The following is a 261,840-nucleotide window of genomic DNA, read 5'->3' on the forward strand; positions in this document are numbered from 1 at the left end:
ATAAATGCCCAGCCTTAGCTTGGCTTGCTGCTTGCCATCTTTCCTCAAATTATTCCATCTACCTTTTGCCTCTGGACTTTTCCCGTTCTCTTACTTCTGTAAATCTTACTCTTACTCCATGGATTGCTGGGTAGCTGGGTGACTGGCCCCTGGAGTCCTCCTCCTTCCTCTCTCGTTCCTTCTTTCTCTCCTCCCAGACTTCTCCTTCTATTTATTCTTTCTGACTGCCAGCCCCGCCTGTCCTTTCTCCTGCCTCACTATTAGCTGTTCAGCTCTTTATTAGACCATCAGGTGTTTTAGACAGGCACAGTAACACAGCTTCACAGAGTTAAACAAATGCAGCATAAACAAGTAACATGCCTTAAAATAATATTCTACCACAAGTCATCTCTTTCCTTCCTACTCCAGGCATTCGGCTGCCCTACCTGTTTGTTCTGCCTCTGCATGTCTTTGCACTTACCCTCTTCTCAGAGTGTCCTTTCCTTCTGCAGTGCCCTGAGCCACCTCCTGTGACTCTCTTAGTGATGCTCCAATGTCGTACCTTCCTGTCCTGCCTGTCTACAAAATGAACTCTGTTGTTTGTCTGCAATAGTGTCCTCACTCTAAAGCTAAGCTCCTTGAGAGGAAGTAACTGTCTGGATCCCCAGGTCACTGGCTGCCGAACAGCTGATACACTCATTCATATCCTTGGGAGGCTAGTTTAAGGTTTAGAGGCAAGATGGTAGGGAATAGGAATGCAGGACAGCTGTTTCCTTTTTGTGGTACAAATCCCCGGTTTACAAAAGAGGATGGCGAAGGTACATGAAAGTCTTGTTTGCTCACATTGAATTTCTTTTTTTTTTTTTTGAGACAGGGTCTCACTATGTTACCCTGATTGGCTAGGAATTTTCTGTATAAACCTGGGTAGCCTCAAGTTCACAGAGACCCACCTGCCTCTGCTTCCCAAGTGCTTGGCATTAAAGGCATGCATACAGCCAGCCCTCAAAAATGAGTATTTTGTTTTTGTTTTTGCACCTTTCCTGGATCTCGCTCTGTAGACCAGGCTGGCCTTGAACTCACAAAGATCCAACTGCCTCTGCCTCCTGAGTGCTGGGATTAAAGGCGTGCGCCACCACTGCCCGGCTCAAAAATGAGTTTTAAAGGCAGGTTCTGCTCTCTGTTCCCCTCAGCCTTCCGCCATGGGCTTTCTGAAGGCCCTCACAGATGTAGAATATATAAACCAACTATAACTACAAACCTCTTTATAAATTGATCTCAGTCTCAGGTATTCTAGTACAGCAATACAAAACATACTAACATACCTAAGTTTTAATTTTTTTTTTTCTTTTTTCTGGAGCTGAGGACCAAACCCAGGGCCTTGCGCTTGCTAGGCAAGCGCTCTACCACTGAGATAAATCCCCAACCCCAAAATGTTTATTTTAATGTAAAAAAGATACTGTAATAAAAAGAAAAATATACCAGGTCCAATGCCAGTCTTTTGAGTAAGGTTTAAATGTATAGCTCAGGTTTTATTGAAAAAATAAAATTGACATGCTGATAATTTTTTCTCCATTCCTAATGATTAATGTATAGTAGTAAGCTCTGCTAGGAGCTGAGCTGTGTACCACAGCAGAGAATTGTAAGACAACCAATAATATAAAGGGAATCTAAACTGAACATATTGAAATGTTTCTTACAAACAGTAAGAACCATCCCTGTACACTACTCAGTTTCTCTGTTGTGCCAAAATCTCAAACGGCAAGTTAAACCAATTATAGTGTTCTAGTAGTTGCAAATGACTGCCTATTAAAATTTTTCAAATTTTCAGGGGATGGTGGTGCACGCCTTTAGTCCCAGCACTCAGGAGGCAGAGGCGGTGGCTCTCTCTGAGTTGGAGGCCAGCTTGGTCTACAGAGTGAGCTCCAGGAGAGGCTCCAAAGCTACACAGAGGAACCCTGTCTTGGAAAAAAAAAATTCCAAATGTTATGTTTATGGTTGTTTCACCTCCATGTATCTCTGTACACCATGTGTTAGCAGTGCCCAAGGAGGCCAGAAAAGGGATCCAGCAGCCGGGAGAACTGGAATTGCAGATGTTTGTGAGCCTGTGTGGGTTCTGGGAGTTTAACCCAGGTCCTTTGGAAGAACATTAGTACTCTTAACCACAGAGCCATATCTCCAGTTTCTGCCTTTTTTCTTTCCATTTTTAAAACATCGTTTGATTCACATGGGTTTAAGGTTTCTTTCAATATTTTTAATCTCGTTATTAAGTCTTTAAGTCTTTTCTAGAAACTGTCATCTCTGGAAAACATTAACTTTTTCAGACTAATTGCTGTACTGTGTGTATCACAGATATTCAAACTTTACCAAAACTGTAACTTATTAAATTTTATATATGTGTACTGTATTTACATCATTTCCTCCCTCCAAGCCCCTCCCATACTCTACCCTCTGCTCACACTCAAATTCATGGCTTTTTATTGTTTCATATATATATTTCATATATATATATATATATATATATAAGTAAGTATATATAACCTGCTGAATCCATTTAGTGTTGTTCAATATGTGTTTTCCTGGCTGGCCACTTGGTAATGGATAACCAATTAGGTATCAGTCATCCCTGGAGAAGACTGATGCTTCTCTCTCAGAAGTCATAAATTGCCTGTAGTTCTCCATCTAGAGGTGGGATTTCTCCCATCCACCTTGTGGTGTCAACTGGTGATATCCTTGTTCAAGCAGCCATTGTTGAGAGTTTATGTGTGCAACTTCCCTACCATGCCTAGACAACATCATCTCACAGCAGATGTCCCAACCCTCTGGCTGTTCCCTCTCCATCCCCTCTGCAGTGTTCCCTGAGCTTGAGGTGTAGAGTTTGTGTTACGGCTATTAGGGCTGGGCAACCCATGGTCAGTGGTCCTCTGCATTTTGACCAGTCGTGGCTTTCTGTAACGGAAATTCCTGCAAGAAGCAGCTTGTTTAATGAGGGATGAGGTCTCTACTTAACTGTGGATGTAAGAATGAGTATGTAGAATGCAGTTAAGTATTATACCCGTGTGGTAGTTTGAATATAATTGACCCCTATAAGCTCATAGGGAGTGGCACTATTAGGAGGTGTGGCTTTTTTGGAGTAAGTTTGGCCTTGTTGGAGGAAGTGCGTCACTATGGAGGTGGGCTTTGAGGTCTCTTTTGCTCAAGATACTGCCCAGTGTTCTAGGCCACTTCCTGTTGCTTGTAAGTTGTAGGACCCTCAGCTCCTTCTCCAGCACCATGTCTGCCTGTATGCCGCCATGTCTCACCATGATGATTATGGACTGAACCTCTGAACTGTAAGTAAGCCACCCAATTAAATGTTTTCCTTTTTAAGAGTTGCTGTGGTCATGGTGTCTCTTCACAGCCATAGAAACTCTCACTAAGACAATTGGTTTAGGGAAATGGCAGTAGTAGATCCTCCTCTGGGTTCTAGGGCCTCAACAGCCATGGGTAGTTGGCTGGATTTACAGTACCAGGCATGACTTACCTCCTGTTGAGTAGGCCTTAAATCTAATTAAGACAGTTTGGTTACCTCCAAGATGTAAGTGCTGACCCACAGGCTCCTTTGCCCTGCCTCCACCACCCCACTCCACATCAACTTTCCACATCCACTGAGGTATTGATACTAATATGAGATCTTGGGGATAAACACAAAAGGCTATCATTGAATAGTAATGTTTGTGTGTCAAGTTGACAAACGACCAATTGCTCTGGATAGTCAGCTTGACACAAGCTAGTCATTTGGGAAGAGAGAACCTAAGTTAAGAAAATGCCACCACAAGATTGGCCTGTGGGCAAGCCTATGAAGCATTTTCTTGATTAATGATTGATGTTAGTGGGGCCATCCTACTGTGGTACCACCCCTGGGCAAAGTGGTCCCGAGTTGTATAAGAAAGCAGGCTGACCAAGCCATAAGGAACAACAAGCTGGTAAGCATGTCCTGCATGGCCTCTGCTTCACTGAATTCTGATTCCTTCTTTTAATGATGGAGTTATAAACTGAAACACACACACACACACACACACACACACACACACACACACACACACAAAATCTTAAGTGCTACTATTGTACCTTTGGAAATATCTTACTGATCTGATCATGGTTGTGGTTCAAAGGTGTCACATCTGGATAGGACTACTGGTTACCCTTTTTCCTTGGCAATTCTGCAGGGCAACTTCTTCTGGTACTATGAAAGCTAGTCCAGGGAGAAGCTTCCAGCTCAGTTCCTCCATGTCCTGTATCTAAAGCTTGTGGTATCATCAGGAATAGGGACTTACATTCAAATTCTGGGAGAGAATCAAGGCCAGTGGCAATAGCCTATATTGTTTTGATGATCACTTGAATTCCCTTGACCAACTCAAAGGGATATTTGATATATATCAAAGGAATATAATTTCTCATATCTGGTACTGGAGTTTTTGTTAGACTATGACTCTTGAGGGGTGCATTATCATCCTTAGTGATATGTCATTTAAAATAAGACTTAACAAAATTCCTTTCAGACACTTAACTCTTAAATTGCATAATTATTGTAAGTGTGGTGGTTTGAATGAGAATGGCCCCCATTGGCTAATGTTTGAATACTTGGTCCCCAGTTGGTGGGACTGTTTGGGAAGGATTAGGAGGTGGCCTTGCTGGAGGTAATGTGTCACTAGGGACAGGTGAGCTTGAGGTTTCAAGCAGCTCAGTGCTACTGTGTGCTTCTCACTCTCTCTACCTCCTACTTGAAGATCAAGATGTGAGTTCTCGGTCAGTCTTGCCACCTACCATGCCTTTGCTCCATTATCACTGACTCTGTTTTTGCTACTTTTCTGTTGCTATGATAAAATACCATGACCAAGGCAACTGTTTGGGAAGGATGAGGCGGTATGGCCTTGTTGGAGAGGACAGGCTTTGAGGTTTCAAAAGGATTATGCTATTCCCTGTTATCTCCCTCCACCTCCTGTTTGTGGATCAAGATGTGAGCTCTCAGCTACTGCTCCAGCACCACCACCTGCCTTCTGCTGCTATGATCCCTGCATGATAGTCTAACCCTTTTAAATTGTAAGCCCAATTAAATGCTTTTTCTTGTAAGTCACTTTGGTCATGGTGTTTTGTCATGGTAATAGAAAAGTAACTAATGTAATAAGAAAGATGTGTCATTCAGTGTCCATTAATTTCAAGTGATCTCTAATCTTTGACAACACTAACCTGAGATATGTGTACTTCATTAAAAGGTGGACTTTGTTGTTTTGAATAGGAATGGCTCCCACAGACCCATGTGTTTGAATGCTTGGTCATAGGGAGTGGCACTATTAGAAGGGTGGCCTTGTCAGAGTAGGTAGGTATGTCCTTGTTTCAGGAAGTGTGTCACTGTGCAGGCAGGCTTTGAGGGCTCATAATCTCAAGCTACACCCAGTGTGGCACAGTCTCCTGCTACTGCCTGCAAATCAAGATGTAGAACCCTCAGCTCCTTCTCCAGCACCATGTCTGCCTGTGTGCCACCATGCTTCTCACCATGACAATAATGGACTAAACTTCTGAAACTGTAAGCCAGCCCCAATTAAATGTTTTCCTTTATAAGAGTTGCCATGGTGCAAATTTAAAATACATATGCATACTCAGATTGATACTATTCATGTCTGACAACTAAAATAAGGTGTGTAGTCTACAGTTTAAACACCAAGGCTGGTGGGGCCACTCAGTGGGTAAAGATACAGAAACAAAACAGGCCCTGCTTCAATAAGGTGGAAGGAGATAACTACCTCCTGACAGCCAACCTCTGATCTCCACACATACACTATGGCACACGCGCACGCGCGCGTGCACACACATGCACATGCATGCATGCACACACATTTTTAATATATGATTTAATATAAGGTAGGGATCTATCTTAATCATCAACATATTGAAAACTGTTCACTAGCTCCAGATTATTAAAAGTACTTTAATTTTGTAAGCACACATCAGCAGTCTAAACGGTTTTGGAATCTGCTCAGAAGACCTGGTTTCTCTATATTCACGATGACCTAGAGACAGCCTCCGGACAGTGCTGTGGCCGTGGCAGTGGTGCCTGGCTGGTGCTCCAGACCTTTCTTCCCATCTCAGTCCCGGGGCCACACCAGGAGGGGACAGTAGGGGAGTACATGGAAACAAATCAGCCCTTCAGCCCACCTCACAGCCCCTTCCTCAGGCAGCATTCATGCTTGCTTCATGCCTAAGCCCCCCATCTGGCACCTCACCACCCATATACCACTCAGGCTTTGGTAGAAGATGCCAAGATAATCACTTCCCTGAAACTTTCCTAAGAAACTCAGGCCAATCTGGCTTCGATTCTAAGTCTGGAGTCCCCTCAGCCTTGCAGAACAGGGAGAACTCATTCTGTGATCTCACGAGGGTGCAGCAGGGAGAACAGTCAGTCCACATGTTCTCAGAGGACGCAAGGCAGTGATTTGGTTCCTACCTTTCACACACAAACCCCCAACTAGGCCCTCACCTCACCCCAGCCTAACCCTCCCCATGGCTCCAGGGGACAAACCAAAGGAATTAACCACTTCCGGTGTCATCTGCAAAAGTAAATGTGACTGTCTCATTCACATGCAGTAAGCCTTTAGAATGTGTTTCCTGGGGAGCTGACAGAAATATACAGCTGAGGCCACTTATGCAACCAGAGAACCTTTCAAATGTTCTCTGACATCAGCTATCCAACCCAAACTTTGGGCTTTACCCCTCCTCGTCCTCTACATAATTACAGGTACTAGGACTAGAGCCCTTATCTGCGGGAATTAAAAAGTTCCTTTAAGAATGTTCCCTCAGCTGTCACTCAAAAAGGACCCATCTGAAGTTTAGAGATTTTAAAAATGAATTTCAAGTCAAAGGAAATCATTTTAGTTTGTTTCATATGCTCTCTTCTTACTAACTTTATATCCAAGAGAGTTGTCTTTAAAAGCCTGATGCTGAAAAGGCGTGGTGTTGAAAGCCTTAATCCCAGCACTCAGGAGGCAGAGGCAGGCAGATCAAGGAGTTCAAGACTTAGCCTGGTCTAGATAGTGAATTACAGGCCATGACAGGCTACACAGTGAGACTCTGTCTTAAAATTGTGTGTGTGTGTGTGTGTGTGTGTGTGTGTGTGTGTGTGTGTGTATTACATATATATTAAAAAAATTTACTTCTATCTCTACACTGCAAAAAAGGGAAAAGAGACGAAAATAAATAGTAATGTCTGTTTTCCTGTTTGCATTTATTCATATAAACCTCCAGTAATAAGCCGGCATATTGCAGCAGACCTCCACTTAATATATATGGTTATAGTTATTTTGTCAATTTTCTTACAATTGTATTAATAGATCTGCCTATCTAAAATGAATTTGGTCATGCCATAAAATCATGTAGTCCTAAATCAAGGACCCTGTCCTCTCCTTCCATGTCCTTAGATAGACATTTCTCTTCCTGGAAATAGTTTATTTTTACTTTATGTGCATTGGTGTTTTGCATGTGTGCCTGTGTGTGGGAGTCAGATCTCCTAGAACTAGAGTTATAGACAGGTGTGAGCTGCCATGTGGGTGCTGGGAATTGAACCTAGATCTTCTAGAAGAGCATCCAGTGCTCTTAACCTCTGAGCCATTTCTCCAGCCCCATTTTCTGGAAATTTCTAAGGAAGCACATCTGTTTAGATATTAAATTCTGGGTTTTCTGGAGGCTTCACAGTAGGAGCTCCTGAAAACAGCTGATCACAATGTAACATTCTAGTTTACACTCTAAGGTGAGTACTTCCTAGCCCCAAACACGAGAAATTTCAACAAAATCCCCAGAAAAATCAGGAATTTTCCCCCAAGAAAGTTGGTGCCAGAAACACCAAAGTTAACTGGTAGACGTGTTGGTTTATAACCTGTTTTTGTGGAAATGTACATTTTGGTAATTTTTATATGAAATCAATACTATCAAGGAACTAAAAACCTCAGAAATACATACTGTATAAATTTAGCAGACAGTAACATTCTCAACTCAGACATGATAAACCTTTAAATCCTAATATTTGAAATGGGCCCTGAAAATTACATTGTTCCAAAATGCAATAATGTAGAGTTTTATTTCACTCAGAAATTTTCTCATTTGCTAGCTGTAATTAAGTTTAAAATTAATGTTTCGTAGGAGTGATGTCAAGCATACAGCTTTTGAAGAGTGACAGGTTTAAACAGTGTAATTTTGCCCTGAAGGAATTTACTTTATCAAGGTATTGCAACAGAACACAAACATGCCATATATTACTCTTTAATTAAAGTTTTGCTTTACAATATGTTCTTGTCAGTGGGATATTTCCAGATGTTTAGTGTGATAGAAAAGCATCTTCAAACGACCGTACCATTGGAAGAAAAAGTTTCAGAAAAAGTCCTATCCTTCATATGGTCTGAGATGGAATATATACCACCCAAACCTCCAATCCCGTCCTGGGGCATGCTTTCCATGTGAGTCTCCTGTGCTTAGTTGGGCTGGCACACGTCTGTCATGGAGGTGAAGTTCACCATAGATAGTCCAATCAGAATGATGGCAGAACATTATCATTTGGGAGCTAATCCTAGATCTCACATTCTAGGTCTACACAGTGACCCAGAACTGGGGGTGGGGAAGGCTCAGCTAAAGGTGCCAGCTTGTCCACTTTTCACAAAGCAAACTTAGCCTGGGCCAAAGACAGCACTCTCCCCTTCAAACCAGACCTGGTCAGAACCAGCAGGATGTGCCCAAAGGGGATGGAAGAGGAGGACCAAGTGCCTAGAACTGATCCCAGGGTGAGTGCAGGATGAAGGTGCTAAATTAAAGAATCCCCTGAACACTACAGCAATTTCTGCTGGCCCCAGAAGTTTGGGCTGTGGTTTGGGAAAAGGAACTTTTCGTTAGCTGTTTCCTTCTTTCAACCTAAAGAAAATCAAACCTCTTCAAGACTTCTTTAATGATAATAGAAACCTGAACTTGTTTGTAGGGAGAAAAATACAGGGAACCTCAAATAAAGTATGTCACTGACAATGGCAAACCTGAATTCCCTGTGTGTAGCCCTCTGGGTTCACCCCCAAGCTCCCAAGACCCCATTCTCCATCTCAGCTCTCAGTGTGATTATAGATAATACTGCATTTTTGTAACGACCAAGCCATCCTGCGTGACCACCAGGCACTTACTCAGTCCTAGTCATCTTACATACTCATAGCCCTTCTCTTTGAAATGGTGTCCACTGTTGTTGTTTAAAATATAAAGCCACATATATTAAATTCATTTTTAACAAAAAAGTGCTTAAAACCATCCTATGCAATTGCTCTTTCTTCATTTTCAACCAATAAAATCAAACTCATTTATGCTTTTAATAATACTGAAAAAATAGTGAATCTGATTCTTTGATTTTAAATAATGTGCCTTTATCCCCAACTTCACATTAACTGACTCAGTATCAATAACAAATTGAGCTCTTATTTGGAAAATATAGAAGGTACAAATATATAGAACTTTTAGGATAAAAAACATTCTGAATATAAAAATGCTTTCTATGTTTCAAAATAACACTTTTAGATTTTCTTTAGTTTTGGATTTGGTGAATAAGCCACTTAGTTCCCTGTGGTTTTTGTTCTTAAACAAAAGCTAATAATGGTTTTAAATACAGTTACTCAAGAACCACTCAGTCTGTGGATCGCTCCACAGAAAAGTTCAGCTTCTAGCTAAAAAAAAAAAAAAAACAAAACAAAACAAAAAACCCTATTTAGTCATAAAATTACATTATCAAAAACTAGCTTAAGATAGAAATCTGTGAGCCTTAATGATTGCCAGAACTGCCCAGTGCAGCTTCGGTAAGACAGAGAACCGTCTGGAACAGTCTCCAGAGTGTGTGCAAGTGCTGCAAACCGGGCCGGTGAGGCCAGGGCACCCGGCCTGTCTTCCTCGGCCTGTCCCAGGTCCCACATGCCTCCTCTTGAGCTCTTCATGCCATCCCTCCTGTTCAGGACCTCCACAGGGACTGCTGGGTTGGACAAAGGAGGAGCCACAGGCACTTCTCCTTCCTGCCTTCCTTTCTTCTCTTTCTTTAAGCTGTAAACACTTCACATGATTGGGTCCCCAGAGAAAAGTGTGGGAGCTTAAATGAGCCTGGAGCTTTTGAGGAACTGGATGAGAACTCCGTACACAAACGTGTACTGGCCAAGCGTCTGCACCAGCATCATCCTCTGTTGTCTCAGCATGTCCAGCACTCTGGGGACGTCCAGCACCTGGTGGAGAGAAACAGTGATGAAGACGGCAGCCGAGCGGAAACACCACTGCCAAGGCTGTGGTCCTCACAGAGATTCGCCCAAGAGACGGACAGGCAGCCTCTGTCTACCCGAGCGCCTTCGGTGATAATCTAAGATCTGATTTGGTTTAGCTACAAACAAAATGTCCGTGTGGCTTATTTCTTCAACAGTCCCTGGCTGCAGCATACTGACTTGTAAATCAGTTACCAGATTCCCAGGTTCAACAAAACCACAGCATGCTAGGCGCTGCCAGGATCTGATTCAACATTTCCCACACAGGCCACTGGCCAGCACTAATCACTAGATGTGTTAAGTGTTAATGGTGTTACAGGAAACACTAGATAAAACACAATTAAACAGCCTTCCATATTATGTGACATCTTAGTCTTTACTACGACAGTTGGAGCCGAGAACCTCTAAGACAGAGCCTTTTACAAACAACACTTAACATCTTGTAGCCACCAGAGTCCTAGGAAATGTGTTCAGAAAGATACTGGGCCACTGCACCCCTCTCGTTCCGGCATTAACTCTCCCCACCATGAACGTAGAGCTTGATGTAACTCCTGACCTCGTTGTGCTCCAGACAGGCGATCATGATCTCTGACAAAATGACGACCCCGGTTCTCCCAACACCGGCACTGCAGTGCACCAGCAGTGGAGGGTTGGGGCTCTTGGGTTCACTGGTACTGTTTGTATGACGTCGGACAGACTGGATCTCCTCCAGGTATGCTGTGAAAAATGAGGGAAACACAGAAGGACTCAGAGACACCGGCACACAAAGCCGATAACCATCTCTTCGTTCTCCCCACTGAGAAGACTGGCACCAAGGGGCCAGGGCCAACCGTGGTGACTGCAGGCAGGTCGGTGCCTCAGCCCAGACTAGATGGAGGAGACGTGAGTCAGCTGTGGCATTCTACTCATGACTAGCCATCTCTTAGGAATGCCTTCTTGGGCTGGCAAAATGGCAGTGTGGGTAAGGGCACTCACCAAGACTGATGACCTGAGTTCAATCCCCAGCAGCAACATGGTGGAACGAGAGAACAAACTCTGACCTCCACACATGTGATGTGACACATGGACACATGACACACACACACACACACACACACACACACACACACACACCTTCCGTTAAGCCTCCTCATTTTAAAACAAGTCTAAAACTTCTACGAAACAACAGAGAGGGACTATTTTAGAGACCTAAGACCAAGGAAGCTGCCTATAAACAGAGACACTTACATAAGAATCCCTTGAGGTCTTCGGGACAGCCGTGCTCAGGCCAGTCTGTGTACTGGAGATGCCAAACTGTCCTCTCCTGCCCTGTGAGAAGGTGCTTCATCTTCAAGCCTGTGGTGGCATAGCAGCCCGAGTCCGTGCGGAAGCGAGTTGTGATCTTAAACCTTCCATAGGTGACGGTCGTGTGCCTTGAACCAAGCCTTGGCCAATACCTAAAGCTCTTCTCCCTGCCACCCTCCTGGTAAAGACAAGCATAATTCAGCAGCAGCACAAGAGCCAGCCTGGGGCATTCCTCACTCAAGCCTGCACGCGGGCCACAATCCCACCCTGCTTTTCTCTGAAGGTCAACGCTCTGGGTGGTTAATAGTAACAGTTCTCTGGAGACTCAGAACTGAGAGGAATGAGCACTCACCTCTTCGGCCGTCACCATTGCTATAATTGCGATTCCCTGTTCCCACACCATCTGCCAAAAGTCCTGGCAGGTATTTTGTAATGGTCCCTGTGTGGCAATATAATCCCATTCAGTTCCACTGACAGAGACCTAAAACAGAGAAGGTTACAAGTTTAGTGTGTGCATGGAATATACGTGTGTAGCTGTTGGGGTGTTCGTGGTAACACTGAAAACTGACTGGGCCAGGCAGCAGAGGAAGGACATCTCTGACACCTTTATAAACATATGTACCATGAGTTCATATGACAGCCACATGACTTGGAGCAATATGCTCACCTCTCAGTTTCAGTTTTTATCTACAAAATAAGTGATCAGCCCATAGGGTTGTGAGGACAGAGCCGATGTATATGTCTGCACGTAACAAGTACTAAGTAAATAGCAGCTCCTGTTATGATGCCAGCACCAACGTGACAGTATCCCCAATCACAAACATAATGCGCCATGATGAGATATTAAATATGCTTGGAAAAGTATTCGCAAGTAAATCAAAATTTAAGCTAATGCCTGATTTCTTCAAGAAAAGAACGGTCTTCTATTTAGAATTGGCTCCACCCTGAACCGAGTCAAGATCACCTTCCATAAGGCCAAGTTTCCATTACGATTTAATGCCCTCCAGTGTTAATGCAACAAGGAGTCACTGGTGCTACAGCCAAGAAACCCGGACAAACTATGTTCTCCCAGTAACTGCTGACAACCATTTCTTTCTGAGTGCCCATTAAATGGTAAAGCCTGTGCCAAGCCCTGTTCCACACACCCTCCCTCTAAGGCTGCCAGGCCTCAGCACCAGCTCTGAGCCTCTCGTGGTTCCCTTTCAGCAGCAGCATGTGGGTGGGCACAGGTTATCGTAGCACTTGGTTAAATAAATGGAGGTCCCAGAATTGGTGAGAGATCTCAGAGTTGACCCAATCTGCCCAATTCTGAAATTCATATTCATTCCACAGCCCCTCAAGTTGCAGCTGAAGATTCTGAAACACCACTACAAAACAATCACAATGCCATTCCATTTTACCCATCCAGTCATAAGAGATAGGATGAGTTATTCAAATGATGTTTGGTTTCTAAATACACGATAACCATATAAAAAACAAGGTAGTACATACATCAATCCCTCAAAACCATTAAGCATGCCTTTAATCCCAGCACCTGAGAGGCAGAGGCTGCTCTCTACGATTTTTTTTTTTTTTTTTTTTTTTTTTTTCGTTTTTCGAGACAGGGTTTCTCTGTGTAGCTTTGCGCCTTTCCTGGGACTCGCTTGGTAGCCCAGGCTGGCCTCGAACTCACAGAGATCCACCTGGCTCTGCCTCCCGAGTGCTGGGATTAAAGGCGTGCGCCACCACCGCCCGGCCGCTCTCTACGATTTTGAGGCCACTCTTATCTATATATAAACAGGCCACCCAAGGAGACACAGTGAGACCCTGTGTCAAAAAACCAAAACCAAAAATAAATTTAAAAAAATAAAAACCATTAAGCAGCATACATCTTTACAAATCCTTCGAGGTCAGAATGCTATCAAATATGACTTGCAAGCTGAAGAAAACTGGGAAAGAAAACCACATAGCTGACTACCAACACAACTCCGTCCCTGGAAGGAGTGTTCCCCTTCCTGCAATAGAGAGTCCCAGCTAGCTGGCATGAGCTGAGTGCTCCATGCCGCTGCCTCCCACTGTAGCAAATGTAACATCACCCAGTTCAACAGTGTCAGACTGTTCTGGGGAGTGCTTCTTTAAAGAACAGAGTGATACCAGACAATCACAAGAAAGACAGGACAGATGGCACGCTCCTAAGCAAAAGCTGTGTGAGCATCCTCCAAAGTCCCAGGCACAGGACCGGGATGCAGCGCATTGCTCCAGTGTCTGCTGAGCACAAAGACCCGGGTTTGCCTGCCATCACTGGGGACAGGGAGGACATGAGAAGCAGACTAGGCACATTCGTTACATACAATGCTCACAATGTGATTTGGATTCAACACTCGTGTGAGAATTGACAAGCCCCACAAGAGTCTTCAGATTCAGGACCAAGTTCCACTGCAGACAAATGAAATGCCCCAAGTCCTGGCAACAATATGGGGGCAGAATGGCTACCACATGGAGAGTGGATGTGACTTTGGCTGTGTCTGGATTCTCCAGCTTATAACATAATTGTCACAATTACTCCAAACGGGATGTTTTCATGATCTAGACCCCAGTGTAAATCTTAGCCTTCCTACAAGTCAGTCCTGGACTGCAGTGCTGGGGACTGCCCGGATGCACTGCCCAGGTGCACTGCAGTGCTGGGGACTGCCCGAGTGCACTGCCCAGGTGCACTGCAGTGCTGGGGACTGCCCGGATGCACTGCAGTGCTGGGGACTGCCCGGATGCTCTCTCACCTTAATATGCGAGGCGTTGATGTAGCCCGTGTTGTTCTCCTTGGTTGGTACCAACTCTACTCTCGTATCATCATAGGGAAGCACATCTTGGAATCGATTTCTTTCTGCATTTTCAGGAAGCCGGGCTGTTGAGCACTCCCCATCAACTAGCCGTTTTTTAAGAATCCTTTCATATTCGGTGAAGACCATTCCTTGCTCTAAGCGCTGTTCCAGAATCTTACACTATAAAATAGGACATGTGTGATGAGTAACAGTCACACATCACCACTGAGTGTACTTCTGAATTCTTGTTTTCTGCTTCAAGGTCTAGAATTTTCAAATATGAAAGATTCTACATGAAACCAAACCAAAATTCTACAAGTCACAAGAGTTGGAACAAACGACATAATGTTCTTGGAAGATGTAGAATGGAAACTTCAGTTTGAAGTTGAAAGGTAGCTCAAGGCGGTGTGTTAAGCCTGAAGTCTAAACCTACGGTCAGCTTTGTGATCTCAAAGAAACTGAACTCTCCCAGAATAGGAAAATCAGTCCCAAATCTGTGAGCAAATGCTCTGACATGTATATAAGATACCGAGAGCAGCAGTAACTCCTGAGAGCCACCTTCAGATGCAGCTATAAAGACATGAACACCTGTCTTATTTTAAAACAATAAAATCTCAGTTCAGTATTTAATTTTAATTTAAAAACAAAATGAACTTCCAATATAATGAAATGTCTGCTTTCTTTTCTATGTATCCGTTTACACACGTTCTTACTCTGATGAAATAAAACTATCAAGAACTTTCAGAAACAAAAAACGCAATCAACATTGGAGCCTGAAGCGACTTAAGACATTGACTTACACATTCACTCCAGCTGTGACCCAGATAGTGAGATTTCCTAACATTCATTTATGACTATTAAATTAGGCCAGAAAATTCACCGAAGTTTCACGGGGGCACTTTGGAGCCGCCTTCAAGATCACTGCGAGGACCCTGCACACACACTCACCCTTTCATCGTTCGTTGCTCTGGTGGACACTTCCCTCCCTTCGTCAGGCAGAGGCAGCCGGGACAGGGACAGTCCATTGAGGGCAGCCAGCTTAAGGGGACCGATTTTTTTTGCATCTGCTCGAGTCTTTTTCATTCCCTGTAAGAAAATATTTACACACACATAGAGAATGCACCCAGACACAACCCTTTCAAAAGCAATGTCAATGGGCTAAAGAGGAAACAAGGCAGAGCTCTCGCTGCTAGCACCCAAGGAGAGACTCCTTCCCCACGTCTGCTTAACAGGCTTTAGGAAGAAGACATTCCTTTCAAGGCCAGAACTCTGATAAGGCCTCCAGATAGAAGGCTTTGACTCCAATTGGTTCCAGGACTCTGTTGCAATGAAAGGTGAGGCGGTAGGCAGGCAGCATTCTTACAGAACTACCCAACTGCAAAATGTGACACCACATAAAACAGAAAAACAAGTATCAGTGGGTTGTAACAGCCTTTTTCTTCTCTTATTTTGAGACAGGGTCTCACTTTGTAGCCATGGCTGGCCTGGAACTCTCTATACATACCAGGCTGGTCTCAAACTCACAGATACCTATCCACTGGTCTCTGACTCTTGAGTGCTGGGATAAAATGCACGCACCACCATGCCTGGCAGCCTTTACTATTTTTTAAAACAAACGAACAAAAATTTAAATCATTCTGAAAAAAAAAAATAGAAAAAGGACATGTAAATTGCTTTCACAGGTTCTACCCTACAGTCTTGAAGAACAGTGTGACCTGGGCTGTCCCAAAACGGCCACATTTCTAAATCAAGAAATAAACACAGCTGAAATCTCTATCAGCAAGCCAGAGTGGAAAGGAAGCATCAGTGGAACACTGTCCTATGAAGATGGGTGTTTCCCAAAGTTCTCAAGCCTGGTGACTTTCCTCTCTCTGGCAGGTAAACCTGAGAACAAGTCTCCTCAGACATTCTGTAGAGTTACAAAGAGTCCCAGTATTCAAAGAAATGGTTTCCTCAGTTCTTGTAAGGAAACCAGCTTATGCCAGCTCTATCAGCCTAGAAATGCCAGGACACCAGGATTGAAATCATGGAGCAGAAACAAGGAGAAAGGACATTTTGGTGGAGAAGAAAATGCTATACTACAAATGGAGAGTATGTGTGGCCCTGAACATATAGGCAGAGGCTAGAACATGGTATTAGGTATCTCCTCCACCGTTCTATCCCCATAAGACAAGGTCTTTCTCACTGAACCCAGTCTGACTGCCCAGAAATCTACTGGGATTTACCTATCTCCACCACACAGTGCTGGCATCACGGGCACCCACAGCCGGGATTAGTTTTCACATGGGTGCTAGGGATTTGAACTCTGGTCCCCTTGATTGTACAGCAGTCTTCCCCAATGAGCCATCTCTCCAGTCAGTAGAATATTTTTTAACTTCGTAGTTCATATTGCTTATACGCTTCCCACAGAATGCAATTCAGACTTAGAATGGGCAGCATCCTGGGTGTAATTAACTAACATCCTTCAGGCAAGTCACCTTTGCCCCCTAAGCCTTACCTAAACAGGAAAACAGAAAGGGAGAGTGCAGGGAGGGCGCAAGGTAGCCTGACACAAAGACGAAAACGTCCCGATTCTAGTCTGTGCAGAACAGTGGTGTGCAGCAGGGTTGAACAACCAGCTCCCAAAGGGGAAGGCTCTACCTTCTCTGGTCATTTCCACAGCACAGATCTGTCAGGGCCACGTCCCAACTGCCTAAGGATGTCATGTGGCTCACAGGATTCCTAAAACCTCACAGATCCTGCTAGCCAGTGTTGGCTGACTCCCTGTACTCTGGAATCCAAACGCCCCACACTGACAAGCCAGATGAGGACGGATCAAGATCAGCTGCGATCACCCCTTACCAGGCCCATGGTTTTCAGTGCCAAATCTGCGGGGCTTCTTAGGTGAGAACCACACGGCACAGGCCTAAAGGATGCATCAAAGAGCAAATCTTTATGCAGATGTGTGAGCACCCAAACCAGTCTGCCTTAGAGATAGCAATCTAGTCCCTGGAGGTGGAGGCCATGGGTGGGGAATTCTAAAGGTTTCTTCTTGTCTGCTACTTACTCACTGCTTTGTTTTAAACTTTAGCCCACTTCAGTGACAGTGACAGGATCCTGTAATGTCACCATGAAGGGGTCAGAGGCTTTAGTCTCTTTAATTCTTGGAAGTTGGGAAATTAAACCTGTAATGCAACATCCCAGTCACAAGTAAATATTGACGGGGCACATTTGATGTTTTGAAGGTTTATTTTAGTCCCCCAACAACTCTGAGGTCATCTCATTTACAAATGAGAAAACTGGGTCATGGAGAGACTAAAGAGTTCGTTCAGGATCACTAGCTGCCACTTTTATAAAGGAATCAATGTCGAAACAATGAGAAACAAACCCTTCGTTAAAGCATTTACTTCAGAAGGCGGCCCTCCATGCCTAACTGCAGTGAGACCTAACACTGACAGACAATGGACAGAGAAGAGATGACTGCCCCATGTTATGGAGATGGAAGCTGAGGTATGATGCAGGAAGGGTCTTGCTCACTGAGGAACACTGCAGGGCCTATACTCAGACCCACGCTGTTCACTGCTAGGGTCTATATGCTTCCTCTGGACCACAGCCTCTATGCATCTCCTCGGGTGGGTGAAAGCCCTGCGCAAAAAAGAAGGGCCAAAAGATGGTCCGATTACACAACTTCACTAAAAACTCTTAGAAGAGAATGAGAAGGAAAATTTGTATTTTCAGAGAAGCAACTAGATCAAAGCCCTCAATGTAAGCTGAACCTGCCAGACCCCATGAAAATAGACTAAACTTCCCTCACCTTGATTTATTAGTAGATTTGTTGAACAATTACAGAGGATAATTGCAAGCTGTGTTACCTCGAAGAGGTCAGGGGATTTGGAGGGGTTTGGTCTCCTCAACTCTTGGGAAGTTAGAGAATTAAAGGGGACTGTCCTCAGTGGGCAGTTCTTACTGCATTGTCATGGAAGGCCCCACCCTGCTGGCGTGGGGACTCAGGTAGTGACTATGGAAATGCCCACACTGTCGCTGCCTTCATACTGCTCAGCCTGTCCCCTCTACCATGGTCCACTTGAGCACTGGCCTTTGTACACTCAGGAAAAAATAAAGCTAAACTTCAAATCCCACCCTGTAGCTAAGTAAAGCACCCTGAAATCTGTGCCCTTTCTCGGGGTGTTTTCCTGTGTGTACTGATCTTCCCTAAGCATTGTGAACCTCCCAGCCTGCCCGGAGGCCGGCATCACCTGAGGCCCTCGTCCACTAAGCTGGAAGTACACCTGCAATAGCTCCTCAATCTTTGGGCCATCCTAGCAGAAATGGGGAGAAGAACCTTGGTTGACAGGACACAGGGGGCCAAATGAATGCACTCATCCCTTTGACTTGGTACCAGTGCAGGCCATGGGACAAGGAGGTGAGGGTCACACAGAGCTGCATCCCTGAGCAATGCAACATGGTGACTGTGAGTAGACACACTTCCAAACAGGACCATGAACGCTTAGTCAAAGACCGAGAATTCAAAACTGATTCAGGACAGAGCGGTCAGGCTTTAGCAGGCAAGTACTACTTGGTAAAACAGTGCACGGAGCATACCTGGACACGGAATGCAGTGGAAGAAAATGGGCTGGTAGAGAGAAAAGTAAGCTGAAAGTTCCAGGTCAGTCACTCACTAGCTGTATGACCTTGGAAAAGCTACTTAACATTTCTGAGTCAGCTTCTTCATTGGTGAAACAGACTAATAACGATGGCTCATTATAAACTGGGCACAGCAAAGATGAAACCTCTCACGTGGTAAACGTTCTGAAAAAGACGACTACGGAAAACAACCCTGGCCTCTCACATTTAGTTTTAAATGCGCAGGAAGTGCTTTCCCAGGCTTACTAGATTGAGTAGCAAAGAGCCACCATGTCTACAAGGGCCTTCCTTGGAATGCCCGGTTCACGCTCTCAGTCTCGTCAAGAGGCCGACTTTCCTGGGTCCAGAGTCACTCTCCATCCCACAGAAGTCATGGCCAAGATAGTCACCTTGACAACTACATAAGGACGTAGGGACACAGCCTCAGATGCCTCTCCCAAGACATCACTGGAACAAAAAGAACAAATACTGTTCTGGGGTGCCTTGTCACCCCACAGGATTTTAATGGGTGCAATCATGGCTGGAGTAATGAATTCTCCTCCTCTTCCTCAACACATCATTAAGATGGTTTGTGGACTCCTCCCATCCCCTTCCATAGGCCTTTTTTCTGCACCCAACTTAGCTCTAGCAAGACCATCACCACCCTCATCAGTCCACATCCTTTCCACATAAACTCACACATGCCCCCAAATAAGGTAAAAGTCAGAGCTGAGGCAGGGATTGACAGGAGAAAAAGTAAAAACCTGAGAACCATTGGTTCCCGAGGGAAGGAGACAGGGTAATTAAAGGTTGAAACCAGAGATGAAGGGGCCTGTCCTCCACGTGTGAGGCACCTCTGCTCCTGGGCCAGCTTACCCCTAGTGGTGGAAGTCCTTCCACGATGCTCTTCTTCCCAGACAGGAGATCTGACACTGGCCTTTTCTTGAGAGAGTCCCTCCTAGCTCGGTACCTCCCTGAAGTCGTGAGGTCAGACTCGGACATGGAGGGGGTCAGCAGCCCATCTCTTCGGGGCCGATGGGTCTCCACAACCAGGTGGACGGGGCTGATGTCTTTCACCCTCTTCTCAGGCTCCGTAAAATGGGACTTGGGCTCAAGAATATGCAGAGGGCCGGCGACTGCAGCCACCGAAGCACAGGGGTAGTTCGGCTGCTGCTCCTGAGAGTAAGTGGCGGTCAGGCGGGGCTCGGACACAGCTGTCACAGTGTGCGCTCTGCCGCGGTCCTCGTCCAGGTCCTCTTCCTCCTCGCTGCTGTGTATCAGCATGGTGGCATCAGAGAGGGACTTCTTGTGGCTGTATCTGCCACTGTCCTGCTCTTCACTCTCCTCTTGCTTTGTTCTGTCGGAGAAGACACTGGACTGGGAGCCTGCCGAGAGAGTCCGTGGAGCCACGTCTGCCGCCGAGGCTGACATGGTCCTCTCCTTGAGCCTCAGGCCTTCAAGGCCATGTGTGAGCCCCGCTATCTCAATACTGTTCCTCTTCTGTAGGTGGGCATGCCGAGCTGCGGTGAGGGGCTCGCTGACCTCCTGCAGAGAGTGGGCCACCGGCAAGCTGTCCTCCTGGAAGGTCTGCACCGAGTGGTGGACACGCCTGGTGATGAGATCCGGATTGCTGCTGCTGATGTACAGGTGGCGGGACAGGTCCGGGGTGCTGTTGGCAGGCCTCGGGTATGGGTACGGTGGGGGTGGCCGGTATACCTGGGTTCTCATAATGTTTGGAGCTGGGTAGTCCTGGGCCTGGAGCTGCACGTTTGTCAGCTCAGGCACACTGACAGCACCCACCACAGGTCGCCTCTCAGCGGGGTAGGGGTACGGAGACTGACTGTGGAAACTGTAGTTCAAGTTAAACGGGTAGTGGGCCGACTGGGGAGAGGTAAGGTGTGCATGCTCCCGAATCTCAGGCTGGCTGTAGACCAAGGCGTCAGGCCTGCTGTATGCGTAGGAACTGCCAATGTTGAGGTTCCTCAGCGAGCGGCTGTGCCTGTCCGCATGCACCATACCTCTGTTGAGCTGCTTCATGACGGTCTCATAGTCAGGGGTTGGGCGGTAAGATGGGGGGATCAGCGCACTGTGCCGATGGGATGGGATGTAGTCGGGTCTCATGACGTCACTGCCAGTAATACTTGGGTTGGAGGACATGGGGGAGGGCTGCAAGTAGGGCTGAGGGGTATTTAAGGAGTTCGTACTGTGTGCACTGTAGACGCTGCCGTTGCGGATGCGACCATTGAGGTCAATTTGGGTTCTGTCCAGACTTGTCTGGGAGTGACAATAGAATCCATTCTTGTTGGGCACAAAGATGTTATCTGAGGAAGGAAAAGGTTTGAAAAGATTTTGAAAATGTATTAAGTTGGACTCATTACTCCAGCCAAATACTGAGATAGGCTCTGAAACAGCTTGTAAATTTTCTTGCTGAAACGACACATCTTCAGCCACACTAAGTTGCCCTGGAAGCTTCAGCTCCCTAGCCTATAGGATGGGGTAGGTCTGCCGCTTAAAGCGAGGTACTTAGGATCTGGCCAAATCTAAGTCCAACACTGAGAGTATGATAGTATCGGAAAGTACTCTTCCTTCTGAAGGTTAAGAACACATGCTTCACTACAGACAAGAAACAGGTAGCTCTGTGGAACTCAAAGAGACAGTGTTGCAGTGAGCCATGGTGGGTAGGGATACAGCCCTGAGATGCTGAGCAAGGGCAGGTACCAACTATCTGTGAACATTTTCTTAACTGCAATTTAGGTTGTTTGCATAGATTCTCCTTTAATGAAAAGAAAAAAAGGAAGAAATCTACGATAAAAGGGCACCAGTACAGCAGGTACAGAGCTCTCCAGTCCAACAGGGAGGGCCACTGGTAGTTGCAACTCCACCAAGGCCCAGAAGCCAAAAATAGCTGTCGTTGCCCCACCAAGCCTCCAGTTGAGCAAGACATGGATGCAGGGCTGCAGGCTCAGCCTACTCATTCTACAGCACGGGTGTGCCTGCCTGGGCTAGAAGAGGCCATCTTTCCTCACTGCCTTCTGAGCACCATTCCCAATGCTTAAGAATAACTTCAACAGTCAAGGCCTGCAGAAAGTATTGTTTGGGTAATTCAACAGCTCCATGACCGTGTGATGTCTGATTACCCAGCCGGCACATTTTATTCTGGCGTGCACATGGCTCTGAGAAGGTCATTCTCATAGCCTCTCTACTCCTGCACTCTCCTGCCTCATCCTGTGCTTCTCCATCTGCAGAACACTTGGTCATTACTACATCTCAAGATTCCTTTTTTGTCACAGATCCCTCACCCAGGTTGTCTAGACAGTGTGACATCTACCTACCTAGTGTCCCTGCCTCCAGGCTCTCCAAGAGCACACAGGACTATACCTCCTCATCCCTTGGTGCCAAGCACATACATGTGATTAGTAACAGTAAGGAGAAAGTGAGCAGAAAGTTGAGAGTCAGTTTCTGAGGACTCCCTCCTCCCATTCCCCCAGTGTCTTGACCTACAACATTACAGACCGAAAAGGCTCCTCCAGCCTGAGATCCCGATACAGGCGGACATGGAACAGAGCCCACCTCCCAGGACACAATGGACAGGGACTCTGATCAAGAAGTAAGGCCACTGAGGATTTTAAACGTTGTTAGCCCAGCAGAACCAGGCCCTCCTGGCTGAGCAGTGGCATGTGGACTGGAGGGTGGTTGGGATAAGGGTGTGTGGGTGGCGGAGCAGAGGGGCAAAGCCAGAGTCTGCTCAAATCGAACAAGCTAGATAGAGAGCAGCAAACTAACCATAGGGAGCGAGATGAGAAGGGCCGGCCAGGGGGATGTGGAGGAGAATGGACACAGGCAAGGGATGATCATGCACCTAGGGAGATTAGCTGGAAGCTTTCTGTCAGGTGAGGGGGGCGGGGTGTAAGGACCAAAGCTATAGCTCACGGGATGCAACTGGTAGTGAAAGGTACAAGAAGATAAGGACCTAGGGTGGAGCGGGAGCAAGGGGACAGAGAGAGGGGGCGATGGAAAAGGCAGTGTACGATGTCACAGGTTATGGGTTTTCTACTGACTGGGTAAAATTACATGCATCTTGGAATCCACATAACCAGGAGAGTGACTTCATCACAATAAAGGACTGTAAAAACAAACAGACTTACAGGGTAAAGCAGTGAGTTCAGATTTAATATTCCATTTCCAGCAAGTCCTGATAGTTGACAGCAGTTCCTGAGAGAGCCTGCTACTGACTAGAGAGCCTCCATGCCGGTTCCCACCTGTCTGACAGTGGGAAAGGGGGTATGGGTGGGATGATGGCAGGGTGGGAAGGGAGAGCCTGGGTCACCCTTAGGGGAACTCTATGTGAAGGAGCTGCTGCGGAAGGTCCCTCAGGAAAGAAAAACGCCAGACGGGTCTTTGTGACAGCACCTAATACTAACAGGAAACCGCTGAGAGGGAGTAAGAGGGAACCGATGGGTCGGAGCATGGAGACATCACTCTCAGACAGAGTGTAGTGAAAACAGGAAGATAAAATCATCCAAACCATTGTTTGCAGAAGAGAGCAGAGGACAGAGTGGCAGGACCGTCACAGACTGCGGTGGGAGAACGAGCAGCACAGGGACAGAAGGCAGAAGCCTTGTCCCCACGGTTGGAGAGGCCGTGGTGTGAGTACAGAGGGGCACATGCAAAGACAGGGGGCCAGGAATGGGACAGTCCCAGAGGACACTGAACTCCACGCCTAGCTGTTCTGCCTTCCCCACCGTGGGGACATCAACTCTGCACAGGCGGCCACAACTAGAAGTGAGGTCAATACCACACCTTCTTTCTGTCCCTTCAGACCTCACGCCCTCTCCTGTGCCACAGCACTCCCCAGCCAGCAGACCCAGTCATAGGGCTGTCTGGAACTGATGATGATCTCTAGCCATCCCGCCAGATCCAGAAAGCTCTTCTCGGTGCCCTCGACATGAACAGAATGCTAATGCACATTCTCTTAGCAAAATGACTGTGATCAAATCATGAGCAAATGCCTTATTTTCACAATTAGATTCCGAGGCTCTCTCTCCAGAACTGCTCATCTGCATCCACCTCTCTGGCCTTCGGCAGTTAGAGTTTACAGACAAACACTACACAGATGGGTGATTGAGCCTGGAGGCGCTGCTGTGTACACACAGCTGGAGCGGCTGAAACGAGAATCTAAAGCATTCAGTGAGATGTTTCAGGCAGGGATAAAACAAAACATGTCTGGTTATCTTTTGTGACAAACAAACAGACAGACAGACAAAGCATTTTTGGTTGCCTGATGTGGTGGCACATGCCTGTAATCCATCACTTGGGAGACAAAGGCTGGAAAATCACAAACTTAAGGGAAGCCTGGCCTAAATAAGACTAATAGGGGAGGGTTCCAGGACTCAGGAACCAGCTTGGGGAGCTGCCCACTGACTACATTTGGGGCCAGATGGCCCCAACACACATTCAAGAAGAACCAGAATGCAATGGCTTCTTCTGGGATCCCAGGATGGCTATAATCAGGACAATTTGGGGTACAACTGCAAAAAGAAACCATCCAGACTTCAAGATCTCTAGGTCTTCACCGAGTGATTCATAGTTGTAAGTGTGCACGCCTTTGCAGACTCAGGGTACTTTACCTTGGGAAGAAGCAAATGGCTCTGGATAATGTCCATTATAATGCAGCTGGGGTGGGGGAGGCATCGCATAGGGCTGGGGTTTCGGCTAAGAAATGGAAAGTTGGACACAGAGTTAAAACACATTGCCCACGTAAGAAAGGTAAGGTCATTCTTTGCCGGACTCTTTCTCCTCACTAAAAAGGCCTTCTACAGGAGTCACATGTATTATAAATGGAAAATACCCACGGAAATGGAGGAGGTCTTAGCATATCTGTCATTTTCAACGCTGCCCACGTGGCAGAGCCAAGCCCTAAGCACTGACACCAAGGATACTAAACAGCACAAAACAGTCTGCATCCAAAAAGTTATCCACAAGAAGGGATGGAGACAAGCCTCCTTGTCTAAACTCATGAAAGGCTTTGATGTACTACTAACGCTGTAAGACAAAGTCATCGAGTAAATTAAATACTTCCTTAGGGTTTCTGGTTAACCAGTTAAAATTCATAATATTTGGTTCTACCTAATACTTGAACAAGTGTAATAAATATTAAGTGGAACTTATGGAAATCACCATTTTTTGGGATAAAAATTATCAAACCTCAACACACATTTGTGGTTCAAACTCAACATAGTGCCCAAAGCATATTTTAATTAAAGAAAGTGGCATCACTAAGAGAGGTGATCATGTTCCTTCTCTTACCAGAGACATCCTGGAAGAGGAGCCCCTCCTGACGGAGTTCAGCGAGGCAGTCTGAGTTTGCCTGTGGGAGAAGACAATGGTGAGCCCAGCACATGCTTCCTCGTCTACAACAAGAAACCTGAGTTAGGAAGGGAGCCAGTGTGGCGGCTCGCACCGTAACTCCAGCGTGCAAGCGGCTGAGGCGTGCTGGGGTTTGAGCACTGCTGTGAGTTTGAGGCCAGCCTGGATGATATCTGAATGACAGGCTAGCTAGGATACAGACAGAGAGAGACACTGTCACAAACCAACAATAACAAAAAGAGATACAGACGGGTAAAATGAGAACTCGTTTAAGGCAAAGGGCAAAAGGTCAAACGCCATTAATTACAGAAAAGAGAGTTGCCACTTCCTAATGTAGGACTTCACAGCGTCCCCAGAACAAAACAAGCACACACTTCTCTGTTTAAACACACACACACACACACACAGACACACACACACACACACACACACACACACACACGCACACGCACACGCACACGAACACACTCTTAGTTCTCTTTCTTCACATCTGTTTTACTTAAGTGTGAGTGGGTATGGCATGAACATGTGCATTAGATTCTTGCTAATATTGATAATGCCCATCATTTTGTCAAGGACTCTTTAATTTACCAAGAGCTTATGTGATGCACAACTGATTATTAACACATTCTGTGACACTGGGTAGTGCTCTAATGATGCACAACTGATTATTAACACATTCTGTGATACTGGGTAGTGCTCTAAGGACCATTACTGAAACTCTGTCATCACAAAGTAAACAAAATAAATGTACCAACTCAGCAAATGAGCCCTAAAGAAGCCTCTTTCTTCTAAACTAGTATTATTCTTAGCACTCTGCAAACGGCATCTGGACTACACTCTGAATATTGGCTTATTTTTACAGGACCTTTAAAATAAAGAAAACTATTGGACACTAGGATCGTCACATCAGGTGATTACTATGCACTTACTAGGCAATTCCCTTAAACAATTTTCTTTCCTATGCCCAGGAAGCACACAGGTTGCTGGAGAATAATGCACACCTCCTTTCTTTTCTTGACAGTAAACTTTAGGGCTTTATTGTACAGCTATGTCTACTTTCCAAAAGACATGTCTATCTTTCCAATATCATGACAAGTATTCAAGCCTACAGGGTACATGTTGGATGTTTTTCTAGAGTGCCCCTTAAGTACATATAAGACACTGATTTTTGATACTTTGAAACTTACTTTGCCTCTAAGTACTCACCATGGTCCGGCCTAGGTTTAAAGAACTAAGTTCAGTCTATCGATGGCTTACCATCTAGAGGAACTGAGCTTCTAAAAGCATCAAAGCCAGCACACACCTTTAGTCCCAGCACTTGGGAGGCAGAGGCAGGTGGATTTTTGAACTGGAGGCCAGCCTTGTCGACAGAGCCATTTCCCGGACAGCCAGGGCTACAGAGAAACCCTGTCTCGAAACAGCCCCCATGCCCCCCAAAAAAGCAGCACAGATTCCAAAGTGGGGGGAAGGAGCTGCTGATAAAACACACTCATCAACAAACGCCTAACAACATCTCCACAGCTGGCCAGCCTGGGCAAGAACACATTTTCAGCGTGTGAAGTACAGACTCCAAGGACACAGGTCTCAGGAGCAGAGGCAGCCATTCTTACCCACTGGCATCTGGCTGGCAGCATCCAGTGGGAAGGCAAAAGCAGAAGCCAGTTCTGGTGAACATGGAATAAAGGAGTACCACATCCACCCGCCAAACGGTCTGACCTAGCCAGCCTTGCCTCTGGGCCACTCTAACAATCTGCCTGTTTTCCCCTGATGGTCCTTCCTTCTAAGTGCTGGGCAGTGAGAGGCCAGCCATCATCAGCTTCCCACACAGAAGACAACGACTGTCGGCTCTGCTTCCCAGTCGCCTGGGATGGTTTCTGTGCTGTTAAGTAACGCTGAGAACTGAGGCGGCTACAGCTCCCGAGATCAATAGCTAGAATGTGTACACTGGAGGAGATAACGAAAAGGCTGTCGGCTCCAGTGAAATACAGGACATTGCCTGGCGAAACTGTGCAGACTGCACGTGGTTATCTCGTGGAATCTGAACGACACTACCAGGGAGGTCCAGTCATCAGTTTTACAAATGAGGAAAGTGATACTTAGATTAAGCAGATCACGCCTGGTCACGTGGCAAACAAGTGACAGAGCCAGCATTTGAACAGGCAGGTCTGTCGGATGCCTGAGTGGAGTCTCTGACAACCATCTTCTGACTATGTCCCTGTCCCCAGCTAACTCGTAAGATAAGCTCCATGCAGGAAGAGAACAAACCATTGGATGGCCAGTACCCAGCACATGCCTGCACACGAGCAGCCCTCAACTGCGTGCTGAACACATGAATGCCACAGAGAGTGGGGACAGAAGGCAATGTTCAGGGAACATTTCTCAGGCAAGATGTCTCGGTGGGTAAAAGCACATGTGTGCAAACCTAACAACCTGAGTTCAAGTCCTGGATCCCACAGGGTGTCAGGAGAGAACCAACTTCCAAATGCACTCCCACACATACTAAATTAATCTACTGATTTAAGACTGTTGGAGTTGTCTCATTTGCTCTGTGAGCGTCTTTTCAGTCAGCCATTAGTTTATTCACAGCTAGCAAAGGGCAGGCTCTGATCATGTGTTAGATGGTAGAAATACGTCAGGCTGTTTGTCTCAATGACTTTCCTCCTGTGCTTTCCTTAATAAGGTGATGAAAAACAAAACCTCCCCAGTTTTAGGGTAGGTCAGAGGTGTGTATCCAGGCCACTATAAGGCTGATCTGGCACTGATCTGGCTCTGGATCCCTGCCCCAACTTGCCACTGTGGGCGAGCAGAGATAATCCCAGGCAACAGGCAGAATTGATGGTTAGGGGCTGGCCTCACTGGAGGTCACAGTGATTGTCATCTACCCAAGCACCTGCACAGCAAAAGAAGATGCCTCACTCCAACTTCAGGAGAGCTCCCTGTCCCCAAGCCTTACTAGGGAGGGCAGGAGACCCATCCCACTGTGAGCGCCTGGGACAGACCCTCTTATCTCCTACAGCTTCTTTCCACTCCTTTTCCAGGGTCTGATGGACTCCAGTGAGTCTTCTTCAGGCTTCTGTGGGCCCAGTAAACCAGAAGAGAAGGAGGGTGCTGCATTTTCTTCCAGTCCCTTGAGCAACAGTCTTCTGGGGTGGACACTGGCTGCTCTGTTCCCCTACAGCCTGGAACTACAGGGCTACCTCATCTCTCTGCACTCCGCCGCCAGCATGCTGCTGACTCTAGGCTCTTGGGCCCCCTATCTCACTTGGCTTTGCAGCCTGGAGGATACAGCCCACACAGAAGGGATAGAAAAGTCCTTAAACCAGAAAGTTTTGTGCCACCCTGTTCATTTTTTCCTCATATAACTTAGGGAGGTTGATTAAAGCCAGCCCAACTCTGGGGCTTGAGATATTAGAGAAGGCCTTTTGGCTTGACTGACATTATTATCTCATTTAGTTCCTAATACAGTCCTGAAGGGAAGGTCAGGAGAAGGTCTCATTATTCATGTTTATACCAAGGGAGACTCTGAGCTAACATTAAAAGATGATCCTGTTACCTCCAGTGCCTTGTCTGGGTGGGAAGCGAACTACTGGATCCTGTCCCTGTAACATCACCTGGGCCAAGATTAGATGAATCACAGCCATCCCAACAGCACTGTACTATATACAGAAAAGGGCATTAAGGAAGGATGTGGACACTGTAGGGGAAAGCGAATCCTTTCTATGGAAGCAGACTCCATCTCCAAAGCAAGGGCCAGCCAGACCACTTAGCTGCACCTCTGTTAACTGCCCATCATACTCTCACTTACCCAGCCGGACCACGAGAACAAGGCCTCCCTACACCTAGGAGTCATTGTAATATTAGATGCCACTAGATCTGTGTTGAGAGCCTTCAAGAAATAGCTATAAAAAATGGTGTTATTTTCAGCTTTCTTACCCATCAAAACATGAAAAGTTAATGGTATAAGCTTCATTCGCTTACCCAGGAAACAAACATGTACAATGTAATATATTTGTTTTGTGCATAATCACTCTTAAATAATTATACTAATAGTTCCTGGATATGCAGAAATTAAAAGTAAAATTTGGAAAAGTCCTTCATACGTAGTAGTTCTAAAGAGAATCAAATATTCTTCATACAGGAATAATGTACACAGTTAATATTATCTATGCTGCCTTATTCACATTTGGCTATATCCCAAAAATTAGATTTCTAAGACTATACCACACATATTCATTGCTTTTCTCTCTAAATTTTAAAATCATTAAAATGATGAACTGCCAAAATATGCTCTTTTAAAAGGCATTAGCCACAATCCAATACAGGGTTTACTAGAGGGCATTGCATCTAATGGTTTATTCAAGATGCTATAGCTACTATTTTTAAGAAGTGAACTGAGGTAATGATGGCTTATTACAAATGGTCTTAAATTTATGAAAAGCTTCAAAATGAAAATGCTATGTTCTAACAGGTTCTGTTGATTATGTGGGTATAATTATTATATGCAGAAATAATGTCACAAACACTCATCCTCAGGCAGCCAGGCCAGCCAAGGGCTTTTCCCAAATCCAGGACTCCTGGATCCTCTGACTCTAACACTTTCATACACAAATTCCAGAGCAAGAGGACAGCAAAAAGGAGGCCATACCACAAAGAATCAAATTGTTTACATGAAAATAGGTGGAAATGACACCATTGTGCCAATCAAAATAAACCAGACACACAAAGGCAAGTATCACATGTTTTCTCTCATACATAAGATTAAAGGCGGGGCAGAGTGGGGTGGGGGCTGGGCAGGGCTGGGTAGGGCTGGGTGGGCGAGGTGAGAATGTAAAAGGAGAAGCTGCATGTGGTGGCTCAGGCCAACAATCCCAGCATTTGAGAAGCTGAAGCAGGAGGATTGCTGAAAGTCTGAGGACCACCTGGGCTACATAGTGAGTACAAAGCCAGCCAGAACCACAAAGCAAAACTCTGTTTCCCACAGATAAACCAAAGGGATAAGAAAGCATCAAGGATGTGGAATGGAAAAGGAGAGTGGAGCTGGATGAGAGTAGAGAGGGTTAACTTCCAACAAGGGCCTTACATGCTGAAAGGGACATGCATGAAATGTCAGGAAGAACTCCTTACTTTGTACAATTCATATATATTAAAAGATAAACCTTCCCTCAAAATGCTGACCAAGACATTGATTAAAAACTGTAAAGAATACTATTCCCAAGCCTGACACGGTGGCTTTTTCTCGGCACTCAGGAGGCAGAGATAAGCCGATGGATCTTGGTGAGTTTGAGGCCAGCCTTGTCTAATAGCAAGTTCCAGGTCCACCAAGACTCCACAGTAAGATCCCATCGAAACAAAACAACAACAAAAAGAATCCTACTCTCAGACTGGGGATTATGGCTCAGTGTATAGTGCTCGCGTAGCATGGAGCAGGCCCTGGGTTCAATGCCCAGTGCCACAAAGCAAAAAAAAAAAAAAAAAAAAAAAAAAAAAAAGGAAGAAAAAAAAAATTCCCTTCTTTGTTTTTTAAACCTTCAAGGATTGTAATGGTTCTAATACTACAGAAGCTGGGCAGAGTGGACTATGCTCATGGTCTAGGAGGCTAAGGCAGGAAAAGCCCAAGTTCAAAGCCAGCCTGGGCTACATAGCAAAACCCTGTCAAAAAAGAAAAAACTAGTTGAGAGAAACCTTATAGGCATATTATAGCTATTAGAAGATGTCCCAATGCGAAAACGGAATGTAATTTCAATAAAAGCAAAAGGACTGTTGTCAGAAAAAAATATCATTTGATAAAGTTTGCCATTCTGGATAACACAAAGAAGGCTGAGATTAAAACTTAGAAATCAGGGCCAGCAAGACGGCTCAGCAGGTGGAAGGAGCTTGCGGTCAAGCTCAAGGAGCTAAGTTCAAGCCCTAGGACCCACACAATGGCGAGGAGTGATACCCCAAGTTGTTCTCTGACTTCTACATGTTGCCCCCTGACACACGTACAAAATAAACAAATAAATGCCATTCATTTCCAAATGCTTTTCTACTATTCCCACAGCAGGAGATACTCACAGGTCACACTGGTTTAGTCTGTAAAATCTGTGCCGGGCAACACACAGTCTCCACACGTACTTCGCTGTTTCCATGTCTTCCTGGCAAATGCAACATGCACAGAGAGGGAGAGAAGCACACAAAGAAAACACTTCTAATGCAGAATTGCACATCACGTCTACACCATTTCCCACCCACCGTGACTCTTTTATTTCCCAACCCCGCATCTAACTTATGGATGCTATAAGAATTTAATTATAAAAACAAAATAAGCTGTTTGAACAGTTTCTAAATGACTTGGAATCATAAAACACACTTGGTTTGAAAACATTATCTTTTGGGGCTGGAGACATGACTCAGTAGTTAAGAGCACTGGCTGCTCTTCCCGCAGACACAGGTTCAATTCCCAGTACCCACATGGCCGCCCACAACTGTCTAATTCTAGTTTCAGGGGATCAGACACCCTCATATACACATACATGCAGGCAAAACCCCAATGAACATTAAATAAATTTAAAAATCTGAAAAAAATAAAATGTCACGTTTTTATCTAATATCAACTTTTATTCCTGAGAAATAACACTAAGACTTTTCAAACTAAACATCTGCTTCGGTGTCTTAAGATGGCCTTTGTTAAGACAGAGAAAGCACGTAATAGTTAAGCAGCACTAACAGCCGCTCCCCAGCAATGGCGGCCAGGCTCGCTTTCTCCTCTACTCCGTCTCTACACTTAATTCAAAAGTCACTTGGATCAAAGAATATGAATACAAAGACTCACTTACTCCACGATATTTAATAAGTAACCACTTTTTGCCAAGTGCCACTTTGTAAAATGTGAAACATAAAATTTTATATCCTATAGAATTATGAAGTTCTGAGCTAGGCCACATTCCCCTCCCCAGTACACAACAGGGAACTTAGAAATGCTAACTTGCTAACTTCTGGGAGAAGCATCCCACGAAGAGTCTTTGTGCTTACTCACAGTCTGAAACTGGATGGTCTCCTCTTTATTTGCCAGCTCTAATGCAAAGAAGGACTTGTTGTGGGACATGTTAGCAATGTCATGCCACCTACAGAACAAGAGAACCGTGAGTGCGCAGAAGAACACTGGCACATGAGTTAACACCAGTCCATCAGTTTTGAAATGAAAAGGTTTTACCAGCTAGCACGCATTTTCTAGCGGAAATGACAACAGCTGGTTGCTAAAAATAAAAGCATGTGCAGTAACTGAAGGGCGAGGAGTTGGGAGACACAAACCTCATGTGGCGGTTTGAGTGAGAAATTCCCCTATAGGCTCATGCATTTGAGCACTTGCTCCCCACTTGGTGGTGCTGCTGGGGGAGGTCATGAAACTTTCAGAAGATGCAGCCTGCCTGGAGGTCAGTGGGGGTGGGCTTTCAGAGTTTATAGCCTTGTTCCACTTGTGTGTGAGCTGAGCGATCTCAGCTTCCTGCCCTGGCCACCTTCCACCAAGCCTCCCGCCACGCCTCCCCTGCCATGTGGACTCTAACCCTCTGGAGCTGTAAGCCAAAATAAACATCCTTAAGTTGCCATTGGTCACAGCATTTTATCTCAGCAACAAAAAAGTAAGTGATGCACCTAATCTGCTTGATTGACTTAACAGTCAAAGACCCTTATGTCAGCTTGCTGCTCAGGCCTCAACTACTTATTGAACAAACATTTTAAAGGGCATCTACTATCACAATGATAATAATGTACCAGACCCTAGGGATACTAAAATCAGGATGCTGATAGTCCCTGAAGGGACCTGGGAGAGGGGAGAGCAGCAGACAACACAAAATCAAACATCCTGGTCACCAGGGAAGGTAAACAGGACGAAGCAAGGGGGCGGGTGAGTGACAGACGTGCACTCAAGTCTCGGGGAAGAGAACGCTAGGTGCTCGGGATCCAAGACATTAATTATTCTGGGTGTATTCAGTAGGACGTGAAACCTATCCTGCATCTCCTAACTCTATCATCTTCAGCTTTCTAGACTACATTTGGTTTTTATTACTGCATAAAGTTAGCAGCAGAAACTAACTGGAAGATGTTCAACAACACTGAGCCAACCAGTCCTCCCCAACCACCAGGGATCATGGTGAATTCTGGATGCAAGTTTAGCAATGTTTGAAATAGAGCAGTGGTTGAGTAGCCTTAACCTGGAAATCCAAAGCTCCTGAACATGAAGCAGGAACTCTTTCCTCTCTCCCGCCAGTGCGGGGACGCAAACCCAGGGCCTCGAAAACGTGAGCAATTGTTTTTCCACTGAGTTCTATCTGCCCCGCCTCCCCGACAACACATACACATTTAATTGGGGATTTGGGGACTCCAGATGTTCAGCTTGTATTATATTTACTTAGTTAAAATTTGTTACATCAAAATTCATTTACTGACTCAGTGCTCAGTTGTTAAACCTAAAGATTATTTATACCATATTAAACGAGGAGAATTTGAAAATTCCTGTGCAGTGAAGGAAGCAAGTGACTGACTGCCTTCAGTTCCTGTATGACCTCTGGGGGCCGTGAGTCCTGCTGTCTGAGTGGAGCCCTCATCCATTGTCCTCTCCTATGCCCCCAGCTCAGCATGTCGGGAAGATTACTATAACCAGGTTGGGACAAGAGCCCACCCGCTTAGGAAGCAGACCCACACAGCAGTGCAGTGTGGGACTAGGGCTCTGCTCCCCAAGCCATGTCTGCTCTCTGCGGTCACTGTCACTCTGGATGACTCAGGGCCCAAAAAAGAGAAGAAGGAGATGTCATTTTAGTGAAAACGTTCTAAAGGGGAAGACCAGTTCTCAAGAATAAAGTAGAAAATGGAAGACAAGGAGCTATTTGAAAAGAAAGAAAGAAAGGAAGGAAGGGAGGGAGGGAGGAAGGAAGGAAGGAAGGAAGGAAGGAAGAAAGAAGAGAGAGAGAAAGAAAAAAAAGAAAGAGAGAAAGAAAAATCAATGTACAGTGGCTAGCAGCCCCAGCTTACAAAGAGAATCTGAGTTCTAGTGTAGGTACGCCTGTCAATGGGCTGACCTTGGACAAATCACTTGGCTTTTCTAAGCCTCCATTATCTCATGTGAAAACTGGGGGTAATATCTGCTCCCCTGAATGATTATGAAGCTGAAGACTACATGAACAGTCAGCACAGTATCTGGTCTCCGATAACTGCACTCAGTGAACGGTAGACACAAAGGATCACAGACAGAAGTGCTCGATGCGCCTCACAGCTGGAGGAAACAGTACAAACCTCTGCTTTCTTTCAATCCATCAAAAACAGAGTAAACGTGCAAATATTCTTACAAAATCCTAACGCGTATTTTCTAAGATTACAGATTTTTAAGGAATTACATGTAAAGGTGAACAACATCACCTAATTTATTACATTTAAGGTATAAACGGAAGAGCTCACGCTGGTCCTGACCAGGAAGCTTCCTCCCCACTGGCTAGCTTCCACAGTACCTGAAGGCGCTCTGCAGGGTGCTGAGGAGGGAAGTCATCAACGGTCTTACTCAACTATGAATGCTGCAGTGATAATGACTGCCATGGCAAGATACGCATGCCCACAGGTGCAGAGGTGTCACAAACATTACAACCAACTGTTCTCTGCTGAATTTAAGGAGAGATCCACGGGGCAAAGAGGAGAGAACCGTATACCTTGTACTGTAAACCTGACAAGAACCCACGGATGGGGAGCTCATTGGCCCCAGGGAGGAACCTATCATTTTCCTAAATGGTCCCAGCGTCAATCTGCCCTCAAACTGGTATCTCTACACCCATTGATTAGTGCCACTCTCAGACCTCTTGCGAGAAGTTTCTTTTTGCTGTGGATGGTGACTGGTAGGTAGGTAGTTAACACAGAAACTCAAGCTGGTCAAAGTGCAGAGAAGTGTTTGTGGAGTGTTCAACCACAAATGGAACATCAACATCACACTCCCTCCCACCAAGGCTCAGGGACCATCATGGAAGAAGAGGAAGACAGATTAGAAATCAAAGCGCCGGAAGGAATGGGGTGAAACAGTGTCTTCTGGACACGATAGGACTGCTGACATTTGTGAATTCACAGCAGCTGGGGTTGCCTGCAGAAGGTCAAACCCATCCCCACCCTCAGCTGAGGACCTGGTGTCAGTTGATGGCTTCTTGGGGAGGGAAAGTCAGTTTTCTTTAAGAGTATGGCTTCTTGCGGGTGGACTATGCTCCAGTGTATGACCTCATACCCATGAGCATATGGACTCCACCGGTTTCAGATATATTATGTATACGGACACCAAGTTGGGGAGTATACGTGAGGGGAGTTAGGGGAGAAATGTGGGGGAGGTGAATATGATCCAAAAACATTGTATGGAGATAGGAAAATCTCAAAGAATTAGTAAAATATTACATGTCCAAAAAGATAAAATTGGAACACAGAATACTACAAAGTAATTTTAAGCTATCTATAAATTCACTTCTCAGAAACTGCATGCCACTACCAGCACGTCCTTACCCACTGTGTCTTCCTGCTACCTACACTCCAAGGTTTGTACAAATAAACAGCACTGCTTTTTATCACTGGAGGGAAATCAGCCTCGCAAAAACTGAAGTTTGCCGAGACGCTGGCAAGTTAGTAATTTTGTTACATCCTACCATCAAAAGAAAGCCTAGATTTTCCATAGTGAATAAATAGTCCCAGAAACCAGAACTCAAATGAAAAACAATCCCCATCAAAACAAAGAATGGCTTCTCTGTGACAACAGGGTCACACATCTTTAAGCATTTACCAACAGGCCATCACCATGAGCACTTTTTTCTGCACATTTGGTTTTGAAGACGGTAGCATATTAATGAACCACTGTACTTGGGTAACATTTAACGCTAGAAAAAGAATTATCTCCATTTCCATGAAAACTTAGGGGAGATGTGTCAGCAATAACTACTGTTAGGCGTTTAAAACAAAACAGAAAACTACCTGAAAACCACAGGCGGCCTTCCGTTCTTATGTTTCACGAAGATGCCGTCAAGACAAGCACCGATGGATATGTCGCTTCCTTGGCTATCCTAACAGGAGAGAACAGAACAAGGGGAAACCCTCGGCAAACAGCTGCATGAGGACAAACGTATCCACGGCACTGAACTTGCTTCCCAGACAGACAACCTGCAGGGCAGCCACTCAGAGACACAGCAGTCAGAATGGTGCACACGCACCTCACTGGTAAGCATGGAGACAGGAGGAGTCTGCTCTCTTTCTAAAACATGCTTTTACTATTACATTCACTTATTTACTTTGTATGTGGGTGTGCACATGCCACAGTGCACATGTAGACATCAGAGGACAGAGACTGTGGGAGTTGGTCCTCTCTTTCTACCATGGGAATCCCAGGATCAACCTCGGGTCATCAGGCTTGGTGGCAAGTGCCTTAACCCTCCGAGCCAAGTTTAGACTCTTAAGAACCCCACAAATTACACACAAATTACACACACAGGATTGTGTCTTACTACAAACTTCTGGTCAAAAAGACCTCAGCCATGCTATTTTCTCAAATAGCTAAGTGTCATACCCATCCATTCCCCCATCTCCCCCCACCCACCCTGGTTGTTTTGTTTTTTTAGTAGGACCTCACTCCGTTTTCTATTCTATTTTCAAATGATTCCCTTATCTCAGCCAGCAGAGTGGCTGAAAGTACAGGTACACAGAGACATGCCCAGCTTACTGAGCTTAACTTTAGGTGGTCATACTTACCTTGGCAGGGTAGCTCTCCTCTCCATAGCCATCCATTCTCTCTACTTCCTGCATGTACAGCATTTCAGCTTCAGGAGCTGTTAACCCTCTGCAACCCAAAAGATGTTAGTGAGATCGCTCCCAAATCTAAACTTTTTAAATAATGCTTTTTTTTAAAAGCTGTACATCAATTTCCAGCTGTAAGCATCTGTAATTGGTTATACTGATCCTCTAATACTTATCAAAACCTGGCTCGCTATGAAGCACTGTGCTGAGTGCAGAGCGCAAGTACATACAACCTAATGCTTTGGGCAAACAGGAGAACAAGCAAGAGACGAAGCGGCTCCCAAGACACCTTCACAGCAAATCCAGGAGTTTGTACCTAAACCAGCAAGCGGTTGCTTCATTACCCTAACATCAGGAAATACTGAGAATGTTGCTCTAAAAACCAGTGATGGGGCTGGAGAGATGGATCTGGGGCTAAGAGCACTGGCTGCTCTTCCAGAAAACCCGGGTTAGGTTCCCAGCATCTACATGACAGTTCACAATCACCTGTAATTCCAGTTCCGGGAAATCTGATGCCCACTTCTGACCTCCACAGGCAAGCACGTGATACACACACATACATGCAGGCAAAACACTCATACATATAAAATAAAATGAATAAATCTAAAATAATGTTTCTAAAGACTAAATGATAAATGTAAGAAATAAGGGCAGGAAGAGTCTAGATGTAAATCCCTTTTAGTTCAGATGACTGGAGCACTAGAAAGATATGAGGAAGGAAGGGCACTCAAATTCATGGCCTCACCTCTCCAGCCTCGTCTGCTGCCCCACCCCACCCCCACCACATCCCATGTGCCCAAGGTACCTCACACTGCAGCCATCCCTGACTCTCTACATTTCTTTGAATATACTGTATTCCTCACACTTCTGAACCTTTGTGCATGTAGATGCCTCTTATCATATACCTATCATCCACACATGGGCCTGGCAATCACTAGTGTCCCCAGGGCTCAGTGTCTGTATCATTCTTCCTGTCAGATTTTGGGTGTCCCCAATGCCCACCCCTGTCCCATACAGTTCTAACACATTCTGTCTACATTCTCCTCCATGGCACCCATTATTCTGTTACTAACTACTCACACAGTAGAGCTACCTAGCCTAAGACTGCTGGGAATACATTCTTGGAAGGGAGAGAATTATTCTATTTATCTTTAAGCCAAACCATCCAATATTCTGCCTCACAAGGATAGAAAGTACTTAGAGGTTCCTACATCCTATTATTTCAATAAAAGTACAAATGAATGAAGTAAAGTGACAAAAGGCAGGAGAACTCGTGCCTGAGGGATCAAGTGCACTAGAGAAAAAAATGCTTCACGTGGACATAGAGGTAGAAGGGTAGGATTAGCAACTCACGGAGATTGAGGAAATACCCATGAACACTTGGGAAGGAATGCAGGAAGAGATGAGAGGATTGCAGCTTCCGGAGGTCACTCTTTCGCATCAGCAGGGTCAGAGAGAGACCACCGGCAAAGACCGTAGGTTCTAACCAGACACACCTACTGTCAATCACTTCTACCATCCATCAAGAATGACTCAGGTCTCTGCTGTATGGTAGAAGTGATTGAAAGAAGATTGAGACCTGAGTCATTCTGAGTTTGGTTTCCTTCATCTCTGGGATGGAGGTAATATTCTCCTTAAAGAATCCTGGAGCTATCGGAACACAACTATATAAAGTATCTGGAACACTGTGTACTGGCTTAGAGTAAGAGCTAGCATCTCAGGAGATCTTTACAGTCAACAGAGAACCGCCATCAAAGAAAGTCAACGAGGACCAGCATAGACAAGTACAGGCAACTGACATGAACTCTCATCATTGCTCCCCAGAGGACAGAAACACTGCTTCAGAAAGCATACTGATACTGGGGAGCAATGGTCATCGTGATGCATGCCTCTAATCCGAGCACTTGGGAGGCAGAGGCAGCAAGATAGCAAGTTTGAGGTCAACGGTTCTCAAAAATCTCAAGGGCAGAGGATATAACTCAGTGGTGAAGTGTCTGCCTATCATGTACAAGGCCCTGAGTTCAAATTCTAGCACCATTTTTAAAAAAGAAAGAAAAATCCCAGCACCCAGGAGGCAGAGACAGGCGGATCTTTGTGAGTTCGAGGCCAGCCTGGTCTACAGAGCGAGATTCAGGAAAAGCGCAAAGCTACACAGAGAAACCCTGTCTCAAAAAAACCAAAAAAAAAAAAAGAAAGAAAGACAGAAGAGACAGAAAAAGAAAGAGAGGGAGAGAAGAAGGGAGGGAGGGAGGGAGGGAGGGAGGGAGGGAGGGAGGGAGGAAGGAAGGAAGGAAGGAAGGAAGGAAGGAAGGAAGGAAGGAAGGAAGGGAGAAAGGAAGGAAGGAAGGAAAACAGACGAAAGAGCACCTGGAGGGCTGAATGAATTGTAAAAGACAAACTTCCATGATCATGCACTAGTTTATACAGTTTTAGTTACCATTACACTTTTAATCTAAGGGGCGATGAACTGGGACCTTAAGGACCGACTGCTTTCAAGACTCTCCGTTTCCTCATTGGTAAAATGGCTAACAACTGAAATGATGCGGATGAAGGTACTTAGAACAGCATTTGGCACACAGTGAATGTCACTATAACAGCAAACGAACTACAGGAAAGTGTAATGTGCAAAGCGTGCTCCAAATTCAAGCAGCCATCAATTGGGCGTCTTTTTCCTAGTGTTACCTGTACTTCTGATGGAGCAAGGCCACCTTTTGGGTTGCTTCTTCCAGCACTTTTTCATCCTGTAGCCAGCCCTGAAGGAAACACACAGCAGTAAGCACATGCATGTGTTAAGAGTGAACCGCTCTTTCACTTCAGGCAAGATTCTGAACAGTACTGAAGTCGGGGATCTCTGCTTCTCTATAGAGTCATGATGCATCTAATGAATTAAGTGGCTTGCTCAGGAGCCCAAAGATTTGCCCTGCCTTCCCAGCTCCTTCCAGGGAAAGGTTCAGCTGAGTTTTAAGGTTGGTAACACCCATCAGCCAGTTCTGAGCTCAGTGCTAACCCACTCACTCAGGAGAACATTCCACCCTCCTCGGCTGTTTCAATGAGATATTTGCATCATTTCTTCAACAGTAACTTCAGAAAGTAGAAGGCAGGGTTTTCAACACTAATGACAAGCCAAGTTCATTCCAACATTAACTTTGTTATTCTCCAAAACTGAAAACAAAACCCTCTCCTTAGACACATAATCAAAGGAAAGAATGTCTTTAGGCACAGCACAGTAACCAACACCTTTTTTGTTTTTTGAGACAGGGTTTCACTATGTAGCTCTGGCCCCTGGCTGTCCTGGAACTCACTCTGTAGACCAGGCTGGTCTCAAACTCACAGAGCTCCGCCTACCTCTGCCTCCCGAGTGCTGGAATTAAAATCATGCACCACCACTGCCCGGCCTAACTAACACCCTTCTGTTCTGTGAATTTACAAAGACCGAGAAGACTACAACTGGGGGAAGACTGGCTCACAGGACGCTGAAAGAGGACTAGTCCTGTTTAGAACATCTACCATGTGGACATCCAGGGATTGCTACATGTATAGGAATAAACCATGTAAAAAGAAGGTCCAGTGCCAAAAGAAGTCTTACCACAGGGAGCAAGGCAAATTTCTGAAGAAAGTCTTGGGATTCATATTGATCAAAGTCACCAAAATCAGCTATACAAAAGGATAAACATGCGCATGTTGATTACATTGAATTTTCACAACACATTTGCACAACAAAAATCGTAAGTAAAGTGGATGACATGCTTATGATTCAGAAGCCAAATCTGTCCGACAGATAACAGAGCAAGTTCTTAGAGTAGCTCTTAGGTGGATTCATGTGTCTTGGCTTGGGAAAATGTCTATGAAGTGAGCACAGCCACCCTGTGTGTGACATGTGCTACTGTGTAGGTGTCAGGAGGAGACCGAGTGGGGAAAGGGAATGGGCCCTGCGAATGCTCACGTTCAGGCCACATATAAAGAATGGCACACCACGGTGTCAGACATTTGTTTATCTCAAGATGACAGGTGTCCATGCCTGCTAGTATCTGCAAGAATTTTATCATTTTGTCTTTCTTTTGTGTTTTGTTTGTTTAATTTGAAGACATGGTCCCACTGTGTAGCCTTGATTGGCTCGGAACTATCTATGTGGAACAGGCTGGCCTTGAACTCACATGGATCTGCTTCCTTGCTAGGATTAAAGGTATATGCCATCCAGCCCAGCTTATTTTTTCTTTTGATTAAATTCTAGTTCCATGGTTAAATGCTATTTACCACTTGAAATAATGCACCAGCAGAAATTTCCCCAGAGCATAGATATACACATAGATATATAAATACATTAGACATGTACAATGTTGAATGAATTAAAAACAATTATTAAATACAAAACTACTACTATTATGAGTGATGATGCTCTATAATCTAGAATAGTTATTTGAGAAATTAAAAAAAATGGGATAAACTTGAAATTTAAAAAAATGTAGTTTCATAAACCTCACTGACAGAAAGATCTTTCCTCCCAAAATCTTAGGATCAAATCAAGTCTTGGAGTGAAATTAACACTTAGCATGTTAAATTCTTTGACTTTTCTATACATACATTTGATATGTTACATAATTAATCTTTCAGAAATGTCTACAAGTCTCACATTTCATTGAAGTAATCCAAATTGTCTTTCTACAAGAAAGTCCCAACATAATATTCCACTAATATATAAATACCATAACAATTCATATAAAAAATCAGTTACACTCAGAATCCTTTACTGTTTTTTGTTTTAACACACATCTTAATCTGATAGAATTATCACTTCCCACGCACCGCTTACCTTGAACAGCTAAGCCAGCTAGCTGAATGGCTTGTTCTAGTGTACAGGGAAGGTTTCCTTCCAAAATATCTTTCTTCAGCTGCAGGTAATACTGATACCTATTTGAAAGGATGAGTTTATGAAATCAGTATCACTATAATCTGACCAAGACACAGTGCACTTTTACCACAGTTTAGTAGAGGAACATACATTGTCAAACAAAACTGTAACCCTAGATGCTTCCAAAAATGAAAAGAATACCACAATAACGTAAGCACATCATCTAATCTGTTTAATGAGATGAATTTATCCCTTGCTTTAACTATCTCAAAGCTAAAACCAGGGACCAGGGATGTATCACTGGGGTAAACATTTGCTTAGAATGTGAGCCTGGCTTGATCTCCAGCAAGCCCCATACCCGTCGGAAAAAAGCCCAAGTTAAAGTCATCTATAGGACAACTCACCACCTGTCACACACCCTGTAGAACAGTCCTGGATTTTTGTTACACTTCTTTATGATATCTATATAGTTCTTTATAATTCTTTAAAGCTATCAGTTCTTTATAGTAAGGAAAGCGCACACTCAAAGACCAATCTTTACTCTTAAATTTCATTTGTAAGTTGGTGATATAAGACTTTAGTTAAATAAAAACTTCACTAGCCCTGGAAAGTAAACTTAAGATATTTCATTAAGTTTTTAAATGTGTAATCCTAAAAAGAGTAACTTCTAAAAGTCCTTCTTAACATTCCATAACATAGGGAGGGTTACTTTGTCTGCCCCTTTAATGCCAAGCACACCTAGGTTTAAATCCCAGCTCTCCAGTTTAGGACTCTGCATGACTTTGGGTAAGTCACAGTTTGTAGCTTCACATGCTATTACCAATAAAATGAAGATGTAACCATCCCTTCACCGGGCCAACCATATCCAAGTGGCATGTAGAAGGCTGTTAACAACACCAGACATGTGCTGGCACTCAGGCAGCAGCTGTGATTATCAGAATGCTTTCAATTAGTCAGCAATGTTTCATCATATCATTTCTCCATTCGGATAAAGCTCCAGAGTAAAACGTAATGCTTCCTTTTATTCCTGTGCTATGGCCTGCCACTGCTCTACAACATCATTCTGGACACTGGAGACAGTGTTAGATTTGGCCCAGTGTCTCTGCCAGTGCAGTTTATGATGCCACCTCAACCTGAGTCTCTCTAGGTTTGGTGCCTTTGAGCAGTCCAAGTGTAGAGCATATCCGAATTCTCCAGAATCCATACATATTCTTGTGTAACCCTTTTAGCTGGCTTTAAGTCTGCTCTTTGTTACCAAATGGCCTGACCAACACACCATCCATTCAAATAAAAAGAATCTAGATTCAGCCTTCCCCTTCTATCATCTAGCAGATATCACAGGTTTCCAGCAATCAGTGAAACAGAATGCTTGTAACTCGGGGTGTCAGAAGGGGAAACCTGCAACTTTCTACAAGGCTTCCAAAACCAAAAGAGATTGTATTCAGGGAGGTATATCTAGCAGGAATGCTCCACATACTCCATTATCATCATTCTAGACTCTTTCCCTGGAATGCAACATCCATGGGCCAAATTAACTTGGGCTTCCAATACAACCTTTTCTTACCTTAGCTTTGAATGGGTTTTATTATGAGAGCCAATTCTTTCACATATGCTGTAAATTGTTCATTGCTAGCTCAATAACCTTTGCATAAAGTCCCATGTGAAAGTTTCCTTGTAAATGACATACCAGGACAGTGCCACAGTATGCTCCAGAGTGGTGAGGCAAGATAAGCCTCTCTCCATTAAAATGTATACAGGCGTAACACTATTGTTATAAGTAACAAAAAATGGACTCCTGTAGTATTCAATGAGGTTACATGCTATCAATTTGGGAATTTGTAAGAATTCAATCTATCCAGTCATTATTCTCAAAATTTCCTACCTTTTGCAAAAAAAAGTTCCTTTAAGTTCCCATCATGTGGGTGACAGTTTTCTGCTACCTTGTGGCTGCATTTTTCTGACAAATCCTCATGTTTTGAAGACATGAATCAGATTTTTGTTCTCTGCCTTTTTTCCTAAAGGACTTTTGAATGTTTTTTTTTTTGGGGGGGGGGTGGAGTGTTTCTTTGGTGTAGGGGGAATAAACCCTGAGTGCTAGGCAAGTGCTTTAACACTCAACTACATCTCCAGCCCTGAGTGGGTTTTTATAAGATCTTTTTGAGGTATGACTGCACGTAATAAATTGCTCCAAAGTACAGTTTTAACATATAAAAGATACACAAGGGGGCTGGAGAGATGGCTCAGAGGTTAAGAGCACTGCTTGTTCTTCCAAAGGTCCTGAGTTCAATTCCCAGCAACCACATGGTGGCTCACAACCATCTGGTATGAGATCTGGTGCCCTCTTCTGGCTTGCAGGGATATGTGCAGACAGAACACTGTAGACATAATAGTCTTTAAAAAAAAAAAAAAAAAGATACACAAGGGCTGGAGGGATGGCTCAGTGGTTAAGAGAACCGACTGCTCTTCCAGAGGTCCTAAGTTCAATTCCCAGCAACCACATGGTGGCTCACAACCACTGTAATGAGATCTGGTGCCCTCTTCTGGCCTGCAGGGACACATGCAGGCAGAATACTGTATACATAATAAATAAATAAATCTTCAAAAAAAAAAAGATACATGAAGTCACTACTACAGGATAAAGAGCCTCAGTACCACCAATTGCCCACAAGAGTTCCTTTGCACAACACACAATCCTCCTGCACCTTCCCCCTCCCTAGAAATCACTGTTCTGCCTCCTGACTCTCCAGCTCTGAGAGCTAAAACCTGACCAGACATCTTAGACTCCGAGGGAACCTAGGGACTGGGACTAGATGTTGAAAGAGCCAGCATCCTTGGGGACTTTGTACTGCAGAGCTGTCACACAAGTCTGCATGACTGACCTGGGAACTCATTTTGGAACTGGAAGGCTGGTCATGGACACTCATGACCATACTTGATTCTTACTGATAGGACTTCTCTAAGTCTTCTACACCTAATCAAGAAGCAGCCCTGCTGGCTGAACCCAATAACACCATCCTTTTTCATCCCACTCTACGGCTCATGCTTTTGGGCTCTGTTCTAACAACAGCTTCCTAACTGGTCTCCTGCCACTTCCAATTGAATTCAGAAGTTTTTCATCTCTGATTGATCATCCAATGTGAATGGTCTTTGTAAGACACAAATTTGGTCATTCCACCCCACTAACTGAAAAAGTCTTCCTCGTTGTACGATGTCTTTATGATTAGTACACACCAGGCTTTAAAACCTTTTCTCTCATCTCTAGGTATTATCTGAAACTTTCTATTCTCCCTGCTTTCCACAAGCCAGCCCCCCCATTAGAAAATTCCTTCTATAGCCTACCAAGAAGTCAACTGTTTCCTCCCTCAGTCAAGTTCTCCACGCTCCACCCCTAGGAATGAAATGTTTGTTGTCACAGGATGCTGTGACTACTTATGGACATGAGCTGCCAGTTCCACCAGGCTGTGAGTGAGCAACTCCTCCAGGGTCAGATTCAAATGACTACCTAACAGCTCTTAGACCACAGAGTATCTTCAGTAAATGTTTAAATGAGCTAAGTGGCCAGTTCATATTTTTCCTCCTGGCTTCCACTTCTCTCTTCAATATTTGTATTTCAGACCTGTTCACAGTTCATTTGTGCCTATGCCTACTAGCTGATCTCAGTTTTCTAATGTCTTCTGATAACTACCTGGCACACTCAAACAGCATTCCACTAGCATGAGGCAGCAGCAATTCTTACTATCTGCAGGGCAGTCTAGCTTTTATGGAAGGTAAAGCCAAAGAAAACATGGACTTCAGATGTAGAAAGGAGACAAGACGTGTACATAAATAGGCGTAATAGGAGGCTGCGATACCAACCACCTTAACAGATCTACAAGCAAATCCTAAGATTGCATGGGGTAGACAGAGTGCACCCCAGCCTCGGGCACCCCAGAGCTTCATAGAGTCAGATGAATATGAGAAAGATACAGGAGACAAAGATAAAGGTACATGATGTTTAGTACACAACATCGCCCAGCCTGGCTCTAAAGTAATGTTATGAAGTAGGGTTCACAAGATAAAAAGGAGTGCTAAGTTTTAGATATCTTAGGCAAGCTCAAGCATTCAAAGCTAGTATTTCTTTCTCCCTCCCCCCCCCCTTTTTTTTAATGTTTCAAGACAAGGTTTCTCTGTGTAGTCCTGGCTGTCCTGGAACTCCCTCTGTAGACTAGGCTGGCCTCCAACTCAGAGATCCACCTGCATCTGCCTCCCAAGTGCTGGGATTAAAGGTATGCTGGTACCACCACTGCCTGGAGGAGAAACCATGGGCCCTAAGTGTGCCTGGCAGGTCCCTCCATGGGTACAGAGCTTCACCCAGAGCTGAAAAATCAAAACTTCTTTCACTACTTTGTCTTCAGGAAAATTTTTAAAAAGAATTCATAATAGCTAAGTTCTAGACCCAACTAAGTGGTGAATATAGGCACAAGGGAATATTCTCAAAGTATAAGGAAGAATGAAGTTATGAATTTGAAGAACAATGGATGCAACTGGAGTTAATCATATTAGGAGATTAAGTCAGTCTCTGAAAGACAAATCCTGCATGCTTTCTACACGTTTCTCAACAAGGTCATTTATGTAAGAGAACATGAAAGCAGAAATGAAACTGTTGGGGAACAAAGGGAACTGAGAGGATGGGAAGGGACACAGACGGGGACAGCAGAGGGGTACAGAAGGAGCATGCTGAGTGCAGTATCCACGGGCATGAAAAGGACCTTGTGTAACCCAGGAGGGTGAAATAAAGCCAGACCCTCAGTTCCTCGCTTCCACCCTTGAAGTGTATTTACCTGCTAAGAGCCTCTGACCATAAACGTCTCCCCTCTCTGTGCCCCTCCGCTCCCTACGTTAGCTCCAACACAGCTACAGAACACAGCCCTGGAGTCAGACCCGCCAGTTCCTTGGGTAGAGGACAGAGTTTATGACTACACATTTTAAATCTCTCCTCTCCCGTTTCCTTATTACAAGGAACCAGAACAGAACAACGAAACCACTAAAGAGGCTATCGCAAGAGTTCACCGCCAGGGTGAGCCGACCGCCTTTCCTGTGCCTTTGGGCCTAGTGAACCATAATTCAGTCTGACATACCACATTCCAGAACCTCCTAGTAATGTGGTGACTAAAACTGTGGGCTGGAGGGCAAAGTCAGTCACGGGCTTTTATCTGGAGGGCCTTTGACCTCAGCTCACTCTTCGGACCTCAATGCTCTACTTTCTAAATCCAGGCAGCAGAGGACCTCTCACCTGGTAATCTCCTGCTGCAGCTGGGAGACGGAGGGCACATAGAACACCACTCCAAAGTAGACAGTGGGCTCCAGCGCGTGCTTGTCCAGCTGCTTCTTCAGGGGCTTCTCCAAATCCACCCAGCGACGCTGATTCTGCTTGTTGTAGTACCAGAGGCTGAAGTAAGTGATCTGGAAGGAAGGAAGGTCACTGAAGCAGGCAGTCATGCACAAAAAGATTCCAACGATTTCCACCGCCAAAGACCGGGACCAAGTGGTAGTGGCCTCCTACTGCCTCTCAGGAAAGGGGCAATAGCCAAGGCTTAAGGAGAGAAAAAAACAGGAATGCCAAGCTCCACCTAGAGAATAGTACTTGGGAAACAGAGGCAGAAAAAAAAAAAGACAACTGTATGTCATTTCTTAAACTAACAACAAAAATGCTGAAGAAAAAAAACCCTAATTTTTCCATTATCAAAACACTAAAGTTACCATTATTAAAATATATTAACGTGTGTGTGCAAGTTCATGTGTGTGCACCAGTGTAGAGTTCAGAGGATGAGTTTTAGGAGTTGGTTCTTTTTCTCTACAATGGGTTCTTGGGAATAAAACTCAGGTCCTCAGGCTTGCATGGCAAGAAATTTTACCCTCTGGGCCGTCTCAGCTGCCCTATAACTAATAGTACCTAAAAAGCCTTAAGTAGTCCCTGCCCAGTATAATTCTAAACCATGGTGCTAACCCAACTTCTCACTATTCTGGGATTTGGCTTCTATAAATAAAACTACTTCATGTAAATGTCAAACATTTTAGTAACAGATGCACCCACAGCCTTACATTGCCCCTCAAAGTGCATTTGATAAAAATTCAAAGCAACCGGGATGTTTTAAATGAATAGTTTAATGTGAAGAATGAACTTTGAATTAAAGAACAGAATGTGGATGGAGATTTTCCCTCTCTCTCTCTCTCTCTCTCCCTCCCTCCCTCCCTCCCTCCTCCTCCCATTGTGTGTGTTCCTATCATTCTCTCTCACACAAACACAGACCCTACATGAAGAAAAAGAAAAATCACACCTCATGTAATAAAGTGACCTAACTGGGTTACTAATTCAGAGTCTGAAGTTTTGGACCGGAGCCAGGCATGGAGGTACATGCCTGTGACCCCAGCACCTGGAAGGCTAAGACAACAGACTGCTACGGGTTCAAGGCCGGGGCTACCTACACACCAAGACTCTAACACCCCCCCACACACATACACACACCCCAACACACACACAGAGTAAACTGGCATTCAGACTCCACATGTTGGATAGTAAAACTATTTAGGGTACGTCAATAGCAGCCCTGGCCGGTCAACCTGAACAGGTATGAAAGCCCTTAACAGATGAAATGGAAGCCTCTAATCACTGCTAATATTTATCTCAAAATCAACTCACAGGCCAAGGCCACTGGAAAATCCCTGCTCTGCCATTCTAGACTCGAGAGCAGCACTGTCACATGGAAGCTTGTGCAGTGATGGACGTGTGCCACAGTGGCACTGTCCAAAAGAGCAACCCGCAGCTACAGGTGGCAACTGAGTACTTGAAATGTGGCTAGTGCCACTGAGGAACTGACTTCTCAGGATGACTCCATTGTAATGCTCTCAAATGAAAAGCTGCTATCATTATACTGGGTAGTTTAACTTCATAGCATCAACAAAACTTTAAAATAACTCAGGCTATTTTATTTGGCCTGCAATGCTTATTAAATAAAAATGAACTTTAAGCCAGGCATGGTGTCGAATGCCTAGAGTCCCAGGATTTAGGAGGCTGAGGCAAGAGGACTCCAGTGAGTTCAAGACCAGTCTTGGCTGCACTGTGAGTTCAAGGCCATCCTGGTGGGATACACAGTGAAACACGCCTCAAAAATTAAAATAAATAAATAAATGCATTAATTAATTACTAAGCTGGGCATAGTAATAGTAGCTCAGACCTGGAAGGTGGAGGCAGAAGGATTGTGCCTAGGCTATAAAGTAAGGCCCAGTCTCAAAAATAAAGTGTGTGTGTGTGTGTGTGTGTGTGGTTTTCAAGATAGGGTTTCTTTGTGTGGCCCTGGCTGTCCTGGAACTCGCTTTGTAGACTAGGCTGGCCTTGAACTCACAGAGATCTGCCTGCCTCTGCCTCCTGAGTGCTGGGATTAAAGTGTGCATTTTAATGGGCCAGAAAGATGGCTCAGCATTTAAGAGCACTGACTACTCTTGCAGAGGACCCAGGTCACTCACAACCATCTAAATCCCAGTTCCTGGGGATCCCATGCCCTCTTCTGACCTTTGAGGGCAGCAGGCAGATACATGGTACACATACATGTATATGGGCAAAATACTCATACATATAAAATAAATCTAAACATTTATTTTTCATTTCCATGGATAGTCAACATTTATCTTATCATTTTTACAAAGAAAAAAGATGTCTTAATATTAGTCTATCACTTTCTACAAGTAAAATGTTCTATCCACGGCACTACTGCCCCTTTATTTCTACAAACTAGAATACTGTAGGAATTCACTAAGTTCGGTTTTATGACTAGTCCCTTATTCCTGTCACCCAAGACACTGCATACGAATAGAACAGTTTGATCGTCATATATCCAGCTGTACCCCAAGAACCATGGAGATCCTGCGTTAACTCCAAAGGCGGTGTGCCACCCTTACCAGAATTACTTGGGGTTTCTGGAGCCCTAAAAAAGCTATTAAGTTCCTAGGTAATTCTTATGCCGTTAAAAATTTTAAAGCATTACAGCATACTACACTGTCCTCCGATATCAGGTAGGCAGCTGTACACACAACCTATAGTTAGCTACACAGGTGAAGCCTAGAAGCCTAGCACGTGTGAAGTTGAGGTAGGAGAATCACAAATTTGTGTCTGGGCTACAAAGTGAATTCCAGACCAGGCTGAGCTACATAGGGAGAGGTCCCCCAACACACACACCTATGCTTGAAAAGCTGCATGGGTATCTTTTTTTTTTTTTTAACTCCATGAAGTAAATATGCCAAAAGTCCAGACCTATTGTTTTCTGTCACCCATGTATCACATTTATGAGAAAGCAACTACTGCTCCTACCTATTGCAATTTACAGAACAGAAAAACCTGGCTTAATAGAAAGGGCTCGATACTTCAAGTCCAAAGTTCTAGGTTTGGCTTCCGGTGGGCAGATGCTCGCTGTGAACTGGAAGAAATCAGTCCAACTTGTTTTCTTGAGCATGAAATAACTCAGAACTCCAGAATGGGGGATGGATGGGAAACCACATAAATGCATGTTGCTACAAGAAGAACATTATATTTGTCTTTAATTTTTTTAATTTTTCATATAATATATTTTGGTCATACTCCTCCCCTATTTTTGAGGGATGATTTAGTTTTGCCCACTCTGCCAAATGCCAACAAAATTTAATTATTGTTTCCTTCCTCCAAAAATGTTTTCTACTTATAATTTCAAGATTTTGGATGAGCCAGGAAGTGGTGGCGTACACCTTTAATCCTAGCACTTGAGAGGCAGAGGCAGGTGGATCTCCAGGTTTGAGGCCAGCCTGGTCTACTTAGCGAGTTCCAGGATAGCCAGGGCTACACAGAGAAACCCTGTCTCAGGGGAAAATAATAATAACAATTTAGAGTGGGTATAATACTTTTTTTAAAGTGTACTTGTTGATTCCGTCTTCCATCCTAAGGCCCACATTTTACAATGAACATACACCATACTTGGTCTATTATGCACATTACTTTTAGGCACTTATTTCACATTTACATTCAGTTTCGTTTGAGAGAAAGGTTCTCACTATGCAACTCAAGATGACCTCAAGTTTACCATATGGCCCAGGTCGGCCTCAAACTCACAATTCTCCCACCTCTACTTTGTAAGTCAAACATATTTTTTTTCTATAACCATATTGAGGCCAAAGTAGACATGCTGTAGGACTGAAAACTGATCGGGTTATGAAAGTGCATCCTCTCTTGGGGCTGGAAAGATGATCATTGGTTAAGAGCACTGGCTGCTCCTCCAGATAACCCAGGTTTCATACCCAGCACCCACATGCAAGCTCACAGCCATCCGTAACTCCAGTCCAGGGGGATCTGACACCCTCTTCTGGTCTCTACAGGTACTGCATGAACATGGTACACAGACATAAATGTAGACAAAAACATATACATGAAATAATAAAATTAATTTATTTTTTAAAATTAAGTATATCATGTCTTAGCCAGGCATGGTAGCACACATCTTTAATCCCAGCATGTGGGAGGCAAAGGCAGGCAGATTTCTTGAATTCAAGGCATTCAACATAATAAGTTCCCAAATAGAGCTGTACAGTGAGACCCTGACTCAAAACCAACCCCTAACCTCCCAAAAGCATATCATCTCTTACAACTAAAATTAAAGGATCTTAAACTTACTCTATGTATATTACTTTTTTCCTTTAAATACAGATGGACTTGGCTACTTCAAACACAAAAATTTAAATAGCCAGACATAGTGGCCATACACCTACAATTCCAACACTCAGGTAGTAGTAAGACGTGAGTTCAAGACTAGTTTGAACTACACAGTGAGTTTCAGGTTAACTTGGGCTCCAGTGAGAACCTGCCTCAAACAAACAAAAACAACAATAAAAAGAGAGGTAGAGAAATTGATAAATATTTCCAGAGATCAGCAATGATATTTAAAAAAAGATAAGCCCTATTTATTGAACAAAGTTATCCAGAGTGTTTCATTTCCCAGAGATGACTCTTCTGAATGACTTGTTTTCTACCAAACTTTACAATACTCAAATTAACTGTAGTTTCTTCACCTGTAACTACAAGCAGATATTTTTCCACTCTTGTTCTTTTGGTACCTACCCTTATTTATGGGTCTTCAGAAAGCTCTGTCTGCACTTCCTCTGTGGAACAGATCCACCTCTGAATTCACACTCCAGGACCTACCTCAACCAGCTCTGGGACTTCCTCAGCAAACCCCAGTCTCTTCCCAGGAGCACTCTGCCCTCCTCACAAGGGCATGGAGAACCACAAGAACTATGTGCCTTGCATCCGCCCTCAATCACTGGCTTTCCCTTCAGGTCTTGCACATACCTTGTACCTACCTTCCAGAACTTTCTTGATAAGAGCCTACACTTTATAAGAAACTCTTCCTGGTGACTCTTTCTGTCTGCTCTTGTGGAAAACCACTTGTGGAAAAGGCATCTAACAGGTGCCTCTCAAACACTGAAGTTTCTGGAATCCTTACATAAATTTATTTACAGTGATTGTTAACTAGATTTCTATGGAGCTTTTCAGTGTCAGATATTTACATTATCTTTTTCTTTCCTAGTTTGTTAAAACACACACACACACACACACACACACACACACACACACACACTAACCTTCAGAAATATTTGATGACTTCTTCATAGCTATTTAGAAATTCTCACTACTGCTCTCCTAAATCTGTAGATAGCTGCCCACTGTGTAACTAGAGCAAAACCAAAGTTAAACAGAGCTTGGTTTCTTTTCTGCCAATATGGCTGCCTCACTCAGTGAACAGAGGCCAGCTGCTAGGCAGGTCCAAATCCTAACAGAACACAACCCTCTTCCTAATTCCCAGGTCATCTCTTGTCTAATTATTTTGAGACTCTTTTTGACTGTGCTATTTTTAAAATAGACCAGAGAGATACACAAATTAGCTGGAGGGTTTTTAAAGCCACTAATGCATTAAGTTTAATAAAAGTGAATCCCATGCAAAATTGGAAATATAATTTTATCCTGGTGCCTTTCTTCCCCTGCTGAAGTTAGAAGTCTTTCATCAGGACAGAGATGAGAGGAGACAGCCCAAGATAAAGTCTATCCCGAGGAGAGATCATCTAACAAAGGTGTTTAGAAAGCTCGAAGCTAATTCGAGCGCTGAGCCGACCTCCACACTGAGTCTGCCATAAATAATAAAGGATGGAACCTCTCCCTTCTAGCAGATGGCGGTGGCCACATTGCCTCAGCACAGCCAACCCCTCCCCTTTCTGTTTAGTTCTTCTCCATTTTCTTCTCACTTTAATCACACTGCATACTCTTTATTTTATAGGCAATATGGTAATATACAATATCAGAACAGTAGCACATATAAATGAAGACTCAGGAATATAACAAATAAAATTATACTCGATTTCATCAAGCTGAAGTCCAAGTAACTCTTTGAATGTCCAAGTTCCTTCAACTGTAGCTTTAACATTTCAGCATATCATGAAATGATAAGTAAGATTTGGAGATTTATTAAAAGGAAGTCTAAGGAGTGAACAGGACCACTGTCTACTTGAACAAACTACTCTCATTTTTCCCATTTACAATCCTAATCAGATACTATGAAGCATATGACCACTATAAACAAGATAATTTTAAAACTATATACTTGGGACTGAGGATTTAACTCCTAGGTAAAGACCTTGCCTAGCAAGTTCCATCCCCTGCACTAAAAAAGAAAAAAAAAACCTCTTGGGCTAGTGATGTAGCTAAGTAGTAAAACACTGCCGTAGCATGTAACAAGCTATGTGGTCTGATTCCTGGCACCACTCTATGAACTATAAAAATAAAACAAGGCTATCTGTATTTCTTAGACGTCCTCAATTCATTTACTCCTTCAGCTCACATTAACTGATCACCTCCAAGGTGTCCAGTGATAGCCTGGGTGCAAGCATACAGCACTGAACCAGAGAACACAGTCCCTGCTCTCCCAAGTCTGTGTCCTGAGGCTGAAGACAAAGCAGCAACATAGATGCGGCACTGGTTGGAATGCACTCTAGAAGGAACCTATTCCTCATACTGGGTTGCATTACCAATATGAGGGGAGGAGCTTAGTCCTATCATCACTTAATAGGCCATACTTTGTTGACGCCCATGGGAGGCCTGCCCCTTTCTGAACAGAAACAGAGGAATGGATTGGGGGCGGGGCAGAGGAGAGGTGGGGGAAAGGAATGGTAGGAGAAGAGGGAGGGAAAACTGTAGTAAGGATGTAAAATAAATGAATAAATTTAATTAATAAAAAATGCACACTAGGAGGGCATTTGATTTTAGGACTAAATGCCAACATGTTTCTAAAGAGTAAACAAGGATTAAATGGAATTTTTAACATATAGAAACATTTTATTCCCCAAAGATAAGAGCGATAACCAAGGTAAGAACAAAGTTGCACTACAAAGGCAAGTTTATTCCTGTGCTACTGTACAGAAAGTCATCTTGGTTAGAACTCACAAAACTGAGGGCAAACCAGAGCCTCTCATTCTCTGACCATTTAACCAGTTTGCTCTACCATAGGACCATTCGTATATCTCATCCCAAAAAATGGGCTATGGGTTTTTTGGTTTTGTTTTTAAGTTTTATAAATTTGAGACCCTTTGGGCCTGTGTATCAGTTTAACTCAAATACCTATTTATTTTATGTGCATAGATATTTGCCTGTGCATATATCTGTATACTACGTACATGCCTGGTGCCAAAAAAGCCAGACGAAGGTACTAGATGTCCTGGAAGGATCCTCTGGAACTCTAGCTACAGGTGGTTGCACCAAACTCTAGTCCTCTGCAGTTCAGAGCGTTCTTAACCACAGGCCATCTCTGCTACCCACCGATAATATTCCTCACTAATACACATGCTTCATGCTAGGCATGCTGGCCTGCACCTACCACAGCAGAACTTGGGAGGTACAGACAGGAGGATCAAGATTTCAAGGCTATCTTCCGCTACACCGTAAGTTCAAGGACAGCCTAGGCTACATGAGACCCTGTCTCAACAAGCAAACGGAGCTGGCGAGGCTTAGCAAGTAAGGGCACTTCCTGCAAAGCCGAACAACTAACAACCTAAGTCAGTCCACACAGCGGAAGGGGAGAACCAACTCCCGCGAGCTGTCTGGCCTTGACATGCAAGCTACTGCATGCACGAACCCACACGAAACAAAGAAACGTAAGCAAAAGCGATCCCTTTTTTCTGCTGTTATTATACTATCCTAACATAAATTCGCTTCAAGAGGCGTGCTAGCAGTAAAAGCACAGACAAGTCAAATATATAACTATTTAGATAATCTCTATGGATACAAAGTAGGGGGAAAGGAGAATTAAAGTGATTTTCTAAATAATGTGCATCAAACCTGGCAAGAAGAGAGATGTTTGGTGGGTATTTTAATTCTCAGTGTAGCTCCAAATTGTCCTAATGATAATTCTCCAGTCATCTTTTCTGCCCCATTTCCCCTTAGTATATTATTACAGTCAATACATTTACAAGATGAAAAATAAACTGGAAAAGACTTAAAGAAAACTAGCTCAACACTAATTTAAAAAACAAAACAAAACAAAAGTTGTCACCCAACAAATGTCTCATGAGCACTGTTTTGGTTCCTCATGAATCAGACAGCAGAGAAAACAGAAAGTTGATTACAGGCTCCAGTGAGCACAGGTAAAGCATCAGACACAGCTTGCAGGCAGCCAGTGCCGCTAAAAAGCTACCTTTTAGGGATGCAAACCCAAGCCCATCTTGTTGCCTCCGACTGTAGCTAAATGTAGGGGTACAAAGTTTGAGTTGTTAAAAATGCACTTAAAATTGAGATCAATCTAAATAGTATGTAAATGAGCCAAGGCAAGCTGCTCTTAGAGTCATAAAAAAAAATGTACCAAACATTGCAATGCATATCTATAATACCAGCACTCAGAAGGCTGAGGCAGGGGATAGCAAGTTCAAGACCAACCTGGGCTACAAAGAAAGGAGGGAGGAACAGAAAAGAGAGCACAAATAAAGCCAGGAGGCTTTTGCCACCCAGTGTGGTGTTACCGTATATTGTCTTAGCTGCCTATTATTCAAAATAACTACTCTGTCTACATCTAAACTTCAATACTGCAATGCACACCTTCCAGGGAACCCCATCTGGGTAATGCAGAGACAGTGGCACAAACCCTTGACGAATTATTTATAACTTACATTCTAATTGCTCTTTAGGACACGTGACAGTTTCTTCTAGTGAAATTAGCATTTTCAGCATAAATTTCAATAGCCTCTGGGTAGTTTACTAGTTCATTAAAAGATAAATGAGGGCCGGGCGGTGGTGGCGCACGCCTTTAATCCCAGCACTCGGGAGGCAGAGCCAGGCGGATCTCTGTGAGTTCGAGGCCAGCCTGGACTACCAAGTGAGTTCCAGGAAAGGCTCAAAGCTACACAGAGAAACCCTGTCTCGAAAAAAACAAAACAAAACAAAAAAAAAGATAAATGAGGGTTAGGTATGGCATCCATCCCAGCCTTCCTGAGCCTGAGGCAGAAGGATGTGGAGTTCTAGGCTAGCCTGGGTTACACAGTGAGCTCTTGTTTCAAAACACTGGGCCTTGGAGATGGCTCAGCAGGTAAATAAAGACACTTACTGCCAAGCCCGATGACCTCCTGAGTTCAATGCCCAGGAAACACATGGCAGAAGGAGAGAATCAACACACACACACACACACACACACACACACACACACACACACACACACACAAATAAAGAAAGAAAGAAATAAAGCTTAAACAAACAAAAGAGCCCAGAGTCCGTAATTCCAGCTGTAGTAGGCAAGACCCTCTACATTGGAGGCTAGCCTAGGTGAGTTCTAGGCCATCCTGAGTTACAGAGTAAGACTTTATCTAAAAATTTAAAATAAATAAATAAGCAAGCCAGGAAGAAGCTCAGAGATACAGTACTGGCCTTGTACGCTCAAGGACGTGTCTAATGCCCAACACCAAAGTGACAACAGAAACCGGAGAGAGGCTAACTATGACAGGCAATCGAATTACCACGTCAGTGTGCAAGCTGCCTGAAGATCGACTAGGAAAACAGCTGCAGACGCAGCACACTCTAGGAAAGCAATGAGTCCTTGTTACCAGAAAAGACAATGTTAGGATGGAGAGACAGCTCTGGAGTTGAGAGCACTGGCGGCACTCCCAGAGGACCCAGGTTCAATTCCCAGCACCCACATGGCAGCTCACAGCTGTCTGTAACCCTAGTTCCAGGGGATCTGACACCCTCACACAGACATACACGCAGGCAAAACACCAATGCACATAAAATAAATAACTCTTGAGAAAGAAGAGGAAATGTCCTATTGAGGTAGGCTGCATATCTGACAAGAATGAAATAGAGGGCTCAATAAATAAACGGCCCAGGAACGCAATCAATGTCTAAAGGAAGTGTGAGTCACCAGTTCAGACACTGAAGACTTGTCACATGCTCACGGTCCAGATGGGCACAACGGTGATCTCTGGTGGAGAAGACAACACTGATCTACAACCCATGGCACAGTGAAGGAATTCTCACTCATAACCTCCCTCTCTGTCCTCTGGGAGCTTCTACCTTAACAGTGAGTTGCCCCATCGAGGAAATGAAGCTGGCAAAGTATCACTGAGTTGGAGGCTGGCGTGGATGTATTCCAGGCAAGCCTGGCTACAGAATGAGACCTTATCTCAAAACTCCAACAAAAAAGCATCTGGAGAGATGGGCGCAGGGGTTAAGAGTACTGGATGCTCTTCCAGAGGACCTGGATTCTATTCCCAGCACCCACAGGGTGGCTCACAACTGTCTATAACTCCTGTTCTAAAGAATCCAGTGCCCTCATCTGACCCCCCACAGGCACCGCACACATAGATAAGCATGCAGGCAAAACACCTGGACACAAAAAATTGAACTAAATAAATCTAAAAATAAAAACAAAACAAAAAACTCTACTCCAATAAATAAGTAAATAAGTAGTGGCTAATAATAATAATAATAATAATAATAATAATAATAAAACGGCCTTCCTGAGCCCTATGGAGGAAAGCCACAGAAGAAAGTGCATTTTTAGTGGGAAAGGAGACTATACTGAGAGGCGCTTTGTGTCTGGGTCACATAGTGATGACGTAAGGAAAGAGACTGGAGTATGGAAACACAGGTAGGAGAAAGGAGTCCTGTTGGTCTACAGACAGTCACAGTCAGAACAGCCTACAACCATCAACAACTGTCAGAAAATAACCAAACGAGGATCTGCAGGTTCACAACACACAGAAATGAGGACATGAAAATGCTAAGTGTCTTGACTTGATCTTTACAAATGAGGTACACGTGTGGAAATACTCTCACTATACTCCAGAAACAGGTACCAATATTTTGTGTCAAGTTTTAAAACTGAAGGTCGGGAGGCTCAGAGAGGAGGCTTGAGGGGTGAAGGACAGTCTGGGATATACAGTGAGATACACTTCAGGGACAGTGACAGAATTGAGTGAGAGCCCCCCACCAGCCTTCGGCACTCAACTCACAGGACTCCCTGGTGAGCAAACACACGTTCAAGTCGCTTTGGTTGTCTCTCACCTGAAAATCCCAACACTGGAGCACACATCTTTTCTATGATTAGCCCTTTGGTTGTTTTTGGTCTTGGAGACAGGGCCTCAAGTATCCCAGGCTGCAGCGCCTTCAGCTTGCTAGGTAGTCCAAGACAAACTTGAACTTCTGATCTACTTGCTTCCACCTCTCCAGGGCTGGGATCACACGTGTGCCACCATATTCCGTTTTATGCCTTGCAAGGGACTGAACCTGGGGCCTTGTGTACGTCAGACAAATTGAGCTACACCTATTAGCCCTGAAGTTTATTAAACATTTAACTAAAGTTACATAATATTCTATCATTTAAGTAAATAGGTCTCCTAATCCAATAATAACTTATATGATTCTATATTATGTACTTCAGAATGCATACATATACCCATACTTATTCATATGACTCCTTATTTATTTATGCTATTTACGTTATCAAGCCCCAAAGTACCTTCATTATGAAGCGAAAAGTAACAGAAGGGATTGGCAAGTTAGCCAGGAAGGAAGTTTGCCCACCAACACCGATGGCCTGAATCTGAGCCCTAGAACCTAAGTGGTGGAGAGAACCAACTCCTGTAAGTTGTCCCCTGATCTCCACACATGCACCAGGACACGTGCGTACACACACACACATACACACACACATAGTTTAAAAATCGTTTACCAAAAATTTAAAAATCAAAGAAAAATTCTTTGTCATTTGTGATTGACCTTTTAAGTTTGGAAAACTGTTCAGGTAAGAGGTCAATCTAAAATTCCATCCCTCCAGAAGGTCCCCTAGCCTCAGTGAAACACTTACCTTTTTTTATATCACAATCTTACCTACTGTACAAATACGAACCCGAATTCAACTTGTGACCACTCATCCCAAAACGTCTGCATGTGTTGCACTTTTTCTTAGGTTTTGGTTATTTTTAGAGTCCAAATGAAATCAGGCAGGAGAGAGAGAAATGCACATGAAATTCGCAGATTCCAGTGGAGACAAGGCCAGAGGCTATCTGGAATACCTGACAGGCTGATTTAAAATGGAACACCCCAAGCCAAGAACACTTCCTAGATCAGTGGGGAAATTCACCCTGCCTGACACAGAAGAACTAGAGTGGTCCCACATTTCCAGAAGAACCCCCAAAGTGAGAGTGAAGTAAACCCTGTGTCATGCAGCTCTTTTGGGGATCACCCATACTCCTGTAAATGACCTTTCACCTACACTTTATAAGCAAGTCCAATAAATTCATTGGCATCACCAATAAAAAAATAATAGGAGCAAGAGAGATGGTTCACTGGTATAGAGCACTTGTGTCTCTTGCAGTGAACTCTGGTTAGATTTCCAGCACTTGCATGGTGGCTCACAACCATCAGCAACTCCAGTGTCAAGGGATCCAACACCCTCTCCTGACCTCCATGGGCTCCAGACACACATGTGGTGCACATACATACATGCAGGCAAAATATGCATATGCATAAAATAACATAAACCTAAAACAATCTCTATAAATAAATAAATAAATAAATGAATGAATGAATGAATGAATGAATAAATAAATAAATAAATAAATGGCAAGTTTGGCACAGTGGCCCGTCCATGAGATCCAGCTACTTCAGAGGCTGAGGCAGGAAGATCCCAAGTTTGAGACAAGCCTGAGCTCCATACCAAAACCCTGCAAAAACAAAAACAAAACAGAGAGAGCAAACGTGCAGGAAAGAAACGGGGTAGAGAAGAGGAGGAGGGGACACAGAGGGAAGGAAAGAGAAAAGAAAAGGAGAAGCAAAGAAAAAAAGAAAAGGAGCTGGGCGTGGTGGTGCACACCTTTAATCCCAGCGCTCAGGAGGCAGAGGCAGGCGGATCTCTGAGTTTGAGGCCAGCCTGGTCTACAGAGCTAGATCCAGGACAGCCAGGGCTACACGGAGAAACACTGTGTCGAAACCAACACCTACCCCTCCCACCCCACAAAAAAAAAAAAAAAAAAAAAAGAAAGGAAAGAAAGGGAAGGGAGAAAAAGAAAAAATAGTGTTTTTGTATCCATGTACAAAGCTTTGGAAATGTTCCACTCTCTCCAGGAAGTGAAATCACAGAACAGAGCAAGGCTGAACAAATGAACTGCAATCATACTTATCATTCTAGGTTTAAAACTTTAAAACAACAATCTTTTTTTTGGTTTTTCGAGACAGGGTTTCTCTGTGTAGCTTTGCGCCTTTCCTGGAACTCACTTGGTAGTCCAGGCTGGCCTCGAACTCACAGAGATCCGCCTGGCTCTGCCTCCCGAGTGCTGGGATTAAAGGCGTGCGCCACCACCGCCCAGCCATAAAACAACAATCTTTTAACGGTTTAAAGTAAATGGATATTTATTCAGGAACTATGTGCAATACAATGGTGGCAGGCACCCTTCTAGACACCAGAAATACATGAGGAACAGTAGCCCTGGTCCAATGGAGTTTACATGCTAACACTGAAAATGCTGATGTCTTTGACACACCAAATGCTATTTAAAACTCATTTCTTAAAGATCTATAATAAACCACAACCATGTAAGCAAATGCCCAAAGCCAGGAAATAAAGTGTGAAAGGTAAAATTTTGTTTGCATTATCCATCTTCAAAAAAATGCTTTGAAGATAATTCTAGAGGCTGCTTAGCATTTAACTCAACTTCAAAATTGTTAGTTATGCACACATGGACTAATTAAAGAATATTCTCCCTAAAGCATCTAAACACAGGATCATGTGCTAAAGTGAACACACACACACACACACACACACACACACACACACACACACACTCCCCCTTCAAAAACAGTTGAGGAAAAAAATTGTTCTGTAAGATTTAGGTTATAAAGCTGAAATCCCTCTTTGGGATTTCACAACTTCCCTGTATCCTAATTGGGGATTCAAAAACTTTGAAAAGCAAATGTAAATAAAATTAAGTCACATAAGGACCCCAAAATCAAGACAAGATATACAAGAAATAAGTTTGCAATAAAGCTAATTAAAATCCAATCCACTGTAGCATGAAAAAGATGAGATAATATTGTTAAATAAGAATTTTTCTAGCCAATCAACTGTCTCACCCATTCAGAGGGCCTGATCCAGTTGGTGACCCCTCAGCCATTGGTTCATAGTTCATGTGTTTCCATTTGTTTGGCTTGATCTGTTTGGGAGGCATCCAGGCAGTGGGACCGGGTCCTGTGCTCATTGCATGAGTCAGCTGTTTGAAACCTGGGGCCTATGCAGGATCGCTTGGCTCAGCCTGGGAGGAGGGGACTGGACCTACCTGGACTGAGTCTACCAGGTTGATCTCAGTCCACGGGGGAGGCTTTGCCCTGGAGGAGGTGGGAATGGGGAGTGGGCTGGGGGGAAGGTGAGGGGGGCGAGAGAGGGGAGAACAAGGGAATCCGTGGCTGATATGTAGAACTGAATTGTATTGCAAAATAAAAATTTAAAAAAAAATGCAAAAAAAAATTATAAACATTTTCAAAAAAAAAAAGAATTTTTCTAAAAGGCATACATACGCTAAAGAAAGTAATATAAACTAGATCCAAAACTTCATAGCCTAGGATTTGGGCTGAGCCTAACGGAAGAAAAGAGCGACTCCAGCGTTCTAAGGCTCTGCTGTCAGGCGATGGGCAAGGACACTGCACAGAGGACTTTACCAGCTCGTATGGAAACAGTGGTTCAATTGTGATGGCAGGCTACCATTTCAATATTTCAGAAATGTGCAAGCAGTAGACTACCAGTGCCTGCTGCGAGAACATTCTATACACATGCCCTCTCCCTGTTATTAACAAGAGAAAACTCATCCCAAGAGAAGTCAGCCAGTCACTGCGACATGGGTCACATAAGCACAGCTCAGGTACCACAAACAAAAACAAAAGGTGGGCATGGTGGCTCACACCTGGAATCCCAGGCCAACCTGGGCTATACAGTGAGACCTGTCTCAAGATAACAAAGATGATGCTCAATGTCACACTTTAATATCAAATTATTTTTCTGGTTTTTTGTTTGTTTGTTTTTTGTTGTTGTTTTGTTTTGTTTTGGGGGGTTGTTTGTTTGTTTGTTTTTGTTTGTTTGGGTTTTTGTGTGTGTGTGTGTGTGTGTGTTTTTCAGACAGAATTTCTCTGTGTAGCCCTGGCTGTCCTAGAACTCACTTTGTACACCAGACTGGCCTTGAACTCACAGAAAGCCACCTGCCTCCTGAGTGCTGAGATTAAAAGTATGTGCCACCACTGCTTGGCTTTAACATTAAATTTTTAAACCACCACCAATTCTCAATTTGAAAAACTGGTAGACGTAATTTCACATTCAGGGAGTGACAAGAACTGGTATCCAATGTGACTGCAGACCTGTCTCTGAAAGGCTGCTGCTAAACGGCCTCTGAAGAGGCCAACTGAGCAGAGCCCACTGCCACACAGGTCTGAGGGAAGGGACTTTCCTCACTCAAAAGAAGCCACCTGGTTCTGGAGGCAGGGGGATTCCCCCTCTGAAAAGCATCATTTTCAAGGCAATAGCTCTTTCAGAGGCTCTGCCTCCCATGTGGCCTCCTCTGGGGCTGGAGGTGGATCATGGCCTGGCTCTTAGAGCACAAAAACATGGGGCCCTTGTCAGTTCCATGTCTCATAGGTTACTGAACTGCCCTGGTTTTACATATCATCCTGCGTGAACTGGGGAATCCTTCCTTATTTTGGGGTATGATTATTGGGGTTTGTTATATTATTGTCTCTTTAGTTGATTTCTTGAAACAGGGTCCCTGTGTAGCTCGGGCTGGCCTCAGACTTACATTTGAGATCTTTCCACCCCAGTGTCCTGAGTAAAATACTAATATATGCTAAAGTCTCTGGCTCTAGCATCAGATGGCATTATTGTGAAGTCCTTATCACTGCCTTATGGAAGCAAAACAGTATTTCAGTAAGCAAAAGGAGTTAATTTATTTTCCTGCAGCTTATACTTGACAGCAGCAAAACTCTTCACCCGAATGTAAAACGATAAGTCTCGGCTTGCTTGGTGGGAGGCTAGTGAGAGATACCAGCACACTGACAGTTCCTGTTTAACTCTCACACATGCTGAATGTACACAATCGAGGAGCAGGTGTTACCCACTCAGATTATTTCTGAACAGGCATTTGGAAGGGGCAGGCCTGGTGACCAAGACATCTGTTTACACATTACAGAGCAGGCCTTCTGGAGCTTTCCAAGAGAAAGTTTGCTAAACTTGCTAACCGTGACTGTTGGTAAAAGCTGAAGCAGTAGATGATCTTTCCAAGGACAAGACATTCCCTTAAGAATTAGGCCTGTTCTCTCGGTGTGCTCTGGGCTTCTGTTAAAAACTGGCCTCAGAGGCCAGTTCTGGTGGCACATTCCTCTAACCCCAGCACTCCGGAGGCGAGTCAGGAGGATAAGCAATTCACAATGAGTTTCAGGCCAGCCTGAGCTACATGAGACCTTCTCTCAATAATAATAATAATAATAATAATAATAATAATAATAATAATAATAGTAACAACAACAAATTTTTTAAAAAAGGAGAAAGAAATCTTGGGTTGAGGGCATGCCCATACCAGAATAATGCTGTTTAACTCCTGAGCTGGAGCCTCTAACAAAAGATGGTCAACTCCCTAGGCTGCTGCTGCTCTTTTAAAGATTTGCTTACTTTTATTTTATGTGTGCAAAACTTTTGCCTGTATAGCGCGTGTTTACACACTATGTCCATGCCTGGTGCCCACAGAGGACAGAAGAGGGTGTTATATCCCCCTGGAATTGGAGTTACAGGTGGTTGTGAACCACTGTGTGGGTGCTGGGAATCAAAACTCAGGTCCTCTATAAGAGCAGTCAGTGCTCTGAACTGCTAGCCGTGATGTCTCCAGGCCTGGGCTTCTTGACAGAAGGAAAGCAATGGTGGGTGGTGAGCCCAATTCTTCCTGAATGTATTGAGCATGCTTTATGCTCTGGTTACAAAAATAAATACATCATAATCCTGATGAAGAAGCTGACTCTCTGAGGGTGTAGGCAGACCTGGTGTATTTGGATGAACTTTATAGGGGGGGGGGAGCCAAATTGGAAATTGGAGGGCGGGGAGCAGAGATGAATGAAATATAAAGATGACCAAATAAATGCAAATAAGCAGGACAGTCACTGAGGCCCACTCTCCCAGACTGTTTTCCCTTTTTCCTCCTTGGGCGGATCTACCAATTCCCTTCCAAAGCTTTCTCCTGTCTTCTGTCAACACAGAGCATGTGCTACCTCCTCCCATGCCCCCGGGACAGCCTTGCCTCTCGGCTGGCTTCCATCCACCCAGCTGGACTGAGATTCCCAAGCCTCTCTCCTTCAGCCTGGAGCTCTTGCCTGGCCCTCCACAAAGCATATCCACCTCTCTGTTCAACATCTCCAGTCCACAACGAGTGATTCCAGCTGGCACCTCCAACCTAGTATTTAGGTCTCAAACTGAACTCAGCTCTTTCATATTTCCTCTCTCAATTACAGTCCCCACAATCTACGGATAACCTGAGGACCAACTACGACTCTGGCTAACTCTTCCCTGGCAGTTGTTTGGATGGTCACCTCCAGCTTTCCACCATCATCTCTCCATCCTCGGACAAAGGCAGGTAGGTGGTTGCTCTCTGCATCTGAACCACTGTTTACTCATTCTCAAGAGGACTGAGGCAAAAACACACCTTGCTTTAAAAAGCCTGTCATCTTCCCCATTCCTATCAAGGGGAGTTGAAATCTTTCAACCACAACAAAATGCCTTTGTTACTTTTATAGGAACAGTGATTTGCAGCCTGACAGGACCCCTTGCCCTAGCATTCAGGTCACAGCTCAGATTTTACTTTCCCTAAGGAATTTTCCCTCTGCTGCACCTCCCCCGCCCCCACTCCTAAAAGAACAAGCATTCACGCCTGCTTTCTCACTGGTCTCAACACTGGGGCAAGCTACTGGTACCTCTGTACACGGCTGCTACTTACAGGTTTTCAAAACTAAATGATCAACTGATTTTTCCTAGAACAAAGTTTACCTATTCCTGACTATTTTTTTTTTATTAACTACAATATCTATGTGGGATTTCCAGATACAGCATGGGTCATTTAAGACCCGGTTTCTTCTTTTGCTTACCCATGGTCCAAGCAGCCAAACACTGGGAGAGTCTCAAGTTTAGAGTTCTTTTACAGTTCTTACAGCAGAACTTAAATTTAGGACCTTGTGGGGATATGTGAGGACTCCACAACTTCCTACTCAGTAGATTAGGCGTTTCCCAGAGCACAAGTGCCTATGATTACTGTAATAGACAACTAGTACTTAAGTTTTACATGTGTTTTAAACCACAGCCACTGTGGGAACGGGCGCCACTGGCAGACTCATGATTCTGATGGAGGAACTGAGGCTCAGAGATATCAAATAACTTGCCTAAGGCTACAGAACTAGTTCATGAGGGAACCAAAATTCAAACTTCAGGCAGCATGACAATAGAATCTCCAATTGGGCTACAGAAAATTAAAAATGAATGTTGCACAAATGAATAAATACATGCATGCATGCATGCATGCATGAAGACAGTCAACTGATCAGACTGACCAGTGAGGATTTAATAATAAGTGGGAACTTGGATAACCCCAAATACATTCATATTGGATTCTATGGGAGGCACAGGATTCAAACCCATTAAAAAGGTAGACAGTGTAAATTCTCTTAGGAGCACCCCACGGAGTAAGATTTTTGCTCTGATCTCTTCCTCACTGGGAGGGGAGCTTGCAGGCTCACCATCCTGCAGTCACAGCCAGGACTTGCCTCCGGTGTCAGGTAGGCTAGGATGGATACACAGCCACCATGAGGGAAGGAGTGAAGACAGGCCAGAGAAACCTGCAGCGTCGTTAGCAGCTTACCTCCCTCAGCTCCAGTCTTTGGGCTACAGCTTCCAGGCTCTCCTGGCCAGTACTCTCCACAGACAAAGTGAACTCCACAAAACTCATTATTGAGCAGCTGGATCCGTGCAACCAGGCAGCTCTTGCTGGACACAGTGTAGCGCCGGGTGCGTTTCAATTTCAGTCCAAATGGCAGTGGCATCTTCTCCCTTCAATAGTGGAAGGACCAGGAAGGACCAATCCAGTAGCGATGGAGCCAAGCAAAAGTGACCCCCTCGCGTCAAAACAAACTAATCTCCAGTTGCTCATCCAACAGCCGCTGCCGCCGTTAAAAGGCAACTGAGTCTCCAAAGGCCAAGCGATGGGAGCATCCACGCCAGCGCTGAGGAAAGAGGAAAGCAGTTACTATGGACTTTGGTTTTAAATTAAAAAAAAAAATGTCATTGAGTATAAAGAATAAGCTTTGCCCCTCTGCTGGAATAAGAGAGCTCTAACAGGGAGGTGGCAGGAAAGTTTATCACGAGGAATGAGGGTGGGGCCCAGGGTCAGACCCCACCCCTCATTCTACCTCCCTCACTTCTAGAGATAGCAGACTTGGCTGTTAGGATTAAATGAGATAATGCCCAGCAAGTCTATAACTACAAAGCATTAGTGGTCATCTTGCTGTTTTGGAGGAAAGGTTGTTTTTTCATAGGTAACTCTTTCGAGTTTCCCAATACTCAAGTGTCTTCAGTTCCTGACTGTGTTCGTTAAGTGCACAAGAGAACCGGTCCTTCAGGCAAAATTAACTCTGAACTCCAAATGGAGAGAATAATCCCATCCATCTAGCATATGGCAACTGTGAGGTTCAAAGGAGACGAAGTGCTTAACGAGAGTTTCTAAAGCCCCTTCTGGTTCATTATTCACATCACCACAAAGATTTGAGTATAAGCAGGTTATAAGCACCCTAAAGATGCTCGTTCTCGAATCATAGCCGTTCTGAAAAGCGTGCTCCGGACTCCTCTCCCGGGTAGGGACACCTAAGGAGGCTGTGGACGCTCACCTAAAGAGAAGGGCGAGGCCTTAAACGCCATCCTGGTTAAAGGGGGCAAGCCAGGCTGGGCAAACCCATGAAGCCAAACGCAGCGGAGGGCCTCAGCTCCCGATCCTCCGAGTCCCCTCCCCGAGAGGAAAGCAAGCGGTGTTGCCTGGCCAACGGGGATGTCGGAAGCCTCGCAAGCCCCGGAACCCTCCGCCCGCGGCCCCCGTTTCCGGGCGGACGTGCTCCGAAAGGACCGGCCCCCTGAGATCGGAGGAGGGAGGATTTAAAGGGGCCGGCGTTAGTTCTACAGGCAGGGAGAGATTGGTCGCGCAGTTTGAGGCTGTCTCCACGTAACAGCAGCCCAAAACACGCTACTTTTTTAGCCACACTTGTTGATGGTAACTTCGGCGGTTGAGATAAACCGGGGGCGAGCGACAGCTCGGGATTTTTATGTCAACTAGAGTTATTTTCTCCTGAACAATTTGACAAAAATCTCAGCTATTTCCATCCCTCGGACCGCTGTCAGTCTCACCTCCGCCCCTTCCTCCGGGGATGAATCCTTTAGCCAGGCCGGGTCCTAGCTGATCACCCAATTGGGGTGCGAGACCGCGCGGTGGGACAATCTGTCTGTCCCTAAGCCTCACCAGGCAAACAGAACCCAGGCCTCAACAGAAGCAGCTTTCTCGGTTTCACGCTAATATGGACCTAGCTGGGTATGCCTCCGGCTTTCTCCATCACTCCCAGTATTCTTTTCTGTCCTGCTCACCAGTCTGAGACTCAACCCCAGAGGTTATGAGCACCCCGGCCTGCGCAAGGCCTTGAACTAGAAAATGAGGTTTAGACTTTGCCAAACTTAAGGTCTTGGAATTCCATTCCACAAATGTGTACTGCGTCTCTGAGCACAAGGCAGCGTGATTGAGCATCTTGAGGAAATCTAAGACGAATCCTAAGCCTTCTCTGCCCTTAAGGAGATTACAAGCATCTATAATTATATTCAGAGCTGTATCACTAATGGGGACATGGTCAAGGTTTCTAAAACTTTTGTTTCTGTTTCGCTTTTTGGAGCTCTATAGTGAAGTGATCTCCCAGCTACCATTCCAGAAAGACAAAACAAATATAAAAAGGGGGGGGGGGGCAGAGGAATGCCAGAGGGGAAAGTGGAAACCTACTGCATTACGTTAATATTTGTTGAATGCCTTCCTTGGGTAAAAGCACTATTCCATAGAAGGAATGGGGGGGGGGTCTATAATAAGAACTTTTTCAAAGTTCTTTGTTGTTTCCAGAGTGTAGACAGATGAAGCAGAAATGAAAAAAAAATCAAGAAATTGAAAACACTGAACCCCACACACACACACCTTAAACAAGCTTTTAACCAGAAGATACACCAACAGTGTTTCTATAAATTTTAAAAAAAATGGGTATCATGCAAAGTATTACCTCAAGAGGTAAAGTTGTAGATGTCAGTCTTACAAATTGTGGTAACTGGAAACATTAAGTAATGTGTATAAAAAGACAAAGTTTCATATGTCCAAAGGGAAGACATCTGATTTAGGTGCTGTCAAAGGTGTTAATTTCTTCACTATAAAGATGGAACTATGCCTTAAACAGGGTATACTACCCTATATAACTTAATTATTAACCTAAGTTCTGATTAGGTACACTCAAATTTCCAGCTGTCCCTGAGATTGGGAATGTTTTACGGCATCAGGGATGAGGAAAAGCCAATGTTTTTTCTTCTTTCTTTTAGCAGCTGTTATGATTTGACTGTTATATTTCTGTGTATTTCCTCCTCTAAGAATGTCTGCTTTCTTGACTATTCGTATCAAACCCACTGTGGCAAAAGACCTGCTTTGTAACTTTAAAATTTATAGTTGATGAATATATCTTAGTGATGTCATAAATTATGTTTGACTATTACAGCCAAGAAGTAGAAATTGAAGGTACTCTGGGGAGAGCTGATTTAGTTGCCAACTATTAAATAAAATAGGCTATAAATATCCTTTAAAGGAAAAACCAGTAATTTCTTTACAAAACTATTCCACTAGAGACTAAGAAAAGATGCATATTAAATTCTGCTTCATGAGTTTGCGAAAGGCGGTCTGCTCTGTTAGTGAGTTCATTTTCATTTTTCTGGTCCATATCCCCTTCCAAAGGTTTGTCAAATTCACTTTAACCCTGGATCTTACGGGACACCCCACCCTAAATCGCTCGCCACATGTTCATGGAACTTTGCCACTATTCCTTTAGCATTCAATAATCACTGAAAAGGAAGGATCTGACATCTTTAGAACGTCTTTATCTTAGTGCTTTAAATTAACCCTATGTTTCTCACAAAACAACATTTGTGCATTGATAATCTAGTTAAATGGCCTACAAACAAAACAACTATTTTCAGAGTGAAATTGTTGTTGTGTGCCAAACTAAAAAAGAAATCTGTCAGTAACTATTAGACATACTGCAGTTGTCAGAAAGTGTTTTCTAGCATTATCTATTATCAAAAGGCTTTCTCGGCAGAGGCTCAGGATAAGACTAGCATGCTCAGAGCAGACAATCTAATCAGGGTTTGCAGAAATCCCAAGTGGAAACGTGCAGATCCAAGAATTCTCCGGGAGTAGAGACGCTTTACTCCCAAATCGAAACAAGGAGTTGCCAAACAGTCCTTCCTTTATTCCCCTTGTCGCCAAAGTTATCTGGCAACTTTCATATTCCACATATTCCGCGAGGCACAAATATGCCCAAGATTTCAAACCCTGATCCAGAATTAAACCGCAGCCATCCGCGGAGGAGTCCGGAATAGAAGTTCCAGACTCTTTTTAGAAATGACTCCAGGAGATGAGAGCGAGCCCGGGAAGGGAAGACTTCGCTCTTTGTTACGCCCCTGCCCGAGTCCCCCCGCGCCTCACCTGCTCCGGCTCCCGCCGGGTCGGGGCCGCGCGCCCGCTCTGTGTCCCGCCTCCCCGGGCTCCGCGCGGCCGCCGCCACCGCCGCCGCCGCCGCCGCCGCCGCCGCCGCTCGCCCGCCCGCCCGCCCGCGTCCCGGGCCCGCGCACCGACCGCACACCTTGGCCCCCGCAGCCGCCGGAGCGCGGCGGGACTCGCTGGGGAAGCTCAGGGGCTGGGGCCGGAGCTGCGGGGCCCGCGTCCCTCCCCCTGGGCCGGGCGCGCGGATCCGGGGAGGCGGCGGCGGCGGCGCGTGACCTCAGAGAGCTGGAATGCGGGCGGCGGGGCGCGGGGGAGGCCGGACAGCTGCGCCCGGCCGCCGGGGAGGGGGCGCGCCGCTGCTGTTTTTAACCGTGTGACCAGTTATTTTAAGTTTCCAAATAAAGCAGAGCTTTAAAAAAAAAATAAAAAAAAGGAGGGGAGGGGGACGTTATTTTGAGTCCAGGTAGAAAGGGATCCGGTGCTTTATTTGAGTGGTGGTCTGTAAAGTAACTGGGGTTACGGGTGTACTATTGTACTTGGCTGAAGATGGTTCAAAACGTTCTACACCCCCTCCTTAAGTGCCTGCTCCTCCAGTTAAGTACACACCGCTCCTCCTCAGGAACTCTGAACCGAGACTTGCAGAGAAGGGGAAGAAGGCTCACACAGATGGGGCTGGAGGTACGGCTTCCCCAGAATCCGTTTGAGAGGGAGCAGAGCGCGTGCTGGAGAGAAGAGTTCTAGAAATAAGAGGGACCAGGGAAGCCATTCTAGACCTAACGTGTTGACGGCTGAGCTTTACCTTGGGGACCACTGGGAAGGACTGACAAACCCCAGAGGTAGCCGTGGAAGGAGCCGGGAAAGAGAACTGGGGAGCTGACCGCACCCCCACCCCAAACAATTGAGACCTCCTCGGGAACATGGTCCCCCAGAGGGAAATGCACGCATACTCAGTGCAGAATGAAGCTGGGGGTCAGAGTGTTTGGATTCAAATCCCAGCTCCAACCCTTACTGGCAGATTCCTTAGCCTCTGCGGACTTGCTTCCTCTCCTAAAAGCTGGGAATGATCACTATCCAGTAAACTTGAGTAAAATATATGTGAAAGGTTTCGCTCAATTCTAGGCCCAGCTACTAGTGCTTATTACTAGACTGTGGTTTTGCCACCCCTCATCGTGGGCACGTGGCATCAGCTCCTCGGTGTCCTTTCCCTTGGAGCTACTCCGTGGTTACCACCTTTCCAGTGAGGGCCCAAGTGAAGTGCAGGTACCAGACCTCTAGGAGTGATCCAGAATGGCTCTCTGGCCACCCTATTGCTCTCTTCTCTCCGGCATGCCCTCTGCTCCCCATCAAGAGGATCTGGGCGGCACCTCCAGACCCGTTCCCATTTGGGCCAGCGCTCCACGCCTCTCCAACTCAATCCAGGACTCTACTCCCAAGACAAAGTTCTAGCCACCCGGTAGCCGCTGCCGCAACTTGGCAGGATCATTAAAAATTGTTTCACGGAGGCTTCTTTTATATCTCCTAGAATTACGAGGGCAGTACTGGGCAGACAGTAGGCACTAAATAAAAACGTGTTAATTGAATCGGGAAGAAAATGAAAGAATTTTAAAAATAGAAAATGATCATAAAACCCAAGTGGTGCTTTAGACAGCCGAGCTGAACTTCTTCACGGTCTACAAATGTCACCTCCCAACCACGCACTTAAGCTCCATTTTCCCTCAGTCATGTTAATTTGGCAGAAACATCCCCATGGCAAGGCATGAGGACAACCCCTTCCAAGTATGAGGCATAAAATTACCACTAGCTTACATTTCCTACGAAAGGGAGTGAGGTCATTTATATGGTCAACTGTAACATACACAAAATAATTAAGTGAAAGCCTTACCACCGTGCCTGATAGACATCCAGCTTTGCTGGAGATGGTTATTTGATTCATATGTATTTTTACAGAAATACATGCTATTATGCACACATGTGCACATGCTTACATCTTATTACCAGAAAGTGGTACATCATACACACTCCTACAATTGAAGATAATTCTTTTCTTTTCTTTTTTTGGGGGGTGGTGGTGGTATTTCAAGACAGGGTTTCTGTATAACCTTGGCGCTCCTGAAACTATAGATCAGGCAAAAATTAATATTACTATTATTATTATTATCATTATTATTTTGGTTTTCGAGACAGGGTTTCTCTGTGTAGCTTGGCTGTCCTGGAACCCACTCTGTAGACCAGGCTGGCCTTGAACTCAGAGATCAGCCTACCTCTGCCTCCCAAATGCTGGGATTAAAGGCGTGTGCCACCACTTTCCCCAGCAGTAATTCGTATTAAAATACACAAATACAAGTTAGAAAGAGTGCTGGAAAGATGATGGCCCAGCAGGTATAGGTAAGTACTGTTTTTTCAAGGGACTTGTGTTCATTTCCTAGCTCCCATGTTAGTTGACGCACAACCTGTAACTCCAGCTCCAAAGGGGACCCAACACTTCTAGTGTCTGCCTGTACCTGCACTTGTGCACACATACCTAACCCTTCCACATACATATGTAGGGGTGGTTGTCTATGCTTCACCCTTGAAGCACCACCCCTAGTAGGCAACAGATAACTGCTCGGGGTGTGGCCAAGATGGAAACTCCTTAAGACCTCGTGATCCTGGATGCTGGATGCTGGACCGCAGACCAAGTTACAGTTCTCCAGAGAACCACGTTGGACTGCACCTCACTTCACCTCTCCTGGATCCCTTAACCAACCCCTTTGCTTGCTGTAAGGTTACCCAAAATAAACCTCTTTTGACTATCAGATAAACTACATGGAATTGCCTCATTAATTTCCTCTATATACATATATACATATAATTAAAAATAAATCTTTAACAAAACTTTATAAAGAAAGCCCGACTATAAAGTGATGAAAGACAAAATTATGAGCAGGAAGGAAACTGTGGTTTGGGAGATCCACTGACTAGTATTTTTTTAAATGTATTTTCACACATATGCATGTTTGTTGGTGTGTATGTGCGTGCACATGACTGCAAATGTCTTTGGAGGCTGGAAAAAGACACTGAATGCCCTAGACTTGGAGTTGCAGGCCCAGTGTGGGTGCTGAGAACCCAACATGGGTCTCTACAAGAACAGTGCATGCTCTTTACCACCTCTAGCTCCTCAAATCGTATGTTCTTAGGCGTTAAGTTAATTTGCTTTGGTATCTTGGTGACTATCCATCATACACTACTATATAGATTACCATTCACTGTACAAATCCAGACTGAAAGAACTGCTTCATCCTACAAAGACAAGGATGCCTAGGAGGGTGAAGATTAGAACCAACAGATGTGAGATGGAGAGAAGGCTCGGTGGTTGAGAGAACTTGATGCTCTTGTAGAGGACCCCAGTTCAATTCCCAGCATTCACACGGTGGCGCACAACCATCTGTAACCCTGGTTCCAGGGACCCCAACAGGTGAAATCACCTTTGCACCTGGAGTCTTTACCTTTATCTCTGACTCCCTCGCTCAACACTGCACTGGGTGCAGCACCTCCACACCTTCAGGAATGGTGGTTTGTGAGGACTGGTTCTTTTGGACCTCAAGAATGATGCTGGCTGCATTTGCATTTAAATGGGCAGGACATAGCAAGGGGGTCAGCCTCAGAGCCAGAGTGACTGGTGTGACAGCAATTTCCAATACTCAGGGCTTCTTTCTAAACAATTTTGATTTATTATTGGGGGGTGGGGCATGTGTGGAGGTTGGAGGACAACTCTGTGGGGTTGGTTCTCTCTGTCCACCATTACTCACGATCCAGAGAGTGAACTCAGGTGTTCATGGGAGGCAAGTGATTTTGCCTGCAGGCCCCTAGCATCTATAGATTCTGATTCAAAGGCAGACATGCCCCTTGATAGTCAGTACTGAAGAAAAACATCTATTCTATGTGTATTAGAAGCCACGTGCTTTGCATGGAGAAAGTCAAATAAGATGCGTGCCCTGCCTGCTCAAGGACTCATCCTTCACAATAGGTGAAGTTAAGTAAGAAAATTTACACAAAAGTATATCCCAAATGGATTGATAATGCCTGGTTAATCATTGTGAGAATCCTCTGTTTGAGTCTGGAAAGACAAATAAAAGGTCACTAAACACTCAAGGAAAAGAAAAGCATTCCAAGCTAGGGAAAACCCACCACCTCTGCCCCCCTCCTTCCACACAGACTGACTGGTAAAGCAGGCTCAGGCTCCTGTGCTCTGCCTGCTCACTCGCTCTCTCTCTCTCTCTCTCTCTCTCTCTCTCTCTCTCTCTCTCTCTCTCTCTCTCACACACACACACACACACACACACACACACACACACAGCATAAAATCCAACTGAAATGTAGCCCTGAGGGGAGGCTGGAGACACAGGGGGCACCATTATTAGAGAACTTAGGACTTTGTAGAGCAGGAGTTGGCACTCAGGCCCTGCCAACTTCATAACCAATGTTCTTTTTCAGTTCTCCCCTCTATTTGGAAGGTAGCCAAGAATCCTCTTAGCTGGCATTGTACTTCATTGTGATCCGGCTCTCATACTATCCCTTAGGAGCAAAATATGCCATTTGTCATGGCTAGTTTATTCTTTTGCAAGACTAAGACTTCCAGTCCCTTCAAGGATGTGGGTTGTGAAGCTGCATCTTCCAGGGAAGCACCCTGAACAGCCTCCAATCCCTAAGTGCCATTGGCTTAAGTGGGAGCACTCTCACTGTGACTCAGACTTCTTATCAGCAGATCTGAGAGTTCTCAAATACCCTGCAATTCCCTTCCATAACTGTAAGCTGGTTGTCCTAAAAAGAGAACCCTGTCTTCAACACCTTTAAATAAAGTCCTTGTTGTAAATTCAAAACAAAACACAACAAAACAGGACCTTGCTATGTAGCCTCAAACTCATGATGCTCCTGCCTCAGCCTCCCAAGTACTGGGACTGCAGACATGTGCCACCATGCCTGGCTTTGAATACATTTGTGTGTGTGTGTGTGTGTGTGTGTGTGTGTGTGTGTGTGTGTGTGTGTATGCCAGAAGTGAGTGTTGATGTCAGCTACATCTTATTTCCAAGACAGGGCCTCTCACTGGACCAAGAGCTTGCTGATTTGCCTAGACTAGCTGGCCAGCAAGCCCTATGGATTCCCCTGTCTCCAGCTCCCCAATTCTGGGATTACAGGCACATACCATCATGCCCGGCATTTCCACATGGGTGCTGGGGGTTATTCAGGTCTTTCCGTACGGCAAACATTTTACTGACTGGGCCAGCTCTCCGGGCCTCTTTACACAAGATTTTTCCAATAGTAACTAAATTGTTGAATGTCAATTTGTTTAAGGTACAATAATGGTAAGACACGTTCTTGCTCTTAGTTAATGGAATGGTGGATAAAAGAAAAAAAAAAAAAACTTACCCGGCTTTTGAACTGTGTGATGAGCACAGAGATGTGGTTCTACTCACCTGTGTACTCCGGCTCCCAGCACAGTGTCTGGCTCAGTACAGGCATTTAATTTTTAATCAACAAACAGAATGCTGCTATGAGATAGGCACAGTTCGAAAGGCTTTGCAAATATTAACTTACCTCCACCCTCTAAGAACTCTCGGCAGGAGAAAACAGTATTATATCTATGCTACGGATGAGGGAACTGAGGCACGAAAAAAAGAAGCAACCTGCCTAAGGGCTCAGAGAGAGTGGCGGGGCTGCACTCGAACCCAGACAGCGTGACTCCAGGGTCCCTGTTCCCCGTCACTCCGTTCCTCCATCTCTCGTCAATGTTTCATGACTCTACGGTCACTGGATTTACCCAGGAAAAATGCTTTAGTAAATTAAGTCTTTGATTTCTTTTAATCCTTAAATATTTGATACATGTTTACTATGTGCCTACCATCTTGAAGGAACTTCTGTACAATATAAAAGACACACAGTGCTCGGTTTATCACTTTTGCTAGGGAGGATGAACACATACATGGATTGATCGTCAACGCTAGAAGACGTACGCCATCACATTAGATTCCATATAGATGCCAGAGGCATTCAGAAGACCACATGCGCCTGACACATGTCAAGGGGCCTGTGGCACAGACTCTGTGTTGCTCTGGGGGTCCTACACTTCTATAATTCCTGTGGTTGTGGACTGCTTTAACTAATGCATAGGGTGAAGACAAGAGGATCTGGAGACATAAAGAAGGTCCTAACTCACTTGATTTAGGCGTCAGGCCTCAGATGAGCCCAAATGAATGAGATGAAAGTCCTTAACAGAGGAACCAAGGTGTGCTGGGAGGGGACTGTATCTTTGCTAAATTAAGAGCAGCCATCTTGGTGAGTGTATGAGAGAAGCCACGAGGCTCAAAAAAACCCACTATAAGAGTTTATTAAGGAAAGGGAATAGAAAGGGTGTGCATAGGCCTATGGAATGACCCTGCAGGAAGAGAGAGGAGGAACAGGTGGAACCCGATTTTATAGGTCTATGTCCCCCACCCCCCGCCTCACATGTGCATATGGGCTTACAGAGCTACACCACGCATGCGCATAGATTACATGATCACGCAGTACACAGATTACGTAAGACATAAGGCCCTAGGATGACTAAGCATCTTGTCTGGCTACCGGACAGCGTATGCACGGTCATGTAGCTGGGGGAGAAGCTTGGAATTCTAATAGTGAGACCCTTGGCATGGAAATGTGGGCCATCTTCTAAGACCAGAACATGGCTTCTAGACCACAGCTGGCAAAAAGATGGCCATGCCTTGCTCATAAAGATCCCAGGAAATCATTTCCTGCTAATATTAGAGCCTGAAGTGGGATTCTTCCTTAGTCATGTTCCAGATGGAAACACAGCATGTCTGTCACTTCTGCAGAGGCCTGCCAAGACTCTGAGACCCAAGTTAGCTTAGGCTGCTAACTGATGAAAACCGCAAGATGAGAAACATAGGTGTTCTTTTTTTTATTTTTTAGAAACAATTTATTTATCTTTATTTTATGTGCATTGGTGTATGCATGTATGTCTCTGTGAGGGTGTCAGATCTTAGAGTTACAGACAGTTGTTAGCTGCCATGTGGGTGCTGGGAATTGAACTCGGGTCCTCTGGTAGAGCAGTTAACCCTTAACCACTGAGCCATCACTCCAGCCCCAGGTGTTCTTTTTTAAAGATTTATTTATTTACTATGTATACAGTGTTTCTGTCTGCATGCATGTCTGCATGCCAGAAGAGAGCACCAGATCTCATTATAGATGGGTGTGAGCCACCATGTGGTTGCTGGGAATTGAACTCGGGGACCTTGGGAAGAACAGCCAGGGCTCTTAACCTCTAAGCCATCTCTCCAGCCAGAAACATGTACGTTCTAAACTGCTACGCCTGTGGTCACCCGTTGTGCACCAAGAGCTAACTAAATGGAAACCAATTCTTAAGGAATTGGGCATAGTTGGTGCATGCCTGTAATCCCAGCACTGTGGAGGCGGAGGCAGGAGGAACAGGAATCTGAGTCCAAACATATTGAAGCCATACTACAAAGCTAACCCCAAAATAAAAAACAAGGGGGGGGAAAAAAAACCCTCATACTCCAAACCACTTAGAGACCTGAGGAATGTGGCAGGAACAGAAACCTCTCTAGATGTCTATTCTGATAAAAAAAAAAAAAAAAAAAAAAATTCTTCCATGTTTTGTGATCAGGGACAGGGAGACTAAAGAAGTCCACTGTCAAAAGACATTTGACTTGGAGATGGTAAAGATGGCTTTGCACTGAAAAGGCTGAATTTAGAAGAAAATAAAATGGGCATAGTTACCTAGAATTTGGGAGTGGGTTTTCGGGTGAGAGCATAAGGTAAATGGAAGAGTCTGTCATTATTAGCGTAGAAATGATAACACGAGATAAGTGAGAGACTGACCTACTTGACTGCAGGCAAGTTGCATGCTAAAGAACTTTTCAATCTGCTGGAGTCACTCTGGGTGATGAGCTCTTTCAGTGTGTAGTGTGAGCACCTTTTCTGACGCTCATTTTCTTATAAACCAGCAAAGATGCTACGAATTGGACAGCTTGACACCTATTAGCAGCTATTGAACTGTCCCTTGCTGCCCTGGACGCCCTGAACAACCAGCCGGACTCCTCTTACACCCGCAGCAACAGTCCTAAGCATTCCACAGACACCCTGAAACAACCATGTAAAGATTGCAGGTGGCCGTCCCAACTCCTGACTGCTTGGCTCCAGCGAAGGCTGTTTGAAATATTTTGTACCTGATACTTTGCGATCCTGAGCCTTGAAGAACTTCAAACGAACCTGCAATTATTTCTTCCTAGGCCAGAGAGCAAGCACTTTTCCTGTGGGCTAGCAGAGGGATGGCTGTGATTGGGGCTAAGAGGCAAAGCTGTGATTAGCCCAACCTAAGGCTGGGCTTGGCCCAAACAAACAGCTGTGATGAAGCCAAACGTCCCATTTTGAGCTACAGAAGCAGGCTGCTCTGGCCTGGGAGACAACTCTGCTGTGCTGTGCTCCTCCTAGGGACACAACTGGAGACCTAACAAGAGACTTCTCTCAAGTGCTCTTTTCTCACCCACTTTCAGTTGTGTGGACCGAAACAGAGGCAGCAGACAGAAGAGTGATGGAGCAGTTCAAGAATGGCAGAAGGCAGCAGACGCAGGAGGTGAAGAGGTCGCAGTGATGAAGTACCAGAGAACCTTGCAGGCCCTGGTCACAAGAAGAATTTGAGAGACTTGCCAGGTCTCCAGGGCCAAGAGTGTCAAGCAACTTGCTGTAACACTGGCTGCCACCAAGGCCCGAGGAATCCCAATACTTAGGACCTGTAGGAAGCTGCAACCCTAGCTATGACTGCGAGCTGCAACTCTAGACCCAAGGAGCTCTAATACATGTACGGCTAAGAGTCCCAGTATCCCAAGCCTGCACACCAACTCTAACACGAGAGGGCGCCACTTGCCGCTCACTTGTAACACTAGAGGGCGCCACTTACCTCTCTTCTTGCTACCTGTAGCTGGCTGACTCAGAGAGGAAGGGCAGGAGGAGGATTAATCTTGGGTAAAGAACACTGATGAGACAGGAGAAAAAAAAGGCAGAAACAAAGACAGGAGAGCAAGGATGTTTAGAATTAAAGTAGCCAGCGGTGGTGGTCCAGCACTCGGGAGGCAGAATGCAGGAGGAACTCTGAATTCAAGGCCAGCCTGGTCAAGTGAGCGCGTTCCAGGACTGCTGGGGCTACGCAGAGAAACTCCGTCTCGAAAAACCAAAAACCAAACCAAACCAAAACCCTCTAAAATTAAAGTAAGGGCATGATGGATGGGTTCTGCTGATGCTCTTGATTTGCCCCTCCACCTCACCAAGTGTATCAAAATAATCTCTTTTTCCTGGAAGAAAACGAAAACCTCAAGAGTTAAATGACCTGCATCAACCCCATATTGATACTTGAAGTTACATTTGAACTCAGACCCAGACCCATGATGTTTGAGCTATACACGACTTCATCCTTATAACCTGTAGGAGACTCAAATTCCTTAAGTGAGAAACCATGAAAGGGATGAAAGGAGGTTTTCATCCAGGTCCCCCGGTTTACGAAGGGTTAGGTATCACACCAGGTTACCTGCACGCCATTGCCCTCTGTGCGGCCGCCAGCAGAGGGCGCCAGAGCACAGGTTCCCGGACCCGCTAAGGACCTTCGGGCGCATGCGTGTGCGCAGACGCATGCGCGCTGGCTCCCACTTGCACGGGGGCGCCAGCAGGGGCGGGGACACGCAGCGCGCACGGTCGGAGGCGGAGCGGCGGCCGCGGCGGCGGCGGCGGCGGTGGCGGCGGTGGCGGCGGTGGCGGCTTCGGCGGCGGCGCGGGGGGAGCAGGCTGCAGGGTGGCAGCCCGCGGCGGGCTCCAGGTAACCGAAGCGCCGCGCAGTGCTGACCCGGCCGCCCGCCGCTGAGCCATGGAAATCGGCACCGAGATCAGCCGCAAGATCCGGGTGAGGCCCGCGTTGGCGGGCGGGCGGGCGGGCGGGCGCCGGGCGCCGGGCCTGGCGGGCAGGCGGTTGCCAGGAGTAACGGGGCGGGTGGGCCCGGCCTGCCGCGGCTCCTCGGCGCGGGCCGCCTCTTGACAGGGCGCAGGCGCGGCGCGGCGGCTCGGGGGACCCCCGCGGGCCTTGTGGGAGCCGCCCGGGGCGGTGGCTGGGGAAAGCGCCGGGGGAGAGCGGGGCGCGGGGGGGGGGGGGTCGGGCGTCCCTTCCTCCACCTTCCGGGGCGGGGAGCCGGGGGGGGGGGGGTCGCTCTGTGACCGGCGCGGTTTTCACAGGCACCTTTGCTGTGTTTGTTTTTCTCTCTCTCTCCCCTCCTCAGAGTGCCATTAAGGGGAAATTGCAAGAATTAGGAGCTTACGTGGGTAAGTTGCTTCTTGTCATTCCCCTCAATGTACTTGTAGGGCTTGCAGCTGACTGGATGTGTCTCAGTGAGTCTGCCCAAAGCTCTTTGGGTGGTCTGCCTTGAAGTCGGATATTCCCTGGTTTCCTCTACCCTCGTTTCACTGAACCGTCTATAGCAGCACCCAGAGCCCCCCGGCACACCCCCCCCCCCCGCCCCCATACCCCATGCCCTGTCTAAAGCGTTAATTTTGAAATAGTCTAGCTTTTTCTTCCGCCGAGGCTGTCGTTTTTCAACCCATAATGTTTGTCTGAATCTTGTTCTGTTTCGTCATGACCTTTAATTTCAGATCTCTCATTTTGAATATGAACGTGTGATGCTTTCTGGCATTTGCCACAGAGCTGGTTCAGTGAGTTTTATGTTTCAGGGTTTTTTTTTTTTTTGGTTTTTTTTTTTTTAGTAATAAATGTTCTTCCTACTCGAACCTGACAGCTCTTTTCTTAAAACGAGTGTTTACTTTGGGCTAGGCAGTGTTTAGCTATTACGTATATACAATAAAAAACACCACTAAATGTAAGTGATAATGTCCCCAGTTGTACAAATAGAAACAAAGGCTTTGGATACTTGAACAGGGTTGTGGGAAGAGGCCTGGTCTGACTTCACAGCTGGTTACTTCAAGTGTCAATCGTGGTAGCTTAGGTGTCTGAGACCCTTACTGACCTGTGGAGTCAAAATTGTTTTTATCCTAGTTAGGCTTGGCTTTGGGCGATGTTTACATTTGGATTATATGAAAGCAGTGTTCAGAAAACTTAAGGTTTTTTTTGGGGGGAGGGGTTCGAGACAGGGTTTCTCTATAGTTTTGGTGCCTGTCCTGGATCTCACTCTGTAGACCAAGTTGGCCTCGAACTCACAGAGATCCGCCTGCCTCTGCCTCCCGAGTGCTGGGATTAAAGGCGTGCCCCACTACCGCCCAGCCAGAAAACTAAGTTTAAGAGATAGTCACACCAGATTTTCCTAGAACTCTTAGTCAAATTACTTCTTGTAGTTAAAAAAAAAAAAAAAAAGCCAGTTCCATTTAGAATCTTATCAGTGAAATAGTTAATATAATGTTTTGAAAACTGGCTTCGCAGTTGGGAGGTGGTGACACAGAACTTTAATCCCAGCACTCAGGAGGGAGGCAGAGGCAGGCAGATCTGAGTTCGATGCTAGCCTGATCTACAGAGTGAGTTCCAGGACAGCCGTCTTTTTAGTATTTTGATTGTGAGGACATAGAAGTGCTTGGAAAGCAGTAGTACACTGAGCTGATGGGACTGTTTTGGGAAAAGGTATTAGTGATTTTGAACTAAGGTTGTTACTTGTGCTGGCATGTCAGCTTGACACAAGCTAAAGTCATTCGGAAAGAGGAGCACTCGGCTGAGAAAATGCCACTACCAGATTGGCTTGTGGACAAGGCTGAGGGGCATTTTCTTGATTTGTGTGGGAGGGCCCAGTTTACTGTGGGTAGTGCCACCTCCCCCCCCCTCTGGTGATCCTGGGTGCTTTAAAGAAAAGCAGGCAGAAAGCCAGGCATTGGTGGCACATGCCTTTAATACTAGCTCTCACCTTTAATCCCAGTACTTGGGAGGCAGAGGGAGATGGATCTCTGTGAGTTAGAGGCCAGCCTGGGCTACAGAGTGAATTCTAGGACAGCCAGGGTTACAAAGAGAAACCCTGTCTCAGAAAACTTAAAAGAAAAAGCCGGCAGAGCAAGCCAGGAAGCAGCACTCCTGCATAGCCTCTGCATCAGCTCCTGTCTCCAGGTTTATAGCTGCAAGTTTTCTGTGTCCCCGCAGCCACTTATGAAAAAATCACTCAGGGGCTTATATTAATTACCAACTGTATGGCCTATGGCAGGCTTCTTGCTAGCTAGCTCTTTCATCTTAAACTAACCCATTTCTTAATTTGTGTATCCCACATGTTCCGTGGCTTTACCTGCGTCCCATTACATGTTGCTCCTTAGACGGCAGTTCAGCATCTGCCCCCACTCTCCTTTCTCCTCTCTCTCTCTTGGATTTCCCCACCTGGCTCCATCCTGCCCTGCCATAGGCCAATGCAGCTTTATTTATCAACCAATCAGCAACACATATTCACAGCGTACAGAAAGATATCCCACAGCACAGGTTCCTGCCTTGAGTTCCTGCCCTGACGTCCCTGGATGATAGGCCATAAGCTGTAAGATGAAATAAACACTCTCCTCACCAAGTACTTTTGGTCACAGTGTTTTATCACAGAAGTGGAAGCTTTTTTACCTTCTAAGAAGTGATAAACTGGTTTTGTGCACTTAGGTATTCAGTAGGCATGAAAAAAGCCAGTAGTTTTTATTGCCAATGACAAGCTGAACCTTAAATGAAAATTAAACTTTGACCTCTGTGAACTGGAAGATTTTGTGGTGAAATTATGGAGGTACTGACAGTGTGGCTTCATATAATGAAATGTATCAGCATGTCCTTGGTTCACCAGCTCAGTGAACTAGTATCTCCAAGCGACCACTACACGTTACTGAATTATGCGAAAGTTAAAAGATGTATAGGTGGATTTTCTTGTAACAGTACAAAGAGGTAATTGGTGGTGTATTAGATTCTATATTGCTAATAAATTGTCACTTGAGTTTTAGTGTGGTGTCACAGAAGGGTATCCATGAGATCTAGAAAGGCTATTAAAATACTTGAAGTACATCTTTGTAGGACTAGATTTTCTTGACATTCTCCAACATTAAACAGCTTGACCACAGATTAGATGCAAGAAACAGAGATTAGAATTCATTTATCTTTTATACCAGATACAAAAGAGATTTATGGAAGTAGAAGGCAAGGCCATCCTTGAGCTATTATGTTTTTTCTTTCTCAAAAAACTATTAAGTTAATATAATTGAGCTACTAGCATATAATTGATACATTAATAATTATATCCTTTAAAAATTCTCCATCTTAAATTCATATGGTTAATATTAGTAGATACAATTCACATCAGCCAGAGAAGGGCCCTGAGACTGAACAGGCTAAGAATGAGTAGTTTATGAATTATAATTGATTGTTGGATTTCAGGTTTGTTTCCGGATTGTTGTAAGACTCCCTGTGGGTATGAAAGATGAAGGTGGACCTGGATCTTCTTAGGTTCCTTGTTTTTCTCATTGAACATGTAATGGGGCCAGCTGTGAGAGATGTGCTGCACATGTGGAACTGTTAGTAAATGGTGGTGTGAGGTACAAGCTCCTGTTCACTGAGATCAATTCATTGCTGTCACTTATCAGAAATTCCAAACCACTTGTTTCAGTTTTTTAAAACATGACCTTACAGTTGCATTTGTTTCTCATGTTTTTTTGTTTTTTTTTTTTTAAAAAGATCTATTTATTTATTATGTATACAGTATTCTGCCTACATGTAGGCTTGCAGGCCAGAAGAGGGCACCAGATCTCATTACGGATGGTTGTGAGCCACCATGTGGTTGCTGGGAATTGAACTCAAGACCTCTGGAAGAACAGCCAGTGCTCTTAACCTCTGAGCCATCTCTCCAGCCCCGCATTTGTTTCTCAAATACTGCTGGAATTGGCGCGGCAGTATTGCTCTGGGAGAGCGCTGCACTAGGCCTACCAATAGCAGACTGAGGGTTAGGGGCTCGGGGTTGGGGGTCCTTGTGCTTCTGTTATGTTAACTGTATAAAAACGACTTAAGGGAAGGATGGATGGTCCCGCCTTCCCTCCTTCCTCCTTCCTTGAACCTAGGACCCCATAAATTCTCTAACACTATTATAACTTCAGAATTGGAAATTCCTTAAAGCAATTTCATGATGGGTTCTAGCAGAGAGCCTGGTGTTTATATCTATCAGTTAACAGAAGTTATCTTCCAATTCTTTGAAATAAAGCAAGGTCTTTTTTATGTTTGCAGTTAGTTACCATATTATTTGTAGATGTATATACCTCACTGTCCAGAACAGGGTGGCTTTTCTTTTCTTTGAGGTAGGATCTCAGACTGTATAGCTCAGACTGGCTTGCCATTCATGATATAGCTTGTGCCAGCCTCAAACTGATCCTCCTGATTCAGTTTCCTAGGTGCTGGGGTGACATTCATATCCCACTACTGGTCCCAGCTTCTCATATTTCTTTATACCTAAAAAGAGTCTCAGAGCTCTGGAGGGTTATAAAGACAGTTGTTCAGTAATTATTTGAGTATTTATTTTTCAAAGTATTGGGTGGGGTACAAAGAAGAGCCACCATTCTTTAAAGCAAGCAGAAAAGGTTTCCTCTATGCTTACATGGAACAGGTCAGTGGTGCAGCAGTGACAGTCCAGGTTTTTTTTTTTTTTCTTTTTTAAAATTTTATTATTCATTTTACATACCAATCACAGATTCCCCCTTTCTTCCCTCCTCTCAACCCCCCATCCCCTCCTCTGAAAAGGTAAGGCCTCCTGTGAGGAGTCAGCAGATCCTGGTACATTCAGCTGAGGCAGGTCCAAGCCCCTCTCCCTGCATCAAGGTTGTTCAAAGTGTCCCACCGTAGGTAATGGGCTCCAAAAAGCCAGCTCATGCACCAGGAATGGATCCTGATCCTACTGCCAGGGGCCTCTTAAGCACATCAAGCTACACAAAGGTCTCGATTATGCAGAGTGCCTAGTCCAGTCCCATGCAGGCTCCACAGTTGTTGATCTAAAGTTCATGAGTCCCCACTAGTTTGGTTTGGTTGTCTCTGTAGGTTTCCCCATCATGATCTTGATGCCCCTTGCTCATAGATCCCTCTTCCCTCTCCGACTGGACGAACTGTTCAGTTTTCATTCACACCCTAGAGGTGAGAGCTTCTGTGTACTTTCCCAGCTTTTACTGCTGTCTTCTGTCCCCAGTAGGCTAATTTAAGATGTATTTTAGAGGGCTGTCTGGACTGTGGAAGAATATTTTATGGTCACATGCTAATTTTGCATTAGAGTCTTAATTTCCATTGTATTGTCTACTCAGAAAACATACGAATTCTAAAGACTTTGCTGAGAAATAATTGATAGTTTAAGTTGCACGTACTTCAAGTGTTTGTATTTGTTTATTAGTATATTTGCCATGTCTTGATAAGTATATATCTTAAAGCCATCACTCATCAATGTGATAAATCTACTGGACTGGGTATAGCTCACTGGAGACTACCTAACACTGCACAAGATCCCATGATTGAATCCTAGCACCACTTTTAGGGAAAAAAAAAGAACAATAGACTCATTAAGTCCTCCTCCCTTCCCAAATTTCCAGTAGCTCCTTTGGCTTTATAACTGGTTCTAACACCTTTCCTTGTTCCCATTTTATACTGAGACAACCACTGATCTCATGAAATTTTAAAAAGTACAAATTGATACAGTGGCAAAGTAATATCATTGGCACTAGGAAAGAAAAATAGCTGTTTGCCCAAGTATCTTAGCAGTCTTACCTGTTTACACTGTCTCAGTTAGTAGTGTTGGATCATAGATATGTCACATACATAAAGATTAGCTTATTTATTACAACAGGGCTTTTTTTTTGATACTTTCGCAACACAAAGATTGGCCACTTTTTATTTATGTTTCCTCCCTTATTGCATGCTCCCATAAAATACTACCTTCTCTTTTATCCTGCTTCTATACTGGAGTTTGGATGTTTTTCTTTTCTTTTTTTAAAAAAATGGTTTATTTACTTATTACTTTATATGCATTGGTGTTTTGCCTGCATGTATGTCTGGGTGAGGGTGTTGGATGCCCTGAAAGTGGAGTTACAGACAGTTGTGAGCTGCCATGTGGGTGCTGGGAATTGAACCTGGGTCCTCTGGAAGAGCAGCTAGCGCTCCTAACAGTTGAGCCATCTCTTCAACACCGACTTGTTTTCCTTTGAAACAAGTGTCTGGCAGATGGACCTTTCTGTTTATGTGGAAATTATGAGTATTTTAGTTACTAAGGAAATTGTAATAAAGACATGTTTGAAGCTGTGTGCAGAGGTGTATGTCAGTCATCTCAGTATTTGAGAAGGCAGAGGGAAAAGGATCATGAGTTTTAAGACCCTCTCATGGGCCATATATCTGGGGTGGGACAGCCAGAACACCTACTTTTTTCAAAAAGAAATTAGATTTCCTCACAATGACTTTGCTTGCTTGTTGTTCTTGGGCTTTTTCCTGCAGTCATTAGGTAGGGTTGCCACTGGTGGATGAAAGAAGTTGAGTTGCCTTTGAACTTTTTTCCTTCCTTTGGTATTAACAGTTGAACTCCCGGCATTGTATATGCTGTGGAGTTCTGTGTAGTTTAGTGTATGTGCTGTTGATAGAAGTTTAGTACATGGAGTAATGGAAGCCTACCTTTATGAGTGGAAGCGTAGTCTCTAGGGAAACAAGTACAGAAAACTAAACAGAATACAATTGGGTACGTATCTGTACCTTCCAGAAGTGTCTGAAGTTGATGAACATTGAAAGGATTTCTTACAAAAACCAGTACATTCTCCCAATTGATTCTGTGACCCAGGATACCTAGTTTTATGACTAGAAATGCCACTTTTTCCCAATTCCTGGCCTTCTAATAATGGAAATAATTGTGGGATAAAGGGGAAAATTGGAAGCTGAGCTTTCTTGTCCATCCTATGTTAGAGTGAGGTTTTTAAGGACATTGATTTTGAGCAAAATCAAATATTGAGGAAACATTTAAAAGTTTGGTATACTTTTCCTTTTAAATAGATGAAGAACTTCCTGATTACATTATGGTGATGGTGGCCAACAAGAAAAGTCAGGACCAAATGACAGAGGACCTGTCCCTGTTTCTAGGGAACAACACAATTCGATTCACCGTATGGTATGTTTCTGAATTATCTGTGCCTCAGAGCAAAGTCAGAATTGGTATTGTGTCCAGAAGGAGGTTTTCCGCGGTCTTGGGAGGTTCACTGTGGAGAGGCGCTCTGTGAGCTGTGCAGCACAAGCCTCTGGAGATTTTTCCCTCTGAGTGGGAATAGGAAGTCACCTACTGTCTGTACTTGTGAGGACAGCTTAGCTGCTACATTAGAGAGCTTGCAGATGTGCCTGCACCATAGGAGCCCTTGATGTATTTATTAGCCATTGCTGCCTTCTACACTTCATCATTCCCCTCCTCTCACCACCCCCTCCTCTCACTCCCCCCTCACCACCACCCCACCCCCAGCACAACCACTTAGAAACAGGGAACTCCATGGTTTGAGCTAGGCTTGTTTTTTACTTTTATGGGGAAAACTTTTTTGTTTTCATTTTAAGCTTTTTTCTTTTCCTGACACATGCATGTCTCTATTTGACAAACATCTCAGTCACCTTTCAAATAAGCAACTTTATTTTTTCATATAAAATCCTCATGATTTGAACTACCCTTTATCAAATCACATGTGCCCTTAGTTGAAAATGAGCATGAGGTTCCGTTTAAGAAGGCCAAATTCAGTTGTCAGGCTTAAGGCAGAGTGAGGATTGGAAAGGATAATGAGTGCTTGTCTGCTGACAGGTGGGAAATACTTGTTAAAGGGCCACTGAAAGCTGAGGATGGAGCACAGCTGGGGGAGCACTTAGGCTGCTTCAGTTGAGTAGGAGGCATAAAGGGAGATGGGCCTGTTCGCGTCTTGATTCTTGAGGAAGAATGGCTTCACAGTAGTTTGGACAGCTGTAGGCCTTATGGCTCTCAGGATGACACTTCTTTGAAAATCTGTGCAGAATTTTCTGCTGTATAGTGCACAATTTTGGAGCACGTTATTAAGATCACCCTGATCCTTACAGTTAACACACTGCTTCATTGTGGCTGTGTACTCTGCTTAATATAGTTTGTTCTCAAATGGTCATGGTGTTTTTGACTGAGGAAATTATACTGTGATTGTAATACTTTTTAATTATTTATTTATTTATTATGTAGTCAGTGTTCTGTCTGCATGTATGCCTGCAGGCCAGAAGAGGGCACCAGACCTCATTGGGGATGGTTGTGAGCTACCCTGTGGTTGCTGGGAATTGAACTCAGGACCTCTGGAAGAGCAAGCAGTGCTCTTAACCACTGACCCATCTCTCCAGAAGCCATGAGTAGTTCAAGAATTTGTTTTGCTTCATAAGCATTGTTGTGACCTGACCTTTGGTTAAACCTTTAGATCACTTGGAGTTTTCAGTCCAGCTTATCTAAGCTGGAAGACTAACAACGTTGTAGGTTCTTTCTCAGATGACTTAATGGACTGCTTAAGACAGATTTTGTAAACCAATATAGCATTAACTCAATGTGAATTTAAAATCAAAATCAGTTTCCCATCTTGCTGCAAATACAGTTTCATACCATGTACTCATCCGAGGAATTGTGTCTTCTCTTTGGTACTTTCATCAGTTCACTAATGTTAAACAGACTACCCTGATTTTTAATTGGTTGTTTGCTTGTGTGTGTATGCATGTTTGCATATGTAGATACACATGGACGTGCGTATGCATGGGGGTGTGTGTATGTGTGTTTCTATTTGTAGGCCTGAATTTGATGTTGGGTGTCTCACTGGATCACTCTATTTACTGAGGCAGGGTCTCTTCACTGAACCCAGAGCTCATCAGTTACTTTTAGTCCACCTAGACAGTTTGTCCCAGAGACCCCTGTCTCTGCCTTACAAGTGCTGGCGGTTTCCAACACCCAGCTTTTACGTGGGCTCTGGGGATCACCTTCAGGACTCCCAGCCCTACTCTGGTGCTTTTTTGTATTTCATTTTTGCCTTCAGTTTTATAGCTTTACACTAAGGCCTTTTTATTCCTTATCCTATTATTATTTTTTTTAATCCTGAAATAATTGTGTCCATGAGGAAACTAGCACGTGAATGGAGTCTAAATGAAACAGGAAGCTTCTGGTGTTTGTGAGAGGATTTTGGAAGGATTGCTGTGCAAACATGCCTTCTATAAAAATGGTTAAGATAGGCTATGTCAACGCAAGGTTTTAAATAATAGTTACAGTAAAATGGGATAGCATATTTATTAACTTTTTTTTTTACCTCTCAGAATTACATTGTCCAAGAAGCCATGTAAATAGTTTAAATATTAACCACTGGATTAGAGTATTTATAGCTCAGTGGTAGAACATGTGCTTAGTAGAGCATGGTCCTTGGTTTAACCCTGTGGAGAGGGCGAGGGAGGAGGGCAGAAAGAAACACACACGTACACACACACACACACACACACGCACACACACGTACGCACACGCACACACACACGCACACACACACGTACACACACGCGCGCACACACACACGTACACACACGTACACACACGCACACACACACACACACGCACGCACACATGCACACACACACACGCACACACAGGTAAAACAGTTGTTTGGGATAACTGGTTGTTTTACTATTAGCTGTATTGGTCTTTAGTCCTTAGAAAGTAAGGTAACTTTTTTTTTTAAATCAAGACTTGTCAAATGATGTCTTTGTCTTTTTTCTTGGGTGCTGGGGGTTGAACCCAGGGCCTTGAGTGTGCTCTTAACATTCTGTTCTGGATCTTTTGACACCATGTAATCCTAGCTACCTGGGAGACTGAGGTAGGAGGGTCAAGCAACTTCGACCTGGTCTCAGAAAGTAAGAAGAGAGCTGTGGGTGTCGATCAGTAATATTAGAGTACTTGAATAGTGTGCGTGAGGCTAATGGTTGCATTTCCAGGACTTCAACTGCTCTGCTGCTAAGCTGTCTCCCACCCCTATTGTAAGGCCTTTAAAGAAAAAACTAATGTGTGATTGCAAAGTTCAGTTCAGTATTATTAAATGCCTTTAAACGAACTAATCTGGATATAATGTCATCAGATTTAGAGTGGCAATTGAAATAAAATTTTTATTAAGGGAGGTTTTGTTTTGCTTTTTTTTTTTAGGCTCCATGGTGTATTAGATAAACTTCGCTCTGTTACAACTGGTAAGATTTGTAAAATTGAGAGCTTTTTGAAACTCTTGCTTGTTAAACGTGTGATCCTTTCCTTTCTAAAGTCACTTATGCTGCTCTTGGAAGAACATCAGGCACTTTAAGAGGAATGGTTTATTTGAACTGTACAAACATTAAACATACTGTGATTTGACAGTGATGGGCAAGACAGTGCCGTGTGTCTGAGGAAGTCATTGTAAATGTACACAAACTTTAACCTTAGAGATACCTCACTGCTTTATAATGGAAAGTGATCTAAAGTTACCTAATAAATCAGATAAACTACAGTGATGTGTAGGAATGCTACTTAGTGACTAAAATTAATGTGGAGTAAAGTGAGAATACACAAATATTATCCTAGTATTTAAAACACGTGGATACTCTTGGAAAATAATAATAATAAAATAATATTTATTATTAGTAGTAATAAATATTATATTGTTGAGACAGTTCTCCTTTAAGAATCCCGAGCCCACATTTTTAGGTGCTTTTTATCCCCTAGTGCTTAAAATCTCTTGATAAACACCAGCTACTTTTCAAACTACCACCTTCGAGGAACGAAAGATGTAGCTCAACTGGTAGAGTGCCTGCCTAGCACGCAAGAAGCTCTGAGTTCAGTCCCGAGCACTGAAAAAATAAGGCATGGTGGTACATGCCTAGAATCCCTAACGCTGCAGAAGTGGAGGCAGGAGAATGGGAAGTTCAAAGTCATTTCTGGTGGTATATATAGTCAGCCTGGACTTCATAAGACCTGTTTTTGTTTGAAAAGAAAACTAGCTAAGCAGTGGTGACACAGGCCTTTAATCCCAGCACTCAGGAGGCAGAGGCAGGTGGATCTCTGAGTTCAAGGCCAGCCTGGTCTACAGAGCAAGTTCCAGGACAGCCAGAGTTATTACACAGAGAAACCCTATCTCAAAAAAACAAAACAAAACAAAAACAAACAAACAAAAACTGAAAAAGGAACACTTTGAGTTACTAATTTAAAAAAATCTTTTCTCTATTAAATGTATTGCTTTTGAATTGGTGATGAGAGGGAGGAGAGCTAAGAAAAAGATGACCAGGGTCATGCATTTTCTTTCCAGAGCCCTCTAGTCTAAAGTCTGCAGACACCAGCATCTTTGATAGTACTGTGCCTTCAAACAAGAGCAGCTTTAGTCGGGGAGATGAGCGAAGGCACGAAGCTGCAGTCCCTCCCCTTGCCGTTTCTAGCTCTAGGCCTGAGAAAAGAGATTCCAGAGTTTCTGCAAGTTCACAGGAGCAGAAATCCACTAATGTCAGGTAAAGTCCAGTCTCTGCTATGGCCAGAGATGCGTGGGGATGTGACACTTCAGTTAGTTCCTAGTTTCAGCAATTTTTGGAAATAGTGAGGTGATCATGGATTAGTTAATTTTCTTGTCATTCGTTGCTATTAGAAAATACCTGATGGGACATCTTGTATTTGGCTTAGAGTTCAGAAGGCTCTCAGTTCATCACAGCCATGGAAGCATGATAGATAGAGTTTGTGGAAACAGAAGCATATGAAAGAAATTCCTAGCACTATAGTTAACGAGAGAGCAAAGAAAACTAGACCAGAACAGCAAAAGTCTGTTCCTAGACACCAATGACCTGTGTTGGCCAATTGGGCCCCACCTCCTAAAAGGATTTTAGCCTCTAAAGTAGCATAATGAACTAGGGATCTAGTGTTTAACACGTGAGTGTGTATGGGACATTCCAGGTTCATTATTTCATTTTTATTTTATTTTTATTTGCATAGGTGTTTTGCCTGCATGTATGTCTGTGAATCCTGTACATACCTGATGCCTCTAGAGGCCAAAAGAAGGCATTGGATCCCTTTGCACAGGAGTTACAGATGGTTGTAAGCCAGTGTGGGTGCTGGGAATGGAACCCAGGTCCTCTGGAAGACCAGCTAGTGCTCTGGCCATTTCCCCAGCCCCCTTTAGGTTCAGACCATAACAGACTGTGAGCAAGTTTTTGAATAAATTAATGGTGACCAGAATATGATTTTTTATTTTAAATGTAGTAAATAAAAGTTTAAAGTATGAGGACTAGGTGTGGTGGTATAAGCATTAAAAATTTTTTTTATTAGATATGTATGGTGTTTTGCCTGTATGTGTATCTGTGCACCGTGCGCTTATAACACCCATGGAGTCCTTTAGAGAGCTTTAGAACCTCTGCAACTGGAGTTACACATAGCTGTTAGTTGCAGTGTGGGTGCTGAGAATCAAACCTGGCTCTGTAAGAGTGAGTGGCCAGTTCTCAGAATCACTGAACCATACCTCCAGCCCTGGTGCAGACCTTTAATCCCAGCACCTGGCAGGTAGAGGCAGGTGGAGGGGTCTCAAGTCAGCCAGAGCTAAATAGTAAGAACCTGGCTCAAAAGAAGAAAAAAATTACAGAATGAATATGATTTGGAAATAGTTTTTAATATTAAAAAGTATCCATACTTTCTCATAAAATTTTTTTTTGAGTAAACATTCTTTGAAGCTTTGAGGATAATGCTTTAGTTTTGTTGTAATGCTTTGTTTATTTTGTTTTAATAGACATTCTTATGATGATGGAGCTTCAACCCGGCTAATGTCAACAGTGAAACCTCTGAGGGAGCCAGCACCCTCTGAAGATGTGATTGATATCAAGCCAGAACCAGATGATCTCATTGATGAAGACCTCAATTTTGTGCAGGAGAATCCCTTATCTCAGAAAAAACCTACAGTGACACTTACATATGGTTCTTCTCGCCCTTCTATTGAAATTTACCGACCACCTGCAAGTAGAAATGCAGACACTGGTACCCATTTAAACAGGCTGCAACTTCAGCAGCAGCAAAGCAGTGCTCACACTGCCAAGCAGCCGGAGGTTCAGAGCAGCCAGGTCTACGAAGCAGGACGTCTGTGCGAACCGGAAGTGCTTAGCAGCATAGAAGACACTTACAGCCCCTTCTTCAGAAACAGCTTGGATAAGATGAGTATTGAGGTTGGTGTAGATTTTATATAGTTTCTGGCTTACTGGACTAGAGACTGACAGTTGCTGATTCCAGATGTAACCTAAGTAAACACTTTCATGTTTATTTTAAATAGTGTCCTCTCGGACTGGCTCTGTAGGGATTGTATGTCATGTACATGTGCCTTGTGATTTTAGCAGTTTGAGTTAGTTTTGCCCTTATTCTATTTGGTGTCAATTTTAAATTTAAGCAACCAAATAACTTGTTTTAAATAGTTTCTCTAACAGTGCTATGTACAACTGTTACAAAATAAATTTAAAGTTCTTTTGAGTTAACTATTTGAGAAGGTATTTTCATCTGTTTTATAAGAAACCCAGCGCTTTCGGGTCTTACGATCAACTTAAATGATCATCTTAAGATCATCTTAAAATGAAAACAAGTATTTTTTGTGATAGAACTTTGTTTTCAATGAAGGTAAGCTTAAATGTATCTCATTGTAGGATGAAAACTTTCGGAAGAGAAAGTTGCCTGTGGTAAGTTCAGTTGTAAAAGTAAAAAGGTTCAGTCACGATGGAGAAGAGGAGGAGGAAGATGAGGACTACGGCTCCCGGGTAGGAAGTTTGTCCAGCAGCGTGTCGGTGCCAGCAAAGCCTGAGAGGAGGTACGTGACCACAGCCATAAATTAATCCTGAACTACTTGATGTGGCTGGAGATTTTGATGGATTGTTCCTTTGGCAGTGCTGGGAAGAAACCTAGGGCCTGTGCAGACTAATGCTAGATAAGTGCCCTGGCCCTACGCTGTCCTGCAGCACCATTGGGGTTGAGAGATACACCTATTCATGGAAAACCACGACTTGCTGAAAATTGGAGAGAATTGCAAAGACTGGAAATTAATGAGGGGGGAAATGTTAATACAGAGTCTTTTTAAAAAAAAAAAAAAAAAAAAAAAGCGGTAGGATTCCAGTCTAATTGACTTGTTCTAAAAACTGTAACTGCTATGTTTAAAACAGAAGGCTATATAGTAACAGAATAATAGATGGTTAGCATGTAAAGAACTGAAATTTAAAACATTGTACAAATACCTTTTCTTAAAACTCTTTTAGACCTTCTCTTCCACCTTCTAAACAAGCTAACAAGAATCTAATTTTGAAGGCTATCTCTGAAGCTCAAGAGTCTGTAACAAAAACAACTAACTATTCTGCAGGTAATTTCAATGTAGTATGTTTTTCCCCCGGTAAGAGATCGCCTCATTGAACTGAGCATGCTTGTCTTGATGTGTGAAGTAAAGAGTCCTGCTAGCTACAAAGACTGAACTTTGTATGAACTTCTTCTAGAAGAATGGGTTTAAAGATTTCAGCACCTTTTTCAGATGAAAAACTCTCCTCGGAGTTCCTTGAGCAGAGTAAACTGCTCTATTCTCATATGCATAAACTAATGCCCATGAATTATAAAGGGTATTATGAAAAAATGTGTGACATTCATATTAGTTTTTTTAGTTCAATATTATGTATGTACTTATGTAGAAAAGAACAAAATTGGGTAATAACAAGTTGCTGAAGCTAGAGAAATTTTGTATTTAGTTTTTGGCCATGCAGCAGATTGAACTCATATGCTTGGAAAGTCCTGTTCCACTGAACCACATCCCCAGACCATAGCAAGAAATTTGTTTAAAACTATTGTATGTATAGACCAGTCCCTTTTCCCTTGATGGAACCTGGTACTAGACTGTAAGGCAGAGAATTGTTACATTGTTACCCTAATTATAATTGAAGCTCTAAAATCATTTGATGTCAGATATTGAGGTGCAAAGTTTTTAATAACAAAACTTCTTACAAGAAAACTTACTCTAAAATGCAAGTGGTGGTGAGCTGTCCTGTGCTGCTGCTACATTCTGGACTGTTCACCTGCTGAAGCTAGCGGAAAATTTTGTGGGACTAAGCTGATAGCAATTGCCAACTCTGAAATTCAAGTTTTTATATGAATTTGATAGACCCGTTCACAGCATTCTTCGACTTGCCCTTTGTCACATGACCCTTTCTTGAAGCAAAGTAAACAGTTCTTGGTACTGACCTACCTTCTGCTTCTCCTCATCCCTACTAAACCTTGATCATACAACATTAAGTAGATTTGGGATGATCAGGTGAAGGCCAACACCTGCTCTAACAGTTTGCCTTTACAAAAATTCACTCTTCTAATACAGCAATGATAATTGCTCAGAGTAAGAATTTAAAGCATTTCCATGACCTTGAAATTCCTTGCTTGTACCCTTTTTTTTTTTCATGTTTATATGTGTTTTACTTGCAGAGTCCAGAAAAGAACATTGGATCCCCTAGAATTAGTTACTGATGGTTGTAAGCTACCATGTGGGTGCTGGGAATCAAACCCTAGTCCTCTGAAAGAGCAACTGTTACAGAATTAATATGCCTTCCCACTGAGAAATCATTCCAAATGCTCAGAGATTAATAAAGGAAATCTTTATTGGTTCTGACTAATGCACAAAAGGGTACCAGCTATAAATAGAACATTTTACCAGCTTTATAGCTATTCCTTAGGCTTATGCATTCCATGTGTGCTGTCATCCTTAAATCTCATCAGGTCCCTCCTCCAAGTCACACTTTGAACAATTTAGACAGGAGACTATGAGTCTGGTCATTTGGACAAATGGAACATTTACACAAGCAAAAAAAACATTGTCACAGTTACTTCAGTCACCAGTGTTGTGTGTGTCCCATTCCCACGTAGTAGTTATTGAAGGTCGTCCTGCCCCATGACAGAATTAAGCTTTTCCTGAAAAGAGAACCAGGACTTGATGGCAGACTGGAACTTGATGAGGACTGTCACTCATTACTTAGTGCTTTCCTGTTAGAGCTGCCTTTAGAGACCTGTTCTCTGAGATGGGGATGGGCCTAAGGACAGGTTGTAAAGTAAGACTTGTTTCTTTTGTTTTGGAAATAGACTTGCAGCATATTAGTGAACAAATCTTTTTTGGGGGAGTTGTTTTTGTTTGTTTTGTTTGAAACAGATTCTTACTATGTAGCTCTGACTGTCCTGGAACTCACTATGTAGACCAATCTGGCCTGGAACTCAACAGTGATCTGCCAGTACCTATTTGGTTGCTCAGAACCATCCAAAATTCCAGTTCCCGGGGATCCAACACTCTCTTCTGACCTCCACAGGCACCATACCTGTGCTCATGGGTACACATACAAATTTGTGGGCAAAACATGTATTTCTAAAGAAAATTTAAAAAGTAGCTGGAGATTCCCACATTTCAAGATCTAACATTAAACTTGATTGTACATGCCTGTAATCCTAGCACTTGGGAAATAGAGGCAAGAGATTAAGGTTATTTTCAACTTAATAGTGAATTTGAGACCAGCCTGGTCTACAGTGAGACCTTGTCACAAAAGAATTTTTAAAAAATAGCATTGAAACATTCTTTATTTGCCTGTTTATGTTATGGTTTGAAGTCACTGTAAGAGCATATCACTGCATCTGGTTCAAAATGACTACATACATTTTAAATTGTATCATGACATACAGTTTTTGTTGGTTTGTTTTGGGTTTTTGAAACCAGCTTTCACTATGTAGTCCAGTTTGGTCCAGAACTCATTGCGGTCCCACTGCCTCAATCAACCTCCTGAGTGCTGACATTCAAGCTTTAGATGCTGCTTGTGTACAAGTAAAGCAAGGAAGTCAAATGTCTTTCCTGGGAATATTGTAAGAAAAATGTAGTTTCTTTTTTTTGTTTTTTGTTTTTGAACACTGTAACTATTCTGAACCCAAAGATTGCATTTGTATTTAATACTTGTTGTTTTCTTTGTTTTGAACGCTGTCGCTATTCTGAACCCACCCAAGGGTGGCATTTGTATTTAATCTGTGTTGTTAACTGTGGAGTTCTGAAGGAGTAACTGTGCTTGTATTGTTCTGCTTCTTTTGCTTTTTATGTGAAGTTCCACAGAAACAGACACTTCCAGTTGCTCCCAGGACTCGAACTTCTCAGGAAGAATTGCTAGCAGAAATGGTCCAGGGGCAAAGCAGGGCCCCTAGAATAAGTCCCCCTGTTAAAGAAGAGGAAGCAAAAGGAGATGGTACAGAAAAACTTCAAGGTGAGAGTTAACCATTTATCACTTGCACTTTATCCATGGGATACTAAGTATTTTCAAATAAGTTTTTGTGGAATGTTAGTTATACTATGGAGAAAGTGATGAAGTGGGTACACAAAGAATGAGATCTTGTAGCACACTCAATAGTTTTCAGAAATTTTAAAATTTTTATGATGAAAAACTTAATGTTCTCAAAAGTGGAGAGATTGTTAGTGAACTGCCTTCACTGGATCCCCAGCCTTAGTCATTAAAGACTTTGCTCAGGGTTAGAGTAGTTCTATGTTCAGTCTTTTTTGTTTAGTTTTATTTATTTAATGAATGTGTAGGTGTGGGGACATGCATGTAAAGGTCAGATTACATCCTGTTGGGTGGTTTTTCTCTTCCCACCCTGTGGGTTCTGGCGCTCCAACTCTAGTTACCCGGTTTGGCACCAGATGCCTTTACCTGCTAAACCACCTCACTAGTGTTTCTTTACATCGCCTGTTCCTCCAACTTAAACTCTGAAGTTTTCTTGAAATTGTCCCTCCTGGCATCCTGTCGTGGTCTTTTCCTGTTGTCCTGGTGGCCCTGGTTTACCCTGGTGCCTGACACATTGGAAGCACAGCTTCCAGCAGGTTGCTGACCTCCTCTCTTTGTGTTTATTTGCGCCCTGCCCCCTTTTTCTCACCTCTTCTTTCCACCCCAGCTTCTGCAGGCCAAAGTGCAACTCTGTCATGTACAGTGTCTCCTCACTCTGTCCCATCCTTCTTGCCCAGTACTGATGCCATCATTGGATCTTAGGCAGCTGTGTTAATGATCTTTTGGATGTGCTTGCTTCTCTGCTTCTTCCGTACCTAAGTTTTCCATTTATACCAGGAGAGACTGAAGTTCCTTGTTTCTTTTATCACTTTTTCTATTCTATAGGTTTCTCCTCAACCCCTCAAAAGTAAATCTGTTGTGTCGTGGTATTTTTAATTTACTTTTCTCTGATCATAGAGTCCCACTCTCATCCTAACCTCCTCGCCTTAGATATCTGATATGTTAAGAACAGTTTTGTATTCCTTCTGAACTATTCTAAGAATTGTTCCAGGTTCTGTGAAATCTTTTTTCCATGCATTACTTATCATTCAATTCTTTTTGTTTCTTCCCTTAGCCCCCATTCAATTCTGGAAAAGTTGAAATGATTTTTAAAGTGTCTAGGTACTGTGCTTGCTAGAGAAAGCTATTGCTCGAGGCATGTCAAAAGGATTCTGGGCCGGGCGGTGGTGGCGCACGCCTTTAATCCCAGCACTCGGGAGGCAGAGCCAGGCGGATCTCTGTGAGTTCGAGGCCAGCCTGGGCTACCAAGTGAGTTCCAGGAAAGGCGCAAAGCTACACAGAGAAACCCTGTCTCGAAAAACCAAAAAAAAAAAAAAAAAAAGGATTCTGGAACTAGCATCTTAGGAGTTCCTGTTGGCCAAAGATAAAACCATTTCATCTTCATAAGGGTGACAGTTGCCTTAAAATGGGCTCTTTCAAATCCAATCCTAAGCACAAGTCTGCTCCCAAGCACACACACACACACACACACACACACACACAAAAAACAAACAAACAAAGAGAAACTAATTGGTTGGCTGAAGGATACGTTTACATTGTTTTAAAAACATGAATAAAATAATTGAGCATTTATATTGTTTTTCCTATAATTTTCACTGGTAACCAAATAATAGTCATTGGTACTGTTTTTGTAAATAAATTTCATTGAAACCAGTTGTACCAATTTATGAATGGAAATTCAGGAAATGATTGTTTGGCCTCTTGTACTACTATATGAGTTGAGTAGTTGCAATAGATTGGATTTTTTTGTAGACTAAAATTAAAAGTGTTTGCCAACTCCTGATATAAGAAATGAGGGAAGTTGGGGCTGGAGAGATGGCTTGGTTCGGAACACTGATTGTTCTTCCAGAGGACCCAGATTCAATTCCCAGCACCCATATGGTAGCTTCCAACTACTGTAACTCCAGTCCCAGGTCTGCCCTCTTCTCACCTCTGCAGGTACTGCTTGGACATGGTGCACATACATGCAGGCAAGACACCCATACACATAAAATAAAAACTCTTAAAAAAAATGTCAGAAGAGCAAAGAAGTGAGGAAAGCTTCTATGCTACAGTCATTTCAGTGAGTAAGTGAGAGCAATGGGTAGAATTGGAGGAATAGTTAGTGCTGTTGTGTCTGAAGTTTCATGCTTTCTGAGAAGAAACTTAATTCTTGCCAAAGGATTTGAACCAAGTCATCAAACCTCTAGTCCCATAATCAACTTAGAAGGTACAGAGGCCAGAAGAATTTATCAGTTGAGCTTCATGTTGTGTTGGCAACAGGAAAAACATAGTCAGGAAATAGTATATAGTTCATATGACCTGAGAATTTATTTGAAAACAACAGAGACAAAATTAAAGCAATAAGGTTTAAAGATGCACATTATTGTGTGAAACCAGAGAACCTGATTAATTGAAGTGCATAAACCAGCTGGTGGTGAGGTGATTTTTGGGCTTATGTTCATTTTTGAGTGTTTTGTGTGGGTGTGGGTGTGTGTGGTGTGCGTATTCATGCACAGGAGGACTGCCAATACAAATGCAGTCCATCAGAAGTTCTCTAAGAAGAGGGTCTGTTGCTGAACTGAACCTCACTGTTTGAGCTACACTGGCTGACCAGGGAACTTCTTCACCTTTTCCCGGCTCTTGGACTACAGGCAGGCATACCCTTTCCAAGCTTTTCTGTGGGTCCTGGAGGTCGGAACTGAGTTTCTCATGCTCACATAGAAGGTGCTCTTACCAACCAAACCATCTCTTCAGCCCCAAATGTCTGTCTTTACCTCGTGTTTCCAGTTCAAAGTTCCAGTTGAAATGGTGTCAGATAGTACTAGTGAGGGCTTTTGTAAGCAGGGAGGCACATCACACAAACCCACTGTTTACAGTTTCAGCTGACAGGTTTGGGGGATCTAAATATGTCCATGGGTTTACATGAGTTATTGACAGTATAGCCTCATCTCCTTGGCCTCTTTCTACTCACCTGCTCATCTCCCTGAATGTGTGCGTTTTCTCTTTTTGTCTTGGGTCAGTCTGTCACCATAGTTTATTACACTTTTTTTTTTTCAGATTTATACATTCTTTTTTGATGTCTCTGTTTTATATATCATTGATTTCTGTTCCAAAAATATCCTCCCATATTTTTTCTAAGTTATTTTAGCCCTTATTTTCCAATGTAAACTCTTTAAACTGTATTTTTCTCGAGTGCCACTTTTACTATGTATTTTTTCATTATCAGAGTGCTCTTAATTTCTGTTTAAGTTCTCATCTTTCACGGATGAGTTTTTTGCAAGTGCTTTCAAAATACAATATTGGAAGACATTTGGTCCTCCAATACGGTATAGATATTACATATTCTTTGAAAATTGTTAACAGTATTCTTGTTTGGTATACAGTTGTCTTTTATATAGCTTCAAAGAAAGTAAGTGCTAATATTTCTCTGCACATTTTTTGCTTTGATTCCATGACCTTGTATACCAAAAGATGCCTGCCCCCGCCTTCTGTTTTTGTTTGTTTGTTTTGTTTTTGTTTTTCAAGACGAGGTTTCTCTGTGTAGCCCTGGCTGTCCGAACTCACTCTGTAGACCAGGCTGGCCTTGAACTCGGAAAGCTGCCTGCCTCTGGCTCCTGATGTTGGAAGTAAAGGTGTGTCCACCGTGCCGACTTCATCTTAAAGTCAGTGTTGTCGGATGGCGATAGAGCCTTAGTTTAGAATTGGCCCTGCACTTGTGTCCGTGCTTTCATCTTCAGACTTCCTTCTTTTTCCTCCCCTCCGAAAGTAAACCATTTTTTTTTTTTTTTTTGGTTTTTTCAAGACAGGGTTTCTCTGTGTAGCTTTGCGCCTTTCTTGGTACTCGATTTGGAGACCAGGCTGGCCTCGAACTCACAGAGATTCACCTGCCTCTGCCTCCCGAGTGCTGGGATTAAAGGCGTGTGCCACCACCGCCCGGCAGTAAACCATTTTTTAAAGATAGTGGTGTGTGGTGGTGTGTGGGTGTGGGTGTGTAAGAACAGCTTGTGGGAGTTGGTTCTTTCTTTCTACTATGTACCCACATAGTGAATTAAATTGGGGGATTAAACTCATGTTTTCAGGCTTAGTGGCAAGAGCCTTCACCTGCTGAACTATCTCCACAGCCTTCAGTTTCCTTTTTCTGTGCTTCCTGTGCAAATGCCTCTTAAATATCATAAAGTATGATTTAAAAAGATAATTTATTTTATGTGTATAGGTGCTTTGGCCTACATGCATGTCATGCACCACATGAGTGCTTGTGTCCTTAATGGCCAGAAAAGGAGATTGGGTGCTGGGAGTTGAACATGGGTTTGCTGCAAGAGCAATCACTGCTCTAAACTTGTGAGCTAATAATAATACTTTAGCCTTGATTTTTGAAAAAATATGTTCCAAGTTTGCCATTTGGGGGCGGAATTATTTAGAGCATTTTATTAGGATTGCCAATCTATTTGGGGTAGTTTCTATCACTGATTTTTGATTCACATTTCTATCTATCTATCTATCTATCTATCTATCTATCTATCTATCTATCTATCTATCTATATTTACTTATTGGGGGATCTCATAAGCTCAGGCTAGACTTGAGCTCATTTTATAGCTGAGGATGATACTAAACTTTTGATCCTCTGGCTTCTGCCTCCTTTAGATTAGTGGTTCTCAACCTGTGCATCAAAACCCCTTTGATATCTTGCATATCAGATATTTATATCACAATTCATAATAGTAACAAAATTACAGTTATGAAGTAGCAGTGAAATAATTTTGTGGTTGGAGGTCACCAAAACATGAAGTGTATTAAAGGGTTGCAACATTAGGAAGGTTGAGAATCACTGCTTTAGAACAAGTCAATTACAGGTAAATTTCTGAAGAGAGGGATCTCTTGGAACTGGAGTGACAGATGGTTGTGAGTTGCCATGTGGGTACTAGGAGTTGAACCCAGATACTCTTGAAGAGCAGGCAGTACTCTTGACCTCTGAGTTGTCTTTCCAGCCTCTGTTTATTTGTTTGCTTGCTTGCTTGCCTGCTTTGAGACAGGGTTTCATGTATCTCAGGCTGGCCTCTACCTCACTATGTAGCAGAGGATGACCCTGAACCAGGAATCCTCCTGGTTACACCTCCTGAGTGCTTGGATTGCAGATATATGCCACCATGCCCAGTTTTGTGCTATGGTTGAGTATGGAACCCAGGGCCTTGAGGATGCTGGGAAAGTGATTCACCAGCTGAACTCCATTCTGAGCCTCTTGTGCAGTACTTTGGCTACATATCCAAATCTATTTTAACAAGTTACTGACAGCACATAAATATGTGTAGGTCCATTGTCTTCTGGTCTCCATTGTTGTTAATTATCTGTCGTTCCTTCGTAGGTGATCTGTCCTTCCTCCCTGGCTGCTTCCAAGGTCTTCTCTTTGTCTTTGTTCTGCAGTGTTACTACACTGTGTTTAGGCATGGATTTCCCTTTACTTTGCCTGTTTGGTATATTTCATATTCATATTTTTAAGTAAAGTATTTTATAATACAAAATATGTGTTAACCAGAGAAATTTTAGAAAAACAAATGAATACCTGCTAATACATAAAAAATAGTCAAATAATGTAGAAACTTTTAAAACAAAGCAACATTCTTACTATGAAATTCTGTACATTACTTCCTCTCCCCAGAAGTTGTCACCTTTAAATATTTCTGTTTATGACTTTCTTTGAGACAGGTCTCGTAACATAGGCTGGCCGTGAACTTTTTCAGTGTGTAGCTGAGAATGACTCTGAGATTGTCGTTATCTCACCTCCAGAGTGGTGGGATTATAGGCATGTGTCATTACGTCCTACTGTGTCTGAAATGGGGTTATTCTACCATGTTTTCATTTACCAATTAGAGGTGATATTGATTTCTTGCTGTAACATTTTCCTTTTGAGAAATTCATATACTAAGAACACTGTTGTATTGGCTATGTTTGCAATTTTAAGCATTGTGTCTAAATGCCTATTTTTGTCTGATGTTTTATAGTTCAGTATATTTGATTTCCATACATTTGACATATTTTGTTTTTTTTTAATTGACATTTTAGCTGAACATGGTGCCCTACACCTGTACTTCGAACTCTTTTTTTTTTTTAAAGAAATCTTTTTTTTTTGAGACAGGGTTTCTCTGTGTAGTTTTGGTTCCTGTCCTGGATCTAGCTCTGTAGACCAAGCTGGCCTTAAACTCACAGAGATCCGCCTGCCTTTGCCCCCCGAGTGCTGGGATTAAAGACGTGTGCAACGACCGCCCAGCCAACTCCTAACTCTTTAGAGACTTGGGCAGAAGGATCATAACAAGTTCTAGGCCAGACTGGGCTACATAATAAGACACTTTCTCAAAAAGTACGAGATGGACACTTAAGCCCTCCTTTAATTCTTTTATCTTCTTGACCACCATCTGAGTTGTATTTATTTTTACAGGGGTTGATGATATTTACATTTTGTTCTGTTTTCCTGGGTAAGACTACTTGATTTGTAAATTCCTTCTAAATGTAAAAAACCTGTAAGTAGCACTTTACATCATTAAGGCTACATAAATAGTATGTGGTGACTTGGGAGCTGGAGGCAGAAGGATCTGAAATTCAAGATCATCCTCAGGTTTGATGCCAGCCCTAGTGTATCTGAGATCCTGTCTCAAAAACAACAAAATTATTCATGGAAGTACCCATTAAATAGGCAAATAGGCAAATTGGCAGATTTTTAGGGATGCCCTAAGAGTCAGCGAGCAAGCCAACCAGCTAGCTTGCTTTTCTTTCTTGGAGGTTTATGTGTGTATCTGATCCTAAATGCATGGATGAGCACGTCATGCACTTAGGGTTCATCCAGAGTCTAGAAGTTGGCATTGGGTCTTCTCAAACTGGAGTCATAGGCCATTATGAGCGGCCTGATGTTGGTGCTGGGAACTGATATCTGGTTTTTTGCAAGAGCAGAAAGTGCTGCATGTGGTGGCATGCACCTTTAATTCCAGCACTTGGGAGGCAGAGGCAGGCGGATCTCTGAGTTCAGGTCCAGACAGGTCTACATAGTTCCAGGACAGCTAGGGCCATGTAGAGAGACTGTCTCAAAATAAACAGATAAATAAATACGAGCAGTTAAGAGTTAATGCTCTTAACTGCAGAACCATTTCTCAAGCCCTTTCCTAGAGGGTTGGGGTTTGTTTTTTAGATATGTGTATATATATGAATGTCTTGGCTGCATGTTTGTATGTATACCACATGCATGCTTTTACTTGTGGAGGTCAGAAGAGTGTCAGGTCTCCAGGGACTGGAGTTTCATGATCTCTAGCCCATGAGCAGCAAGTGCTCTTAACTGCTGAGCCATCTCTCTTGTCCTCGACTCCTACTTCCAGGGTTCTTAAAAACATTTTCCCCTTGTTCTTACATACCTTTTGTTTACCTGTTTTCTTCTTTTGGGTTGTCTGCTTATTGCACAGTCTCCCTCTTCCCTAGGCTGCTCTGGCTAGAGTGATTCTGCCTCATCTGGCAAATGAGCTGGGGTTACAGGCTATGCCCCTGTTCTTAGCTAATTCTTGGAAGTTTATTCTCCCTCAAAGTTTTAATTTGCTTGTTTATTTGTTTCCTGTGCTGTTAGTGTCTAAAATTTGACTGTGACAGGCCTCAATGCTAAATAGTCACGTTAGTCACTTTGGGGATGGGTATTCTGTATGTCTTTTTATTTGAAAATCTGTGCTCTTCCAGGAGGGGGTGAAATAGTTTTGAAAATTTTACTCTTATCATTTTTATTCTCTGTCAAGTGGCTTTCCTTTCCTTGAATTTTGTTTTTGAGACAGATTTTCACTGTCTAGCTCAGAATGGAATTGAAGTGGCTGGGTAGCGTTGGCTGAACTTGAATTTGGCAGCCTTCGTTCTTGGATCAGCCTTCTGAATGCTGAGATTACAGGTGTGCATCACCACGTCCAGTTGCTGTTTTTACTTGTCTTGTTCTACTCTCCAGAATACTTACTTACAGGTGTCCTTGATTTATGATTGCGTTACTGTCAATCAAGCCACTGAAGGTATAAAATGGCATTAAGTTGAGAATTCATTTAAAATATCTCATCTGCCTTCCTAGCTTAGCAGCATCTTGTACTGTGGAGTATCAGTTGTTGACTCTTGTGCATGCCTTTAATCCCAGCACTGGGGAGGCAGAGGCAGGTGAGATCTCTGTGAGTTCAAGGCCAGCCAGAGGTAGGATTGTGTGCCTCACTCCCCTCTCCATGCTAGGGTTTGGTCTGGCTTGGGCTTGGTTCTCAACTACTGTAGGAATGTAATTGGTTACTCGAATGATGTTTGCACTGATAGGCACATCTTGCCAGGCATTGGTTATTGTTGTAGTTCCCAGAGCTTACAGTTGGATATAATTGTTTACTTTTCTCCTTTGGTAGCTTACATGCTATGAAAGCTAGCCAGTAGGGATGAAACTTCCAATTGTGAACCAACTTGATTTTATCATGTCCTTTGACTCAAGAATGTGATGTCTTCAGCTGTAGGGTCTTACTATCAAGTTCTGGACAATAGCCTGTAATGTTTGGGGGTCTTTGGGACCCCATTGGCCAGTTAATTCCAAAAGAAGTAACTCTTTTTTTTTTTTTTTTGGTTTTTCGAGACAGGGTTTCTCTATGTAGCTTTGCGCCTTTCCTGGGACTCACTTGGTAGCCCAGGCTGGCCTCGAACTCACAGAGATCCACCTGCCTCTGCCTCCCGAGTGCTGGGATTAAAGGCGTGCGCCACCACCGCCCGGCGAAGTAACTCATTCTTAGCACCAAGTTTTATTTGTTAGTCTCTGGTGTTGAATAGGGTCATTGTTGCTTTCTTACGGAGCGACTCCATTTTAACTCTTGAGTTAGGAAACATTTATGGTGATAGAGTTCCATGTGTCTTTTGAAAGGTTCTTAGTGTTATCTCTCCCATACTTACTCTACCTTACCATCTGCTCCTTTATCACACATTAATCTTTCCTGTTCCATTATTTCCTTTTAACCCTTTATAGTAGTGCATTCTATGTCTTCTCCCTTTAAAGTTCCTCTCCATGGCTCCTTAGTAATTTCCTGACCTATATGGGTATTCAAAATGAAACACATATATCTGAAGATTCAAAGCTAATGTCCACAGATGGAAGGAAACTTGGTATTTGAATTTCTAGGTCTGGGATACCTCACTCAAAAGGATTGTTTCCAGCTTTAAAAGATTTTTCATGTAAATCATTTGGAAAACTTAAATCCCAGTAAGATAGCAACTGTCCTCAAGTCAATAAATAATTTCAACTCATTTTCCATTGAAACTCCCTGCTTTCTTTTTTGTAAAAATTAACCACCTGACCCTAAAATTCATAATGGAAATAGGATCTAGAGGAATCAAAACTATTGAAAAAGAATAATGTTGCGGGGGGTGCTCTGTTTCTGGATTTGAAAACAATACAAAATTCGAAATGATCATGACTGATGTAAAGTTAAGCATATACTGAGGGGCAATACCAAAGTCCAGGTAGCTATACATTCCTGATCAGTTGACTGATTTTTTTGTTTTGTTTTTTTAAGCAAGGGCAATAAAATAATTCAATAAAGAATAGTCTTTAACAAGTATTACTGGGCCATCTGGGTATCTGAAAAATAGTGACGTTGGGGTCTTTCCAAATATACAAAAATAACTCAGAATGAATCAAAAGACCTGCATTATGAAGATCATTATAAGACTCTTAAGCAAAAAAGTAAGTATAAATACACAACCTTGGATTAAGGAGTAGTTCCTTAGAATACCAAAGCACAAGCAGCAAAAGAAGAAATAAATTGGACCACACAATAAAAACTTGTTTCAAAGGAAAAAAGTTAAAAGTACCCCAAAATGAGAGAAAATACTTGAATATTATATCAAATCCAAGGCAAAAGATTATTTTTCTGTTTTAAAATTTACACCATTTTGATTGATTTTCTTTTTTAAGTGGTTCCGAGGAGTGAGTCTAGGTCTTCTATACTAGGCAGATGCTCCATACTAAGCTGCATCACTCTCTCCATCATGTTCTGATAGTGTGCAGGTGAAGTTTGTTATTGGGTACATTGGAAGATTTATCTGTGATCATGAGTCTAGTTGCCTTCCCGTCCTCTCCTTACAAAGAGGATGCTAATTCAGTGCTCTCATCTACTGCTGAGAGGAAATGGAATTTAAGATAAAGCAACTCAAAATAATCCGAAGCTCCAAAATTACAGTTAATGGACAACAGGGTGAACCTACTTGCTTAGTTTATGAAGTAGCTCTTCAGGATTCCTAACACATGAAGTAAATAATAGAAAGTTCTTTGGGCATCATGTGTCTCTGCTCAGCCAATCAGAATTCAGGACTATTTGTATGTAATAATAGAGTTTATTTGCAGAGGAACTGATAAGTAGGTAGGACTTAAAGGACACAGCAGTGGTTCCAGTGCTCTTAATTGTCGAAGAGAAAAGTGGTCTGGTGTGCTTAACTTTTCACAGTATGAATTCTTACTCTAGAATTGTATCAGCTTATTTTTTCATTTATAGGTTTTAAAATAGTTATTAGCACTTCTAAAGGGAACATTATTGGTGATTGCTTTTACTTTTGATGAAATTTAATGGGATGTGAAAATGCCAGGAATTTTATGAAAATGTCTTCAAGATTTTTATCACCAACTTTACCAGTTTTCCTCTCACCGGAGCCGGCTGCCCTAGGCTCTCTGACAAGTGATTCCTATTCACTAAATGAGCTGGGCAGTATTTCCCACCTTTTGAGGAAAATAGCAACCGACATCGATGAGATTAAAGGGATGAAAGCAGCTATTTTGACAGTAGAAGCAAATCTTTTTGATTTGAATGTTAGAGTGTCCCAGAATGAAGCCAAAATTTCATCTTTAGCGGTTAAAATGAGTGAATGTTCAGCATCAACATCTGAATGCAACAGACAGTTGGAAGATTTTCAAGAGAGAGTAGAGTTTGAATCACAGTCAAAGGCTACTGATGTAAAAATAATGGGCTTCCTAACAAATATTGAGAAAGGTAAATTTTATGTTTTAGCTGCTGATCCTCTGATATTTCCACAATAGCTCTGGTATAGAGGCAGCACGGCATAGAGAATGAAGTTGGAATTTTCGTTGGTTGGAACTCTGTATAATTTAACTTGGAAGTCTACGATGTATTATATCAAACTTCAGCCAGGTTCTCTAATAGGTTTTGTTGCTGTCTTGAGGTGCTGGGCTACTGAACGTAGTGCCTTGCACATGCTAGGCTAGGCAAGAACTCAACCAGGAATCCCCTTAAAACTGTTTCTGGGAGCCAGCTGTGTTGGCAAGCCTTTAATACCAGCACTAGGAGGTAGACATACGGAGATGTCTTCAGTCCAAGGCTAGCCTGGTCCGTGGAATAAGTTCCAGGCCAGCCAGGCCTTACATAGTGAGACCCTGTCTCCAGAAAAGGAGGGGAGTGTTTGGTTTTGGCTGAGTTACCCTTGATGGTGTCAGGTTTATGATCCTCCTACCTCAGACTCCAAGTGTCATGTGGTTCCTGGCTTAAGGTGATAATTTCAAAAGATGTATGGGCTTCATGATAAAGTAAAACTGGAGAGCCGGGCAGTGGTGGCACACGCCTTTAATCCCAGCACTTGGGAGGCAGAGCCAGGAGGATCTCTGTGAGTTCAAGGCCAGCCTGGGCTACAGAGTGAGTTTCAGGAAAGACTCTAAAGCTACACAGAGAAACCCTGTCTCAAAAAAAAAAAAAAAAACTTGAGAGGAAATGATTCTCTTCAGGTATTTTTGTTGTCTTATTTTGCTATAACACTGTTTAATTTCCTTACTGGTTCTGTAACCTATAACATGTTAGTAGGTTGTCCCATAGGAGTACAACTTAAGCAAATGATCTATGAACTCAAGTCTCTTCTCCATGATTGTGCCGTAGTAATTTTCAAAGGCATCTACTCTCTTTTGCACACAGTACCTTAATAAAGAACAGTTGGTAAAATGTTAACTTGAGTATAGTTTTTGAAACTTAAAAGTATGTTGCAGTGATGTACTTGACAAAGTCTTGCTGACATTTTATTTGCATTGTATAAGCAAAGCCTATCTTTGTGGAGCGACACCTACTGGATGCACTGAAAACTAGCATGCAGCTGACTTACTGAGAATTTCAGTATTTGAACCCATACCAGTTTCATCTCCACATACTGTAATGTGGTGTTTTTATTCTAAATTAGAAATCAGGTACTAAGTACATGTGATTAAGCATAGTGGTGGTTACAGTTAGAGTGAAGTATGACATCCCTTGTTACAATTCAACTAGCTGGGGAGGATAGACAGAATCAGTTCATTGGACTTTGTTTTGCAGTACAGAAATTAAAAATATTAGTATGGGAGCTGAGAGATGGCGCTGTGGTTTAGAGCACTAGCTGCTTTTCCAGAGGACCTGGCTTCAATTCCCAGCAACTACCATGGCAGCTCACAATTATCTGTAGCTCCAGTTCCAGGGGATTTGACACCTTTTTCTGGCCTCTGTGGGTACCAGGCACACATGCAGTGAACATACGTACATTGATGCAAACACTTATACCTACAAAATAAAAATAAATGTTAAATTTAGTATGTGAATGTGAGGGCTCTATGACTGTGACATCTGTCACCATTGGTAACTAGGGTTGACTTAGCTCATCTGGCTGGCTAGGCAGGGATACTTTCCTTACTGCTCCATTTTGCATTCCTCCCAAAGCTGCATACTCAGTGGAAGAGTATGCCTTCCCTACTAGAGACCACCTGCTAGAACCCTCCAAACAAGAGTTCAAGAATATTAAAATGAATTAGTATTAAAAACATAATATTAGAAATGAATGTTAAGAGTTGCTTTAGGAAGAAGTACTTTATCTGATCAACTTAAAGAAAAATAGATGTATAAATATAAAAATTACTTCAGTGGTTTTCAACCTGTGGGTCACAACACCCTTGGGTCAGATGGCCCTTTCACAGGGATCATCAGAAAACACAGATATTTACATTACAATTCATAACAGTGGCAAAGTTATGGTTATGAAGTAGCAACAAAAATAATTTTATGGTTGGGGGTCACCACAATATGAGGGATGGTATTAAAGGGTCACAGCATTAGGGAGGTTGAGAATGACTGAATTATATTCAGACAGCATCACTTGGTGATAGGGACAGTCTCCGTAGGTGATGGCATCATTGGGCAGAGTCTACTTTCAGAAACAGGTCACTACCACATTACAAAGAGATGCTTGTGGAGCCACTGTTAAGCAGCTGAGCATTCTTATGAAGCTCATGAACAGTCTCATGTGCAGCCAGCGGAGGATCTGGATTGCAGAATTCATTTTGCATCTCTCCATGCCAGTTTGTCTTTTAAGAGTTTTTATCACAGGGTAATTGTGGACTGTATCTTGATTTTGGTTTAAGTTCCCACATGTTCTGCTATTTTCAAAGATGACGAGGTCATGGGGAAGGGGAAGCAGTGTGGGGTAAGTAATAAAGAGAAGAGTTCCAGAAACAGACTTCCCATGCCTGGTGTGGAGTTGATTGTCACCCTGTGGCCACAGATGGTTAACTCCTGTTTATTTCACCCTTTCGGTTTTTGCCATATTTTCTTCAATCCAAGAAGACTTAGCCACCCCACATGTGGAACCAACAGGGACTTCATTACCATTTTTGGTTTAACCCAAGAACAGCTTTTTGTTTAACAGAGATATCCTTGAAGACTGTTACTTAGGAGCAAATTGTGTTGTAGGAGCTATATTTTAAGACTTCCAAATGAATTCAAAGATTAATTTCTGAGAAATAAATGTTGATATTTGTGTGTTAAGCTTAGTGAAGTTTTAAAACTTATATTCTAGGCACTCAACAGAGGCAGTTATTATCGCGACTGCAAATTGACCCAGTAATGGTAGAGACAATGGAGATGAGTCCAGGTGGGTAATGTTTACATTTTCATTGTAATGTGCCAGTTTTCTGTTGCCATTCCCATTCCTTACACCTCACTCAGTGTAGCATGTATCTCTTAGATCCTGCCCTAAGACAACACAATTAGATGGGTGAAAGTTTTTTAGGGCCAGGATGTAAGATCTGCATTTCCTTCATATGTGGTGTTTTTGCCTCATTCATAAGCTTTCTCTCCCCGTGCCTTGCCTTCTCAACCCTTAGCTGCTCACTTTCCTGCCGTGACAGCAGCTCGAGTCCCCAGTCCACCTTCTCCCCTGTGCTGCTCATCCTCGCTGTCGGGGCAGCTCGGGTCCCCAGTCCACCTTCTCCCCTGTGCTGCTCATCCTCGCTGTCGGGGCAGCTCGAGTCCCTAGCTCTCACCTTCTCCCCTGTGCTGTTTTTCCAGAGCTGATTCAGCACCCCCTCAGCGACAGTTCAACTTACCCAGTGTGCTGACGTCACTGTACAGTCTCCTTCTCAGGGACCACTAACCACTTGTCTAAACCTTCTGACAAGCAAGTCGACTCACCCCGATGCACACCCTGCGGGCTGCTTCAGGATGGAGTGCGGTCCTTATTTTTATCTGTGGTTTTGGTTTCCTAATCCCTGCCAGGTCCACATTCAGTGCTTAATAAATGCAGGGAATAGTTGGATACCTGGACCTTTCCTTTTTGACAGAGTTGGATTATGTGGCCCAGCTGACTCCAGCTCGCAGTCCTGCTTTCATGCCCAAGTGCTGGGATTACTTGCACCACCATGCCTAACACTTCTTTTCTTGTGTTTCCCGGGAAGCCACCCTTTGTTGGAAGTCCTGGTCCTTGATTCCTTTCTCTGCTTGCCGCTTCCTAAATCATCTTCCCCTCTCAGAACTCCACCGTCATTGTTTCCCTAGTTCTGGACGTCTTAACAGGAGCTTTTGCTCTCAAAGGTTGACCTCTATCTAGATTTGAGGTTCTCCCCATCTGAACCGGATGTCGCTCTCCTCCCCGCCTTAACCCTGCTTCTCCTGCCTTCTGCCTGTTGAGTGCTGAGATGCCTAACCTTGCAACACTGCATACAGTTTCCACAAAGGAGTCCTGTTTTAAGTGTAGTGGCCAAAGTCTGGGCATTGTTGGACCCACTTCGTCAGCTCTTGTGCAGCCCCCGCCCCTTTTTTCCTGTTTACCTTCATTGTACAGCTCAGCTTGAAGTATTAGGTAGTTCTGGGAGGCTTGTGAGTGAGAACAGCCTTGATTCTGTCAAATTCTTCATGTTCTGTTGAGTTTCTTTTTAACATTGTGTTTTGTTTCATATGTGTCATACTTTGTTACTTCTTTGAGGCTGTTAACAGTTGGTTTTGACAGTTTTCTTTTCCCTCCTTGGTTTTGTTTATCTAAGTTGTTACTTTTGACTTTCATGATAGAGGTTTTCCACATGCAGTTCTTTGATTATCTAATTAAAAAGAGAATCAGTAAAAAGGTGATTGATATTCTGGATTCTTGAGTTGGGGCGTATGTGTTTGGACTTGGTTTTTGAATGTGGATCCTGTGTGGAGAATGACTTGTCATGTTGATTTAATCTGGGGGTACCCTGATTATTAATAGCACTTAAGCCTTCTTAGTCTGGTCCGTTTTACCAATAAAGATCTTCTAAATAATAACCTGATTGTCAGAGTTCAGATAGCTCAGTCAGTAGAGGAGGACCATGGAAAAACCTTAATATTAATTATTATATAGTGTTTACTTAATTCCTCTCCCTATTTCTCTATGGACTTCCTGGAGCGTGTCTGGCATTTCTGGAATTTATTGGGAGTCTAAAGTCCCACCTTTGCCAAGAGAGGAATGTATAAAATGGGTTAGGGTTTTCAGGAAAGCTGCCTTCTAAACAGTCTTTTCACAGTGTTCATTCTCGCTCTTTTGTTGTGTACCTTTCTGTCAGATAGCTCATCCCTGCCTCTGCAGCAGAGATGGGCAGGAGGGCACTCTAAAGTCTTCACTGGAGTGGTAGGCTGATTGTGTGAGGTTCCAAACAGAAACTAGGTGCATGGACTGAGGTTCTAGGAGAGGCTCGTTGCTTCCTTCTGAAGTGAGCCTCTAGCCTGCCTCTCTTCCGCCCTTCCCAAGGTCTTCTTTGTTGCTGGTTCTCAGTCTTTGGAGAACCTGGTGTTCTACATTAGATAGCTTTATTACTGTATTAGAATCAGTTCCACTCCTGCTTTTTTACTTTGAAAATATGCTTGCTCATTTGCAACTGTTTTCCTTATGGGTATATACCTTTTTGTTTAAAAAGCAAAACTCTTGATCACCATTTTTGTGAGGCTTCAGAAAGGGCTAGAAAGTAAATGCTTGAGCTCAGCCCAGGTCTCTACCCAGACAAACTGTTACCCTCCTCTCTGCAGGGGTTCATTGTCACCTAGTGCCTGTACTGAGCTGAGGTGGGCAGTGCATGGATGTATAGAGTAGAGACATCTAGTTTCTTTTTCCATTTGTGTATGTGTGACGTGCATGTATGTTTATGCATGTTTACATACATATGGGTTCATATGGGTGTATGTCCATGTGCATGTGGAGGCGTAAGGTTGATGTTAGGAATCCTTCATCCATCTTCCATCTTACTCTGAAGCTGAAATGAAGAGGTGGATCACCAGTCCCACCTGATAATTACATGGGTTCTGGGGGATCAAACTACAGTCCTCATCCCTGGCTCAGCAAGCACGGTAGCCTCTGAGCAATCTCCCTGGCCTGAAACTGGATTCAGTGCACATTTCCCTGAACTCGGTAGCCTGTGACCCCTGTGCTCCAGTGTTCCCTCAGCTTCTTATCCTTCTGCTCTCATTGCCTTCCGTTCCCCTTGCTCAGTGCAGGGCTAACTAACTACCTGTGTTTTCTTCTCAACATTACTTTTGTGTGTTCTGTGCCCTGCTGAGGTATGAACTGGAAAGGACAGCTATTCCACACAAAGTGCAGAGTGGTAGGAAGGGAGTGCAGATTCCTTAGACCAAGTTCTGCTAGCCAGACATTCAGTGAGTCTTTGAAGAGCTTTGGACTGCCTCGGTAACATGGTAGGAAAACTGCCAAATCAGCTTCTTGGTGGAGTGTCCAGTTGATCAGAGTTAAACACTGCCCACAACACTGCTGCTCAGAGTGTGAATTTTTACCTCCTTTCTAACTAGGTAGGAACCCCAGCGGATCTCAAACTCAATAAATCTAAACGTGACGGTTTTCCATTGGCTCCTCTCTCCCTGTACTTCCTACTTTGGCCTCCTGTCTTCCTTCTGTCCACTTTGCCTTCCCCACTTGTGGTTGCAGTGGTAGCCCTTGGGGGTCCTGCTGGTTGATGGAGTGTGGAGCATGTTCCTTTGTCATGTGAGGGATGAAGGGGAGGATTTTATCTTTATTTGTTTACTTATTTGAGACCGGGTCTGTCTTTGTAGGCCTGGCTGGCCTGGAACCTACTGTGTAAATTAGGCTAGCCTTGAACTCACAGATATCCTCCTGCCTCTGCCTCCCGAGTGCTAGGACTAAAGGTCTATATAACCACTCCCAGCATGGGAAGAGAATATTTGAACTGTTTTTCTAGAAACCTGTTGATCATGTTACCTCCCTGCTTAAGAACCTCTTACTGTTTCCAAACAAAAACCTACAGTGGTGAGGCATGGGATCCATGATTGCATTCTTTGTTACCATCCTCCCTCTCCTACCATCACAAACAACTTCTTAGCTACTCTGCATTCCTCACCTTTTCTCAGGGCCTTGGGAAAGCCCCTTCCTTGCTCCATGTGTTTCTCTTTGCCTGTTGGCTCTCTGACTCTCCTTGCTCTGCTCTACTCCTTCTTCTAATGTTCACTTGACAGATTCATTTTCAGCAAGCTTTTCTTTGACCTTTCGGTTGGAGGAGGTGCTTCCCTTGTTCCCACCGACACCTCTTCGTTCCCTTTCTGGACTTTGCTGTTTAGGATTGTGTGTGTCTGATTCTCTTTTCCTCTTTATCTACGTACTTAGCACAGTCCTTAGTTGCTCAGTAAATAAGCATTCAGTGAATTAATAGCCTGAATTTTGTTCTCTTTTTATTTGTTGGCTTTAGAAGAAGCAATTAGCTTTGCTCATACGATGGCATACTGATAAGTTAGCATGTCCACTTAGAACTCAGTTGTCATAGTCTGTGAAGTACTCAGTCTGACATGCTGCAGATGACTTGAGCTTGTGGCTTGCACTGGTTAGTGTGATACACGTTCATCTTAAAATTGCCTTTCAAAATAGTTTTCTGTGTACAGCTGGGTTAAGTTAGGCTGACTGGATTCTTATCAGGCAGTGTTCTCTGTAAATATTACTGTGAGGAAGGAATCGAACCTACCTTGGAAAAGTAGTTCAACAGGTTTTGAATCATAACTTTAGGAAATATGAAGATTCTTAAATTCCTTCTAGTTTTGGAAAACAATAGCTTGTCCTTTTTCTGTGTACTGTTGCTATCCCAAGAGATACGCTATAGGAAGGCCTTTCTCTGCTGTAGGCAGAGGGCATCATTTGTAATATGCCATGTGAGGGAAGGGCTGTCTGAGTTCTTTGAAAAGATGTTTGCAGTAAGATTTACATTCTTGTTTCTGAGTAGAAATTAGTTGTGATTTTCTTTCAAAATAATTGTGATAATATAAAAGATTGACATTCTTCTCACATGTATGATTTTGAGAATAAAAGTTCTATTCAGAAGTAAATATTTATGGCCAATTTTTTTGGCTCAGATTACTATGACATGGAATCCATGGTCCATGCAGACACAAGATCATTTATTCTGAAGAAGCCAAAGCTGTCTGAGGAAATAGTAGTGACACCAAACCAGGAGTCGGGGATGAAGACTGCAGATGCCCTTCGGGTACTTTCAGGACACCTTATGCAGACACGGTAGATGGTTTCTTTTTCTTGTGTAGCTACTTTATGTGATTAGATAGTGCAGGTCCCAGCTTCCCTGTTCCTGTAGCTCCCACTAGATGGTGCTTTTATTGATTCACTGGCTAGGCCATGAATTCAGTTTTCACAAATTTGTTCATCTTTCTTGTTCAGAAATCCATTAAATAGAAATGAAAACTCAGAGTATAATTTAACTCCATTGATAAAGGTTTTAGTGTTCTGTTTTGTTTTTAAATGTAAACCCAGGGAATCAAACTTCCAAAGCTAGGTACCGAAATCAGGAAGTCCTTCTGCAGGTATTACTAGCTAAGGCTTGTATGGTTCCTTCCTAAGAAAGCAGAGAGTTCAGTAAAGAAACGTGTGTACAGATGACAAAATCAGTATAAAAGTAAAGCTAATGGCCAAGATGCTTGGAGCATCTATGCTACTTGTTCTTTGGCTTGGTTTGGTTTGGTTTCTGGTTTATTTCCATATTGACCCTACAAGGATCAAATGGACAATGGAGTCAAAGTTGAGAGGATATTGTCATTAGTAGTAAGTACAGGCTAAAAGGTCACTGGTGTTGCTGCTACAGCCTGCCCTTGCGTGTTACTTACTTAGCAGGATTCTACTTACGCTATAGCAGGAAGTCAGGCCAAGGCTATCTTAATGAACCAGATGCAAAGCAATGGAGGAACGGTTCTGCTGAAGAGGACTTTAGGAGGCTCAGCATTTTGTGTTTTGTTTCCCTAATTCTATGGTATTTTTTATCTGTCTGGCAGAGATCTTGTACAACCAGATAAACCTGCAAGTCCCAAGTTTATAGTGACGCTGGATGGTGTCCCCAGCCCCCCAGGATACATGTCAGATCAAGAGGAGGAGATGTGCTTTGATGGAATGAAATCCGTAAACCAAACTGCAGCCTCAAACAAGGGACTCAGAGGTCTCCTCCACCCACAGCAGTTGCATTTGATGAGCAGGCAGCTTGAGGACCCAGATGGTAGCTTTTCCAACGGTGTGTTGAGAGCTCAGACTTTGCCTTCTCAGCCCACTGTCATGGAGAAGGGAGTCTTGGCCTGTTTCTGTCTTGAGTGAATATTGGTTTGAGGCCTCACTTCATTTCTATTCAGTAGCCTGTTTTCTTCTATTACACACAACCACCAGTTCAGTCTCAAACTCTCCCTGGGCTTGTTTCACAGGCATTCTGTGATGCTCGTGTTAAAATGGAGTCCAGTCATCGTGATCTAAAATACCTCTTTATTGTGATTGCTGAAGGATGGACCATCGTTCTTGATGCATGGGTTGCCTTTTCTTCAGAAACTTACTTTCCCTATGTGCCAGCAACCATAAACTTGAGAGGAAGATGGGTTTCCATTTTGGTGTTTTCGGCACCATAGTAGTATTTCTCTGGAAGGGATTTCTTACCTAATCTGATGGGATGCTTGTTCAGAATCTCAGAAAGACATTATTAGTAGTACTCAATGAACTCAGTTGAGACGGTGCCATGCTTTTAAGTAGCCGTTTGTGTTTTCACCACTTCTTACCTCCCAGATACCAGTGGTAGGTGTGGCACCATCAATCCTTTTTTTCTTTTAGATTTATTTTCCATGAGTATTTTGCCTGCATGTATGAAAGTGCAGCAGCACATGCATGCCTGGTACTGCATCAGATCCCCTGGAAATAGTTACACACAGCTCTGAGTTGCCACATGGGTGCTGGGAACTGAACCTGAGTCCTCTGCAAGAGCAGCCAGTGCTCTTAGCCACTGAGACATCTCTCCATGCCCACCAATACTTGTCCTTCCTTATTTAGATGCACTTCTTAAGCAGTTAATTACTAAATCTTAAACAGATTCAAGGAGAAAAAAACCAGTAAATTTCCAAGTGTTTACTAAATAAAAAAAAATTTTTTTTGGCAGGGACATAAAAATACATTGATACTTTTTATTCAGCCACTAAAAATACAGTAAACTAGAAGAGATCATGAGTTCATAAGTGAGAAACACTTTTGAGGGGCTTTTCCTGCTGTGAGTGTGTGTGTGTGTGTGTGTGTGTGTGTGTGTGTGTGTGTGTGTGTGTGTGTGTGTGTGTAGTCTTGGTTTTTTGATGGGGTTGCAAGTGTGACCCTAAGTAAAGCAAAATTTCCACAGTAAGAACTGCAGTAGACAGTGCACAGTTTTGACCCTGCATGCTGTGTTTCAAATCGGAAAGTTCAGTGTGAAGCTGCTTAGTTGTCAGTTTGATAGCTTAACCCTCGGCTCTTTTAGGACCCAGTTTCCTTTAAAGGTGAGTTTCCGTGATGGTATTTGGGATGTCGGTAGCCATGTCAGTAACATGCTAGTCACAGGTACGCCTGTCTTGTATGAATGCCATGACCATCATGGAGACAGCTGGGATGAGGAGAGCACAGTTACTGCATGGGGGGCGGGGTGTGAAACACTGTAGCAGCGAGAACATGCTGTTGTAGAAGAGATTCCTACAGGTCCTAGAAGCTCTGGTCTTCACCTAATGCAAGCAAGGAGTGGAGATTTTTGTCTTTGGATTGGTATTTTGGTGGTGTTTGAAGGTGCTAACCAACCGCACCATCTATTTCAGGACACCTCCGCTGCCCATCACCTGGCAGCACTTTATAGCTTTCCATATGAAGGGAATTTGCCTCTGAAAATTAGTCACATATGAAGTAAAAATGTCAGTATAGGAAAACCAGAGCCATGACGTCTGTATATTGCTTTACATTTTCTTCACGAAGAGGAAGCTCCTTGTAACATAATTTTAAAAACTATTATTTTTGAGTTGCTACTTCACTTTTCTGGCTGCACTGCTATTTCAGATCTAGTCTTTCTCTTGTTTGAGGTCTTCATGTGTATGCCAAAGTCTTGTATATAGAGCAGTGTGTGGCACTTTCCTTTAGGGATAGGACAAAGATCATCGAAAAGTGAGTGAGCTTCCCCCTTCCAAAGCTGGTAGGTTTTCTTTAGAAATTTTCAAAGAACATTTATATACTAAGTTTAAAATAAATAACTTTCTATTTTTATTATTTTGCTGTATAAGCGATCAAGCCCAGGGCCTTGTGGATGCTGAATAAGCATTCACTGCAGGGCTGACCTCCCAGTCCTGCTCCTTTCAAAGTAGCATAGGAATCTGTATCAGAAATAACATAATAGTTGGTCAGGCTCCTGTCTGCACATGACACTGCTGTGTTCTCATGTAGGGAGAACAGAAGTTGGGTCACTAGAGCAGAAGTGTTGCCTCCTTTGTATCATCATCTGATTCTGAGCAAAATGACTTTCAGAGATGTTAGAGTTTGCTAAGGTGTTTAAATGAACTGCTACCATGCAGAGCCAGATAATGCCCTACCAGAGCTTGGCACCACTGCTGCAGTATAGCTGAGGTGAGAGTTGGCATCATAAACAATGTGAACAGATAACATGTAAGATCCAGTGATGATATTTTTTGACTGATGTCTCAGATCCAAAGGCAGCAGATTATGGCTTTCATGTATAATTTTATTTGGTGCCATAGTTTCATGCAGATGTCTTATGAAAAGTTAAGAGGGTCCATTCTCATGTGCCATAGTAGTTGATATTGTAATTGGACATGACTGAATGCAGAGACGGGGAACTCCTTCAGTGAGACTTGTTTTCCAGGTCATGGTGCCCCAGTCTGACCAACTTAGGATCTTACCCAATCAGACTTCAGACTTGCTCTGCAGATGACCTCCCTCCCTAACCCCTACCCTAGGCAGTGCTAGTCCATTTTAGGTAAAGCTGTTTTCTGTTTAGATAGCAAGGAGAGTTCGGTGCCTTTACTCAATACCTCAGCAGTTGGGGATACTGGACACTTGTCATTTTGATGGCATACGAAAATTACTTCTATTCCTAGTCAGCATCTATTTTCAGCTTCAGTGGGTTTTGTTCTGTTCTGTTTTGTTTTGGTTTTGGTTTTTGTTATTGTTGTTGGGTTTTTTGTTTTTGGTTTTTGACATCCTTCACTTTCATATTTTTCTGAGTGAGACTGAAATGTAGACTTTGGTGAAAACTGGAGCTGTACCTGCAGAGTCCCTGTGTTCTTGAGGTTTTAGTATGACAACTCTGGTCTCCTTCCTGCTAACCTTAGGTTCCGTTACTAGGATTGTCCGTATCATTTGGGGTTATTTTGTAGGGCCGCAAACAATAACACACAATTTTGAGACTTGGGTTTGGGGCTTATTTATTGAATAAAAACCCTTTACTGAAACTGTAATTAACAAAATGCTCTTAATTCCTCTTTGAAGCTGAGATGACTGACCTGAGTATGGCACAAAAACCAGAAAAGCTTTTGGAGCGCTGCAAGTACTGGCCTACTTGTAAAAATGGGGATGAGTGTGTATACCATCATCCCATTTCACCTTGCAAGTGAGTAATAATATCAAATGGATATTTTGCATATTAATCTACATCCTATAACTTTTTCTTTTCCTTTGTAGAGAAGTTTCATAAGTGAACATAATACTTGATAATAACTGTAACCCACCCTAGAGCTCTGTATGTGTGCATGTTTTAAAAATGGTTTGTTTGGTATGTATTCTGAAATGTCTGGGTCCGTTGGGGTTCCTGTACATCACGTGTAACTATACAGTTAGTATATATTTGTTCACAGACATCATCTTATTTAGGTTGGGAGTAAATTGAGTTATATAAGTAATGAAAAAATATTCTAGATGTGGGTTAGTTTTCCTTACCAACTGGCTGACATAATGCAGGGAATTTTGTGAGATTATTGGGTTTTTTTTTTTTTTTTTCTTTTTCAAGACAAGGTTTCTCTGTATAGTTTTGGTGCCTGTCCTGGATCTCGCTTTGTAGACCAGCCTGGCCTCAAACTCACAGAGATCCACCTGGTTCTGCCTCCCAAGTGCTGGAATTAAAGGCGTGCGCCACCACCACCCAGCATGAGATTGTTTTTAGGTGGTGTTTTTTGTTTTGTTGGTCCCATGACTAGACTATGTCCATGTTTTGACTGTAAGTACATGTAGCATCATTACATAAGGACTGTAGGATGAATCTTTTATAGTATAGTGCCTTGCACATAAGATATGCTTACTGTTTTTTAATTTACTTAAGATTTGGGGCTGGAGAGATGGCTCAGCGGTTAAGAGCACTGGCTGCTCTTCCAGAGGACCCAGGTTCAATTCCCAGCACCTACTTGGCAGCTCACACAGCTGTCTGTAATTCTAGTTCCAAGGGATCTGACACCCTTACTCAGACATACATGCAGGTAAAACATCAGTGCACATAAAATAAAAATAAATATATTATTTAAAAAGTGAAATTCAGAATTACAAAAGTAGAATGACTCAAAACCTCTCTTCTATGATGTCTTGGGTTTCAACATGGTAGAGTTCCTCCAAATTTGAAATACAGTTGTATTCTAGTTTGGTATTTAGCTTCCTTTGAAAAAGTACTAATTGCCTCCTCACCACAGAGAATTGAAGCCAGCGTTTCATGTATACTAGGCTTTGCTCTGCACTGAACTATTTTCCTAGTCCATTATATGTGTGTGTGTGTGTGTGTGTGTGTGTGTGTGTGTGTGTGTGTGTGTGTGTGTGTGTGTGTGTGTGTGTGAGAGTGAGTGAGTGAGAAGAGAGACAGAGTCTGGATACCACATGTGTGCAGGTGCCTCCAGAGGCCAAAAGAGGGCATTGGAAACCCTGGAGCTGGAGGTACAGGCAATAGACATAGCCACTCAGTGTTGGTACTGGGAACTGAACTCAGATCCTCTAGAAGAGCAGGAAGTGCTTGTAACTGCAGAGCTATCTTTCCAGCCATGTATGGTGTTTGTGAAGTCCTTCTACAAAAAAGCTAATAACATCGAGAATGTTAAATATGAATAATAAACTTTTTGTTTTGTAGAGCCTTTCCCAATTGTAAATTTGCTGAAAAATGTTTATTTGTGCATCCAAATTGTAAATATGATGCAAAGTGTACTAAACCAGACTGTCCCTTCACTCACATGAGTAGAAGAATTCCAGTACTGACTTCAAAACCAGGTGAGTGACTTTGTGCACTGTTGTATTTGAGTGAAAAAGTAGAAAGTGATATTTTTCTGGCTCTAAGTGAACTGAAACAACAAAAGAATAGTTTTTAAAATGATTTTAGCATTTAAAGAACAAATCTGCCCTTCTTCTAAAACTCTTGTCATTTCATCTTGACTGATAGATAAAAGTTGATGTTCTAAATTGAGTCTTGCCTCTTTACCAATACCAGCAGACTGTATTAAAAGCTGACATTGCCACATAGATGTGACCATTCTTCATTCTGCTTCTTGTCAGTAGTCCCATCACCAGCACCATCTTCTAATGGGCAGCTCTGCCGATACTTCCCAGCTTGTAAGAAAATGGAATGTCCCTTCTACCACCCAAAAGTAAGGAATTTTACTTTCCAAAACAGGTGTTAGTGGTAATCTCTCATTCTCAAGTTCGGGTTTCTCGTGTGTGTACATCTTACTTTTATTTATGTGTATGTGTGGGTTTGTGCACATGTTAGCAGGTACCCTGCTATGACTGCTTAGATATTGTGTCGGGGAGGCATGTTTGTTAAGGCTTCTGTTAGTTTAGTTACAGTGGACTGCTTAGGTTATCTCCTGTGTAGATTTCCCTGTATTATCTTGCAGGTTTTGTTGAAGTTTGCTCCTGTCTTGTTTCTGTTTAGCACTGTAGGTTTAATACTCAGTGTACAAGACCAGACTGCACATTTTATCACCCCACCATTACTGTACCACCAAGACATGCCTTGAAATGGATTCGACCTCAAACTAGGTAAGGATTTAAGTTAGCTTTTCTGATTCTAATGTCATTTAGAATTACATGCTACTGTGTATAAGCACACAAATCTGAGGGAAATTGAATTTTTTTTCTCCTCTGTGCTTTTAAAATTAAACAAGGATCTTGTAGCAAAACTGATTTACTACAAGAACTACATTTACCCAGTGATGACTTTGTTTAACCAACATCATCTCCAGATGAGTTTTGTTTTTGAATCCGGAGCATGATGTAAACTAGGCAGCCACTCCCCTCCACCTTCAGCCCCTCTAACTTCAGAGCATCAACAGTACAAACATGACACCTAGGCCAGCAGACTGTCTGTGTGTATGTGTAACACACTGCTCAACAGTCCAGGTCAGGGCCAGGGAGACTGCTTAGTCTATAAAGTGCTTGCCTCACAAGCTCGAGGACCTATCCGACTTTGATCCCCAGAACCCATGTCAAAATGTGGGGCATGGTAGCATGCACTTGTAATCCCAGAGATGGGAAGGCAGAGACAGGGGACAGATCCTTGGGGTTTGCTGGCCAGCCAGTTCAGCTACTTGGTGAGTTCAAGGTCCCTGAGAGACCCTGAATTTAACAGAATGGTGGGTAGTGTTTGTGAAGATGACATTTGAGGTTGTCCTCTGGCCTACACATGCATGCCCACACATGCATAAACAACTAAAAGGAGTCCTAAGTCAGTTTTCTTAGACTTTAGTGATGGCAAAATACTGAAGTTTCAGAACATTTTAACATGGCCTAGAAGTTAAATTGCCTAATTTTTAAACTTTTGTCTCCTTTATATAATTGAATTCTTTAAAGACCAAACACCTTAACTAGAAGTTAAGCTTTGTATTTATATGTGGAGCAGTTAATTTAAAAATTTTTTTGGTTTTATTTACTCAGCGAATGATGCCCTAGCCCTACCTGGCAAGAAGATCATGCAGTTTGAAAGCTTCCATCTTCTGATGAGAGAGATTCTACAGAACTTGTCATGTCTTTGAAATTTAGAATATATTGCTTTCATAATATGAATTTTATTGCCTAACTGAAGTGTCTAATTTTTCAAGTTTGTAAGTTTATTAAGTGGTTTCAGCATTTTTTGTTTGTTTGTTTTGACTGTGAAAGAGACAGTTTAAAGAGAAGCCAGATTCTATTAAAACATTGGCGGCATGTTTGTACATTGCTGGTTAACATCATTTCTGGTGTGGTACTGCAGCTTAGGGCTGTAGTGCCATGGGAAGGCCATGGTCCTCAAAGCTGAATCACTTTCCCAAAGATGATACAGTGTTTTCACATTGAGTTACAAATATTGCATCATCATTGAGGAAATAGGAGTGGCCAAAATACTGAGGCAGCTTTGAACAACTAGTTTAAGTTTTCTTTTTAATGTCTAAATGAATTTGCTTTGAAAAGCATAATACAGACTCTTAGTTTAAGTGCTACTCTGGTAAAGTGGACTGAGGTCCCTTGCCTTCTGTGAAAGTAAGTAGTGACATGGTCATAGAGGGTGAACATGGTTGGAATGACAAATGCAAAAACATATGAACAATTCCTTGAAATATTTCCATTTACTATCAGCATATAATTTTAAAATAATTTTTGGGGGACTACATTATCACAAAATCATACAAAAAAATTTTACAGGTATATACAGAAAGTTTCAGAAAACAGACTTTGAACTCACAAGAGTATAAATATACATATATATTCCCATATTCTGAAAAATATTGTCAGAAATAACTCCACAGAAAATATACTTAGTTACTCCTAAAGATTGTTCTTGAAATGTAGAAGTTAAGATTTAAGTGGTATATTTTAAATGACAGAACTATATATAATTACAGAGATCGTATGGGTAAATGTCACAATAGGTTGAAACTTGGCCACTGTATTACAGAGTGTTATGTGTGTGGTTTTTGAAACTGTTAAGGCAAGAAGTGTCAAATGTTTTAAATAACAGACAACTGATTTCAAAGACTTGATGTTTTTAAAAATTAAAGTATAAGAGGGAGTTAGCAAAAGGGATAATAAAAGCTCAAACATTTTCAGGACCAAATTTAAACTGTTCAGATACGTAAGGATGGATAATAAAGTCACATCTATAAACGTCTGTGTTTAACATTGTGGAGCCAGCCGCCTACTGCTGTGGTCATTGCCTTCCCATTGAGAGAGAAAAGCATTAGCTAATTATTCAACCACTTCATAAGCTGGTCTTGACCATGCTAATCCCAGAGGGTAAAGATTAGAAACGGCAAAAGAACAGAGAAGACAAGGGCCTAAAAAGTGGCTTGCTGCATAAGTTCAGGTGATTCTTCATTCTGTAAGTGCATTCCATTAAATTTAAGGCATTCATTCTAACTTTGCGTCTTAGCTGAAGAATTTTGTTGAAAATTGTGTCAGTTTCCAGAACTAGGCTTTTTAACTATCACTTTCTAAAAATATGTGCAGGTATGTTCTCTTAACTGTCCAATAAGAATAGGAGCAGGGGACAGGGACTTAGATGGTTTAGCTTTTTATAAGAAAAGAGCATGTGACAGACCAATTATTTTCTGTTACTGAGTAAGTAGACAGAGACTGTAAACACATTAAAGTGTTCTTTTTTTAAGGTAGGGTCTCACATACTACAGGCTAGCCTCAAATGCACTATGTAGCCAAGAGTGACTTTGAATTTCTGATTCTGTGCTTGTACCTGGGATTCTAGGCGTGCCCCACTTGTATGTGGTACTAGGGATAATTAAATGCAGAGCTTTACAAATTCCAGGTAAGCACTCTTACCAGCTGAGCTACATGCTCCAGCCCCACATTTAATGGTTTGTTGTTCAATCCTGTGGTTTACAGACAGGCTTACTTTGACCCTAAAACAATTTACTGGACTACTTGTTCTAAATGAAACCCCCGCAAGAAGTCACACAGAGAAAGTAATGGACATGGTTGATGATGATGCAGAGTACCAGAGTGTACTGCATGCTTTGGCATACTTTTACATAGGAAACAAGTGGGACAGCAATAACTGGTGGCAGTCTTGGGCTATAAATTCAGATAGTACAGGTACACACCATAATTCTCTGGATTTAAAAACTATAGGGCAGATTCTATACAATTTGTCACCCTTTTCACAGTTGGTGGCTAATCAGCAAGGTGGCCCTATAATAACTACTTAAAAGTCAGCCTGACCTCTGGTCTTTAGTCACAGAACTGACCACTGCCATGATAAAGACTTGCCAGGTTGGCCACTTTGGGGGACAAAAATACAGTGGAAGCAGTTTTTTCTTTATTGTTTACTTGCTTAACATTAATGGACTTTTACAGAACTGAAAATTTTCTTTAACTAAAAGCTGGCAAGCTGTCCAGAGGGAAAACCTTAGAACTAAATACCGTGCTTAATATTTGAAGCATTTTTCTTTTTATAGGAATTCTTTAATTTATTGGCTGCCATTTTATATAATATCAATGCATTCTAAAACTTGGCCTAATTTAGATGGACCATTCGGCATGAGCAATGGAAGAGCTACCTTATGCTTTAAGTTTCTTGCAGTCTCTTCATCAGCCTTCAGCTTTAAAACGACCAGCTCCAGGCACTGCTTAGATAAAAGTTCTTTGATACGATATGTTAATTCTGGGTTTAATATTCACAATTTTTTAACCATAGAAAACATATCGAACCAAACGATTCCAGAAGCCTGGGGGGAGAGGGGCGGCGGGGGCGGGGGGGGGGGGGGGGGGGGGGGGGGGGGGGGGAGGTCTATGCTAAAAAGATAATTCACACAGTAAAATAAAAAAGGGAAATAACCAGTAGAGCATCCTCAGTGTCTACACATGTAGAAAAATAATTTTTACACAGCAGTCTACTGGATTTTCATCTTGAGGAAACTAGTGAGGCTAAACAGCGATGTCCTGGACGGTAAGTCCCAATCTTTGGCAGCGTTAAAGTGGAAGGATTCTGACTGAGTTCTTCAGATGAACCTGGAGTCATTCATTTTGGAAAACAGCCTTATAGCATGGCATTCATCTAGTTTTTCTCAATACAAAACTATAAAATTTTATGCCCAGTGTTATTAGTGTATGAATTTAATGCTTTTGTTTACACAATAAACAAATGTTTATTAATTAGATCATACCTTTAAATATGCAGGATTAACTTTCAGTTAAGAGCTATTGCTATCACAGAACCTTAAAAAACTGTACACTTGGAAATGAACCTTCATTGTATCACTTTCCTATTAATGAGGCCATAATTGTGATTCAAAGTTTTATAGAGATGGCTTCAAAACACAAAGATTGACAGCTCAAAAGTGAAACTGTAGTCATCATATGCTGCTGACTTTGGATCTGTTCCTCAGTTCAGACTGTAAGGAGAAGTCTCCTTTGTAGAGGGCACTAAACTAATGTTTAAGAAACATTTGCCAAGAAAGCTTGTGTAAGTTCCCTTAAGAAAAACGTTTGCATTTTGAAAACTGACACTTTAGGGTGATGGTTGCTTTTTCCTTTCCTTGTACAAGGGTGAAATATTTCATTGAAGACACGTTAGAAATGAGAAAATTTTCCATTTTTTTTTTTAAGACTGCTGTACCCTAAAACTCCTAGGCAAGTCTGTCAAAATTGCATACTCCTTAGTAAGAGGAGGATGGCTTCTGTCAAATAACTCAGTCATTCCCTGCAGTGTAATGATCTGGCAGTGTGCAGATTATGGGTTGGTACATACAGCAAGCATTTTGAACTGTCAGTCTTCTGCTGTGTGGATGATTCTGCGCATCCCTCCCCGTCATTCTTCAGTTAGCACCACTGGACCATGCGGAGTTTGGTTTTGGTGTTTTTGTCATGGAACTGGTCTCTTGAGGTGAGATTTGTTGAGTCTTCTCAGCATCATACCAGCGGTTCAGTGAGGCATATGTACACATTTCCAGACAAACAAACTGCAATCAGAAAACAGTGACAAGGAGTGCATCACATTCTAGATTTTCAGATTTTGCCAATTTATCTTTGGTTTGGTTTGGTACAGTTAACTCTTTGGTTTGTTTATATGAGGTTAATGGCTTTGGAGTCATTGGTTATGTTACCATCTGGTAAATGCTGGCCGTGTTCATTATCGAAGCTATATAGAGTTGTTTTATTAAGTCTTTACTAGTAACGAAGTATTCGTGCTTTTCCTGGACTGACAGATACTGACCTGCAGTCATCACCTCCAGCACTGACAACATGTCGATCACCACTGGTAAACCGAATATTTGTCACGTGGGGGGAATGACCCAAGAACCTCTTGTGCTTTGCCTAAAACAGAAACAAAGCTCCCTCAGCAATGATGTGTACAAAGGTTCCCATAATTTATCACAAGAGAGGTAGACCCCCAGCAATTATTCGAACGAGTGTACAGGTCTGTGTACAAAAAAGTCATTTGGGCAGTCATGTCTACAGGACCCTGGAAGCTTTTCTCTGCGAAAAATGAGGGGGGTAGCACTTAGTAATTGATTATAGGTTTGATTTTTTTTTTTAAAGCTCTTTAGAACTTACCTATGAGTTTTCAAAGACTATAGGGAAATTTTGTTTTTTGAAACAAGGTCTTACTCAGGCTATCCTTGAATTCAGAAATCTGCCTCTGGAGTACTGGGATCAAAGGTGGGCATCACCACACCTGGCCTAGAAGATCTGTTTTGAATAGCTTTTATTTTGGGTGTTGAGGAAACTTGAGGAAATAAATTTTTTACTACAGTATTTTCATATCAGGATCATTACATTTTAAATATGTGGGGGGAAATATGAATCATCAAGATACAACTACAGTAATGCAAAAACACTAAACTTACAAATTTTTCTGGGCACGGAAAGTCGTACAACTTAACCATGCCAAAGTCATCTCCTGTCACAAGGCTGATTCCTGAATGAGATACACAGGCACAGGTGACATCCGCTTTCTCAGCATGTCTGGACCAGATTCCCATAACTTCATCTCCCATAATACTGGAGGGGAAAAGCAAGTGCACCACAGAAAGCACAGACATTTAACCATATTAAATAAAAAGAACAACTGCCTCTGTCTCCCAAGTGCTGGGTTAAAGATGTATGTCATCACACCTTGTCCTAACAGCTGTTTCATTGCTGTTGACCGTTTAGGAAAATGCCATGACATATTCAAGGTCATTACACTAATTCTTTACAAGAACTTGTTGAGCCATGGAAACTGATAAAGTGTAGGACAATGTTTAATCAGCAGGAGTCCCAGAATCAACACATTTTTTCGAGAATTCAAGATAGGATAACAATATCATGTATTCCCTACCCCTTTTTTTTTTTTTAGATGGTAATGCCATATATCCTTGGCTAGCCTCAAGTTTGCTATGTAGATCAAGCTTGCCTTGAACCTGACTCAGTTCTCTCTGCCTCCCACATGCTAGGACAACAGGAGTTGAGCAGCCATGCCTACTCTGTTTTCCTGCTTTCTGCTCAAACGCGGCATTGTTCATGCTAGAAAAGCACTCTGCCACATTCCCAGCCCCCATTCTCCAACTTTTCTAACCTCAAAAGTCACAAGTGAAATGTTTACCTCGTCCAGGTAGCCCATGTGATCCTATCAATGGCAGCATGATCCACGAGGTGTTTTCCTGAAGGCACTTCATAGACATGCCGTTTATAGCAGCCACTAGAAACCTAGTCTCAAAACGAGGAAAAATCCATATGTGTTGTCATGAGGATGCAGACATTACAGCAAAATGTGGAGGGAAGGTAATGAGATGCAGGTGAGAATAACAAATGCAGAATGAGCAGATACCAGGGTCTAATGCACCGCAATAAACACTAGAGGCCACCATCTACTAGAGTTGGAACTCCTGAAAAATGAGATTCTAAACACTTGCCACAAAATCTTCTCTGAAATAATGGGCATGATAATTATATACATAATCCATAACGTGTACACATAAATAGTAAAGTTTAATTCCACAAAGAGTAGGACACAATACAGAAGCAAAACAGGTCAATGAGTTCAGGTAAAGTCCCCGGGGCTTTAAATGCATTCACTAAAGACACACACACAAGCAAGCACTTCATAAACTGGGTGCAGTGTTGGTGCTGTACCTGGAGATGTCGGCTATCTGCAGAGAAGTCCATTTGAATGACAAAGCTTGGAATGTCTTTGCAGTAGCTGATTCTGTTAAGGGTGGGACCCAATGTTAGGTCATAAAAGTCCACCGAGTTCTCACTAGAACCCACTGCCAAATACCGGGAATCTGGACTAAATCTGAACACATAAAATGTTAAAAAAAAAAAAATGTTAGGTCCCATGTAATTGTTCACCTGTTTTTAAGATCAGGGACTTAGTCTAGCACCTGAAAATCAGCTTATGTTTGATATGGCTTTAAGTTACCTAGGAGACATAACTGAGCAAGCACGCAGATTCTATTTGCCTATTAACATTTAGTAAAGGTTTTTACATTTTGCTTATATATTAAATATCTTGTCTTCCAATTCTATTTTTAAAATAACTTTTTGTTTTGGTTTGGTTTTGTTGTTTTGAGACAGGTTTTCTCTATGTAGCCCTGGCTATCCTGGAACTTGTTCTATAGACCAAGCTTAACCTCAAACTCAGAGATCTGCTTGCCTCTGCCACCCGAGTGCTGTGATTAGAGGTGTTCACCACCACAACTGGCTTGAAAATAACTGTGAAAACATTCCAGAATCGCTAAATTAACATACTTTATAAGACAGAAAAACGATGTCTTAATATCCAAATACAGCCAAATTAGGGTGAAATGACAACTTCAAGCTGGAAGAATATTTGTTAAAAGACAAATCACAAAAGTTCTCCCCTATGGGAAGCAGTAGGGGCCAAACTCAGTCTTGAAAAATGTCCCATGAGTCCTGTCGAGTAACAATAGAGACATGTAGAGGTGAATGAAATCCTTGAGATTTCTTTTATAAAAGGATTTTACAGTTGAAAACACCCATTTTTGACAGACCTGGACCCAATAATCTTATCAATTCACAGAGTGTTCTGGAAGGGTAGCTACTATGAAAATTAGTTGAAGCACTACGAAACAAAGGATCAAGAACAGTTCAAGACCGCAGAGACCACTCAGTAGGTAAAGTCTCCTGCTGCCAAGCCTGACAAGCTGAGTTCAATCCCCAGACACACATGGTGGAAGTTGTCCTCTGAGCATCACTGGTGCCCCCCCCGGGGGGGGGGGGTACACACCCACACACGTACACAGCAAATGGAATCCTTCAGAAAAGGGTTTGCTTAGTTTGAATTCTGGGACACAGATATTTCGTGAGGATTGGCTGAATGAATGAACTGAGAAGGCATGTAAAAGGCAGTCAGGAGAAGCCTATGGGGAGGAAGGCCACAGTTGATCTGTGAAGCCTTGTTGAGATTAAGCAACAGTATTTTAACCTTTGTTTTCAAACTTCTGGATGACTGCTGGCTCTCATGTTAACAGTACAAAACAGTTCTCAGCAAAGTGAGAGTTTTCTGTGCATGTCTAGTACCATAAGATAATATAGGTAATGTTCATTTAGAATTTTTTATTTAGCAAGGAGAATTTAAATATAACCACACCAGCATACAGCTGGTGTAATGTGTAGGTGCTAGGGATGTAGCTCAAGAGATGGAGCCTTTACCTCAAAGGCATGAGAGGTCATTGGTATGATCCCCTATATTGCAAAAAGAAGGGATTGCCTGTCAGGACCTATTCTGGTTGTATGGACATTTGCATGCTGTAAAAATCAGCTAGAAAAATCTATTCCATCTGCTGACTAACCTGATATCATGGATTGCACATCGCCTGTCTCTCTTCTTTCCCCATATTTTCAGAGAACTCACAAGTAATATAATAAATTCTCCATTTTTCATTCCAATAGCCACCATGTCCCCTTCAGGGCTGTAACACACTGTCCGAGCAGCATGTCCCAAATTCACTTTGTTTAGCATCTTCTGCATAAGAAGCAAGAATCATAGGAAACACTTTACAATTGAAACCAATTTTCCCCGAACCTCAAAATAATACCAAGTTAAAGCTAGCAGATGAGGATTTCTATTTCTTAAAAACTGTAACCTCTCATTTAAAAAGTGTTTGTACCTACTTTATCAGCAATATCCCAGAGTCTCACTGTCCCATCTTCTGCAGCAGAAAGGAAAAAATCCCTGGAAGGATGTGTTGCTAGTCCCCAGATTGGCCCATCCACATGACCATTAACTAAAATGTTACATGCCGCATTTTTCTCTCCAACTTCAATAATTTCAGCATTCTTTGTCCCAACTAGTATTTTGCCCTGAAACACAAAGGGACCAATACACTTAATGTGATACAACAGTTAGTTACATGCTTTGAACTAACCTAGCTGCAAGGCAATCATTAGCTCATGAAAACCCTTCTCTTCCTAGGGACACACAATGGCAATATCCCTGGGCTACTGCATGGCAGAGTCTGTGCTAGAGACAACTCCTCTCTACAGTGATACATCTATACTCTTCTTTGACTATGATAATGTTAGGATCTCCAGAATGGGAAATAAGTGCATTGAGACACACGGAAAGAACTAGAACCCATTTTTTAGTTAAAAAGTAAGTAAACTGCTAGGTATGGTGGCCTCCACCTGAAACAGCAGCCCCTGACCAGCTCAGGTGGGATGACTTCGAGTTCCAGGCCAGCCTGGACCACACAGCAGAACTTGTCTCAACAGAAGAAGCATGGTTAAACTTAACTAGGACTTAAGTATACAGACAGGATGATACATGCACTTGGTTTATAGACACAGTGCAAGTGTATAACAGATTTTACAGCAATGTATGAGCTTTTGTTGTTTTTAAAGAAAGCAGAATAGGGAAAATTAAAGGGACACTGAAAGAGAAAGAAGGCCCTCAGGTATTTGATTGATTTTTGTTTTTCTGACTGCAAATCAATAAATGGAAAACAAGCCCCCACCCCAAACTATCATGGAGACTTTTATTGTCTTTTATTTATTTTTTGTTTATTTGTTGTTTTTGTTGGTGGTATTGTTTTCAAGACAGGGTTTCTCTTTGTAGCCCTGGCTGTCCTGGAACTCACTCTGTAGACCAGGCTGGCCTCGAACTCACAGAAATCTGCCTGCCTCTGCCCCCTGAGTGCCTGGCTAGTAGGACTTTCTAAAAAGGAACAATAATCCTTTTCTGAGAGACAGCTGAACTCAGTGTGCAACAGCTGAGCTGAGTGTGGTGGTACAGTAATTCCAGCACTCTGGAGGCTGAGGCAAGACCACAACATGGGTGACCTTTGAGTTTAACTTCATTAGCATCCATCCCTCACTCATAAACCTGAACAGTGCATTTCATAAACCACCTTACAGTCTCATTTACAAAGGGAAATTCTTTAATGTAAGATAAATAAACCATCTCATTTTTAAATTTAATTTGTAAATTTTAAAACTTTGCTTAAGGAACTAGAGATACGGTTCAGTTTAGCACTTTAGAGCAATTGCTGCTCTTCCAGAGGTCCTGGGTTAGACTCCACAGCTCACAACCATCGGGAGCTATAGTTTTCGGGGATCTGATGTCTGTGCCTGGCTTTGGTGGGCACTGGACACACATACAATACACAGATACACATGTAGGTACAACACCCATACACACAGAACAAACATCATAAAATAACAAGCTCTGCTTAACCTTGAACCTGGCTTTAAGTTACAACCTTTGAGCAATATGCTGTAAAAACTCCAAATCCTAAGACCTCTCATGCCTGGCTCACCCCCTTCTCTACTTTATTCATGCTGGCTTGCCCAGACATTCTGTATTCATGTCAAGATCCTAACCACATGTGAGTAAAGGTCCCTAAGGAAGGAAGGAACTCAGGCTATGGCCAGTAGCACCATGGAAATCTGCTGTTGCTGGAGACACATGGAGAAAGCTGCTCTAATAATAATGAGTCAATGGTGAGGATTTTCAGCCCTCTCTTACCATAAGTCAGTCGGAAGATTCAAGATAATACAGAGGTTTAAATAATGTCTAGACACAAGTTTTCTATATTAGTAAACAGTGGAAATAACAGCACCCTATGAATCATTAGTATTGCTTATTAAGTCACAAGGTGCAGGGATCACACATAGCTGTTCTCTATTTCCTGCTGCATCACACTGGCTCAAGGAACACCTTACTTTGCCTCTGCACACAGACCGAACACAATCTGTGACTTGTCCTGTCTCAAGCCTGAAGGCCCGGCATCGCCTCAGTTCCTGGTCCCACAGTTTAACTGCACCTCCTTCTTTTGACCTAGATAGATAAAAACAAAACCCAAATAAGTATTTAAAATTGACTACTACAATAATTTTCACTTTAAACACTAACTTGTCAGACTATTTTAAACACCCTATTTATAACTTCTAGAATTCTAAATTTTCAGGCAATTTAAGCATACATACTTACATTAAAGTCAAAATGTACTTTCAGTTCAGTAAATTTTATTTTGTGAAATATTCATTTTCTTCTGTCACAAGCATAAGTTTATTTAGTCCACCATACATTATAATAAATTTCTCATAATTGCTCTCCATTAAGAAAGTGCACAACACAGGATTGTTTGTTGTTTTCAAAGACTATGAGTGTGCACACATACCATGGTGTGAATATGAAGTCAGAGAACAACTCTGGAATCTGTTGTCCCCTTCCAGCTTTACCTGAGAATTAAATTCATCTCCATGCATGTATGGCAAATGTCTTAACCTGCTAAGCCGTTACACCAGCTCCACAAAACTTTTTTTTTTTTTTGATGGGTGGGGAGTTTCTAGACAGGGTTTCTCTGTGTATCAGCTCTAGTTGTCCTGGAACTCACTCTGTAGACCAAGCTGGCCTCACAGAGATCCACCTGCCTCTGACTCCTGAGTGCTGGTGGCGTGTGCCACCATGCCCAGTCCACAAAACCATTTTTAACATTAGAAAGATAACTGAGATGCAAAACAAGAAAGAGGATTATAGATGCTACGCTGCAGAATTTACTTTTAAGGGCCAAAAGGGCATCACATTTTTACGATTACTAAGATATCCTGCTGACACAATGCCGCAGGCTGTTAGTGAGGAAAGGTGTACAAAATGAGGGGTGTGGGAAACACAAGTGTTCGCAGTAACATACAACGGACAAAACAGAGCCATTCATGGATGTTCCTCTTGAAAACTGAAAAATAATTCCTCTATTTTGCTTGCCTTAGGAGAAAACACACCTTCCTGTTAAAGAAACAGCGTGCCCATTCGTGGTCAGTTGACAAGTGTGTAGGGAAAGAACTGCTCTTCTTAGTCACTGTGTGTCACCATTTGAGGTGACTGCACCGGTGGCAAATGGTCTGGACCTGTTTGGAGGGGGTGGGGCACGGGGTTTGAGGCAGTCTCCCTGCCTAGCTGTGGCAACTATCTGTGTAGAGAGACTGGCCTCAGACTCAGAGAGATCTGCCTGCCACTGCTTCTCAGGTGCTAGGATTAAAGGTGTGTGTCATTACACTTAGCCTTAATTTGATTTTTAAAAAGATTTATTATAATTTTTAAAATTATGTGCATACATGTCTGTGCTGTATGAGTGTAAGTGCCCTCAGAGCCCAGAAGAGGGCATTGGATCCTTTGAAGCTCGAGTTACAGGCAGCTCTGAGCATGAGTGCTGGGAACTGAACTCAGGTCCTCTGCAAGAGCAGTGCATGCTAATAACTGCTGAGCCATCTCTCCAGACCCTCGATTCTATTTTATTTTTTACTTTTGGTGTGTGTCTGTATGCATGGATGTATGTTGTCACAGACCACTGCTCATCCCCACCAAGTGTAGTTCTTGCCTTCCCACCATGTTTCTCAGGCCTTCTTTGGAGCTGATCCAGACTAGAGGATGGGCTTCTCCCCATTGGAAAGTGCTGGGATTACAAACGCCTGTGCTATTTGGTCTGGCTTTTCCAGCTTTTATGTGGGCTCTGGGCTGGTCCTCAGATCCTCAGGCACATAGAGCAGCATTTTTACTTACTGAGCCCTCCCCTCAGCCTAGAATCAATTTTAAGTATCTGGTTACTGTCTGGATAGTATGCTGTATAGTATACTGTATGCATTGATGTTTGAGGTCTTGTAAGAATGATTTCACAAGGTCATCTCCAGCACTCTCTCATATGACTGTGACTTGCTGCCTTACAGGGAGACACCAAGGAATAAGCTGTAATGTGGGTTGTAGAGTAAAGGTGTCCCTTCATGTCCTGTCAGCAGTACTGATGCAGGCACACAAGGACTGGGGACACCACTCTTAACCAGAAGCACAGCTGACTATGGCTGTCTCAGATAAGTAGCACTCTGGCTGCGGCAGTTCAGGCTTATCTAAAGTGTCCAAAAGTAGGCTGGCAAGATGGCACGTGGGGAAGGGCACTCCAAGCCTGATGACCTGAATGAGCCTGGAATGCACATGAGGAGGACAGAACCCATCTCCACAGGCTGTCCTCTGATTGCTACACATATGCTGGGCACACACCTTCCTCCACCCCTATACACAAAACAAATAGAAAAAATAAGTGAAAACTAAAATGCAGAAACATGATTTAAGACAAGAATTCAGAGAATCCCAGACTCACACATAAACAGCAGCAAAGGAGAAGTAACTGAGCAGCTGAGGCATGCAGCCTAGAAGAGGCCAGAATACCTAACCACAGGCCTAGGGCAGACCACAAGCAGTCAGTAAGCATATGAAAAAGGACTCACGGTCTTTCCTTTCCACCAGTCACGATCAGTCCATCTCTCAGGGTGGTATACATGGCAAACACAGGCCCATTGTGCGCTCTAGCCACCACTCTACACAATATGTGATCTTTCCACACACAGACATCACCACTGATGGTACCTGTAAACGTCAAGTTATTCTGAAAAGGAGTGGGGAAGGGGGGAGACAAACTCATCAAAAGTTCAAAGAGAGGTCGAACAGATGTCATCCTCTATGTGAGCAGAATGCTAGTTCACCCGCTTTGACAAAGCACATGCAAAGGGTGGTGGGCGACACTGCACTCAGGACAGGAGGCTGAGTGATGCTTAGTTCCCGTAGGGCCTTCTCCTTTCTCAAGTCTGGCTTTGTTAGTGAGACTAGCCTTGGACAAATCTCTCCTAAAATACTGTAACTCTAGTTTACACTGTTCTTTGAATCGGTGCCCTCTAGCTATCCAAGAACTAATCCAAAGGTCATGAAACACTAGGAGCAAAAACAAGGGACAGTTAGGGATAGGGGGTGAAAGTAACGAGTTTTGTAAGGAATCTTGTCATAGAAAGTAAATCTGTTATCGACAGCGAAGTTAGAGACCTCACTAACTCTTGCAGATCTAGGAAAGTGGCTACTTGGTGCCTCTCTGCAGTTAGAGTATGCTGCAGCTATGAACACCAGTGCTCTTTCCTCCTTGTCTCTTTCCCAGTCTCTAGCATGGAATCGTCACATGACTCCCTGTAAATATGTATGTAGTTTTATGTTTTCAGGTACCAGTTATAGCATTTGAAAAATGCTTAAACTGAACATAAACCTATCTTGTAAGAAAATATTCTGGCCACACTACTGCTTCACACATTAAAAAGCTACTTTTCTCCTATAATAGCTGTTAAGTTTAGTATTTACTTTTTATTTATTTATTTATTTTACCAAGCATGGGCACTTGGCTACAAAGTAATTTTATGAATAAAGAAAGTTCATCTACATGGACAGATCAAGTACCCGGGTCATTTCAATGGAGGTTTCCTTCTGGAAACAAGTGGCTGCTCCTATATTAAGAATAAACAAAAGGTTCCATTCATTTGATAGTGTTAGTCATTTTTTTAAAAAGCAAGTGTATTCAACTGTTCTAAACTTGTGACTTTCTTTCTTAAAATATATAATATTTCTTAAAATATAAAATATATAATATTTTAAGAAAGAAAGTCATGTATTTTTTAAATCTACTTCATTTTCTGTGGAATTTGAAAGGCCTAGCCAGGGCAGGGGATTAAAGGAGAGAGATGTGATTATACACTGCAGACCCAGGTGGACGGGATGGAGACAGCAAGAGGCTCCTGAACACTCCACTGAGGCAGGGACTGTGTTCTCTGCGCTCAGCTCCCTGCTGCCCTGATTCAGACACTGGCCCTGAGCACTTCCAACTACAAGGTGGACCACGGTTCTGGTGACAGAAAGCAAAGGAAACACCAAACTCAAGCCTGCCCTGAAGGCCCCTGAACATGGTTTTCTTGATTTCCTTTTCTTTCACTATCAAACATGTGAGGTGCACAAGGAAGCATGAGGATGGCTGTGATCGAAGCTTGTGGAGGGTGATAAATACATGACTAGTGAAGCCCTGGAGAATGATCATGTTCCAAGGATGTAAATGGTTTACAGTAATTATCTCATTCACTTTCTTGCGACTCCTTAATGTTTAAAAGGACTAGACTTTTTAAAGATGACAAATCCTTGACCAGGACTTGTACTGTCAGGTTACAGTTCCTAGTCAATATTAATGTTGTTTATGAATATACAGCAAGAAAACTTCAGGTCATGACACACCATCACACAGCATTTTAACAGACATACTGCACCAAATGCAACAGCAAGCATCGTCTGCATCCGGGCATCCTCCAGTGTGCTCAGAAGCCCCTTTTTGCTGAGAAGAGCCCTTCCTGCCAGGGTCCAGAACTTCACGTGCTTTATACCCACAGAGACAAACTGGGTATCTGAATCTGGTCGAAATTCTGCTACAAAAATACGTTGGTTGTGCCCAGCTCTGCAGGCAATTCTGGCCCCTGATACAGAAGACACAACAAAAATTTCCAGGTTAGCATAAGATTCAAGCTAATCACCAGGACTGAACAGTTTCCTCAAATCGCACGGCTTAAAACAAAACAAAACCCCCTGACACAATTGCTTACAAGGAGGCCTTGACACTTGCCCTACTACTTAACAATCACATCACTGGGTACACACATCTTCACAAGTGACACACATTTATGGGCTACTCTGTGACAATGTAGGGGCCATTTTAAGGACCATACCTTTTCACATGTAGTTCCATTAATTTCTCATTACATAAATAAAGTGTTCTGTCTGGAGTGTGTTAGGGAATTTATTCTATTGGTCTTCCATTCTCAATCCTGGCACTCTTGGGAGGTAAAGGCAGGTGGATCTCTATGAATCTGAAGCCAGCTTGGCATCTATGCAGTGAATTCTAAGCCAGCAGGGCTACAAAGTGAGACCCTGTCTCAAAACAGAATGTGTGTGTGTGTGTGTGTGTGTGTGTGTGTGTGTGTGTGTGTGTGTGTGTGTGTGTCTTTTCATGGGTAAGAGATGTGGTTCAGAGGCAGGTTACCTATGTAGTATGTGCTGTGGGGAGGGGGTATGTGTGTGTAGGTATATGTATGTGTATAAATATGTGTGTGAATGTATGCATGTGTATGAGTGTATGCATGTATAGGCACGTATGTGTGTGTATATGTATGTGTGTTTATATGTGCATGGGTGTGTGTGTATATATGTATGTATGGGAGGAGCATGTGTGTGTCATGTGGGTGTGTTATATATGTATATGTGTATTGTGTGTGTAGGTATGTGTTATGTATGTATGTGTGTATATATGTGTATAGGTATGCATTATGTATGTGTATATGTGTGTTTATGTGTGTATGTATGTGTTGTATGTGTGTATGAGTGTGTGTGCGTTTCATGGGATGTGGTTCAGTGGCAGATTACCTGTGTAGCATGTGAAAGGCGCTGGGTTGGATCTCAATACACTCTGGAATTTGATATGTAGCCCAGGAAGGCTTCAAACTCATGGCAATCTTCTTGCCTTATCCTCCTGAGCACTGGGATTAAAAGTAAGTGCTCCCATGCCTCACAATCTTCATTTTTTTATTAAAATACCTCAGAACTAATCAAATCATTAGCAAAAACAGTTTCTTACTGAAAGGAAATCATTGCAATTCATTGTTATTACTAACTGTGGTTTCATTATTTCATGTTTTAGAGCTTATGCCCTCCCTCACTGGAGTTTTCAAAGGGACACATACAGTGCTACCAACTGTGTACTATGTGTTTATAGGACTATAATGAAAAGTTGCTTCAATCACCAACTTAAGGCAAATGGTAAAAGAGAGCATTCAGACAGCCCTGGTATTCTTGTGAGAGTTTGTTTGTGCTTTTGTTTTGTGTGTATGTGTTGCTTTGTTTTGTTTTTTTAATCACACAAATGAAAAGAATCCTACCTTCTTGCCATCTCCAAATGGTGATGGTGTGCTCTGGGTCTAGCCCCACAGACAGCAGCAGCTTCCCAGTGGCACTGAAGCTGACAGAGCACACACCCTTTGAATGGGAACATCTTAGTATAGACAGTGTCTGCTTGTTCACCGCATCCCAGATGTGCACAGATGGGGCTGTAGCTAAACAAAGACAAAATCCAAGTGTTACAACCATCTCCAAGTTGCCACTTCAGAATCCAGCATACTCCTACCTTGGAAAGATGGAAATACAGTTTATAATAGCTCAAAGCTGAAGCGAAATTTGAAAAAGGAAATAAAAGGGAGGTGGAAGGAAAGAAAGGGAAAAATACAGAATCCTTCAGGATTCATTATGAGTTCGACTTTCAAGAAAATGGCGCTTGGGCAAAGAAATCAGGCAAGAGTATTAAGCAGCTCATTAGACAACGTGTGTGTGAGTATAGGAGGCAGCAGCCAGTGAGAGGGCCACAAGCTTCACACATGGCGAGGCTCTGGAGTAGAAGACTTGAGTTATGTTTTTTTCAGTCTTCAGAGAAGTTATATGGAAACTACACACATTTAACACAGTGCATATGCTACATGCAAGTAAACACTCAATACTGATGTCCTCGGAAAGCAATGCAAAGCACAGGCAACTGGCAGGCAGCTAACAGCAAAGCAGCTAGACAGACCCCATGGGAAATGTAACTCCATAGATGGAATCTGGGGAAAGGCCACACACACTTTAGGACTTTTTAAAGACACAATGTCACTTGAAAAATAAAACTGTTACTCTTGAGAGGTATATTATTTATCCTTTGCTATTTAAGTTCTTTTGCACCCTTTCTGCTCCTCCTGGGAAATGAACCAAGGGCTCCATGCTTACTGAGTAAATGCTTATCACTGAACTACATCTCAGCCTGCTTCTCTTTATTGTCTAAACTAAGATATCATAGTCTTGTGCTATCTTCTTCTCAAATTATACCCTAAAATTGAAGTTAATTCAGCAGCTAATTCAGTTGCCGAACATAAGCACTCTTACTAAAACACTCAAAATACTAAAGTACATTTGCTTCTAATTATAAACTGCAAAGATGAAAAAACATTAAAGAAGATAAGCTGCCTGGAATTATTTTATACAGGAGGAAATTCTGGTCTTCTTTAGAAAATAAATTCTGATAAATTTGGACATTTTATAACATACGCTTGCAGTGGGTAGCCATTCCAGCTTTGATCTGGAAGTTCCAACCCCCATTGAGGCTTCGGTAACTGTCACGCCTACAAGGCAGGGCCAAGGGAGGCGCCTAGAGACCCGAGATCCAGATGTGCCAGCTCTCTTGGTTCCTGGATGCTGGAGGTAGACCGAGCAGAGTTCTCCAGAGAACAACGCCAGACTGCGCTAAACCTTTCCCAGACCCTGTAACCTATCCCTTCATTTGTGAGTTACCCCACAAAACCTCCCTTTTAACTACGTGGAGTTGCCTTAATAATTTCACCAATATATGCTATTTACACTGCACAAATGATAAATCTAAGAAACCTTCAAATAAAGCAATTAAACTATGTTAAATTAGAGATATGAAGCCTTTGCTTAGGTTTATCCAAATGTCAAACATCAAAATTACAAGGAGATATAAAGGTTTTACCAATAATGAAATAGATTACTTCTATCTGTAAACTTTGGGGGCTGGAGTATATGTCAGTTGGTAGAGTGCTTGCCTACTATGCACAAAGCATGGATTTTCATCCCTAGAACAACATAAAAAACCAGGTGTGCTGGCATACACCTACATTCCTAGGTCTCAGAAGGTGGGGACAAGAGAATGAGAAATCCAAAGTCATCCTCATACATATAGGGAGTTTAAGGCTAGCCTGGAATACATTAGCTCTTATCTTAAAAAAAAAAAAAAGGAAGGAAGAAAAATTTGTCACAATTATTTGAGTATTGAACTGAATCCCTCATTCATTAAAAGTCAAAGAACAAGCCAGTGAGCAAGCCTGCAAGATGGCTCAGCAGGAAAAATTGCCTGTTGCCAAGCCCAAGGACCTGAGTTTGATCCCCAACAGCACACAGTGGATGGAAAGGGAGCACTGACTGCCACAAGATGTCGTCTGACCTCTACATGCATGCTAGGGCACAAGTACACATCCAAACAAACAAATAAATAAATGCAATTTTTTAAATTTAAAAGTGAAATTACCCTAAAAATTGGTAAGGAATATAAGGTGGCTTAAATCAAAAATACAAATGTGGCTGGTTGGTGGTGATGCATGCCTTTAATCCCAGCACGTGGGAGGCAGAGGCAGGCAGATCTCTGTGAGTTCAAGGTCAGCCTGGTCTACAGAGAGAGATCTAGGACAGCCAGGGCTACACAGAGAAACCATGTCTCAAAAAAACCCCAATAAATAAATAAAATGCAATAACTGCTATTACTGTGTATAGTTTTCTGGAAATGATAAACATTAAACATTTGTATGCCTGTTTACAAAAGGTTCCTCTGAGATATTTTGCCATACTATATTTGCCAACATACAATGTGATAGACAATAGATTTTTAGTAAATTATCACTAAATATACTATAAATGATAAAGCATTCTATTTGTCTAAAATTCAAATAGCAAGTCCTTGTCAACTGAATTACAGAACATGTGCATGTGTGATGCTGAGGGATCAAGTTCTGGGCCTCCTGAGTGCTAGGCAAGCACTGTACCACTGAGCCACATTCCCAATACCTGCACTTCACAAGACTTTATAGACAAAGAAGATGTAAGACGCTGAATGTAAAATCTGTACATATGTTGTTATGGGGGCCTTACACATTTGGACTACTCTAAACTTACATCTGTAACAGTATTTAACTGCAAATTCTTAAGGGTCTAAAGTTACTACAGATGACATGATGTTTATAAGGAAGGTTTTAGCATTTGGAAACGATTACAATGAGACTCAGGTAACAGACATGATCTTCTCCCTCCCTTCAAGTGTGCACAGGGCCTACCACAGCAGACAGTACCTCCTACTTCCTTCTGTATCAAAGTTGTCTTGCTTGGTAACTTGTATTTATTTTTGTGCCAGATACTGAATGCAGAGATTTAAATTTGAGTTACACCCCAGCCCTTATACCATATTTCCTAACATCTTCGTTCCAGGCAGAGGTGTTTTCCCAAAACCTCAACTCAATAGGGGTGGGTAAAGCCAGGATAGGTGTGCTAATATCAGTACTCAAGCCCTATTTTCTCTCTTTCACCAAATCTGGCTATCACCCATCTCTAGAAAGCCAAATCCCAACTTTTCACAACCACCTTTAGCCCTTTAATTTTTTACATTTATGTGGGGTGCACATATGTACTCTGGCATTTGTGTGAAGGGGAGGGGGAAGAGACAGAGACAGATAGAACGAGTATGTACAGGTCAGGATATGCATGTAGAGAGCAGAGAGAGCAGAGAGAGACAGAGACAGAGAGACACAAAGAAAGACACATAGAAACACACACAAAGAAAGAGACAGAGAGAGACAGGCAGGCCTCCAGACAGACACAGAGACACAAAGACAAAGACAGAGAGAGAGAGACAGACAGAGAGACACAAAGACAAAGACGGACAAATGAGAATGAACAGAGATATGTGTGTGGCCACACACGTGCCAGGCATGTATGTGGTGGACAGAGAATACCTGAGGGAGTCAGGTCTTTCCTTCTACTCTGTGGGTCCCAGGAATCAAACTCTGGGTGTTAGACTTGGTGGTAAGCACCTCTGCCTGCTGAGCCATCTTGCTGGCTCTAACAACCATTTTTTAAACTTTTTAAATTTAATCTGTGTGTCTTTTATATCATGCATCTTGATCCCATTCATTTCCCATTCCTGCATATCCTCCCTCTGCCCTTGCACCCAAATAAAATTTAAGAGGAAAAAGAAAAGAAAAAAAAAAGGGGGGAAGGGAATCTCGTCATGAAAGCTGTAGTATGGCACAGTGAGCCATGCAGTAAACACTTTTGTCCATATATCTTTACTTGCAAGTGTTCACTGCAAAGAGTCATTGGTCTGGTCTGAGACTTCTGGTTTCTGCTACACTATCAATGCTGGGCCCTCACTGGGACTCCTTGGTCATCCCGCTGTTGCCCCGTGTTGTGGAGATGCTGCAGCTTTGGGTCTGCAGGACCGGCCCCTTCACGTGCTGCAGCAGATCACAGATGGGGTGGATGTTGGTGGGCCAACATATAACCCTGGTTCTGGGCCTAGGTACTTGCAGGGTTGGTCAGCCTGCAGCTCTCCCTTGTCCTCACCACATGATGCCACATGACAGATGGGGACAGCTTTTCCATGCTCACAACTTGGAAGCTAATTCATTCACACACCTCCACCAACAGGATTGGCTCTACTGTGCTGCCCAGGCGAGGTGTGGGGCCTGCTTACAACCACTTTTGACCGTTTCTTGTATAGAAATAGATTACTTCTCTCGAAGTTACTAATTGGATAGCATAAAAATGAAGTGTTTTTTTTTTTTAAAAAAGGACATTCCTATCTCCTAGTTTTGCTGTCAGTACAGTTTAATACAAAACACTTTTGATTTGCTTTTCTTTGAGTCTTTTTGTAGCCCATGCCGGCCATGAGTGCGCTATCTTTAGGCACCCTCCCTCACACTGGGATAATAGGTACATGCAACCACATCTAGCTAAAAATGTCTTTAAAATAAAGTTTTAACATAAACTGTTAGGTAAGTAGACTGCACTTTGCCATTTATTTTTTTTCACTTTTGTAATACAATAAGTATTAGCTACTTAGTAAGAAAATATTCTCTAGAGATTTCTGTTTCCTGCTCGTCATTAGAAATACAGTATGATTTTGTGCTTGGACTAGTCCCCTGCTGATCTATTTAACACAGAAGCCAGATCCTTGCTCCCTTGGCTACACTCAAGAGTAGGAATTAGCAAATTGTCACCATTGGGCCAAGTCTATCCTAGCACTTAAAAAACGATGTTATTTGTCATTAATATTCTATAAGCCATATGTGGAGCAGTAAGATGTTTGGACTTTTGGGGAAGAATATAATATTTGTATGTACCTTATTACTTATACTTCAGCTATTATTACTATATAATATAACTAAAACAGAAAGTATTCAAGTTTCCATACCTGACATGTCTGCTGAATCACCTATAATGAAGAATCAGTTAAAAAGAAGCTATCAATAAATAATATAATAATAGTACATTTATAAAACACAATTATAATTTTGTTATTTAATTGACAAAATATCCTATACAAAATTAGGTTATTATATAAAATTGAATAGACTGAGAGAAGGCACTCACTTTCATTATCTACATATATTAATGTTCTATGAACGATCCTTCAGTCTTTCTTTCAGTGTATTTAATGAAATACATAAAATTTTAATCATAATAATTTGTAAAGTAATACTGCTATGAACCTTTTTGGGTTTATAAAATGCACTGCTGATTACACTTTGGAGGTTTGATGCATCTGTGCCTGCAGGAAAGAGTTATATCTGAGGAACGGGGCAGCAAAGACAACCCAGAGAAGAACAAATTCCTGACTAACAAACAGTATCTGCAGAGCTAATGAAGATATCAAGATACTGACTAGCTAGTAAAGTGAGTGAAACAATTGTGACTCACTGAGACCCCCCCAACACATGCTAATTTGAATAATGTTTACCAGTGTACTTGACTGGCCACATCTGTAATGCAAGATCATGGTAATTTTCTGACTGTCGATTTAAACAGACCTGCTATCCTACTCATTGAGTTGTCAACCTTGATTTTTTGACAGAAGTTAAAAATAAATCACAGGTACATTTCAAACCATTGGTGAATCTGATCAATACTAACGCCAAGCAAACATTTTTAAATGCCAAGGGATTCTTTAACATGAAACAGAACTTCATTCTCTCTTACCCAACCTAACCTTTGCTGAACAAGGGCTCTATCCCCATTGATCTAGTTCATTTCTTGGCTCCCCCTTTCATCCTTCCTCCAAGTTTTATATACTATTGAATGCAAACGTTTACTGACAGAAATTCCTGCAAAAGCTAAAGGCCCACTGTTTACACAGTAGTCTGAGCAAATTCCGATAACCAAAGTCAAGCATAAGGTAATCGGGCTAGGCTGCACATGCATACGCGCATTCTGAGCAATCTACAATTTAATACACTTCAACTTTTCTTAGGGTGCTGAAATTATTAGAATAAAGTAAATGGTTCAAACTACTTTTTTTTGAAATACAGAAACATACCTACTTGGCCAGTTGCCACTATGTTGATAAATTTGGGGTGCTGATTTACAGTGAGGCACAGAATGTCATCGTTATGTTCCTGATAAAAACTCTGAGTCCCTATAAAGAAAGAATTTGAGAGTTAACTTTAGAAACTTTAAGATGCAACAGCCAAATGCACTTATTAAGTATAATAAATTAATTTATTTGTTCACTCGAAATACATTTTGAGCATTAACCATGTAAGTGATTACCAAGGAAATGATGACAATGAGTTGATAACCTTCAAGGGATAGAGCCCTGGAAAGGATAAACCACGGACAACCTGAAGATACCAAGTACCATGAGAGACAGATGAACAAAAGGCTGGGATGTAGCTAACTATGCATGCATACACATGGTTCACCTGAACGAAGTGGATGGTGACGAAAGCAGCAATAGGGATGGAAAAGTAAGCAGGTTCTAGAATTACGGAAGACTCCGAATACTTGCCTATCATCTTCCCTCTTTGATTTTGTAAAGAAAAAGTTTACTAGGGTCACAGAAAAAAGTAATTACTCATTTATCAATCTGGGTGCTGTTTATTCATATTTCACATTCATCTTATAAGCAGTATTTTTTTGTTTATCAGAAAGCTAATATGGTTCCTCTAGCAGTACTGACAGTGAAGGGACCTTTCAGAGGCTCCAAAAGCAGTCCATGAAAATGATAACAAGACTAAATCAAACAGGAGGTAAAGTAACTCAGTGTGGAAATGAAGTCAGGACAGCAGGCTGGATGTAGATTATAGAGGACCATGTACAGCAGGTTCTCCACAACCTCAACAATTGCACTAACACACCTATGCTACTTACACTTACTTCCTCAAAGCCCCTGGGTGTGGCAGTGCACACCTGCAATCCCACAGAGTCAGGTGGATCTTTATGAGTTTGAGTTTGAGGCCAGCCTGGGCTACACAGGGAGTTCCATGCCAGACTGAGCAACTTAAGGACTTGTGTCCAAAAAATAAAAATAAGCAAATAAATCTTCTTAAGTTGAAATGTGTTTTGTATTTTTCAGAGCAGAAGGTCCAGTGAGAGGAACAAACAAGTAATTATAGGCTACTGGCTAAACTGGTGGAAAAGAAGCTAGCAGACACTTCTCTGAACATTACAACACAAACCCAAACTGACAGGAAACACTCAAAACCAAAGCAGAACAGAGACAGGCAGATCTCTATGAGTTGGAGTTTGAGGCCAGCCTGGTCTACATAGCAAGTTCCAGGCCAGCCAAAGCTACATAGTGAGACCCTGTCTTGAAAAAAAATTTAAATAAGAATACTATTTTTAGTTTTAACAAATAATTTTAAGCTGCTAGATACGAAGTTCTAAAGTAAAAACAGTGTGTGTCAGGGAATTAAGACCTCCTACCTGTGGCAACATTGTGCAGAATCCCAACAGAGGCCGTGTGATAGATTATATCATCGCCATCATTTAAGTAGTGCACATTGTTCCTGCAGTCTCTGCCTCGATAGCCAAAAGCAAGCTCCAACACAAGATCCTACAGCAATGACAAAACCATTGTCCATTACATCCTTCCTCGGCGTGAATGTTCACTAGAGCTCTGGGATACAGACAGTACTAGCATTTTCTGTCAAAGGGAGAATGTGCTTTTGAAATCAAGCTTGACATTTAAAATTTTTTTAGCCTTTCAAAATTTCACATATACATCACATAAAATAAACAAACATATACATATATATAATATACTTTATCTTCCCCCACTATCCTCTCATCCCCTCCCCCTCCCGCTGAACCCTTTCTTCCCAAAAGCCCCGTCTTACTTTCCCATCCCTTGGAGTCCTACTGCCTGATTGCTGCTGTGTAAATGTGCATGAGTGGGTGGTTATTCACTTAAGAAAGGGCAACTTACCAGGGGCTGTACCCCTGAGGAGCATGATTTCTTTCCCCCAGCAACCACTGACTACAGCTCCTTGGGGAGAGGGGCCTCTGAGGCTACTCCCTATTGGTGGTGGAGTATTGATGGGCCCAGTCTTATGCAGGTGACCACTACAGCTGTGACTTCATGGGTTCAACAGCCATTAGACATACTGTAACATGCTTTCAGCGATGGAAACACACATTCCATATTTTTAAATATAAACTTATAAAAAGGAGAAGGGAATCACAAGGTCATCTCATTCCAATAGAATAGATTTAAGTTTCCATGTGTTAAACATTGACACATTTCTTATGTCCAAAGGAATGTTTCAGTGTGTATTCATTGTTAGTCCAGGTACTTGTTCTACATACTTAAGGTAAATTATGTTCAAATTAGACACCCAGGAGAGCCCAAAGCTGTTTCTGACAAGTCCTGGGTAAAGTTCTGGCAGAGAATCCTACAACTAGAAGTATTCCTTTTCATTGCCTTATGGGCGGAGGGAGGGAGCTCCACTCATCACCTCCTGTAGCTGTACACCTTTCTCACGGCGGGTCCAGCACAGCTTGCTTGTTTGCTGCCAGTACTTGCTTTAGGAAATGCCCGTGAGAAGGTTTCTTGAAGGAAGAGAGAAAGAGACACAGTCTCCATGTGCCCTATACATTAAATGTATCACATGAGTAAAAAGTTCCTGAAATAGTGCATCTAATGTTTAACTTATAAAATCAATTTACTAACTGTAAGACACGACCAAGATGTCTTTGCTTCCCTATTCATTCATGAAATCATTCATATAAATTTACATTTAGACATTTCTCCAAGATACAGATCAATTCAGGATATTACTTATGCAACAATAAAAGACTCATTTGAGCCGGGCGGTGGTGGCGTACGCCTTTAATCCCAGCACTCGGGAGGCAGAGGCAGGCGGATCTCTGTGAGTTCGAGGCCAGCCTGGTCTCCAAAGCAAGTTCCAGGAAAGGTGCAAAGCTATACAGAGAAACCCTGTCTCGAAAAACAAAAACAAAAAAAAAAAAAAAAAAGACTCATTTGAAATTAAGAGAAACAGAGGGTATCAATCTAAATTTCAGACCTGAGTAACAATTAAGCAACCAAGTTTTACAACCAACTAAGCAAAGATAATTCAATATACCCAATTTCACGAAAACTAATGGCAAAACTTGAATGTTTTATAAAAACGAAGCTTGGGAATATTGAGAAATTTGCTTTCCTTACCTCTATGGGTCTCTTCTTCTTGCCAACATTGTTTGACTGAAGTTTCTCTGGCTGTGGTGGGGCCCTACTCACTGGGGGCCTGCAAGAGAGGAGTGGGAAGGAGGAAAGACAGTATTATCAGCCTCCACTGATCTCCCAACTTGTCCTCCAGAAATATGACCCTCCCCAAAGGGAGCCCACTCTCTTTCCACTAGACTGTGCTCTCTCTACCTTTATAACTTCTAATGTAGAAAGGAAGAAAGAAAGAATATCTTATTCAATTTTACTTTTATTATCTTTCGTCTCTGTCTCACAATGTAAATAACATAGCATAAGAATAGGCAAATATAAGAATGCTAGTTTGACACACTCAAACATATCTGGATGGGTATAGTATCATCAAAGCCTAGATTATTGCTCTGAAGCATCCCTTATGGCTTACACAGCAGATAGCCAAAACATTCTGACAGTGAATTTGGATGACATTTTCATGAACTTTCTACACTATTGGTAACATAATTCACAGGAGTTCAAATTTCTAACAGCATGTTCTCCATGCTCCTCCACGCCCTTTACTATGCCACTGCCTGAATTCCCTCATGGTGGCTAACAGCATCCACAGCAGAAAGTTATTCAAGGAAGACATTTTATATTCACAAAGCAAGGTAAACCACTCAGCACCCCCAAAAGGTCATTACCACAGTTACTGCCTCTAACTTTCCCTCTTCCCTAATCTGTTTATGGAATAATTATCACCTTTCCCTACAAAATAGCTTTTGAATCAAGTCCTCTCTTATCTGCTCAGAATCTGTTATTCCAACAAGGGCATAGATTCACATTTTAAATTATATAATTGTGGAAGAACTTTTATAAAACCTTTTATTTAATTTTTAAAAGCCACTTACTAGTCCATCTCAACCATTATTCAAATATTTTATAATCTAAACATTGAATCTAAATCATCTATTAATTCCTCTCTAAATTTTAAATATTCAATTTATAACTAAATTAGAAAAGATACACATTAATTTTATAAAAACTTCCAACATTTAATTATTAATTAAAGCCATATAGATTTCAAAATTACTGTCAAGTTACATATTTGTAAAGCTAAAAGAAGTGTTGTATCTTTTAAGATATGTGTGTGTGTGTGTGTGTGTGTGTGTGTGTGTGTGTGTGTGTGTGTGTGTGTGTGCATGCCCACATGTGTACATGAGTCCATGCATGTCTGAGTGTATGTGTACCATGTGCAAGCAGGAGCCCACAGAGGTCCGAAGAGCTGTCAAATGCCCTGGAACTGGAGTTAAGGATGGTTGTGAGCCACCATGTGGATGCTAGAAACTGAACCTAGTCTTCCACAAGAACAGTCAGTGCTCTTAACCACTGAGCTATCTTTCTTAAAGATTTATTTATTTATTATGATTTATTTATTTATTTATTATGTATACAGTGTTCTGCCTGCATGTAGGCTTGCACACCAGAAGAGGGCACCAGATCTCATTATAGATGGTTGTGAGCCACCATGTGGTTGCTGGAAATTGAACTCAGGACCTCTTGGAAGAGCAGTCAGTGCTCTTAACCACTGAGCTATCTTTCTAGCCTGATGTATATTGATCACACAATATAAAATAAATGCAGTGTTGGGGATCTAGCCTGGTGGCAGCACGGTGGCCTAGCAAAAGCAAATCCTGGATTTGATCCTGAGTACTGTAAAACAGTGTTAAATAAATGTACATATTCACATAGTGCACGAAATAGTCTGTACCAAGCATTACTAACCGGTATAAAAAAAAATACCTTTAGCAAGAATGTGTAACTTTCCAAAGTAAACATAGAATTTTAAAGTTCAAACCTTCACATTTTTGAATATTCTTAAGTAAAAATAGAACTAAATGTGTAATATTTAATTATATTCCTACCTGGAATATTCCTACCTTAACTAGTTAAAAAAAATGACAGAAAGCCTGGCTTTTCTTTCAAGTCAACTTTGTTTGTGAACTTTATTCAACGTGTAAGTACCTCATAGCTTTAATTCTAATCCCATTAGCAAGCTTTACTTCTATAACCTTACGTAACAATTAAGCATATTCTAATTTTATAAGGATTATTTACATAAATCCTATTATTGCCTAAAATGAAATTATTTGGCTTGTAAAATTATACAATTTGGATGCACAAAATGTTAGTAATACAATGACTTATGTGAGCTAAACAATTCAGATGCTGCTCCTTTGGAGGGAGGCAGTGGGAGCAGAGGTGGAGACGAAGCATCACTGCTCACTAAGGGCAGACAGGAGAGCTGACAAAAACACAAAGTCTGGTCCTGTAAACATAACAAGGACAGGGTTACCTGGATCCTCTTTTCAGCAGCAGGGAAAAAAGGAAAAGGATTATAACACATGTTTGAATTTTAAACATGATTATAGAATCTCACATAATAAAATATTGTTAGGTTTAGCACAGATAAACTATATTTCATACATTAAAGGCTTGTACTTAAGAAAAGCTTAAATTAATCCATTAATGGCAGAGAAACCAGAAGATTAAAAAATGAAGACATATGAGAATTCAGAATGTGCTGTGATAAATTTTAGAGTGTCATTCCTCTTGACTCTGTTCTTAAGGAAGGAGAAGAGAACCTTAGCCAGGTACTGCTGGGCTGCTTTTAAAGAAACTGTCTCGCCGGGCGGTGGTGGCGCACGCCTTTAATCCCAGCACTCGGGAGGCAGAGGCAGGTGGATCTTTGTGAGTTTGAGGCCAGCCTGGTCTACAGAGCGAGATCCAGGAAAAGGCGCAAAGCTACACAGGGAAACCCTGTCTCAAAAAAACCAAAAAAAAAAAAAGAAAAAAGAAACTGTCTCATGAGACCATCCTTCACAGCTAAGAAGGTTCTCCTGGTATCAACTCAAGCAGTCAGACTCAGTCATTCATGGTCTTACTGAGTTTGAGACTTGGCTAAAAAAGGAAGTATCATTAAGAAGAAGAATGCCAACTGAGTGCGGTAGTACTCATCTATAATGCCACACTCTGGGAAGCTGAGGCAGGAGGATTGCTGTGAGTTTAAGGCTAGCGTGAACAACACTATCAGTACCAGGGCAGCCAGAGCTACAGAGAAAGACTGTCTCAAAACACATCTCTCCCACTCCCCAAGAAAAAAATTCCCTTAATAGCAGAATGAAGCTTGGCAGGGGGTATGTGATGGAAATCCAGCATTCTAGCGGCTGTGAGAAGGGATCTCAAATGCCAGCCAGCTCTGGCTACACTTCAAAATTCTGTCTCAAAACACCAAAATCAAATCAAATCAAAACACAAGGGTCTGAGGATGCAGCTGTGGTGGAACACTTGCCTATCACCTGAGGCCTGGATTCAGACCCAGGAGTGGGAGGACAGATATGACAACATAATGACTAACAGAACTGAAAGGGAGCACAGGTGTCTCCTTTCGCAGCTTTCCTGTCAGATGGCTGTCCAAGCACACTGTGACAGTGAGGTTACTTCACGTAAAAAGCTGTCCATATCCAAGACAGCAATTACAGCTCCACTTAGCTTCATGTTTCAAACAAGTGATTCCTAGATAACGGAGTGTCTTAGAACAGCCTTCTTTCACTCTGTGTTTTCTTCTACAGTACTCAGAACAGCCAGGGTTTCCTTTAACATGGAGCTCAGTTAAAGGAAACACTACTTTCCATACTAGGTGTGAATGCTTCATTTCTGTTAAAATCGTGTAAGATTATGTGGTCCTGCTCAGACATCAAGCCATACTCTGGAGTCATTTGTGCATATATTACTCTGTTGAAAACACAATGAATTTCCCAGACAATTAATTTCCATTGTCAAATTATTCAAGGACACTGACTGGGTTTCTGAACAATCTGGTCTCAAATGCACTTTTCATCCGTATCTCCCAGCATTTTTCTAGAAAGTGGCATCTTTTTTTTCCTTCTAAAACTGGCTCATTTCCATGCTGTCTCCTTTAGAATTGCTCTGAAGACACTTTCATCTCATTGAAGGCAGCTGTAAGCCAGCGCTCCCACAGTCTTTTTTATCCATATAATTGTGTTAAACACAAAAATACCATAATTACCGCATTTTTAAAAAATGAATGAGTGTATTAAACATCATTAAATGGAACAAATGGTTTATAAAGTGAATAAACTTTCATTGATAAATACATACGACTATGTTAGTTTTCACGGGCATCTAAAGGAAGTACTAAAACTCACGGATTCATGAACAGTCATTTGTAAAATTATAATGAAGACCTACTTCCACAATAACCCCCACATTTCATTTTCTAATTGGTTTTGTCAAGTGTAACTAAATGTTTTACAGCAAAAATTAATATCTTGAAATACTCTCGGAATCAAAGTAGACTAATAAACATTTTGATAGGACATGTTTTTTAAAAACACTTACCTTACTACCCCCTGTCTTTGAAAGGCAAAAAGGAGAAGAAAGTGGGGAAACACGTAAGAAACTGATGGTGACTATACATAACAGTAAGTAAGCAGAGTAAAAGTAACAGCAAAAGAACTTTAAGAAAATACAAAATTTCTAAGTTTATAATGGATTTTGGATATTTTAATTAAAACACTAGAAATTTGATTAAAAATTAACTACCTTAGATACAAAATACTTGCTATAAAATACTTACTAAAAAAGAAAGTCATATCACTATTAAAATCATTCAGCAAAATAATCCACAAAGTATTAACTAAATACAGTAGCAATCAATAGTCATTACAAATATTTCCTTTAAAGTAGATGATTCAAGGCTTAACTGATTATGAAGTAACTGATTAATATTTAACGACTAATATTAAAATATAAAACAACTATTTAAACAACTAAAGCATACTCTGAATAATACATTCAAAACTGGCAGAGTATGTATTGCCTTTTATCTCCTCTTATTTATCATTTTTGTGTGTGAAAATGAGGCTCTTCTGAGCCACATTAGTGTCATCTGCCTCAGCATTTTCAAAAGAACTTAGCAGAACTGGCACTACAGAAATTTAGAATGAAATGCAAAAAACACTTCAGGACTAATTCTGAGAAGTTAGCTGCAAAAAGTCCAAACGAGAGCTGGGCATGGCGGCTTACACCTTCCTACCAGCACCTGCGATGCAGAGGCAGAAGAAGTATGCACAGGAGGAGGCAGGCCCGGGGTACCGCACACAGGGAGTTCCAGGCCTGACTGGGCTACAACATCAGACCCTGTCTCAGGAAAACCAACAAAAACAACTAACTAACGGAAATGGCTGCCGCAATGAAAGCATTAAAGAACTCTTCAAAACAGGGAAACCTTTCCATCTGCCGTCACATGGATCGCTTCACCAATGAAGAGGAGATCTGCTTTACTGTGACAAACTATGTCTTCCAGAGTAAAGTTAGGTTATATAACAAACTGAGCTGATGAATGATAAAATTTCTCCTTGAAAAAATCAATAGACCTTATGGAAGAGATTATGGCACTTTTTACTTTTCATTATGTGGGAGATAGAAATTTCCTTAAATAATACTAATTTTTCAAATATTTAATTTACAAAACCCATATTTGTTTGTATGTGCTCCATTCCTGTGATTAATAAATATTAAGGTAGTACTGATTACTTTGTGAATATGTAATCTCAGGATTAGTATTTTAGGTTACTTTTTCTTTCTGTCGTCTTCTCCTTCTCCTTCTTCTTCTTTTTTTTTTTTTTTTTTTTAATGAGACAGGCTCTCACTTTGTAGCCCTGCCTAGCCTGGAATTTCCTTTGTAAAACAGGCTGTCCTCATGTTCACAGAGATCTATCTGCCTCTGCCTCCTAAGTGCTGGGATTACAGATGTGTGTCATCATGCCAGCCTACCCTCTTTTCATTAAATGAGTGTGGTCATTAGTAGAGATCTGTTTCTTAATTCTTAATATTTAATTCTTGATTATGTTATTTAGAACTTGAAATAATCCATAGATAAGGATTATAGCTCTCATTCTGCCTGTGACGAACACAGGTTGAGATGAATATTTTTTCAAGGTCACACACCGATACATGGCACAAATGGGTATTTCAGCGTTTTGTCTGGCTCCAAATGTATGAACTTAGCACTAGACACTATCTTCTAGCAAGTTGCCTCACCCTGGAATTTTAATACTCGTATTCAGATCACAGTATGAATGACTTTCCTAACAATTTTATACTTCTCCTCTTCACCCAGAACAAAACGCACACTCGGCCTCTGACTCTTCTTCAGATGACTGCCCACCGTTGTTACCTAGGCTGTTTTATGGACAAACTGAGTACCTGAAGCAGAAAGGAGCTGCAAGCCTTCCCTGGGAATACTGCCAGCAGTGAGTCCTCAGAGTGCCTCGGGGGCTCCTTCCCCATTATTAGGTGCGGTCACCCCTAACTTCATCCCCGGCCCTGACTATTTAGGCCCTCATTTCATGATTTCATGTTTTCCATCAAACACGAACTTCTCATGGCAAAGTTTCCTTCATGATAGCCGTCTCTGGAAGTCGCTGCTACCCCACCCACCACTACCTCTGCTTCTCACTGTTTCTGGACAACGTCTTTTATTATTTCCTAAAACCTCTTCACTTGTGGAGTCTACACCATAGGCTTGTTTGTTCTGTTTGTGATTCTGAGACTAGAGCCTAGGCCTGAGGTGTGCTGGCAAGTGCTCTCTCACTGAGCTACACATCCAAATCCCAAATGCCTTTCACTGTTCTCCATCCTTGACTTGGAATACACTTGGCCAAATTCCCTTCTTAGCAAAGACTTTACTAGAGAGTTCTCTGCTGGGCTGGGGAGACAGCTCCGTCAGTAATGTGCTTGCCTCACAAGCATGAGCACTTAAGTTCAATCTTCAGAACCCATGTCAAAAAAAACAAAAAACAGGTGTTAACCCTGAGACTTCCTGGTCAGTCAGACTTGTCTACTTGGGGAATTCCAGCCCAGCGAGAGACTTTGCCTCCAAACAAACAAACAAACAAACAAACAAACAAACAAAGGATGGCTCCTGAGAAACAACAGCCAACAGCCACGCTCTGTCTCTGACCTGCACCAGCACTTGTGTTCATTCACAGTTACGCAAACATGTACTTGTATGTGCATACAGAAACACACAAGCGTTTTCTTTTCATAAAATTGCTCTGCATGTGCTGATTCTATATCAAGACCAGTAATTTCCATTAAAGAAATTCCACTTCAATTCATCTTTTGGGTAAATTTTTTGAAATAGTAATAGCTGATCCTTCATTGAGGGCTTTTAGAGACTGAGTCACACCTTATCTCCTCCCCAATCTATCACACACTTATGAAAGTCAGAAAATAATATTAATCCAATCATAGTAACTTTACATATAGACAGTGTAAACACCAAGAGTACTGAAGGATATTTTCTAACAGTGGTTCACAACTGCAGAAATGAATACTACTAGTAGCTTCTACAGGAAATCCATTTAATTATATTATTCAATTTTTTATATCAGTATCATTTCTCTTATCTAACTTTAAACTTTCTTATTACCTTTCATCAACTGATGGCTCCTTTTGCTGCAAATGAGGCTTGACTCCCAGCATTGGGCGAATATTAGTTGATAAGGCTCTGATGGTGTAACTAATTTCATTCTCTCTTGTCACATCACTGTCATAGCCTAGCATCAAAACAGAATGTTACTAAGTGATAATAAGGTGATCAATTACATTCTTATAAATTCAACCTCTTCCAACAGTATAAAATAAATTGTTAAAGCCACATTACTAAATATGCTACTAGAAAAATTTATGTGAAGACTATTTAATAATACATAATGATATTTACTAATTATCACTAACTGTACATTGCTACAAGCTACAAAGATGAGTTCAATCACCTCATTTTTATTAAAAATATTATGTACATAAGTGCATAATTACGCTAATATATATCTTCAACTGTTAAGTGTGGATGATTAAATTATTCATCCTGTGTTTTTATAATTACTGATATTACTGGCATATTAAGAAAACAAAAATTATCTTAAAATATAAAGCTCAATAACATAAAGGCTTTTAATAGCACTTAAAATATTATTGGCTGTCTTACAGATAGTGACTATCTAAGTAATCAATACATGCCAGTTATAAATCACAAAAACAATTTTGTTGTAAACTGACCCAAACACTAATAACACAATTGTTCAAACACTATTATTATTTATTTTTAACTTCTGTAGTTTAAATCAGTAGAGCTATTTTTTCTATATTTTTGTTTAAATGTTTTAAAATGATATACCTCCATCTTCTTCAGAATCTATATCAGACTCTTCACTATCACAAGACTTTTTTTCTCGATAGCTCTCCATTTCGTTTGTCCATACCATTAAAGACATATCTGCACCTCCCAGGGTAACCAGCATGCTGTCATCATAAGTCCAGCGAACATTTGTGACATGTGTGCTATGAGCCACATACTTCTTAAACTTTGCAAATTTTCCCTGAAAATAAAACGAATTCAAACATTCTTTCTGAACTCTAGCACTGAAACTTTTGTTTTTAAAGTTTGATATATATCTCTCTATATATATCTATAGATATCTATATATCTATAGATATCTATAGATATATAATATGTACACACACAATCATATGTCACTTCAATTCACTGTGCTTTCTTTGATAAATACTACATACACATAGTTTGTTTCTTTCTTTTGTCCTCCGGTATTTCACCTACTAAGTAGGCAATAGGTACTCTACTATAGAGAACTTATATAGTAGAAGAGTTCTACTATACAGAACTCTTAAGTTATAGACCTACGAAAGATTAGTTATGCAAGTAAATTTGAGATCAATAAACTATAAGCAGGTTTTAAGTGAACATCTTCTCAAAGTTGTTAAAATAAAGTTTCTTAAGTAAAAAAGCGTAGGTGTCAGGGAGGTGGTTCGGCAGATAAAGGTGCTTGCTGCCAAGTCTGATGGGAATGTGATCTCTAGGAGCCTACTGGAGAGGAAGAGAACCAACTTCAGCAATATCTTCAGACCTCCATGCGCCATGGCACACACATGCTCACACTACATACATACATATGTGCATATATACCCACCCACCCCCCACATTCAAATAAATTAAAAAAAATGTGAAAACCTTATTTAAAGTAAGTAAAACATAGTGAGTAGCAAAATCAGTGAGTTTTCTGGGGGAAAAAAGACAACGAAAATTAGAGGGCTGGTGAGATGGCTGAGCAGACAAAGGAGCTTGTGGCCAAGCCCAGTGACTGGAGTTGAATCCTCACAAGCACTTGGTGGAAGGAGAGAACCGACTCTCCAAGCTGTCCTCTGGCCCCCATATGCATGCAGGCCAGGAGGCACATATGCTTCTCCCCACAAATAAATCTAATAAAGACCCCCCTTTTTTAAGTTGAGGAGGAATCTGTCTTCAAAACATAGAGTTTCTCTAAGATTGTGTGCTTCTTGCTACAGTGAGCTCTCTCTCCCTTCCTCTCCTCCCTTCTCCCATCAGGGATCAAACAGGCTGCATAAGCTCCATACTGTGATCGAAATCCCCAGGTCTGGGATGTTTATTTGAGTGCCTGAGTTCCCAATAAGAAGTTTTAAACCTATATTTTCATTTCAGTGAGTATCTAAAAAAAATGCTGATATGGGCAGCTGAGGTTACCATGAGCCAAATACCATGATATTATTTTAGCATCCCACTTCAAATTTTGTTTATGTTCATATTGATGCTAGATTACAATATATAACTTAATATATGATAGTTAGGAAGTAAATGCACTTGTACTATACATACAAGTTTTATTTTTGTAGTAAGCAGAGCCTGATGTTTCACAGTAGTGTGAACAGAGGTTAGTAAAAAAACGAATTGAGCTGGGCGGTGGTGGCGCACGCCTTTAATCCCAGCACTCGGGAGGCAGAGCCAGGCGGATCTCTGTGAGTTCGAGGCCAGCCTGGACTACCAAGTGAGTTCCAGGAAAGGCGCAAAGCTACACAGAGAAACCCTGTCTCGAAAAACCAAAAAAAAAAAAAAAAAAAAACGAATTGAAAATTAAACAACACAGCCTAAGTTATGGAGCACTGTAAAGAATCTGTACTATCTGGTTTCAGAAAAAAAAAAACATCACATTAAGTCAATGTTATTTAATTTTATTTAAATATTTAATATTTAATTGCCTTATTTTATAATATAAAACCTACATTTATAAAGCTTATATTGACTCCTAATGATATATATTTAAGTTATATCTATACTTATAATTAATTATAAAATTTATTTAATAGTGGCTAAAGAAATGTTGAGGGAAGGATATTTGTTTATTTAATAATGAAAACCACTATACAATATACCATATATAACAAGGCACTGTATAATACATAACATACAAACCAAGTTACAGTTTAGTAAACTATAATACTTATTTTAGATAAAAGCTATAAATATGATGCCAAGAATAGGGAACACAATTCCAAACCTCTGGTGATACAACATTACTTACTATGTATGCATTATTAATATTAAAACAGTGAAATTTATATTACCTTCACCATTTTCATTACAATGATCATTAGATAAGTTAAGAAAAACACATACTTTAGCTGGGTATCTAAACAGCTTCACGAATCCCAAATCATCCCCTGTGGCTAGGACCATTTTGTCACTGGTGAGACAAGAGGCAGTTACATCTGTGACTTCTCCAATTATTGGCCAAATTCCCTCACAACATAAACCAAGTACACTTGTCCATGATGCCCAACTAATTTTTTCCACCTAAAAATATAAAAACATGCTGTAAGTTTCTAATACTTAGTATGGCAAGTCTGAACACTTCTCTATCACTGTATAAGATTTAACAGGAAAACTGCTAAATCCTTAGTTGGTTGTATAGTTCCCCAGCCCCACCACCCTCAGAGAATTGAATTTCAACATAATATTATTCAGGACATACTTGCTATATACATACTATGTGTCCTAGCTGCTGAGCAACAGTGATAAGTAAAACTGATTCTTTCCAAAGATTAGCCAAAACAATGCTTACTATGCATCTAAGTCTCTATTAATGTATCATAAACATATTTTCCAAGCAGTTTAGAAATTAAGAACTCTGAGAGACTCTTTATTAAGCCCCTTTCACATTAAATTTGCTGAGCATCTCTTCCTAGGTCATGCCAAATTAGTGATATTATCAGACACAAAAATTGAGAATAATACTCTTTCCTTCCTCCCTCCCCATCTCTCCTCCACCCCCCTCTCTCACCCTCATACATACCTGCCAGAACAAACATCTTAGGTACACAGTCTTCAAAAGATGTCATACACACAGTACTTCAAAGGAGATGGCACATCCTCTATTACCAGGGGATGCTTCTTGTCCTTTTAGGACAGTGATTTGAGTGCAGCTAAGTATACAAGTCCTTATATTCCTTTTATTTTCTTTTTTGAGACAGGGTCTCACTGTGTAAACCCTGACCAGCCTAGAGCTCACTCTGTACACCGGGCTGGCCTTGAATTCATAGAGATCCGCCTACCTCTGCCTCCCAAGGGCTGGGATTAAAGGTAGGCACCATCAGGCTTGGATTCCTTGTTTTAAAAAGTCTCTTTCCTTTACCCATCTAGGTATCTATGAAGCCCAATAAAACAAACCCACCCACAAACCTATCCAAACTGGAGGCCTCAGCTTTCCAACCAATGTCAATCACAGAAGCATCACTACAAGCATCACCATCTTCCTACCTCCACACTGGGGATAGTTTGTTTTTTTCCTCTGGGAGCTTCAAAGAATAGCTGCTCTTTAGCACCAGTGTTGACCTGTAAAAGCTTTCCTTAAAAGAAAAAAAATTAAAGTTACAGATATATTAAACACATAAATACAAATATCGTGAGTCTGAACTGAAATTCTCAGAAAGAAAACAAAACGTAAGAAGTGGTACACATCTCATAGGCAGATCAGAACTTGTGCAATTCTCTAGGGAGAGCGGAAATTTTCTGGTCTGGGGACAAGTTATCATGGGTTAGCTTTAGTCCCCTAAGTAGTCATTTACTACTCACCTTTGCGTGTGACCTAGTATGCTTGCCACTATTAATTAGGTAAGCCCTTTTAGAATATTCAGAGCCCTAGCTTCCACCAACCCAAAGACTAATGCTTGCAGCCAGCAGCTGAGGCCTTAAACAGAGCTTCCTCTCTGCATAACCCATCTACCTTGTCTACACACAAATGTATTTTTTAAATGTCTTGATTTATAACTTTCCTTGCTTTTTGATTATGAAAACTTCATATAAGTGTTACTACCTTGGAACATGGTATTTGGGGAACCTGAGTCTGTTTTCCTAGGCCATGGCCACTCATATTTGGCTCCAGAACAAGCAATCTCTTATACCCTATGAAGTGACAGCTATGTTTCCATGTATATTTATTTGTATTTTTACAGGAAAACTTAAGTTTGAGGCCTGTAATTTAGGCCATTCAAAAGGCTGAGACTAGGGCAGTGGACTCACAAATTCAAGGACTGCCTGGACTACAGAGTGAATTCAAGGCAAACTTTTGGGATTAAGTGAGACCCTGTCTGAAATTAAAAAATCAGAAATGGGGTAGGGACAAAGCTCAGTGTTAGAGCATTTGACTAGCATGTGCAAGGCTCTAGGTCAGCTTCCTCTATCGTGAATATATTAACATCATTGCATCCTCTTAATTCCCATATAATCAAATAATTTCATTCATAAAAGGCTTATTTTTATGTTGGCAGATAGATAAAAACTATTTTAGTTGCTATTCACATTAAAAAGAAACTTGACACCAAGCAGTGGTGGTGCACGCCTTTAATCCCAGTACTTGGGGGGCAGAGGCAGGCGGATCTCTGTGAGTTCGAGGCCAGCCTGGTCTACAGAGTGAGATCCAGGACAGGAACCAAAACTACACAGAGAAACCCTGTCTTGAAAAAAACCAAAAAAAAAAAAAAAAAAAAAAAAAAACTTGAAACTTTTTTTTTGTTAAAATTGCTTCCAATTTTTTTTTTTTTTTTTTTTTTTTTTTTTTTTTTTTTTTTTTTTTTTTTTTTTTCGAGACAGGGTTTCTCTGTGTAGCTTTGCGCCTTTCCTGGAACTCACTTGGTAGTCCAGGCTGGCCTCGAACTCACAGAGATCCGCCTGGCTCTGCCTCCCGAGTGCTGGGATTAAAGGCGTGCGCCACCACCGCCCGACTGCTTCCAATTTTTTAATAGTACAAGTGAACCATTTAAGGATATGTGAGAAGTCTTAAGTTATAATAAGAACTTTACAAAATTGAAAATGTGAGATATCCTTTAAAATGAGGGCATTTAAAATATTTAACATTTGTCCAAAATTTTCAAAGCATTATATGCTATGCATTCTGCAAAGAAGTACTCATTGAATACTATGCCATAAGATTACGATGATTTTTAGAAAACATACAGTATATTAAGTAATGGAAGAAGTACTTTTAAAATCTTCACTAACATTTCTATTTCCAAATTTGAAATGTGTGAAATTCACCTGACAAAAATCAGGACATTATGGATAAATTTCTTTCTCATATAAAATTTAATTACTTTAAAATTAACTTCTTAACATCTACTGTACTCTCATCTGACAGACATTAGATGAACTACTGAAAAGTCTAAACTTCTACAGTGTTCACCTTGGACTGAATCATGCCTGTTCCTCTAAAGAGCTACACTAGAGTACATGAAGCTCTTGTGAATATTAAGTCACGCACAGTCTTACCTCTAGTGTCCCAGTCAATGTGGGTGATGTAGCTGGTAGCTCCTTTGCATATTCCCACTCGTTTGCTACTCACCACATTGTATATATCTATAAAGTTGTCATGGGATGCCACAGCTAGGTATTTCCCAGAACCTACAATGGAAACATTGGGAGGCGTTTTTAACTCCGCAACTACAGGTAACTTTACTTATCTTTTGGGGGAAATCTTAAGGGTCCCATAAGTTACATTATAATCAGACATAAATGTTGATATCAAATGACAATATATTTCTTCAAGAATATTAATAAAAAATGAAGTACATTTTCTTAGTATACACATTAGTTCAGTGGACAGAAAATTCTAAAGAGTCATGTATGATCCAATTTTAATACAATCAATCCTTCCAAAAAAATCCTGCTAAGTTTGAGAGGAAATGGACATAAATCAACATAAGAAATTTTGTCTTATCATTAGTAATTCCTACATCATAGTTGGCTCTGTAGTAGACAATGAATCAAAGAACTTGGTGACCTAAAGTAATGCAATTTCAAAAGCATTACGATATCAAAAAGTAGTTATCTGGCTGCTTTGATTTACAAACATGAAAACTGAAGTCCATCTAAGTGTCCTGGCCCCAAGTCATTTGGAAAATTAGTGGCATAAGGATTAAGATTAAACAAGACATTTGTACCTGCCAAGCACAGGGCTTTCACACCTCACCCCGCTGCCCAATCAAAAAGTAAAACTCTGGGGCTGAAGAGGTGGTCAATGGTAAGAGTGCTTGCAATGAAAACATGAGGATTTAAGTCTGGCTCTTCACACCCATGTGAAAAGCTGGGCATGGTTATACCCTGTGACCCCAACGCTGTTGGAGATAGAGACAGGAGTACTGTTGACCTTGCCACGTAACCTAGCTTCGAGTTCAGTAAAGGACTTTGTCATAACGAACTAAAGGGGATGATGATTGAGCAGGACACCTAACTCTGTCCTCTACTAGTATACACAGAACACATGCAAATATACCACAAACTGAAAAACCACATTTGGCGCACACACACACACACACACACACACACACACACAGAGTGAGAGAGAGACAGAGACAGAGAGAAAGAGACAGTATGGCCTGAAATAAAGTAAGTTAGAAAATTATTACACATTGATACATTTACTCACTGCTAGACGGGTGCTAATAATCAAATACAATTTCAATGCAATCTCACCAGGTGAAAACTGGATATCTGAAATAATATCTTTTCTGTGGTGGAAGGACACAAGATCCTCCAGAGTGTCTGCATTTGCCATTAAGAAGCTTCCATCGTTGAGACCTACAGCTAAGGCTTTTCCATCAGGGGAAAAGCAGCAGCACCTCCCACCTGAAAAAGAAGGAAAGCATCAGGGAATTTCTTGTCACATACACATGGTTAAGGTATGTGCTTTAAGGACCTCTAATTATACAGAGAAACCTGTATTTATTATGGCCTCAAATAAACATAAAAGAAAGTCAAGAAATTCTGCTAAAACAAACTAGCTTCTAACCTTAACAAAAACGTAGTTATTTCACTTAACACAAAGGTGAAGAAAAAGAAAGAGAATTTTTTTTTTTTTTTTTTTTTTGGTTTTTCGAGACAGGGTTTCTCTGTGTAGCTTTGCGCCTTTCCTGGAACTCACTTGGTAGCCCAGGCTGGCCTCGAACTCACAGAGATCCGCCTGGCTCTGCCTCCCGAGTGCTGGGATTAAAGGCGTGCGCCACCACCGCCCGGCAAGAAAGAGAATTTTTAACTAATAAAAAGCCAAAGACCTAAGTGAAGATTGGGGGTGGGAGTGGGAGGCAAGGCCATCTTTGTAAACAATGCTTCCGAAATTAAAAAGGATACTAGGCAATTATTAGTTTAAGCTAGGAAGATCTGTTTCAAAACTATATGTGAGTAATAGTAATACTGTTTATTATTAATGATGTTACTATTCATTTCAAAAGGGGCCAGGCTACATTGATAAATATCTCTTTAGATAATAATGGGTTTAACCTAACAGCAAGACATATGGCAAGTATAGGCAAAACCCTAAAGCATTCAGAACTAGCATATAATCTGAGGGAGGGATGAGGCTGTTACAGAATGAAAAATCAGACTGAACTGGGAATAAGTAATCATCTAATTATCAAGCATACACTGGTAATGAAGAAATCTAGGAATGATGGCTGCAACTTAAGAATCAAGAGAAAGTGATGACCTAGAGCGAGGTGGCAGTAGTGAAGGAACGAACAGGAATGGGCTAGTATGGAGACAAACCTGGTAGGACTTGAGTAAGGGCTGTGGAGTAAGAGAAAAAGACAAAGTCCACATCCAACAGTCATGTCATTTACTGAGATGGGTACATGTGTTATGTACCCCTTCAGTTAAGGGTGCCTAGAAGAAACTCAATGGAAGACATGATGAAAGCCATCTGCCATCTGCTTGTCGGGAGGACAAGCTAGAGGTACAAACAGGGGAGGTGACAGTATGCAGGTGGTGGTTATAAACATGAATCTGGATAGAATTTGTCATTTATTACCAGCCAACCCCAAATCCATTCTTCTTTTCCATGCTATAATATAAAGCTGAAACCTGTAGATACTTTTGCTTTGTCAGCCAACTTGATTTTGGCCAAGAACGGTACTGTGGCAGGAAAGCCATTAATGAGAGACTCTACAGATAACACAGTCATCTCCTTTGGGAACTTTCCACAAGCTTTGTCCAGGAACCCCAAATTGCTACTTGACATGACATAGCTGAAACCTGTTATCCTGTGACCTGAGCCTCTGGCCAAGACTGTGTTGGTTAGTTTGTCAACTAGACACAAGCTAGAGTCATCTGAGGAGAGGGAACCTCAACTGAGAAGATGCTGCCATCAGATTGGCCTGTGTGCAAGCCTGTGGGGGCATTTTCTTGACTGATGATTGACATGGGGGGCCCAGACCACTGTAGGTGGTGCCAGCCCTGAGCAGGTAGTTCTGGGGTGTGTAAGAACGCAGGCTGAGGAAGCCAGGAGGAGCAAGTCAGTAAGCAGCACTCCTCCATGGATCTTGCTTCAGTTCTTGCCCTAACTATCCTTCCCTATGGACCCCAGCTGTGAGCAGAAATAACCTTTTTTTCTCTCCAGGTTGCTTTTGGTCATGGACTTCATCACAGTAACAGCAACTAGACTAGGACAAGAACTGAATTTGATTGTTCAGGACTGCTCTTATTTACTTGACTATGATTTGCACGGCCGAAATCATACAACTGGAAATTGCATGCACAATGGGGCTCATATGGTCCCCAACACTGCATAGCAGCCAATGTGGACTGCCCTCCTTTTACATGGTATGAATTACATGCCAGGAAACTGCACACAAAGCAGTTCAACCCAACCACACAAGGACTTTAAACTGCAGACATCTTCCCACAGCCTTATATTGCAGATAGTATTCTAGTTTCTGCCCAGTGTGCTGCCCTTGCCGAATATTCAATACACTATTCTTCCCATTGCACAATTCCTTCACTAGTGGAGTCCCTGGTCCACTACCACAGGGAAACTGCAAGGCCAAAACTCAAGAAAGGGACTTTGCTTCTTTCTTCGAGAGTAGTGGGGCCAGCAGATGGATTTATAGGGACTGAGGTGGGGCTGTGGATGACTGTGCTATCACAGCAGAAGCTTTGCTAGACTGGCCATGGTCCACACACTCTGGGAAAGTCCTTCACCACTGGCAGGAGGCACAGGGTGTAGTGGCATCAAGGCCCTCTCCTCGAAGGAGATCTGAATTCCTCCTGAGAAGGCTGGTGCTTCTTCCTGTTCATTCCTTTGTCATTGTCCACTGTCCTTCCAGTGCATCTGCTTTCTTCACTCATTCCTTTAGACCCTCCAGAATCCTCTCTATGCCTTTTAGTAAATAACTGCCTTTTACTAGTTATCACTTTGTAACCTTTGACCTGAGCAGTCTGAGTCCTTGCCCATGAAATGCCAGAAGTTGAAAGCACACACAAGCACCACAGTTAGCCAAGTTATCTCCAGCTGCTGACTGGGATGACTGTTTACTTAAGGCCTTGGGGAGCTCAAGTGGCTAGTGCCTATGAACACTGTGCTGATGATGATTACAAGAAAGGTAATGTGCAAGACATTCTGAACACATGAATCATTTATAGAGAGAAGCAACCAGCTCAGGTCTTAAGTGTTCAGCACTAGCTGGAATTATTAAAGTTCCCATAGCAAGTTTAAAAGCAATGGTCCATAAAAATTAAACACAAATTTAACTTTGTGGATAAATTATAATGTCAGTTTAATTACACAGCCTCACCACATTTCTTCTATGAAAATTAGGACACTGAAATGGGAACTCTGAAATTTGGATGTGAACATTTGGTTAGACTGTGACAAGATTTGAGATTTCAAACTTGCACGTAATTCTAAGACTCCCTTGCCAACACACGTTTGTTTGTTTCGGTATCTGAGAAGTCTGACCTGGAGCAGCTGCTTTGTAAAGAAATGCTCATCTTTCTGAGGAACTCTCAGAATCACCCTGTGTCGTCTGTCACTAGACTCACAGCTTGAGTCAAAATAAGGCGGTCTCTAGAGCAGTGCTCCTCAACTGTCACAACCCCTTTGGGGCCAAATGGCCCTTTCACATGAGTTGCATACCAGATATCCTGCCTTTCAGGTATTTATATTATGCTTCAGATCAGTAGAAAAATTACAGTTATGAAGTAGCAACTAAAGTAATTTTACGGTTGGGGGTCACCACAACATGAGGAACTGTATTAAAGGTCGCAGCATTAGGAAGGTTGAGAAGCACTGCTCTAGAGCAAAGACAGACAAAAAGATTTTCATGTTTGTAAGCCACAAAATAACCATCAAGACGGTTCAACTCTGCTATAGCAGTACAGTGGCCCAGATGATACCACACAGGGGGCATGGACGTGATTCGATTCAACTTTATTCTCTGCTGAATGTGGTGGTTCGGTATAACTTTAGCACTCAGGAAGCTGAGGCAGGAGGGACAGACAGAGAGAACAAAACATCCTTCATGACCAGAAGAGAGGAGGAGGCAGGCTCAAGCTGATGCGATCCACAGGTTTGAAGCAGGATACCAAAACAGGAAACATTATGGGATCGTGAGAATGAAAAGGGTCCCTCGCCACAGAGTCCCCTTGAAGCCTCTTGCCAGCTAAGAACTAAAAATTCCAACACAATGGATCATATTTGCTCAAAAGGCTGTCAACATAGAGACAATGTTTCTTTTATTTATAAATACTTTCAAATAAGAATGTTAAAATACCAATGAACTAAGTTTAAAGCCTAAGATGGTATGATCTCAACTAAAGCTTTATTTACTGTTTTCCCAGATGCCTCTGGGAAACTCAAACAAGACTATTGCTTCTACCTTCCTACATCCCTGTGACCTAAACATTTATCTTATGGATTGTTATCCTATCAGGTCCCTTGGGAATCTCCCTATGATTATAACATTTCTTAGCAACTCTCTGAACATAATAGCTTCAAACTCTCCAAAATGGCATATATGGTGCTGAAAAAACAATGAAATGTAACTCTCTTTGAGAAAGCCCACAAGCATGCTCTTGAGTGTGACTTCCAAACTGCCCAACTCTTAACCCCCGTGCTTAAATCATACTAAAATCTCTTCATAAAACACAACTCTATTTCATACTAGCTCCTCTTAAAAACATTTTTTTTTCCTGTATCAGGAATGTGTGAAAAGATTTGTGCCACCTATTCATGTATACTACTTCCAATTTCCATATCCTTCTAAGCCTTGTATTTTATATGCCATTTTGTTCCCGGCAACGGGGACAGAGAAACAAAACTCTACACTGTCACCCTTGGTAGCCTGAGAAATTATTTTCAGAGACGTCTACTTGGGCAAACCCATGAATATTGGCTTTGATGCAAAAAAAAATGACAATTATTAAAATGAGCCAACAGATTCATTAATGGGTGGGAGAGAACTTACATAAGGATAGTTCATCCCTAGAGATCTACAGTGATGTGGGGCTACAGAGAAAGACATGGAATGACAGCAAGAATCCAAAAACAGAAATTCCATAAAAATTCAGAATTGATTTTAATTAAAAACTAAAACTACAGGAGACTAGAGCTTTTGTTTTGTTTTTGCTTTTGAGATGGGATCTTACTGTACAGCCTAGGCTAGCCTAAAACTTGAAGTCATACCACCTCTACTGAGATTACAGGTGGTCAACAGCATTCCAGCAAAAGAAGCTGTTAATAGGAACTTTCCAATGTTTCAAGTACAAAAGGCTGGTAAATATTCAGAATATATTCATTTCTCAGACTTTCAAGAGCATAAACATTAAGCCATATTGTATATCTATACTTGTTTGCTCTCTGATTGCTATAAAATTGAGTCATTTGTCAAATTTTTTTCTTATGAGAGCCTACTTCCATCACTGTCTCATAATTAACTCCGCATGACATCAGTAACTAATTATATTAACTTAAGCAATTGTCACAAATACTACCAGGTGTTATGGCTCATACCCTTAATCCCAGCACTAAGGAGACAGAGGCAGGTGGATCTCTGTGAACCTGAGGCTGGCCTAATCTATACAGAGTTTGAGGCCAGCTAGGAAGACATAGTGAGATTTTGTCTTAAAAAAGAGAAGGTTCACACATATCCCTTTCAAATTAGGAAAACAAACTTGCTCTCTTGAACTAATGCTGAATAAAATAAAGATAGCTAATCAAGAATATTTAAATCAAAAGTATAGAATCATGAGTTCTGCCTATAACCTAATGCAAAGAAGTACTCTTAACTGGCAGACAATTTTTCAATATTAACACAAAATAAAAGATCACAAACTCAGGAAGCATAAAGCAGGACTGATCCAAGTAAACCCAGATACATGTCCAATGCTGTTAACTACAGAACTGTAAGGAAAAGCAAAAGAGAGCAGTAGAACCTGAATAATACCACCTATACCAAGAGTTCCGGAAGCAATTACTAGAATTCAAATCTGAGTCAACTAACAAAGTAAGTTCATACTATAGGACCAGTGAAGGCAATACTTCACTCCAATTGGTATTACATTGTTAAAGAGAAGTTAAACAACAGTAATAAAACTGAATAAAATCACCCTGCCTTGAACATGCCCCATGACCCTGCCCATGGAATGTCATGAGTTCAGCCCAAGGAAGATGAGGGAATTTCCAACAATCCTTTACAAGGGACAATCTATGGCTATTTGTGAATGTCAGAAGACTGGGACAGCTTAATCTCTGTTGAAATCTGAGAGCCTCTTACCCTTTTTCAGTTTCCGGACTGCCAACATACAATGACTAGGAGAGAGATCCCATATTCTTAAGGTTTTATCATCACTTACAGTAGCACAGATGGGCAGGTAAGGATGTGTGGCCAAACCCCACACCTCTCCTTCCATGTGTCCCTATAAAGAAAACACAGTTAATCTCAGCATACTCTGAAAATACATATATTACATGAGGAGTTCCATAGACACACTCCATTGAAACTGATAAAAAGAGATCCAAATTTAGTAAAGGCCTGACATGGTTTCAAGGAAATAGAACAAATGAAGGAAATTTTACTAAAGAAAACATGTTGGAATTTGGTCAAAACAGTGATGGCATATGTCCTAGATTCCAGTCCCTCTTCCCTGATCACGACCCATCCACATGGAAACCAACACAGACTCTTGCAACCGAGAACACCTGGCTTTGTCCCCAACTCCTGGTTGGAGGGCCAGCTTCCCAGGACGGGCAGCGTATCAGTTTCTCATCCTGAACCAGCTGCATGTTGGAGGATAAATGCTTGATGTGCACAGCTGACAAGTGGAAGCTCCTTTTTTCCCAGTCCCTATTCCAGATGTCAAATCCACCTTGAGTGCAGTGCTACTGAGAACAACGAAGCCCCACTAGAACTCAAGAAGACCCGAGGTCACTGTCTCTTCTCCCACTGCAAAAGAGAGCAGTAGAACTTGAATAATACTTCCTAAAGCATTTACTTCCTAAAGCCTGCAAGACTCAGAGGGCTTCTCCCCTTATACTCAACTCCAGAGGACCCAAACACCTTCTCCTGTCCTCATACTCAACTCCAGAGGACCCAAACACCTTCTCCTGTCCTCATACTCAACTCCAGAGGACCCAGAGGCCTTCTCCTGTCCTCATACTCAACTCCAGAAGACCCAGACACCTTCTCCTGTCCTCATACTCAACTCCAGAAGACCCAGACGCCTTCTCCTGTCCTCATCTCAACTCCAGAAGACCCAGATGCCTTCTCCTGTCCTCATACTCAACTCCAGAAGACCCAGATGCCTTCTCCTGTCCTCATCTCAACTCCAGAAGACCCAGATGCCTTCTCCTGTCCTCATACTCAACTCCAGAAGACCCAGACACCTTCTCCTGTCCTCATACTCAACTCCAGAAGACCCAGACGCCTTCTCCTGTCCTCATCTCAACTCCAGAAGACCCAGATGCCTTCTCCTGTCCTCATCTCAACTCCAGAAGACCCAGACACCTTCTCCTGTCCTCATACTCAACTCCAGAAGACCCAGAGGCTTTTTCCTGTCCTCATACTCAACTCCAGAAGACCCAGGCGCCTTCTCCTGTGTTCATACTTAACTTCAGAGACCTGACTCTGAGATTTTGACTCTGGGCAAACTGACTACTCTATGTTTTCAATTAGCATAGCATCTGAGTTTCCAAACTTGTCCCAATTCCCTTTCATCACAGCCTCCACTGTTCTTGAGAACACATTTAGAGATGACTGTTTTCTGTATTCTGCTGTAAAGTCAGTTTCTTTAAGAAGAGATTAGGAGCTTTTTTCCCCTTGACTTTCTTCTTAAACTATGATGCACTAATTCCCAAATCATTTTCTAAAGCCTGATACCACAACCAGATAAGAAAAATACAAAGCAATAACCCTTCTAAGCAGGAGTACTACAATCTTCTATGATATATTAGCAAACAGAATCCATCACATGTAAAAACAACTATACACTGCAACCAGGAAAGCAAGCTGTCAAACCTCAAAATCAATTAATGTAATAAGTATGATGGAATGAAAATGAAAACACCATGAGCATCTTAATAGACATAGAAAAAACATTAGACAAACCCGTCCTGGCCTATGATTTAAACTACTTAATAAATTAGAAATTAAACCATGATTCCTCATCTTGGCAAAGAGCATTTGTGAAAAACCTACAGTTTCATTATGAAAAACCTACATGCCTAAACTACCATTACCCAGGAAGCTGAGGCAGGAGGATAGCTGCAAATTCAAGGCCAGCCTAATCTACATAGTGAGTTCCAGACAAGCCAGGACAATCTATAAAACTGTCTCAAAATGAGAAAGGAAAGAAAGGAGAGAGGAAAGAAGGGAGGAAACAAAGAAGGAAAAGAGGGAGGGGGAGGTAAGGAGAGACAGAGGGAGGGAAGGAAGGAGGGATGGAGAAAGGGAGGGAGGGGAGGAGTATCCTATAGTTAACATCACACTTAATGGTGGAAAGCTTAAAGCTCTCCTCAGACCAGGAACAAAAGCAGTAACCCCTGTTCTCACTGCTTATATTCAGTGTTACAATGGAAGTTTTAGCCAGGGCAAGTAGCCAAGAAAAAGAAGTAGCCACCACCCAGAACTGAGGGTGAATCGGATGACATGATCTTGCACATAAAACATGGTAAAGGGTCTACTGCAACACTGTTAGAACTAATAAATGAAATTAGCAAGTCTGTAGGCCCTAAGTTTCCATTCACAGGATGTATACAAAATCAACTGCACTATATCCTAGCAAAGAATGATCTGAAAATAAAATTAGAAAATCCCATTTAAAATATCATCAAAAAAAAAAAAAAACAGGAAAAAGCTTAACAGACTAAGACTGTACAGTGAAAAGCACAGAACCTTACTCACGGTAATTTAGGGATCTTAGTGACCAAAGAGCTATTTCGTGTTCATGAGAACCTGACCCCATCAGGACGGGTCCGCAGCCTAATCTCAGACAGCACTGCTACAAACACTGTTGTCTTTAACATCCTGTTAGGATACACACTCCCATGCTCCTTAGTTACTATCAATCTGCGTTTTCTATATTTACGTCACTGAGAGTGTCTCAACACTTTCTTCCTTATTCTTATTTTCTCTTCTAGGTACTTTTTAAAAAGCAGATTTTGTTTAAAAAAAATCTTATCACAGTATGGATAATAATCATACAGAATTTGTAATTTATTTAGATCTCTTATATCTTTATTAAAATTTCATAATACTCTTATTGTAGGTCTTCCATATTTTAACTATAAAATTACTTGTTATTGGAATAACCAGTGAGAAGGATCAGACAGTGATGGTGTATGCCCCCATGCCTGACAATCTGATTTTGATTCCTAGACCCAACGGTGGAAGAAGAGAACTAACACCCCCAAGTTGTCCTCTGACTTCCACCCACATGCCACAGCATGTGCACTGCCCCCAAATCAATGAATACATGTAAAAAAATAATAAAAAATAAAAATACTGGTTATTGCAGAGTATTATTTTATGAATAGCATTTTATGTTATGTTATTTCTAACAATTAAACCTTTGCTTGACTTGTTTCACTGGATTCACTAAGCTTTTACCTACACATTTAGACAGTAAAAGCTAAGGCAAGGCTATCATGAATTCCAATGTCAAGAAGCTACAAAGACATCAAAATCTTACCTTATAATAATATAAAAAAATTAATGAGATGGGTTGGGGTATGACTCAGGAGTAGAGTATGTATTTAGTGTGCACAACACCCTGGCCTAAATGCCTAGTACCATTTTTTTAAAAAGAAGTATTGAGAACAGTTTTACTTAGGAGGCCATCAGGACAGCATCCTGATGGTTACTATGTAAGCAACCTGAAAGCCAACATAAATACTAAGATGATTAATAATACTTCTGCTTTACCAAACAGAAGCCACTGATGGACTCCAATCAGAGAATCTGACAATCTCAAACTGCCAATAACATCAAGCTAAGGTTTAACAATTCTAACCAACCAAATGGATCTCTGTCTTTTGCACCGAGCTGACGAGAGCTTGCTGCCTATACTGAGGCACATCTCCCTAGATCTCTTCTGATTTTGAGTGTGGTCCACTGCACGAATACTTTAGTGCTCAAATAAGTCTATTCAGTTTGTTTTCTCTAAAATGTCCTCTCTTTTAAGGTATTTTCATTTCCTCTTTGAGAATGCCATACAAGTATACAATGTATTTTGTTATTTATCCCCTCTTTAACTCTTCTCAGTTCCTCACCCCACACAATTTTTTTTATCTCAATAGACATCATTTATGATGTCTAAATCTTTTTCTATGAAAATTTAAAAAGTAATTCTTCTATATTCACATCTGAGAGTATTTGCAGTAATACCATCTGAAATCTCATAAACAGGTGGAGTACCATGACTAGCCAGACATGTAATGTATGACCCAAGGGGGAAAATCATGAGTGTAAAGCCAACCAGAGTTACATTACATAGACACACCTCTCCCTCCCTCCCTTTCTCCTTCCCTCCTTCCCTCCCTCCCTCCTTCCCTTCTCTCTCTCTCTCTCTCTCTCTCTCTCTCTCTCTCTCTCTCTCTCTCTCTCTCTCACACACACACACACACACACACACCAGAAACCTTATGATGACTTTAGTATGTTTTTATTTCAAAGGCATATCATGTAAAAAGCTATCATTAGTATTAACTATTAGTATTAACAAGCTATCATTAGTACACGTTTTGCCTTTTCCACAATCTCACTTATGGGGTATTAACAATAAATTACTAAATGAAGCAAGAGCAGTGCTCTGTGTGTGCTCTTTGGTGTCCTAACAAGAATGAAGCAGAGAATTAAAGACATATGTCTGCATTAACAAAGGAGGCAGAAGCAGAGCAGGGGCAAGTAGATCTCTATGAGTTTGAGGCCGGTCTGGTCTACACGGCAAGTTCCAAGTCAGCAGACCACAGTGAGACTCAGCCTTTCAAAAAAGTTTATTTCTGAATTTTCACTAGCTTCTTTTCACTGATAAATATTTTCAGTAATACCATTTCAGTATATAGTCATGCTCTCCTTTTTCACTTCTGTAGGCTATACACCTAAGACATATTTAACCAAAGAGTTTCAGAAAACAAGTATCTTATGTTTAATAATACTCCAAAAACCAAAATCAAACATGAAATGAATGTCTGGGTCAAATAAATAACTAGTTTTTGTCCCATTGATTTCATAATTAGTGACAAGTTTTACTTAAATATTGGTAATAATTCTGTATGAGAACATGTGTATTCATTTACTGACTGCGTCTAGTCACTGAGCTAATTTACTGAGTCTCCATTGGGACATGTTTCCATAACTCATTTGGCACTGTTTTCACCAGCATCAATTTTGCTTCCCATATTCTGAAGGAAACATGACCTGCAAAGGAGGAAAAGCACACATCAGTGTTTAAAGTACCTGCACCAGAAGCGTTATTGGGCCACTTTTGTCCACTTCTAATATTTCACCATTCTTTGTGCCAACTAAAATATGACCGTGTCCTAATGATATGGCACGTATAGATGGGTTATCTTCCAAGAGCAGACCTGAAATGTTAAAGGGACAAGTTGTTGTAGGTATGAAGCTAAGATAATTCCAGAATGTATGCTTTTCCACTAATGCTATTTGGGTGGTAAAAATCACTTTATGAAGTTTTTTTATATTTTAGAAATTCTAATAATACACTGTATTTCCTTTCTTCAATTTGTTAATCTCAGAATAAGCATAACAACATAGAATTCCGTTCTACCCAGATCCCACACTACCATTCTGATAACTACTTTTTTGCCTCATACATTAGCAAATCTTCTTCCTGTTCCCCTTAGGTTATGTGTAAAATCCTAACCAGGAACACCAATTCAGAGTAAGATATATTATTCTTTCATCCAGTGTGTCCTAGGCAGGCCTCAGTGATGTACTGGCAAGCATGGCAGACCTAGCTCTTGCAACAGATCTTGTGTGAGGAGGTTTTAGAAAGGGAGAATTTAAGAAGGCAACTAAACTTTCTGAAGAGGGAAGTGAGGGTGAAGTCATCTAAATTAAATCCTGTTTGAGATCTGAAGAGTGAACACATGGTTCTGTCACTGAATGGAAGAACAGACTCTAGGAGCAGTAAAAGTTTGCAGAAAAGGCCTCAAGATCGGAGGAGGTGTGGCACAGTCCCTGAAAGAAAGAAATACACACACACACACACACACACACACACACACACACACACACACACACAAACAACGAAAGATCTGCAAGGCTAGAGAGGAGGCCAGCACAGGCCTTTCCTTCCACTGTGGGTTCCAGGGACTGAATTCAGGTTGCCAGGCTTGTGAGGTATGCTCAAAATGCAACCTGACAATAAGCTCCTGAATGCCGCTAAGGATGAAAGTTAAATGTTAAAGAGTGTCATAGTTAGTCCATCAACTGTGTCAGAGAAGGGAGGAGAAGGACTCTGGTATCATGTTAAGTGATTCCTATTTAATTCTGATACTCATAAAGAAGGGAAATGTATTTCCTGTGTTCCACCTCAGTGAATGAGCATACTGACAAATGATTAGTCTTTTCCTGAGCAATAGACTAAATATGAAACCACCTTTAGATCCTGGGGCTAAATCAGCTCTTTTTATAGCATAGGTCTTCAGACATCTTTCAAAGGAATCATCCCAAAGGGCTACCACACCGTCTTTTCCTCCAGTTACAAATCCCTATGGAAACAAACAGTTCCAATTAGTAAAGACCAAACTACATCAAAAACAATGACCTGCTTTGTATTGAAAAGCTATAGAGAAAAGATTGTAGATGAAAGTCACAGCTTCTGAATGACAGGGATTAGAACAAGCATTTATTATAGTCCCCAAACATCAACACAGAATCTATAAAGATATTCATAGTGGTAATAGGATAGGATCCAAAAGACCAGTTTCTACAGGGGGTGATGAGCTCCACCTGTACTTTCAGCAATCATATACCCTTCCAAAGCCTCCTACTTTACCTTGGAGACGAAGGAACAGCAACGGTACTGAATAGGATGTGATTATACGGAGAGCACTTAGCATAATGTTGACATACAGCAGGGGCTTACTATAGTAAGCTTTTATTTTCCTTTCTTTCATAATAATAATTTGTGTGTTCATGAGAGACAGCCTTTCTGAATAGGTCATAGGACAACCTTTGAGGATTGGTTCTCTCCTTCCACTGTGGGTTCCAGGGACTGACTCAGGCTGTCAGGCTTGTGCAGTGAGCATCTTACATGCTGAGCCAGCTCACCAGCCCTTCCTGTGCTTTTTTATTTTTTTTGAAGCAAGTCTCTGTTTATAGCCCAGGCTAGCCTCAAACTTCCAATCCTTCTGAGTGCTGAGATTATAGACATGAGCCATCACTTCTGGCAAATCTTTTGGGTTTTATTTTAGACAGAGTCTCATGTAGTTCGGGCTACCTTGAAGTAGTTATTCATCCAAAGATGACTTTGAACTTATGATTCTCCTTCATTCATCTCTGAGTGCTGGGGTTACAGGCATGTGCCATTATATGACATTTAAAACATATTTTAAGCAACATGCCTGTTTCATATCATATTTATGGATGTGAAAAGAAAGAAAACCACAAACTATAGTTGGGTAGCCAAGCCAAGCAGAAAGCAGTGCTTCTTTCATGATAACTGTATTTAACTTAGAATTACCCTAGGTTACTTACTTTCTCCAATGCGTGCATACTGAACACCGGCCCATCGTGGGCTTTAACTGTTTTGACAAGAAAGATATCTCTCCAGATGCACACATCTCCTGTGGATGTTCCAGAAAAGGCCATCTCTTCAGTCCATCCATACACTGCACACATCATTGTGTCATTTTTCCCCAGAGTGCCTATGTAGCCTTTTCTTCCAATTAATCCTCCTCCTAATTCATAAAAAAAAAATAAATGTGAATGTGTTGCTTTCAAAATGTCCAGTTATAAAGAAGTATAGACCTGGATAAAATAGCATGAGAATCCAGTTTAGCCTCATGCTTAAGGTATTTCCTTCAACTAAGAATTTACCTAAAACTATGCAAGTAAGGGGTAATACTTAAAGAAAACAGGTAATTAATTTTATTGCCTAATGAACTCTGTGGATCTGGCCTCTGAAAATATAGAAGGCTGAAAATGCACATCAAACCTTAACATTTATCCATTTATGATTCAGTTTCAAGGCTATTAGATGTGTAACAAAATTTAAGGAAAAATGTTACTCAATTACAAATTTTTAAGGTATGTATTTACTTTCCTTTTTTTAATAATTGAAGGGAGTCTGTGACAAATTATTGTTTATGTGTATGTGTGTTTTGCCTGCATGTATACCTATGCACCACATTCATGCAGTGCCCATGAGGTCCAGAAGAGGGCATTGGATGCCCTACCTATGAGCAGCCTTGTGGGTGTTGGGAATTAAACATGGGTCCTTTGGAAGAGTAGCAAGTGCTCTCAACCACTGAGCCATCTCTCCAGCTGCTTAATATTTACTTTCTTTAAATCTCTTATTTTAAACAAATATGTAGATAGGTGTGTATGCGTGTGTGTGTGTGTGTGTGTGTGTGTGTGTGTGTGTGTGTGTGTGTGTGTGTGTCTTCTCAAGTGTTTCTTAGTAGGCATTTTCAATTCCGAGTGACTGATATGACCAAATGAAAAGCTTGTTTAAATTTATGGGAATGAAACCCCAAATTCTATTTCATTCTATAATTATAAACACTATGGTTTACTTAGCCTCTGGTACAACATTCAATACAAAACTGAAACATCAGTTCACATTCAACATAGTTCACAACTTGAAAGTCAGGTGAAGTTGGGAAATGTCATTACACAGTTTGTTGATTTCTCATGTTTTACTTCTCACATTTAAGCATTTTCTCTGAAAGGTTTCAGTTCATTGAGACTTCAATGCCACATTGCTGACATAAATATACTATTTTATTTGAAAAAGAGGTGTTTTTATGGTAAAATATGTTTATTACACATTTGTGATTTATAGTTACAAATGACTAAAGAAACAGAATATTTCTGTATTACTTTATAGCATACAAGGCATTTTTATAAAAATTTTCAATTTTAGTTTAGACTATAAAACATCTCTTTAACAAAAGGGAGAAATCTGTACATCAACTGATTAATCCCACAGGTTAAATTATCTTTGTTTGAAATGTACCAAGACAAGAACATCCCTTAAAAATTAAAGTCTTTCTTTTTGATGGTGGGGATTAAACTGGCCCTGAGGAATGTTAGGAATGCATTCTACCCCTGACCTATGACCCCTCCCACCCATAAGGTTATCTTAGATAATGTTAGGTTTCTGGAAAGATGTAAAATAACAGTGTTTCTGCATAGTCCTCTATCCAGTTTTCATAAATATGAACATCTGAACATCACGATCCCTTTGTCAAGATGAAGAAACCAAAATCATTTACACAGTGTTATTAATTGAACATTAGGCTTCATTGAGATTTCACCTCTTCTAAAAATTTTCCTTTTCCATCCCAGGATCCAGTCCAGAATACCAATTGTACTTAGATAAATTATTTTAAAGGCAATGCTTTCTAGCATTTTAAAAGCGTTAAAAGAAACATTTCCTTACAAAGGCAATGCTTTCTAGCATTTAAAAAGAGTTAAAAGAAACATTTCCTTACCTGCTCGACGCCAAAATTTCATGTGTTTAATCCCAGCTGTAATTAGTTTATCAGGCACATACGGGTTCATCTTCACAACAAAAATCTTATCTTTACTGCCTCTGAAATAAACCAGAATGTTTTAGCTCTGCAAAGAATCCATCCCAAGACAACTCACATCCTAGCTAGAGCCCTCCACCTACTAGATTGGTGTTTCCTGCTGGTCTCTGACATTCAGGAATTGTACATTTGTCACTATTTAAGCATATTAACCCTGTTCAGCAGATTCTCCAGCCAGTAGACAGTGAAAACAGAACTTCATTTAGGTAGTACCCATGAGACCTGCTGTACTGTGCACAGGGAAGGAATGCTGTATATGACATGAATGAGTAAAAGAAACTTTGAAACGGCAATTTACTACAATTTAGCATACCCTTCAATATTCCTTTTATTACATTTATTTATTTTGGGGGAGGGGTATTCATGCCACAGCATGTGTGTCAGAAGTGGGAGGACAGCTTGCAAGGACCATCTCTCCCCTACCACCACGAGGCCCTGGTGATGAAACTAAGGTTACAGTTGGTGCCCTTACTCACTGAGCCATCTTACCAGCCCCTCAAAGTTCCTTGGAAACTACTGTGTCCTTGGATATCATCTATATTCTCCGCAAAAGCATTCATATTTTTAAGTACTTTAACATCTCACTTTGAGAGAGTAACAAACTTTAAATGTAGCCTCCAACACTGTTAACTACTTCTTCCTTCAAAGCACTGTTAACATTTTATTATAAAATGAATCATGCTCAGTTTAGAAAACAGAAATATAGAAAAATATGAGAAAATGACATATAATTTCTTTTTTGACATATGTACATCTTTTTTCAATTACATGTATGAGCATTTTACCATGCTTCCCAGTTGGTATAGAATTGCTTTTAATAGAATTCACTCTTTGTGATGGTAAAATGAAATAGTAATTTCCAATGTCCCATTAAGGCACATTAAAAATGGGTTCGCAGGGGTTAAACCTACAAAGAAATAATAAAATCATTTCTCTTTTAGCTTGATTATATTTATTTAAAGGTAATAAAAGCTGATAATCATAAAAAACTCACATATTATCCTGACTTCAAAAGAGTGAAGTACGTGGTAACAGTAGTGTTTTACCAACATGGTAAGGGTTCTCCCTACCTTGCCACTGAAAGTTTCTCCCCTTTCTTCCAGTCCCACAGTACAATGGTGTGGCTGTCATCTATTCCAACTGAAGCCAGGCGTTTCCCATCAGCTGTGACAACCAAAAAGACGAGATTCTGAAGTCAAAACCATGTAATGTGTTTTCTAGAGCCACAGGTTCTCATTTGAACAGGCCCTCCACCCCAAGACAGTGTGATGGTGTAAGCCGGTAGACCAGTTAAGAGATGGGCCTGGTGTGCAGGGATTAAACTGCTGTGTGCTCTGCCCTAAGAAAGGTAGACAGCCCTCTCATGAAGAGTTAGCTCTACTGTAATGGTTGTTACAATAAAAACAAGTTTGGTCCTTAATCTCCCTGGCTTCCCAACTCACCGTGTTATCTCTTCCTTTTGCACTTATGATGCTGTCTGTTATGCTGTGACATAGCCAAAGAGGCTCTTGTCACAAGCAGAACCAATGGAGCCACTTGCCTTGAATTTTCAGTTTCCAGAACTGTGAGCTATCCAGGTCTCTGGTTTTATTAGTACCCACCTTAAGGTGTTATAGCAGAAAATTGACAAATATGCCACGGCACTACATTTACAACTTGAAAATGTTAGGCATGTATACATCCATGAAAAGAACTAGAACTTAGAAGAGAGTGGAGGTAATGGTTCTTTTAACTTAAATGTGCGTGCGTGCGTGTGTGTGTGTGTGTGTGTGTGTAAGTCAAAGGACAACAATATAAGTTGGTTCTCTCCATCCACCTTTGTATGAGCTCTAGGGATTGAACTCAAATTGTCAGGTTCATGCAGCAAGCGATTTTACTCATAGAGTCATCTTCCAAGCTTGGGTAATGGGTTTTTGAATCATTATCACACTTGACCAAAGTTACTTTCTGTATTCATTAGGTTGAGAAGAAGAAGGCTGGGTGGGGATGGTAAATGTATAAAATGATGGGTATCCTAACCATCCTGTGAAGTGATTATTACATATACCTGTAATCAGAACATCATACTAGGGCCTAGGGGCATAGATCAATGGTAGAGCACTTGTTTGGTGTATATAGTCTTGGGATCCATTACTGGCACCACACACATAAATCACCCTATACCCCATCAATACAAATAATTTTTAAAGATCAATAAAAAAATAAAACCAAAATCTGTATTAAGAAAATAAGAAAGGAAGAGAAAACAGATCTATTTCAATTAAATTCACTATTAAGAACTCTACTATGACATAAAAACTCAGTGACTAAGGAAAATTCATAAAATGAAAAACATCTGGATTACAACACACTGTCACTAATGTGGCTGCTTTTAGTGAAGGCTGAGTTTCAGTCGTCACTGTTACCAAACAACAAGTAAGTGACTATATAAATACTGAAGGAAGTGACTGTTGCGACATACTGACAGAAGTGCATGTGTTTACAGGTTAGAAGGGGCAAACTGGAAGAGAATCTTTCCACTCGCCTCCCTTTTGCAAATCTTAGCTAGTTGTTCAGTGCTACCACTCATGTTTTATTGTTGACTCACTTAGTCTGCTCTACATTTTCCTATTTCTTGACTATTAGTACTCTTGAAAATATATGTGTATATATGTTTTCCCCACAAATCTCATTTATGGATAACTGATTGGTTAAGGCAGCAAAAACATTAATTTTTCATAATGTGCACTTCTTCAATAAAACATTTTTCTTCCAATCCACACATCAGGTTTCACTGCAGGTATATCTATCTTTAGCTGCTAAACTGATAGCATGAACTAAAATTATAAGATGTACTGAAACTGCTACTTAATATAGACACCTAGAAAACATTCTCATTTCATTCACCCTAAACATTTTCAAAGTTTACTTTAAAGCTGTAAAAGTTTAACATCAAAATTTGTCCAAAGGGAAGGTACACATTACAAGAGGAACCGTGACAGTTTTAGGTGTTTTGCACAAAGCCATTTTTATGCTGATATTAACATGGACATTTAAAAAAGACTTTATAGCTATAGCCATTACACTATAATTATAAATAAGCCAGAAAACCTAGTTCAACCCTTATGTTTGATTAGAACAGTATACACACTTGATAAAAACTGTGAAGGCCATAGCTAAATAGAAAGTTTAGGTAACACTGATTTAAATGCTATATTTTCGCTCTATGTTTTGATCATTCTTCCTGAGATAGAAGAGACTTACCTGAGAAATCAACTGCACAGACGCCATATTGGTGGTAGCCCTTTAATATAGACAATGGTTTAACGGTTTCTGTGTCCCATACATGAATTGAGGGATCTCTACCTACCTGATAAAGATATAATTATAAAAGCCATTGTAAACAATTCTTTTTATATCTGTTAAAAGGAAATAAAACACTTATATAGCCTTTATTTGTCATGGAAATTTATTAAGTTAAAAAGAAAAAGAAGAGAATAACCATGGTATTTTTTTCATTAACATTTCTTCAAACTCTCAGTGGGATTAAAGAGAGAAGAGTGAAGAGATAACCAAGAAAATGATACAACTTTGTGAAAATGAAAATGTCATGGCATGATCCGTTATTTTACTAACTAAAAACAATCTGAAAATGTTAATTAAAGAGACTGAGGTTGTGGCTCACAGATACAAGCGCATGTTTAGTATATATGCAACCTCTGGTTCAATACCCTGGGCAAAACAAAAACAGATAATAAAGTAAGACAGTCACAGTATCTCTAGAACTATTACAGAATTATGTATGACTCCTTCTACTCCTCCTACAATTCACAAGAATGATAATAAATAATTACTAAGTACCTATTGTTGGTAGGGTTACTGTGATAGGCACTTTGAGTATTATGACACTCAGATAACTTTTGTAAACTCCTTAGAAAAACGGGACATTAAGGACAAATGGTACTATATACTTAATTGTGGGAGACCTGATCCCACTTTTTCCCCAAGGGTACTCTTGAACAGGAAGAAGTAAGAAATATTTAGATAGACATATTAGACATATAGAGGAAAGAGAGAGAGAGAGAGAGAGAGAGAGAGAGACAGAGAGACAGAGAGACAGAGAGACAGAGAGACAGAGACAGAGACAGACAGAGAGAGAGAGAGAGAGAGAGAGAGAGAAACACAGGATAGCCTCGGGAGGGCCTAGTCAAAACCCACCAGCCCCTTCTGTCTCTTCTAAAGGGCTATTTATAGAAATGCCAAGGAGTGGAGCAAAAGACTTCACTGTAGCACAGAAAAATGCAGACCCTTCCAAACACCTGTTAACCACACACGTGGTCAAGCCATCCCCTTATGCAGCCCTGCTGGGTAAAGCAAGCTCAGATCTCACTAGGAAACCTCTGTGGGCTCCCACACTTAATAAGAATAAAACAACTTTCAGGAAAAGACTTCATGAAACATATATCACAAAATAGAGCTATGACTTCAGAAAGTGCATATCTTCGATAAAGAGAAGCAAGCAAGAATATTCTAGATTATAATACTGGTATAATACAGAAAGGGTTAAAGCACTAAGCATGTATATGAAACCAAAATGGAAAACAGCACTATGGCATTGTTTTTCTACCATATACTGTTTTTATTGGTGCATATTATCTAAAATAATGGGGTCATGACGTTTTCACATGAATGTAATGCACTTTTGAGCACACTCACCCTCCCATTCCTGGCTCTTGTTCCCCCTCCCCTGATTCCCTTGTTCTTCTCAAAAGGTAACCCTTTGATTTGCATGCCTTCTTTTAAAGTTTAGACTATGGGGACCTGTGAGATTGTTCAGTGCTACCACCAAGCCTGAGTTCAATTCCTGGACATCACATGGTGGAAGGAAAGAACCAATTTCTGTGAGTTGTCTGACCTCCATGTGTGCAAGCACAAATACACACACATACACACACACACACACACACACACACACACACACACACACACACACACACGCATGCACACCACAAATGAATGTAAAATCTAGATTCTAAGGATTAGGGAGATGTTCCAGTGAGTAAGGACACTAGCTCTGTGAGCATGAGGATCTGCAGATATAATTTGAACCCCTAGTATCTTTGTATGAAGCTAGTACTGTTGTCTGTGGCTGTAACCTCAGTACTAAGGAGCAGAGATAGCAGATCTCAAGAGCTCACTGGCTAGGCACTGGAGCCAAGAAGGTGAGCTTCCCATTCAATGACAGCCCCCTCAATCTCCATCTTTTACTTGGAGGGTTCAGAGCATTTACACTTAGAGTTATTATTGAAGAGACTGTACTGAGTTCTTCTTTCTTCACCGTAGAAGCTTTCTGGAATACCAATTCAATAATGTTTGCTTTATAATTGTCATTTGTTTACTCTTATAGTCAGGTTTACTCTTTCTAGAACTTGCATGCTTGTGTTTATCTTTCTTGTGTTCTCTGTGTTCTTTAGTTGAGCTTTTAGCTCTTTGGATTCCTGATGCTCTTCGTTCCTTTCTTTTTTACCCCATCTCTTCCTATTCGCAGAAGAAACTTCAAATACACTTTCTTACCCATCCACCCACTGCCACCCTTCCCATCCCATTCATCTTTAACTTGGTGCTATAGTTTGGATCTGAAGGGCCCTTGAATATATACATGAGAGTTGATCTCTAGCCCATGGCTGCTATCAGGAGTAGCAGAACCTTTAAGACATAGAGCCTAGTGGGAGGAAGCTCAGTCATTTGGAGTATCACCTCAAAGTGGACACTTAGATGATGGCACATTCCTATTTGTCTACGTCACAGCCAGCAGAGCAGAGCAACTTTCCCATCATGTGTCCCCTGCTGTGATGTGCCACTTCCCCATGGGCCCAAAGGCAACAGAGTCATATAACTACTGAAACTCCTGAAGCTGGGGAGCAAGATAAATCTGTCCTCTGAATGAAATGTCTGAAGTAAAGAACTTCAGACATTTTGCCATAACAATAGACATGAGACTAACTCACTTGGTTTATGATGCTCGCTTATGCACAAGTAATCTATGATTCTCAATTATTGCTCTAGAACTATGCAATTAACTATAAAGATTATATATATATATACATATAAATAAATACACACTATCATTTTATATAAAAAAGCAACTCCTAAAAAAAATGATAGAAATCAATTTTGCTTAATTTTGAGGGTTTTTAATACATAGGTATAACAAAATAGCACTAAATCAGCCAATGCCTCATTAAGTTATTCATCTAAACATTATTAGTGAGTTTTAAGTTTTACCTGGTCTCTATAAGTTTTGTTACTCCTGACAGTTTTATAACATGACTTTTGCCTAATCCTCCAGTTTCCTTCATTTTTATCACTGTTTTCTTCATAATTTTGTCACCTGTTATTTAAATATAAACCTTCAAGATTCCCCTTTTAAATATTCAGGTTTTTTTTCTATATTTTACCTAAATAATTTTCTTTTCATTTCCATTATTAAACCAGAAAATGTCTCCTAAGCCACTCTGATTTTTTTTTTAAAAAAAATATAAATTCAAGACCTACATTTTCAATTGCCTATTGATCACTTCAGATGTCTCACTGAAGTGATGATGGATGATATGGACTAACATTCACTGAGAAATTACTTACCTGACAGATACTGCCCCACAGTCTTCTCATAGTCTGGCTTATTTAACAATCATCATAACTTAAGTTAGGCACCAATAGTATCCTCCTTTTAAAGAGGAGGAAACAGAGGCACACAGAGACTCTAGAATTTGCCCAGAGTTAATAAATAAAGACACTCAGATTCAAACACCAAATTCAGTCTGGTTGAGGTATATATAGTAACATAGTAGCATGCTTGGGGGCATCTCATTTCAGGGGTCTAGGCACCTATGTTAGTCAGTGTCCTATCTCTATGACAAAATATCTGAGATAATCAACTTATTTTGACTCATGGTTTTAAAGATTTCATTCCATGGTTGTTTGGCACTTTTGCCTTTGGCTCTTAAATACTCATAGGCTGAGGTGAAAATAAACTGAATAAACATCCAGAAGGTAGTATAGTTCTTAAATACAGTAAAAATCTACAAACAACATTTTGCCTCCTTCTTTATGAATACCCACATAGAGAAGTATCTAACAAGATTTCAAAACCTGTGCTTTGGCAAACCTGGTAAGTTGGTTCTGCAATTGAATGATAAAAGACATGGTCATTCTGTGTTATAGAGCATTTTGTTAAGTAATTAGTTACATTGCTTTAGTCACTCCACCTAAACAGATAAGGTTTGGGGGCTAGAGAGATGACTCAACAGTTGAGAACACTGATTGCTCTGCCAAATGACCCATGTCTGATTCCCAGCATCCATTCAGAGGCTCACAACCACCTGTAATATAGTTGCAGAGGATCTTGTACCCTTTTCTCCACTCCATGGGTACTGCACGCACATGGTACACAAACATATATGTAGTCAAGACATATATACACATAAAAATAGATCTCAAAAACAAGTTTTTGAAAAGCTTGCCTATCTGACTTATTGTCACATGTCTTTTAAGGGGACTTACCTGGCCTGTGGCCACAAAGTCCTTCAAAGGATGAATAGCCAGACACAGAATATCGTCATCATGACCCAGGTAAAAACGCTGTGTGTTCTGTTGTCTATTATATATGACACCCACTGCTGCCACATGGTACACGATTTCACCAATTTGAGTGTAGAAAAGATTACTTCGACAGTCATAACCTCTGTAACTAATGCAGAAAATAAGTCATACACAATGCATTTTAATCTCTGATCTGATCAACACAGAGAAGTAGGTATCACTCAGATCATTTAATTTCCTGTCTTAAGGAAATTGAATAGTTAAAGGAAAATGCCAGTTTCTTAGAATATACATTCTGTTATGAGCCTCTCTGGTTACAAATAGCTAAATTTAGGTTAAGATATTAATAAAAGAAATCAGGTACAGAAATTTCTGTATTCTAGTATTTGCAAAAACACTATTAAATTTGTACTCTACAAAGTAAAACCACTTCCTTTTATACACAATAGGGTAAGGAATGAATACATATTTGCATTCAAATATTTCTAAAAGTAATTATTATTTATAGGGAAAGGAAATGACACCTGGGGTGGGGGCAGGGGGAGAAGTGAGAGGAAGGTTTCAAGTAGCACTTCGTTATGCACATTATTGAACCCTGACAATGTAAGAAATGTTCCAACAGTAACTTTAAGCAATCAATTAAAATACAATATTTTAATAGGACAATGAAAATGGTTAATACTATCCCATCAATGACAACCTTAATTTGTGCTTCAAAGATGTCAAATTCACACAACACAGTCAACAAAAATATTACCTATTTGAACACTGGAAGGGAAATATTGTTTTTAAAGATTTATTTTATTTATGTGTATGTGTGTGTATTTGTCACATGTGTGCAGGTGCCCTTGGGGGCCACAGGTGCTTGGAACAGAATTCAGGTCCCATGGAAGAGTAGTAAACCTAACCACTGAGCCATCTCTCTATGCCTGGAAATACTTTTCATAAATAAATTCTTTTCAAATTCTTAGAAAGTATTACCAGTCTGGTGAGAAATTCATGCTTACTGAGGGGAGGAAATTGTTCCTGTGAGGAACATGTGAGGCCTGTACAGTATGTGCTCTAAGGGATGCCAGAAACTAAGAACAATTAGCTAAACATTAAATCCTAAATACGCAGGCAAAAAGGGATTCAGAAAATTCCAATTTAGTCATATTGGAGGAAAGATAATTACCTCTTACATTTTTAAAGGTATCATGTCCACTTCTATGAATGCAGTATCAAACTTTCAAAAGACAGTTTTTTAGAAATGTAACCAAGACTTTCAGGGTGGCTCATGTGTGCCAGACAATGTTGTCCATCATCTCTGGCATGGCTCACTTATTCCTCATTGCAACACTTTTAGTCAGGCACCAATTTGAAGATAGGGAAACAGAGGCAAAGTGAGGCAGGGTGACCTGCCAAGCTTTTAAGTACAAACTCAAAGTCAACACACAAATGAAAAATAGCATTTTATACCCATGAATGAAGCAAAGCGAGGCAGGGTGACCTGCCAAGCTTTTAAGTGCAAACTCAAAGTCAATACACAAATGAAAAATAGCATTTTATACCCATGAATGAAGCAAAGCGAGGCAGGGTGACCTGCCAAGCTTTTAAGTGCAAACTCAAAGTCAATACACAAATGAAAAATAGCATTTTATACCCATGAATGAAGTGCAGCCGAATACTATTTCCTGGAGCATGCTCTCTTCGTTTAGAAGTAGCACTTTTCTGTTTTTCTTTGCATTGTTCTTTAAGCTGAGGTAGATCTTCTTTGTAAACCTTAAAAATGTATATACATAGAAATACAATTAGGGTTGGTATTAATAAAGACGCTCATATCCTCAATATAACTTTCAGATGCTGGTAAGAGAACACTTTGTAAAATTTAGTATTCCAAGAACTTTTATACTTCAAAGAGAATGTGGTGGTCTACTGTGACAAAATTCTACAGACAAACAGAAAACAGACTTACTTAGCACATCAAGCATTTAATACAAAAGAACATTTTATGTAAGTGTGCTAGGATGTTCAAAGGGGGAAAACTCAAAGAACCATCCATTACTGGAGAAATTAAAGCCATAAATATTCACAATAGATAAAAAGTAGCAGAAGTCAAGAAAAGAACCCGGACTTTTGGGGGACAGCATCACAGGCTAACGGGGCATTACCTGCCGGTGGTAAGTAAGCTGTGTCTCTTGTTCAATCTCAGAATCCAGTTCCGGAACATCAGATAAATCTGAATCTGATTCGTCACTGTTGGACTCAGCCAGACTTTCTGTAAGTTTTTAAAAAACAAAATACCATTTGTTTAAAGATTTACTTTCAAAACAACAATGTAAAATTAATAATTAAGAGGTGACTCTATCAGCTTGACAGGGAAACAAAGCCATTAAACAATAAAATGAAATGACCTACTCAAGTGACACGGAGGTCAGTAAACTGTACTACAGATTATCTTCCTGTATGCTTACTGCAAACTCAATAGCTCCTTTAAATTCCTCCACTGACTCCTCAATGATGGCTACACCAAATTTAAATGTCTATGTAGATACAAGTGAATATAGCCTATAATCAGCATTAAAAACACTACACACAACAGATGAAGTGACATTTTTTAAAGTATATACAAGACCCAAGAACCCATATCTCTGAGATGAAAGATTAATTGTTGGTTTTGCTAGCAGAACTATTACTTCACTTATTCAACAAATTAAATCTCAACCCAAATACTTCACAAGGCATACTCTGTGATACCTGACTTTAAAGATACACACTTATTTTAGCAGGAAATTTCTGATCTTAATAAGCTTTAATGGAAAAATCATTACTATGGAGCTATTAATGCAGAAGCTGTTTAAGCTTACCTTGGGGTGCTATGTGAAGAGCATCTTTTAATTTTCTTTCAGGAATGAATTTCCACTGAAAGATAGAGTGATCAGCTCCACCAATAGAAATAACCCACTGATAATCATGTGACCATCTGACATTAGTTACGTGAGCTGAATGGCCAATATATTTTCTAAACTTGGCCCCTATAACAAAAAATATACCTTTAAATGGATAGAAGCCAATACACAAAAATACCACCTTAATGCCGGGCGGTGGTGGCGCACGCCTTTAATCCCAGCACTCGGGAGGCAGAGCCAGGTGGATCTCTGTGAGTTCGAGGCCAGCCTGGTCTACGGCGCGAGTACCAGGAAAGGCGCAAAGCTACACAGAGAAACCCTGTCTCGAAAAACCAAAAAAAAAAAAAAAAAAAAAATACCACCTTAAACAACAACTACTCTATCCAAACTATTACAACATCACACCATTATCTTAAGTATGACCAGATGGGAAAATGATTTCAAATGATTAGCTAAGTGAAGAAATGAATGAACTGAGGGGTGCAAATGTTTCTTTTACTGATTTTACCGTATGTTTTGGTAGGAACCACAAAAACTTCACGGTCTAAGTTCCTACTGCTGAAGACAATATGCACTTTGGGACACGGGACTTGGAGGAACACAGCTGGATCTGACCCAAAAGCCTAGCTTCCACAATACCAGGAGGTACTACCCACGCTGCTGAGGGAGGCCAGCTCAACAGCCCTACCTGCTGTGACACCTGTGAACTATACAAATGATCATCCCAGTAAGATATCCCTAAGGGGCAAGAGTGACACATATCCTGGCTGTAACCAACAGCTTCATAATGGGACTTAAGGCCTGCTCAGCAGGAGAGTAATCAGGTCTGGTCCTGAAAACCCGGCCAAAAACCTGGGGCTACTGAGGTCAAATTAGTGGTAAGTAAGCTGTGTCACAGAGCTCAGAGTTCAGGGCATACAGGTTCAGAGAACCTACTACTGCCACCTCCCTAAGCTAGCACAATTCCTAGCCAAAGTCTAATTACTTAGCCTTATACCCACAGATAAGTAACTGTAGCTCCCAATCCTCATCAAAGAAGCTTCTTTTTCCAGCAAAGATTATTACAGAATGTCACAGCTGGTCAAAAGGCAGAGGACTTGACGGTGGGGAGCCCAGTCCCAACTGATACATCTACAACACAATCCTTCCACCCAAGGCTGGGGGCTGTTGTAGAAAAACTGTAAGAACCCTGGAGGACCTCTGCAAGATTGAGTCTTCTAGATATGACAGGGAAGCTGCACACATGAAATCTCAACAGCAGGGCTACTGAAACAAGACCTGAACAATGACAACACTATAGCTGACAGGCCAAAGTAGATGGGGGGAATCGAAGGTGGTCCCACCCCTAGGAGAAGAGTTATAGGCAATTATAAACTACTGAGGGAGGGAGAATGTCTTCCTCAGAGATGAGCACCCTAAATCTTATCCAATCTCAAGAGGTCAACCATTTAAAAAAACATACAAAACAAGCAACACTGAACAGTCCCTTTTGCATTTACATATTTATTTGCAGATATGTGTGTGTGTGTGTGTGTGTGTGTGTGTGTGTGTGCAATAATTTAAAAGGCAAAGAATTTGAAAGGGGGTCATGAGAGGCATGGGAGAAAATGGAAGGAAAATTACATAGATATATTTTAATTAAATAAAAAAAATGAAGAATCCAGGAAAACAAACCATGAGGTGGCAGGTGTGCTGTCTACATCTGGCTACTAGGGAGGCTAAGCTTGGAAAAGCACAAGTTCGAGGCCTGCCTGAGCAACTTCGTGAGACATTACCTCAAAACACATTGTTTTAAAGGGGCTAGGATATATAGTCCAGTAGTACATTGTTTGCCTACTGTGTGTCAGTCCCTGGGTTTGATCCCCCTTAGCACGAAATAAATATAAAGCAAAACATATGAACAAAACAACATACTCTGTCTAATAAAAATCTATTTATTTACAAACAAAACAAAACAAGCATAAGAACAAAATCTGTAAGGCATAATGAGAAAAGCTCACTCTGAGAAGAGCTTGGAAATCAGTTTTTAATATTAAAATAGACTGTTTTGACCTAAGGTCTTTTTTTTTTTAAGTGAAATTCATATAAGTAGTCTATTTACCCCACCCATAGTACCCCCAACCCAACCAGCCAGAAAGTCCTCTAAAAGCTTAAGACTCCAAGAAAATATAAACAAAAGAATCCAGCAACATATTAAAAAGTATTAGACAGCAAAACCTTGTTCCAGAAATGTAAGGTTGGTGCAACATAAAAAAGGCAGTCAGTGTAATATACAAATCGATATAATCGAGATCAAATATACCCAGTTGTATTTTTGATATCTAATTTTAACTCAAGGTATTTTGTTGAATACCCTTCAGCTTGAATCTGTCTAGTGTTTCTTCATGATGAAAGAGGTGGTTTTTGTCTTATGCAATATTTTCTCATTTAAATTTTTTTATTTACTGTATTGGTGCTTGAAAGCACATGCACCCGCAAACACACACCACAGTGCACCTAAGGAGATGACAGCTCTCCTGCCATCTTGAGGGACATAGAGATCGAACTCAAGTCATCAGGTCTGTGCACAAGCTCTGTCTCCACCTTGTGAGCCATCCTCCCAGTCCAAATACTGCATCCGAGTGCACAGCGGGTTCTATTGTTAAAAATGTTAAATTATAGCCAGGCGGTGGTGGCGCACGCCTTTAATCCCAGCACTCGGGAGGCAGAGCCAGGCGGATCTCTGTGAGTTCGAGGCCAGCCTGGACTACCAAGTGAGTTCCAGGAAAGGCGCAAAGCTACACAGAGAAACCCTGTCTCGAAAAACAAAAAAAAAAAAAAATGTTAAATTATATCATTTGACTAAGGTTTACACACAATGTGTCCTATGTTTTTTTCAGAGCCTGACACTGTGCATTTAATTGTACTCTTTCTAAAAAAGCACTTCCTTTCCTCATGTAAGTAAAAAAGATGAGTGTAAGGAACACCTTCTCTGCCCATTTGGGGCAGCAGCAGTCTGGGTGATGGGGTAGGGAGGCCAAATGTCTCCTATTTTAAAGAAACTGTTAGTTATTTTTTTTTTAAATTTGTGATAGCAACTATTTCTGAAATTCTATGTTTATTATATAATTTATATCCTGATGTTATGATGTGGCAACATATACATATCTCTATTAAAACACACTAGATACAATAATGCTTAGCTTCATATTGATATTGTTTTAAAGTTTTTATAAGTCTGTGTGTTGGGATGTCAAAAATTCCATAAATGAAAATCAAGAGAAAAGTTTTCATCATGGTCATGAATTTAGGGATAACTTGTTCTGTTTTGTTTTGTCTCATTATTTTGAGACAAGCTCTCAGTATGTAGCCTAAGTATGTAGTCTTGAATTTATGATTTTCCTGTCTCAATCTCCTGAGTGTTGGGGCTATATGCATATACTATCACCATATCTGACAGGCAGCCATCTTCGTCAAGGCATAAAATAGTGATGAAAATTCATCTAAGATTACATTGTATTTCTTCTTAAGAGTAACACTGTTATTCTAAGAAAATTTTTTTCAGCGTTAGGGATCAAATCCAAGGCCTTGTGCATTCCAGCTAAGTACTTCACCACTGAGCCACATCCACAAACCTCAAGAATAATTTTTAAAATTATTTTTCCTAAAAATAATGTTATATGTAACAGTAGAAATCAGTAACATTCCAGATTTATAATTTCTTCACAGTTTAGCCTAGCAAACTCTTATGAAGGCAGAGTTGGCCTTATCTCTCTTGTTTGGGATATATACTAATTTTTTTTAACTTTTATTCTTCTCTCATACATTACATTCTGACCACAATTTTCCCTCCCTCCGCTCTTCCTCCCAGTCCCTCTCCCCGACTCCCCCTCTCCCCCAGATCAACTCCTCTGTTACAGACACACACACACACACACACACACACAAAAAAAAAAGAGCAGGCATTCCAGGGATATCTACTGAACATGGCCTAACAAGATACAATAAGACTGGGCACAAACCCTCATATCACAGCTGGATGTGGCAACTCAGTAGGAGAAAAAGGGTCCCAGCACAGTTGACCACTAATTCTTTTAATGAGGCCTTTATGTATTGCTGGCCAAGAAATATATATACTAAAGGTAAAGCCAGAAATCCCAACTCCAAGCTTTACAATATATTGATTTTGCTGTACTGGGACAAACTAAAGGTCATTTGAACATCTGTAAGTGACTACTCCAAGTGGTATTGGTACAATTGTAAGTCCCTTTTAAACCTTCCTTTCAGACTTTTCAAAGGCCAATCCCCTGAGGTTTTTTTTGTTTGTTTGTTTGTTTTTTTAAGGAAGTTCAATGAGAAAGTTGTAAAAATTAGTCAAAGAGAAATCAAATTTAAAATTTTTAGATCTATTTATGTATATGAGTGGTTTCCCTAGCATGTATGTCTGTGCATCACATGCATGCCTTGGTGCCCACAGAGGTCAGAAGAGGGTATTGTATTCCCTAGGAACTGAGTTATGGATGATTGTGGATCACCATGTGGATGCTAAGAATTGAACCTGGGTTCCCTGCAAGAAAGACAAGTGTTCTTAACTGCCAAGTCATCTCCCTAGTCCTGAAACCAATTATTTCTAGTCAAAAGAACTGTAGTAATTATTATATAGGAGCTGGGGTTATAGTTCAGAGGCAAAGCTCATGCTTAGTCTGTGCAAAGCCCTGGGTTTAAACCACAGTGCCAGAAATAAACAAGGAAAGAATAATGTAACTGCCAGTACTTCTTATTGCCTATGATAAATCAATCATTTAAATGGTGGGCCTAGATATCATATCTTTCATAAAATGAGTCTGAGACATCAGGACCAAATAAGGTTTCTTCCACTTGCTTTAGAATCCTGTGATTACTCGTTTGTGCTCGAACTTGATACATTGAAATATAACAGTCTACTGCCTTGTTAACTCCTCCAATATGCAGTAAAGTCTTTGAAAATGAGGTAGTGTTTATTCCCTAATGCCTGGTGCACAGCAAACATATATTTGAAAGAGAGACAGAAAGCAAAGAAAAAAAGAAAAAGACTGTATTTCCCCTTGCTCTGTTTCTACCTGACTGGACTGCTGGAATGTAAATGGTGGGGGAAGAGCAGCAAAGCCCAGGGGAGGTATCAGCATGACCGCCACTGTGCAATGCCCAGAGGACAGAGTACAATACAGCTCGGAAGCCATCAGAACTAAAGGCAGAGGCTGCAGTTTGAACATTGGTTCAACTACTTAATAGTACAGGATCTGAACCTGCCATTTTAACCTCTTTTAGACTTCATGACAGGAAATAAAATGTTTTAATAAGTAAAATAAAACAAAGTATTTTAATAAATAAAATAAAATAAGACAGTTTAGGCTAAAAAGTATTGGTCAGTTAGGACCAACATCTCAAAGTCAAGATTTATCAAGGCTAGAATGGTCATAGAAGCTTTCCTAATTCCTGATGAGGATAAAGAATTTGTTTTCTTTTTTTATTCTTTCTAATTTTGTTTTAATGTTTAGTTTCCTTAAAACAGTGAAGTTAATGGATAATTCTTCAATAAGTAATAACAACATGGCGCCAGAATTTTTTCCTTTTAATTATTTAATTACCTTTGAATTCTTGGTATAAAATATATGGGACTATCCTTCTGGTCCTCACTAACAAAATCTTCAAATAAGAAACTTTCCCATGCTCACTTTGGCAGCACTAGACCTGGGACAATGCCGAGATTAGCACAGATCCCGAGCAAAGACATGACACAAATTCAGAAAGCAGGCCATATTTTTTTGTCGGTGTTTCATCACAGTGGTTCTCAACCTTCCTAATGCTGCGACTCTTTAATACAGTTCCTCAAGTTGTGGTGACCCCCACCTATAAAATTATTGCATTGCTACTTCATAGCTATAATTTTGCTACTGTTATGAATCATAATATAAATATTTATATTTTCCAATGGTCTAAGGTAACCCCTGTGAAAGGATCGTTTGAACCCCAAAGGGGTCAGGACCCACAGGTTAAGAACCACTGCTTTGACAGACCAGAACAGCTCACACTATGGTACATTTCCCCTGTTCTGGAGAACACTCCCCCTCCTTTTTTTTTTTTTAAATGTTAAGGAAATTTTCCAGTCATTATTCAATCAGAACTTATTTTGAACTAGGGTGCAGAAGAGCCATCCTGGGTTTTTTGTTTGTATGCGGGTATATTAAAAATACTTACATAACTGTATTTTTAAAGTATTCACCAAAACTAAAACCATGGGTGACAACTCATGTCCATGAGATTCCTTCAACACCATCATGTGATTCCAATCACATCAGGTTAGACTGATTTTTTTCCCAAAGTCATAGCCTTCCAAATTAAAATAGATTCTGTAGGTAACTAGATAATTTGGATTGGATAATTTAAAAGCTACATCAAAATTCATATGTTCATCACATAAACATAGTGATCTGCAAATTTTGTAGCTACCAACTCTCACTCAGGCAAAGAAACTAAACAGAGCCTCATTTATTTTAATTAGCTAAGCCAGATTTAAATGGACGTGTACATGTTCCTACAGTGAGCCATTCCTTTGCAGAATGAGAGGCCTTGATCCATGGGCTGGCTAAGATGTCTCACAGGCATGTAATCATACAGACACTGCCAGCTGAAGACCTCCTGACACAGAAGTGAACAAATTTGGTAACACACATTATTGACCATGCTTTTTCTGTACTCTGACTCATTCCTTACCGGTAGGCTCAATCTTTTCATTATTTGGATAACTCTGCAGCATCTGAATATTATCCAACTGTATATTGTCTACTTTATTGGAAGTAAAGGTAAACAGTGGTCAATAAATAGTCTTATACTAAAACAAACAAACAAAAAAACCTCTCCCCACCTTTCATACTAAGGAAAATTTCTTAATATATGAAACAACATTATCCATTAGAAAATAGATAAGGGCTGGAGAGATGGCTCAGTGCTTGCTGTTTAAGTTTGAAGACCTCAGTTCAAATCCCCAGGCCCCAAATAAAGCTGGACTTGGCAGTGTGCATGCCAGTGTTCCTATGGCATGAAGAATGGTGGAGGCAGGAGAATCCCTGCAAACTCATGGGCAGGATAGCCTAGTGTACACAGTAGTGAATAACAAAAAGACCCTGTCTTAAACAAGGCAGAAGGTAAGAAACAATATCCAAGGTTGTCCTCTCGCCTCCTACATGCACTATGACACATGCACATCTGTGTGTGCACACATACACACAGGCAATACACACACACACATACACACAGGCAGCACACACACACACACCAGGCAGCGCGCACACACACACACACACACACACACACACACACACACACACACACACAGGCAGCACACACACACATACACAGGCAAAACACACACACACTAAAGGAAATAGATAAAAAGATTTAGTAGTATAGAAATGAAGAAGCAGTTGATAAAAGATTAGGAAAATAAAAAGAGGCCTAGCATGGTAGCACACACCTACAATCCCTGTATTTAGGAGGTGAAAACTGGCAGATTAAGAACTCGGGTTCAGCTGGGCGGTGGTGGCGCACGCCTTTAATCCCAGCACTCGGGAGGCAGAGGCAGGCGGATCTCTGTGAGTTCGAGGCCAGCCTGGGCTACAGAGTGAGTTCCAGGAAAGGCGCAAAGCAACACAGAGAAACCCTGTCTCGAAAAAACAAAAAACAAACAAACAAAAAAAAAGAACTCGGGTTCAGCCCCTTCAACTACATAGTAAATCTGAAGCCAGGCTGGGCTACAGAGATCATCTCTCAGAAAAACAAAAAAGGAAAAAGAAAAAGAAAAGGACTGGCCACACATTGAGAAATGATAATTGCAATCCATAAAAATCCTAAATCATTTGAAACCTACTGGAATATATAAACAGCTCAACAAAAGAAGCAACCATATAGCAAAGAGAACTGTGTTTGATATAGGAAGCACAGAAACCTCTCCCCAAAACATCTGAAAATGAAGCTCATGCTCATCAGTATGGATTTTAATGAAACCATGAAATATGACTTACAGTACCTACATTTGCAAAAATTAGAAGAAAGTGTGATAAGGCCAAGTGCTGAAGAGGCTGTGTTGTGAGTCAAAGGGTGTTGATTAAATGCTCTAACTACTTTGGAAAGCAAACTGACATTTTCTTATAACGTTCAACATCTACATACTCTATCATCCAACAGTTTCATGCTATACACACCTCTGAGAAACTTACACGTGTTAACAAAAGACTAGAAATGACTCAAATGTCAACTAAGGGGAAAATCAATGCATAAACTATAATATGCATTTACAACATGATTATTTCATGGCAATGGAAACAATCAAAAGGTACAAGCTGGGCGTGGTGGCGCACGCCTTTAATCCCAGCACTCGGGGGCAGAGGCAGGCGGATCTCTGTGAGTTCAAGGCCAGCCTGGTCTACAGATTGAGTTCTAGTCTCTGTGAGTTTGAAGCCAGCCTGGTCTACAGAGTGAGTTCCAGGACAGGTTCCAAAGCTACACAGAGAAACCCTGTCTCAAAAACAAAAACCAAACCAAACCAAAACAAAACAAAAAGGTACAAGCAACAATATAGATGAATCTTTAAAAAAAAAAAAAGCATTGAATAATGCCTGGTGCCTCACATGTCCTGTGGTAGAAGATTAGAAACAGGGGCTTGAATTCATCATCAGTATACATGCACAATATCAATACCAAAGATCAATACAACTTGGGCTTCTGGGAAAACCCAGTCTTTAAGTCGGATGTGTTCACTGTATACTTGGATCAAGCTACTTCAGTTGTTCTCATCATACACCACTAATGTATGTGTAGTAACTATTAACAAGTCAGGTGAAAAACCATTTCTGCATATATTATAATGAATTCAAGAACAGTTTTTGGTAAAAATTTCATGACCAAAAAAGAAATGTAACAGGACAACAATTTTTGAATTGACAAAGTCTTCACCAATTAATATACACTCTAAAATATTAACTCCTATCATTTATCTCAACTATGTAAGAACATAACATCTTTTATGAGAGTGTTAAAATATTGAAAAGAAAGATACCTTTTCTTAAACAAGGGTATCGGAATAGTTTTACAACTCCATAGTCATCAGCTGTAACTAAAACCTGGCCAACATAATTTCCATCTACTGAATTTATATCATTGGTATCGGAATACTTGGGCCAAATTCCATTGACTTCAAGGCCTGAAACACACGTCCATGAAGCCCAGTGAACAGCTTTTATTTCTTCTTTACTTGTCACTTCCTTTCCTCCTAGAAATCAAAAGAGTCTTCACTTAAGAAATTATTTCATTTGATTCTTTTCACACAAATGTAAATTTTAATACCTTACACCAAAGTTAGAGAAGAATATATGAACAGATGGGTAAGTGTGAATTAGAAGAAAAAACAAAATTTAAAAAATTTTAAATGCTACTAACATCATAGTGATTTAGAGAGTTTGAATGTAATTATTAATTTAGCAGGCTCATTCATATGGAAAACAACCAAATCTTATTAAAATCATGATACAGATTAGTGACAACTGGGTAAGTTATAAGAAAAACTGAAAGATGCCTTTCTTTGGGGATTGTCAAAGAGCTTGGTTCTGAGGACACTAAGGCTACACTGGGGTGAGCGAGGCTCTCCCTCTGACAACTAGTGGCCTCTGAGCTCTCCTCTATCTGCTCTTCCTCATCTTCAGGACAGCACGGAACCGACTGCTCACGGTACAGCGGCTGCTCCAGCAGAGGAGAAGAAAGTGGAAGCCGAGAAAGAATGTAAGGGCTCTGTTGATGGCATAGGCGCTGGTCCTTTTTACTAACCATCTTCTGTAGGATGCTCAATAGAGATCCAAACAAACAGGAGGGAGGGAAGGGAAGGAGGGAGGAACAAAGAAAGAAGGAAGCAAGGGAGGGAGGGATGGAGGGAGGAAGGGAAGCAAGGAAGGAAGGAAAGGAAGGAAGGGCAAAAGCTACGACAAGTGGCAACTCAGGTATTAAAAAGAAACCCAAGATATATAATTGGGAGAGAGACTGAAAAAGACTAAAAAGGAATGACAGTTGGAGGGTGATACATTTGTGTTAAGTAAGAGGACTTTTGGACTCAGTAAGTCTTCATTATAAATCATCAATGAGCCAGGGCGGTGGTGGCGCACACCTTTAATCCCAGCACTCAGGAAGCAGAGGCAGGCAGATCTCTGTGAGTTTGAGGCCAGCCTGGACTACCAAGTGAGTTCCAGGAAAGGCGCAATGCTACACTGAGAAACCCTGTCTCAAAACCAAAAAAAAAAAAAAAAAAATCAATGAAAAGCTTGGGGGGAGATGCAATGATTGTATTGTGCAACCAGTCTTATTAAATAAGTTCTTATAAAAGTGATTAATTTACAAAGCACCACATTATATAGAGGTGTGGAAGGTCATTTTGAGAGGTGTGGAGTTTTAATTAAGAAGGGTTTACAATGCTGGTATCCAAGAGCTGGAAGAAGTGCTGTGATGAGAACATGTTCTCCAGGGTACTAAGTTCCAGGTGTGCAGGATGAATTCTGAGTGTCCTTTCTGAATGTACAGCTCAGTAACTGTTATTATTCACATTGTGTTACTGCATGGTATGCTTGAAATCTGCTAACAACCATCTTGAATGTTTCTACTGCACCCAGAAATACAATAACTATATTAGGTGGTAGATATGACAATTAGTGTGATTATAAAAAACATTTCACAATGCCGTGTGTGTGTGTGTGTGTGTGTGTGTGTGTGTGTGTGTGTGTGTGTGTGTGTGTATTTATAAAAACATCACACTGGGCTGGGCATCATGGTACACAACTTTAATCCCTACACTTGGGAGGTTGAAGCAGGCAGATCTCAGAATTTGAGACCAGCATGGTTTACATAGCCAGTTCGAGGCTAACAAGGAAATATAATGAGACCTTATCTCAATTTTTTTTTTAAAAATCACATTGCATATTTTAAAATGTATAGAATTTTGATGTCACAACTCAATATTCTGGTGGGAAAGAATTCTAAAGATATTTGTCTTGAAGAAAAGACCACAATGCTTGAAATAGCTCAGATTATTCTGCCTATAGTCAAATATAATTTACAATTGACTGGTTTTCTTTTTTCTTTTTGGTTTTTTGAGACAGGGTTTCTCTGTGTAGCTTTGTACCTTTCCTGGAACTCACTCTGTAGCCCAGGCTGGCCTCGAACTCACAGAGATCCGCCTGCCTCTGCCTCCCGAGTGCTGGGATTAAAGGCGTGTGCCACCACCGCCCGGCTTACACTTTACTCTTAATGAGCTTTTAAATACCACAGACATTAAATTCTATGAACTACATGTAATGTGCTAGAAGAGTTCACCTGGCATCCTATACAGAAGTCGTCTTCCACTGCCATCGTTTGTCTGTAAGTATCTACTATCTGAAGACCAGTCCAGATGAGTGATGAAGCTAAGTGAACCAGCACATTCACCAACTTTTTTGTAACGCTGAGCAACTCCGTAGATGTCAACTGAGCTGTCATTGCAGCCAACAGCAAGGTAAGTGCCATCTGGTGAATATTTTAGCTCATGGATTGCCTCTTTCCTGTCTTTAATATGTACAACTTCAGTCATATCTCTGTGGAAAAGAAAAAGACCATATGAGCAAAAGTCACAAGACAATTGGAAAAATGTCCCCAAATACTGAGGTTCCATCAGGTATTTACAAACTGTGACATACATGTAAGTAAGGTAAGTAATCTGCTTGGGAATAATTATTTTGCTGACCAGAAATAAATAGAAAAAAACTGGATGATGTAGTATGTGGTGAGAGAGCACTTGGCCAGCATGAAGTCCTGGACTTGAACCCCAGCACTGAAAAAAAAGTAGAAGAGAAAAATGCTAAATTTCAGTGCATAAATAACCTTATTTTTAAGTACCCTACAGCTCCCTACTAAATTTCTGGATTTAGATAATAAAACATTTAACCAGATTTTTTATGATAAAAGTTCTTTGTAAATACTGAATTTATGAAATATACTTAAACATCATAATTTTCAAATACATTTTTGTAATGAGCCAAATGTATAAACTGACATTTGGGAACTAAGGAAAGCATGAAAGAATGCACCACTTGAGCAATATATTTGAATATATATCTTTGTATAACTACTGTGGTTGTTTTTATTCACTTTTCCCCACTAGTGAATTTTATTTCAAATGTACCCTTTTCTTCAGAGTCTCATTATGTAGCCCAGGCTGGCCTCAAACTCCAATCCTTCTGTTTCAGCCTCCCAAGCACTTGAAACATAGGCATACACCACCATGCTCAGCTTAGTTTATTTTTTAAAAAGAGACCACAATTCAGCTTAAAATGAATTTCCAAAATAGCTTAGGCATTGGTAACAACCATAAAAATGGATGAACTCAAGTTTAACACAAGTGAGTTTTCAAACTCCTAGAACTGGAAGGAGTGGGGAGGACAGCGAGCCGGGGAAGATGGGCAAGAGGAAGGAAGGATCACTGCTTCTTGGCGGCAGCCATCTCTCCACACAAATTCTGTATCGGTTATTTGAAATGCTCCAGGTTGGCAATTTCAGAAGCAGAAGCTTGTTTCTTGGTTCTTAAGGTTTCTAAATGGAGGTTAGAACAGACATTCGAATTCTTTTAACATGTTGCTTTAGTACAAGGGATTCAAAAATTGAACTGACCTTGCATGAGAGATGGACCCTATGACAATATGCAACCATTGCTCAAGAGGAATATGTAAAACTAAGAAATCCTGAAAGGAGCAATGAAACTAGATTGAAGGCAGAAGGGAGCCACAGCAGGGTAAATGTGACTTGAGCATAAGACGTGAGGCACTGGCTAAGTCTAAAAGAGAAGAGATGGTTCTTCAGGAACAGGATACAGCACAAACAGAGGCATGAAAAGATGTAGTGTGTGGCCTATTGGAAGAATGGTGCACAGTATGAAGTGGATACAGAAACCAGTGGGAAGAACAGAAAATAATGAAGCTAGAGATAAACTAATAAGATACAGTGAAACCAAAGAAAGAGAGGCAGACAAATTCAGGTTTGCAGAGTGAAATTTTGGGAACTACGGACACAAGTGTTCATCAGCAAGCCCAAGTTCATCCCCACAACCTGGGCTAGAAAGAGGGACAAAAATGACATCATGCAAGCAAGCTTATCGTGCCAATGTCAAGGAGTCAGGTACTTTCCTGGTGCCAGGGTCTGGTTGAAAGCTCTACATAACTCCCTAGGCTTTGTCTATTTGTGGCATGCTGGGGAAACTATGTAGGAAATACTGATTAAGGTTAACCTGAGTCAATATGGCAGTTCTAAATCAAGATGGCTGCAGTATGTTAAGCTGAATCCACACAGAAAGATCAAAAGTTTTAGAGATGACAGTAGTGACACAATGATGTGAATGTATTTAATGTCACTGGACATCTACAGTGATTGAAAGCAAATATGACAGTAAATAAAAACAATTTTAAGAGAAAAATTAGAGCACATTCCACTGTAAAAACCTACTTTTATTTTCCATACTGGGACTCAAATCTAGAGCCTTATACATGCTGGGCAAGCACTCTACTATTTAACTACAGCCTATTTATTTATTTATTTATTTATTTATTTATTTATTTATTTATTTATTTATTTATTTGAAGTCACAAAGTTAAGTAGGCTGGCCTTGAACTCACTCAAGTCCAGGCAGGCTTTCAACTCACAATCCTCTGCCTCAGCCTCCTGAACAGCTAAGATTACAAGTCTGCACCATCAGGCCCAGTTGTGAAGAAGTTTTGTATAGGTGAAAAAAGAAAAAAAACAGAGTGAGGTAGAGAAAAGCAGATCACAGAGATGAGCCCTGCACACATGTCAAGGATTACAAACTTCAGCCTAAGGAGCAGAAAGCCTTTGGAGAGGGGATGAATGCAAACAAGTGTGACTTAAAAGAACTCTTTAAAATCAAGCTGGAAGTGAGCTGGAAACTTCTTCCCTGATGTAGCTTCCACAGTGCTGGGAGTGCTATGCAGGTTGCTGGAGGAGAAATGTGTCAGTGGTGCCGTGGGATGTTCTGTATGGCAAATGTGTTGCTCTGATTGGTCAATAAATAAATCACTGATTGGCCATTGGCTAGGCAGGAAGTGTAGGTGGGACAAGGAGGAGAATAAAGCTGGGAAGTGGAAGGCTGAGTCAGAGAGACACTGCCAGCTGCCAGGATGAGAAACAGCATGTGAAGATGCTGGTAAGCCACGAGCCATGTGGCAAGGTATAGATTAATAGAAATGGATTAATTTAAGCTATAAGAACAGTTAGCAAGAAGCCTGCCACGGCCATACAGTTTATAACCAATATAAGTCTCTGCATTTACTTGGTTGGGTCTGAGCTGCTGTGGGACTGGCGGGTGACAGAGATTTGTCCTGACTGTGGGCCAGGCAGGAAAACTCTAGCTACACAGTGGCCTTGCCTAGTCACTTACAGATAGAGGAGAGGACACATAGGGCCCTGTCTACCCTGCTGAACTACTGGCTGTAGACATGCTGGGACAGAGGGAGTTGTCTTCAGTTCTGTAGCCACTAATGGCCCATTTAGGCTACAGTAGAGTTCCAAATCCCTGGTCACACAGAGGGCCCTGATTACTCTAGGTGGTCAGAAAACAAAAGAAAAAGAATGAGTGGGAGTAGAGAGCTAAAACAGGGCAAGGAATGAGAGTAACCAGAATGAACTGTATATGTGTGTGAAACGGTCAGAGCACAGATTTAATTCATAAAGAAAGAAGGAATCTCTATCACAGCATAGAGATGGTTCTGAGATGGTAAGGAGAGCAGTTAAGAGGGCTGGCTATTCCACCACTCCTGGGAGGAGATGACTGTGGTGATATACTGTGTACCCTAATAAAGCTTGCCTTGAGGATCAGAGGACAGAGCCAGTCACTAGATTAGACACAGAGGCCAGACAGTGATGGCACACATCCTTAATCCTATCACTTGGGAGGCAGAGATCCATCTGGATCTCTGAGTCCAAGGCCACACTGGAAACAGAGCCAGGCAGTGGTGGCACACACCTTTAATCCCAGTACTGGGAAGCACACACACCTTTAATCCCAGGAAGTGATGTCTGGGCAGAAAAAGGTATATAAGGCGTGAGGAAACAGGAATTCACTCTCTTTAGGCTGAGGATTTTGTAGAGGTTAGGACTAGTGGCTGGCTGCTCTGCTTCTCTGATCTTTCAGTTTTCACCCTGATATCTGGCTCTGGATTTTTATTAAAAGATCATCTAAGATTGGAACAGCAGATGACAAAGCCTACACAAGAGTAGAACAGTGATGCTGGAAAGAAGGAAGTTAACTCGACAGCTTCTGTGGAAGTGACTCTTAAACAGGAGAGGCAAAGCAAAAAAAAAAGGAATTAAACAGTTCTGGGTAGAGGATTATTGCGCTGGAGGAGAAAGATTTCATAGACACTGTTTTCTGAACATGCCGTGGCTCTACAGCATTGCTTTTAATGACTACACAGGATAGAAACTCAATGTATATCCCTAGAATTTAACATAAATTAGCAACAGCTTGAACCATTCTTATTTTTTATTTGTTTGTTTGTTTGTTTGTTTGAGACAGGATCTCCCTATGTAGCCTTAGCTGGCCTGGAACTCGCAGGCCTTCAAACTCACAGAAATTCACCTGCCTCTGCTTCCTGAGTGCTGGGATTGAAGGCATATGCCACTATGCCCAGGCTTTTGATAAATTCCTTAAGCATTTCTACTTATACAAATGAAAGGATACAGGCATTTTCCCCAAGCATAAAGATACAAACAAGCAAACAAAATCCTTCTCCATCATTTCTCAAAGCCTTGAGGATGTTTAGCAACAAAGGATCATAACTGAAATTAATACTACCAACAGCAAGTCAGGGCCCAAATTTATAGTTCAGCACTTCAGCCACCACTGTACTAAGCATTCTTTTTTGAAAAAGAAGATTTTTCTTTATATATATATATATGTCCATGTGCCTGCCTGAGGTTTTGTGTACTACATGTGTGCAGAAGCCTGCAGAAGCCAGAAGACTGAGTCAGATCCCCTAGAAGTGGAGTTACAAGTAGTTGTGAGCCACTAAGTAGGTTCTGGGAACCCAACCCAGTTCCTCCGTAAGAACAGAAGCTCTCTTAACCACTGACCATCTCTCCAACACATTTGCTAAGCATTCTTAATGCCCCCAGATAAAAGTTCTTAAGTTTAATTTTCTGACAAAGATATTTTTATAAGTATATTTATTTAATGAAACTAATATTTGGCACACATATAAAAGAAGAGGGGAAAAAAGGATAAGTGGGTCAGAGCAATGAGTACTGTACATTCTAACAAAACAATAAATTACTGTTTCTGCTTCTACTCTAATAGCATACCTCACTCTAAGGACAGTAAATGACCCATCCTTCATTCCAAGGGCAAGATGGATTCCATCTACATTGACAGCAGCACATCGAATTGGTTCTTCCATATTACATCTTGCTATTAAAGCATGATCTACAAGGCTCCAAATCCTGTACAATTTAATTCAAAAATAAAAATAATTAATGTATATGTAAAATGATAATCTATATACGATATTAAGTTAAAATAATCTGGTTTAAAGTAAGACATTTTCTCTCTGTGAAAACAGCAATATTATTCATGATTAAAAGAAAATATCAGAATTTTTTGTTTTTAAAATAACATAGCAGGGATGGTGAGATGGTTCCAAAGGTAAAAATGCTTGCAGCACAATCCTCAGAACCCATAATGGAAGGAGGGAACCAGCTTCAAAAAGCTGCCCTGACCTCCTTATATGCCATGCCATTCATGAGCCCACACCCACTCTCTCACATACACAGGCAATAAACTTTCTAAAAAATACAAAAGCATACTGACATCACTATGATTCAATTGTTAATCTTAGATTAATTAGTAATCTCCACTCTAATCAAAAGACAGCTATCTACTTCTTTAAATTATATATATAAGACTGGCCATGGTATTATATGCCTTTAATCCCAGCACTGGTGAGGCAGAGGCAGGCAGATTTCTACAGAGCAAGTTCCAGGTCAGTCAGGGCTACATAGTGAGACCCTGCCTCAAAATAAATAAATAAATAAATAAATAAATAAACAAACAAATAAATGAATGAATGAATGAATGAATGAATAAATAAATAAATAAGGATATATGTAGTCTTTTAGATGGAGTACTTAAAATATTCAAATTCAGACTACAATATTAAAAATTAAGATAACTAGACTTCACATCAAAGCTTGTAGACTTGAGACCTAATAAGCAGTTAGAAGAGTGTATTGCTCTTTCAAAGGACCTGAGTTAAGGTTCCAGCACCCAAACAGGTAGCTCGAAACACCTGTAACTCCAGCTCCAAGGGATCCAACACCTTCTTCTTGCCTCCATGGGCACTCAGTACACATGCAGCATACACATACATACACACACTTATAAATAAAAAATAAAATAATAGAATAATTAACTGTCACCATGTTCACAAAGTGATGAAACTCAGGGACTATAGCTGAAATATGTAGGGGAACATTTAGAACCTTTAGCTACATATGTTATAATAAAATGAATAAGCATCTACTCCAAGAGGTTAGAAAAAAAGATCAGCAAAGAGAAATATATTTTTTTACAATGCTTTCATAGGCATATCTTTTTTAAGAACTTGTTGCTGTTTTATAGAAAAAAATAATTTTTGTGTACTTGTTTTATATTCTTTTATATCCAAGATATTTGCTAATTCCTTTAAATTTATTTTTATTTATGTATGTGTTTGAGCATATGCACACAGGTACCTGAGGAAGCCAAAAGACAGCTCCAGATACAGGTGGTTATGAGCTGTCCAATGTGGCTGCTGGGAAGCAAACTCTTGGCCCACTGAAAGAGCAGCAAGCACTCTTAACCACTGGGCTATCTTTGCAGCTCCACTAATTCCCTTCTAACTCCATGAATTCATTTGCATTTCCTTTGGATTCCTCTGCATGCACAGTCATATTGCCTATGTATGAAAGTTGTTGTTTTTAATCACTCTCCTTTACTCCCTCCCCTCTCTCTCTCACTCTCATGACCCTCGCCCCAATCATCTCTATTTGGCCATTCTGCACTGATGAATCACTATCATTCCTGACCACAAAGTTTCAATGCTGCAACATTAAGTGCTGTGTTTGCTGAAGATTTTTTGTTCTGTACTACAAGTGTCAGTAAACACATCCTCTGGGACAAATCAGGTGGCTGCATGTTTTTATAGACCGAGAACTAGGATGAATTTTATAAATTTTAATTGTTGAAAATCATAAAAGCATCAAATTTTGAAACACAAGAAAATACACAAAGTTCAGATTTCATGTCTATAAAGTTTTATAGGAACGCAGACTTATTTGTTTACACACCAACACAGAGGTAGATTTTAGAACAAATTTTACACTTTTTATTTGTGTGTATGAGCCCCATGGCAGGTCAGAGGCATGCACAATACATTTAAGGTGTATGATCGCAAACATGTTCTTAGTTGGTAGATACTAGTTCTTATAGTCTGAATTTGAAATTTCTCAGTACCTTACCTAGGAAATTATTTACTTACCTCACTGAACGATCATCACTTCCAGTCACAGCTAAAGGTTTAGTAGGATGAACAGCAAGTGCCCAGAGTTCACCTTCACAATGCCCTTGCATAATTAGGAAAGGTTTATTTCTTTCATGCACAACAATTTCAAAAATTTCACTGTCCTGTGTTCCAACTAAAATGTGGTCACCTCGCCAACAAACACTCCTCACAGATAACCCTGGTAAAAAGCACATTTAATACCAATATTGTAAATGTCAATGCCACAGTAGTAAAATGCAGTCTTAACTGGAAATTAATTTTCGTATCTTCTATATCTTGGTTGTAAGACAGAGTACGAAAGTCTGGGTATACATGCCCGTTGTCTTGAATTGTTTGTATTTCAATATGAAACAATAGATTTCTTTTTTCGTATACCTAATTTCTACCCATCCTTTAGGTACACTTTTCCTTCTCCTTTGCCCCACAATTCCGAGAGTCAGACTGTGCTTGTAATTGAGCTCTCACAAGCCCTTACAATGGACAAGCACTCAGGGCCTGCCTTTAGAGAAGTGCATTATGAGTTTTCTGTTCACTGCATTTCATTTCTAAATCAACAGACTGAAGGAAAGACAATATTCACTTTCACTTTTTCTGCATTTTCCACAGTTCCTGCTGGGACCTTATGAAAAAAAATTCCCATTTTTTAATTTATATAACATTGCCAATATAAAGACACTATATATCCCATAATATCCTCTTGAGAATGAAATAAAAAGGAATGGCATTATTTTGTAAGCTTCAGAATAATGCTCATCAAAACTAATGAAAATAGAATAATGGCTACCATCTAAAAGCTTACTAGGTACTGAACATTCTAAATAATTAACATGTATTAATTCATTTAATACTAGGAGATATTTGTAGTGGCCTTTATTTACAGATGAGGCTAAACAATTAGACCAGAGTTATACATCTCTCCAGTGACACAATATTATTTAAATAATATTTTAAGTAAATATGATCTAAATGTTTTACTTCCAATCTTAGTCTTATAATTCAATGACATATTAGTGACTAATATGTTACTAATACGTTACACTGAGAATCTATTCTATTATATCCTTTTTTAAGTCCCCTAATTACTGAAAAAGTAAATTCTGAAGAAAGAAAATTGACTTCAATCATTATTAATAGAAGTTTACCAATTCCCAGTATATTTCAGTTGTGCAATTATTTGGCAAATAGTTCTATTTAGCATTGTAGTAGTAAAATATTTTCAAAATCCACAGTTAAAAAAGGAAAAGTCTATCAGATATCTCTATAATGTCTCATTACAACAGACATTAGACACACAAGAGAACCTTTGTCATGATGGTAAGCACAACTATCAACAAAAGTCCTCCAGGTGGAATGTATAAAAACCGTGTGTGTACTAGAAGACAACCATTGGTTCATTCACAATGTGCTTAGCGTAAAACATTCATTTTATGATTACCTTTGTATCCCTGGTCTGTTTCCCTGAGGTCAATCACAGTAATTGGTTTAAAAGTTAAATCCCAAAGACGAATACAGCCATCTCTGCCACCAGTAGCAAAGCCTTCTTCACAAGCATTCATACTAAAAATTCCCGCCTAAGTGAAGGCAGAAAACAACTTAGCAACATAAACTTCTTAAGAACATCGACTAGGCCAGGCGGTGGTGGCACACACCTTTAATCCCAGCACTTGGGAGGCAGAGGCAGGTGAATCTCTAGTTCAAGCCCAGCCTGGTCTACAGAGCAAGTTCCAGTACAGCCAGGGCTACACAGAGAAACCCTGTTTCGGGGTAGGGGAACGTCTACTAAGTAAAGGTAAAAAGCCACTCAGTAATATTTTCTTCTAAAACATAAATAAATAAACATACCAAAACACACCAAAAATACAACACATCATTAGAAAGTCAATATGTAACTGAGGCACTATTTAGTGATATGTACATAACACAAAAAAGTTAAATATTATACTGTATATAAAATGAATTCTAGAAGACAAAACTCTAAATGTAACAAGTAAGTGTAAAAAAATCACAATACTCATGTGACTGAGTTATAGACCTTTTCATACATGATAAAGAAAACTATAAACCATAAAGGAAGAAACTTTTCCTTTTCTGTGCGTTTATGTGCAGTCCTAGGATTGAACCCAGGACTCTACAACGCTGGATGAACATTCTATCCCTGAGCTACATCCCTGGCCCTTAGCTGCAATGCATATATTGCAATACTAAATATCTCTAATATACAAATGAACAAAAAACCTTAATACAACCAACCAAACAAGAGGGAAAGACAAAAAGGGTGATAAATAAAAAGTGACAATTCAAAGAAGTTAACACTTTTCTTCCAGAAAATAAGCAAAAATTTATACTTTATATTCTATACTGAAAAATATGAAGGGGACAAAACTAGTGTTTTTATATACTAGAGGTTATAATATGAATTACCACATCTTTTGTGAAAAAAAAAATACTGATATTTTTGTTTCCAGACACTTTGCTTACAGCAAGTCATTTGGTTCTTTAGCACATCAGCACTTCTCATAATCTCTCCATGCTAACTAACCCCCTTCACGGTTTGAGGAGAGATGATTCAACTGATGAATAGCTTGAATTTAAAACCACACAAAAATTTTAACAATACAGTTTTCGGACTTAATTTTATGACAATCTCACAAATTAAAAAAAAAAATCCCAATGACTACAAAGATGGCTCAGTGGTTAAGATGTTTGGTTGATCTTCCAGAGGACCTAGGTTCAATTCCTAGTAGCCACACAGATGCTCACAACAGTGTGTAACTCCTGTGTCAGGGGATCCTATGCCTTCTTCTGGCCTCCAAAGGTACCAAGCACAAAACATGGGGCACAGATGTACATACAAGCAAAACACCCACATGCACAAAGTAAATAAATAACAATTTAATCAATTGAAAATATTAAATCCCTTCTTTCCTGGCTTAATGAGACTATGGTTGGTTTGGTTTTTTCCTACATGTTCCCAAATTGTCTACTGGTTAAGTTGGCCCTAACAACACTGGCTTTATTTTACTAAAGCTAATCTAGAAAACTCTATGGCTAAAGTCAACAAACTCTACTCACCACTATTCTGACACTGTTACAGCAATGGTTTTAGCAAGATGATAATTATACTAAGTTAATAAATATGTATGGGTCTAATTACATGGTTCTTAATTGAAGTCTTAAAAACAAATTGTTAAAATAGCACTTTTCAAGAAAATGAACTAACTAGCAACAGGCTATATTACATAGCTTGTTCTAAGAAAGTTAAGTGGTAAACATGTAAAAGTCTTTACAATATTAAAATGTACTTACAGTATGGGCTCCTTGTATTGTTCGTATAAGATTGATTCCTTTCCAAACATATATATCCCCATTGAGTGCACCAGAATATGTTAATTCATCCCGAGCACAGGCTAGGCACAATATTGTCTGCAGATCACCTGTTTTACCAAAAACTCCTCGTTTGGGGGTCAGAGCATTTCCACACAAACTCCAGAACTAAAATGTATACAGTATAAACATATTACCAAATAATGCTTATAAAACCAAGTAAAATAGTTTCAATAATTCGGTGCTATACTATGGCAGCAGACTAGAAATTACCTAAAGTAGTTGCCTTATGATAAAATAACATTCGGTGTTCACATCCTCATTCTAATGCTGTCACAATCTGTTAGAACAGATTAGTCACTAGTTTCAATCTTTATCTGTAAGTCAGGAATCTGAGCTAACATTTTCTTTAAAGCTTATTTAAGTGGGGAGAGGGATGGGAGTGGAGGGCAAAGGAATAGGTGGGGGAGGATTAACTAATTTGAAGGAGGTAAAAAGCCATATGGAAACCTACTAATTTATGAGTCTTCTAAGTGTGGTGTGTGTGTGTGTGTGTGTGTGTGTGTGTGTGTTTTCATAAAAGAATTAAACTAGAGTTACCCTACAAAGGGGATAATGATCCTCATAGATGGCACAGGGTGCCAAATAAAAAGACCAGTGCCAAGAATAATTGTTCTCAAGCTGTTAGTGTAATGTGTCCTAGATACTCCAAAACAATATAGGCTACTCCCACCACTTCTGGTTGCCCACCAGAACTTGATGGTAAGACCCTATTGCTGGACACAGATCCCAGAGTAATCAGGTGAGTACTGACCAAAAAGTTTCTTCCCTGCTTGCTACCTTTCATGGCATCAGAGAGTGTTACACAACTGGCTGGGAGGAAAAAGCCACCTACCAGTCTTATCCTGCGGTGAACCCCATGATTGTAATCATGACCAGCAGACCTTGGTCATGCCGTGAGTACAATAGTGTCATGGGTGCTATGGAGTTAACCAACCACTTTCTAAGTGAGAGGAGTTGGAGTGATGGGGAATAAATCTGGGAGAAGTTAGGGAGAGAAGCAAGAGTGAACATGATCAAGATACACTATGGTGTATCTATATGAAATTCTCAAAGAATTAATAAAAAGAATCTTATATTTCAATAAAGCTCTGTTGTTGTTGTTTTCTTTTTCTTTTTTTTTTTTTTTTTAGTTTTCAGAGCCAGGCCTGGAGAGAGATAAAGATGGGGAGGGGGGAGCAGAGCAGAGCAGAGAGATTGTTGGGTGTTTTTAAAATCTACATGCAATTTGGGTTAAAAAGTTGGGAGTGAGTTAAGAATGAAACCAAAGACAAAGGCTGGGAATACAGCTCAGTAGAAGGTAATTTGCCTAGTGTGTACAAGGCCCTGGCTTCAATCTCCAGTGCCAGAAAGGCAGAGAAAAATCTTATGTCAAATCTGATACCAACAGTTAAGGTCAGGGCAAGGAGAGAAGGAAAGAATATATGTTGTTTTCATGGATAGTCTCAAAATGAGTGACAGCTTTGTTTGTAAAACTTAAAAATAAGATACCCACTAGAAACGACGAGTTCACCCTTGGGAGAAGAGAGATTCAAGCATGAATCGTCACAGCCAGCTTTGTTTTCTTATACAGTGTTCAATAAGTGTTCATCGTTTGCACAGAGAAAACAATCTGAATGTGGGAGGACGGGATCTATACATAAAATAGTTCTAAATAAAGAAACTGGGTCCCTAGAACATTATTTTATAAAATGTAAATTACTACTGGGTGGTGGTGGTGCACACCTTTAATCCCAGCACTCGGGAGGCAGAGGCAGTCAGATCTCTGTAAGTTCGAGGCCAGCCTGGGCTACATAGTGAGTTCCAGGAAAGGCGCAAAGCTACACAGAGAAACCCTGTCTGGGGAGGGGGGTGGGGGTGGGGGAGAAGTAAATTACCATTTAATGTAGTTTTAATATTATATCCTTAAATTTTAAAGTCTCAAGCCTCACAGAACTAAAACTCATGATACTTATCCAGTCACATAACTAATGAGTACTTTAATGTGTGAAAATTTATAACTTCTAAACCTAAAAGCACCATCCATAATTTACATTCACAAGAATAGTTGGTCTTGATCTTTTACCCAGTCCCAATTTGATGCTATTATTTTCTTCCGGCTCAGTGATTCTCAATTTTGACTTCAAATTAGAATCACCTGGGGAGATTTACAATTCCTGAACACCTACTGAGATGAAATGAAATACAGTCTTTGAGGAATAAAGTCTAGGCTTCCAAATGCTTTTGAGACTCAGCAGGAACTAGCCCTTCTGTCCTAGAATCCAGATCAGTACTGTCAAATAGAATCACAGTGAAAATGGAAATTTCTCTCTCCCTTCTCTACACATATATGTGTATAAATGGATAAATATATATATTGTAATATATACACATACACACATATGTGTGTGTATATATATATATATACACACAATAATGATTTCCAATACAGTAAACTCCAGAAACACATGGTTCTTGAGTATGTGAATTGTAGCTAATGACTGAAGAAATGGATTTTAAATTTCATCTCATTTGAGTTTAAATTCCTTCATGTCCTAGTGACTACTGTACTAGGCAGTGCAATTTTAAATCATCTTTGGCACTTAGTTTCTTCACATGTACTGCTAGCACACAAATACCACCTTACTACTCAATGTCACTACCAAAGGAAAAGAAATGTAATTCATAATATAGTTTGGTCTCAGAAGATTAGCTCTTAAAAAAACTGAAAATAAAAAGTTTTAGCTTTAGAGAATTCTGGAAATGGAAAATCTAGGTAAGCACAGACTCAACACCAACACAATACAAGAGATGGAAGATAGAACCTCGGGCATTGAAGATAAGATAGAAGAAATAGATACATTGGTCAGAGAAAATGCTAAATCTAAAAAATTCCTGACACAAAACATCCAGGAAATCTGGGGCACTATGATGGAAAGATTACCCATGCTCATGGATCAGTAGGATTAACATAGTAAAAGCAGTCATCCTACCAAAAGCAATCTACAGATTGAACCCAATTCCCATAAAAATTCCAGCACAATTCTTTACAGACCTAGAATGAACAATATTCAACTTCATACAGGAAAAACAAACAAACAAAAATATAGCTAAAATAATCCTGTATGATAAAAGAACTTTGAAAGGTATCATCATCCCTGATTTCAAGCTTTACTACAGAATTATAGTAATAAAAACCACATGGTATTGGCATAAAAACAGGAGATGACTTTTTGAACAGAACACCAATAGTGCAGGCACTAAGATCAACAATTAATAAATGGGACCTCATGAAACTGGAAAGCTTCTGTAAGGCAAAGGACACCATCAATAGGATAAAATGGCATCCTACAAAATGGGAAAAAAATTTCACCACCTCCACATCTGACAGAGGACTAACATCCAAAATATCTAAGAACTCAAGAAACTAGACATAAACAAACCAAATAATCCAATTAAAAATGGGGTACAGATCTAAACAGAAAATTCTCAACAGAGGAATCTCAAATGGCCAAGAAACACTTAAGTAAATGTTCAACATCTTTAGCCATCAGGGAAATGCAAATCAAAAACAACTCTGAGATTCCATCTTACACCTGTAAGAATGGCTAAGATCAAAAACACAAGTGACAGGTCTTGCTGGAGAGGGTATAAAGTAAGGGGAGTACTCCTCCATTGCTGGTGGGAGTACAAACTTGTACAGCCACTTTGGAAATCAATATGGTGGTTTCTCAGACAATTGGGAATCAATCTACCTCAAGACCCAGTTATATTACTCTTGGGCATACACCCAAAGGATGCACTATCATATCACAAGGACACTTGTTCAACTATGTTCATACTGGCTTTATTCATAATAACCAGAAACCGGAAACAACCTATATGTCTCACACCTGAAGAACGGATAAAGAAAATGTGGTACATTTACACAATGGAGTATTACTCATCTGTTAAAAACAATGACATCAGCCGGGCGGTGGTGGCGCACGCCTTTAATCCCAGCACTCGGGAGGCAGAGCCAGGCGGATCTCTGTGAGTTCGAGGCCAGCCTGGTCTCCAAAGCGAGTTCCAGGAAAGGCGCAAAGCTACACAGAGAAACCCTGTCTCGAAAAACCAAAAAAAAAAAAAAAAAAAAAAAAAAAACAATGACATCATAAAATTTGCAGGCAAATGGATGGAACTAGAAAAAACCATCCTAAGTGAGGTAACCCAGACCAGAAAGAAAAACATGGCATGTGCTCACTTATAAATGGATATTAGCTGTAAAGGATACTCATGCTGTAGTTCACAGGCCCAGAAAACCTAAGAAACAAGGAGGGTTGCGGGGGCTGGGGGACACTGATCTCCCTGGGAAGGGGAAATAGAATAGATTGTACAGACTGACTGGAGGCAGGTGGGGATGGAAACATAAGGGATCAGGTGTTGGGGGGTTAGGCATGAAGGGAGAGAGCACTGGGAGAGATGACTGCAATTGAGGAGCATTTCAGGGTGAGGCAGAAATCTAGTGCAGTGGAAACTCCCTGGAATCTACGATGGTGATCCTAAGGAAGACTTGTAGTAATGGGGGATATGGAGCCTAAACCAGCCATCTTCTATAGTCAAGCAAGGCCTCCAGTAGAGGTACTGGGATACCAATCCAGCTATAAAACCTTCAACCTACAATTGGTCCTGCCTGCAAGGTGTGCTGGGGTAAAAGTGGTGCAGAACTTGTGGGAGTGGCCAACCAATAACTAGTTCAACTTGAGACCCATACCACAAGAGGAAGCCCACACCTGAAACTGCCTGGAAGGCCAGGAACCAGAGGCTGGATAGCCCAGAGACCTAGGATAGAAGCAAACAAAACTGGCGCGCACACACACACACACACAAGGTCAATGAAATGACTATTAATGATATTCTGCTATACTCATAGACTGGAGCCTAGCACAATGGTCATCAGAGAAGCCTCATCCAGCAACTGATGGGAGTCAATGCAGAGACCCACAGCCAAACATTAGGCAGAGCTCGGGGAATGCTGAGGAAAAGGGACAGGAAGGATTGCAGGAGCCAGAGGGGTAAAGGACACCAGAGAACACAGCCCACAGAATTAACTAACCAGGGCTCATAGGGGTTCACAGAGATAAGAGCAACAATCAGGGAGCCTGTATGGGTTTGACCTAGGCCCTCTGCATATATGTTACGATTGTGTAGCTTGGTGTTCTTGTGGGACTCCTAACAGCAGGAGTGGGAGCTGTTTCTGACTCACTTGCCTGCTTTTAGGACCCTTTTCCTCCAATTGGGTTGCCCCATCCAGCCTTGATATGAGGGGATGTGCCTAGTCTAATTGTAACTTGTGATGCCATGTTTGGTTGATCTCCCTGGGAGGCCTGCCCTTTCCTGAAGGAAAGTGGAAGAGGAGTGGATCTGGAGGAGAGCAGAAGGGAGGGACTGGGAGGAGGGAGGACTGGGAGGAGGGAGAGAGGGGAAACTGTGGATGGGATATAATATACAAGAGAAGAATAAATTAATTTTTTAAAAGTCTTAGCTTTATTTACAACATAAATCATCAGTAAGATCTCTTTATTATTAATTTGCCAACTACTTATTAGACATTTTTAACATATATTATGTATAGACATATGTCTAATAAGTTAGTATATATACATGTATATATAAAATATTGTATCAAGAATCAACTTAGATAAAAAGACAAAGATATCTATCTTCACAGTGCTTAAAATGTATGCCTAAAGCCTTGGGAGCAAGTGGAGGATGGCAAACAGATAAGAATGTCAGAATACAGATCCTTACTCACTAAGAATTAACTGTTTCAGGAGCAATTATATAAGACAGTAGAAGAGAAACAAGTATTTGGCATTTGTACCAGCGATTTAAAACTAACTATAAACATAATGTGTGGTTGTTATCTCTTGGAGGTCTGTTCTTTTCTAATGAGAGACAGAAAGGGAGTGGATCTGGAGGGAGAGGGGGTGGGGAGGTACTGGGAGGAAGAACTCTAACCAGGATATATTGTATGAGAAAAGAAACTATTTTCAGAAAAAAAAAAAAAAAGAACATCACCACTGAGTTTATAGGCTTCAAAATCTACCTACAGTAAAACAAAACCTATAGCTTGCACAAGCAAAAGCATAGTAACTATCAAGGTGGAAGTCCCTTCAGATAACCCTAGCTAGGTACTGTGAAAAGCAATTGAACATATGTTGCTTTTTAAATCATCAACTCTAAGGATGGTAAGAACTGTCATAGCTTCAAAATGTGGGGAAAAACCTGACCATGGTTAAATGACTCCCACAGGTTAAGTGACAGTAGTGGTATCCATGTTGCTTCTATGAGGCAATATTATCTCTGCAGATAAAAACCTCTTGTGTTTGATTTCCTATTTTTGCATCTTACTTCGCAAGTGAAATATGAAGAAACAAGATGCGCAGAGAAGAGTCTATCTTGCTAGACCATGTCTCCTAATAGGGAGTGGCTCATTACTTCCCTTTAAAAACTTATACCCTTATAATGTCTCAAAATAACTACACATTAAGCACTTGCTAGACTAGACGTAAGTATTAAAATTTAACATTTTAAAACAAGTCTTGTTAGAATTCTGTAACTATCCTAAGTGGCTAATGATGTGATATATATGTAGCGACAGAACACCTAAAATGACTGCTATAAAAGAATGAACCTTCTTGTACCTTGATATGTTTTACACCACAGCTGACAAGTTTATTTGGCTGGTATAAATCCCAAGATATATCAAATATCTGTAAAGAAATCAAAATAATGGTTAAAATACTCGGTATCTCTTAAGAACCCTGCCCAAACCCTGCTAAACCCTCACCTATCAGAAATTGTAGCAGTCTCATGCATTTCAAAATCTTATAGGAAAAAAAGATCATGCATTTCAAAATCTTATAGGAAAAAAAGATCATGCATTTCAAAATCTTACAAGAAAAAAATAAGTGTGATAAGGAATAAAAGCAATTTTTTAGTTTTGACTAACTTTACAGAGCAACTAATAGAGTAAAATGTAACACATGTATTTTTTAATTTTAAAGAATACTTGGACCCAAGTAAGTAATGTGAATAGTTCAACAGGCATGGGGTAGATGCCTGAGAATTTTTACAGAGGCAAAATTCCAAATGGAATACTCATATACTGAGAAATATAGAATACTTTGACATATTTAATCAAAACTACTTTAATAAAAGATCCAAACATTCATTTCACAGCAATTTCTATCCTTTATTTTTTAACTTTCTCATTGTTTATAGGTAAAAAGAATTAACTTACAAGTTCTTATGCTTTTATTTATATTATTTATCTTATGAAATATTCCATTAATTCAAAGTACACACAAATCACATTGTTACAAAAAAAAAACCTCAGGTAAATCAGAATATCCAACAGAAACACACAATTAAGCAACAAATGAAATAAAAACTATCATTCATTTGCTCTGCTCCATATGGTACTCTTCACTAAGTTTCTTTGGTCACTATATAATTTGACCTAAGAAGTTGTTATCTCTAAAAATTTACAAAGTGATGCTCTCTAAAGACAGTGAAGAGTACACCTTACAAGACACTGCTTAACAACTCACCATAAGAACACACCTATGCGATTTTAAAATACTAATGACAACATTTTTAAAAATTCCATTATCATTCAACACCATTTTTACAAAAATTGGTTTGCAAATTCAAGGTACAAATTTATGAAATACTTTGACCCAAGTAAGTTAGAACAAGGTTATCTAATAAGATATAGGTAACATTTTACTAGTTACTAGTAGCCATGTAACAGGCTCCTTAAAGAGTTCGCCAAAACCAAGTATATTCTCCAAGCTGCAGAAACATACAAAAATTCCTACAAAACATTTAGAGATGCTTAAAAGTTAGTATCACTATCACTCTATTCTGGTAAAAAAAAAAATTAGATATTTTTAAGAGTTTATCTAAATTTTGATCTAGGTTCATAAAATCACAGATTTAATTAAAACTTGATTACAAGGCCAGGCATGGTGGAGCACACCTTTAATCCCAGCACTGGGGGTGGGGGGTGCAGAACAGGCAGACCTCTGCAGATTTGAGGGCAGCCTGTTCTACATAGTGAGTTACAGTACACCAGGACTATGCAGAGACCCTGTCTTAAAAACAAAACAAAACAAAATTAAAAAAAAAAAACAAAGAAACAAAATCTTGATTACAAAGTATTCCTTTTGTTTGTTTGTTTGCTTGTTTCTTTTTTGAGACAGTGTTTCTCTGTGTAGCCCTGGTTGTCCTGGAACTCACTCTGTAGACCAGATTGTCCTTGAACTCACAGAGATTCCCTGCCTCTGCCTCCCAAGTGCTGAGATTAAAGGCTTGTGCCACCACTGCCCAGCTACAAAGTATTCTTAACATTAATCTTATATAATATATCTAAAACATATATATTTTCAGAAGTTTCCAAAATAAAAAATGTTAAGTCTCTAAACTTATTTATCTTATTTATTTATTTATTTATTTATTTATTTATTACAGAGCTGGGATCAAACAGCCTTGGTCATGCTAGGCAAGTACTCTTCCACACAGCAACATTCCTAGCATAATTTTACATTTACACAAGCAAGATCATTTAACTATGATCTTAACTATAATACATATGCAACATACTGGTAAACCAAACTAAACAGACCATATAATTTTAAAGTTGATATGGGAATAATTTATGTTTTCATATAGACAACTCTTCAAATAGTACAAATTAAATATCTGCAGTCCTTTAATATTTATTATATTTTAATAAAACTGTTTAAAAATGAAAAATACATGATTTTTTAATGAAGCAAGTATGCAGATAAGTTTCAAACTAATGCTGTACACAGTGGATCATGTGTTTTACTCCTATGGAAGATATGCAACCTCAAATTTATTAGATTTTTATTTATTTATGTGCATGTGTATAAAGGTACCTTTACTTGCTGAGCCATCTCACTGGCCCACAACCTAAGATTTTAGGGGTATTTACAATGGGATCATTTTAACTTTACTGTAAAAGTTTCTATTAATATTTCATATACCATAAAGTTCCTCATTTAGTCAGGTGGAGGTGGTGCACATCTTTAATCCCAGCACTTAGGAGGCAGAGGCAGGCTGGATCTCTGTGAGTTCAAGGCCAGCCTGGTCTACAAAGTGAGTTCCAGGATAGCCAGAGCTACACAGAGAAATCCTGTCTTGGACAAACAAAAAAACAAAACCAAAAAAAATTCCTCATTTAAAGTATACATACCCATGGTACTTAGTATGCTTACAGAAATTGTTCAACTGTAACTAACTATACTTGGTTTTAGGAAATTCTATCATCTAATAAATGCATTACACATTTCCCTTCCCACCCTTTCCTCTCCTCTATAACTACCAATTTTTCACAAGGTGTACAAGTATATTTACCTATGGCATGTGACAATGACAAGACACAGAAGACAACCACTACACTCTCTACCAGAATTTCCCTTCCCAGTGTTCATTAGAAAACCCAAAGGAGGTACTCACTCTGTCAGTGTGACCAGGAGCCATGGACAACATTCTCCCCCTTTTCCAATCCCAAACACAAACTGCATTCTTTGAATCTAGTCCAACTGAAACCAAGCGCTGGATTTTGTCCAAGAAATTCAGGAGGGAATGAAAAGACAATTCAAATAACTACCACATTATAAATGGCAAATAAATTCTACTTACAACATCAAAACATATTTCAGACACCATTTCAGGCATATCAATGTATTCATCCCATTTATATTTGTACATCATTTAGTTTTTCCAATTAAGTAAAAAGAAAGACTGTCAGTTCTGTGACTATCCAGGAAGTATCCTAATCAAACTCCAGCCACATGCTAAAACTTCTAGGGAAACTATACACATCTTTTAAATCACTGTTGCACTGTCGGAAAATGAAAAACTGACAACAAAACACAGGATCCTAGGTGAGAATCCGGGGGGAAGGAGACATTTACTATGAATGTATCAGATGAAGCCTGGTTACCTCAGTTCTTTGGGTTTGTTTTACTGAGGGCTAAAGAAGAATAAGAGAGACAATCTAGGGAATTTATCCAAGATGGGGATTGGAACTGCAGTCTTTGACTACAGGAATAAATTCCTCAGAACAGAGAACAACAAGAAGCAATTCCTTCTTAAAAAATGGGCAATTGTGGAAGAAAAAGAAAAATCTCCCTGAACATCGGAAAGCAGAATCAGCTTTCATTGTGTGATGTAAGTTTACATTGGTCATGAGCCTGAAGCGGGAAATTCCTTTCAGAGGGTTTCTAAGGTCTGGTGTGTTTTTGAGAAATTTCAGTAGCATGGTACAGGCAATATAAATCCAATGTAGGGGAATGCAATTTTTAATCCATCCTTCAAAGAAATCCTACAGGTAGACATTCAAATAAAAATAAGCTCCAGAGTAAAAACAAACCAGACATTCAAACACAGGGAAATGTAATCATAAGTGAAGATAAGCAAGTCCCAACAATTAACAAAATACATAACACTGGAATTAGATAAACAATATAAAATAAGCTTAACATGTACAGAAACAAAATTAAGGCTTCAAAACACCTTCATAAGGGCAAGGAATAGTAAACTATAAAAAATATTCAAAGATATATAAAGAAACATGGGACTTCTTGAAGTGAAAACTAGATGAAGGTTAAAAACTCAGTGAAAGAGTGTAGTGGGTAGTCATTCCAGCTTTGGTCTAGAAGTTCCAACCCCCATTGAGGCTTCGGTAACTATCACGCCTACAAGGCGGGTCCAAGGGAGGGCCCTGAAGACCGGAGATCAGAATGCTCCATGCTCTCTTCCTTCTTGGACCAGAGGACGCTAGAGGTAGACTGAGGAGAGTTCTCCAGAGAAAACTGCGCTGCGTCTTTCACAGAACCCGCAACCTATCCCTTCATTTGTAAGTTACGCCATTAAAATAATCTCCCTTTTAAATACGTGGAGTGGCCTTAATAATTTCACCAATAAAAGAGTTCAATAAATTAGAAGAGATGAGAGGATACAGTTTGACAGGAGTTAATTAGACTGAAAAAAGGAACGAGGTAAGAAACATGGAAGATGGAATTCTAGCCAAGAATGAACACCAGGGTCTGAACTTGACCACTGCTGTGGCATACAGAAAACATATGAAACAAACATTTTCACAGTAAGCAAGGCACTGTGATCATCAGAGAGGGAAGAAATAAAGTGAGTTCTACAATCGCTCAAGTTGAGAACTTAGAAGACAATTTCTACATTGTGGCACATAAAGGCAGAGTCCTTTAGCAGATGTGTTTATTTCAACTGTCAAGGGCCTGGGGTTCAGAGGCCAAGATGGCTAGAATAGGCACAGCTTATTATATAGCTGAAGAAAATCTGCCTACAGGTGAGATTTGAGAACACCATTCTTCCTGTGTATAGGGCAATAACCTTCAGACAATGAAAAGAAGAAATTCCAGAAAAATAACAATTAATAGGGAACTAAAGGCAAACAATTTTGAGAACATAAGTGTTCAATAGCTACAATGGAGGTATGTCTGTGAACCCCATGGGTTAATTAAAGGCCCCAGGACAGCCATACCTTAGCAGAGAAGTTAAAACAGTCACCCCAGAAGCAAAGTTACTATAGGTCTCCCCAACTTTCCACTGTAAAATGTTTAAAAATTGGCTTTTCACAAGGAATGAGAAATTTAATGGTCCATCAAACAATGTTTAAATGTTTTAAGGGGGCCAACATAATAAATCATTTTAAGAACTATATAACATACACACTATCCAGTATCTAACAAAAATTATTAGCGGATGAAGAAACAATTGGGGGAGGGTGTCAGTCAACAGAAACAGATGCAAAAATTCTGAAGACATTTAAAATGAGAAGATGCTGTCTGTGAAGGTGAAAGTGCCTTCAGGCTAGCACGATGGTTCAGCAGGTAAAGTGATAGTTGCATAGCATGAAGACCTGAGTTTGGTCCCAGCACCACCCAGAGAAAACAATCAGTGTATGGCCGTATACACCTGCTAACCCCATGCCAAAGACGCAGAGATGGGAATCCCTGGGCTTTCTGGCTAGCTAGTCTGGCCAAATAAGTCAGCTCCAGGTTCAATGACAGGCCTTATCTCAAAAAATAAGGTATCACTAGCTACAATAAAGACCATACGGGCCACAAAGCTTAAAATATTAACTACATGATTTATAAAAATTTTACTAGCGCTTGGTTTGGCACACGAATCGACGGCAAGTTTGAACACCATGCTCTACTACATAGGAGAAGTGGGCGTTTACCTAAACCCTCTCTGTACCTATTGTCCTTACCTGTTAAATGGAGATGATTAAAGTACTTCGTAAAGATAATATGGACATTAACATATCATATATAAAGGGTTAGAAGAGTATCTGCATATGGTTAATGTTGCATAAATGTTTGATACCTTCATCAATACTATTTACCATAAGCCATAATTAGCTTTACAAATCCATGTCCTCTGTTCAAATGAAAATGTCCCCTAGTGCCCAGTTAGAACTGCTTCACCTGGGTAGAATTATGATTTAAACCTAATGGGCTCAGTTCTAGTATGCAGGGTTGTTTAGTTTCATTGTACATTCTGTAAGAATTAACAAATTTTACAAAGGTGAACTGATACATTTTATTTTAGTGCCAGCTCGTGGGCTTTTCGCGAAACTAGACTTAAAAATCACTTTATTCTTGGCTCATTCTAGAAATGAGCAGTTTGAACTCTACTTTATGTTTCTGTTAGAAACAATCGTGGGCTGGGGAGATGCCACAGTGGGTGACGTGCTTGCTGCATAAGCCTGAGGACATGGGTTCAGATCCCCAGCACCAACATCGAAAGCTGAGCACTCACGCATGGATCTGTAACCCCAGTACTGTGAGGCAGACATGGGTGGATCCAGGCTCTCCTTAGCTTAACAGTTAGCATAGCTAAAGACTTGGGCTCTAGGTTTAGTCAGAGACCCGTCTCAAAACATAAGGTGGCAGGAACAGTTGAGGAAGACTTCCCAGTGTTGACTTCTGGCATCTACATGTGCCTGGACAGGCAAGTGTATCTGCACACACATGCACATGTGCACATACACATATGCACAAACACAACCACGATTTTTAAGAGAATGAACACTATAGTTTTATAACATGAGGGGGTTTTTTTTAGATAAATTATAGGGTAAGTTAACCTCTACCTCCTTCCAATTGCTGTATGAAACCAGTCCCTGTTTATTACAGATTTCTATGAATAGACTTTTCAGGCCTTAATTATCCTCAAGAAGACAGGTTACTAGTATTAATATGTGTGTTCAGCTCACTTAGGAGAAAGTCTTTAGGAAAAGAACATTCAGCATTGCCACCTGGTAGGAAACTCGCTAATTGGATAAATCCTAAATTATCACATATATGCTTTCAAATCTAGCAGAAAATGAAAATGTTAGACAATATTTCCTACTCAGTATCTTATAAGGAGTTATATAAATGGGCATATTTGCTCAAATATATTTTACAAATTATGACATTAAAATAATTTCCTTATCTTCAATTTCCAATAGTTCCTTACATTAACTGTACTCTTCAAAGGATGAATTCCTTTTGATAGATAAACAACTACCTCCTAAGTTAACATGTTTGGGGGGCAGTAAAGCATTGCTGTTAGAAACATGAGCTTTGGAGTATGAGACCTGGTTCCTGCTCAGGTTCCACTCTAGCTGTTAACCTGGGACAAGTTTTTTAACCTTTCTCAGTCTCAGTTTCTCTTTCTGCAAAGCAGAGATAATAACAGAATCTAATTCATAGGGCTGTCATGAGGATTAAATGAAATCATGCACGCTTAGGAAAATGCCAGGCACATAGTATGTACTCCATACCTCTATGGTTTTCTAAGTTTAAATTTTAATAACATGCCTTCATGAAGACATGATGATAAAATACAAGTATTCACAATTTCTCATGGAACTAGCTCAAAGTAAGCAAGGTGAAGTGCTTCCAAGCAGTAAACGCCATGGGAGGGACATCTCAGCAATGCAATGTACTATAAATACATCTCAGCAATGTGATATATTATAAATAAAGGGGAACTTTAAAAATGAAGAGGAAATTATCTATATCTAAAGGATACTTAGACTTTTACAGTTAAAAACATCTTAAATTTCAAAACACCTTATATGTTAATTAATTAAGCTAGTTTTGTAGATTTGTTTAATAATGTTTTATACTCCTTTGGTGTAAGAAAGATATTCTTTCTTTTAAGAAGGAAAAATGAAATTCTTATAAGACATAAAGGACTTGAAAGATACTAGCAAACATAGGAGATGAATTGAGTTTTCATAATTGCTAATCACCATGAAACTTAAAAGCAGTGGTAAAAAGAGGCTCCAGTGAAGTCTTCACAGATCCCTTACCAGAAAGTCACTGCTGTAGGATATCTTTCTGTGTGCTGTAAATATGTGTTGCTCTGATTGGTTAATAAATAAAGCTGCATTGGCCATTTGGCAGGGCAGGATAAGGTTAGATAGGTAAGGTATATTCAAACTGAAGAGGAGGGGAAGGATGATAGAGTCGAGGAGATGCCAGCCTGCAGCTGAAGGAGCAACAAGATGCCAACAGACCGGTAATGCCACAGCCACATGGCAACATATAGATCAATAGAAATGGGTTGAGTTAAGTTATAATAGGTAGCTAGCAAGAAGCCTGATCCATAGGCTATATAATTTGCAATTAATATTAAGCCTCTGAGTGATTATTTTATAAGTAGCTGCAAGACTGTGGGGCTGGGTGGGACCAGGGAAACATGGGACTGTGGGGCCGGGTAGGACCAGAGAAATTTACAGCTACAAGTCACAGACTGCAGGACTCAATGGTGTTATGCCTCGGGGAAAATTATAAGGTATCTACTGACTATCATTTTCTCTAGGATACAACATACTACAAACTAGATCTAGAATCTAGATCCACAACAATAATAAAAAACAAGTAATTAAAATTTTCTGTATCTTAAAATTATTTTAAAATCTAATTTAAACTCAAAATATTTAACAACTATAAATTAACCATAGCACTTTAAAAATATGTTTTTGCCGGGCGGTGGTGGCGCACGCCTTTAATCCCAGCACTCGGGAGGCAGAGCCAGGCGGATCTCTGTGAGTTCGAGGTCAGCCTGGTCTCCAAAGCGAGTTCCAGGAAAGGCGCAAAGCTACACAGAGAAACCCTGTCTCGAAAAACCAAAAAAAAAAAAAAAAAAAAAAAATATGTTTTAGTCGTAACAGCTTCTATATAGAACTACAAAAAGTCTTGGCTTATTAGAGGATAATTTGGAAACCAATCAGCCAGTAAGGTGATAATTATATCATTGTTTTAACCTTTGATTTTGTAGAAAAGTAACTCATAGACATTGTCTCATTTTCAATAAAACATAATAACAAAAGAAAAACTTTAAAGTAACTGAAAATTAAAATATATACAGGTCTACTCACAGAAACTTAATTTTCCTAAGGTAACTTCCATATGCACTTCCTTAATACCTTACTTGGAAAACAGTTACAGATAAGATTTTCTGTAACAACCAGGTAATATTCCATTGGATGAGAGTTTCTTTGGCTTTTAGAACAATTTGACTGAGAAAGTTCTTTGTAATGATGAAATCAATACCCCTTGTTGTTTTTATTTTTGTTAGCTATGTTATCCACCCATCTCATTTATACTTTATCACCTTTGGATTAAACAAATACTTTTTAATCAATTGTTTTTCAATTCTATATTATAAATATAATGATTTATTATAGCAAGTATTTAAAAACAAAAATTGATAAAAAGGAGGAAAATTATCACATACCTGTCCATCTAAGTCAAATGCTAAGCAAGCTATACCATGTGTATGAACATCCTTCAGAACAGACACGGTCTGAACAGTGTAAGAATCCCAAACACAGATGTAAGGTTCTTTCCCAACTTGTCCTGTTGCTACCAACACTCGTTCAGGATGCAGTGCAAGACTAAAAAATAAAGAATAAATAAGTAAACAATAAGACTTGAAAATTGCTTACCAAACTTTTATAGCATTTGATATAGATATTTGTATTTACATCTAATATCAACATTAGACTTTGTTCCTCTTAAATAATTGGTATTTATAAATAATTTCCATAAAAATTCTTGCTAAGAATACTTAATAATATACTTTATAAAGTTAATGATAAACTAATTATAGCCTTCATAAACTCCATACAGTGTGCATAAACTTCTCAAGAAAAGAGATCTTACAAAAGATCAACAGAATTACAGCAACAAATTTGTAGCAACCTATCTATCACATGCCATTTTTTCATTTGGTATTCATGTTGCAAGCCTTCTATTCTATCATACCGTTCCTTTTATTGACTAATATTGGACTAAATCCAGGGGCTGGCTCCATGGTTAAGCACTTGCCATGAGAACATGAAGACTGGAGCTCATACTCCTGGAACCCACTAAATACCATGTGGACATGGCAGACCACCTGTAATTCCAACCTCGGAGAGCAGAGGATCCCCAAGGCAAGCTTGTTAGCAAGAAATAGCTGTATCAGAGAGCTCCAGGTGTGACTGAGAGTCCTGGCCTCACTGAAAAAGGTACGAGGGCAATCGAGGATGATTCCCAGCATCAATCTCAGGCATGCACTCATACCCATAGGCACATGCACCCAAACATGTGCACCCACAAACATGCATATGCAAATGTACATTATAAACCATATTATACATACATGAAAATGGAAAAAAGATGGCTAAATCTTAATGTCTAAAGTGGCATTTGGTAACGCTTACACTGTAACAGTAATAAATTACAAATCTCATTATAAAAAACAGCAATGTGACGTGGAATTTACAGAAAGTGGTCAACAGGTCTTTAAGAGTAAGACAAAAACCTAACAATTAGTAAGGTCTATGCACATACATCAGCAGAAGGCAGGGAACAACAACAAAATTCTACTTGATAAATGTTTCTACAAGTGAGTTTAAAATATCAGATTTGCCTTAAAAAAAAAAGACAATGAAATGCATTTCCATACACTAGCAGAGAACACACACACACACACACACACACACACACACACACACACACACATCAAGAAAATCCAGATTACAGAAGCACCAACAAGAGCGAATATAATAATAAACTTAAGGCAGTTATTCCTTCTAGACTGAAATCTAGAAGCCCGACTGTAAACCATTTTAAAAGGTCTAAACAGAAAAATCACAGCAGGTCTACGCTTGAAAGGATGTAATAGTCTCAAGATGGCAATGCTTCTTAAATTGATCTAAGATCAACAGAATCCCTCTCAAAGTACCAGTCATAATGAAATAAAAATAATATAGAAAATTGGATCCTTCAAATATTATTTGTGGGACTGTAAAATCGAGCCAGTTTGAAGAACCGTTTAGCAGAGTTACTATAGGATGCGGCAATTATATTTCTAGATACATTCCTAAAAGGAGTAAAAACATATGTCCACACAAGATTTGTACACAAATGTTGATGCCAAAATTATTCATAACAGCAAAAAGTGACAGCTCAAATGTTCATCCACTGAATGGAGAAAAAAGAAAGTGCTAATAGCATGTTGCAACAGAGATGAACTCTGAATTTTAACACTACACAGAAAAAATATATACACAAGGGCCACACATTCTATGGATTCATTTATGTGAAATGTCTGGAATAAGCAACACTTGTGTGACAGACTTTTTTTGGGGAAACACAACACACAAGCGTCTATTCACCCCCCAAAAGGAACCCACAACAGACCAAAGTAAAGATCATGCCAATGTCCAACTTAGTGAACCCAAGTTCTTATTGGAATCACTAATAAGAGTATGAGTGAGGAGCCACGTGGAACAAGGATGAGTCGAAAGCAGCTGCATCACTGAAAAGCCACCCCAACACAGGTGACAACTCACAAAGGCTACAATCTTGGAGCTCTCTACACAGCGTGCAGCAGCAGCTGCCAGTCTGAGACTCTCCCTCGAGCTCAGCTAGTCAGTCTCCTCCTCCATCAGTCTTTCTCTCCTTTTTATACTCTGACAAGGGGCCTTCAAGAATCTTCCAAGTTTATGTTCCCCCAGACTTATGACTATTTGTTTAAGTCTCATGAGCCTCCCCTTCCCTCCCAGAAGGAATGTTTCAATTCTGAGGGAAATGCCATACAACAAAGAGCCATGCCATGTCCAGAGAAAGCATTTAACAGCACTCCTCCCTTTCCTCCAGTAATAATGGGTTCTCCAAAAGAGCCTATGACTTCCCTAGCCATGGGTTTTGACCATGTCTACAGTATCAGGCATGAACTCCCTCCTGTGGAGCAGGCCTCAAATCCAATCAAGAGGGTGGTTGGTTACCTCCATACATAGTGTGGAGTTTGAGTCAGAATGGCCCCCATAAGCAGGCTCTAGCACTATAACAATGTAAAAGAGTTCCCCTTTTGTCACACCCACACCAGCATTTGTTGTCATTTATCTTTCTTGTTCTTCTTCTTTTTTTAATCTTAGCCATTCTGGATAGAAAAAGGATGGACTCTTAAAGTAGTTTTTTAAATAATTTTATGTTATAAATTATAATATAAATGCATCATTTCGCTCCTATTCCTTTCTTTCTTCTACCCCGTCCTATGCACCCTCTTGCTCTCTCTCTCAATTCATGGCCATTTTTCTTTGTTATTAAATATATATTCCTAAGTACATAAATACAACCTTCTCAGTCTGTATAATGTTACCTATATGTATATGATCTCAGGGCTGACCACTTGGTATGGGATAACCAATTGGGAAGCTCTTCCCTGGGGAAAACCATTTCTCCCTCTCTTAGAATTCCCCAGTTTCCCCTAGTCTTCTGTCTAGGATTGAGACCCTGCAGGCTTTCCCCCTTCCATATTAGTATGCCCATTGATGCCATCCTTGTTCAGGTCTTGTGTAGGCAGCCATGCACATTGATAAGACTTCATAGGTACAGCCTCTCTGATATAGAAGCCCCCTTTTGAATCGTTGGTCAGAGCTGTCTAAGAGACTCTCAAAACATTAGAGCCATTGCTGTTGTACTTGGTTGCCTCCTAGAAATGGAAGGCAAGTCCCTACTTGTACTTTGGACACAAAACCCAGAGGACCTGAGCTAGGTCTGACCTGAAAGCCTCCTTCATTAGGACTAGCTTTCATGGTACCAGAAGGCAGTGGGAATGTTTCTAAGAGAGGCAAGCAACCAATAGTCCTACTTAGCTATGACAGCTATGAACCACAATAACCAGCATGGCAATAGTGGCACATATATGTTGGCAGTAACCAATAGCTCTCTAATTGGACTTAAAGTCTACTCAACAAGAGGGAAGCCATGCATGGTAGTGAAAATTTAATATCGTTTTAATCTATATTTCACTGATGGCTAAGGATGTTGAACACTTTTTAAAGTGTTTAGTAGCCATTTGTATGTCTTTTTTTTTTCTTTTAATGTTCTGTTCAATTCCACAGCCCATTTTAAAAACTGAGTTGTTTTGTTTTCCTGGTGATTCAGTTTTGTTGATGTTGTTGTTTAGTTATCTAGATATTAATTACCTAGATATAAATCCTCTGTCAACTGTATAGCTAGCAAAGATTTCCTCCCATTCTATGGTCTGCCTCTTCTCTTGATGAACCATTTTCTTGTTGTAAAGAAGTTTTTTTTAGTTTCATGAGATCTCATTTGTCAATTGTTGATCTTATTCCTAAACTTCCTGAGCCCTATTTAAAAAGTCCTTACCTATGCCTATAAGTTGAAGTGTACTCCCTACTTAGTAATCTAGCAATTTTCGGGTATCAGTTCTTATATTAAGGTCCTTTATCCATTTGAAGTTGTGCTTTGTGAAGATTAAAGGTAAGGATCTAGTTCCATTTTTCTGAATACTGAAATCTAGGTTTACCAGTACCACTTGTTTAAGATGCCATCATTCCTCCAATGTGTATTTTTGGCATCTCTGTCAAAGATCCAGTAGCCGTAGCTATGCTGATCTATATGTCTGGTTTTGGCCCAGTACAATGCTATTTATATTACCATGGCTCTGTAATACAATTTAAAACTAGGTATAGTGATGCCTCCTGCAATATTCTTTTTGTTCAAGATTGCTTTGGCTACTCTTGGTCTTTTGTACCTCCGAACAAATTTTGTTTGCTTGTTTTCTATGTCTGTGAAGAAAGGTCCTGGCATTTTGATTGGGGTGCTCAAATCTGTAGAGTGCTCTTAGTAGGATGGCCATTATCACAATATGAACTCTGCCAATTCATGATCATGGGGTGTCTTTCCATCTTGTGGGATATTCCTCAATTTCCTTCTTCAGAGTCTTAAAGTTATCATTGTAGAAGTCTTTCATTTCCTTGGTTAGACTGGTTTCTAGAAATGGGATTTGGTTTTTTGTTTATTTGTTTTTGCAGGTTTTTTGTTTAGTTGTTTTTTTGGGTTATGTGTGTATGTGGTATGTTGTGGGATGTCTTTCTGTACACTGTGAAGGTGTTGCTCTGATTGATTGATAAATAAAATGCTGATTGGCCAGTAGCCAGGCAGAAGTATAGGTGGGACAGAGGAGAGAATTCTGGGAAGAGGAAGGCTGAGTCAGGAGATGCCAGCCCGCCATTCAGGGACACAGGTAAAGCCATGGAACACGTGGCAACATATAGATTAACAGAAATGGGCTGAGTTTAAGTGTAAGAGGTAGTTAGTGGTAGGCCTAAGCTAATGGCCAAGCAGTTTTAAATAATATTAGCCTGTGTGTGTGTTTATTTGGGTCTGAGTGGCTTCAGGAGCTGGGTGAACACAGAAAAACCTTCAGCTACAGTGGGGTTTTTTTTTTTCGTGTGTGTATGTTGAATGGGATTGTTTTCTTAATTTTTTCAGTATGTTTGTATGTTTGTTGTATGTATATAAGAAGGCTACTGATTATTATGTGTTAATTTTGTATTTTGTCACTTTGATAAAAGTATCTCTCAGTTCTAAGAGGTTTTTGGTGGAGTCTTTAGGATCTTTCATATATAGAATCACCATCTGCAAACAAAGGGATACTCTGTCTTCTTTTTCCTACTTGTATTCCTTTTATTTCCTTCTCTTGTCTTATTGCTCTACTAAAACCTCAAGCACTATACTGCTTGGATCACGAATTTATTACTCACTACTTCTTTTGCAGTTAGCACATAATTCCATTAGCCTCTTCTTCCCTATATCATCACCCTTATCTTATCTTATCTCTGTAATCTTCACTCAGACCAGCATTCATCTTATACCAGGACTACTTCAGTAGTCTTCTGCCAATAACCTTCTTTTCTTCATTGCTCCCTTTTATACTTCCCTCAATATAGCCAGAATGATTTTAAAAACCAAGCAAAGACAAAATAAAAACTTGTATTTCATTTATTTTACTGGGAGTAGAGCATGCAACAGAGTGTATGTGAAAATGAGAGGACAACTTTGTGAAGTTTGTTCTTTACTTCCACTCTCATGTGGGTTCTGGGGATCAAACTCAGGCCAGCAGGCTTGTATGGCAAGCACCTGTACCTGCTGAGCCATCTAAATGACCCCAGAGTAACCTTCCAAAGCAACATAAATTTGACCTTACCAGTCACTTGGTTAAAACTCTCCACCAGCTCCCCATTGGTCTAGAATAAAATCCTATCTGGATGGAATTCCTCAGAATGTTCTCCAACCTTAACCTGTACCATTCTCCCTCTTGTTCATTCTAGCCACTATACCTGTCTGTCTCATTAAAAAAGTGAAGAAAATTGTACTTTTAACGTTTTTGTCTAGAATGATCTCCAAAATCTTTGCCTCATTTATCCTTTAGGTCAAACGTATTTTGCACTAAGAAACTTTCTCTAAATACTCACGGTGATTTCAATACATTCTATACATTATCCTAATGCATTTACAGGAATTATCAAGTATCTAAAATTACTATTGTATATATATGATCTAACTCTTCCCATTAAAATCTATATACCAACCAAGAGGGCAGAAACTTCACACACACACACACACACACACACACACACACACACACACACACACACACTTTTTTCTTCATTTTGAACCCTAAGCATCTAAAGCAATGATCAGCACATGTAGTCAATCAATCAATATTTGTTAACTAGATTTCCAAAAAAGCTGCTAAAGTTAAAACAAAATTTTGAATAAAATAATCCTCAACAAATGAACAACCCTTAAGAAAATGCTTTCATTCCATCCTTTATAATAGCAAAAACTTTAACACCACCTAAAAGTATGGGGATTTTCCCATAATATTAGGAAAAGCTTCTGTTATAATATTAAACAAAAAACAATCTATATGTTACATGTAGTGTGGCCTCCACTGCTCAAGACTGCAGGTACCAAAAAGATCACAAGTGAATAATCTAGACTAGCATCCCCCCTCATGTACTAAAATGAGTATGAAATACAGCTTTCCACACTGTGGGCAGCAGTGTCCTGACAGAGGATGTAAAGACATAGATTTAATATAATGGGAAGGAGAATGAATGTCTCCTTTAGTTCAGAAGTGCAGTTAGCACACAACTTCCAGATTATTTTTCTCTCCCTTCCCTGTCCTCTCCCTTGCTCATTCACCCCTTCCTTCCCGCTGGTCCTCTTCCCCTCCCTCTCTACCCCTTCCTGGCTGTCCTGAAGTCAGCAGTCTCCTCTGCCATTTGCACTGCACCATGATATTCTGCCTTGCCTCAGGCCCTTAGCAACAAAAGACACTCAAATTTCAACTGAAATCTCTGAAAACCATAAGCGAAACTTAGATTTTCTCCTTTTAAATCCCTTTCTCAGGTACTGTATCACAATTACAGAAAGCTGAGTCACATGTGTAAGACATAAAAATCTGCATTTCTCTGAAGTTTTCAGGTAATGTTCCTATTGCTAATCTGAAGACCACACTGTGAGTATTAAAACTCTAGGGCTGCCAGTCACATGCCATTGTTTGGTTGGTTGTTTTATAACAAAGTAAATAGGAGCTGCTGGAATATCCTAAGGGGTGCTGTATTATGTATTAATAACAACCCATTTTGACTTCTTCCTGGACCTCCTTTCCCCTGATCATTTGGACATAATGGTCTCCTGGGCAGGTCTTATAACTGCAATGTAATAACTACAAGACAGCTAACATCTTCACTAATGGGAAGCAGGCTTGGTCATATCTTGATATCCCCACACTCTTCACTTTCCCTTCTGCTCCTCTGGCCACATTTTTCTTATTTCATTTTTATCTCCCATGCATTTGACTATTGGAGCACAACAGAAACCCATTTCCAGATCCATTCTCTGTCTATACTTGCTACCCTGGTGACTTCATGGAGATTCATGGATTCACTACTTCCCCAATTTATACCAGCCATACCAGGCTGCTTCCTTGAGTTACAGGATATATGTTCAGCTGTCTAATTTACAACCCCACTTACATGTCTATGAAGTATCTTAAATTGAACTCTTCTAACACAGGGCTTTTGATTTTTTTTCCCTTCCTCCACAAACAGAAAATGCTTCCTATAATCTTTCCCAACTCAATAACTGCTAACTCCAATTCTCCAGATGTTCTGATAAAAATTTCTGTGGTCATTTGTAGCTGGAGAATTTTCTCTCTGGGTCCCATCAAGCCCAGGCAATCTGACAGCCCACTTATAAAATAAACACACAGATGCTTATATTATTTAAACTGTTTGGCCTAATGGCTCAGGCTTCTAGCTATCTCATTCTTACAACTTACATTAATTCATTTCTATAAATCTATACCTTGCCACGTGGCTTGTGGCTTACTGGCATCTTCACATGCTGCTTGTCATGGCGACGGCTGGTAGCGTCTCCCTCCGCCTTCCTGTTCTCTCAATTCTCCTCTCTGTTAGTCCTACCTATACTTCCTGCCTGGCCACTGGCCAATCAGTGTTTTATTTATTGACCAATCAGAGCAACAGATTTGACATACAGACCATCCCACAGCAGTCATTATTGATCTTCCTTTTCTCTCACAATCTACATCTGATTCATTAATCTTTAAAATACGCTCGGAATTTTTCCTTCCTCACTGCTTTCACTGTTACTCTTCCCAATACCTCGTGACTGGTCCAAGCCACCAATACTTCTGGAAAGAAGTCCTACAACAGGCCCCTCAGTGGTTTCCCTGCTTCCCTCCTGCTCCTCCTCTCCAGCATATTCTGAATATAGAAGCCTGTGTGACTTCATTATTCTCCAAGCCATTACTTTATTATTCTCCAAGCCAGTACTTCATTATTCTCCAAGCCAGCAACTTCATTAAATTGTTGTCTTAGTCAGTGCTCTATTGTTGTGAAGAGACACCATGATCATGGCAACTCTTATAAAGGAAAGCATTTAATTGGGGCTTGCTTACAGTTTCAGAGTTTTAGTCTATTATCATTATGGCAGGGAGCATGGTGGCATGCAGGCAGACATGGTGCTGGAGAAGTAGCTGGGAGTTCTACATCTAGATCCAAAGGCAACAGGAGAAGAGAGACTCTGGGCCTGGCTTGATCTTTGGAACCTAAAAGCCCACCGCTAGTGACACACTTCCTCCAATAAAGCCACACCTACTCCAACAATGCTATAACTCTTCCAACAAGGCTATACTTCCTATTCCTTCTCAAGTAGTGCCACTACCTGATGACTAAGCATTCAAATCAATGAGCCTCTGGGGACCATTCTTATTCAAACCACTACAATTGTTTAAAAAAAGAACTTCCAGTCTCAGAGAAAAGGCCAAAACTCCACTCAGCAAGGTCCTACACAATCTACTCCATCTCATCTTTACCTCACTGATCCCAAGTTCATGCTACTCCAGACACACAAATTTCCTTATTGTTCCTGAAATCCATTAGGCCTTCTACTTCAGAACTTCCATAGAGAAGAATCTCTTTGCCTAATCTATCCTTTACTCAGATTCCAACACAGTATATTTCCTCACCTCCAAGTCTCTAGAGTATCACCTGAACAGTGAGGCTTCCCTTCCACCCTGTCTGAGCACCTACAAAAAAATGTTCTTAATAGTCCTGATTCTTTCTCCTTAGCTTTATACACACACACACACACACACACACACACACACACACACACACACACACTACTATTCTGCCACAAAGAGGACAAAATCCCATCGTTTTGACAACATAGTTAGAACTTGAGATCACTGCTAAGTAAAATAAAACAAATTACAAGCTCTCTCTCATATAGGGAACTGTGTTTTGAACTGATCTCATACAACCTGAGAGTAGAATGGTGCTCATAAGAGACTAGGGAAAACAAGACAGAAGGTAGGGATGGAAAAAGACGATCAGTGAGTCCTAAGTTATAGTTAGGAGTAAGAAGTGTGGTACTGCACAGTAGGATGGCTACAGTTAATGAAAATGTACTCTCTATTTCATACAGCTAGAAGGACTTTCAATGTTTTCAGCAAAAAGAAATGATAAATGTTTAAGGACACAAATATTTTACACAGACTTACATATTATATAATATATACACATATCAACGTTTGTACAATTTTTGGAATTTTTTGGAAAGTATCCTAATAAGATGGGCATGACCAAATAGGTCAAATGGTGACAGAAATTGAAAAGGACATAAACTGATAATTAGCCACTGCATTTGGCAGTGTGTGAAGTCATTGGCGATCCTGAGAGAAATGGCTATAGCAAAACAGAACCAAAGGTAAACGGAGATGATGCAGACAGCAAAACAAATTTTAAATATTCTGTCATAGCACGAGAGTATGACACTGGGTAGTGCTGTTTCCCAGAATATTTAAGGTGAGTCTTCAAGGAAAATAGGGAGAAATAGTCTTTTTTGAAGGAATAGATGGATTTATTTTTAAACATTTCAAGCTCTAGATCTATAAAATGTGGACAATTGAATAAACCAGAGGTTAATGTGAAAACACACCAAGTTAACTATATCCTATTCATGGTCCGTCCTGGTATACATGATTTGAAAACTTCTGATAATATCCACTACTTTGCCAAATAAATGTTGATTGGCAGTAACAAAAAAAATGTAAATTAATAGCTACAAAATCCTTTGTGGGGGAGGGGACCAATTAGCAAAAGTTTCAAAACTTTTTAAAAAAAAGTTTCAGACCAGAACATTGATAAGTATCTTTTGTTAAAACTAGAACTAGTAATATATTATAACTTAGTATAAAAACCATTGCTAATGCTAAATGAAAAGAGAAATTGAAACAACAGAACTTGAAACACATGCGCACATGCACACACACCATATACACAAAGAAAAAGTCCTGTATTATTTAGACATTGAAGTTCACTTCCAAGTATAAACAAGTTACTGGAATAAATACTAATAAAGGAAAAATGACCAGAGAAGTTTAGTATACACAGATACAGGGCAAAATAAGGAAAACAACTATAAACGATGTAATAAAATGTGATACGGACCCACCTTGAGCCATCCTAGATGACAGTAAGATTATAGAAGCATCAAATAATAAACTTTCAAACTTTACAACATAGCACTTACATTTTTAAAACCAAATGACAACTACCTATTCATTTTAGAACAGCCTTAGCCTTGAGCTTTATTTCACCAAGTAAATAAAACCACAAGTAAATTTTAAGCAGATATGGGAATAAAACTGATGAAAACATTTTCATATTAAGGCTAATATCATAACATTGTTTTCTACTATTCATCACATTTATGAATGTTGTATCTTCTGCTGTGAAAAAAACTTAATTATTCATTGAAATGGTTTCTACGCTTACAGGTCAAGCACTGAATTGAAAAAAGAAACAGGTTTTAATGTTTGACTGTTTTATTTTGCAAGACTAGTCTGTCATTACTATCTGACATACAATTTCCAAATCACTTTGATATAATTTCTCAATTATATTCTTAGTATTGTATTAAATTTGTGCCACAATTTTTACTACACTGTATGGTTCAAATTTTACTACCCACTACAACTTTTCAGGAAATTCTTTTAAATTGTCATAAATTATATAAGAATGTATCCTTTATATCAAATCACAGACATGTAGAGTAGGTTTGCCGTTTGGAAGTATTTTGAGATACATGTATGTCTTGCAGACGGCAAAGTTCAACCTTCCTGATAGTATGCTGAAATGAAATATAAAAATTGCAGTCAGTGTAGTTCAGTGATACAGCACTTCACTATGTGTGAGGCCCTGGGTTCAATCTGCAGTATGACAAAAAGAATAAAAAAAATTTTCAAGTAGTGTGACATATAATACAGCTTCTAATGACTGCTAGAAGAATGAAGACATAACTTCCAGCTCCCCTCAAATAAATCATATCAAATTTAGGAAAGCCTCACTATAATACAGCTGTCACAAGGAGTAAAAACAATGTCATTGCACTCACTATAAAGATCTCAATATCCTTCATACGTGCACCACTTACTGAATTTGGAGGGGGGTATCTCAAAGCCACTTCATGTAGGTAAAGCGAAGGATAGACATGACAAGATTGGGGGGAAAGAAAAGAAGCTGGGATAACTCTGCTCTTGAGGTGAATAATAAGATCAGTAAGATTAGTAATTACTATTACTTCTGTTCAAGTTAGTGGTTTTGGACTTATATTAGGTCTCAAGACCTCATCACCACAACAGAAAAATCCTAATTTGAGGAGAATAAAATTGCTTCTCAGATTCCTTTCCCAAAAGTGCAATCTAGAAAATCTTCACTGCAGTGTCTACAAAACAAGTGAATAATAATAAAAGCCCCCCCACACTGTGCCTTCCATACTCTACAATTTCAAATTCTGTTTACTTTTACTTTGCTCCATCCTATCTGACTTTCTGCTTGCCTTAGGCCCTCTTCCCTTTATATATGTATCGAGAGCCAAAATAACACAACTTCATGGAATTTCAGCTCCAGAGCATCTTGCTTACTAGGCATCAAACCATGATACTGGTTTGAAGTGCCTAATTTGAATCTAGTGAAACATCCATGAAGGAATATTTTAAGCCTGATCACAGGACCTGTGTTAAAAACTCAGAAGCAGCAACACAAACACACTCTCAAATTTTCTATAATAGTCACTTCGATAGAAGACCAAAATGTGCTTGAGGCAATCATCAATTCTAAAGCTCCTCACTTTAACATAAAAGTTCAGCTGAGATGCTGAATATCCAGCCTTTATATGTACTGCATCCCACAGATATATAAACATTACGACCAACTTTAAGATGCAGATCAATAAAGAGCAAAATACACACATGCTGTGATTTAAATTATAAACAGGAAAGCAAACTTAAGATTACTCTGATGAAGATAAACAACAGAATTGGACATCAGTGGGGTTATTTCTCATATAAGACATACCCTCAAACTGCCATCCAATGTGAATTTTAACCGCCCGTGAATTGCCTTGAGAGTAACACCTGAGTTTCTCTGTTGATAACTGCTGGTAGTGAAACCTGAACTAGTAACTGTGGCCCAGAGTTGAGTACCCTCCTGGACTGTGTGTGACGCGCTACCCAAGTCCAGCCTCCGCTTTGCGGAGCTTGGGTCAGTCTTCCGTTATTTTCTACCCCTGGCTCTATAAGATTTCATTTCACAGGAAATCAATCACGGGGTCTAAAAAAGAATTAAGCGTTAGCCAAACAACCTTTCGACAAGTTTCCTGATTTTGGATGGAACGGGAAAGGTCACAAAGCCATCAGGGGAGGCGAATGACCTGCGGACCGTCCTTCCGATCCTCTCCGAAGGAGGATCCCCTGGAATAAGGAGAATAAGCGTGCTAAGCAGGTGGGCTGGGACTGGAGAGATGCACATTGCTTTCCCGGGGTGGGGGGTGGGGGGGATGCAGGAGCGGTCACGACTTGCAGAAGGACAGGCAGGTGCAAACTCCGAGAGCGCTTGACAAGGGGTGACAGCGCTCCCCGGGAGCCCATACCTGATGATGTCGTCGCTGTGGCCGCGGTAGAACTTCTGCCGATGCTCCCGCGGGCTGTACACCACGCCGACCCCGGCCACGAAGTACACGATCTCCTTGGCCGCCGTGTAGTAGAGGTTGTTGCGGCACTGGTGGCCCCGGTAGCCGTACACCCACTCGAGCCGCAGGTGGCAGCTCGGGGCGCTCCGGGCCGCCATGTCGGGGCGCCCACCCGTCGCTGCGGCTCGGGCCCGCGGTGGCCGCGGGGGGTCTTGGGCGACGAAAGCTCTCCCGCTGGCGGCCCGGACGCTTCCTCTTAAGCCGAGCCCGGCAGGTGCATGTCGCTGGGACGGCCGCCGCCGCCTCAGCCCACGGGCGGGAGGAAAAGGCTCGCTTCACCCAACATGCTGAGGCCCGCTATAGCGCCGCCGCCGGCCGGCGGGGAGCCAGGCGCGTCTCGGAGCTCGCCGCGTCTCCTCAGCCCTGGCGTCTAGACCGGGACACAACCAAACCCGGGGATGGGAGGCCCGCCTCCAGCCCGCTGCTTCTCAGCCCGCCCCGCGCACCCGGCTCCCTGCCGGGGTCACCTGCGGCGCTCCAGTCTAGCCGCGGCCTCGCCTCCACGGCCCGGCGGTGCCGCGCCGCGCGCTCCCGAGCCCCAGCTGAGTGGCGGGCGGGCGGTGACGCGCGGCCCCGCCCCCCGAAGGCTTTCGCCCCGCCCCTCGCCGTGCTCTAGCCCCGCCTATCCGGTAGCCCCGCCCCTCCCGGAGTTGAGCCCAGTCTAGGAGCTCCCCTGCACGCCCCTAGGCTGTGGCTAACCCGCAGCCCTCCCTCCCAAGGTCTAAGCACGTGTTGGTACCCTTGCAGGACCTGGATTCCTCACCCAGCCCCTCAGGTTTGGATTCCTGTTGCTCGGCTTTTTTTTCCCCCCAGGAATCTGGGGATCCCGCACACCCTTTTACAGCGACCTCAGCTACTTCATATGCCTGTGAATTAACACCAGAATGTTAATTTCATCCCTTAACTGCCTCCTCCAGACCTTATGTGTGTATTTCTGCTTATTATAGTGCTCTCTGGTCCAGAAATTTGGTAAGAATAAAATCCGACCTCGCAAATATACTTTTGACACATTAGATACAATGTCCTAATGAATAGCAATGACTCCTGGATTTGTTACTACTGTTGCTGAACAGGCCTTAAACTCGGGATCCTCCTGTTTTTGCCTCTTGAATGATGGGATTATAAATGTGCGTTACCTCTTCCACCCCCACTCCCTACCCCCACCCCCGGACGTTCGTTCTTTCAATTGCTGTTTTGGATATCAGCAATTATCTCTTAATTAAAATGACTTCTTGAAGGGCATGTTTTAGTGTAGTTGTGAAATCAGATGGTCTAAATAATTGTAATCAGGTAGATCACTCTTGAAAGAGACGTTAACTATGTAAATTCAAGCAGTACATTTAGAAAAAAATTAAATATTTGTTGCCATACATCTGTAAAATATTAATTACTAGCTACATATAATTTTTATGAGGCAGGATGAAGAAGAATAAGAGTTTCTTTCTGTACAGATTTTTTTTTCAGCGTGGTGTTTTACAGATCCCATGATACATATTTAAGAACTTCAGATTAATAATAGATTTAAATAATTTATTTTCCCATTATCATATTTTCCATTGCAATTTTTAATGACCCAAGGGTAGAGTATGAAGCAAAAACATTCTTAATTAAGCCATCCTCAAACGACAACTCAAGACTAAAAGAGATGGCTGAGGCACAGCGGTGGCCAGAAAAATGAACCACTCATGAATACCCAAGGAAGGAAGCCAAACCCCATCAGTTCTCAATGTGATCTGTTACTAGTGTCCTAGCAGAAAGGGTGGTCAAGCCTCTACTGCTAGATGAGGTGTTGTCACCCTCCGAAAGTCATGAAAATATAATGTGGCAACCAGACCCTCAGATATTCATTCCTTGGATCAACAAGTGGACACCTGGTGGACATTTTAAGCAAAAGAACCATAATCCTTTGGTAATCTGTTTCTTGAAATGCAAAGTCCTAGCATGAAGCTGTATATTCCAGATACTTGACGAGTATTCTAAAATTCACGTAAATAAAGTATTTCCTGCTGCTGTTCACGTGTCAGCACCATGCTATGTATCCTCCAACCTATAAAAGAAACGTAAGGTAAGCAACGAGGGCGTGGCTTGGAGGGAAGTGCTTGCTGCCCAGGCGTGAGCCTCAGAGCTCCAGCTCCCACATAGAAAGCTGAATGCTAGGGAGGCAGAGATAGGTGTTACCTGGGGTTTCGCTGACCATTCAGCCCTCTAAAAAGACCGAGGCCCAGGTTCAGTTGAAAGAGCTTGTCTCAAAAAAGAAGGTGGGGCCAGCAAAATGGCTCAGCAGATAAAGGAGCTTGTCACCACATCTAACAACCCGAGTTTGATCCCCGAGAACCATGTGGTATAATGAAGAACCAGTCCTCACAAGTTGTCCTCTGACTCCTACTTGTACATGTGCCCCCCATACTAAAAATAATAATAATAATAATAATAATGTAATTTAAAAATTAAATAAGATGCATAGAGGAAGATAGCCAACATGGACCTCTGGCCTCTACTCACACATGCAAAGGCAAGTATGCATGCATGTACACACACACACACACACACACACACACACACACACACACGAAGCAAAGCATGTAAAACACAACTAAAATTTATGATATTCTAGCTATCGACTTCTGGCAGTTGTAAATTGTACTAATGTTTTAATTTCTACAACGGTGCCTTTGATCACTCTTATTTGTATACAGAACCTAACACAGATATTCCTTATTTCTATGTCAACCATTAAATAGAAAACAAAATATTATGTACTCACAGTAGGATTCCTTTTGGTTTTACCTGAAAACAATCATTTTCTGATACTCTACTGTATTACTGTGTTAGTCAGAACCTATTTGGTAGTAAAGTACCTTAAGATTAAAGAGAATTGTAATATCTCAAAAGACTGAAAAGTTCAAGAACTGACATCAATGTATGTGAATCCTAGGATGCCAATCAGAACCAGGTCATTAGAAATAACCTAGATTTACTTGGTGTTGGTTCAATTGCCAGATAAGCAAAATAATTGCCACTAGCTCCACCTATATATAGCCCAATCCCCCTTAGCTTGGAATCCCCGTGGAAATAGCTTTAATTTTTGGTCATCCCCTGGAAATTAGTACACATCAACTTCGTTGTCTCTAATTTGCTGACTTGAGTTATGGATCCTCCTTAGAAGCCACAGAGTAGTGCCAGGTGTGTTAAAGCTACAGGAAGAGAGAATGGGGAAGACCAACCCTTCCAGTGGTGTTAACAGACTAAGGGATGGATGCCGCTAGGTACTCCTCAGGTCTGACCTGGATGCTTAATCATCCCCCATCTTCATTTACCAAACCAAAGACACCTGCAATTTAATTAAAAAACCAGGTGTAAATAAATGCAGCTCTGAGACAAGGCTCCTTCTAAACCAGACTGGCACCCAAAATTCCTCCTGTGAAGGAGTGCCAGATGTCAGACTGGCAAAAACAACAGATGTCCCCTGCTGGAGAACAATGATTCCACAAGCCTATTAGATTCCACCCAAAGCTTTTAAAAATTGGCATATAATCCAACTAAAATAAGTCCCCTACCAAATTATCTTTTCCTGCACATCTGTACATCTTAACCGTCTCTTTCTATATTTAAAAAAAAATCAATATTACCTTAATTAGGCCTCTGATTTTCACTGTTTCTCACCCCCCAAAACCTGGCTCTCTGTTTTAGAAATATCACTGATTCTCATTCCTGTCTCTATATCAACATTCTCCCAGCCCCCCATCGCTATAGTTCAATTCAGCATCTAATTATCTCTTCCATGGAGTCGGCTACTTGAATTATCTGTAGAATGAAAATCTTGTATCTAATCATGCCACTTCTCATCTCTAGAAACATTTCAGCAGTACCTATCTTAAGACTTAAGATGGCCTTGTTCTTCAGCTTGCCAATTTTCCACCTAGGATTCATCCCAATATAATAGCAAAAAAAAAAAAAAAAGTGGAGAAGATTCATGTGTTAAAATATTTATTATTGGGTTTGCCTAGCATTTACTAAGCTCAGTATTATATTTTTAAAAAAGGATAAAAGTATTTACTATAATACAAGTAAGGAGAATGACAATATAGAACCCAAAATGTCTAGCCAGAAGGGTAGTTTTAAGCAAACTCATCCAACCAATATGGCAAAAATATTATAAAAATTGTAAATTGTTTTTTATGATACATTCTGGCAGCAACGACAAGTTTCTATAATAGAATGCATAAATTTTTTAAGTAGAATACAAAGTAAATGTATATATAGAATGAGCCCAGTTATATAATATAATGACAGCTGGAACAAAAGGCACCAACGTGTTAAGATTTGTGATACGGGTAATTTTAAAACTATTCTGGGTATGTTTTGTGAGAGCCTTTTAAAAACATATGTAAAAAGAGAATCTTATTTTTCAGAATTTTCCATGAGAAGAGGATTCTGTTTGCTTGGGGAAATACCTGAATGGGTGCTTGGCCCAGAAAAAGAGATGCTCAAGGAGCCGGATGTGGGCAGGGAAATTCCGCAGGAGGGATGAGGATGAATCGGTACCTCCATGGAGAGGAAGGTGGGATGAAGTCAGAGAGATGACAAAGTCACTACTCACTCGTGAACTGTTGGGTAGATTTCTATTTTTTTTTTTTAATGAAAGAAATGGAGCTTCTCCTCTGAGCTTTCGTGTGGGAAGCAATGTCATATGAAAAAGTCCTTAACTTGTCAGAAAGGGACCAGTGGAAACCAAGGACTCTAATAAGAAAATAAACTGGGAACTCAAACCATGGTAAACTCTCTAACTCATAGGGAACAGCCAACCAACATTGTGTTTTATTTTTAAAAAATTTTAACACTCTAGGTCCCCTATTTCTTTTTATACATTAAGCCATGAATTCAAAGGGAATGGACTCTGGCAGCTCAACAGCCCAGGCTCCTTCCAGTTAGTCTCCACAAACTGTACTTCTCCAGGTGGAGCAGCCTGGTGCTTCAGCTGAACCCAGGCACCTTTATCTTTGGGTTTTTTTTTTTTTCTTCTTCTCATGATTTTCCTTCACCCACTTCAGGTGGCTATCATGGGTCTCATGGTGCTTAATAGGCTCAGTCTGCACATTAATTCTCTTGGTAGGTCATCCTGCCCTTAACTTGCTTGTTTACAATAATGACCCATGAAATGCCTTATGATGTTGCAGACCAGTGGTTCTTAACCTGTGGGTCAAGACCCCTTTGTGAACCCTCTCCAAAAATATTTACATTATAAATAATATATAAACATATTATATATAAATAAAAATATAAAATAAATATATAAAAATAAATTTTTAAGATTTATTTTATGGCTGTTTTGCTTGCTTGTATATATCTATATCCCACATGCATGCATTGCCAGTGGAAGCCGGAAGAGGGTATCAGATCCCATGGAACTGTGTGGTTGATAATTGACATGTGGGTAATAGGAATCAAATCCTGGTCCTCTGGAAGAACAGCCAGTTTTCTTAACCACTGAGCCATCTCTCCAACCCCAATTCAACATTTTGGTTATAGTTCGTGTACGTGTGTATGTATGTGGTTTGTATTCATGTGCATCCAAGGATATGTGCACATATACCTGTGGAAACCAGAAGGCAACTTTAGTATCATTTCTCAGGACAATCCATCTACCTTTTTTGAGACAGGTTCACTCTGGTCTGAAGTTCACCCCTGAGTAGATTAGGTGGTTGTCTATCAAGTCCCAAGGATTTGCCTGTCTCTACCTCCCCAGTTCTGGGATTACAAGCTCACAGCCACCACATTCAGCTCTTGCTGTTTTTATTGTTGGTTTTGTTTTGTTTTAACATGGATTCTGGGAATTGAACTCTGAGCACAGATCCTCATGCTTGCAAGACAAACATTTTACTGATTGAGCCAACTCCTCAGCTATTCAATCACAACATTGTGTCTATGATTAGGAAACTATAACAAGTAACATAAAGCAAACTAGGCAGTTTTGAATTGTTTATAAAAGGAAGAACTGACATTGTGCCACCCCAAACTTCCAATCTGTTTCAGCAGACTTATCCCCAGCTACTCTCTCCTTCTTCTGAGCTGACCCTGATGTCCAGTCACCCTGCATTAATGATCATTCCTAAAATTAACCAGGCTTCTCCAGAACTTCAGACATTCTCGTGGGACAGTTGTATGCTGGGCTGTAATCTCAATTATCTACTGTCAACCCAGAATCCTATTGAATCTGAAGTCCAGTCCAGATTTGGATTGTATGCTGTCTAGTTAGGGGTCGAATTATGTTTCCCAGGCCCCAGTAACCACAAGTTGAAACCCTTACCCCTAGTTCTCTAGAGTTTGACCTCATTTGGAAAAGATTTCATTGTAGACATAAAAGTTTGCCCCAGACTAGGTTAAGTCTGATATGCCCGGCATCCCTGCATGAAGGGGAAACTTGAACACAGAAACCCACAGAGGGAGCATGTCTTGTCAAGACAAAGGCAAAGGTAAGCTAAGAAGCACCAAGGGATTCCTACACCCATCAGAAGCTAGCAGAAGGTCGTGGAAGGAATCAAATGGTTTCTTTCATCAAATTCCTCCGAAGAATCTAATCATGCTGGCAGCTTGATCTCTGGTCTGTCTTCCAGAACTACATCAACACATTTCTGGTGTTTAGGGCACCCGATTGGTTGCTTTACTTGGCAGCACTGGGCAATGAATACCCTTCTCCAACGTGTCCTGTGACAGTTCCATCCACACTCTCCAGAACTGGCTTTCCTTTATTTCTCTAGCACATTTTTTAAACTCGTACAATCTTTATAGTAGCCCTGCTACTGAATTTTTAGGAAATAATTTATTTTTATCCCTATAGTATGTATACTGGAGAGCATGCATTTATCTATTTATTCTTTAGGATCTTTGGTCTTCCTTCTTAGTCAACACTTTAAGCCTAGATTCTCAAGGAAACAGATTAAGGCGCCAACATACCAGGGATGGACAAACACAGAGCAGGAAGGTTGAAGAAAAGGATGTGAGGTGAGGAAAACTAGAAATCAAGAATAAGATGTAACATAAAGAGGCACTATTTCCTGGCTGCCACCTTCTAATTTCTGAAGAGAGAAAGCAGGCTAAGTGTACCCACCTGGCACGTGTGATTTCCTTCATTCAGTGCAAAGAGAAATTGTGCCCTAAAGCATTCCATAGGAAGCAGGAAGGAGGAGAATTCATGCGTTCATCTTCCTCCTGAGTCCTTTCTCTCACTGGTTAAAGGTCATGGATGGAGTAGAACTAGTGCCCACCCATTATAGTTCCATTAGACAGCTTCTTCCATATGAATGCAACCAGTCAGGTGCCCTGAGCCCTGCTTCCCACACAAAGAGGGTCAGACAATACCTATATGACTGAAAAGGAATCCTAGTCAAGCACTGGGAACCTAGATGTTTTCTAATGGGCAGTAAACTTGTCTGAGCTTTGCTCCAAAGGGAGATGTCTACCTGTCCCCTGGTGAAGAGACATTATCTTTATTTTCTGTGGTCATTAACTCCACAAGCATCATTGCAAAGTAGTCTAGGGCACAGGTGGTCAGTGCCTCCCATTCAAAGAGATGCAGAAACATGAGAGCCTTACTGAACATTGTCTCCTAACACAGAACCAATATGCTGCTTGCTACAAGGTATTGAGTTCCTGATGGAGTGAAACTACAATCAATATAAAATATATTTTTTCAGCAGTTGAGTCTTTCACCTATCCCACTGGAACTTGAACCCAGAGCCTCACACATGCTAAGCATGTGCTCTGATACCTGGTTTCTCCTACTCTTATAACTGAGAACATTCAGTTACAGCAGGTAACAGAATACAGTATAGTGTTAGCACACCTAATAAGCAGGGTATCTTGACATCAACCCAATAAAACCCAAGAACTCTTTGCTTGGTGAATTAACAGAATATTTTCAGGTCCATAAACAATTATACTCAAACAGTGCTGCAGGGTTGGAAGATGAAGTAACTGTGGATACTGTGGATTCAGAAAGTTGTCATAGGTTGTTGGAGTGGTTTTCTGTAACTACTGCTGAATTATTTCAAGTTGCTTCACATTTCTAATTCCTTCAAGAACATTACTAAAAGTTCTACCATTGAAAAGCATTTCACAGAAAGAAAAAGGCTAAGAGTCACCACCATAATCATTCCTACACAGAATTTGAGTGCCCACGTGTGAATCACTAGCTTTGGTACTATGGGGGAGTAATCTAGAAAATTAGCATACACACTATGTTTTAAAGGATTTAGGTTCAGAAAAAGAAAGAGCACCTTTACCAATACAAATGGGCATCATCAATCTGTTGAGGCCTGGAATAGAAACAAAAAGTGAAGGATGAGCAAGTTTGACCTTGACTTTGGCTAGTATGTTCTTGTTCCACTTTAGATATTTGTGCTCCAAGGCCTTTGAAGTTGGCCTGATAATTACACATTGGCTCCTGTGCTCTTAGTGCTTTGCGTTGCCTCTGGAATCATGCCACTGGGCCTCTTTGAAGATGACAGATTGTGGGACATTCATCTTCATAAGGGCACGTGATAAACCACTACAACAATTATGGATATATATATCCATACACACACACACACACACACACACACACACACACACACACACACACACACACTGTTGGTTCTCCTTCTCTGAGGGAAACTTATTGAGGACCTTAAAATAACTATGACTAATATGTAAAAGAATCTGGCAGAAAAAAGTGGATAAGACACACAAGTAATAGATTTCAGTAGAAGTAGGAGCTACAAAAAAATCTTTCAGAAGTAAAGATACAACAGAGATGAATAATTCCTTTAACATTTTACATTTTTACTGTGTGTTTGTGTGTGTGTCTGTCTGTCTGTCTGTCTGTCTAAGATCAAAAGACTCATTATCTCCTGAGCTAGTTCCCTTGGCCAGGAATTTCTTTAGTATATCCATCAGCAGACTGACACTGCTGTGGAAATGATTAGTGATTTTAAACTACAGCAATAAATTTGAAAGACAACGTGAAAAGGGGTTAGAACAGAAAACAGAGTATTTAAAAGCTGTGTGAGATAGTAAATAGTCTGGCATACTAATAGATGTGTAATTGAAGTCTCAGGAGAAAAGGAAACAAGACACATATTTAAAAAGATAAGAGCTGATAGTTTTATAAAGCTAGCCACAGATCCAAGAAGCTCAGAAAAATCTCAAGAAGGATATGAAATAGATTAGATAGATAGATAGATAGATAGATAGATAGATAGATAGATAGATAATCTCTTTGACACATCATGGTCATTCCATTGAAAAATGTGAAGGGAAACAATTACAGGAACAAAGGTCTTAAAATTCCTATAAGAAAGTGCCCAGAGCTGGATGTGGTAGCTCAGTATAATTCTAGTACTGAAGTCTAATGCAGGAGGATGATGAATTTGATGCTAGCCTGGACTACATAGTGAGTTTAAGGTCAGCTACAAAAGCCTTGTTGTCCTCACAAAAATTTAAAAAAAAATTAGAATCAACAAATTGTTTAGTTTTAAAATGCCACATATACCAAGAGAATAGATTGAAAAATAAATGAGCCAGGTGTGGCGGTACACACCTTTAATCCCAGCACTGGGAAAACAGACAACGGGTGGATCTCTGTGAGGTCAAGGCTAATTTGGTCCACATGGCAAGTTCAAGGAACCAGGGCTTCTTACTATTTGAACTAGTAGTAGAGAGACTGTCTCAAAAATCCAAAATGAGAAAAAAAGAAATGGATTTTATTAATGGTTATAGTAATTCAAAAATTTTGTTAAGCCTCTGAGAGTACTAATAGCATTCAATGGAGTTTCCAAACACATCAGCTTCTCAAAGGAAAATTCCTTTGAAGACTCCATGAAAAAGCAAAGTCAGTCAATTTGAATGATAATAGTAAATGAGCTAAGAAGTATTTCTCATTCTGTACCATAAGAATCTTGAAAGCGACTTTTCAAAATCAGAAAAGCAACTGTAAATTTCTTGTCACAAGCTAAAATATCAAGTTGTTTTAGACTGGATCTCACATAGATATAATGTGGATTTTATTTTTCTTGAGACAGAGTTTCTCTGTGTAACAGTCCTGGCTGTCCTGGAACTCACTTTGAAGACCACTAGGCTGGCCTCGAACTCATTGAGATCTGTAGTCTGAAAGTTTTCTCCAGTCCTGCCCAGCCCATGGTCCTGCAGGCACTTATAAAATAATCACTCATAGGCTTAATATTATTTACAAACTGTATGGCCTATGGCAGGCTTCTTGCTAGCTAGCTCTTATAACTTAACTCAACCCATAACTATTAATCTATGTACCGCCACGTGTTCTGTGGCCTTACTGGTCTGTTGGCATGTTTCTCCTTGGGCAACAGGCTGGTGTCTCTCTAGACTCTGCCTTTTTCTTTTCTGTCTATCTCCTTGGATTTCCCACCTGCCTCTAAGCTGCCTTTCCATAGGCCAAAGCAGCTTATTTATTAACCAATGGGAACAACACATATTCACAGTGTACAAAAAGACATCCTCCAGCAGAGATCCACCTGCCTCTGCCTCCCAAGTGCTGAGATTAAAGGCATGTGCCACCACAGCCTAGCTTAGAATATTTATTGATGAGTTTTTGTTTCCTTCTTTTCTTGAAAATTTTTAAGGTTTATTTTATGTGTATTACCTGCATATACATATGTGGACCATATGAGTGTAATGCCCACAAAGGCCAGAAGAGAGCATCAGACCACCCAGAACTTGAGTTACAGAAGGTTGTGAACAACCATGTGAGTGCTAGGAACCAAACCTGGGTTGTCTACAAGAGCAACAATTGCTTTTTACCACTGAGCCGTCTTTCCAGTTCCCCCTTTTAAGACATCAGATTGGCATATATGATAAAAGTTACTATGTATTTTTATTTTTACCCATATCTCTTGATTCCTCAATATTGACATTTGTCACATTTCCTTGACCATCAACCCCTTTAAATCTCATATATATATGATATATATATATCATATATATATGATATATATATGATATTGCATTTTGCCATTATTGTGTCCATCTTTGTTTAAAGATATACACCTGAATATATTCCACAATTACCAAAATAATGAAATCAACATTGCCACAGTTGCACTATTTCATCTATGAATCTCATCTTAATTTTTTTCAATGGATGTTTCTTACAGGAGAAAACTTAAAACTTGATCTAGGTCTTATTACATCTTGCATTTGGTTTCTATGCCCCCTTTTGGTCTGCAATTGTTTCTGTCTTTGTCTTCCATTACCTTCAGACCATCTTCTTGCATCTTGTTCCTCATTTGGTCGTTCTCATTGCTAGGTTCAGGGCATACATTTCTGACAGTCATACAAGAAGTGTGTGTCCTCAGTGAATCGTATCAAGAGACTCATGACTGTTTGTTCCATTATTAGCCTTATTGGCTTTGTCCACTTGGTTAACGGTGTCTGCCAGGTTTCTCCACTATAAAATTATAATTAATTAGTCTCATGTGTGAAGAATTAGAGATTTTTAATATCAATACTTTCCATCTATTCATGTAGCTTAGTTAGGGTTTCTATTACTGTGATGAAACATCATGACTGAAAAGCATGATAGGGAGGAAAAGGCTTATTTGACTTACACTTACTTCCATATTGTAGTCCATCACCGAAGGAAGTCAGGACAGGAACTCAGGCAGGGCAGGAACTGATACAGAGGCCACAGAAGGGTGCTGTCATGGCTTGCTCCCCATGGCTTGCTTAGCCTGCTCTCTTATAGAACCTATGAACATCAGCCCAGGGGTGGCCCCACCTATAATGAGATGGGCCCTCCCACATCAATCACTAATTAAGAAAATACCCTACAGGTCTACCTATAGCCTGATCTTATTGAGGCATTTTCTCAACTGAGGATCCCTCCCCTACAGTGACTGACCCCAGCTTGTGTTGAGTTGACATAAAACTAGCTAGCACACCATGATGATCATTAAACTCCATAGGAAACTTTGGACTAACGATATAACTCATTTAGTAGAATGCATGCCTTGCATACATGAGTCCTGGATTCAGTCCCCAGTGCTGAAAAAAAAGAAGAAGAAGAAGAAGAAACCGCCAATCTAATTTCAGATGGATGCTTAGAATAACAATCTCACAGTTAGTCACTTTCAGTAAATATACACTGAGTGACAGCTATTTATCGTGCTTTGCTCTAAGGACAGGGGACACAATAGTGAACAAAACAGACAAAAATCCTTATTTCATGAAGGTTATGTTCCAGGGCATAAAACAGATAATAAATATGTGACATGCACGTCTGTGAAGAAAAATAAAGAATAAGGAGATGAGTAGTGCAGAAATACAAGATTTGTATATTGAGTATGAAGACACACACATCCCAGTAGCTAATAACACTCATTTCTTTCCTTTTTCTCACTGCAACTGGCAATCGTACCAGTGGCTTGCTCCACTTCACTTTCCAGCACTGGGTCTAGAAAGCACATTTGTCCCATTCTTAACTCAGTGACAACAATAAGTCATATGAGCAAATCCAAAGGCTGTGCAGGCAGGAAAGAATGATAGTATTCTCAGGGGAGGTAACATTGCATGTAGGTAAGGATGCTTGAGCTCCACGTAGGGAAGAAATAAATGTACAGTTGGAGATAATAATACAATTCACTCTGGCATCCCGAGGGAAAAGGAGTCATATACAATGTGTTTTCCTGGGAAGATATGCAGAGACATTTATTCGAAAAGGAGTCATATGCAATGTGTTTTCCTGGGAAGATATGGAGAGTCATTTATTTGCCGGGAATAGCACACAGGCAGACCTAAAGAATGATTCCACTGAAGTCTGGCTGTCTTAGTCACTGTTCTATTGCTGTGAAGAGACACTATGACCACGGCAACTCTTATAAAGGAAAGCATTTAATGGGGGGGGGGGGGCTGGCTTACAGTTTCAGAAGTTTAGTCCATTACCATCACAATGGGGAGCCTGGCAACAGGCATGGCAGGCATGGTGCTAGAGAAGGAGTTGAGAACTATGTCCTGAGTCCTGATCTGCAGGCAGAGAAACTGAGACTAGATCTGGCGTGGACTTTTGAAACCTCAAAGCTCACCCCCAGTAGCTTTGCGCCTTTCCTGGAACTCATTTGGTAGCCCAGGCTGGCCTTGAACTCATAGAGATCCACCTGGCTCTGCCTCCCGAGTGCTGGGACTAAAGGCGTGCACCACCACCGCCCGGCTCTGGGGTCCTTTCTTATGCAAACCACCACACCACTTAGTGAACCAAGTGTGAATGAAAGGTTACAGCAGCATTGATGACCCAAGAGTAGCCACATCACAGAAAGTTCCCATCCCATCCTGAGTGATGACTGAGGGAGACTGACGCCCTGAGGTTCTGTCTGCAGTCAGCATACCTCCTAAAGTCTCTAGCAACCCATCCCACAGGCCACCGGTAGAGGAGGACAGGAGAGAGCAACAGGGAGGAAAGGCAATGAGGGCCTCCTCCATTCCCTCTGTGAGGGACTGCTGATAGCTCCATCGCAGTGGCTTGCATACCTCTGTATTGTTTTGATGCTTGTGTTGTGGTTTTTCAGAATAAGAAATTTTGAATGTCACAAAGGCAACGGTGCTCCAATGTGGCAATGTTCACCACAGTAGTTAATCTTGATGTCAGTGTGACAGGACTTATAATCACTCTGGAGACAAGCCTCTAAGTATGTTTATGAGGTCATTTCTAGAGAGGTTTACCTGAATTGGTTAGTACTGTGAGAGCCAAAGTTATTTTTTAAGTTTTAATTACTGTGCCTAGGAGATCCATAGAACAAAAATGCCTCTAACCTGTAAGCCCCCTGCCCAAGGACAGATACTTCCTAAAATGCTTGGGGCTGCATATATAAGATAATGAGCCTCATGTTTTCTCTCCCTTAAACAAGTTTATTTGACCCAACTGCTTGATGTGCTTGATTACATGTAGGCAGGAGGAACACAGGCAGGAAGTACATCAGGATGCATGCTTGCCCCTGATTGGACCTGGTGGGAAATACAGTAGTCTTATGAGTTTGCCTTTATACACCCTGACAAAATGTGACTCATCACCATTTTGGGGGAACCCTGAAATGGACCTGGCCAGAGTCCATCATCCTGGCTAGTATTTAATTAAATACTTGCTTCAAATTTGGCTCCAAAATTGTGATAGTGGTCTTTATTCTTGCACAATGGGATTAACAGTACCAATTCCACAGACTGTAATCTGGGAGTAAATAAAAAAGAGAAAGCTAGTTGAACACCCACATTCATCTCTATCTGCTTCCTAACCACAGGTGCAATGTGATCAGCCACTTATTGCTCCTGCCACTACTGTGATGGGCTATATCCTTTCAAATGATGAGCCCGAATAAGGATTGCCTTCATTAAATAGCTTTTGTCAAACCAATGAGGAAAGTAACTACTATGGAAATATTGTAAGGAGGAATAGGAGTGTTGTGACCATGTGGTTCTTAGGTTTTTAGAACTGGTGTGTAGGAGGCATTTAGAAGAGTTTAGAGCTCTGGGCACCAGAGACAATACAATGCTATAAGCAGAGATTGATGCGTCATTCTAGTAGAATTCAGAAAAACAGAATTGTTGTAGAATATTATTTTAAGATATGTTACATTTGCATATGCTGTGGAACATTTGTTAAATGATGCAAAGATGTGTTGCATTCTTTTATGTTGCATTTGTTTAACTCTATGAAGCTGTGTTACTGTGCCTGTCTAAAACACCTGATGGTCTAATAAAGAGCTGAATAGTCGATATAAAGGCAAGAGAAGGCATAGGCAGAGCTGGCAGGCAGAGAGAATAAATAGGAGGAGCAAGAGAAGGAGGAGGACGCTAGGGACCAGCCAGCCAGCCAGCCAGCCATAGAGTAAAAGTGAAAGTAAGATATACAGAAATAGAGAAAGGTAAAAGCCCAGAGACAAAAAGCAGAGGGGATAATTCAAGTTAAGGAAAGCTGGCAAGAAACAAGCCAAGCTAAGGCCAGGCATTTATAAGTAAGAATTAGGTCTCCGTGTGTAATTATTGGGGAACTGGGTGGCAGGCCCCCAAAGAGTCAAAAGAGTAAAACAACTAGCCCAGAATTCTGAGTAAAATGAGGACAGTGGTAGGCTCAGCTCATGGGGTTTCAAAAGGCAACACAAAACCCATTGGAAATTAGGCTAGAGACCATTCATGTTACAGTCTGGCAAAGGATCTGGGCTACATTTTGCCCATGCAAAGAAGAGTGAGTCTTGGTTAAAAAGCAGTGGACTAGTTTGGTGGAAGATATTTCAAGACAGCATAGCACTGAGGCTATGTTATAGTCACTGCTCATTGTGCATATCCAGGTTAACAGTGAAAGAGAAGAGAAAGTAACATGGGAAGAGGAGTGAGGGCGAATTCAAAGTAGTTAACTAGGTGGCTGCTTGTAGTGTGTGTGTGTGTGTGTGTGTGTGTGTGTGTGTGTGTGGTGCAGGTACAAGTGTGTGATCGTATGTACACATATGTGGAGAGGTCAGAGGACGACTTTAAGTGTTGTTCCTCAGGAATCATCCTATTTGTTTTTTAAGACAGGTTTTCTCATAGGGACCTGGGGCTTACTGATTAGGCTGGGGTGTCTGGCAGTGAGTGCCCAGAGATGTGCCTGTCTTCATTTTCCCAGTGCTGGCTTTATAAATGACCCATAACTTGTATGAAGTTTATTTCTGAAAAGAAAACCATTGATTCAACAGGTAGTTTTTGAGCACCTATTACATGTCAAACACTAGGCACTGAAGATGCAGCAGAGTCTCTATTCTCAACGTTTACATTCTAGGGAGGAGAAGACGGGATAGAAATACGTGGTCATCATGTTCAAAATACATATAAAATGTAGCAGGTAACATGAAAGAAAACAGAAGCTGATACGTTTCCATTCAGAAAGTAGTTCAGTAAGGGAGAAAGGACCTATGTCAATTTCAAATATGGAAGGAAAAAAAATGAAGATTTAGTACCAAGGAAAAGGTTGAGATGTTGGGGGTAGAGGACTGCTGTCCTAGTTAGCTTCCTCTTGCTGTGATAAAGACCATGACCAAAAGCAACTCGGAGAGGAAAGGGTTTATTGGGCTTACAGATCCCTGGTCACAGTCTATTGAGGGAAAACAAGGCAGGAACTCCAGGCAGGAACCTAGAGGCAGGAACTAAATAGACACCATGGGAAAATGCTGCTTACTAGATTGCTCTTCATGGCTTGTGCAACCTGCTTTCTTATAGTACCCAGGACCACCTGCCCAGGGGTGGCCCCAGCCACAGTTGGCTAGGCCCTCCCACATCAATCATTAATCTAGAAAATACCCCCTGCAGACTTGCCAACAGGCTATATGATACAGACATCTTCTCAATTAAGTATCCTCTTTTCCCAAGTGACTCTAGTTTGTGTCAAGATGATGAAAACTAACCAGCATAGCCATGAAGAGAAAAATCTCTGAGATGACATTGGAATTGGGAAGAATTCTTGCTACGTTCACTTAACAAAATTCCTGATGAAGGTACGGTAGGATGAGCAGACTCCATGGGAGATGATAGAAAATGAAGAATTGATCAGATATAGAGATAGTCAAATCTAAGGATGAGATTCTCTGTAAATCAATTCAGTGGTTTTCTTAGTATAATTGGACTCTGTAGGAATGAACACAGAGACCCAAGGTAAGGACAAGTAGTGAAAAGGCTTAAAGAAACCTAAAAGTTTGGTAAAAGCAAGACGGGCAAAATAGCACATGCCTGTAATCCCAGCCCTTAGGAGATGGAGGCAAAAGCACCAGGAGCTTCAAGACTAGCCTTGGCTCTATAGCTCAAGACCAGCTTGAGCTATATATGACTCTGTTTCAAAAGAAAAGATTTGGTAATGGAAAAAAATCTTTAATGACAGGGTCTTGAAGAAAAATGTGGCACAGAAATGAAATGTTGACAATTTGAGAAGGGACCTGATCAATGAAGTGCCATTTCAATGGGGGACTTTACAAAGCGAGGCAGGAGGATGTCTAGACAAAAGTATGACAGTAACAGCTGTACAGTGCTCTTGCTAAGTCCATCAAGATGCAGCAAGGAGACTGGGGTCACATAAGTATGGGGTGACATATACTCGGAGAACCTGGAAGTTTCCAAAGTCCAGGTAGGAAGTTGGGATTTGTGGTGGTAAAGCATCTTGGAACTTGTTTTTTAAAGACCAGTACTCTAGCCAAATCAAAGATACTTTCTTACTCATCACCCTTCCTGGACACATGCTGTGAGTCTTTGTGGACCAGAGACTGAGATGTAAGAACTCTATTACTGCACTTTCTAAAAGTACTTATATTTTGCATTCCAAATATTATTCAATGATTCTCTATGTATGTCACATGTAAGATGTTATTTTAAAAAACTTTTTTTTTTTAAATTTGAAAACACCTTGGAGGACTCTGCTATGATTCTTTGGCATTAAATAGAAAAAGGTGCTCTTTTGTCTCATATTCACCCATTGGGATAAGATGGGGCCCGGGGCTGGTTGTTGCACAAATAGAATTTATACCAACAACGTTCTAATCTTACTTTCATTGTTAAACACTAATTCATTTCCAGACTGTAGAATATGATTTTCTGAGTACAAGAAGCCTGCTAGAAAAAGCAACTGAATTAATCAGCTCTCTTTATGTACTTAATTTAGAGCTGTTCAAGCTACTGTATGTGGTTGGAATCAGAAGGACCCCATAAATATTCCTAAGAACACCTAGTTGGATCAACTTAGTGAATGTGTAATTGCATGTGAAATTCAGAGTTAAGAAAGCAAATTTAGAATCAAAGCAGATGATTAGTCATTGTACTTTCAGTTTTTAACGTGCATTTCTAGAATAACAGGTGGTAGCTTCATTGGAGGGCCGCGGAAGGGAAATGGATCTTGGCAGATGGTCAGCAATTTGAGGTTAATGTAATATAGCTCCTGTGTAGAAATTGAAATTTTTAGTTGCAGGTAAGTGATTAGTTTTGGAGGGCTTTTTCATTTGGAGTTTGCTACTATTTGAAGAAGAGCTTTAAGAGAATGTATTTTTTTAAAAAAAGCCTTGCTCAATACTTGGAATGCCAATAACATTGGTAGGAAATTACTGAAATACAAATAAATATGGCATTAGGTTAATAATGTATCATTGTTAGCTCCCTAGTTGTAACAAGAATACCTTGGCAATGTAAGATATTGACAATGGAGAGAACGGGGTGAGGAATACATTGATTAGACTCAGGACTATCTGTGCAATGTTTTAAAATGCAAATCTCAAATTACTCTGAAATAAAAAAAAATGTGTATAGGGATGGAGATGGTTCAGAAGTTAGGAGCATTGGTTGCTCTTGTAGAGGATCCAGGTTCGATTCCCAACACCCACGTGGCAGTTCACAACACTCAACAACTGCAATTCCAGGAATCAGACAGCCTCTTCTGGCCTCCACAGGCACTAGTCACAAACATGGTGGACAGACATACATGTGGGCAAAGCACTCGTACACATAAAATAAAATAACCTAAAAAAGTTAAAACATATATGTGTGTACTGTGGTGGTCCATACCTTTAAGCATGGCAGTCTAGAAGATGAGACAGAATTGATCATTTCACAGTCTGTTTGGGGTATAAGGGTTGAGAATTGTTTACATAAGAATCTTCTTACATTGTATCAGAAAATAAAAGGCCCTTGTGAACTGCTGAATCTGTCAATTGCCAACATGCTTTCTTGAAAACATGAGTTTCACATGGACTGTCTCACTGGGACCTTTTCACAAATTACATCTCTACAGTCACTCCCAGGGAAACACAAACAGACTTTAAACATCACTATAACAATCACATTTTAAAAAAAATCATTATTCACTTCCAAGATGCAAAAAAATTCTAGGAGGGTTGCTTAGAAAAGGAGAAAAGAAATATTCACAATCCATTCCTCAGTTTTGAAATTTATTCTTCAGTTTGATATCTGCAAAAGCTACCTGGATTAAATATAATGTCGACATCGCAGTTCTCTAGTGGTTTGAGAAAATTGCAAAATATTTGTCTTTGCCAATTGTCATCTGTGGAAGGAAATTTAGACACTATCAGAAAACTCTTTATCATTGAGATTTTTCGCTTCTATCTTCCATCATGGTTGGAAGTGGCAAGGGGACGATGTATGAAGCCACCCCCAGATTCCTAGCCACATTCCTGTCTTCTGACTCTTACCATTAGGTATTTGCCTTCTCTGTGAATCTGTAGAGGAAAGTGTGGCAGTACCTGAAGAAACCACTCTGGGGCTGGGTATTTAGCGCAATGATTTCAATGATAGACTCTTTACCTAGCACATGCCAAAAACTCAATCTTCAGCAGGAAAAAAAAAATATTGTACACACAAAAACATTGACGGATGACACATGTGCCCGAAGATGGTGTTTCTAAAGTTCCTTTGTTGTCTCTGGTGTCAAATCCTTATAGCATCAGCGCTGGGTAGGCTGCACTGGGGGCTAGCCAAGGATACATAGTAAGACCCTGATACCAAAAGAAAACAAACAAAATCCCCTTTCCATACATTATCTACTTTGGAGGAAAAGCCATCAATCGTAGATTTAGAATTCAAAATCGACACCATGCCGTCACACAGATGACAGTCCAGCTCCCTAATTCCGGGAAACTTTAGTCAAATAATTTCTCTTTTTGGAGCCTATCTCGATTTTTCATCTATAAATGAATGGACCAAGAAATCTCTCAGATCCCCTGCAATCTGAACACTGAGGTGGGGTTAGACGGAAAAATACTGTGGGGGAGGCGGGTTGTTTTGTTTTTCGTTTTTGTTTTTATTTAGGACAGAGGAGAAGCTGTTCCCGCATTAATGATTCTACAGTCAGAAATATGAGAGCAGTAGGAATGAGTGAAAGCGGGGACTGGGACAGAGACACAACCCGAGTCAATTTAGGTGGCTTTTTGCGCTTACTGGGCAAGCAGCGAGATGGTTGCTAGGCAACTGCATCTCTTGTACGTACGGAGGT

The 261,840-nt window shown here is 41.1% G+C and overlaps 3 protein-coding genes across 17 annotated transcripts; 1 reads left to right on the forward strand and 2 right to left on the reverse strand.

The window, feature by feature from the left end:
• Window positions 1-8,252: 8,252 nt before the first annotated feature.
• Window positions 8,253-70,418, reverse strand: Ptpn21 (protein tyrosine phosphatase non-receptor type 21). The gene is given in 20 exon segments (XM_052738714.1): window positions 8,253-10,241; window positions 10,831-10,991; window positions 11,502-11,736; window positions 11,911-12,039; window positions 14,315-14,536; window positions 15,305-15,442; window positions 19,835-21,279; window positions 24,586-24,670; window positions 25,265-25,325; window positions 31,382-31,461; window positions 32,343-32,430; window positions 36,296-36,384; window positions 37,067-37,154; window positions 39,794-39,864; window positions 40,698-40,765; window positions 41,922-42,019; window positions 47,233-47,402; window positions 66,426-66,506; window positions 66,508-66,786; window positions 70,329-70,418. Coding segments are annotated over 19 exon segments (3,537 nt in total). The 5' UTR covers window positions 66,607-66,786; window positions 70,329-70,418; the 3' UTR covers window positions 8,253-10,112.
• A 9,705-nt stretch (window positions 70,419-80,123) lies between these two features.
• Zc3h14 (zinc finger CCCH-type containing 14) lies at window positions 80,124-125,408 on the forward strand. Of its 9 annotated transcripts, none has more exons than XM_052738722.1 (17): window positions 80,124-80,295; window positions 80,666-80,708; window positions 87,394-87,508; window positions 90,554-90,594; window positions 91,683-91,878; window positions 93,141-93,570; window positions 94,039-94,199; window positions 94,642-94,742; window positions 97,492-97,647; window positions 111,551-111,625; window positions 116,353-116,512; window positions 117,280-117,512; window positions 120,770-120,890; window positions 122,385-122,521; window positions 122,804-122,895; window positions 123,183-123,289; window positions 124,184-125,408. In XM_052738722.1, exons 1-17 carry the CDS (start codon window positions 80,260-80,262, stop codon window positions 124,188-124,190), a joined length of 2,211 nt encoding a protein of 736 aa, XP_052594682.1. In that variant the 5' UTR covers window positions 80,124-80,259; the 3' UTR covers window positions 124,191-125,408. The 9 variants fall into 9 exon arrangements, with proteins under 9 accessions (XP_052594682.1, XP_052594683.1, XP_052594684.1 ...); XM_052738723.1 differs by having other exon boundaries at window positions 122,807-122,895; XM_052738724.1 differs by lacking the exon at window positions 111,551-111,625.
• Window positions 125,409-127,014: 1,606 nt separating this feature from the next.
• Eml5 (EMAP like 5) lies at window positions 127,015-242,366 on the reverse strand. Of its 7 annotated transcripts, XM_052738737.1 has the most exons (44): window positions 241,725-242,365; window positions 228,634-228,793; window positions 222,313-222,411; window positions 219,471-219,539; window positions 212,728-212,913; window positions 210,857-210,992; window positions 209,398-209,599; window positions 207,185-207,322; window positions 202,157-202,413; window positions 199,860-200,072; window positions 190,745-190,912; window positions 190,049-190,155; window positions 189,541-189,659; window positions 187,860-188,046; window positions 183,561-183,666; window positions 181,388-181,481; window positions 180,219-180,319; window positions 178,258-178,460; window positions 177,158-177,269; window positions 175,993-176,120; window positions 170,815-170,956; window positions 164,744-164,896; window positions 163,541-163,672; window positions 161,534-161,622; window positions 160,394-160,570; window positions 158,081-158,282; window positions 157,334-157,460; window positions 154,237-154,251; window positions 152,171-152,179; window positions 149,842-149,920; window positions 148,098-148,227; window positions 146,710-146,808; window positions 145,588-145,608; window positions 140,462-140,635; window positions 138,798-139,006; window positions 136,958-137,115; window positions 134,402-134,516; window positions 132,353-132,541; window positions 132,031-132,203; window positions 130,349-130,511; window positions 129,819-129,922; window positions 129,082-129,235; window positions 128,448-128,548; window positions 127,015-128,193 (listed from the first exon to the last, which is right to left on the reverse strand). In XM_052738737.1, the coding sequence occupies exons 1-44, from the start codon at window positions 241,919-241,921 to the stop codon at window positions 128,157-128,159; spliced, it is 5,934 nt and encodes a 1,977-aa protein (XP_052594697.1). In that variant the 5' UTR covers window positions 241,922-242,365; the 3' UTR covers window positions 127,015-128,156. The 7 variants fall into 7 exon arrangements, 6 of the variants coding, with proteins under 6 accessions (XP_052594697.1, XP_052594693.1, XP_052594692.1 ...); XM_052738733.1 differs by lacking the exons at window positions 152,171-152,179; window positions 154,237-154,251 and having other exon boundaries at window positions 136,958-137,096; window positions 138,803-139,006; XM_052738732.1 differs by lacking the exons at window positions 152,171-152,179; window positions 154,237-154,251.
• Window positions 242,367-261,840: the final 19,474 nt, after the last annotated feature.

The sequence above is a fragment of the Peromyscus californicus genome, unplaced genomic scaffold, assembly GCF_007827085.1.
Source record: "Peromyscus californicus insignis strain IS unplaced genomic scaffold, ASM782708v3 Scaffold_15__1_contigs__length_86483966, whole genome shotgun sequence".
Classification (NCBI taxonomy): Eukaryota; Metazoa; Chordata; class Mammalia; order Rodentia; family Cricetidae; genus Peromyscus; species Peromyscus californicus.

Bases quoted from the DNA above. Each gene is read 5' to 3' on its own strand.
- Zc3h14 (XM_052738722.1), top strand. From the start codon at position 80,260: ATGGAAATCGGCACCGAGATCAGCCGCAAGATCCGG. The intron at 91,879-93,140 runs GTAAAGTCCAGT...TTGTTTTAATAG, and splicing joins CAGAAATCCACTAATGTCAG to ACATTCTTATGATGATGGAG. The intron at 120,891-122,384 runs GTGAGTAATAAT...TTTGTTTTGTAG, and splicing joins CATCCCATTTCACCTTGCAA to AGCCTTTCCCAATTGTAAAT.
- Eml5 (XM_052738737.1), bottom strand. From the start codon at position 241,921: ATGGCGGCCCGGAGCGCCCCGAGCTGCCACCTGCGGCTCGAGTGGGTG. The intron at 137,116-138,797 runs GTATGTCTGTTA...ACTCCTTTTCAG, and splicing joins TTGCTGTTGCATTTGGTGCA to AATAACTTGACGTTTACAGG. The intron at 132,542-134,401 runs GTAAGGTGTTCC...TTTGTGTTTCAG, and splicing joins GGTCTGTGTGCAGAGGCAAA to GGCAAAATACTAGTTGGGAC.